Source organism: Nesoenas mayeri (genome assembly GCF_963082525.1).
Source record: "Nesoenas mayeri genome assembly, chromosome: 7".
Lineage (NCBI taxonomy): Eukaryota > Metazoa > Chordata > Aves > Columbiformes > Columbidae > Nesoenas > Nesoenas mayeri.
In genome coordinates, this window is record NC_137551.1 from 21,744,140 (window position 1) to 21,982,553 (window position 238,414).

Below are 238,414 nucleotides of genomic sequence, written 5' to 3' on the forward strand. Positions count from 1 at the left end.
TGCCATCTCTATATTAAAGGATACAGCAAACTACTAATCCTTTTTCTTCCTTGCACTGGAGTTTAGGGTGAACTTCTACTGAAGCCTTCACTATTTGAAAATGATCCTACCACAACAAATCAGTTGCATGTAATAGTGCAGTTTCCTTCAACAGTTAACAGTCTGTTCCTCTTGTTTTCTCAGCAAATCTCTTGACATACCTGGGCTCCTAGATTCAGCAGGTCCTTTTGCAGTCAATAGCCACACCCAGAGATGGTGCACGTTACTGCTTCTGTCCTACAAGGCATCTTGGTGTACGCAGCAGCACCCACTCTGCTCTTTAAACTTTCCACTGTGAATCGCCTGATTAGCTGCTGCACTTATTTCCTGAGGAAAGCAGAAGTGAAGAGCAAATGAACCACATGGTAAGGACCTGCCAAGCTCCCAGAACAACTTAGAACAATTTAGCTAATGCACAAATCTGGCAGGCATGGCATGCTTCTCCCTTGATCAAGAGTAACAAGGTATTTCTCTCCACACCATATTCACAAAGAAGAGGGGTGTGGGGGAGTGTTGAGGGGGTGAGACAGGTTAGTGTTTCAATTTGCTTTTAAATTTAGGGTTTACAAAACTGCTACAGGAATACAGCACCACAAAGATCATGCTCTCTGTGCAACCTGTGCCCAAAGGACAGGCAACAGTTGTGAGTCTTTCCTCAAACGCAGTACCCTTAATATAAATACATTTGAATGCTGAGGTCAATGCCAAGTCCTTGACCTCTCTACTAAAGTGGTCAAGGCAGCTACTCAGCTCAAGAAGCAAACAAACACTATAGTTCATTGACACCATAAAGGAGCCTGGATTAGGTATTGCCCTGGGGAAAGACTATTTCTCTCTTGTCTAGTTGTCTTTTTGTGCTTATTAATAACACATGTGAAAGGCTTTATAATTGGTTTTTAAGGCGAGGTGGAGTTTAAACACTTACACAGGGAATTCAAGTGTTTTCTAAATTGCTTCTCCCTGAGAATTTTATGGTCACCTTGAGAATCAGTGGGGTGATGGCCTTACAGTGATTAAAATCTGGGGGCATTTTACCCTAGGTGGTTAAAGCCATCTGTTTTCTGTTAACATCTACTTCACTCAAATGCCTGAAAAAGTACTCAGAAGGAAAACTAACTTTATCTTCCACCAAAGATAGGGCAGTATCCAGACTGGAGACTCCTGATGTTCCTGAATGTATAAGCTGCAAGTCTTGTACGGACTGATTTACACTGTTCAATAGGGTCAAGTAATAGGACAGGGCAGCAATTGCCTATATACTGCAGTGACGTCTTTCAATGCAGCAATGTTTCTGGCACAAACCAGTCCTTGGGGTTGTTCTCATTCCTTACCATGGAAATGTATTTATTGAAAAAAAAAAAAAGATCAACAATAGAGGAAGCAGAAAAATCATGAGATTAGCTCATCCCTTTACATATTATACCAGATCTGCAGCTTTGTTGCAAACAGAAATATACCTTAGATCCTAAGGACAATACTCTGCTCCAGCCTGTAGCCTTAAGTTCACCAGGTTTTGGAAAGTATTAACTAAACTAAGTATAATCTAGAGGGTGTTTTCCAAGCATATGTAAGGTCACACTGAGCTACCCACACCCAGGGCAGCTCCAGTGGATGTCACATTTGGCCACTTTAGTGAGCCCCACAGAGACACATACAGGTCTGGCTGAGCTTGGTGCTGCACCAACACAACTGGCAGGCCCTGGGCAGCCCTGAGCACAGGCCAGGTGAGCTCACACAGCCTGCAAAAGGTTGTGCCAGCACTTCCACTACTTTTCTGCCCTAGGCTGTTCACATATTAACTGATACTTTCCCTGCTGCAATCTAGCCAAAACCACAGTGGTGAGATGAATGGCAGAAGCACAGAGGCACAAAAGAGAATTATAACACAAACCCAGAGAGATCATCATTGTTTTCCCTATCCTAACTCAGAAACAAGTCTAGATGTGCTCCATTTCCACCCTTTTAGTGTCAGTTCAAAACCCCAAAACAGAAGATTGTTTGCAGCAGCCTCTGCATGTTATTTGATCAGGGAGATTTATTTCCCAGGAGCCTTCCCTACCCAGGGGTGCCCTTCACTAGCTGCTCTCAGGACTCAAGCAGCCACACAGTCATTAGTAGATTTCTCATATCCACAGCAGAGGAAGCTCCATTTCTCTTTTTCATTCTGCACTAACTGCTTATGGGGCTGAAAGTCCAGAGCTTCAACACACCCTCCCACTTGATCTCTGCTTCACTGGAGCAAAACAGCTGTAACCAAATTATCTGTAGTAAAAATAACGCAAGGCGGAAAGACGAGCTACTAGTGCATGTAGTAGGAGACAGTGCCACAACACCTATTTTCAGTTTTGGCTATTTATATTAACAACTCCTTGCACTGTGCTTCAACTAACAAAAACTGAGAGAAAAATTCTTCCTTTCCTCATAGTTTTTCCCTCAATCTCATAAAGGAGAAAAAAAAAAAAAAAAGAGCATGCCTACCATGTACTTGCATTTGTATCTGTGTGCAGGCCACCTAGTTCTAAGGAACCCTCATATCTTGGTTTAAGGTTTCTAGAAAGGGCACTAATAACCTCCTGGATGCAGAAGCTAGGTCTACCAACACCAGCTGGATGCTGCCATCTAATAGGGGCTGTACTTCTTAGGGAGATCATGCAGAGCCTGTGGGAGATGAGGTGTCCTGCCTGAGCTGGACATACAGTGGGCTTCCTGAGGCAAGAATCTGGACATAACTACAAGGTCCACCTGTCTCACAGCATCAAGTAATGTCCCTTATGTTGATTCTTATTAATCATCTCTCTTCTTTGCCCTTCCAACCACCACACGTAAGTGGAAAAATCCTGTTTCATGCCATTACAGTAGTGATACCACCCATAGCAAGGTATCTGAGTGGTCTGGAACAGCTAGAAGCACAGCACGTCTCCAGCTTGAGGCTAACGGTCAGCTGCTGCAGGTTTCTCTAGAAACCCAACTTGCAGTAAGTTTCAATTGCATTGAATTCACCAAATGAGCTGACTGTTTACAACAAGAGCAAAGATGTCCTCTGGCAATTGCTGTGCAGTTCTATTGCCCGAGCGGCTGATAGTTCAGCCCAACTGGAAACCCAAATGGGATGGAGCTTTGCCAAAAAGCTTGTATTTCCCCCTTCAGCAAGTTTCTCTCCTTGCAGACAAGAAATAAACTGGAGCTGATTTTGCTGAGATAATACATTTTTCTGCTGCACATTCATAACCTTCAATCTAGAAAAAAAAGCCAGGATGTCCCTTTCAACATTACAAAGTGTTTGAAAGTTATTAGCTGCAGGTTTTTTTCCAGTCTTCGCCTTTCCTGCTAAAATCCAGCTATCTTCTTTCTTTTATCTTGATAAAAAGAATGTTGATTAAAAAATGTTCATCAAATCATTTTTCATTTCTTTACAGGGAAGTGGCTATGTTTCATTTTCCTCCCCTCTTTTCAACAGTAGAACAGAAGCTGACAGAGACCGCAGAGAAAAGCAATGCAAAAATTCAAACCATCTGCTTAACCATCATTTTCGCTCATCATTTTTCTCAGCAAACCTTGAAATCTGCGATGAAGGAGCTGTTCAGCTCCTTATGCAAATCTTCCCAAAGAAGCAAAAGCATCAGGCTATGAAGTGAAAAGCTGCAGGACTGTGAGCTTGAACAGCTCAGCCCCTCTCCCTTTGGCACACACACAGAGGAGACCTGGGGTGGCAGGGAAGGCAACCCCACCCTGTTGGTTGGGTTTTCCATGGGGTGCAGAGCCCTGGAGAGGTGGGAAGTAAAAGCCAGCTTCTGCCAGTGTTGACAGGCAGTCCCAAACTGGGCCAGGGTCCTGGAGAGGTGGTCTTTCTGTCCAGGAGCACCACTCTCAGGCAGCACCACCACCTCTGAGGAAAATAAGGTGGTGTGTACGGATGTGTGGCCGCACTATCCAGATTGTAAGGTAACTTGCATATTTGTACAACTGCACGGATACCTACACTTCAGCTTAAAATTAGATGGAGCTCATGCTGATGAAGCCACAAGACTGGTAGCTGGTAAAGATGTACAGCATATCTGTGAGGCAGCATTTCTCTGCCTGTTGCCTGTCAGCAGCCCTTGGACCTGGGCACTTCTAGTCTGGATCAGGAGGTTTAATTACACCACTGACTGCTGTGGTACTGCAACTAATGGGCTGTAAAAAGTCAGGGCAGTTTGCAATGTCATTGCTGAAGTCAAGCTAACTTGTGTCAGGAAAGGGATCCCTTTCCTTCCCCGGCTTTTCCTCCTGAGCAAGGCCAGGCAGTCTGCAACCCACCCTCTGAGCCATATGGCATCCAGCTTGCACCTTGGTGCTGGTAAGGTTCAATCAGTAGCAGAAATATTACATGACAATGATAATTTGCTGCATGAAATTCAGGTATTTCAAAATGTTTCATTGGAAATTGGAAAAAAATCCCTCCAACAACAAAAATTTGTAAATCAAAATTTTTTTCCCAATATTTTTGTTGTTTACACAGGAACGAACCCCAGTATGTCCAATAGCCTGCATCTTAGATGTCAGGCTTTGCAGTGGTTTTCAGTCTTTTCCAATCCTGAAGTAGTTTCCTATGAACTCATACACAGCAAGCGTAATTCTGCTGCTTGACAGCCACCCTCTTTGCTCATCTTTGTAGCTCCTTTAAAAGTACTTAGTGATGGGGGGAAAGTCATTGGACTATATAATCACAGAAATACCCTAACTAATTTTAAATTAATTTTGAGAAAATTCTTTGCATAACTAAATGCAGCCAAAATTATTGCAGAGTTAGCAAAACAATATCAGCTTTTAAAAATACAAGAAAAATAAGCTACATTTTAAAATTGGTTGTAATGAAAGAGCAAACATTCTTGTTTCAGTGTCAAAATCAAACATCTTGATCAAATGAACAGCATCTTCCCCCTGCCCAAGCCCCCCAGAAGACAAACATATCAAATATGAAAATTTCCTCTGGGAATCTGCTGTTTTGATTAAATGCCACCTACTGACTAGAAAAATGTTGTGCATGACAATTTTTAAGGCAGCTTGACTGAACAGATGATTTTCACACTAAAAGGTGTGTTAGTCTAATGAGACTGAGGAAGTCAAACAGCTAATGCAGAATATAGTATCATAACACTTATCTCCCCTCCTGTACCTCAGATTAACTTTCTACTACAGGATACACAGGAATTCATTGTTTTCATAATCAACTTGAAAGTTATCAAATCAAGGATCATGTTACAGAAGCTCTGCAAGAAAATTTTTACAAATATTAACAAAACAGAAAGGTAAACTTTAACACATAGCACTTACCAGAAGACACCACTCCCAGACACAGCCACAGCCAAAAGCACAGAATATAATTACACATATTAACCAAGAGCTATTTTCTTGGATGATTTACTCTTTTCACTCTCTGCAAAGCAACATCAAAACCTCTGCAGACAACACCACTATCTTAAGTCTCAGAGACTGGTCCTAGTTCCTGTTTAAGACCCCTTTGGTCTCTGCAAGGACATCGTGTGGCTTGCACAGCCTGCAGCAACTCTCATCATCATCTTAGAGGAAATAGGGAGCCTGAAGTTCAGACCAAATAAATTAGGGAAAATCCTTACAACACAAGTAAGAGAGCAGACATTTTTCTATCTCTGATGTGTCACTTACTAACGACTATTATTCTTCCTTTTGAAGCTCCCAGGTCTATTTATAATCATCTGCTCCTGTGACCTTGCTCTCCTATGAGCTGCACTCACAGAGACTCTGCAAGTCTCCAGGAAGGCTGCTTTCCCACAGTGATAATTACTCAGGTACCTCCAAATAGCTAATGAGCATGCTTAATGAGCTGTCACACCCCATTCATGGACTAACCTGGCTTTACTACAAATACTCTTCTAGCTCTCTGAACTACACTCATGTATATCTTCTCCTTTCTTTAATTCCTTGTTTACAAAACTAATACTCCAATTGCATTTGGTTGCTAGCTTTTGCCATGTCATACAAAAATCTGGATAGGAGTGGGGACAAACTGATCAAAGCAGTAGTTTTGCTACCTGGTATGCTCTGTCTTAAAACATTTACTGAAGCTGAGTAGCTTCCCTGGGGACTATAGTTTCCTTTATTTTTTTCCTAGCAAGGGACTGTTTATAGGGTATTCACATAACTTTGTTCTAGGCTAATAAGAAAAATATCCTTAATTTCTTCTTAATTTATATCCAGATTCTACATTAGTGTTTTCTTTTGTGCTAATAACTTGACCTATAAGGATACACAAAATTGCTGCTGCTGCAATTGAAATGAAACCCTAGCACTAAACACATATAAATCTTTGTTAAAGCAGCAAAGTAAAGCAACAAGAAATTAGTAATTGTCTACATAATAATTTGTGAGCTCCATGTATTCAGCAGAACTTGAAAGCACAGCTTTCAAATTTGAAGCAGAGGCTGCTACCACATGTAAGTAAAGGAGGAACTGGTAAAAGAATGCAGTAGTTACCTTGCAGAGAGGCTCACCACAAGAGGGAAGTGCTCCAACAGGCTCCGTGGCAGCTGCGTCAGGTCGCAGTCCCTTTTGCTGCGGTACCTTTCCAGGGCTGGAGAACAGCAGCTCAGAGCTGGTAACCCAGCAAATTCCTTCTGCAAGGCTGCATGTTAGGCTGCCATTTCACACACAAGGTGTCTAGGGCTGCCTCTGCCTGGAAGAACTGCCCCTCTGTCAGCAGGGAAATGTGAGTGGCAGGCTTCACATGGAGGTCTAAGAAGGCTTATTCAGTAATAGGAGTTGTTAAGATGTCTAAAAAATAGACACCAGTCATGAGGTGAAACCTAAATAATTGTTTTGTATTTAGTACATTAGTCACTACACAATGCTTAGAGGAACGTGCAGATGCCTGTAACTTGAAGGAAGCAGAATCTACCTTGTAAAAGTTTGGGATCAACATACATTCAGAATGTAATCTGCGAGGTTTATGTACCCTTCATGACAACTATGCAGCAACAAATTAGTACCAGAACTTGTGTTCGGAACATTGACAGAGTTACCAGTGCAAAAAAATTGGCCAAAGTCAGTCCCATGGCTTGTGTTTTATTCTGCACAACTGGAGAAGTAGCTCAGAGATTGGATCCATCTTAAAAGCCATTCTAAATGCATAGATGACAAGTATATGATTAAATACTTAACATAGCCATTCCAGGCTCTAGTGGTACTTTTATTTCTATTTGAGTTCTTATCATTTTTCATTTCCATTAAACTTTTATCTTCTTTTTTCTTTTTTTTTTTTCTCAAGTGAGATGAGATTTAAAAAAACCCACAAAACCCACCACCAAACAGCCTGTCCTTGCCCCATACAGGCATTACCGCCAGAGATGTTCAGAGCTCTTCCTTTCCCAGGCACCTATTGTACTTTGTCCATACAGACCACAAATACAAAACTTGCAGCCTTTTAGCCTCTGTCCCAGCTCCAGACATTACCTGGTTTGTGGGTCTGGGCGGTAATATGGGCAGTCTTCCATTCGAGCATCTTTTGTGTTTTCACCTTCTCCGAGTGACAGCAGGTGGCAGTACGACAGAAGAGCTTTCGAGGTCTGCTGGTACTTGAGGCTAAACAAATCCTATCTAGTTGCAGGTATGTAGTTCATTTTCATGTTATGATTGCAGCTTACATTTCTTTTCCCCGATCCATCTCGAATAATGAGACAGGAGTTTATCACAACACAAAATACAATGACTCACTTTCCTGTTTACTTACTTTTGGAATTTTGAGCATTTATAGGATTATATTTTTGCACTCCCACTAGCTGCTGGAATGGACAGTTTTCAGCCGGGCATCCAGCAGAGAGGGCACTTGGAAAACAGTGGTCTGCTCTGACCCTCTCACTCTAAAGGCACAGATCATAAAAGAGTCAGCATGTAGCAGAGCAGACAAAAGATTGTGAATGAAGAATCAACCTTTGGGTGGAAGCAAAGTACTTGTAAATTGAGTCAGCTTTGGCAAAGGTTAAAAAAAAAAAAAAAAAGAGGGCTTTTTCATTACTTTCAAAATTAAACTATTCGATATTTTGTTTTGAAAAAGTATTTTTCATTTAAACATTGAACAAAAAATACTAGTAAGGCTAAATATAGGGTAATAAAAAACCAGAATATCTTGAGACGAACATCATTTGTGGGGAGTTAAGAATTTTTAGAGGTATTTTTGATTGTTTTTAAACAAAAACCACTATTCATACAACCTTAATGAACAGTTCAGTTCTGTCTGTGTAATTCCAGTAATACAGAGCTTTTCAGTACATGATTTTTTCCCGAGCTGTTAATTCCCTGCAGGAACACAAGCTTAGGAACTGTCTTGCTAAGGATATAGAACCATGGGTTTTTTTGGTGCTACAAATTTTCAAATTAAGTATCTCTACATAGACTCATTACATTGCAGCTGCAATGGACCTAAAGACGAGATAATATCTGAGAAAGCATTTGTATAATTACTCAGTTGGACAGGCCAAAAAAGCCTGCTCCACATATTAATATTGGGACAGAGAAAGGGAAGAAGTATTTTTTATCTTCTGAGAAACAGGCATCCTTGTAAATGAGATGTTGACTACCAAAATTAAGATCACTTTTATTAGGATAATATTTGCTCTAAACTGAATGTTGATTTTAAAAGCCTATGATCTCTAAATTATTTTTCCTCCATGGAGATGCTGACATCATTATTTCAAAACAGAAACAAACAAAACAAAACAAACAAACACCAAAACACAGCTTTTCACATTTTCCTGTTACATTTTGATCCCAAAATATTTATGGGAAGAAATTTTCAGGTCACGTTTTTGCTTAATAAACCCATTTTATTGCACATTTTTCTTTCCTACATCTTGAAAAGTTTCTCAGAGAGGTTAATATTACAATCTCCATTTTGCAGACTGGGAACAGTGACATTAAGAATTGAAGTGACATATACAGGGCCAGCCAGTGCCAGAGCCACAGATATTACCTGGGCCTCAAATACCCAAGTCCATATGTCAGTAATAATTACAACTCCATTTAAATTTCCACACACCCCGCCTTCTTAAAATTATTTGAAACAGAAGAAAAATGAGTCAGTGTTAAAGTAACATCTCATTTGACATTTTTAGCTCCCTACATTTTTCACCTAGCCTCCAGTTTTCACCCTAGTTTCATTTTGAATCAGATCTGCCTAAATTACTATATTTTTCCCTGAGACAGCAGGAGGAGATATGTTCCTGAGAATGCCAGCCTCAGTCCCCAGTGTCTAAAATATGCATGCACTGCTCTTTGGTTCCTACCACTAAAAGAAAAAAAACATCCCTTGTGCAGAGATAGCATTTAAGTTTTAAATAATGCATTTGTGTACCTCTTCTCTGAATCAAGGACCCAGTCTCTTCTAGGACCATAGAAGACAGATAGAATAAGTGATTGCCCGGGTTACCACATTTTAATGTGGCTGATTCATGAAGTCCTGCAGCTCCTGACTAAAGAATATATTGCTGTCGCTGTTGCCAAAGGTGCGGGATGGGTCTAGGAGTGTAGAGGAACACATGAACAAGGGAAAAATTAGCAATCTCTCCAGATTTTCACATCCCACCTGTCCCAGGAATGCCAGAGAAACTCAAATAGAAAAATTTTGTTGGGAGATCTGAGTGAGAAGAGACTTGTGTCAAGATACAACTGGAGACATAACTGTGTAGATAATGCAATTAGAATCAGAGACCTGGGCTGGACAGCACACCCAGCTGGGACTTGGTCATGTAGCTTCCTTCGATGTTTGATGCTCTGTGCTTTGCTTCCATAATACAAAGCAATGTGAACTACTCCAATAAACTCTCATCCAGAGGTCAGCTGAGTATGTATTTTGATGTGAAACGTATGAATAATCTCTCATGGTTTAAGTTAAGCCTTTAAATGTTTTTCTGTATTGGAATCAAGAAATTAAGTTCAGGGAAAATCAGAATTCGTTTCATAGAGAATTTTTCAGAGACAAATTATCCATTTGAAAGAGGCAAAGATGAAGGGGAGACCTTCAGCTGCTGTTTGTCTGATGAGATGAGGTTGATTTCAGTAGTAGCTCTGTGATTCCTGTGATGATCTGAAGATGACAGTGAGGCAAGGTCTTGAGAGAAAAGTAGCGTTTTGGTAGACCAACAGATATAGCAGTGAAAACAAGCTTTCAGACAGACTCAGAAAAATATGGGACAGAAAAAACCTCTGAAGGTTACGTAGGTCAGCTCTCTGTTTGGAGCAGAGCTAGCACAAAAGCAGACTAATCTAGCCATCTTGAAAACCTCTGAAGACTGAGATCTCACCTCTTCTGTGAGTATCTGTCCCAGTGCTACACCACCCTCCCAGTGGAAAACATTTTCTTAGGCTCCAATCTGAGTTTCTAAGCTGAAACTCAGGGACATTGATTTTTGTTTTAGCACCTGCCACTACGAAGAAGTGTTTTGTTTCAAAGTCTTTGAAAATGCCGTTTAGTTGTGGGCTGCTATTAGGTCCCCCATTGGCCTATGTGCCAGATTAAGCAGATCTGGCTCCCTCAACCGTTCCTTGTAGGTGATGTGTCCTAGTCCTCTAACATCTGAGCAGCCCTTATTCATGTGTGAAACAGATTTCAAGCCAAGTACAATTCAGGAAAGATTTATTTATATTTACCTGTTATTTTACTCAGTATTTTACCTGGCTATGAGACACAAGTTGCAGCACCATTGCCCTTCTATTTCATACTGGAAAATATCTACTATTGAGCAGAAACAAATAATTCAGAGTCTCTGATCTGCCCTAGGGTGTCTCCAATAGATATTGCAAAGGTAAAAAGATTTCTGTCTGACTCACTAATAAAGCTACAATATAGGCACAAATTTAAGATAGACACTGGCTGTCCATACAACTAGTATTCATTTTATATGTAATTTATCTCCTTACCCTGTACAAGGCAAATGAGATGCAATACTTGGAGTCACCCTGTCTCAGTAACCCTTTGTTTGCCTTCATTGCTGAAGAGAATTTTGCTTTTAGGAATACTGCAATGGCAATAAGAATTCTGGTATTGAAGGGGACACACAATCTCCATTCCTGGAGTTGCCCTTGTGTAATACAAGTGACATCAGAAAGGCTAGTACAGAAGAGAAAATGTAAAAAATTAAATAAGAACTAGGAGCATGTTTCATCTCACTGTTTGAAGTATGAAGGTGTGTCACAAAACAAAGTTGGAAATCTTTATCAGATAATTCAGGGTTGTCTAGGCTTTCTTTTAGCACCTCTTCAGTTGCACTGCCTAGTAACTTATTGGAAGTCCGAAATTTCTGTTAAAAGATTTTACTGCTCATTAGTAAAGTGCACGCTTAACATGGTCAGAGACCACTGGTACTAGCAAAACCAGAAAGGATATATCAACATATTTGATGTTTATCAAGTAGAAACAAAAAAAAAAGGAAAGAAAAAAAAAGTCAGGCTTTCTTTATCCACTATGAAGAATAACATACAATCCTCAAAGTGCTTTTGAGGGTCACTTCAGTAAAATACCTATTCCTCTTACTCACAGAGCATTCTTCTGCATAAAGTCAAATGATTTTCAGGTAGTTGCTGCATTAGTAGGAGAGATCTTGCAGGGATATGTGTACACTTTATGCATGTTCATCACTGCAGAGGAGAAAAAAATTAAAGCCATCTTTGGCTGTCTGCAGTATATACGCTTGGCAAGTTTCTTGCCCACTGAAGCCTCTGACAGTTGTATTGTAGCCTTCTCTCAAGCTGTAGCTGTCCTCTAGAGATTCACTTTTGTATCCTGAAATGAAAGATTAATTACTCTACCTATTTGTGGAATGTGATTAGGTGGAAAGAATAGTGACTGTAAAAGAATTATGAAGATACCCAGAAATTGCCTACTTTAACTCTGTAAACATTCAGAGTAATTCTCATTTATGGTCTCCACCTTGCCCCTCATTCCTGAACATAATTCCATGAGATCATAGTTCTGTCCTCTATTAGTAGTCTTGATGTGTTTGGCATATTTACTGCCTCCTCCAGGAAGCATTACCTCTGGGAAGCCCAAGATGCCATTAGGGTTATGCATTTTCTTAATTTTCAGCCAAACTCAAAGAAGTTGCTCCATTTCTTATCTCTTGGCCTTAGATAATTCCTGAATTAAAGTTTTTAATGAACTGTTAATTTTTCTTCAAAAATACCTTTGAGCTTCCAGTTGTTTCCAGAGTTGCTCTAGAACATCTGCAGAGCTTTGCCCATCCTGCACCGTCAGATTACTTGGTAGTAAAGAGGCCATCTCAAAAGGAGAACATGGGAACTCTCTGTAGTCTGAGTATTTCTTGCTATATTTCCTTAGACTGCCAATAAAACCACTGGTTACTGGCAGCTGAAAGAACAGTGCCCGTTTTCACCTGGAAAACCAGATGGCATCATCATCAAGAGGTTTGAACTGGTGATCACTTAGCCTGGAAACAAGGGTCATATCAAACTGAAATTCCTTCTAGTCATTGGATACTTTAAAAGTTGTCAATTTACTGTCTAATTTTTTTCAGCATAATTCCCATGGTTCCTGTATACATAATGATTCTAGCTTGCCTTGCAGAGGCAATGCTGCTGCAGTTGTTGATATCAAAAGGTACACCGTGATCCTTCTTGTTTCTTTGGAGCCATTTCCATCAATTCCATTTTATACCATATGAAAATAGATTGTAACCAAAGTTGCAATCTAAACAAACTGGATCTGGATTTCAAAGGTGCCAAAGTCCAGGGTGATTAGATCTTGGGCTCTTATCCAGACCCATCTTGCTGATGAGTAAAGAAATATATCAATCAGCTCGTTACAACACGTCCTTGGCCTGCAAATGGAAGCAGAAGATGAAGAGGAGGAAAAGAGGATATGATGTGTAATAATTGGTAGGTAACAGCATGCTGTGCGTGCAGCCTGAGGAAAGAGAGATCCCTTCAATGCCCCCCACACAGATTCAGCAACTTCACTGGCCCACGCACTCTTCCATCTCAAGAATCCGACATGCTTCATAGCCTCCAGCTATCAGCCTTGGCGCCAACAGATGAATCATATCTTCTGCGAGTGTCCGTGCTGCAGTAACTTATTATCACCCTCTGCATTTAGATAGCACTTGCCATTTCCAGGTCTCAAAACACTGCATGGAGGTGGATGCAACCTCAGACTTAATATCTTGCTTCTGACCATGGGAAATCAGTTGGGATTAAGGCTAGAGACCATGACTCCACCCTCTCCTTACATTTTCTAATCCCTAGGACACATCGCCTTCTTTTTTTGTGTGCTTAGCAATCAATGGTGAACACTTATGATGTACAGAAGAGTTTTTCTACATCCTAAACAGACAACAGTTAATTAATGAGCGCATTTATTTTTAGATGTGTATAAGAGACAAAGAGTAATACTTCTCTACTCCTTGGTTAGTCAGCAGATTTCTGTTTTCTAGCCTTGTAGATGCTTAGCGCTCTATGATAAACTGCCATTCTGGATTTGGACAAACAGAGACATATAAACATCAGTCAGATATGAAAGTCCTGTTGCCTACAGCTCAGCAGTTTCTTAAGTCTCTCTGAGACACCTGCTAAATTTAGCCTAGCTCTGGAATAGGATGACCAGAGATGGCCATTTGCTCCCTAAGGGAAAGTGGGGAACAGCACAGCAGGGTAGGACACAGTTGTACTGTGGTACCTGATTGAGGTAAGGAGAAAGACTTAAAAATGATGGTCAGGTTCATCCAGGAGTCCAGATCATCAAACATGTTCATGGTGATGAAGCAGGTCTAGGGTCAAGCCAGGAAAACCACTCACAGCTCATAGTCAGAATTTGGCTGGATGATGGTTACTAGTATCAGATGCAACCCAGGAATTACTAGGTAGATCCTCAGCAAGAAGGCAGATAGGAAGTCAAGCTGAGAAAACAGTCCCTAGATCACAGTCCAGACCCATACAATCAGTATAGCTGACCTAGAGATCAATATTCCTACAAAGTAGCTCAGGCTAGAGGTGAAGCTCAAAGCCTGGGCTTAAATGGAGCTCCTGGGCCTGTGGGCAGAGGTTTTGGATGGTGACTGGGTGAGGGTGGTCAGGGCTATTAAAGCTATTAAATGCCTTTGTACAATGTGCTTAGGTGTAAGAATAACTCTGCTACTTGTTGTGATGCCGGTGCAACTCCTTCTCTACCTCTATGAAATAATTTATCTTGTACTATAACCCTAGGCTTCAATAGCAAGGACATAGGTGAGTTGCATTCTGAAGCAGCAGGTAAGTGTTCCCCAGAATTGCTGGTGCAAGTACTCAGTCCGAGGCTCAGCACACAATTTCAGATACTCTCAATATGGGGAGCTTGCTTAGATGCATCTTCGGGCATTTCTGTCTAAATTGTCTTATTGGGGTGTTTTCAAACTCCCTTCAAGGACACGTTTTCTAGGTGAGAGAGTTCTCTCATCACAAGAAGGACATTGAAGTACCAGAGAGAGTGGAGAGGGGGGCGACAAAGCTGGCGGGGCACCTGGAGCACAAGTTTTATGAGGAGCGGTTGAGGGAGCTGGGGCTTTTTAGCCTTGAGAAAAGGAGGCTGAAGGGAGACCTTTGTCTACAGCTACCTGACAGGAGGTTGTAGCGTGGAGGGTGTTGGTTTCTTCTCCCGAGTAGCAAGTGGTAGGACAAGAGGTAATGGCCTCAAGTTGCACCAGGGGAGGTTTAGATTGGATATTAGGAAAAAATCCTTAATAGAATGGGTTGTCAGGCTTTGGAACAGGCTGCCCAGGGAAGTGGTTGAATCACCATCCCTGGAGGTGTTTAAAAGGTGTTTAGCTGAGGTTCTTAGGGACATGGTTTAGTGCTAGGGTCAGGTTAGGTTATACTTGGACTTGATGATCCTGAGGGTCTCTTCCAACTGGAATGATTCTATGATTCTATTCTGTGATTCTAACTGGTGTCAGAGAACTGTATCTCTATTTTCCTCAGTTCTATCACCCTGTACTTACCAGCTTTTGTTTGGCAATGAAAAATGGGGCTGATATATCCCAGGCTGGGCTAAACCAGTATCGCTTTTTTAATACTATATGATTGCATATTCAGGGAGTGATCTGATGCAAATACAGTGAAAGCATTGTTTCTTCATTCTTCACAATTTTACAATCCTTTACTTAAGGTAAAATTGCTGCATTGAAATAATTGTCCCCAGATGAACTTCAGTATGCTTAAAGTATGTGCTCTTCAGACTCTAATTACTGTCCTTCACAAGCAATTAAAGCCATAATACCACTGTCTCTTGGAAGCAGCACCTGAGTCAGACAAAACTTGATGTAGGGAGAATAAACTAAATCAGCCTTTACTCAACTTTTTTTCCCTCTTGCATCACCACAGACAAATCTGAGCTCTGTCACCTTTTACGCAGTGGCTTTTTATATAGAAGGGTATATATTCAAAAATTTTCTTGCCAGGTATGTGTGTTGAAGGGACAGCTGGCAGTGGTGTGGGACACATGCAGATGAAGAGCTGACTTGGGCTGTAGATAAAAGTGCATTTCCAGCCCTGCTCCATGTTCAGAGCCCCTATGAGATGTGGTTCTGTGGGACTGGTACACTTGAGGAAAACACACCCTGAAAAACTAACTGTGGGAGGGAAAGGGGTTGAGAGGCTTAGAGGAGAATTAAGGTAAATATAGTTGTTCTGCTCTGTTTAAGTAGTTTAGTACACAAATTTTAGGGATTAAACATTCCCATTGGGTCTGGTTCCTTCTAGACACTGTAGGCTACCTTTCTATTGGACCTGTTCTCTCTATTGTCAAAGCAAAGCACTGCAGCCATCATGGAACCACTTGCTGGAGTTGATTGCTTTTTTTTTCTCTCTCAGCTGGCATTTTTTTATAGCTTTTTTTTAGTTTATTTGCCCCAAATGGTACATCTGAGAAATTCAGGTCTGAATTTGAGTTTAACATGGGTTAAAAAAAAAAAAAAAAAAAGGAAATTTCCCAAAATCATCTATTTTGAAAATTGCTTTAAGAAGGGCTGAAAATGTTTAAGTCAAGGAAAAACATTTCAGAGAGGATCAACTGAATATTTCTGTTTGCACAAAGTAGTTTCTTATTTAACCAAAAAACCTGCAAAGTTAGCATTTAGTATTGAGGTTGGCTGTTATTTTTTGAATGTTTTCCTTTTACCTGTGGGCATGATAATCTATTATTTATATAGGTCCCTATATAATGTCTTTCCTCAGAGAGGAAGTCAAGCTTTCATGGGAAGTAACTTGGCAGGATGAAGTGTCCCATGTTTCCCATGTGGTTAAAAGTTAAATTAACTTTATCCCTTGTCACGTTTTACTGCACACAGCTTTTGGCTTCCTGCTCAAACTGCAAAATGATGTGTATGAACAGCATCAAATGAGACAAAAAAAAAAAAAAGCTAAAAATATGGAGACAGAAAAAGTTATGTTAAATGGTCATTAGGAATTACTTTTTAATTTAGGGACTGAGGTTGGGCAGAAAGGCAGAAGCATTACTTCCCTCTGCCAATGCTCTTGCTGGTTATCCACAGTACCAGGACACTTGCTAACCTTCTTGGCCAAGGGTCCACCAGTCAGCTACTCTTCACTGTACTGAAGCCCAGCTAATACAAATGGTCAGCAGGGAGATAACTGGAGAAGTGCATATATTCCAGAAACAACAGCTCAGATCCCACTTCTAGCCTCATTTAAAAGAGTGAAAATCTGAGACTGCCACCACGAATTCAAAAGACTTACTATCACTTCTAACCAGCTGGTTCCACCAGCACCCAAAGCAGCTAAAGGTCCAAACCAACTCAGTTATTGTTGCAGCCTGCACATTGAGAAGTACAGCCTCTGTAAAGGGCCGGGGAAGCTCTTCCACTATTGGAGATATGACCTGATGGCCAGTATTCAGTATCCAATATATGATGGATCTTCTCAGCAGAGGAGGAAGCTGCCAATTTCAGATGCTTTTTGTCAATGCAACTCAGCAATACAAACCTGCAGGATTATACTGCAGGGCATTTGTTTTGCCAGGGAAATATTTACCCACTTTTCTACACTGCAGAAACACTTGTTAGGCAGATTGGGATGGTGAGGAAGGAGGTTGTGCTAAGATCAGCCCATGGACAGGATACATCAATTACTCAGATTCAGTTTTCATCCAGTTATCTATTTATAGTTTATATATGCTATTTAATAGTATCTAACTATTTCATTAAACGCTTGTCCTTTCCTCCTCCCATTACTTACTGCAGACTTTGCCTCCCCTCACCAGGTAGGGGTGAGAGAGAGGTTAGCAAGGAATAAAAATAAAAATGAAGGGTGCTAAGATGGAGTTATGGCATTCTCCCGTGCCCATCCTGCCAGGCAGCCAGTGCAGGCGAGAGAGATTTGTCTTCCTTGCAGGGAGCAGTGGGTCGTTTCTCTCTGAGCTCCCCGGCTGTCTCCGGAATAGCTCCCCAGGAGGAACGCAGCCCTTGGGCGCTCCCGGCTCGCAGCGCTGAGCAGCAGCCCAGCACGGCGCTGCCCTCTGGACCAGCGCACCTGGTGTTCCTCCTAACGCACGCCCGAGAGTGTGCTTTGTGCCCTTTCCCTCCCCGGCTTGGGCTTGCAGACATTCAGCTCCTGATCTGATCCTTGTCGAGTCAAAGCGTCTGTTCAGCACGACCGGAGGAAGGATGCAGAGGCGGAGTGCGGGATCAGCGCTGCTCCCTGAAAGAGGCATATTAATAATACTGATGCGTGGCCAATTAGCAGAAGGAGTCAGGTCCAGCCCTCGTGTCTGCGTGTTAGTGATTTATCGACAGTAATTACCGAGGCACTTAATGCCTAGTTTGGATGAGAATTAATTCGAGGCCGGATACATAATGCATTAGAGTTTATTTAGCCCCATGTGAAGCTTCGCCCCTGAGCCAGAGCTGAAGTGGCTTTTGCGCGGAGCGCGGCGATGCGCGGGGCGGCGGCCGGGGCCGGGACCGGGACCAGCCGCTGAGGCTGCTGGCAGTGGCGCGCCCAGCCGGGAGCATGCTGAGCCCCAGGATCCGGCAGGCCAGGAGAGGTGAGTGTGCCTTCCCCTGTGGCTCGCGTTGTGCGGAGGGGACCGTCTGCCGGCACGGGGAAAAGTGCCGGCGGTGGCGAGGACCCTCCACCCCTGCCCGCTGGTCCCAAGAGCTGCGGCCGCTCCCCGGCAGAGCGAGGCTGCTGTCCCCCTGGCTCAAGCCGGCCCTGAGGAGGGCAGCAGGAGTGAGCGGCACTTGCAAAGGCTCGGAAAGAATGAAGCAGGGAGGAGACCTGTGCTTGTGTTCACCAACGTCGTCTGCAGTGTCAGGTCAGAGCAGCAGGGATAATTCAAAAACTGTACTCCATTCTGGACTCGATGGAGCATTTGCAACCCTGGGGTGGTTGCTAATGCTGTGTTTCTGATGCTGAAATTCACTATAGCAGCCGGTGACAGTTGTGGCAAGTTTAACTGCAGCACCTTGGAGAGGTGTTTTGCTGTAGCACGGTATCCCTCCAGGGATGGAAGCAGGAAGTGGGGAACTCGTTCAGTATGAGCTGTGGGCAAGACAAAGGAAGGAAGGAAAATCTGCCCTGAGTTTACAACAGCTGCTTGGAGCAGTCGTTCAGACTTGTGAGGTGTAGCATGCAGTGTTTCTAAGGTGATCAGCTGGGGCTGAACACAGCCGGTGTCCCCACTACTGCTCTCCTGGAGGAGATGTTTTGGCAGGGTGTGATCTCCTGCTGCAGCACCAGTTCCTCATCTGACATGGCATTTGTTGAGCATCGTTACCATTTGCAGCCTAATGACAGTCTCAGAGGGCTATCCTCCCGCCCATCAGACACAGGCTAGATTAATGTCATTTAGGAGCAGAGGCAGTCAGAAAAGTATGTGAAGATTAGTTCTTTCTTCTGCCATGCCCACATTATAAAATAGGAAAGTGTCACTGGTGCTGGCTGCTGTGATTCTGAGACAGATACTTCCAGCTGAATGTCACTTTGCATCATAAATGCAAAAGCAGTATTACACGCTGAACAGTCTTTAAAATACCGACAGCCCATTAAATAGCTGTTAGTATCTCGGAAGAAGCTTCCTGCCATTTGCAGGTGTCAGGATCAGATATGTACAGCCTCACCCACAGTAAAGTCATAAGTACTTATTTTTTAGTTACACGATTTTGTAGAAGTTCAGCATGTCTTTCATACGTGCTGTCTCTTTGCCATCTCCCTTTTAAGGGGTGTCTAATCTCCTTCCAGTCTTTAATGATGAGCTATAAGTTAAATGATGTTAAATGATGATAAGTTAAATGATGTGACCAGAGCAGTACAGGTAGTCTGTGTCAGAGCAAGGAGCACAGGCTCTCACAACTGCATGCCTGCCATTCTTCCACTTTCTTCAATTAATCTGGAAGAGACTAAGTTTTATATCAATATATATTGAAATCTAGTTATGGGACAGATATTATTCTAGATCCCTATGGGGTACTGATGCTTGGGGAACAAATCGTAGTGTACCTTTGTGATTCAATTTCAATTTACAGCAGTATATGTCATCCTTTCAAGGTGTAGCTGTGCAGTGGTACATTTATTTCTGAGTGAAATTAGAACTCCTGAATAGAGCTGTCTCGATGGCTTGAAGTTTCAAACGTCAGGAACTTTTCTGCTTTTGCAATGCAGTGCAAAGCACTGGCAACCTCTTGCAAAGGTTACCAAGTAGGGCCAAATCCTGCAAGGTTCTTCTATAGCTCTTGTTCACAGGAGCTCTAAACAGGCAGTGCCAGAGATACTAGATGCTTCTTGAAGGTAAGCATCCCACCTTGTGACACTGAGCTGGATGTGAAATGGTAGTTATGCTCCCTGGACTCTCAACTGAGATTGCTAATGAAGGTTCACATGGTAAATGGTGGGCAAGCAAACTACTGAGAGGGCTAGAGAATCTCTTGCTGATGGTTAGCATAAACAAAGGCAGAAGATCTGCTGCAAGCTGCTGCATGAGCTTGGGGTGACTTCTCAGAATAGTGGCTGTTAGCTCTGCCATTAAGGACTTGTTTGTGTAAGGAAGGCAGTGTGACTTCTCTGAGCAGACAGAATGAAGAGAAAGGGCAAGGAAAGATATTCCAGGTACAGCCTGTGGTTTCACTTGAGTGTGATGAGAGGCAGCAATAAAGTGGAAGCTAGGGATGTTCATATATTTGGCATAGATTTCTTGTGGTTGAATTACTCAGACCACCTTGCACGTGTGTCCAGCTTTTTGCTTCAGGCTCCCTGCATCTGTGTAAATTGGAATGCTTTACCATCTCCCCTTGTATTTCCAAATGTCTACTGAGAACGTACCTTTAAACCTTCACTTGAGATGTCTGATGCTGCCATTTCTATTTTTCTTGTGGATGGTCCTTAAGAAGCTCCTGGATTTAAAAACATTCAGGCTTTTGATAATGCTGAGCCTGGACTTGAGCCTGACATCTGGGGTGTAGTTCTTAGTATCTCTGAAAGGTATGGTAGAGAACAAAGATAATTTGCCTTATTGGAGGTAACTGTCAAGTACAATGCAATCCTTGCTGTTCCATCAGCAAACTTGCATCTGTAACTCAGAAACATGAGTTCAGAGGTACATTATGTTTTCGTAAGACATAGAAAGATGTAAAATCTCACAAACTGAAAATCTTCATGTGTATAAAGGGGTCTTCTGGAAAATCATTCATCCTGGCTAGGCCTGAATGGATCTTGCATTATTTTTTCATCTACAATGTCTGATGTACAGCATTTGGCAGAGTCCAGGATTCTGAAATAAGTGGCTGCATGGAAAATACATATTTTCACATTCTATGTGATGGAACATAGAAATGCTGCCTTCCAGAGCAGAGGCAAGAGAATTTTCAGCATGGAGAACTCGGAAAGCAGTTTTCAGACTACATCCTTCAGTCTCAAGGAATATATTTTTGTTTCATTGTTTTTTAATAGATGAAAAAAAGTGAAAAAAACCCCACATTTTCTCTTTGGTTTGAAAAGTCTCAAACAGGCTATACCTGTTCAGTTGCATGGAAGCTGGACTGACTACAAGTTTATGCATTTGTTTTTAATAAGTGGTGTGCTGGGATTGCCCTCTATAGCAAGAAAATTAGCCTGCTGACTTGGTAGATTTGTTACGGTACTCCTGTCTTCAGCACAGTCTGTCTCAGTTTTATAGGTGTCAAGAAAAAACCTTCGCTCCTTACCGGAACTTCGTACTAATGGGTATTTGATATTACGGAATTGTCTGCACTTTTCTGACCTATTATTTCTGTTTGACATCATGCTCAAACATACGATAGAGTATGTGGAAAACTTTCTTCACAGTCATAATAATTAAAATTTTGTTTCTTTCTTTGATTAAAACTTAAAGCCTGGAAAAAGTTACAGGAGACATTTTGGCTACCTGGTTTGCTGCACACAAACTGGTTTTACCTCAGGTATCTTTCAGCATGGCTGTAGTAGAACAGAGTTATTTCTCCCTCTCTTTTTTCTTTCTCTGAAATTTGTCATAATTCAATTTTAATGAAAAGTGGGCTTTAGCATACTCAAAACTTTTCTAAGAATAGTGTATAGTAATGCTTCCAGAAGGGACTTTAGAGGGTAAAGTACTATTAGAGCCTTCTGGGATTATACACATTCACAATGTAAGCTCCCTGTGCTTGCAGTGAGGACAGCTAGGTTTTAATATTCAATGTCTTTTCAATGGTGTCATTGTATTTTCTTTGATTACAGGAGCATGAATGCCCTATATCTAAACTGCTTACTTATGGCAGTAAGCATATGTCATTGCATCTCTATCAATCTGTCCCAACAATTTTCAGCTGCTTGGCTAAATCCAACCAGATTTGAAAGCAGAAAAGGAGTGTCAATATATATTTGACTCCTCTGAACTCAAAGAAAATCAGAGGCAGGAAAGATAACTATATCTGTACATAAAGGGAAAACTGTCACATAGTACTCAACAGAAATGTGTTCTGAAAGATAATGCCAAACTGAACATCCAAAAGACACATTCTGTCTGTCCTATAAGAGCACACATACATTCAAGCCAGCTAAGGGTTGTAGGAATGTATTGGGTCATCAGGGATGTGGAAGGAACTAGGTATTTGAGGAAGATCAAGAGATAGTATTACGCAAGTTTGGGAAATACATAGAAGAACTGTGGTTTGTCTGGTAGAAAAATGTGAGGCAGTAATCAGTGGCAATCCAGGCTTCCTTAATTCTGCAGAGTGAAAGCATATTATCTAATAAAAAAGCAAATGACAGTTGTGAGAATTATAGTAATAAACTTTGGAATCGACATGAGCGTTTTAGGGTTAGAAGTGACTTTTGAGATAAATCCAGTTCTTCTCACTTACTGTACTTTGGTTATGTCATTAAGTACCTCAAAATAAACAAACCAGTATTCCTTTGGGATTAAAGTAGGTGGGAAGATATTTTCAGTTCACGTAATGGTCTCCAGTCACTAATGGGTTTTCAGTTCATAGGACCAGAATAGAACTAGTTCAAATCAGAGCCCCTTGAAATACATATGTAGCATAGCTATTAGTGCCCTGCCATTAACTAACACTCCTAGTGATATGCACTATTGTTAATCTAGACACCCCTGAAGTTGCCAGAGTCACAACATATTGTTATTCAGAACCAATAATTTTATGTTAATCCATTACTTAGAAGACAAATAATTCACTAACATCGTATTTCAGAACTTAATTCAAAACGTATTTGCCTTTACAGATGCCACATTTCACAGGTAACATTTACATTCTGTGCATTAGGAAGATACTCTAGGCCACATATGAAGTCCAAGGCAGAGCCAGGACTTGAAATGAGTTTCCCAAAGCTTAGTGTACATTAAAAAAAAAAAAAAAATTGGATTATCCTTCTGTCCTATTCAATAGCTTCTCATTGGCCATTTTCTGTCATCAGAATACGCCTGACGCTATTAAAACTCACTAGTTAAGAACAGCTTAGAGATATAAATGTAATGCTGCAACTTTATTTCTCGAGTAAATGGAAGGCATCAGCATAACGGGATGAACCTACTGGCATGAAATTGTGGGAGATGCCTCCAGAAACTCTTTTTTCTACTAGAAACATAGAGTGATTTGGATCATTCCTCTAGAGATTTCTTGTCTAAAGGAAATGCCATTATTAATCACTTATTCGAGACAATCTTAATCACAGCACAAGGCTATCAACCAGTCTTGGCTTTCAGGAGTTCTCATCTATCCTGAGTTTGTCAGGCTCAGGAATAATCTCTGATTATGATAAATTACATATAAGGAAACATAAATTAGGCATTTTTAGACCAGTGAAGGTGACCTCTGACTCTGTTAGAAGATGCTGCTTGTTCGGACTCATGTTTGGCCTGGCCAGTTAATAATTCTTCAGTATCGCTGATGCATTTCAGTTTCCAGGAATTGGACTTAATCTAAAAGGCAACCACACAACACCAGTAGCCAGCACAGGTAGCAGAACAGCCTGTACAACAGGCAGAGCTGAGAAAAGGCCCAGCAAGGGAACAAAAAAACAAACAGTGGTTAAAGGAGATCTCAACAAAAAGGAAAAAAAGAAACAGTGTGCAACTCAGTTTGTTAAAAAGGACATGGCAGAGCACACAAATTAGGAATGGTGAAATAAACACATTTCATAGAGATCTAGAGGCAGCTCAACAGTCCTAAGTGCACACAGACTTCTCTGTTTACCAAGGCATCAACCCTCCAGCTTCTGGCTGTTTTCTGGGTCCTCTGCAGAGAGGAGGTAATCCTGCTGTGCCGTACACTATGGGAATTCACTGATATGTTTCTATTTTCTTCTGGCATTAGGGAGAACCAGTAACACCCATCTCCTCAGCTCCTGCCGTGTCAATTAACTCTGTTAGCAGGAGCCAGCACCATGCTGCTGGAACAAGTCCTGGACCTCAGAGACTGCTCAGTGCAGGAAGCTCCTCAGGCTGTGTTCCCTTCAAAATCATGCTGTGCAAAGCATCACCTCTTCACTAGTCAGTGAAAGGCAGAAAATGTGAACTCTCCCGTGTGTCTAATCTCTCTCATCAAACCACAGCTTAGCACCTGCAGCCTCTTAGCTCTGCAAAGAGGAACACCAAAGCCACGAGAGCCCCACACTGCATCTGTAGTTTGAGGGTCTGATGTTGCACACAGCTATCCCAGAGCACATGGGAAGCCAGCCCCTTGGCACCTCCACTTACCAGGCAAATAATAACACCCAGCTTCTTATTCTTAGAACCAAAGAAAACAGCCCTGGAGCTGTGAACTCCTCCAAGCTCTTTCTTCAGCCCCCAGAGCCCACCAACATTGCTGGGAGCACACCTGCACCCAGGGCAGGGAACAATCAGTCTAACTCAGTGCAGCTGGCATGGTAGAGCCACCATTCACAGGGATCCCACCTGTGGGGAAGAGTCACTACTCCCTTATTTAGATGAGTGATCCTTTAAGGTGGAAGAGTTGATTTTAGTAACTATTTAAGGCATGATATGCAGGAACTGAGCTTTAGAAAGGTATGTGGGTAAAAGTCTAGGATGAAGTGCTGGTAACTATGATTTGGTTCATAGCTCACAGTTTGTGAGAGGGTGCAGGAAAGGGTCTGTGAGAGCCTGGGGAGAAGGAAGTAGGGGCTTTGCCTGTGGTGTGGCTCTGGGTTTCATCTCTTTTGCTTTGGAGGAATGTGAGATAATGCTGCTGAGTTTAAAATTCTAAGACAATGGCACAGGGGCTGTGGAGGGAGCCATTGGGGCTGGAGTTTGTGCACTGCTGGATTAACTGCCCTGAAGGCAGCAGGAAGAAATGTGCCCAGACTACAGGATAAAGCATGTGGAACAAGTCACCTGGGTGTCCTTTCATACTGTGTGCAGTCTCAGGGAGGTGAATGAAGCATGGAATTACTTGTGCTCCTTGGCACCAGGTCAGTCTCCTGGCACTGTGTTGTTTTAGTGTAGGAGTGTGTGGCAGTGAGCTGTGTTATCAGCTGTGTGCTGTGATTACTTTGTTCAGTGTTTCTGTGCATATAAAACAAGGTCAAGGAAGTTATATTTCTGGGATTCTTCCAGAGACGGGTTCCTATTCTCAGTTGTGCTTTTAGGTCTGTCCTGTGAAGAAGAACTGAGGCTGTTCAAAGGTGTAATAATCTCATCTCTTTAGAGATGTTCCTTTTTTTTCCACATAGAATTTGTGGTGCGCCGAAGTAAGTGCTGCTCTTGACAACAGCAGCTTTCTGTCCCTGTTTGAAGGCTCATGTGGGAAATCATTCTCCTTAGGAAAAGCCCTGAAAAGTTTGCTTATCAAACATATGCAATCTGAAATTGAAATAATGAACCATGGCCTCACCTCCTGAGGAAGGGAAGGGGCCTTGAGAAAGAATAGTAATTCAGGTCAAAGGGTAGCAGGACTGCTGGGAAGAGAACGTGTGGGGAAGGAATTATATATTAAAAAATGAAAAAGCCATAGGGTCTCTAATTACTTGTAAAACACCCACTGAGTGAGGGTGAAACTGGCAGGGTTGTGAAGAGCACAGTGGAAACATTATAAATGCTAACACCTCTCTCCTGAGAGGCCAGCTGCTTTTAGTGCCTGTCTAAATGTATGCCTCTTCATTGCAAAGTTACTACCGGAATGAGGTTTTGGTTTTTTTTTTTTTTCCTTGCTGGCTTTCCCTTTACCTTCATGGTAGCTAACAGGCAAGCAAAGCAGTATAAATAGCTTAATTTCTTTTCTCCAGCTCTCTCCATCATGGGCAGAGGTAGTTTGAGGCAATGAGAAAGGTACTTGTACCCTGCTGTGGGAAGGGGAAACCCTCAGCTTTTGACCTTAGTAGTTCTGAGAGGGTATGGACCTGTGTCCTGGAGACAAGATGCTCCTTCATGAACAACTCTAGTGTTCCAGTCCATCTGGGCTCCTTACTGGGGAAATTGGTGCATCTTCTGCTACAGTGTATAGCTTATGTCTTGTTAGAATCCTTCAGGCTGCCTCAAAATCTTTGGCTGTAGCTGAAGTGTGCTTTTTAGTAATTGTCTTGTGATTCATATCTTCATTCATTTCTCTGCTCTTTCTACTCAAAGGCTGTCTGTGTGGTTGGTGTGAGGTTTTTTTGTTTGGTTGGTTTTGGGTTTTGTTTTTAAACAGAATGTGTCTTACCTAGATGTAAATATCTGACTGAAACTTCTGCCTTTCAAGTAAAGGCCAAAAGATATTTTACCCTGTATATATAGCTAGTTTCTAACAGCAGTCATCCTTAGTTTGAGAGTGAAATTGTACTAGTTTCTTTTAGATTTCAGATTTATGATTTTGCCTTCAGGAATGCAGTTGTTCTCACGGGAGCTTAATAATATCAAGCAAATATTTGTACCAACAGATCCTTCAGACTGTCAGAATCTTTTCTTGACAAGCCTACCGGCTTTGGTGCATGCAGTCTGGTATCCCAAGCGCTACAGAAAATACAGGTTACTAGACAAACATATGTGAAGCTAATCATCTCCCTGCTTTCCCTTTAGTTGGACAGTAAGGTTACAGAACTGCTTCCAGTGAAATGCATGTATGGTTTCTCTTGGAAAAAATTATGGGTCTCAAGACCCCTTTATTTTTACTTTAATTTTCTTCAGCAAGATCTGATGGGTGGCTGTGAAAAATTATTTTCCAGAGCAAAAAATGCTTTCATATTTTAATTTTGTCTAAAATAAAAACAAATCAAAGACAGGAAGTAGAACACAACACATGGTTTTGCTCCATAAAATGTTCTGAATAGACAGGTGTAGCTTTATGGAATAGAATAAAGCATGGCCTGCTCTTATGGTGGTTTTTCTGAATGTGGTGTGTGCCATGCAGGTCACAAAATGTAAGCAGGCACATGGTTGTGTAGCACCCTTTTGTTTCTGTAGAGATTGCTGCTCTCTTTGGCATGAGGGAGCTAAAAGCCATTGTAAATCTCTTTTAACTGATATCCTTCTAGTTGTTTAAATATATCTTATCACCAATCACTTCAAACATTCTGGCTTTAATTTCTTTGCTTATTATGTTTCAGGATGATAGATTCTCAGATCGTGTTGAGGAAGTGTCTTGGTTTCATTTGTGCTCCCTGGCTGTGGTATCTTAGCAATCAAATACAAACATAAATACAGATGTGTAATGGACATACAAACAAAATCTAAACCAAGTATTTTATTTCCTCCAATTTGGTGAAAGAAAAAGCAGTATCTCTTTTGAAGGCATATGACTCTTGTGTTTTCAGTGCATCCATTTTTTAGACAAAGTTTGAATTAAATAAAATCACTGAGAATATTGTTTATAGTATGTGAAACCACTTCACTTTGTGGCTAGCACTTTAAACAATGACTATATCAGAAATAATATGTAGTGTCACTATGTCATTAGACTGAAGAAACACTAGAGCAAAGTGCCTTCACTGTAGGACAGTTTGTCAGCTAGAATCAATTATAATGACTATTGATTTAAGCTAACTGCCTATGAAATTTCAAAAGATTGCAACTTTAATTGATATTGAATTGCATTGAGTTGATTGATTTCCACATCCCTGATTTAAGTAGGCTTTTACTGATTGCTCAAATCTGTGGTGGTGGTCAGAGTTATGAGCAGGAGAAGGAGAGCAGAAGAGATTGCATAATATTGCCAGGGAGGATTGAGCTAAGGGAGAGGGGATGGTATGGAAGGGAAGAAGTTGTCTCTTGTGTGCATGCTTAGGGTAGAAAATAGATGTGATGAGAAAACAGGAATGTGCATATTGCTTGGAGACAGATCTGAGTTGCAGAGGAACTGTTGTAGAAGTGTATGGTGCTCTGTCAATGGGACAAGGAAGAGAAATGGAGAAAAAGTAGCTTTAGGCAGGACTGAGTTGGAAATAGGGATTGCTATCTCTGTAAGGAATGACAGTGTGGCCCTATCTGATTTGGTCCATCCACTTCTTAGGATAATCTTTGAGTTTACTATTAAGGAGATGAAAACTAAGTGTGGGACTTCAGATAGGGAGCTTATTTTGTTAGGCCCAGGTGTTTGCACAATGAGTGCTGATTGTCTCTCCACTGCCTTTGCCTGTGTTCCTCTCCCATCTTCATCTAGATATGAGAACTTGATTTGTCAGTGTCACTCCCAGTCTAAGGAGCATTTTGAATATCTGCAATTCTGATTTCTTTCCCTCTAATGATTTGTCATCCAAAAAACAGGCTTGGCTCGTTGTTAGTGCCACCTATGGGGCAGCAAGGATGTGGGCCTGCCTGGTCTGTTGTAATCTTTCTGTTCTGTAATTGCTTTTTTTCCCTGCTTTTGAGTGGATGTGTCCTGCAGTTGACATTTCAGTACTGCTGTGCTGTGGAAATGAATCCTAAACCTTTTTCCAAGCAGAGCTTGAATCATTTCTACTTTGATTTCTGTTTAGAACATAGGCATTTAGCTGAGTCAATAATCAATTAATGAAAATGCGAAGAGCAAAACCAAACTATGCAGTATTATTGAACAGGCATTACTAGATCAGAACTCTAGAGCGTGTAGAGTATTTGCTGAGTTGTTGTGAGTCTGATTTATTGATTTGTTTTCTTCCTTATGCTCTGCTGATTCCATAATTCTGTTAAATAGATGAGCACTGAGAGTATATATCTACCATTAAGAATCAGAGGGTTGATGTACTAAAGCAGGTATTTTGATTTCAGTAGAATGCCATATCTGCTGCTTTAAAGGCACACTGTGCTCATCCGTGAAAGTCTTCTTCTGACCTCTATGCAATTATTGTATTCTGTGAAGCATGCAATATAAACGTCAATGCCATTAATAGCCATAAATAATTCCTCCTTCTAAAAATTTCTATCTGATCCATGCTGTTGACTTACAGATGAGGTTGCTAAGTATCTCCCTAATGAAATTAACTATTACAGTCACAACTAGAAACTCTAAGGAAATGGAAAGCTAAGACAGCATGAAGAATTAACACCCATAGCAATCAACTAAGACATGGTGCTGCTTAAAATAAAAATATGAAGATATGCATTCTCTAGCGACCAGTCATGAAAGGCTTAACTCTTCACCATAATAAATTATCATTAAGTAGAGCTGTACAAATAACACCAAAAGGTGTGCAAGGGAAAATATTAAAACATACCTGGGGTTATTCCAAGGCTAGATGTTCAATGTCTCTTGTGAAGTCTGTGTCAACATAGAAGTTAAACCAAAGGTAGCTGGTTTACAGTTAAATAAATCTAGTTTCTTTTTAGGAGGAGGGGTGAAGTAGGAAAAGGCTTACATAATATATGCAAGTCAGGAAAACTGGAAACTGCTGGGACTTGCACAATTTATCTGGAGGGTGATGAGGTGCTCCAGTGCGGAGATGACTGAGTTGCTTACTGAAGTATGGATATTGGTATTATTAGAATAACAGATTTGGTTAATAGCCAAGATTTTGCCTAAGAAACATTGTAGTTCTATTTGGAAAAGCAAATTCTTGGGATGTTTGTTCTCATAATGTTGTAACACGAATTTGGAAAGGGATCTGGTTTAGATTACAGTTTGGTCCTTGTTGTAAAATGGCCTGGCACAAGGCAGAGGCAGTTCCTTCAACTAAATCCTTATGGGCATCTGCAATAGAGATTTAAATGCAAAAAGTCTGTTTTCTTACTACATACCTATGAAATAGGATCATCAGTTTCTTGGCAGTGACTGGAGAGTGGGGGATTAGCAGGAGATGAAGTTGTCCCAGTATTTTTGCAGTCATCTGCTAGAGGGCACTGTGTTGCCAGAAAGGGATGTACTGAGGTCTAAGGATCTTAGCTTCACGATGTAAAGCAATTCTTTATGTATTCTGCCAGAATGAAAATGCCTGTCTGTCAGAGTGCAGGTGACCGTGGGTAAACCTGGATACATCAAAGCCTGATTTTAAGTGAATATTTTTCTGAATTGTGTTGACTATGTAAAAATAATCAGGATTGAGGAGTGCTGAGTTACTTTAAGCAAATCTGAAGTTTGCTGGTAAACTTCACTAAAGTAGGACTAATGCTGCATATGAGCTCAGATTAAATTCAGCAAGGTATTTTAGCCAAAAAATAAGGGAAGTGTGATTCTGAAAAAGCTATGTAACTGCATCAGCACTTAAAACATTTCAACTTTTTTGATTTTTTTTTTTTTTTTGAAGTGGAACTAAAAACAGAGTAAAAAGTAAATTTATTGCAGCAGAAAATAGTTGTAGAATGAAACCTAATTGCTCTTGGTTGAGGCATAAGACAAAATCTGTTATTCACGGTTCTGTTGAGAACAGAGAACTTACCTCAGCTGTTCAGAGAAATGGGGAAAAATAAAAATCCCTTCTGCCTATCAGATTGGGCTTTCACTGAGAAGTCAAAGACTAGCAAAGTCTGCCTATGAAACTGGGAAGCTGTCAGATGCCAGAGTGAGTGCCTACTGGATAGTTACAGGAGGGGTAAGAGGATTTTTAAATCAGTGTGAGAGGTGGGGAATATAGAATACTATACCAGTGGAAATTGCTGTCACTGAACCATTTTGGGAATGGACTATGTGGTACCATGCAGGTATGCTCTCTGCTGATGGAAGTCTTTGCTGTGTAAAAATGCTAGTTTTGTATTTCTTTAAGAAGTTAAACATGATGGCCTGACTGCCAGGTCATTAAGAAGGTCAATACAGACACCAATGTGATTTCCCTCACTGAATTAAACTGAGGAAGCTCTCCAAAGATCTGACCTCAGTCCCTTATCTGCCTCTCTTCTTATCACAGTTTGCTTCATGGAAGAGAAGAAATAGGGTCAAGTTTAATGTTGCTGTTATAACTTTTAAAATTATTTTATTATTTTATTAAATAAATACCTCCACTCTACTTTGCCTTATTTTGCTTTCATTGGCATATGTTGTGAGTTCCATCACTCTATGGTGAGGCACCAGGGGCAGAAACCGGAGTCTGGTGGTAACACTGAGGTGACATGTTTTAATTATATGAACCCCAAAGATGCAAAGCTGCACAGTACTTTGAGAGCAGAGTGTTGGTCTTTTTTGTGATGAGCCAATTTATATGTAGTGTATCAGGGTTACCTGAAGAAGCTTGTCTGGTTTTTAGCTGCAGCAGTTTACAGTGTTAGTGTAAGACAGCAATCATTTAGATTACTGGTACTGGTCTGTAAACTGTAGCCCTGTTTCAAGTGGGCAATTACAAATTGTGCTTTAAGTTAGCTGAATGTAGAAAATGAGAAGGAACAGGATCATGTTAGCAGTAATGAAGGAAAATGGCATGAGATATTAAATAACTGTTCTTATAAGATATTTCATAAATCGAAAGGAAGTAGAGGTGGAAAAGACCTATGAGGTCATTTAAGCTATCTATTCTAGATGACTGACTTGCTGCCTGCAATATATAATCATTATCTGCTACTCCAGACAAGCTTTAAATGCCACATGCTTCAGTCCTTTTACTGCAGGCATCTTGGAAGAGAAGAGGAAGGAAAGGGCAATAGACCTCTTTCCTTCTTCTGAAGCCTTTCCTAAGATTTATTCTTTTTCTTCTATTTTGTCTCTCTTTTTTTTTTTTTAAATTTCTATTGTGTTTTTCTGCTTCAGTGTCAGAAAGCCCTGAAGACAGAGCTGACTAATCATCCTGGATAGCTACATTATTTGTGTCTATTCTCTTTTGAATTTTTTCTCTAGTTCTGAATGTCTTTTTCTTTTCCTGTCGCAGCTGGTTTCACTGGCTAATCACCCCAGTATTGGTAGTGTGTGGAGTAAGAATATTTTCTTACACTCTCTCCTTCCTCCTCTTCTGTCCCACATCACCCACACTTAAGCATCTTCACTGGGTAAATACCCCTTTAGGAGAGAGCAATATAATTATTTCCATGTAGAGCTGGAAAGCAGTAATGACTTGCCACAAAGAAAGCTGGCATGAGCAGTGGAGCCTTACAGGAGGTATCCTGTCACCTAGGAGGTTGCTAGAGTGAGCAGCACCAAAAGGTTGATGTTTGTCTTATGTTTGATTGTCATGAACTTGAATGTATATGCTGAAAAACAAGTACCTACTTGAACAGGGAGCATGCATGTAAAGGTCTGTCTATGTTGCAGAAGAAAGCATGGAACAGTTATTTAGCCTCTTTGTGGTTCTTATCCTTATTTCTTTGTAATTGCTTTTTCAGCCCGGTCAAAGAGTTTGGTAATGGGTGAACAGATTGGGCCTCCCTCCAGACCTTCTTCTCCAAATCCTCAAGAACGTGTCTTGAAGTCTGGTTGGCTGAAGAAACAAAGGAGCATCATGAAGAACTGGCAGCAGCGGTGGTTTGTGCTGCGTGGGGACCAGCTCTTCTATTATAAGGATGAAGAGGAAACTAAACCTCAGGTATAGAATCATAGAATGGTTTAGATAGGAAGGGACCTTAAAGATCATCTAGTCCCCACCCCCCTGCCATGGGCAGGGACACCTTCCACTAGACCAAGTTGCTCAAAGCCCCATCAAACCTGGCCTTGAACACTTCCAGGGGTGGGGCATCCACAGCTTCTCTGGACAGCCTGTTCCAGTGTCTCACCACCCTCATAGTGAAGAATTTCATCCTTATATCTAACCTAGTCTCAGTTTAAAGCTGTTACTTCTAGTCCAATCACTACACACCCTTGTAAAAAGTCCCCAGCTTTTTTGTAGGTCTGATTTAGGTACTGGAAGGCTGCTATAAGGTCTCCTCAGATGTATGACTACTTTGAGAACTGTAGGATGTATTGGTTGTGACTTCTACATGGGTCACAGTCACTGCTTTGACAGCTCACTTCAGTTGCTCTCTATCCTAGGAAAAACCATACCTGCTTAAGGAGGTTCAAAGGCAAGAGGCATTGCAGGCTGATTTAGCTACTCCCCAGGCAAGCAGAAGAGCTTGGAAGGCAGTTGAAAGGTGTTTATTTACTTACTAGGGCATGCTGACCTCCAAATCTTAGTATGGTCATCTGTGAGACTGGAGTTTGACAGAAAGAGCTATGGAGTTCCAGATTGTTGAGGCAGAAGTGAAAAACCTGTCTTAGTCAACTGTGACTCATTATCTCCCAAATAATCAATCGTTAAGCTGAGAGGTGAGCCAGCTGCTTAGGGCTAGTTTGAGCATGGAGGTTTTGCTATAAGCCAGCATGCAGGACTTGAGAATGGGCTGTAATATGGGTTTTAGTGTGTTTTGTATACACCTGGGAGTTATTGCTTTTCTATGCAAATTTTGTGGGGAAAGGACTTATGCAGGACTTTGGTGTGTGTCTGAGAGCAAAAACTGATTTGGCAGACTGGGAAGCAATGTGACCTTCTACAATGGGGAAAAAAATCAAACTGTCTGAAGTTTGTCTTTATCAAAACTTTTACTTTATGGAGTATGAATGAAAGAGAACACGTTTCTTCGTGGAAATGACTGGTTAAGTCCCACTGTGCAATATGTATCGGTCAGCATTATACAACTGTCCCAAAGCAGACCATGGAAAGAAAACAGCCAGGAGAAAGGAATAGGATCAGAACATTTGGGAACTAGCAGAGAGAAGAGGTCATCTATTGGTTAGATAGTTTTATAACAACCTATATATGATAATTAAATAAATTAAACTACAGTAGGGCTACTTAAAATGATAAGTTTAGGTCGCCTGTATCAGTTTGTCCATGGGACAACAAATGTGTGAAAGACAGCTTTCCAAAGCACATTCAGTCTTGTGAAAGATTTAGGAGAGTCTAATTACCTATGTGCTGAGTGGTTGTAGGGCAGTTTGCTGGTGATAAAGGATAATAGAGAGTCACCATGCAACATTCTTATGAACACATGACATGTTTAACTTGTAACTTTTTGGAAGTGAATATTTTAAACAGTTTTAAATGAAACAAACATGACACAAGTTTGTCTCTCTTAAGCCAAGTATTAATTGAGGTTTTTTTACTAACTTTTTTTGCCTCATATACCTTTTGTGAGTGTGGTGCTGGTCTAGTACCAATTTCTCACAATTAGGTGTAGTTCTGTAAAACAATTAATGAGAGAACAGTGCTCCTGCACCTAGGGTAAATGGAGAGCTGAGGACATTGCAATTGTTAGTCTGAACTCGGCACTAAATTCAGGATGATTTTTCTGCTTTTCTGACCTTTCTATATCTACAGCACTTGGGGGGGTGCTGTGCTACAAGATGTGATAAAGATTAGAGCTGAGATGAAGAATTTCTTCTTCAAGTTCTTCAATATACTTGTAAAATATTATTTAAACATTTGAGCTCTAAGGGCTTTCCTAGTTGATGGAGTATAGTGTGCAGTATATTTCATGTGGTTGTTGTTTTGGCTGTCAGGCCTCTAACCAGAGTAATTGAACAGAGGGAACATAATTGAATGAGCCAGACAATGTCCCTGTGTTGCTGCCTCCTGATGAGTCAGTACAGGCATTACAGATTGACAGATAGCCTGTATAATATCATCACCATCCACACACTCGTTATGGTCTGTTACTAAACTGTTTGATACAGGTGCATGCTTAACTGTTGCACATAAATTGTGTTGCAGAGTGAGAACAGAAATAAATTTTCCCTTGTGAGCCTGACACAGGTGTGGTAGATCCACAAGGTTGTTGGCTGCATCTTATGTCTTGCACTTACCTAATCAGGAATTTGATTCATCATTATGGAGAGCCTGCCTGTGAAAGAGAGACTTGAGCCTGAGGATGTATCTGTTGTTACTCAGGGCTCTGCAAACAACAGCTGGATTTAACACTGCTGTGACAAGCACCTTATTTTCCCATACAATGCATGACAAGAGCTTGGCACTTCTAAACTGTATTGGTGAGTGTGATGAGGAAGAAGCTACCTCAGGTAATCATGAGGAATGCTGGGAAGGTGAAGATGATACAGGACCATGTCCTGACTGTTTTTGTGACAGTTGCAAACTAGGATTAACATCTGACTTCAGCTGGAACTGTATGCATCCCACAGGTGAGATCTACTTTTGGAACCTGTAGATAGCTATTGCTTGAGGTTCTCTTGAATGACCAGACAAGGTTACAGGCTTAGGAGGACAGTTGTGACCATGGGAGATATTTCAATTGATTGATATTAATTCCTAATTTCCTTTGGCTCTAAAGATACTCAAGTTTCTTTTAAATCTTTCTGCTTTAAATATTAAGTATGGCCTGCAAGCTTGTGTGCAAAACCAAAATCAATAGCTTTACTGAAATTCCTGTTGATTTTCTGCCTATTTGATTATTTATATATACTGTGGAAAAAGGTCATGTTCTTATTGTTTATCTGACAAAGTCACCTGAGATTTACACCATAATGTTTCCAGAGAGAAACCTTAAACATCTTTATGGATGTTGCATTTTTTGTTTTTATGAAAACCTGTGCTTCCTGGTCCTTAGAGTGAATTTTAGATGTTCTTCTCTGAAAACAATACTGAAAAGATGGAGCTGTAATCTAATGACAGGAGAATGGCATAGGCTTACTGGAGTGAAGAGGAGGTGTTCTGTGGCGTTAATGGATTGAGTACTGTTGAAGGTGTGTATGTTTGTGTGCCAGATGACATAGTTGCAGTGGCAGAGTTCACTCCATCAGACTGACTTCTGTGCTAGAAATCAGAAGGTAAATAGCTCTTGCTTTTCTTGAGTATTTTGGGGAAAGGAAGGGAAGGAAAGGAAGAAGGGAGTACTGACCTGCAAAGAGCTTTTGATGCTCCTACTGACTCTGTCAATATATATGTGGGTTTTTAAAGTAGCTTTGGGTTTGTTTCTATTCCCAGGGTAGGAGGTAGCATGTGCCCCCCCCCCCCCTTCTAGCAGAACAGAAGCCACTCTGCATCTAATTCATTAACCTTTCAATATTGACTTGTATGATAAAAGGCTTTAGTGCATCTGCAGCGAGCTTAAATTTTGCACTCTAGAAAACAGCAATATTTTCTACAATGTGTTCTGGCCACTGGACTCTAAGGGTGATGTTGTGTATGATATTTTTCTGTACCATTTTGGGATAATCTGTGATGCATCTGCAATATTGTCATATTGCCTTTCCAGTGTTTACTGTTGCCTTTGGAGTACCTTCAGTGTGTGTTGTCATTTCAGTGAACCTCAAAGTCAAAATATAGTCTTGTCTTTTCCTAGTTAAGCTCTTTGTTTTCATCTAGGTCCAGTTTCAGGCAAGGGAAGCCAATCTGTAGTTGAAACTGCAGCCTCTACCAATCCAGAAACCACAGTCACACTTGCTCAGTAGAATTATTTGCAAAAAAACAGCTGCCCAGGAGTTGCATGCCAAATACTTCTGCATATTGGTGTGTATACTTCTCACTAGCAGGGTCCTATTGTAGAGAGTTTATCTATGCTGTGGAACTAGTTTTTAAAAGAAGTGAGTTATAGATAGTTTGATACATGTACTCTTTCACAAGCGTTCTTTTCTACAGAAATATTTTGCCTATCTATACCCAGGGAACAAATGACTTGCAGTAACATAAAAACTGTATGTGTGTGAACTTCATTCTAAGCTCTTGCAAAACCACACCACTGAAGGGTGGAAATGTTGTCACATAGACTAGTCTACATTCTCTAGTTCTAAGCCTAAATTGGAATGGATTTACATAAAACTAGGTTGTAGTATTGGGTTAGCTTGGGCTATTTGATCCTTAGAATTCGTGCCAGAGATAATTCATTGTTATAAAGCTGCTGTAGAAATTTTGTTCCATGTTCAGCTAAAATCAAGGTGCTTATGTAGTCCATCATCTTTGGCTTGGGATGCAGAAACACATAGCTGAGAGCAGATTTGAGCCCCACTATTCCCCCACTTCTGTCTTGTATGCATTTGTAACAGCTGCTGAAGCGCTATATTAAAGGTAATGGTACGAGACCTAGGATGATCAGTGTTCTGGCATCAGCTTTGTTTGTTGAGGGACTCAGTCATGAAATGGAAGCTTACCACTCATGTTTCCTGTATCACAGATTTTTCTTTAGCAAATTCTGGCTCTACAGATGCTGGCAAAGGGCAGAACTTCTCAATGGGTCATGTTAGAGAGGACCACAGTAACACCCTTAAGGTATGAACGTTTGTCCTCTTCAGATTCTCCCTCAAAGTACCAAGGCCCTGAAAGGGTGCAAGGTGATACTATCATCAAAAATTGGATTTGAACATCCAGCTTACTTGGAAGGTCTGTAACCTATTGTCTGTCCCTGAGTTGTTCAGCCACCTCAGGCTCCCAAAGCGGGAGGGAGGGAGGAATAACTTTGTCATGAATTAAGGTTTATTTCTGGGGCATGCTTTGGCATATATCAAGTTAGACCTTGGGGGATTCAAACTGACTTAATCCATCATTAATTCACTTCCCAAGCAAGATTGCTAATGCAGTCTGAATGGCTGCTGGACAAGGACACATCATTCTGTTTACATTTAGGAATTTATTTCTACCAGTGACAGCAACTGCAGTAACTGTCAGAATTGATACACTCTTCCTACTAACATGAAATGTTTTGTTTTTTTCTACTGTTTCATCTCTGTTTAGAGTTCTCTGTTGTGTGCCAGGCAGATTAGACAGTTGTGAGCAAGGTACTCTGTTACTCTCTGGAGAAGAATGTTGTCCTCTAAAAGGAGTAGTTATATAAGACGGAAGAGCTAAGAGCAACTTGCTGATGTGTGTGAAGAGAAATGCGCAAAAACCTCATCTGAATATCTTGGCTAAATAAACATCTATGTCCTGAAAGTATTTTCTAGAGATGGGCCTAGGTTGCGGGCTTTTTTTGTTTTTTGTAGGTAGAGTGAGCCTTCCTCAATTTTTCTTCTTGAAAAAGAATAGGGAAATAAGAGAACTAGAAGAAAGACACTGTGGCTGCAGCAAGTCCTGCATTCCTCCTGCTGTCTCGTGTCTGTGGTTGATTTCTTGTTCGTTTTTTAAGTGAGCTCTGCTACATAGTGATCTACTCAATTTTATCAAAACTGGTTAAAATAAGAAATGAGTCACTTCCATGAGAACTTTCTGTAGAATGTATGAAATCAAACATGTTCTGAAAAGGGTTAAAAAGAAGGTAGATTTTGCCTAGGAAATGCTTTGGTCTAGAATGTTAGTTCAACCAGTTTATGCAGACCTAATCTCTTCTGGAGTAAACATTACTTTCAGCTGTCAAAGGTGTGTCTTATTGAAGGAGACAGGTGACGCCGCACCATATGGTGCATCAAGCAAGCAGGAAGTCCATTTGCTTAACTTTGCAGGAGAAGGGTGACCTGAGGCAAGCAAGGAACAGCAGTGTGAGATTTTGGGGTTAACCCTTTGAACTCATCACTGATCTCAGTTTCCTGCAGAAAGATGGTCTTTCTGAAACTTTTTAGTTTGGCACTGTTCTGTGAACTGCTCCTTCTCTTCACTGTAAATACACTCTGAATCTCATGATCTGTATATATGGCTGTACATCTTAACTATTCTTTGGTATGAACCAGCAAAAATCTGGCATATATATCATTGGGTTTTGTCTCAGATACATGTAACCCGGATGTATCTATTTGCCAAGGTTACTAATCGAGGGTGAGAAAAACCCTGGTGAGAAAAGTGTGGTGTTTTTTTCTGAAGTAACACAGGGTTTGATTCAGAGTCCTGAGTTCTGCTTGGTTATAAATGTGAGGTTTTAAGTAATTGTTTCAAATGGGGATTTATGCTTGATTTATACTGTTCAGTAAGGAAGGCTTAACTTTTATTTTGTGTTTGCTTATAGGCACTAGCCATTTCGCAACTGGCTAGTTTTGCTAAGAGGGGACTGTACCTTAAAGTGAGAATGTTACTGCTTCTCTAACATCTTTTATTTCTACAAAATGTAAATTGGTCCTCAAAGGAAAGCAGCTGCTGATGTTTAAGACCATTACATCTTCTGACAGAAAACAACTATTGCCAGCTTTCAAATGATAGTTGAAACTCTGAAAGTCTGATCAGCTGGAATCAACTGATATTGTATTTGCACTTATTGCTGGGTGTACGTTTCTACCTTGTGTCAATAAAATAATGACCTGAAACTGTAAATTTACATCTGAGAATGCATAAACACCAAATTTAAGCTAAACCAAATAGAGGACTGTAAGTCCCTTTTCACAGTTTGGGTTTTTTGGGGGTGGTGGTTGGTTTTGTTTGTGGGTATGTTTTGGGATTTTGTCTGGTTTTTGTGATGCATCTGCAATTTTGTCATATTGCCTGGTTTTGTGGTGTTTTCCTTTGTTCTGGTTTTGGCTTATTATTTTTTTTTTTAATTTTTTTAGCTGACTGATTTTTTTTTTGGGGGGGGTCCTTTCTTGTGGCAGTCCTTTCTGATTTCAATTGTACATCTTAGATATTTTTTTCTTCTGTTTTTGCTGCCATTTTCACCATTTCAGTAAAGCTGTTCCATATACTCCTAGAAGTGGGAAATGTTGGAATTTGTGTGTAGCATTACAACTTCAGGTTCTATTCTTCATAAAGAAGCTTTTTTAAAAGACAAAACAAAGAATTGTGACCCTCTCACCTATTCATGTGCCCTTACCTATGTGCTTCAAACTCAGGTTGACATAGGAGCTACTACTTTTTTTCCCCTCACTTCAGGGAACTTGATTCCTAGGGTAAGGCAAGCAGATACTTGCATTTAACACTTTTGTTCATTTTACTTCTTGAATATGATGTCGCTTGGAGCATGCTATGAAACTACTTTAAAACTTGTGCATTTAGTACGAAGAAGAGATGGGGAGGAAGTAGGGATCTCAGTATATCCAATTAAAACATTTTTGTTTCAGAGAAGTACCTGGTAGAAACCAGACTAAGAAATAGAATCTTCCTGCTCAAGCTAAAATTTGAGATTGCTCCTTGCCAAAACATCCTAAGCTTTGGGTACAAGGAGGATTCAAGGTCCTGTCTTTGAAAATCATGCTATGTTCACTTAATCACTGTTTGATCCTTGTTCCTGGCTGATGTAATATTCTATGATACTGCCTCTACTTTGTGTGACTCTTGTGAGTTGCAGAGGAAGCTGACAAAGATTGTAAACAGGATGTATTGTGATTACTGATGTTGTTATGCTCCAAGATGTCTTGGATTTGACTGTTGTTATATTGGTTGAAGATAATGTAATGCTGCGTGTTTACTAGAGATATACATGAAAACAGCGACTGAAACAACTTCTTAATTTTCAAAAAGGTTTGAACCCAACTTCCATTCCAGGGCAGTTCAGTGCAAGAATAGGAACTGCTGATTACGCTCTTCATGGCTTAACTCCCAGTTCTTACTGCCTTTTGTCTGTCTTACTGTATGTATGTCCTAAAGAATTTTCTGGAAACTCTTCAAAATGTCAAAGATTAAAGTAAAAAAAAAATTGAAGAAACAATGAGACCCAAATAGCATATGTGTTCTTGTTCAACCCATGTTACTGGACAAGAGTTTCCTGTGATCCCTTTTTCAGCTTTTCCATAGATTATGATTTTGTTCGCTTTGAAAACACTGTGCCAACAACTATGCAGAATTCCCAAACTGAAATATATTGTGTTAATTATGCTTGGGCTCAAGGTGAAAATTAATCAGAATTCTGAGAGCATTTGAACTTGAGAACTGAAGGGGCCCAGATTTCTTTCTAGGGAAACTATAGTTGTATTAAAAGACAGTCCTATTGTCTTGCAAACTTGAATCAGCTTCTGTCCACCAGTATGTCCCTGGGAACTTCTGTATACTGAGAAAACAGGCTGTTTTCTTTAGTAGCAAAAATAGGAATTTAAAACTAGAACTTTGGCCACCTTATGGTTTGCAGACTACAATCAGAAACTAAAAGGTGAAGGAAGAGTAGATGTAATGCTACATGAAAATTTGCAGGGAACAATCAGTTATGGAAACCAAGGAGAATCACCTATGCATGCTCTGAATATTGCTATTCCAGAGGAAAGATCATTTGACCAGAAATGTGCCGCATGAGAGAAAGTACAGGTGAGGCAGCTGATTGACCAACTGAATATTTTCTTGCTCAGAAGGGTGGGTTTGGAAAGGAGGTAGGTTTAGTTGAAGGGTTGGAATTAAATTGCCTATGTCTGTTATGTTTCTCTTCTTTTCCTTTACCTTCTTTGTGGCCTTTCCCTTTTCAAACCGATGTTTGTGTCCCTTACAGGGTTTGATATTCCTACAAGGCAATCAGGTGAATGAGCTGCCACCTAATCCTGATGAACTAGGGAAACATCTCTTTGAAATTGTCCCAGGTAGGCCATTGTTTCCTTGTACTTTCAGTGTAACATCACCTTATTTCAACCAGTTGTTGTTAATGATAATTGAACTGTATTTTCTTGTAAGCATCCTGATATGCCAGCCAGATTACCTAGAGAGACTGGGAAATGGGACTTGACAGACTACTCAGTATTCTTTATTTTGGATATAACTGCTGCTGTGGTACCTCATGAAAATAGTGCTTGAGATGCATTGTGCTCCTTGTTTTTTGTTTAATTTTATTTTTTTTTCTGTTTGGATAGGGATCCTTGCCTGGAGTGTTGTGTTGTCTCCCAAACTGATGTGGTTTTCTGGTTGTTATGAGAGGAGCCAACAGAGCTGAAGCTGGCAGCACTGAACTTATGGAAAAGATGTATGGAGTATGTGAATGCAATTTCTTTAACAGATACTAGCACCCACATAATTCAGGGCAGGGGGTAACTTGAAAATGCTTCACTTTTGGATAGAAAGTTTGAGAATAGGTGAGCTGCCATGGAAGAGAGGTTGAAATTTATTTAGGTTAACGATCTGTCAGCATAGTTCTATTGTAAAACTTTTGAAATCAGTTTATTTTCCTGTGGACCAACTTGGTATCTCCAGGGTATATTTGGAATTAAGTTCCCTGTTGTAGCATACAAGCAATTATATTTAATTCAATTCTGGTTGGAGTTGGGAGATGACTGTCCCTGTGCATAGATTTGAATACAGTATATTTTGGAGGTAGTTTCAGGTGGCAGGATCTACAGAGGAGAAAAATGTTGCACCACTAACAATGTTAGATCACAGGAGTGAGAAAGATGAACTAAGTTACTCCTTCCACAGTTATTTTCCAACTCCTGGAAACCAGGAGAGAGACAAATATGACCCTGGTAAAAATTGTGTGAGTGCACTGACCTGGTCATGCTTTACCTCATGGCCAGCTTTTCCTGAAAGACAACCTGTCCAGGCTTCTTAGTATTGTCTGTTTCCCAAAGTGTTGATACTGTTGATAGGGTAGATAGTAGCTTAATGTAATTGCTGTTTGTTTTGTTTTGTTTTTCTTCTTTAATGGAATGGGCAACACAGGGAACACTTGTCCCTGTAGTTGAATGTTACTGTTGTGGAGGAAGGTGTGCTTTTGCCTGTGTCTTTGGAGTCTTTTTCTTGCTTTTTAATCAGGCTGCCTTAAAATGCCTGTGTTGCACACCCCTCTTGACACTGTGTCAGGCAATTCAAGACCAGACAGTGCTGCAAGGTTTTCAATTACACCAGCAGGCAGGGTTTTGTTATAACTCGAGCAGAGAAATCTGTTTGACATGCAGGAAGCTACTTGGGTAGAGGAGGTTTTGTTAATTTTCCCTTCCTTGTCACTGCATACTGCCAGTTAATACCTTCTTTTTCTTATACTGCACCATGCCCTCATAGGCAAGGCCTCACAAACAGCAGGACATTGGGCTCAGTGTTGCTTCCATGGAAGTGGCATTTGCTGTCTGAATGTGACATGTCTTCTGCACCATTTTTCAAAAATTGTGCACTGTATTGTTGTAGAACTGCAGACCTGAGATGTGAAAGCACTTGGGTTGTTGTGATTGTGAATGATCCCGTGTGTTCTGGCAACAATCTGAAATAATTAACTGGTGTACAAGATGGGCTCAGTTGAATTTCCTCTAGATCTGAGAATGCCTGCTGTTTTCAGATGTGAAAATAGTCATCCTGTATTTCTTACCCAAGAAAGGTTATATTACTGTAGGCTGCAAAAGAATTGTCCTAAACTGTAGATGGCTGTTGCTTCATTGGAGTTGGTAAAGCAGTGCCATGTGGATACTTGAAAAAGGCTATCCAGAGGGGTGTAAAAAGGTGATGCTGTTGACAGCATAGTTGCAAATCCCAGGACATCTGTGTTTAGCTTCTGATTTTGATGCTGCTCTTCTCTGTGTTCCCTGGAAAAATGATTCAGACTTATTGCCTCGTTGTCCTGCCTGCAAAATTGAAATGTCTTCCCTACCTTGTGGAGCAAAATGCATTCACATTTGTATCAAGCTTAGTTGCTATATGAATAGCAAGTATTGAAAATTTCTATAAATAGCCAGTCAATACAGAATGTGACTCGGCACAGATGTCACTGGAGAATGTGGCCTGAAGAGTTCCCCATTCTGTTCACAGTACATTGACTCTGTGCTGGTTTTGGCATAAATGCCTTTTCTTTTTTGCATGTCTTCTGAAATAACTATGTTATGTGTGGTTGCCAGCCTGCAGAACACCCACATAGCAAACAGCTCTTAAATGGATGCCAGATAGGAAGGGGAGCACGAAATCACCCAGATCATTGTTTTCTATCACTTCCTGTCTTTGCTTGTGTTGGATGTATAGCCATGATCATATCTCTGCCTAATTGTGCCTCAGTTCTCCAACTGTAAACTAGGACTATATAGTTTCTATGGGGATGAGGGGACTTTTTAGTCATCTAAACTAAGTTGAGAATCTTGTGAATACAAGTACATATTCTATAGCTATAACCGTAGATGCAGGATTTTACTGTGCTTGTAAGCAGCAGAGCTTTAAGTAATAAAATTAAGAACAGAGTGTAGCATTTCTAAAATGTTCCCCTAGTGTCCTGATTCCAGCTAACCTGGCAAAGAGGCTGAGATCTCCCAGCAAGGAAATGTCCAAAGCTTTCTAAAGTCTGTGGTACCAGCTCTCTCCAAAAACCTGTTTTGTGATCAATAGCTAAGGCTTTTGGAATCCTCATTTCTGGAACTGTTGCTTGGATCTTCCCACCTTTCCTCTCTTGCAGGCTGTGTAAAGCTTGGCTGTGGGAGCTGCTTCCACAGTGCAGGAACTAGAGTCCTGTGCTGTAACAGAGCATGTATTGATTTTCTGCTGAGTAACAAAAACTAATGATGGGCATTGTGTATTATTCATGTTTCATCAAGTGCATTTCTAAGCTGTACAGTGCAGCTGGGAGAAGGGTTAACTAGGGACATGAGACTGCAGAACAGTTGTATTTTTAACCCAGTGTTAGATCTGGTGACAGGACTTCATGAAACACCTCCTTTGGCAGAGATGTTCTCTATTCTCTTTTCTGTGGAATCTCTGTAAATTTTTGGACCTTTTTTAATCCATTAATGCTTTCCTACCTTATAGCTACTGAATTTTAGAGTGGAATAGCCAGGTAAACTGTAGGCTCAAGTTACTCATGTCCCAGTGCATGTTAGCAGGTGAGGGAGAAGTTTTTACAAAATTATCAGGGTGATGTGAGGTCAGGTGCAAAGCTTTAACAGTTTAGGGTAATCATCACACAGGAGCTAGTGTTTCTGTGTGGAAATAACCACTGTATGTTGCTTGGGAGAGGAGTACAACTCTGGTAACAGAAACAGCAGCTGATTACTAGGGACAATAAAGAAACCATGGGTTAGCCTGGGGTGACAGTGTGTTTCAGATTGATGTAATGCAGTGTATAAGAAGCACATGGATTGATCTCTGAGAAGGTCTTAAGGAATATTGATGGATTAAATGCTCCTGAGGTCTCACCTTGTAGGAAGCTTTTGCTTTTAATGCCCTGTGGAAAATAGTCTGCCTGGTTTTATTCTGTGGTCTTTGCAGCACCATGAGATGCTCAAGTTTTGCTGCAGAGTCAGAGATAATTCTCAGATATAGTATGACTTACAGAGTCAAGGAAGGGAGTGGTTAAAAGGATCAGAAGTTAGGAGGTGAAAAGTGTTGTCTTGATAGCTATGGCAAGGTTTATTATCAACTCATTGGAGAATAGCTTTTCTTTGTGGAAAACTTCATGACTTACAAGAAGATATTTCCATTCTGCTTCAGAATGCGATTCAATTGATCTATTGATGGTGAGTAGGAGCAGAAAGGTAGAAATATTAACAATTATGTTTTTGTGAATTGCCTGATACTACCTCTTCCTTTCCTCCAATGTAAAAGACCCAAATTTCTGTTCCACTGAGTTTAGACCAGGAACCTGAATCTGCTATCTGTATAGTGGGCAAGTATCCTCAGTGACTACTGGTTTTTATTCTTTTGGTTTTTCTCAGAAGGATGTTTTTGCCTTTTTTTTTTTTTTTTTTTCCCCACTATGAATCACTCTAGGGTAATGTCTGAAGAAAATGTACCCTTTCATATTTCAACAAACAAGTATGTTATGGTTAAAAGCAGCCTTACTGAAAAATTCCAGAACAAACCTCATGGTACACATCTTGGTGTCTTCTTATCACTGATGATAGCTGGTTCCTGTTTCTTGCCACAATGTTTTCTGCTAAGGTCAACAGCGGCAGCTCTTAGCTGTTTCTTTCTGTGCAAACAAGAATGTCATTTTCTGGTAAGTTTGATTTGATTTCACTAGAAACTACTGCTGAAGCGGTTGATCTTGTTTCTTACTTTGCTCTTGGCTTCTTCCCCAATATATCATCACATCTCTCACTTCAGCTCTTATGACTGAAAAAGCAGTTTCCAAAACGGTTGGACTTCAGGTTGATCCATTTAAGCTTGATGAAAACTGCACCCTTCAGGTTGCTTTTTGTGTTCCAGCTGAGTAACATCATCAGCCCTTTCCTTAGGGAGGCAGTTCAGTCCTCTTCAGAACTGAGTCTCGGGCTTTTTTGTGCACTTGACCAAAGATAACTGCCTGCACTGGATTCACATGTAGAAGATTACTATCAAACCTCCACTCTGTGGCATGCTCCTCAACTAATTATAAAGACTGAACTTGTTATAGTCAGACTGAATGCAGGTCTCTTTTGTAGAGGCAATAGTGACTCCTTTAAAATTGGGCTAGCGGTTGTATTCTGCCAGAAGGCAGGCTGAGGCAGAGTAAAATGGCTCATCCAGGAACTTTAGTGCCGGGTTTATGTAGACGGTATTTAACCAGCTTGTTTGTGCTGTATAACAAGTAGGAAATAAAGGCAGAACTAGAGGACGAGAGCCCTGACTCTTACAGGCACAGTAATTGTTGACTCCTTCTTCTGTAGGGAGTCTGTCAGTGGTGCTGGCAGTCTTGTACAGAAGAGCAGTTGGAATGGCAGCTTGTTTGTCTTGTCCCAGTAGGATGAATGGTACTTACAAAGCAACTGCTCTGTGGTTTGCTTCTGTGTCACAGGTGATCAACACCAACCAAGTTATTTTTTGTGGCCTTTTTATCATGGTTCCAGTTGAGATGATGGGTAAATAAAATACCTGGAATGGAAATTAGAAATTCAGATGTTAAAAACCATTCAATGTTTTCTATTATTCAATGCAAATTGCAGTTCTGACTAACAGCAGGAAGCCGAGTTTGCTGGTAATTAAATTTTCTCCTGAAGTTCACAGCTGATAACCAACGGTGCATATCTGGACATGTGATGTTGATATTTAAGGGTTTTAGTTAGATTTCTGTGATTTATCACTCAGTGTATTGACTAGGGAAATCATTGTAAATAAAGGAGTTCTGGGGCCTACTTGAAAGAATGAGGCAATGTAGCCTCAGTGGTGAGCTGTGGAAGCACTTAAGTGAGGGCTGTGGACATCAGAGTGTCAATAACATTGTGTTGACCTGCAGGAGAAGATTAATGGTCTTGGTTTTGCAGTGGATGCGACTGTCTCATCTGTGTTTAACACTTCTAGATGTCTGGAGTACAGTTGAAGGCATGTAAATATTTGTATGTCACTAAAAGTGATAACTGTCTCTTGGAACTTCAGATAGACTTTCCGTTTGTTAAGGAGAGAAACTTGAGATGTTTTATCAGAACTGCCTTTCCAAAGGGGTGCTCAGAATGATAAAACTGCGTGCCACCTTTGCAGTCTGAGAGTCTGGAAACTGCTCCCTGTTGTTACCGTATCACTTCAGTTAAAGACCTTCAAGTTAATAAAGTCTTAGCACTAAGATAGTGACAGGTACATCTGTTTTACTTTTGCCATCTGCAGAGTCTCTTTTTACATGCAAATGAGTGCAGCCTGAGTCACCTTGGAAATGTGTATTCCTGCACTAAAAATTGATGCATTCTTCATGTGCTGCGTGCTCTGTCTGCTCGTGAACACTAGATGGTGCTGATTCTTTCCACCTTGGGCTTGGACACTTGCTGTCAGTTACGGCATGTGTCTCCAATCACTTGAGTTTCAAGTTCATCCCTTAAGAGGAAATTAACCTCTCTTTGTTGTTCGTTGGTTTCTCCTCAGAGGTAAATCAACAAGCAAGAGCTCACTAACAATGTTATTGCCCAGCCTGTGGAGCTAATACTGTGTTCTATAGACAGAATATAGTATTGCATGTGTTTCTGCATGTCTGCCCTACGATGAACATCTTTGAATCCTCAAGATACAAGGAACTGAATGCTTTCAGCTCTTATCACTTCTGCCAAAATCAACAGTCTTTAAAAACATTGAATTTCAAGTTGTTTGCCCATTAAATCTTCAGATGAAAACAAGACTTGTTTATTGTGGAAGAGCAAAGCATGTTCTGTATAGACACGAACAATAATATTTGTGTGAGAAAGCCACTCCAACCTAGACCTCTACCTTTTCAGGTTAACATACTCACCCCCAGGGATTACTGGCTATTCTGTGGTATCTGTCTGACTGTTTCTCCCCTTCCCTCATTCTGAGCCTGGTAAATTTATTTTCCAAAATATATCTCTTCAGATTTTTCCAGTTTCAATGAGTTTGCATTTGCCTCTTCTGTCTGGGTGTAGGAGTGAGGGAGTTTTGATCACAGCTCTGACTTGCTATTTAGGGATCTACCAGGGTTACTCCTTTCCAAATTCTACTGAAATTCTTTTATCTAACTGAAAAAAAAAAAAAAAAATGTGGCCTGTCCAGACATTTACAACTGCATTTAGCATAAACAGAAGTACCCATCAGATGCCAGTATTTCTAGGCTTGTTATACAAATGGATTTGATTTGAGTTGAACAACTATTATTTGAGTAAGTTAATGGAGGCTCTGCTTTCCTCCATGCAGAAATTAGACACTAACTGCAAGCAAGGTATCTCTGCTTACTGGTCTCCTGATCGGTAGTTTCCTTGAATACTTGATTGTACCATGTCAACAAATACTTCTGAAAAGAGAATGTGAAAAAAGGGACTGAACTTTGCATTCAAATCACATAAACTTACTGATTTCAACAGTATTGTGTTCAGTCCAGTGGTGTATCCTTACAATTTGACCAATACACCGTTGCCTAATTAAGGTAATGACTCATCGCTGGTCAAGGTCATCTGACTACATCCAAACTTTTGTACAGAAACATTATTGGGCTTCTCTTTCTCCCTGAGGGTTCTGAGGCTCTGCGATACATTCTTATGTTTTGGCTCACCTTATGTTATCTACTTAGAACATCTTGAAGGGCATCAGGAGGCACCTTCAAACTGTAAATTGCTTTTTGCCTTTTTTTTTTTCCTCCCTAGCATATTCAATGCCCAAGGCTTATGTTTGCATTTGGCAAACAAAGTTCCTACTTCATGAAATAAACAAGACACTGCCTTTGTTTCATTATGAGTGTTTGATCTTCTCTGAGTTATACTGTCTACATCCTTCAGTGCTCTGCAGCCCTGGGCAATCAAACGTAGGCCTGAAATTGGGCTGTGACAACATATGTGTTCTGCTATTTTGGAATTTGCATCTTCAGGAGAAGATCTGCAGTTGATCTCTGATCAGTAGCATCTAGTTGTGTTTAATGCATGCATTGGCTTTCAGTAAGAATGCTGGTTTTTTTACAACTTCAATTGCAACAGCATGAGACCTATAAGGAAAGAAGCATGAGGCTTAAGGAGTTTGAATAGCTTTTTCTGCTAGTGCAGATCATTAAGACACAATCTCTGACTGTTCCTGAGCAGTTTTCCTTAACAGGGTGTTTCAAAAAGATAGACCCAATTTTAAATCACTATATCTTTGAAACTGTGTCTGTCTTTTGAAAGACCTTGTATTCCTCGAAGTCAAATATATCTGCATAGCATTTTGTGTAGGCTGCCCTTTGGGTATGGAAACATGGCTTTGTAAGATGATGGCTTGTTGTTGCTGGAATGTAAAGTCATCATTTGATCCCATCAGGTTGGCTTTTTAGTGCTAATCAGGTAAGATTTTGAACTCTTCCTGCTGAGATGTTCCAAAGTAAGCTCTGCTATTGATTATTCTGCCTTAAGGATTATATATTAAGCCTTAAAGCACGTGTGGTTGGTAGAGGTTTGCTTTTGTGTGTGTGTTTCTGTGCAAGAACAGCTTTGTTCCTTAAAGATATGCTTATCAAACTGTCAACATGATCAGTTATATAGTACCTTCCCTTTATTTCTTGCTAATTTGTCAAAAATTGTGTCTTCAGTGTTGTCTTGCAGTTTGTATGCTCTAGTACTGCTGTTGCAGGTTAAGATTTGTTGAGCCCCAGAAGCAACTGTGTTCCCACTTGCAGTAGGGATGGCTGAATTCTGCAAGATTTTGTGCAATCTCTGGGATGCCTGAGGCTAAAAATGTAGTCTAGTTCAGTAGGTTAGCATGATGAAGTAAAATAAAATTATACATGGGTTATATAGCAAAGCAGTTCATAGCACACAGCAAATTCTATCATAGTAAAAATAAGTATTAGAAGTCAATGTAAACATGAAGAAAGAAAACATCAAGCTGAAAGGAAGTATACTGCTTAGTCACCTGTTCCACATTTGTTTTACCAGCTCAATAGTCATACTGAGGTGAGTTGATCTCTAATATTTGTGTGATTGAGCCATTTATTTCAAGTTCACCTGATCTGCCCTGTGTGATTCAGTGTGTTAATTCTTGTCCTTAGCTGGTCTGGGACAGTCATGTTTAACTACAAATGATACTATACTTTAGGTAAATTGCAGGATTGTATTGGTTGTGTGAGCTGGAAATGCAGTCAGGTTTGCTCACTCTTTTCCTTTACTGTTCCCAGGGACTGTTTTCCTCTTTATTTTCTGTACTTCAGCTTTTTTAAGGATCAGCATGTCTGCTGAGTGCATTTTATTTACCTCTGACTCTAGTAGAAGTAAACTGCTGAATTTTGGATGAGTGGATAGATGATGATGGTTCTTTGTTTGTTGAGGTGATTAATTTATTTTTTTTTTTTAATACTCTGTGGATCCTGAACCTTGCAGTGGATATCTGTATCTGCTTGCAGAGTTCATGCTTTATAATAGCAAGAATAAAGAAAACATCTTTGTTTCTAAATGTAGAGTTTTGTGAGTAGGGAACAGTAACTGAAATTTGTGTATACCTGCTATGGTCCTCCTGCTGTCTGTTACAGAACTGCTGTAACATCTGCAGCATTTAATGACTTGTCAATTTATTCTGAATTCCTATCTGCTTTGAGATGCTGTGGATTTGATTTCTGTGGTGTGTGTAGCAGGTGCAGACTATGCAGAATATAGAGAAACACACACATACTCTGAAACTGTGTCAGTCATATTGCATTCACTGAAAAGAGCAAGAAGCAGAATTGGTTTCTAAACCAATGCAGGATGGCACATAAGTGAAAGAAACTTAAATATTTGCTCCCCAGACTGCTCTAGAAGGGAATTCTGACACAATTTTAAAAACCCCTTACCTAAAGGGCAGGCAGGGGGAACCATAATCCAAAACCACATTATATATTCAGGCAACAGTGCTGATGCCATTGAGGTACCTGTTAGTGCTGGTAGCTTAACTGTTCAGTATAATATGCTGACTTGAAAATACCAGCTGGAAGTCATTCAAGGGAGCAGAGGTAAGAAAAATAAAACACTTTTCACACAGCCTACACAAGTGTGTGTGGGAAGAGACAGCAAAGTTGATAATCTGCTGCTCGATCATCCAAAAGGAATTATAATTGGGAAACTGCTATCTGGGATGTTTATGAAACCATGTCTTTGAATGATGCACTAATGCCAGTTCGAAGGAGCAGCTGGCACACTGTCAAACAGCTGTGAGTGTTCCCAGGCAAAACCCACTCTGTGTTTGTCTGAAATGCTTTAGGGGGGATAACTAGCATGCTATCAGTGAGAACCAGCTTGCGCTGGGCTTTCTGAATGAATTTCACTGTGAGGTGGGAGGAGGAAATATGGCAGAGATGTATTGCCTAGGGCACAGCACTTTAAATTTATACTCTGTTAAATAAGCTGTCATGCTATAAAGTAACAGCAATTTCATGTTACATTGTAAAAATTTTCATTAGCCTTCCTATGCTGCTTTAAGTATTTTCAAAGTACTGATTATATGTGATGAGTGGGGGAGGAAGGCTACAATGAAGTGACATATATGCTGCTTTTTAATGATTTTTCACATTCTTATCGTACGCACGTGCCTGTACTTACACTGACCTCTAGGTAGGGTCCTATCAACTCAGTTGCTCACAAAATATATGCCTGACTGTGAACTTGTATATGAGATTCTCTTGTGTTATGCAAGAACTTAGACAAGGTCATCACACAAGTCCCTCTTGGGCTTGATGATTATGAATAAACTTTTTTAAAAAATGCAAGTTATTACAGGGAAACAAATTGGTCTGACACATACATTGTTGAAAGTGAAGAACTAGTGCTACATGAAAAATGGTAAAATATGATGTGAGCGGAACAGTTGAGTTTCCCTGGTGTACAGCCAAAAGAAATACTGACACCAATCACATAAAAAATGAAACACAAGCAATTTTATTACTTCAGAGTGTCCCTGTACAGTGGCAAACTAAAGAATTAATTTTTTATTTTAAAATTAATAAATTATAAGAATATCAATTTTTCTATCAGTTCCTGTTACTCCACGAAATTTATTAAGCAAATGATGGGTATGGAATCTTCAGCATGTCCAGAGTGTGGCATTTTTTTTGTGATACAGACCCTTCTAACAGATAAGTTTCTGTAGATGTTTGGTTAGTACATTTACATGCATTTTAGGACACTGGGAACAGTTCTTCCTCCTTGATAGCTTTATGCTCTGTAGAAAATTTAGTTGCACTGAATTTGAGTTACTTGAACACAGCCTGTTAAAATTTTTTTGGCTTAAAGGGGGAGTATCATGACAGTTTTGACTGAGACCCACTATTGTTTAATTTTTCTGTTCATTTTCTTTTTCTGGAAATAGTTTTAATTCCCTGTGCTAGTTACTTAGGTATAGCTTCCCTATAGGGAATGCATGGCTATGCCTAGATAAAGCCTCTGTTAGGCAGAGAATGTTATACCATTTTAAATTTTACATTGCACTGCATTAATAGACCTGAGCTATGCCAGTAAAGAACTCAAGTTCTGTGTTTATATTAAAAAAAATAGGAATGATATTGGTTTTATTATTTTAGCAGTCTGTTTCTAAATAGGTGTAAAATACCAGATCTTGAGAAGTACTCCTTATGACTACAAGCACCTGGAAAAGCTATATTCTGCACTAACGTTTTCCATCTGAGAAGATTCTAGGAGGAGCTCAACATAGTGAGCACTGAGAACACATACTGTAGTGTGGCTGATCTGTGGTGAATTTAGTGATGTTACAAAAACTTTATTCTCATAAGTTTAATATAAGCTTCACAGTGTATCTACAGGATCTTTCACAGGGGCTCTGCTCAAGGTTCTGTTGTACAAAAGCAGTGAGGCAGCTGGGATCAGGACTGTGTTCTGTTTACTGTAGAACACTCTGATAAGCCTAGCATTCCTAATTTTCTTCAAGCACTCTAACTGAAATGGACGTGATTTCTTCCATTAGGAAGACAAAGTTCAGGTCATTTATAATTGTAGTACTGTTCCTGTTAACAGACTATGTGTTTACTTTCTCCAAGTTTGTGTCTTCTGTCTTGGTTCTGGCAGGTGCACAGCCTAGTGCATACAAATTCTTTCGAAGTCTGGCTTTGAACCTCAGCCAGCGGAGACAGATTATTTGTAACTGCAGGATTACACCACATATTCTACATCATAAACCATTGCTCATCTAGTTGAAGTCCAGTTAAGATGTTGATATCCATGCCTCCATGTGGTACCAAAGATGCCATACATCATGCTGAACTCATTGTTGTCAGTTTTGGGGTTTGCTTTTGATCACCAGCTGTCTGACACTCTTTAAAACCTGGGGAAGGGGGCAGGAGGAATTTGAGATAATAAAGAGCTATGAAATCAAAAGCATACAGTGTTAAAAGGAAGTGCATGTGAGGAAATACTGTTACACTCAACTGTGTAGTCTTTGCATTGAAAGACAACTGTACAAACTGTGTTGCTTTCCTGGCTTTGGAGTAGTGGATTTTACTAGGAGGATTTATCAGCACACTGGCAGCTGCTGACTTGAGATATGAGGAGCCTTGCCTATGTTACAAATGCTATACTGGTATAATTATGCCGAAAGAAAGCCTGTACTGGCATACTGGTGTAATGTGGAGAAAGATTACTTAACATAAATGTAAGTGTCTACAAAGATTAGCAGCATTCTGGCTATGCTGGTGTGAGAATCCTCCACTCTACAGAGGCCATAAAGGCTTTGAGACCATGTTTATATAAACATCAGAGAATCAAAATGATGCCTTCTGGGAGGGTTCAGCAGAAGATCTTTTCCAGACTAAATTTCCTGTGGTCCAGTTTGAGTGGACAGACCAGGTTTCAGCACAACCTATTTCTGTCCCTATGTCCTTATAGGTCTTGAACATGGATCATTGCTGTCTTGTGTTGCTGACACCGAAGGACATGAAAGGACATATTCTACCTTTAGTTAGCTCTAACGCAAACACATCACAGCAGCAAATAGAAATTTGCTATAAATGTAAATATTGTGCCTGTGATCATGTTTTGTAAGAGAAATATTCCCTCCTGAGCCTCTGTTCTGAAACTGGTAGGGGTCTGTGGAAGGTTTCATAAATATGGCTGCAGATCTCTAGGGTTGCTGTCTTGCTGAAAGGAATACATGAGGACTGGGGAGGAGCAGTGAGAGGGAATTTAGTGTCTTCCCCAGCAGTGCTTTAAGGTCACAGCTGTTTCCTCTTGAAAAGCACAGTTCTGCCTTCAGCTGTGCTGCTAACAATGTCACAGGGCTCTGCCTTGGCCTCAATAACTTTGAAAATATGATTAAGCTACACACAAGGAGTTGTTTCTTAGCCACCTCTGCCAAGACATCTCAGGCTGTAGGACTCCATGTATTTTCTATTAATCTCAGACCTTCTTGCTATTATCTTAAGATTCTGCAATCAGTCAAGAGTTGTGTCTCTCCATGAACCAAAGCAAGTTCTCCTTCTAGAAGCAATGGTTCTTTGAAGCTAGTAAGTGTGAAATCTTGTATACATTGATAGTAGGTTGTTGGCTCTGTATACACTGGGATTTGTAGGAAAGGGCTATTGTTTTTACAACCATTTAAAGTGCTGTTGGGGAGCAAGGTGCTTTTAGATATTTGCAATAAAACCATGCTTCTTATTAATCTATGTGCTTAGTTGATCTTCTCCTTCAGACTGTAAGTTGGTGTGAACTGTGTAAGAGCAGCTATGAATGCATGGCCACCAATGAGAAACTGTGGCACGAGGTAAGAGTTGCTGATGTTGGCCAGTGCACTCACCTGCTGCTGAAAGAGATGAAAGTTCAGCAGTAAGAGCTGTCCTTTAGTCGTGGTACACATTGCCTTTCTACCAACAAAAATGGAACAGTAAGGACATCAGCTTTGCCAGGACCAGGTGCAAGAGACTCATTATAAATGGTCCTTGCCCATGGGTAAGGCTAACTACTGTTGATTTGGTGGTTTGTTGGTTTTTTTGTTTGTTTGGGCTTTTTTAATACTTTCTTGGGACTTCAATGACAGAACCCCAAGAGCTTGCTAATGCCTCCAAAACAAAGACCTGGGCATTTATTCTCTAGCACAGTGTGGCTAAAGGTATATTGTCACTTGCAACCAATCTTTCTTAATTTGTGGATGCTTGCACCTAGAATTCTTCTGTTTTGAGCTTTTTACATTCAGCAGATGGTCCATCAGAATTTGTAGGACTTCTTTTTCATTTCAAGAAGTACCTTAGGTTGCAGAATCACTATTGGAATAGAAGGAATAAAGAAGGTTGACAGGTGGGAATATCTTTTAAAAGATGGTCAGTGCTATGGAAAAAAAAAAGTGCAAATTATTATCAGATGACTGTCAGATGATATGACTTCAGATGCTGAAATCCTCTTGGAATTACATTGATTGGAGAGAAAAGAGGAGGGAATAGACCTAGTCAAATCAGAATAACTTTTCATAAATTCAGTATCTTGTGACTCTTTCTGGTCTAGAAACTGTTTAATAGGACAAAGTCATATGTTCTGAAATATTGTACCTGAACAAACATACGTGAATTTTGATCTTTGTTTTAAAATGTTATTGTTTTGGTGGGGTTTTTTTGTTTTTTTGGTTTTTTTGAGCCCATAAAACCGTTCTTAACAGATCTATGTCCTATTATAAGCCTAGCCTGGCTAATGGGAATTTGTTGTTATATCACTTGGGAAAAGGCAATATACTAATACAAAATGTGTACATCCATACAGTACCTACCTCTCATACAGTTGTCATACAATCATAGAACAGTTTAGATGTCAGGGACCTCTAAAGGTCTTGCAATGAGCAGGGCCATCTTCAAATAGATCAGGTTGCTCAGAACCCTGTCAAGCCTGACCTTGAATGCTTCCAGGGATGGGGTACCTACCACCTCTGGCCAATCTGTTCTGGTGTTCCACCACTTTCATTGTAAAAAAAAAACAAAAAAAAAAAAAAAAAAAAAAAAACAAAAAAAAACACAAAACCAATAATAATAAATAAAAAGAAATTCTTCCTTGTGTCTAGCCTAAATCTACCCTCTTCTACTTTAAAACCATTATATCTTGTCCTGTCACAAGAGATTCTACAGAAAACTTTGTCCTCACTTTCTTATAAGCCACCTCTAATTATTGAGAGGCTACAATAAGGTCTCTGCAGGAACTTCTCTTCTGCAGGCTGAATAACCCATAGTTGAGGTATCTACATATAACTCATTTTCTTCTGTGCCAACGTCTTTCATGAAGAATAGATAAACAATAAATTGTTCCTGTAAACTGTGAAGATCTAATTCTTCTCTCAGCAGGTTATTTTTCAGAGTCTTATTAGCCTGGAGAACTGGAGTTTGCAAAAACATTTCCTTCATAGTTTGTATTAAAGACATTACAAGTGCATATTTGGAAGCTGTGCTCTTGGAAGCAAAGGATGATGGAGACAGAGGCTTGGAAAGGAAGGGTGGTTTAAACTTCTCTGATCTTATAGGAAAGAAGCCTTGGGTGAGGTAGCATGTGATGTTAGACAGAGCAAGATTTCTGGGCTATTATTTATTACCAGTTTTAAGCTATTGTAAGAGATTAAGCTGGTTTTTAAGGGAGCTACAGCATTTTTGAGGCATATGAACTAAGACTGACTGTAATGTATTCTTCTACCTGTGTTATTACATTGCCAGAATAAACTCTTTCTTCCTGAGACCCAATGGCTACTAGGAATTCTGTATAGAGTTGCAGGGTGTTCCCAGTGTGGGTCTGACAAGTCCCTTCTACTTGACCTTCACCATCTATTTTGGTAATGAAGTAAGGGAATAATACAGGTTGAATTTGACTTCTCACAAAAAAGCAAATTTCCTATTTTAGAAAGCCTCTAACTTTTGAAAAGGGAGTCTATAGTCTACCAGCTCCTTGACTTGTAGATCTTTGAACAATATGGGGAAGTTCATAGTATACATAACTTTGCAGATCAGACAAATCAAGCTTTTATTGGCTAAACTCTAACATTTTAGCACCTCTCCTGGATTTTTAACATATCTATAAGTTAAATTGTCAACCCTTTGCAAGTGCATCTGCTTTCTGCTGGCTGGCTCAGATCCATTCTGTATGAAGCAAGGTCATCTGTTTTCATATTAGCAATTCAAGGCATTGCCAACATTTGTGTTCTTCAGATGAGTTTGTGTATTTTAGCAGGAGATGAGGGGGTAGAAAAAAACAACTTTGTAGTCCTTGCCCTGTGTCTAAAAGTTTGAAAAGCAACATGTGCCCAGCTCTAGAATTGCATCTCTGACACAGCTGGGAATTTGGGGAAGAGGAAGGAAAAAAAAAAAGTTACAATTATCTCTTAGTAAAGGAGTGAAAAAGAAATATCTTCAGCCATCAGTGAGCTGTCACATCTGGAATGAATTGTTGAAACAGAACAGCATATTTCTTTACTTAGGGGTTTTTTTTTTTGGGGGGGGGAAATGCAATAAAAACTGAAATATTCTGGTTTCCAGATCTTCAACCAAATCTTTAAATAGGAAAGATTGTTATTTGCATAAGTGTTCAGCAGCCAGATTTCCTTTTCAGTGGCAGCTAATATACTATCGTTTTTCTTAGGAAATGGGAGGGACTGTAAACTTTATTTCAAGAATTTCAGATGGTGAAGCTAAAAGCTAGGACTGGAGAAAACACATGCATAGTACAGGGTGTTTCAAAAAGATAGACACACTGCCTTAAAGTTAGGTTGCACAGGACTCCAAGGCTTGGCCCTACACTCTTGGCCCACAAGGTCCCCAGACATTACACCGTATGACTTTTTTGGGGGGTTACATCAAAGACCGTGTTTTTGTGCCACCATTAGCACATTGTGCTGCTATCATGAAATATGCTAATTTGTGTCCTCCTTTTTGAAGCATCCTGTATATTGGTTATTCAGAAAAACTTGAGGCACTTGGACTGCACCAGCTCATTTCACAGGGACCTGTTAAGTACTTGATTTTTTGAAACATCAACCTAATTGCTTAGTACTTGAAATCAAGATTTAGACATTGAATTCTGGGCTCCTTAAACCTTAGTCTAAAGTTGGTATGTGCAGTTTAAGGAAAAGACATGCATGGTTAACCATAGATCTGAAAGGTCAAATTGCTAAGAACTACAGAAATTCCACTTTGAACAGCTCCTGCTGTACAGAATGAGTTATGTATTCTAACAAAAATGAGTCTCAAATGAATCTGTAGATTAAATGGGTTTTGTTGCTGTAAAAGTGCAAGCGTATCCACTTTATTGTAAGAATAGGCTAATACCTACCTGAAAATTTATAAGCACCTTTTATATAATATGAATATACATATAAATTATGAGTTTGTTTGACCTAAACAATTTTGATTATTTCTGATATTGGCTTGTGTTGAGCCTTCAAACCCATTAGTAGCACAGTTTGTATCTGTAGCAGAGAACTAGCATGTTAGGGTCTAGGATGAGGGTTTCTAGAGTTGCCCTTATATTTAAGCAAAACATCTGGGTGGTAGTTCTGCACTCTTACCTTCATCAGCTGACTTCTGAGACAATCTGCATTCTGGAGACAAATTAATGAGGTTTAGCCATTGAAGAATCTTAAATTTTGCATGGGATGACAGACATGGCTTCTGCACCTCCCAAACCTTGCCCAGCTGTCTCAAAATGGATTGCTTTTTTTTCCCACTCCCTCCTTCCTCCATCCTGCCAAAGGTGTCTGGTTTCTATGGATGCACTCTGCTAGCTGCTCCTGCCTGGCAGATACTGGACTGGCAGTGTGTTTGACAACAGCCACCTGTTGGTTTAAGTATTAAGAAACAAAATGTGTACCCTCTAAAGCTAAAATGACAGATGATCTGCAAAGTGCACTGAAGGTATATACAGCATGTATGTCCTAACTTATGATGCTTATATGGATTTTTCAGATCATGGAAATGACTGTGACTATAATGTTTTAGTTTACTAGATATTACATGTCTGTACTTAATCCTACACAACTAGTTAATGAATTATTCCTATATTCCCATTCCCACTTCTTTGGTGGAATTATCAATGAATAACTCTTTAGCTACAGAGAGAGAACTTTTTTCCCCGGAGCTTTATATTTTCTGAGTATATTACAAAGTCTTTCACTCAAACTCCTACACAAACATATATTGCAGTCACTAGTACAGTGAAGATTTTATATTGAATGAATCATCCAATTTCTTTTAAATGAACCAGTATTGAAGAACTGCTTTGTTTTGGATGAAATTTATATTTTTCTGTGAAATTGAAAGCCTGTATGGTTCACGTGTATGCAAATTTTGGATGGTTTGCTGAAAACTGTTAATTTTGGCTTGCGTTATTGCTGAACTTCATTGTAATTATTATTGCAATCCAGAGCAAAAAAAAGTGAGGAAAAGGCTAAGTGCTCTTTAATTTAATTTTATTTAGTGATGCTCCCAGGTAAGGTCGTACTATGTCCATGTGGTAAGGACATCAGAGGCTCTGCCTGCCTCTTGCAATGAATGCATCTGAAAATTCTCTTAAATACACTGTGGTTCTTTCATTAAATGAATTTCAGCTGTTTTCATTTGGGACCATTTAATTTACTTGTGAAACAATCAAAAGGGAAGACAAACTTTTTGTCAGTTTTCTGAATATTTTGTGAAAATAGAGTTTAGAAATCTAACATTTTGGTAATAGAACTGTAAAAATTCATTACATGCTTTACTGAGGCTGTCAGCTTGATTGTATAAGAAAGAAGCATGAGTGTTTAACCCTACAGCAGCCTCTATCAATGTGAGGTGATGTACGTAGCAGTCCTAAGACTTTTAAATGCTCAAATTCCAGCAACCTTTAGGTAATGTGGGGGTTTACTCTGCAGTGTAGCATCTAGTAACAATCCTCACGGAGCTAATTTGGCTGCTGGGTGGAACAGCTGGAGAGCGGAGTGCTCTCTCCTCACATTTTATCTACCACTGATCTGACAGCATAATTAGTAAACACTTTGTGTGAGTTTTCCAGAACTTGGATATCTGATCCCTGCCAGGGGGCTCTCTGGAGTTTGCTTTGTATGAAATGCAGAAGTGTTGCCAGCAGAGTGTCCAGCTACTCAAGCAGGTGGTTTATGTGTCTCTTCTCTGACATCCCATCACCCTCTAGCCAAGAAGTAACAGAAGTATCTACTCTTTTAAAAGGGGAAGGTAGCACTTTGCACCAGAGATGGATTTTTGAGCAGCTATCAACTATTGGCATTGTCTGACATATTTAGAGGCTCAACAAAGCAACTGAGATGAGTTGTACACCTCTCTCCAAAATCAACAAGTTCATACATGCAAAGCCAGCAAGACTATGTTGAGTTTCCTCTAGCATGTTTGGTGTTTTTTCTGCCCTGTCCATTTTCCATCCTGTGTGGGGACTTTTTAATTTTATTTTATTTTGAGCTAACTGATGAATGCTCACAATCCAGGATGGCTCAAGTTTACAGTAGAAGCGGAATACTCTGTAGGAGAACCTCTTTGTAGCATGTTATCATAGGCTTATTTTTTATATTGAGAGTCCTAGTAGACATCTATCCTTTATTTGATGTCTGTGTGGAAGTCCAGTCTGAAGAATTGGTTTGATCTCAAGAGGCTGGGATACACATGGGAAGAGCTGTCCATTCTCATCAGGCTGTTTCTGGTATTTGAACGATATTTAAACATATAGCTTCTTGTTACCATTCTCACCCAAAAAAACTTTTGTGTATCTGTCTCCTATCTACAGTCTAATTTGTTTTGCGCATTGCACACTGCTTGTCAAAAAGCATTTTCTTCTGTAGTGCCCAACCTGAAAAAGAATTTATCATTCACTCTCTTGCTTGCAACATCTAACTCATAACACTTAATCCAAGTTTTGCAGAGGTACCGTGTTTGTCTGTGAGTTGCTATATAAAAACAAAGCTATGCAACAATGTTGCAAAGCCTAGGCTGCTGCTGCTTCTGGGCAGAGAGTCTTCAGTAAGCGGTGTCCCTGCTGGTTTAAGTGTTGTGTAGCCTAGAAAGCAAACACTGAATGATCCAGGGAACCAGCAAACATCTGTTCCAGGGATGTTGTTCTTTCCTCATCCCAAAACAAAACTCTTATCTCGCCTTTGGTGCTAGTGATTTAGTTAGGTTAATACAATTAAAAGTAGGTGTTTAGCAATATTCAGAAGACTGAATGCAAAGTCCCTGTAATTCTCAGTACTTGCAATCCCTGCAGAGACTCCCAGAGATACACGGTTGAGTGTTTACTCTTGTGGGGGTAGAGCATATGATATGACTCTGTTCTGTGCTTACATAATTTTGCAAGAGGTGAAATGGCCTTTCTAGTATCTTTTTATGCACGCTGAAGGTTTACATTGGGTGTCTGCTGCCCTCCAGCCATCTGAGCGCAAGCATCTGCCACTTGCATGCAATAGCCTCTGGCAGCTCTCACCCCTTCAAAGGGGGTGAGTATAATTAATAAGCCTGTGTAGTTTAACGGGCAAAGAGAGCCGTGTAGCGCTGAGGTCTGCCCCAAGACCGGCTGGAACTACGGGCGACAAAGGCGGGGAAGCCCCGGGGCACCGACCTGCCTTTGCCCCCCAGTGTAGCCTGTCGGGAGCCCGGGCCCGGCTGCCCGCCCGCTGCCCGGGGTGCTGGAGGCGGCCCCGGCTGGCGGGGAGCGGGCTGGCCGGGCTGCGAGGGACACTGGCACCTGCCATGGGGCTATGCTGCTGCAGAGACTGCGGTGAGGAGCCCAGAGGTAATGAACTGCCCCCTCAAAGGTGACGGAGAAACTGAGACGGCGGCCCCTCTCCTTCCCCTCTCGCCTCCGTCCCCGCGGCGCGGCTCTGTCCCGCTGGAGCCGGGGCGAGCGGCTGCCGGAGGTGCCCGCTCGCAGCCCCGGGTGAGCGCGACTCGGGAACCGCCGTCCGGCGGCTTCTGCGGCCTGTGGATCTGCGGCGGAGGTCGGAACTGCCTCTTGCTAGAACAGGACAAAGTGGAATGGGAAACGAGGCCATTTTCCCTGGTGTTCGGTGTGTAGTCCTTCGGTTGGTGCTATCGCTTCTTTTGTGGTTCATGTAAGAACCAGAAACAAGCCCTAAAAACTATCTCTGGATGTGATCTTATGCTAGAATACAAGTTAGTTTTTTCTTTTTCTCTACTAACAAGTGAAGATGGTGGGAGGGGGAAGTGGTTGTTTCTTTTATTTTTCAGAAAGGCTGCTAATGTTGCAGTAGGATTAGCTGACAGTCTTTTCTCATCTGTTTTATGTCCTAACGGACTTTGAATACTTTCAAGCTCCCAGGAGTCTAGAAGAGGCTGGTATAGGAGGCAGAGAGACAGTGTCTCTGACCCAGGTAAGGCTACTGTAACTCTCCTGTTTCCATGTGGATTGTCACTTACTCCCAAGGTGGCTGTGCACGGATTTACTCGTTGGGACCAGCCCCCGACATCCTGCTACCTTTGGTTAAAGTTTGTAGTTTGGGTTCAGGAGCTCTAAGAACAGGGAATGTGTAAGTAGCGTTAGCAGTGTTTGCGTGGAATAGCACTGAGGGAACAGTGGGGCAGCTGTTTTTCACTGTACCTACTATCACATAGAAACAGGTAGGAAGGGACCTCCAGGGAGCACCAGTGCCAAAGAGAAATGTAGGTTTTCTTGCTAGAAAGTGATTTCCTTTTAAGAATAGTGTTAAAAAACACTAACATGCTTCAAGTTTGTAAAATGGATTCTTAAACATTTTGACTTTTTGACAGCTGAAAATTAATTTCTTCCAGTCATCAAAAATCATCTGAAGTTGGTGTCCTGAGAAGACAGGGAAAATAAATTATTTCTTGTGTAAAACTTTGGAAAAAGCAAAGTCAACTCTTTTAATCACTGCACTGGAAGTAGCAAGTTAGCACAAATATTTTGGTTTTGAGACAAAGGCAAAATAAACACACTGGTGGAAATCTGATGAATATTAGTCTGCTGTCTTCATCACAGTTGTATCAGGGTAAAGCTTATCAATATAAGTAAGTTGCAAGAAGTTGAAGAATGCAATGTATAAATAAAGTTAAATGAAAAGCACACTGATCTGACATAATATCATACCAGTTATATTAGAAAGAAGGATAAATACTTAAATTAATTTTCCCTTTCAGGAGGGATGTCAGGAGTAGTAAAGGTCAGGTAAATGTGTATCTAGTATTTCAGTCTCTTCTTGAGTTGATTATGTCCAGATTCTCAGACTGACACTATATGAAGGTGTCTTATTTTTCCTTCCACAGACTGGCTTGGGAAAAAAAAAACAAACCAAACCAAAACAACAAACTTTGAGCAAAATACCCCTGAACTTTGGATTAGATTTTTTTTTTTTTCCCCCCTATTTGCTTTTGGTTTTAATCCATTGAAGAAGGGAGGTTTATAATGGGGATTGTAAAAAAAATTTTTCCTAGTTCCTGGCATAAATCCAGTCACCTCATTCACTTGAGTGAAATTGTGTTTATCTTCTTTGAGAGAACTTCTACAAACAGTGGATATTTCAGGTAGCATGTTGTGTTCAGCCTTGAGATAACAAAGTATGATTGTACCAGCTTTGCACATTTGGGTAAAGTGGCCAGTGTTGTTGAAGCGACACCCTTCTCTGAGAAATCATGTGGTTGAGATGGATGTTTGTTAAACTATACTTTGTACGTGGAGCCATGTGGCCATTAAATATCCTGAAATCTGAGTATGTAACGGTAACAAACATTTTAAGGACTTCTTCCAACAGTAGCCCATTAAAGGCCCTGCCACAATTTTTGTTTCTTTTTTGAAAGTACATTTTAAAGTCAGTTCTGTGTAATGGTAGAAATCTTCCTTGTGGTTGACCCTCAACTCATGTAAAAGACTGAAGTTTGTTTCATGAAGAACATGTGCCTTCATCTAGATGAAACTTAATGAATTTCAAGTTTAATACAGCTTTTCTGTTGGTACTAATATTATAATATTAGGGAGACAAAAAGTCTGTGCCCTGTCTTGCTGATCAGTTACTGCGGGTGAAGGCCTGAAGTGCCAAGCCGTGATTTGTATTCTTAACTGGGACCAAACTTGGCTTTGTATGATCTTGCTGAAACTCATTGTTCTTGTTGGTGTTTGCTTTTTATAGCGGTAAGTTTATTTTCTAGTGCTTTTCAGATACTTCTAGATTTATAAAATGTGCAGAGAAGCCACAGATTGGAATTTTCTGTGCTGCTTTTGCACTGTTTCATTTCTATGGCCTTCGAGGAACTTTGCTCATTTTGCTCCTGTGGCCTGACTTCGCTAAAGTCTTTATAAATGTCTTTAGAGAATGGTTTAAGCTACTGTTGCACTGGCCTTGTGCCCATGAGCTTCAACTGCTCCTGCTCTGCTGTGAAAATAATTTTGGCAGATGTGGGAGGAGAGGTGTGGCTGGGGACCAAGGCACTGATAACAATATGTTTTGGGTAATTGCATTTGTCTTATCAGCTTTTTGTCTTGATAGGCTTTTGGCACATCAGGCACAGATAGGCTAACTGATGAGTAGATTCTGATTTCTTAGAACTGGCAGGCTGAAGTGTTAGTCTCCCTGAATGCAGCTGGTTATCTGCAGCTAGCAGAGACAAGCTTAGCAAGGGTGGGAGTTTAGGAATATTTGCTTTTGTTCAAGGCTAGAATGGAGTTGGAGTGTTGTCATCATCCCCACCTACTTCTGTCCCTATAGTGGAATTATCCTGTTGGCTAGAAAGTATCAGAATCCTAGGCAGGAATACTGAATTGTCCCTTGACCCTCTCTTCTGGAGTCAGTGACTTTCTGTATGTTGAATTCAGAAGGTAGGAGGAGGACATAATTTCTGTTAGGAATTGGAATGGAATTAAAGTCCTTCCACTTCACTCACTAGTACTATCAGCTTCTATTAGCCTGGACCAGACTGGAACCTGAAGCCAGTGGGAAAGTGTTTTTCATGTGCTACCATTGATGATGCTTTCCTGTTTCCTGAGCTTGCTTGTTTCAGTGTGATTGCCTTTCTTTTCTTGGATTTTCTTACACAGGCAGCTATTTCAAATCAGATGATCCTAAAAAATGTTGCACTATAGAGTTGCAAACATTTCTGGTTACTTTCCAGTGATGCAGTGTGATCATGATTGTAAGTGAATACTACCTTTACTTTCTTTACCCTGATCATCAATTGAGCTGCTCAATTTAGCTGTCCTAGGAAGACTCGCATTGTGTTCACTGTGGTAAAAAGCAACTCAAATACTGGTAGATTTCAAATTAGGGCAAACATGAAAGACGAAGAACTCAGGTTTTCAGCCAGACAATATTTGCCCTTTCAATCTTGTCTGATGCCAGCTGCTAAGGCATGCTTTCTGTTATGATTTTGTACTTAAAAATTGTGTAGGGTTTGTTAGACAGTGAACACTGGGAAAATGGGGTTTATCTGAGATACAAAAGCTAGCTATATTTTTTGATGATGGTTGTGTTTTGTGTAAAAGAAAAAGAAAGGGAAGACTTGAAAAGGTCAGTTGCATCTCTTGGATGACCTTAGTACCTTCCACTGTAAGAACAAAAATGCTAAGACTTTGGGAGAAGACCATACTTCAGAAGTCTATAATTTATAATGTGTATAAAATTTATCTTCTAGTCTGTGATATTGATACACTTTAGAAAGGTGTTCTTAGTGTTCATGATACCACCTCAGAGTGAAGCAATTAATGTTCTTGCTTAAAAAAGAAAGATTAAATTACTTTTTTCTAGCTACTTATTTTTCTGGATTATTTTTCAGCCTCCATAGTAACTATAAAGATATGTTCTAACAGAAGACCAGCATGGGTTCTCAGAAGGAATATTGAGAAGGTTTTGACCATGTTGAGAGCCACTTGGCTCTCCCATGGACAGTTTTCTCGGCTGTGCAGTCATGTGAAGCACACAGTAGCACAATTACAGTAGTTTAGAGTTATGAAGTCCCCAGATGAAAAAGTATGAGTACAAACTTGTGCGATTATTATTTTGCACACTTTCCTTCTTATGAGAAATGGTTCTTTACTGCGTGGAATGGGGCATAAGAACTGTGAGAAGAGCCTGTGTTGGGGGGAATGTACGAAGTTAGTATATGAACCCAGTCCTCACTTTAGTGAGTCAATAACCATAGCAGCAAAATGGACTTGGGAGTCTTATGAGAATTCTGCATCCATTTTGAACACCCAAGATATAAAAAAGGAGGTAAAGGAGGAATTCACAGTCTATTCCAGAATGTGGGAAAAAGTGAATTGGGATCTCTGTGAGCAGAGCAGAGAATGTGACCTGCTTGCGTCTCCACCTGGAGTTCCCCTATGTGACTGACCCAAATGTGCTTCCTCCTCCTTTTTCTATGTATCAATAGCTAATAAGGATAACATTTGAAGGGTATGTATTGGGGTGAGGGGTAGACTTTTCTTTGGTTATTTTTGCTGAAATTCAAAAAGTAACTAGAAACTTGAAAAGCTGCAAGATTTGTTTTAAGAAGAAATATTATCCTGAAATTATCTGGTCAATTATTACTCATCTAGAAACTTTTTCAATGACTGCTTCTGTCAGTAGAAGCAAACACTAACTTTTAATAATGCAGCTAATCAATGGAAAAGTACTGTTAGCCTTTATGGTCCTTACTACTTATGCTCCAAAGAGCAAAAAGATAGCTGGTAGTGCTTCAAAGGTTTTATCATATCATTGGTCTTTTGTCTGATTCACAGTCTTATTTTTTGACTGATCATGGAAGATATTGGCTGATTGCTAAGCAGAACTAGTTGCAATTCTTTTGTTGAAACAGTTCCTTAAAAAGACTTTTAAATCAAAAGTTCTATAATATTTCTGCAGCTTTCAATTGCTCTAATTTTGAAACATGTTTCTATTAAAAAAAACAAAAAAGTTTTTTTCTTCCCGTAAAATTAATACTTTGCACCTAAAAGAGCTGAGTACTTTTTGTTGTCATTGTTACCTAAAGAAGTAAATGTCACTTTGTGCAATATTGGACCTTGTCTTCCAAAAATGAGCACATGGTGTTTTAACTGGAATGGGATACAACCTTGTAAGACAAGAAATGTGGGGCCAAAACCAGAAATGGGGCTGCTGAGATTCAGCTGAAGCAGTGGATCACTGCTTGTATGTAGAAGGTAGCTGTACAGAAGCTTTTAATGTGTAACAACTACCTCAGCTGAGAAGCTTAAGCAATTCTTCCCTTTGTGGACAGCCTCCATGTACCTTCCACAAACTGCCTTTGGTAGGTTAAACTGCCTGCTCTGTTTAATCTGTGCATAACTGAAGATTTGATAACATCTGCTGCATATACAACCTCTGGCTTGTATTTACTGTCAGAGTCTTGTTACTTGTTAATCTGATTTCAGGCTCTCATAGTGAGAAAGCTCATAAAGGCAGTATGGACCCCTGCAGTGACATTTCTGCTACTCTGTTATCACATTGCTTCTAACAGGAAAGCTTCCTAAGCTGCATGAAATGGGATATGGTCTCTCTTCTCCAACTTGTTTTATATTCTCTGTTCTTTTTTTCTCCTAAATACAGTGTCCATCCATACCTAAAAGCCTGTCATCCTAGCACAGGTACAGCTTGCACTAATGGTTTTGGGGACTTGATGAAGTGTGCAAACCAGCTATTTTTTAATTAAATATGCGGCAGGAAAGCCTTCTTGAAGCCAACATTGCTAATTCTTTTCTTTTCCAATGGGGTTAATTTAATAAAAATGCTGACTTAAAAAAAAAAAAAAGCCACGAAAAGTTGTTAGAGAGGACTGTGCCTAGAGAATACTTTCCGACCTACTCTAGCTTTTATCTAGAATATCTCTTACAGAAGTCTCCATGAGTGGCTTTGTAAGAGAGTTAAATTCTTATGTATTTATACCTTGTACATATTTTTGCAGTGCCAACAAGCAACAGCAGAGGCCAGAGCCCAAGTGAAAGGTAGTGGTTGTTGTTTGTTGGTATGAAATATGGAGCCATAAGGATTGTTTCAAGAGGTCATCTTGTCCATCTCCAGTGTTCAGACCAAATTACATGCATGTAGACCATCTCAGAGAGCAGGATCTTAAACTTCTAATGAAAGATTTCAAAACACAAATAAGATTTCTATTCAGCTTTTTCAGGCAGAGGTAGTAGCAGAAACTGTCTCCTAAAGCCTATATGAATCTCTTGTTAAGGTTTATTTCTCAGTGACAGCCATTAACATACCACGAGACTATCAGAAATCCCCACTTCTGTCACTTTAGACTAAAAACAACAAACCGTGAGATTTATTCCAAACCTGTTACTCTTACCTGATCCTCTGTGGTATGTCTGTCCATGCCTTTGGTGTCCAAACCTGGTTTGCCATCCTGGTTTTGTTAATCAGTTTCAGAATGAGTTACCTTTCTGCAACAGTTACATTATTTGGTTTGTGGTTCACCTTACTGAAAAGTTAAACAGGGCAAGCTTTATTTTGTTTTTCCCCATTGTCTTCATTTTACGATGCAAGGAAGGAAAATGACTTGGCATATACTACCCACCAAATACTTGGGACAATGATAAAATGAATTCTTGTTTCCTGAAAAAAAGTACTGAGAATAATTTGTTTGTTTACACTATTGCATTACTGTATTTTTTTAAAAGCCAGTTTGAGTCAGCCTGATATGACAGTGTGGTATAATTTTCAGTGACTCAAAAATACATGCTTTAATAGGAGATGTGGAATTAGTGATTTAACCTGTGTAGAAACAATTTATTTCAGATTAGAGACAGTTAACTTTTTTAAATGAAAAATTCAAAATCATTAACTAGTCTAAAGATTTTTTAAAAACTTAGTTATTTCCTTTATGTTTGAAGATTCAATGATTAAGTATCCCGTCTTAATCTCACTCAACACAAAGCACTTAATTTAAAAACTGCTGAAATTGAATATTTAGTTCCATCATTTGTAATTTTGTCCTGGATCTGAAGAAGTCAGTGAAACAGAAAAGTTGAGAAAACATTTGTCATGCAGCATCTGTGTTTTGGGTTTGCTGTGTAGTTGTGGGATTTTTAAAACTATTTTTACTTTTTTTTTTTTAATTAGAAGAAAGATCCACCAGACTGTACTCTTGAGGCCTAAAATGACATTTTAAACAATGGTGAGATGCTTACATTATGTTGTGTGGTAAGCACAGCAATTCTTCTATCTTTCCTGCTACAGTAGTTCATGGTACCCTACACACTCTCTTATAAATAACTGAGCAATTAGAGATCAAAGCAGGTTAAATATTTTATGTCCGTTCTCTTCTCCAGCCTATGCATCAAATTTGGTCTGGAGTATTTATGTTGCTGTGTTAATAAGTAATGGTATTCTTGAAAGCCACCTGTTGCTGATTTAGGTGATGCAGACCTTGTTCAGTTCATATAGACGAAGCAAATGAGGTGTCTGAGCTGTGGTGCTGGTGGGTTTGTTTGTTTGTTTTTGCTTTTTAATTGTTATGTGATGTGGAGAAGAACCTTCTGCAGCAGTATGTGAAAACTGAGCAAATAGGTGTTATTTGGAGAAGCATGGTCAAAAGCTGGCATAGCAGGCTTTCTTTTTTTTTTCCTTTTTTTTTTTTTTTTTTTCTTTCTCCAGATAACAATTTAATAACAAAAAATGAAACCATAATCTGTGTGACAGGGGGAATTCTCAGACTGAAATGACAGCAATGGAAAATGGAACCTGCAGTTGGGTACCTGAACCTGCTCATGGAGCAGCTGTAGGCTCTGCTGAGCAAAGTTCAGCACTGCTGGGACCCCCTTGCCGCCTTCTGGGGAGGGTGATCTTTCTTCCTCAAACAAGTAAGCCATGAATGACTCTGGAAGCAGGGGGGACCTTGCCTGTGCAAGTCAAAATGTTGCTGAGGGAATGTTGGTGATATCTCACCTGCTGCTTCTATCAAGACATCCTGGGAAGTGGTTGTAGTTGCTGACTCCTGCAGGTATCGGTTAACAGAGTGGAGTGTACAGAGCAGCCGTGTTGGTGTTGCAGCCTGTGAACGACAGTCTTGTTGAAACTTCTTGGACATGATTGCTGACTTGAAGGGGTTAATGCTTGTTTCATATTTTCAGAACAGCTGTGCTTGTTGTTATCAGTTGGTTTTACTGTAATTAATATTTGATACATTGTTCAAACGTTAACACTGGTTGCCTTACATCTGTTGTAAGGGATCACATTGCTGTCAGCAGCTGCTGATCTTTCAGATCAGTTATGACAGTGTTTAGGGACGTAACTAATTTAACAAAACAAAAACAAACCCTCTGTTTGAATGCTTATTGGAATAATAAACATAGCTGTTTTGTTGATTTTTATTTATTCTCAGGAAGTATAATGTTAGCAGTATTAACAAGAGTAAATCTAGCAATGCAAGCAGGCTACAACATTTTTAAGGAATAATATCTAAGGTTTTGGGCATCTTGTTTTGAGTTTTAGAAAGCTGTTTCATAGTGTATTCTAAGTGGTTATATGGCAGTTCATTCTGTATAAGAAAGAATGTTGCTTTAAAATGGGGACACAGCCACTACCATCAAATCATTTCTGTAAGAAAGGCTTTTCCAGCGTTTGAATAGAATAGGACTTAAGTCAGTGCTTTTTTCCATCTTTAATGTTTGGGTTATCCAAGAAGTTTGAATGAAATGCAAATAAATGCAGTGAGATTCTAGAGAATTTTGAGTCTGTGACATCAGTGAATCAGCATTTTGAAACAAGATGGTAGTCCATGTTCCTACACATTTGTTTTAAAACATAAAACTATTAAAGGGAGCACAAGGTGAGAATGGGAGAACAATAGGAGGTTCTATAAGTCTAATAATTATTTTGCCTTTTTTAAAGTATCATGGAAAGAAAATTCAGGAACAGTTCTGATCGTTGGGGTACTTTGTAGTAGTACATAGGCTCTTCATTTTACTACTTTAAAACAATAAAAAAGGTAACTGTTACTAGTGACTTTAATTTCAGCAATTGCCTCAGTCCACTCTAACCTTTGGATTTTTCTTGACTTCTATATTCTAGTCTTTATCCACAGCATCTCAATGGCAAGCACATAGCTAAGTTTCGTAGCTCTGATGTAATTAGTGTGCTTCTCAAAGGAATAAGTCATTAAACTTGTTTTTAATCAAGAAGAGGATGTGCCTTATAAAACATCACCCCAGCTGTGTACTGTGTGGATGACCCCGTGGCTACATTTTCTGTTCTACAGTTGGTGGATGCCACAGGAGAAAATGGACTGGAGTTTGCCATAGCTTGACCCCACAGACAGGACTGTCCTCTTGCTTTTACAGGAATTTCTTGTCTTGAAAAGCTGGTAGTGAAGAGAGAGGGTTCACAGTGTGCTCTCCTGGGCAGAGGCTTTGACAATAACTGTGATTTGAGTAAGCTTTTGGGAGGACCAGGTCCTGTAAGAGCAAAGCTGATGAATTTCAGTACTGCTTTGGGAGCAGCTGGGCTTGCAGGAGAGGGTCTCTGCCCTCCTACAGCCTTTGCAGCAAAAATGTTCTCTCTAAACTTTCAAAGTGTTATCATCCCTGGGTAGAGATGGATATTCAGTCATGCTATGTTGGCAGGTTTAATGAACTAGGCAAGTGAATCTGGCAGGGAGTTGAGAAACAAAGGAGATAAAATATTTGAACATTTCCTTTTAAACTAACTCAGTTCTAACAAATCTATTAAAAGGCCATTACACTTCTGCTGGGAATTCTAATGTATGTGCCAGCTCATTAATAACCTATGATACTGAACTAGCAACTGAGGCCCATGCGGTACCCTGTATAAGATACAACCATTGCTTCCTGGTAATTTCAGATATGGCTTCTCTAGCCATGTGTCCTTGTAGTAGGACTAACTGAATTGGCCATTACCAACCAAGTGGATTGGGCTGTGCTACTGGTATCACGAAGACAAGAGAAAAATCATACCTGTATGGAGGATTATTTTTTTTTCCCAAAACCTTGTTTAATGGTTTGTTGTTGAATGAGCAGCACACTTCTGCAGTTTGAGTGGCTACAGTGGTATCCTAGCAGTACCTATGATGGGATAGCCTTGTTTCCCAGCACCTTTTGTTTATCAAAGTATAAATCAGAAGTGCAGTTGGTAGGGGAAGTCATTAAGTTATTTCCATAGGCTGTAAAGTCTTTTTACTTAGCATCCTATTTTTATGAGGTTGCTGGGATATGCAATGACTCCTTATTGAACTGCTGCCATCAGAATAAAAACTTAAGAAAACCGGGTATCATCATGGCCTTTTCACCTACGTTCTTGCCATTGAGATGCTGTGGATAAAGACTATATTATAGAGATCAAGAGAATCTAAGGGAGTCCAAAGGTTAGGTTTGGGAGACCTAAATTTAGTACCCTGACCTCAGTCATCATTCTGACCCCAAGACAGTTGCTTAGTCCTGTAAGGCCTTAGCTGTCTTTCACAGATAAAGAACTAATAATGCCTGGAATTGAGATTTAACACTAGGGTTTGTGATATGCTCCGATACTGTCATAATGGGAACCATATTATTGTGATAAGTCTATGAGACTGTATGTTGTATGAGTAAATGTGTTATGGCATGGCACTTAAATAACACATGAAGAAATATAATAACATACCAGTAACTGCTCATTTTAGCATAATTTGCTGCAAAGTGTTGCGGTTATAAATACTATCTTGCCATTTTTTTCACCATCTTCAACCATTTGTAATTCTTTTAAAATTCACTGTAGAGATTAATGCTTTGTATGCTTATGTCTTATTAAAGGGAAATTTGTACTAAATATTTAAAGGTTTTGAAAAAAGTCTGTCTAAACACTTGGTAGCAGCATAAGAATAAAATTTGCCTTGTTACCAACATTATTGTGAACTTTTTTGAATATCTGATGATGACAATAAATTATTCCTTGTTTTAGAGAATTTTCTTTAAATTTTCTGATTAAGCATTGGTAAGATTTGATAATTATGACTTGTGAAAAAGGTTTATAAAGTTAGCCCTTCCCTGACTCTTGCCTCTCCTTCCCCATGTGCCAACATAATGATTCTATTTATTCACTTTTGGGAAGATATCATCTACGTATGCTTAAATGTAGGAAGTACTGAGAACATGGGTTAAAAAAGCCAAGTTCAGGGATCTGCTCATACAAAATCTATTGAAGTTTCATTCTTAGATGTTAAACATTTGAAAATGTGGAAATATGATGAGTTGGTTATAGCTGACTCTCCGCCAAGTCCTTAGAGAGTATTCCAATGAGTTTGAGACAATGGTATAAATGTAGGTAACTGGAAATTGAACAAAAATTATGAGGGGCTACAAACCTGCTTCTAAGTTATAGAAAAAGGATGTGAAAAATAAAATAACATAAGTATGTTTTTCCTCATTGTTTTGAGTGATCCACGAAAATCCAAGACTTAAGAGGGTAGTTTTAATTACATTCATTGAGTGTGTTGTTTAAGTAACCATGTTCACGTGCTTTAAAAACAAACTCCTGAAGTACTTTCCTTAAATGCAGTGAAAGTGGACAACAGCAAGGCTGTTTTCTGCTCTGAAGTATTCTACATCTCACACCCTAGAGCGTTACATGTTCAAGAAGCTGTGTCTGTGATAATCCCCATTCCTTTTGCTGATTCTCTGCATCCAGCGTATACAACTGGCAGCCAACAACCAGCATCCTGCCTGTGTAACTGGTGAAAACCCTGATGCCACGCTGCCAAATTCAGGTCTATTTTGCTTGGTATTGTGCCCTCACAGTTTCTAACTGTATTTTTTTTGTTTGTTTGTTTTTTTAGGGTGGGATTATTTAAATCTTACCATTGGACTCTCTAATGCTTGTTCCCTGACTTTCAGGACAGTGGTCCTTTTTTGAATGCTGAACCTTATCTCTGTCATTGGTACTGTCAGCACTGACCGCACTTGCTTTTGGGATGAAGCCTTCCTTGTCTTGTGGCAGCTGCTGTCCCATGTAGCCTAGACTGCCCCAGTGACACTCAACAAGGTACTCCAGTAGGAACTAAGTAGGGAGCAGAGGTATGTCCAGTTTGCTTCACATCACAGTCTGCTGCCTAAAGTTCTTTCACCTAGAGCTGCTCCGGGTACTCAGGGAGGTGTTAGGATGAGAGATGGGAAGCCCTGGTTGAACCTTTCACTTTACCACTGTCTCCTTGTGCTCTGTGAAGACTGATTTCTTTCTCATATGGAGGGTGGCATCTTCCTTGAAGTTAAACAACTTAAGCACATATAAAAAGGTGGAATCAGGGGCTTGTTTCCCATTGCTCAAAGCATATAGGCCTTTTGTATCTAGTGCTTGAAGTAAAGCTTTGAAAAATCAATGTTTTGCCTTCCTGTGTGGGAAAATTTGTGTGTGCCTTGTTGATTAGTCCACTGGGTCAGACAGCCCTCTGGAGCAAAGAGGTGGACTGAAGGGTGGTGGGAGGGAGGGCTTTGGCTCCATCAATCCCTTTCTGTCTGCAGCTCTCAGGAATGCTGAGAAATCATATGCGGCATTGTTTCCCCTGGCATATTCTCATGTTCTTTGTCCAGCCTGGCTGTAAGCAATTCAAGTGACAGGCATCCAGCTCTCCCTTGGGAGGAAAAAAATAGTTCAGCCATCGCTGTAGGGAAGACAATGAGATTCCAAGGAAATGTGGGGAATCTGCTTGAAAACAGCAGCAATGTGAAAGGACTCTTAAATGTTACACTCAGGGGTTTACTAGTCTGAGCTAGAGACAGACGTGGGCAGTTTTATGCTTACTGACAGTGGCACTGAATTAGAGCCTTACTACATGTTTCTATTTTATGTTGTAATTTGCTTCCATTTTGATTCCAGTCTTTGCATGTGCATGGTGGAGAGACTTTAGTATAGGAGAAACACACAAGGGAAGTGGCACTTGAATTCTTCTCTTGAAGCAAGGGGACTAGGCTACTTGAGAAGCTTCTTAGGAAGCTGTTCAGGGGGTTGAAAGGGTCCCTGAGCACACTGCTGATGAGATGCTTTGTGAATTACTGTTTTTAAGCATCCTGGTTCCATGCTTATTAACACCAGATGTGTGATGCTAGATCGCCTGGCAGTATATATGTGATCCTGACTCATAGGGCCGATTAATCAGTGTTTATATCAGATTAGGTAGAGCACATAGTAGGGTTTTATGCCGACGCTTTATGCCTTGTATTGCCTGTGGGAGCAGACTGTGCCTGATCCAATATAAAATCTCCAAGAGAAGTTTACCCTCTGCACTGTGTAGATGGGGTGTTTTCTGATATAATGGAAAATACCTTGAGTTGTTTGGTGTCACCCACTCCCGCCCCCCACAACACTATATCCTCTTGACTACACAGTACTGAGCCACCCATATGAATTCCTGGTTATCTTAATTAATCAGGTCATTCCTCTCACAGCATCCCAACAATTTATCCATACTGAGTTGCTCAGCCTGTCAAAGACCCACGCCAGTGTTACTGGCAGACTTGACTAGTCCAGGGAAGGCTTAAAAATTGTTCTCTTTTGTTTCCTAAAGCTGTAGGTGAGCAGTTGGTAGTGCAGAGTTAAGCAATGAACATTTGAATTGAGGAATACAAGTAAACCTTCAGAATCTTGTGGTTTCTGCTGAACAAAAATAAAGTGTACTTTAAGTACTCTTAAGCTGATTTATACACCTCTCATCTCTTGCTCTTGACACACCTTTCTGAATAATCTAAAACAGGAAGAATATTGTACTTGAAGAAATCTCTGCAGCAGTAGCTGTTTGCTGACAATGAATAAAACAAAGCATGATCAAGGCCTGTTTTCACTGACAGTTCAGTTTCCCTGGACAGAACCCTTGCTGAGCCATTAATTATCAAATTATCTAAGTCTGTTGTTTTCTTTTTCTGAGAATGCAGCAGTTGCTAGACTGGATCTGACCCAAGGTCTGGTATTCTGTCTCTGACAATGGCTACCACCAGATGTCTCTGAAGTGACTGGGCTCTGCAGCAGCAGGTGGGAGCTCATCTACCCCTACACTAGGTTTTATTGTGTCTTTAACAGCTAGAGATAACTTAAGCTCTGGAAAATATGTTTAAATACTTTTGCCAAATGTCTGTTGTTACAATTAAGAGATCATTCTGGGTTGTCTTGATAACACTAGGAATGTAGAATACCATTCAATCATACATTTGGTGAAGAATTCTTTAGTATTTATTTTTAATTTTACTTTTAGTTTGCTGCCTCAAAAGATCTGTTGCCCTTATGTGTGGCATAAAGGCAACACTGCTCCTGTTCTCTGAATTGTCAGTTCTTCCATTGACCCTTTCTAGCTCCTCAGAGAAGTTGACTTTTTTTTTTCTTTTGAAAGAACAGTTTTCTTTAGAGAAGTCAGCTTTGTTGCAGTCATAGTGAAAGTGCTGCTTGCTATCTGCTGCTCTTGGAGGCTGCTCTGCTGAACAGTGTTAACCTGTTGTTGCCTAGATGCAGCCTGGCCACTGCCTTGCTCAATTTCTGTAAATGTATTGTCTGTATTTTACAGAAAGGAAAACTGAAGTGGAGACCAAGAATGTATTTTGGTCAACTGGGATTTAAGCCAGGGAGTGTTGTATCTCAGGTCAACTGATGTTCAGAAAAAAGTCTGGTTTTAAGACATTCATCTGTTAGTCCAGCTAAATACAAAGTATTGGATGATTTGAGAATGAAGAGGTCTAAGACTGGAGCAGCATCACTAACTCTGAGCACCACCCAAATGTTATTTCCTAGTGTAGTTCAGATTCAGGTCCCAACAGGACTTATTTTGTTACAAATTGTAACTAGGGTGATGACCCTATAACTGCTAGTGAATATCCTGGCACAGGCAGCTAGGACAGTAACTTGGATTTCCAGAGCCGCATTGCTTTCAGAATCCTCTTGCAGCAGCTGTAAATCTGCAGTTTTTGAGTGTTGCATTGATTCAGAGCAACATGAAGGTAGAAATTAAATGGTGCTGCACATTACTATAGTATTCAGGAATAATTCAGCTGGACTACAGGTCTAGTCTTTTCCTATTTGACAGGTGAGGTTGCTGAGACACTGAGCGATTAAGGAACTGACCTTCAGAAATGCAATTCAGAACACCCACTGAAGTCAGTGGGGGAAAAAAAGGATATGGCAGCTCTGAAAAGCAAGATGTAAGTGACGCACTCAAAGTTGTGTGATGTGCCCTTGGCAGACTGTGGGAGAAAGCTTGGGATTCCTGTCTCCCAGCATAGATGAACATTCAGTAGTCTGTTCAGAAAAATATGTGCTTAAATGCAATGCTTAACATTATGCTTCGCTGGGTGACAGTGCAGGTTTTTTTCTGTCTGTTCACTTGTGGAAGGAATTCAGAGACCCCAGAGGAGACAGGAATCAATGAAGACTTACGTAGACTAATCTAAACAAGTCTCCTTATTGTCTTCGAGAATCAAATGGTGCAGAGACTGTTCATTCACAGGGTGAATGTGTGGGTAAGTTTTGATTAAATTAAATGTACTGAGACAATTCTCCTTAAATAGGAGCAATGTTCCAGGGGTCTTGGTGTCCTTTTGTCTTGAAACACTGGGAAAGTTTTGCATTGAAGTGAAAACCTCCTGAAATAATATACCTTTGTCTGGATTTGAATTTCCTTCATACTGTGCATAAAAATCATTTGTGGATTAAGGTGTAACATGGCTCTGAGAAGTGGGTAGGTGGCTGTCTCAAGCTAGTGCCACTAAGTGAGGTCAATAAAGCATTTAATTATAGCTGAAGAACAGATCCAGAGGCTTGTAGTACGGCGATTTTTACTCCACCTCCTTCCTTTTAGCTTCTTTCATTGTAATTGCATCAATCTCAGTTTGGAACTGAGCAGAAACAGTGTGCAGGGCATGAAATGATCTGTGCATGTGGCTTCTTGACAAAACCTCTGCTGCTGTTAGTTGTTTAGGTAAGCCATAGAACATTGGGATGCCATATTCATCACCTCAGGAGGTAGAGTTTACTGTCCAAACCTCTGTCATTTAGTGGCACAATGGATGAGATCTATCCTCCATTAAAGCCATCATTAAGGCAGCAGTTGCCAGTTATTACTGCTTGGTTCCCAGTGAGATAGTGTGGTTTGATGATGGGTTGGGGGGGCATGCCAATCTCAGCAGCCAGTATGTGTTCTGCAGAGAAAGGTTTGATATTTTAGTGGTGAGTTCCTAAAAGATACACCCTTTCAGTTCTGGTGTGGCTAGTGTTCAATACTGATCCTATAGTGAATACTCTTCATGTGAATAAACGTCATGGGCATCATCAAAGTCAGGGATATCCGGCCTGGTAATCTAGATTAAAAATAATCATAGAAAGAAAAATCTCCCTTAATGTGTGATTTGGTGTTGAGGGCAAGGGGAGGGATGATTTTATTGTATAGGTTTCTCCTGAGGGGAAGTCAGTCAGTTTTGACATCCTCATCTGGTGTCAGGATGTTGTGTCCAGTCAGATCTCTAAGAGTAATAGTCCCAGTAATTTTCTGTTCTGGCAGACCTGTTGTTCTGTTCCAAAACCTAATTGCTAGTTGAAATCAATAGGAGCTAGATAATAGCTTTCGACTGAAGCATCCATCAAGGTCTACTCCTCAGGGAGTTTCATAATTACTACCACATGAGTGGACCTGATGTTTTTTGAGGTGTGTGCAGAGATAGTCCTGATTGCTGTACAGAATTCAGCAGACATGAGAACTTTCAGAAGTAGCTAAATAATGCATTAAAATATGTTTTTGCTTTGTGTGCATTTCAATACTTTCCGAATCACTAGAAGAAGATGAGCCTCAGAAAATGCAAAGGAGAATATCTTCAGAAAAAGCAGGGGATGCAACTTCTGTTTGTGGATCTAGAAAAGGTTGTTTGTACAGGTTTGAACTGGAATGGAATTTTAATCTATGCAAATGAACTGGGAAGCCCGATACACACAGTATTTGAGGTCCAGCTTAGAATACATTACGGGTGGGCATGCAATTTCATATCATAAGTTTACCCATTGCAACCCTCAAATATAACCATATTTATAAAACTCCCCTGAGATACTCGTAGCTATTTAGTCTAAACTGAGTATTAGACATTAACATCACATCATCAGCAGTGTCAGGTTTGTCTTTGCAAGCAAATACTTAGGTTTATTTTGTGCAGCATGTAAAAAATGGCTTGGAATGAGTTCACACCCTAAATAAGCCATGCAAATGGATTGTCCTCTCACTACTACTAACATTTCTCTATCTACTGCAATATATGGATGGCAACTTCAAAGTAGCCATTCTGTTTCTATGGGTGGACATGCCCGCTTAATATTAGAGAGCATCTCTATTTTTATCCTTTGGTTTGTCCAAAACAAAGGAAAAAGCTTGCTTATGTAACCTCTGCAAACACAAACAGAGGATGTGTAAAAGAATATGTGAAGTCTACGATGCTCTCCTCTTGTGGATGGGGGGTCTTCTCTGCAGGATGGTGTAGCAAGAAAGATTTTGTGTTTGGGAGGGTGGAATCCAAATCTTGCCTCTCTGGTCCTTGCTCATGGCAGAAGGTCAGATCTGATTATCTTTAGAGCAAAGAAATCTTCATTGCCTTTCATGGATTTGGAAGAATAGTTTAAAAAAGTGCTGGAAACTGGCAGCTGCTCAAGGGACCTGTGTCTTCTGCTGCTTTGTCACCTCTGTTCTCCCCTTTGCATTCTTTCTCAAGTGCACATTTGAATGCAACTTTCTACTTCTTTATTCTGAATGCATAATTCAAGCTCTTTTGTCAAAACTTCTAGCATCTCGGTTTTCTTATCTTTACATTATGAGCTCTCTTAAAAATAAGAGGAAAGTGAGATGAATGAATATAACCCCTCCTCAGTACTATTCTGTTTTAGTCAGCACAAAAACCATCATCTTTTCAGGTGAACTTTTTGTTCTGCTCTTAGTATTAAACAGAGCTAATAGGTATGATAACTTATGGATGTACCTCTATTTGGTCAAAATGCAAAGCAAAATGTGTTAGATGAAGAATATGCAATGGTCTGTTAATGTATCTCCCTTAGAAACTGAGACTTCTAGATAAGGGTTGGTAACTCTTGAAGATTCTCTGAGTAGATGTTCTGACCATAACTTCAGTGTTTTCACTTAGTGGTTGGTGTGTATTGCAAGAGCTGCCTCTGTTCTTGCCTGTTTCTTTGAGGCAAAGACCTTAACTTTGGTTTTATAGTAATTGATCAGTTTTATGAAGGTGCAGAGGCACTACCTCAATACAGATGAAAGTAAACATATCCATCTTTCCAGACTCATCTAAACACACAAGAGGCTTTCCTAAAAAGCAGACACTGCTTTTGAATGGGCTCGCTATCCTTAGTGCTAATCTGTATGATTCTCCTTCGTTTGAAAGTCACTATTAAGTAGGGAGCCTGTTTGGATTCTTTGACAAGGGATAACCTGGTGGGTTGGTTGTTTGGTGTTTGGGTTTTTTGTTGTTTTGGTTTGGGTTTTCATTGTTGTTGTTTTTGTTTGTTTGTTTTGGGTTTTTCGGTGTGTGGGGTTTTTTTGGTTGTTGTTATTGTTGGGGTTGTTTGTTTGTTAATTTGTGGTTTGTTGTTGTTGTTGTTTTTTGTTTGCTTTTTTTATCCTTTTAATGCTCTTTCTCCAGGGAAGCCAAGGTCAATAACCATGATGCTTCTCTAGAATTGCTGCTTATTGAAATAAGGCACTGTTTAGGGACAGTATGTAAATTCTGTCATGAAAGTGCTCCCCTAGTTGAAGGGGCAGCACAAGTTGTTTTGCACACAAAGCATCATCAGCCCTTGACAACACTGACAGTGTTGTAAAGGACTTGCAGGGCAAAATAAAACTGGTGCTGTGAGGTGGTACTTGGTGTTGTGTGTCAGCCTGCTCACAGTGTGTTAATTTAGATATATTTTCTGATCTTTCATTAAGGAAGAGGTGTGTTCCCTTCAGCTGTCAACTGCTAATCCACTTTGACTTCACAGCTGGATTTGTGGAGGGGGTTGAAAAAAAAATCCAGCAAATTCTCAGTTCCTAAAAAACTCTGGCCACCTAAAATGCATGGACTGCTCTCACTTCATAGTTTCTATAACTTCTTAATCAGTCATTGCATCTGGGTAATTTAAGGTGCCATGTGAGTGATGTCATTTTATTGACATTTTATTTACTGACTGAATTGTGTATATGCAAATAGCTGTTGTCATCATTAATTGGACAGAACTGGTAGTGCTTCATGATCAGAGGGATGAGACTACTGAATTCTGCCAGTGTCGTTTGTTTGGTTTTTTTCCTTTAGCATCCCTGGTAAGGAAATTAAATTTTGTTGTTGAAACTTCAGTTCTTAGCTTGTTATTTTCTTGAAAAAGTTAAAACAATTGGATCCTATCATAGTGTTATGATTAAGATGTGTTGAACAGAATTTATTTAAAGTCTTAGTTATTGAACTACAAGTTGAAGCTCTGTAGCCATTCTAAGAGGCAGACTTTCTTAGCAATACTTGTCAATGGATATGCATCCTCCTCCTGCTCTGTAGTTGTTTGTGGGTTCGAAAGTAGATAGGACCAGCGGAGCGTTCATCATCTGAAAAGGTTGACTTTCCAGTCAACCTTTCCAGCCTTTCCAACCTTTCCAAATCCAGTGAGCCTTCATCAAAAGGACTTTATGAGAAAGTTAATGCAGCACTACTTAAGGGCCCTAGTCATTGCCTCAGCCCCATTATGCTTAATAGATGCCAAGGAAACATGCAGTTATAAAGTAAGAGATGACTGTGTAAATCAAAAAACATTTTAAGATGCTGGAGAAAAATGGATGAATACTTCTGCAGGCTCTAGAATACTTTATAAACTCTGCTTAGAAGTTAAGGATTTTAGCTCAAGCTAAAAAGAAGTCTTGAAGAAAAGACATGTGGGAAAAGATAAGTATGTCGCATATAGCACTGAATTCTTCACCTCATTATCCAAAACAGACTACAATCTCTTGATCAAAATGGTTAACCTAATCAGAGAATATAAAAATTATGCTAAAGGCTAGATCTAGTAAATTCAGAGTGACAACTTTTAGGAAGTCCTTATTGACAATTAAAAAAGGGATCTGCCCTGGTTCCCTCCTGCACTGGTCTAAAATCTTCCTAGGCTCCAACTGTTATTTCAAACCAACCGGTCACCTCTTAGTTTATACACATATTAGACAGGACACATGCGAATGTTTCTTGCACACTACGTTGGGAGTCAGCAGTTGCATCAGTACAGCTCATCCTAGCATTGTGCTGGGCTTGTTTTCTGCATCCTTAAGGACAGTTCTTACCTTTCTGTAGGACCTAGATCTTCCTAGATATCTCACGTGACTGCCTGAGCTCGCAATTTCTCACCTTAAAGTAGAGTAGTATCAAAGTGTTTGATTTGCACGTGATTCTCGTGCTGTTTGGTTGTACTGAATATTTCCTACACACTGTGTGAGAATATGAGGTCTACTACTGTAATGACAGTCTAGTATTATGAGGACACCTCTAGATTAAGAATGTGACTATTTAGTGCTGAAATATTAAAAAAGGAAAGGAAAGCATGGAGTAGTTATGCCTGTGGTACTCTATTTTTGTCTGCTTTATTTAATTATTTCAGTGAAACTTCATGGTTAAATCAAAATTCTGTACCCAGCTAATGGTCCTTATTGGGTTATTTACATTGGATTTCTTGCTTTCACCTTGATACTAATTTGAAAAACATTTTAAGAAAATTGAATGTTATAGCTTTTTAGAAGAAACAGTTCACACATAGCATGAAGCCTGTGGACAGTAAAAAAAAAAAAATGAAATTAGAAATAACACTTTATTAGTTTGTTCTTGAGCGTAAAAATGTGATATACACTAAGACTACACTGTATCTGGGATCTAGGGGATAAATTTTATTGTCAGTCTTTTGGCCTGCCTCAACCACCTGTTGTTTAAAGCTGCAGTCATTTAAAGATATGTGCAGTGCTACCCTTATTTTCTAATCCCAGTTCTCCAGGATGTGTTGCATTATATTGAATAATTAATGTGTCTAATTGAGGGGACCTGATATTAGATACATAGATAATACAAACTAGTGTTGGAAACAAGGCAGGTGTAACATAACCTTTGAGAGGACATACTAAATTTTCTTTTGAAATGTGTGTCATGAAAGACCATTATTACAGTTGTTGACATGCCATGTTTCTTAAAATTCCATTCTCTGAGACTTCATGGATGCTGAGGCTGGATTCAGTTCATGGATCCTCCTTTTCAATTGCTTGGCAACAATTTGAGAAGAAACTTCTTCTCAGTGAGGGTGACGGAGCACTGGAATAGGCTGCCCAGGGAGGTTGTGGAGTCTCCTTCTCTGGAGACATTCAAAACCCACCTGAACATGTTCCTGTGTGACCTCATCTAGGCATTCCTGCTCTGGCAGGGGGATTGGACTAGATGATCTTCTGAGGTCTCTTCCAATCCCAAACATACTGTGATATTGTGAAGAGTGAGCAGGACTGATGCTTGTACTCTGTTCTGTTCTCTGTAGCTGCATGCAGAGAATGGCCTTTGATCCCTCTGCTTCCCACCATCCTAACATCTTTACTCAGCTGCTGCTCCTTTTTTCCATATAGCTAAATCTCACTCCTGCTAAAGAGATAAAAGCTTAAAGAGGTGAGCTTTACATGATAGTGAGTACTGTTTACAATACAGTCATGATGAGGCAAACATGAGTAACGAAGTCGATTTAAAACCATAGCTATAAAGAAAGGAGGTGATGTGGTATGATCTCAGATTTCTGATATCAACACTTCAGCTGATGCAAGTGTTACTATTGCAAATGAAAAGAAGAAGTAGCAGAGAGCCTCTGGTCTGTTCCATAGTAACTTGTTTGTTTTCGCCCTTTCTGTGCTGACTCAGCAATTTGTGTCATCTCGTGCAGGAAGTTGTTTATTTAATGTATTGAAAGTTTTGCTTTTTTTTTTAAAGGAAAAAGTGAGTCTCTTTTGCCACAAGAGGGAGAGCATGAGAAACACCAGAGAGAGGAAACTGCACCGTGACAGTTCTGCTTATGTCTTCATCTTAGTTCCCACAATTGGACAGGGAGATTTTTGTAGCTGAACTCCTCCTATCATTATGCCCATACTTAGTGGAAAGCACAGATTCTAGAAAGCATCAAAGTCTAGCTAAACTTGGCCTAACAGTGTTGTCTAGTGGTTTTTTTTTGCATCAATTGTGATTATATCTCAACCTGAAATGTACTTCAGTAAGATTTTTATGTATCAAGCTTGCAGACAAATTTATTCAGCAAGTCAGTCATAGTGCTGGAGACGAGGCTTGGAGCCTAGGGAAGAAATAACATAAATTGTTAGAATCCATCATTGCTTGTGTCTGCTTTGCACTCTTACTAAACCCATTTAACTAAATGGATATTGATTTTTAGTTAATTCACTATCCAACCAAGTAATGCTGATATATTTTTAATGTACTCTGACTTTAGTTATGCTGGAGGGCTACATCTATTTAACTGCATTGGTTTTTATGTCAATTTAGTTGAATCTGTGTAAAAGTGAGTATTGACAAGCTCTAAGTGCTTCATAATGGGTTTTTGCATTGTAAGCTCATTCTCCTATCAGTTCAGGTTTTAACCCATCTTCAGCTTTTCACTTGTTCTTCAGTAATAATGTTATCTAGGTTTATTTTTTTATTTTATAAAATCCACAACGAGAGTGATTTGAATATTAACACTACAAGAATCAGCACTTCCAAATCAAGAAATAGCTAGCCTAAAGCTGCCTCTTGTTTTGCTTTATTCTTGCTGTAGATGTGCTGTTATAATTGACATCTCAATCAGTTATTTTGTCTCATAGCATTCTTTTTATCTTTTTACTTTGATAGTAAGTTTTTTAAGAGATACCTTCCAGTCCCCTAGTTTCGTCATTAACTTGCAGAGTCCGTAAAAGGCATCTGCAAAAGTTAATTACACATGCTCCTCATCTCATCAGAGGTGGGTGGAATATAAAGCAGCACGTAGTAGTTCTGCTGAGAATGTGTATATTTGTGTGCAGCAGGATCACTTTGTGGTTAGCGGATGGTGCATAACACAGAAGAGAGCAATAAGAGTTCCTACTCCTCGATCTATTGATACCTGTTGTGTGGCTGGGAACACACTGGTCCATTTGCCTGTGATTCCCTGCCTGCCTATTCTCTAGTCTGTCATGATGATAAACTCTGCAGGGCATCAACCATCTCTTGTTGTAGTCTAAAAAAGCCATGCACATCCTCATTAGCTACCACTCCCTCCTTAGACTATTTTTAGTTGTTGTTTATTTCAACCAGTTGTTTTATATCACGCAGACAGAGGAGACTGCCAGCTGCATGTTTAGACAGAACCTAGCACTTTGCAGCCCAGATGTAGTGAACATCTCTAGTCACTACTGTGGCTCTATTTCCACCACAGTTCTATATTTTATAGTATGACACAGTGAAGCTCTGATATGACCAAAATTTTAGCTGTGGCACCTGTGTCACCTATTTCAGTGTTATTGTTTTCAGCCATACCTCAGTGCATCTCAGGCACTGAGCTGATAAACTGAATAGAGAGGCAAAGTTCGAAGTATAATCTGAGAGGGCAAACTGCACAGTAGTACTGGTATGTAAATGAACAAGTTGAATTCAGTTGTTTCCTGAAAACTGAGGAAGAAAACTCCACTGTCTTTAGCCGAAGTAAAATCTTCACAGTTTAGGCAGGCATATTGATTCAGGACATTTCATGCTGTATTTACAGCTTTTTAAAACTTTCAGAACAGCCTGAGGTTTCAAAAAGATTGATCTGGGGATGCCAAACAAACACCACACAGGCCAGAACATTCCCCTCCCACTCTGTTTGTTGGTGGTTCTTCAGATGTGGGCAGGAAATGGGTCAAGGACTGGAGGGATTATTCTGGTAGTCCTGTCCCTGCTGTGCTCCATAGATTTCTCCCAGAGGCTCCATAGATTTCTCCCAGAATGTGAACAGAGTAAATCTTTCAGGTGAACAAAATTCTAACAACTCCTACACTTGCAATAGGGACACACCTGGTGATGTGTTGGAAAGTGCAGGAAACAGCTGGATTTGACTCTATATGTGCACATCCCATCACAAGGTGTCACCTGTCCCTGTTGTGTGACACCTACTTGTCATCTCTAATGATATAAGGGGGGGTTACAGTGTTTAAGAGCCTCTACAGGAGGTGATTTGTCCCATACCGGGTGAATGCTTTAGCACCACTGAGTTGCTGTGTTTGTGTTTTGGTTATACATCAGTCAGAGGGACACTATGAACCTCAGGTAGTTTCCATGCTAAACTGCTGGGCAGAATAGACCACTGTGACTCCTGGCTACTACCTTTGCCTCTCCAAGAGCTCATCACATGCTCAGCAACTCTAGGACCACAAACTGAACTTCACAGTGGAGTTAGTTTTGTGGGGTAAGTGGCATGTGAAAAAAGAAAATGGTGTCATGACCTCAAGATTGTTGGGATGCAGCCTGTGCTTCATAAACTGAAGTTTGCAATATTCATCTATTTTTTTTTTTTTTAACGTGGAAACAGCTGCCCATTTTTATGTGAACTTATCGGAAAATCCAGTGTTTGTCCAGTTAGAAATAATTCTGAAACTGTTCAGATAGCTGTGCCCATTCAAATGGCAGCCCAGCAGCTGAGGCAGTAGAAGGGATTGTGCCAAAGACCATGAAGAATTCCAGCTGTGAGTAAATGTGAGAGAGCAGCCTCTGGGTACCCAAGCACTGCCCCTTCCCAGCTATCATTTCTTTCACAGCTGTGGGAATGCTTAAAAATTATGGATGACTAAGGAGGAGGGGAACAAAGATCATAGTGACTTTCAAATCTTTGGCCAAAAGCCAGATACGTTGCTGTGTGCAGAAATTCAGCATTTCAGCTGCAGCCATGAGAGAGAGATTCAGAAATGGCTGGATTTATTTTTGAAGTGTACTTAATTCCAAGTTTCCTTCTTGGAATGCGGAGCCTTTGTTGGCATGCTGAGGCCCAGCTTGCCCTTTCTCACTCTCCCAGCCCTGACCCAGTCTGTCTCATTCATTCCTCTCAGCTGTTATTAATAGAGATCATTTAGTTTATTTTTTTGTTGTGGTTTGTTTTTTTTTTTCTTTTTTTCTTTTTTTCTTTCAGCTATTCCCCCTCCACTTTCAGTGCTTGACGAGCTTGAGACAGCAGAGATGGAAGCGAGGAAGCTGGAATGTATAGAGGGCTTAGGTTGCTGTTTCCAGGAGATGTTTACCTGCCGGGTTCTAACCTCATTGCTGCCACCACACCATTGGGGAGCTTTTAGGGACTTGCTTGCAACAGCTGTGGTTAGTGAATGAGATAACTTAGGCTGTATTTCTGTATTGACTAGACATGTTCAGCCAATGTAACTGCTGTTCTTTTCAGTGCAGGTATCCCTTTGGGTGTTGGAATTGGGAACAGGGCATATCCAAGGCATGTGAAGTGCTAGTACTAGGATTTCCCTCTGTGCATCTAGAGAACGTCTAGGTTTAGCTTGTAATCAAAAAGAACATTATCATCAGAGTTGGATTAAGGGAAAGAATAGTAAAGACTGAAATTACTCAGCAGACTGATGCAAGTTCAGAGAATTGTGTTAAAAGAATAGGGAGAAAATTTTAACTTTATTTTCAAATGTTATTTTCCATATCTCTTTGAATGGGTGAGGATTTTGAGTGATTTTTTTTTCTTTTTCTTTTTTTTTTTTAAAAAAAACATCAAAGGGACAAATTTCAGATTAATAGAGAGGCTTTTTTGTTGACCTGGAATTGGTTATGGGGTCAGAGAGGACAATTCTGATGAATAATATGAAACTGCTGTCTTTTAGTATGTCCTAGATCTGTTATTGTCACCCTGTCTACCTGCAAATCTCTGAAAAGCCCTGTCTTCAGTACTCAGATGAATGACATCTATGGATGTGGTTGTCTACATCATTCAGAGCGGCTGTCATTGTTATCCTTAGACTGCTACTGGTGAGGTTCTATAAATAGCATTAAAAGTCTAGCCCAAGGACGATGGAAAGGTCTGAAACCCAGGGTGTGGATCTAGTGTGGACTATTTGTGACTTGTGTGGTCATGCTTCCTGCTGAGAGGCATCTTGACACCCTGAATTGCAAGGTCCTGAAGCAGACCATACAGCTTAGCAGAGGCAGCCTTGTTGCTTCTTGGCTGTCCACAGCTCCTGTGCTGCACTGCTCAGGTTGAGAGAGAAACTTGGCTGATTTAGGACTGCCATACCTATGGGAATGGAAAGTTTAGTTAGGTTTGCAAGCTACCCTGGAAAGTGTCTGAGCACTAAAGAAACATTAGGATAAAAGAAGGTATTGACTTCTCAACAAATATGAACATTCATCCACCTATATTTTAAATAGTTTCTAAGAAGATCCAGAGACTTCCTGCTATTTGTAACTTAATGAGGATTTTAGTTTTAGTGCTATCTGGGCAGAAACTTTAGCTTCCTCATTGGCTTCTGTGATGGTAATGGCCTGTGGTCCACTGTTCATCCAGACAGTAGAGAGTATGTGTTTGCCACTTACCTATAAACATGATAACTCGAGTCTCTTGGAAGGACCACTGCTTCCTCGTTCCATGGAATACTGTATTCAACACAGCTCTTAGAACTGAAATAGATTGCTATATAGAATTAAAAATAGACATCTGTATTTTATTGAATGTAAGAGTATTTGACTGAGATTAGACATAATGGTAGCCCAATAAGTTGGGTGGCAGACACTATTACAGAAAATTTTGAGTGACAGAGAAGTTAAAAAACCCTGATTAACTACACTAGTAGTTAATTATTTTATTTACACTGTGTTCCTTACTGTACAAGGACATTGGGAAACTGGAAGTCCATTCACGAGCAATCAGATGTGTAGATGGAATAAGGCTGCTAGAATACCGGAGTAGAGTAGATTTAATCTTAAACCAGCAGTGAGAAGACGAGTCAGTCTTTTTAACTGTGACTCAAGAGACAATCTTGCTTTTACTAGGAAAAAACATATTTGTTTGTTATACCACATCAATTTGTTAATATTGTAGGAACTGAGCCTTTGAGGTTCATTTTTGTCATAAACATGCAAGTGGTGCATATATGTTGTTATAAATGGTTTTAATATAGTTGATTAGGAAGTGTGTGTGCCTCACTGCTAATAACACCGATCCAGCTGGAGAGGTTACAGAGATAGGCAACTGTAGTGGCTTCTAGCAAGGATTCCCTGCAGGCAGGGAGCAGATGGGAGGTGAGGGAGGCATTTGAAAATGGGAAAAGGAAGCATGGAGTTGGGAGAGAAGATGGATTCCACACTGAATATTGTTCTATTCTGTTGTTTTCTCACACAAGCCCAAAGTGCCACCCCAGCTGCTTATGGTGAGAGAGATCTTGCAGGAACTAAAGGTTCTGGCAGACTTATGATCAGGCCAGCCAGCCCCATCTCCTTACAGCTTTTAGACCACTTAGTTTAATTTTTTTTCTTATTTTTTTCTTTTATTTTTTTTTTTCCTTTGACTTGCTGTTAGCAGCATGGCCCTGTGATATTTTCACATCCTTTCTAATAAGTTCATCATCTGTTTTTCTGTTGGTTTTGGTTTTTTTCTGCTCACTTTCTTGTCTTGAAGCCACAGAGTACTGTGTGGAAAACACTTCAGAGAGACAAGATACACTGTTCAGAATAAGGGTCAACCAGAATTGTTCCTATTGTATATTCTCCGTAGTTTGAGGTTTGCATAATGTTCTCTGAGTTAATTCTGAATAGTGTTGTAGATGTGAATGTTGAGGTTCAGTTATCAGATTCAATTTCAGAAGATGCTGTCTTAGAATGGATGAATTTACAGGAAATCTCATAGAAATGTGAAATGGCATTAAGAAATGTGTGCTAGTACAGGACAGTAAGGTTTATTAGAACTCTGTCTGACTAAATAGCAACTCAGAACACTCTAAAGCAGTTGTTTATTAAAAAAAAAAAAAAAATCACGACCACACACCTATATGGTATATGTGCAGGAAGAAGGAAGAATTGGTTCTGAGTCATGTATGTAGTTGTGATAGCCTTGCCCAACTGTTTATGCTAGCCTGTGTATAGGCTGTATACTAACAGAACAACCAGTAACAATTTTACTGTAACCTTGCTTTTTCATAGATAGAACTCCATCCCTAGTAACCTAGTAATTTAGTTGAAAACTAAAACTGTGACAGAAACCTACTTCTCACAAAAATTAGGCTTTTAACAGTTGTAGTAAAAACAGTTCGTTCAAACGAGGGTGGCAAGGAGAGTCCTGGCCGTGAGACTGGGAAGGTGTTCAGCTGGGCATGCAGCAGGTAACTGTATGACAACATGTAATTTCACAGCCCCATGTTATGCATTGGAAGAGGATCCATGATGCGAGGTCTCTTATTTTGCAGCCCAAACCGTGCTTTCTTGGCTGCTTTTATCGCATAGAAATTCCTTCATAATTAGCCATTCGCTGTCATTTCTCATTGTTGCCAGGATTCATTTTTCCATAACGTACACATTGTTTTCAAATAATGCATTGATTTTAATCTCCTGTTGTTATTTCTGTCTTTGTAACCTATCTAGGATTCTTCATTCTACTTCTGTTCCTGCAGTTTGCAACACTTTTACTATCTTCATGTGCTCTCACACTTTTCTACTCACAGATCTTTATGAAGATATTATCTGAACACTAAATAAAACATTACAAGATGTGTACTCTAGGGAGAGAGAAATGTCGGGTGTCTCTGAATAGAGTAGATGTTAATACAAACAAATGTAGATACAAGACCTGAAGCACAGCTGAAACTAGAGTCTCATACTGTGTGTATTTTGATGAGAGATTTAACATGTACTCAAGAGCTGACAGTCTGAGGCTGCTTCAAGAATTTAACATGATTTTAGAGCTGTTAGTACCAAATATGTAGTTAAGTGTTGCAAAGCACTTTCTAAATTCATTTTGATGTTTCAAATTTATGAAAAAAAAAAAGACACTCCCCCCTCCCCTTCCACTCCCAGCTGTACACCAGCAAGATTTATTACCAGTAAGATATGTTCTGCTTTTATCATTTCAGTTTTATGTCGTATTCTGTATCTCTTCTCCTGTAGCTGTCATAAAGCTGATGTAAACTCTATTGTGTGCTTTCGCTAACTTGACAGAAATGCGATTGTGTTCATGCCTGATCTAGCTCAGTCATGCCTTACTAAGTGATTGGGTAGCTTAGAGCCAGCATTAATTGTTGTGGAATCTCTGCCATATTAGGCAAGACAGAAACGAGAAGTTGTCATCTTTACTATTTTACATATGGGGAGCTACAGCAAAGGGAACCAAACTCTGTGTCAGTTTGGACCAGAACTGGCCTCCTCTCTCTGAGCTTCCTACTCTGCTGCTGGCAATTGCATAACCCTTCTCAAGCTCAGTACCTTGCATCATAATGCTGTTTTGAGAAGCCCTTCTGAGTTTTGAGACCTTCTGGTAGTGTTTGTGTTCCAGACAAATTGAGTTACTGCACTAAGGAATTCAGGAGCGTGGGATATCATACTGTAATGCTGGTGATTTGTGGTGACAGGAGCCTAAGCGTATTACCTGGATGTTTGTGTACAAGCGATTAGCAACAAATCATCTTAATATGTTAGATGAGGATATTTGGATTGCCATTACCAGGTTTCAGAGTTAACATCTCAATTCCTGGCTCTGCAAATGTTTTTGTGTGTATCACTGCATTGGCTTCAGGTATTTTGGGGTGATTTTCTGCCATGCAATGGGAGAGAGAAACTTGAAGTCAGAGTGCAGTTTGAAACAAAATAGTGGTGAATTTGCATAGGACATCAAGCCTCACATCTACCATATCCACTATGAAAGGTGGAGAGACTACATTTTATTCCCTAGAGACAAATGAGTAAAGCAAAGTAATACAAACTCAGAGTAGTCATATCTCTGGCCCTGTGCACAGCAGAAAAATGATGGTGATGTTGACAGTCCTTATCAATGAGGCCAATGGTGTGAAATGTTTAACTGGTGGGTGTTGATGGATCAAAGCCATTCAGAGCACAGAGTGTGCAAATGTCTCTTCCTCTCCATCTTGTAGTCTACTGGGAAGGGAGCTATCTGAGCCCCCGTAACAGTCAGCTACAGGGCCTTTTCTGAACAATGAGAAACTCTTAAGGCTTAATCTAGATACCAATGAAAAAAAGTAAACAGTTGATTTTTCTTGTTGTTTGCATGTTTTCTATTTATATATATATATTTTAAATTACTATTACTTGCCTACTTTTCTTTTTCTAGGAAAATAATTATCTCAGGGGAGGAAATCTAGTGAAAGGGTAGTGGTTTAGTCTTCTTGGGGAAAATCAGACAGAGAAGTTCAAATTAGTTTTCAGCAAAGCAACAACAAAACATTCATTTTGGGTCATCCCAAGACAGTTTGACTTCCAAACAAAATGCTTTTTGTTCATTATTTCCACTTATTGCTTTTGCTTAAGCTTTTATTTTGCTGTAGCTTAGCTTTTAGATGTGAAACATATTTACTAGGAAAAACACAGAAATATTTTATGCAAAATGTAATCTTTTGAGAGGTTTAAATTTAGGCCAAACCCATTTGCACTGAATTAAAAAACAAATTCTAATCTTGAAACACAGATTCCATTTCTTCTGGGTCTCTTCTGTTGTGGAGATGCTTCTGTGGGTAGCCGTGTAGTTAAATTACTCTAGTTACACCAGTCTGAACCTGAATGTACGTTACGTACACCTTTCTGGTCAAGGGTGAACACAGATGTGCTCTCTAGTCAACGTAGCTGCCTTAGCTGACACTCCCAGTGCAGTGAGGTATCAGTTACCTGTCTTCATGTGAGGCTTTTGTTCAGTGTTAATTGCAGGATGCATTCTGGTAGCAGATCTGCAGCTTTGTTAGTCTAAGCTGAAGGTGTACTAGAATAGTGCTTCAGTCTGTGTGCTGATATCCCTCTAGCATCACTGGAAAATCTGTTAGTATAAATCTAGCCCTGGAGCTCAGTCAACAAGTCTCAAGTTCTCAGTTGTGGTTGTGCACAGGAAAGAAACGAGGCCAGATCCTCAGCTGAGGATAAATTAGGCTTTGCCGAAATGCTTACAACTGATTGACTCACTATCATGACTGCATTTTTTTTTCTCTTGCTGCACCTTGAAATACAGGCAGCTTTTGTTTGAATAAATAGGCCTGTATTCTATTTGGGACAGTTACTGTTGTAAGTGCCAGTTCTGAAGAGGTGTTTACCTGCTGTCAGCTCTGGTAGAGAGAAAGGGAAACAGAAAGTTAAATGTTGAGTCAGTGCTCTGAGAAGGCATCATCCAAACAGAAGGGATCCTGACCAGAAGAGACATAAAAGGGTGCAGGTCACAGACAAGGAGCTGTGTAGCCCTTAAAGGCTGCATGTCCTTGGTTTAGGAATCTTATGGAAACTTGCACTGTTTCTGTTTCGTCACACTTTTACAAGAAAGAGAAGTTCTCTCTTGGTCTGTGCCCAGTGGAGGGATGTGAAAACAGAAATACTAAAGTATATGTAGTATCTTCATACTTAACCTGATTGTAGCCTAGAATGCAGATTCTGTTCAAAACCAGTGAATTGCCAAGGCAGATGTAATGTGCTTGAATCAGCTTAACAAGATGATCAGAACTCTGTTTACCAGTGTGGCTTACTTGGAGCAGTGCTCCCAACACCCAGGGAAACAGGAAGAAATTGTAATTAAAGGCAGCTTTAAATTTCAGTATGTGTCTGATTTGCATTTTAACCATTTTGTTCCTCTTTCCCCTTGCCCCTGTAAAAGCCTGGGAGGTTTGCATGGTGAGGCTGGCATCGCTGTGTTGTTTTATGCACGCTTGAGGGACTGAGGAGTGGCAATTGTGTAATGAGGATGAAAATCAGAGCTTACTCTGGAGATGAAAAAAAACCAAAACCAAACAATTTTCCCTTAACTGGAGCCTGGGGGCTTTTACCCTATTGATTGCACACGTGGGGCAAGGTTGTGACTCTCGCTTACTAACAGTGCTGGAGGATGCAGTGAGAGGCTGCACAGGACTGGAGGCAATTGTTGGGGACTATACCCAGTGGCACTGGAGCTGCAGGATAAGGATATCCACAGAAGCTGTGCTGCTAGCTTATATTGTACATGCAGTCTTTTTGTTTAGCTCCCATCTCTCTGTCCTTGTCTTCACTTTAATTATCCTGTTTGGGATGGAGAGTACAGGTGTCTGTAAATAAACCTTTTTGCTAATAGGAGTGGGAGCAAAATTGCACCTATTTCCTGTGCTGAGTATGTAAGCAAAGGCTCCTTCCCTACTCTCATAACATTTGCAGGTTTACAGTGATTTATTCTGTTCCATTTTACTTAATGTGTCACTCAGTCACAATTTGAACTCAGTTCCAGCAGTAAAAATGTGTTACTGAATCAGTTTTTTGTATCCGTGTCTTTTAACTAAGCACTGTAGGCTTACCACTTTGTCCTGTTCTGCCATGTTAGTGCTGTAGATATATTTCTGTCCTCATTTTGATTCAGGTACCTACATAACTTCATTTAGTTAATTTCTAAAGTGAGTTAAGAAAAATGTAATAAGGCTGTGGGGTTTCCCATTCAGAAATATGCAGGCCTGAATTCATATGCTGTGCCTCATTATATATGTGTTTTCTCTTAAAAGCCCTAATTCTGAGTACTATGATTATGTAAAACCTGCAGCTTTCATTAATAAAAAGCAAGTCTCTTACTCTTTATGGATATAAAATGAAGCTACCAAATAGGATCTGTAAAGGCTCAGAAACCAGAAGATAACTATAATGAAAAATTCCCATTGGTTGGAAACCAGTCTCCTGATTTTGGTGGGCTGACCTGAAATTTGTGAATGTTGGGAGATACAACGATTCAGAAGCCAGATTTTGTGCCAGCTGGTTGACAAACAAGGCACTGTTACTGCAGAAACATGTCACTTAAAAATTAATTAAGATAAAAATGCCTTCTGGAAGCTATCAGTGAACTTCATGGTATGTTGTAATCTTCTGTATCAAGTGATTTTTTTCAACACATCGCCTCCTTCAGGTTTGGGAGTTCAGAAAGTCCTGTAAAGCAGAAAAAAGAAATACAGAAATGTACTAGGGAAATAGCATCTCTTCCCCTCCAACCCTGTGCCCTGTTGAACTAGAAAAGTAGGGCAAATTCTGTAGCCTTTTTGCAGGGAAAGTCCCATCAACTTCAGTAGGAGATTTGGCTCAGGGAGAAGTATGGGAGCCAAGCCAAAGCTTGCATTCTGTTTTTTAGGAAGTTCATATCACATACTCACAGACTAATGCCACAGACTTTTGCAATAGTGGCCAGTGGAACGGTGAAATGCCTCTAACTCAGTGGACTTTTGGCATTTAACTCCTGCAAATGCCAGTCTTTATGTTTTGACAATCTTTTCTTCATTAGAACATGTTTGCTTGAACATAACATCAGGAATACAGCCAGTAGTGCTCAAATATACCCATAGCATAGGCATAAATTAAACCCCATTCTTGCTATGGGACAGATAAACATGAAGGGTCTTAGTGTTCTGCAGATGAATCATACTTAGCTCATCAGTGAGTGCCTTGATTTAATGAAGCCATAGTATGTTAATTTTAACACTGCAAAAAAAGCTGTAAAGTTACAGGCAGCCATGCTAACTAGCTACAAGCATTTAAAAGCCTGGGCACGAGCTCCTACTTGGTGATTCTGGCCATAATTAATGATGACAAGTATGTTGGGAAAATAATTATTTTGCTTGCTTTTAAAGACAATTACTTACTCGAGGCAAGTGAAGGGGTGGGATTTATGTGGCTGTAATAAGCATATGTAGATGGCATCTTCCCAGAAGCATATTGTAGCCACAGGATCTTTTTAATTGACCTGAGATTCCTTTGTTCTGCAGATACAATTTATGTTTGTGGTCACAGACTAAAATGACCCTACTTGTTTTGGGGCAGGCTGAGTTCTAAACTGCTGAAAGGAAAAAAGGCTGTTTTTATCACCCCAGTCAACAACAGATAGGAATCTCTCCTGGTCACTTTGTAGGAGTGGGAGAAATCTTTTTGAGTACCCTGAGTGCGTGTTCTTTCTATCTGATAAACTAGAAGTTGACGGTATGGCAGCAGGCTGAGGTGAGAGTTACTGCAATTATCTGGTACCCTTCTCATGTCAGGGCTCACATAGCACAGCAGCTGTTGCCAGATATGTGGCCATGTCATCCTCTGATGGCCACCTGCCTGCTTATTTACCACGTTGGGCTGCAAACCCTTGGTCCCCTTCCATCTCAGACCTGGTCATGGAGTCAGGGAGGGAGCACCTGCTCCTCTATCGCCTGCCTCTCCAGAGCATCATCTTGCTGGGTGGTGGAGGGCAACTGCTCCACATCTACTCCTTGTCCCTCCCCACCAGTCACTGTCATCCCCTGTATTCAAGTGCTGGCTATGACAGCCATGTAGTGTTACCACACAGGCTATGATAAGGTGCTTTAACAAAAAGGTAGAGTCTCACTGACTTTCTATCTGAGTTTTCATGCTAACTTTGCTCAGGTGGGAAATAACATCAGAAAGTCCCGCAAGACTTTAATTCAGTGGAAAATTCCAACATGTGGCCACAACTAATGACCTTTAATAGAAAGCAGCAGTTTTCATATCTGCTGTCAGTCACTCCACTGTTCCTCCAAGGTGGTGAATTCCTTTTGGGCCACAGGAGACAGAAGGGGAACCAAAAGCCTATATGCTGATCACTTTACGTACATTCAGGAAAATTTCTCTCTTATTCCCATTTTTAATCTCATGATGAAGTCACAGAAATGCACAGAAGTCATGATCTGTTTCCCCAGTTCTCATCTGTAAGATGGGGAAGATGATACTGACTTTCTCAGTAAAGCATTTTGAAACCTGATACTGAAACTTGTTACAGAAAATACAGTATTAAGAGTCATAGGTGCTTTTCTCTGCACTAGCCACCCTGCTGATAATGACAAAGATTGTGCTCAGTGCACTCCATAGTCCATTTCTGTGAACTAGGATCTGAAGCTAGGGGAAGGAGGAGGATCAAAAGAGGAGAGACCCAATAACTACATATTGATGTATTTTTGGAATGATGACATGTAACAGAAAAAATATTTAGATTTCTTGCAGTCCCAGTTCTATCTAGTTCTTTCTAAAAGCATTACTAAAGGAAGCAGATTGGAAGCTGGGTGAATGATGACATTTAAGGGTATGGGTCCAATTCAGTCTGTTCTAGGTGTCTGCAGATTTTTGTCAGGATCAAAGTTTTCACTTGATCCATTCAGAGAGCTGATAAGGAAAACTATGCATGGCATGAGCAACAGAAAAATAATAGCAGATAAAGAATAAATAGATTCCCCATCATGAAGTTAAAAGGTCATGGGGTTCCCCAAAGCAGGTTGTGGCAGTATGAGGTGGGGAGAGGAAGAAAAAGACGCAGCTCTGGATGAGAGACGCAAGCGTTTGTTTGCAGAAGTTCAAAGTTCTCCCTGGAAGTTGCAAGTCTAACAGGAGGGCAACCTCTGCTTTTAGCTCCAAGGGCAGATTGAGTTGGAAATGAGGCAGAATGTACAGGTACCAGAGTTAAAAGTAGTAGGGTTTTGTGCAAGGTCATCAAAGGGCCAGATTCTTAGGCATCTGGGAAGAATTAATGCATTAATCTAAATTTGACTCTGTGTTAAACTGGTAGAGGGGGGAATTCCCTTGTGGTGCTGTGGGTTTGACTGAGTATGCATTTTTTCTTTTTTTTTTTTTTTTCTTTTATTTTTAATTTACTGAGAGAAGAAAGAGGAGACTTAATTAAGCAGAAGCTTCGGGCTTGTGTGTCACTGTATGGGGGGCATGCCTGCTGGCAAAGAGGAAGCTGAAGGATAAAGGGGATGTTCCGAAGACTGCTTGGGCATGATATCTTTTCCCATGTACCACACAGTGACAGCAAGAGGAAGTGCCTTGAGGTTCAGGGATGAACTCAGAGAGTTTCTCCTTCAAAATAAGCAGATTCTAGTATAAATCTTTGTTTAGGGTCTTCAGGAAGAAATCAGCAGTGATGGAAAGCACACATACACATACCCACTCCACCCTCAAACATTTCCAAATATCCATGGGAAGATTTGTGAGGCCATAAATTGTGTTAGAACTGGGAGAAAAAGTCTTCAGCTGTCAAAGACAACTGGAGATTAGGATCAGGGACTGTTTCCAGTTTTAATATGATGTAGACGGCTTTACTAGTTCAGTTCCTTTCACACTCACATGGAGTGAAGTCCCCCAATATTTGAGGGAGATATGTGTTCTAGTCTGATCATGGATGGAAGAGATGTAATAGATACATGCACATTAATGGGTGCAAGATTCTTCCCGCTTCTGAACAGGTGGTATTGGACCATCTCCAAGGGCAGGATAGTAATTAATTTGCCCCCCCCCCCCCCCACCTTCCAAGATAGTGTGAATTCCCCAAGTCCAACTGACAGCAGTGGTTCACAGGTGGCAATTGCCTGTGTCACTGACTCATGGGGACTCTTCTCTCACCTCTTTCCTTTCTACTGTTCCTCTCTGCTCCATGCATGCTTAAGTACCCTTTTGCTCGAATAGGTTAATGTAATCAAGTTAACCTAAGCTTAGCATGAAGTTTGTTATGGAATAACTGTTTATGTGTCTGAAAGCTTGTCAGCTGATTTCCGAACTGTCTAATGAAATAACAGAGACTTTTTTGATATGGTGGTACAGATACATCACACCATTTGAGCACTGCAGGATTTATGAGCACTGAAGTATGGTGAAGTTTTTCAGATGATATGCTGAATGGATTTTCCTTGAGCATGGAACTTGGCTTTCCTAAAAAAAAAAATAATAATAGTAATAATAATCTGTACACAGACAACAAATAGTTCAAGAAAAGGCCCTGCTATTAGTGCTCTACTTTGGGGAGTGCACAGTTTATACAGTCTTCATTATACAATTGTATATTCTTGATAAGAGTAGTACTAGTTTCATTCAGTTTGCCTATTTTGTTAGTCTAGAAAACTGACTTCAAATCCAGCCAGTCAATAGTTTATTGGTTATAGGTAATAAATGTTCTACCTTTCAGGTAACTGCTTAGTTGTATTTCAGTTGGCAGTATCCCAAAGGCTGGAAGCAGTAAAAGCAAGAGTTGAAGCACCCATAGAAGTGTAGATCTTTTTATTTACATGTTTTCCAGGACAAGTTCATGAGCTTTTAAAGGAGTAAGTTCCATCTTCTAGTCATTGCACATAGGAAGACCTGAGGCATAGAGACACTGATGTGCTCAAGACTGCATAGGTAAATTTCTGGCTTTACCCTTTATATTCAAAGGAGTGAGGGTAGAAGTGTTGCCTGCCCAAGCAATATGCTGCGGCTGAGTGAATTAAGAGTTAGATCACTAGGAGGAAGCAGACATGGATAAATGTCATTACCATTAAATGTACTGTCCTGACTTTATGGAATTAGAAAGGAAATAAAGTCAGTACTAAACTGCCTTAAGTTCTCCAGAGATGCAGCAGAAAAAACAAGAATAAGACTGAATTTCCAGATTTGATCATCCTGGCTGGATAAGGGCTAGAGATTTTCAGGTGACCTTTCATCCTAAATGCAGCATGACAGAGTGAGGGGAAAAAAACCAGCCATAATCATGGAGGGTAAAACAGTGGGTTAAGCACTTGTTCTCTTAGTACCCACTGCCCAAGAACCTCAAAGATTTTACAAGTATAAGCATGGCCATATTATCACTCCATTTGAAAGACAGGGAAACTGAGGCATAGAGGAGTAGTGAGGTAACTGTCTGGAATCAAAACCTCCTGACGATTTCTTTAACTGCTTAGCAAAGCTTCCTTTTTATTCCAGAAGTGCTTAAGAAGAAAATGAGGGATAAACCAGTGACATGACATGAGAAGTTTATAGTGATACATTTTCCACTTTAGACAAGAACTGGTTAAAAGAATTAGGTTTTTTTACATTATCCAGGCCTGATGTGTTGTTTTTTCTTTCGTTCTCAACATATTGCTGGTTGCTTTATCAGCTGAGTAATGCAGAAGTTCTGCTTGAAAAAAAATGCTTCCTCCTTATATGATACTGTACATATTGTCATGGAAATTGTCCTCATTTCCCCCGAGCACACTTTAAATAACTCAAACAGCAGTGCTAATGAGCAGAAAGATATCTGCAATCCCCACTGTGCAACTTGACATACTTTATCCCACTCCGAATTCCCTTTGCTCGTCATTGAGCATTTTAAATATCTGGTATAATAATTTGCTTTCTCTCTTTGGTCCAGTCATTTTGCTCTTAGCACTTGGTAATAAAAGGTCAGCTTTGGCTGAAACCTTAGTGTTGCAGCCATGCCGTTTTTCACTGCTAAATATCTTAAGAAAAGCAAGTGCCTCCGGAAGGGTAAGTCATGATATTTTTGGTGTGTTCAGTGTTGTCTGTTTTGCTTTAAATCACAGTGAAGGATTTATTTTGCATTAACAAGCAGTGGGAATGGATCTATTCATGCTGCCGGTCGGTTAGCACAGGGGGTTTTATTGTGCTGTGTGCATTTTTCATTCAAGATAGAGTGTATGTTATTATCTTGTATTTTACATTCAGTAAAGCAGTCTAAGCAAGAGAATATTTAACCCTTTAAACATGGACCATATGTTTTTCACAGAGATGGAATCCCTAACTCAGAACAAAACAGCAAGAGAATGTCTGTTTATATTTGTTTTTCCAGATAAGTTGAAGTAGGCAGCTGAATAATGCTGTAGTATTTTTGTTTCTGTTGTCCAAAAGGAGTAATTTTTAAAAAATCTCCCCTGAAATAACTTAAATAATACCAAGAAAAGGAAAAGCATATTTTCTCTTAGCATTTTTTCTATGTAGGGCTGCCTCAGTGCATGATTCTACATAGATTTTCAGCTTAGTGTAGTGAGGTTTGCTTTGAGAATGGCTGTGTGGGCTTTTTCAGGTAGACATAAAACTCTTAGAGAGAACAGTTTGCCTCTAGCATTATAAGAATTGACAAGATAATAAACTCTGAACAGAGAAACACATTGCTTGTGTTTTTCTTGTTTCATCGCATCAGTCTTTATTGTGACATTTGTAATCTTGTCAGCGGTCCAGATCTGGGTTTTGCATAAAGGTAAACAGCAGTGATTTCTTGTACTTGGGACATGCATCAGGTCCAGGGGATCTGGGGAATCTGACTTGCTTACCTGGGTAAGCATTTTTACACATATGCATTTATTTATTATATGCATTTCCCCAATTTCTTGTTTGAATACAATAGTTTCTAGGGCATACCTAGGAGGTGGAATTGTATAGGTTTTCATTACAGGTTTAAAGTTGAAGAAAAGGTTTTAAAGAAATGCACGATTGTCATCTTTAACCTACCTTTGTTTTTTCTACTGGGTTCCTATATTAAAAGGGGATTGCACCAAAGAACTAGAAACTGGGGCGTAAGAATTGAGTTAAGCTGACCTGTAGCCACTGGTACCATTGTTTTGTTATTTTGTTGAGTAAAATGTGTGTGCATATACACAAATTTACACAATCAGTAATTCTTGAGGAAAGAACCATGTCAGCAAAGTTTTCGTTAGGAAGAAGGATAAAATCTTATAAATGAATTCTTAATATGCTTTTGCCACCTTTTTTTTTTATAGTTTTGCTGCATGTGTTTACTTGTATATGCCACCTTACAAGGGGGCATAGGATAATTTTTGCTCCCTCTTTTTGTTTGTCTGCTGGGGGCACTCAGTTGACTTGTGCTTCTTTCCCTTGTAACACATGCCTTGGTAGGAATGTCTCTCTAAACAGATGCTGAAGTGCCTCCCTTACCAGTGTCTGTGGCAGGCATTGCAGGAAAGGGCTGATGGTACAATCAGAAAAGGTAAGGCTATTATGGCAAGTGCACTGAAGATAAATTTGCCCAGCACTGCAAGAGCAGAGTGTGTGCTGAATGCCTGCCTGTTTGCTGTGAGATGTCCTCTGCCCCTTTGTTGTAAGAATCTGTGATTTATTAGATGCACACCAGTCGTTTTAGTCTTAGAGCCCAGCTTTAGACATCCAACACAATTCAACATGACTCTCTTAACGTTACAGTTTGAAGCTGGGGAGCAGTCCCCCATTGCTCAATCCTTTTTCTAGCCAGCTGATCCTTGTCACTGCCTTGTTATGATTTGGTGTTCCTACCCACAGGGGCAGATGCTGTGCTGGTGTGAGAGAGGGCTAAGCCTTCAGAAGCAGCAGGCAGGGATAGGAGCTGTCACTCTAGAACTAGATTCAGTGGTGCCTGCATTTGCTGGCAGCCACCACTGGTGCCACAGTGCAGTGGCTGTGATTTGCCTAGCCCTAGAGCTCAGCCTTGTGATAAAGTCTTGGCTGCATAGGAAGGCCATGAGGAACAAAGAGCAGCAGCTCAGTGCCCAGCTTATGCAAGCAAGACGGACCCATGAAGTGACCATTTTAAAACCCAAATCAACGTGGGCATAATCTAGGCCTTTATGAAATGACTGAGGGAAGCTCAGCCAACAGCAGTCATATTCTTAGTAAGTCACAACCAATGTGAAAATTTTCTGCTAACTGAACACCTCAAATAGCTTTTCCCTAGAAGCATCTTGGTGCACCAGAGAGGGTAGTGGGTGTTGCCTCTCTGAGCTTGCTTCTGTCAAAACCTATTTGATGTGTGAAATCCATCTAACTGTCCAGAATACCTCTTTTTCCAGGCATGCTGTCAAGATAGGGATCCTCCTTCCTTCTTGATGCCTGCTCTGCTCTGTCCTAACCTTTATCCTCTTGCTTCCAGGACAGTCTGAGAAGGCAAGTGCCAAAGCATGAAGGGAGAACCTATCTGTCTCTGTGGGGAGTTCTGAGGTAGCTGGGTATCTCCATGAGCTGTTTAACATCAGTCTATCACTAATCTTGCTTTGAAGAGATTGGACTCCTGCCATTTTTTGAGCCACCTTCCATCCAGTGACTTGAGGCAATCCCTTCTAGCTCTTGTCTAGAAAGCACTTCATTTGCTGTGGCCTGAGTAAGGAGGTCCTTCCCAGTAAGTAAATGTGGTCGTTAAAAGGCATTGAATGATTACAGAGTGCCCTAGGCATAGCATCAAAAGCTCAGTTGCATCAAAGCTATAGTAGCCACAGGCTCCAATGCGTCTGTCCTTGCTGTTCTCTGTGTCTCTGAACAGGGAAGGAGCAAGCCAGCAAGAGCAGTGAGGTTTGTGTATGAGTTCTTTCCCACAGGTTTAGATGGCCTAGGGACAGGAGCTGGGCTGTGGACAAGTTCAGGGCCAGAAATATTGGTCACATGGGAAAGAAAAGTCCCAGATAAACATTCCTGATTCTGTCTTAAGAGAGAACTTGCCCAGATTAATATAGGAATTGGCTAACAGATCTGGGAACTGGGACCTGATTCTCCAAAGTCTTTTTAGCCTGAAATCCCAGGCAGTGCAGGGTTTTGCCTCCTAGCTCTTTCAACAATGTACCAAGTTGTAGCTGAACCCTGTTTCTCCCCAAGTGAGCTTTATTCTCACTGTGCTCCATTTTCTCTTCTTACTAGCATTCCATGCCAGTCTACACTGTGTTTTGGATTAATTCTCTATTTATTTTTGTGAGGGTTGAGAGAGCTTCCAGACACTCTTGAAATGAAAAGAGCCAAGCCAGAAGTACCATGTTCTGTCTTGCTGTACATCCTTTGCTTTGCAGACGGTTGTTTCTTGTAGACTGTTGTGCCTATGGAGTTTCCTGCGGGTTTCATTTACCCTCTTGTAAAACTTAGAGTAATAACAGATTCTGGAAAGGTACAAGTAAGGGCTCCTTTATTTCTCCTATTACCAGTTTTAAGCATGAGCAAACCCCACTCCGTTACATCCTCCTACATATAGCATCAAAACAATGAAAAACATTTATCAGCCTCTGCAGCCTATTGTTAAAACTCACTGTTCTCTCATGTGCCCTCCTACAATAAAACTTTTGGTTTTCCTTGGCCATTCACTGAGCACTGGCTCAACACTACTCACAACTGGGCTATAAAATGTCGTATGTTCAGAACTGTCTCCGATCTGGCAAGTCACCATTGATTTTTTTTTTTTTTTCACCTGCTCCCTGATTTCTAGTGGAGGAAAAATAAAGCTTTGGCTCCAGCAAAGCCTTTTACTCTTCAATACAAAAAAAAAAAAAAAAAAAAAAAATGAATGTGTTTTTGCCAAGTGGTCCTTACTTTGCTGCAGCTGTAGATTTACAGGACTTCAAAGCTGGATGATTAAGGCACAGTTTTAGTTTGTAGCCAAGCAAGCCAAACAATCTCAACTTCAAAGGAGGGGGGTGTTCTTTAATGTTGTGGGCTTGCTCTTTGTGTTCAGCAAACAGAGCTGCAGGGGAAAATGCCATGTGCAGCAGACAAGTGATGTGGCTGCCCCTCCTGGGAGGGAGTCTGCTCGCTGCTGCCTCAGAAGAACATCCCACACCCAGAAACCTCAGGATATCTGATGTCTGCAATTAGGTCATTTTTGCATGAGTTCAAGCTATGAGACTTTCAGTGTCTGCTTGTAGTATGCTCAGAGCTCCTGTCTGTGTGGACCCCTAAGGGTGGCCATGACAAAGGCAGGATTTGGGCCTGAGCTCTGTTGCCTCTTCTGTTGCTTTCCGTCTGTGCCTGGTTGTTTTCCTCATTTGATGTGCTTGCAGGGTGGGTGGTTTTGTATGTGTTAGCAAACTTGAGAAAGGCTGTCTCAGTGAAAGGAAGCATTCAATCCATGCAACACTGTGGTTTGAGGGGAATAAGGGCCAGGACTGGAGATTAGGATGCTCTGCATCTATGACAGTCATGTTGAAAATGAGCCATCATGATTTTGCTCTTATGTTAATACATTGTCTAGTCAACAACACATCACCAGTTCAATCCAGCAGGGCTGGTGAGGAGGGAAGAAGGGCTGGATATTTCCATCATTAGATGGACCTAAGAATTACGGTGGTGTGTGGCTTTACTTCCAACTGTGAAGCTCAGACAGAATGACATGACCCTTCGTGTTTTATTAAACTCCTTATCCACACATTTGGGGGATGTCCCAGTGCAGAATATAGAACAAAGACCTCAGGATGAGGCAGAACAGGGGGCTGGATAACTATGTTACCTCTTGAGCCAGTGAGATTGTTATTTTCTGGGATTATTTCCTTGGCTAGAAATCAGTCTTTAAAACCTTTGTAAATAAATTAATTCTGTAGCTTTGGGATGCAACAAGGTACAAACATGTTGTGAGTTATCTGGGATCAAAGCAAGGCATTTGGGTAGATGATGCTCCTGCAGGCAGTCTGGATCCTGGCTGCACACTCTGTCACTTTGAGTGGTCAGAGACTGCAGGAAAGTGTGTGCTGGACTCCATGGACCTGGAGATATGAAATGAGCTGGTAGGACACCACAAAGACGTGTCTGTCATTCAGCAAATGACTTCAAGAGCCATGTGGCTCCAGTGCAAATATCCCCCATTAGTATTAAAATCTGAGTGGAACTGGGGTTTTATCCAAGCAGTATCTAGGCTTTTGTGGGATCCTGGCCACTCTCTCCACAGGGATCTGGAATTCAGCAGCCAGAGAGGCCAGTGCTGCCAAGAAGCATAGTGCTGGAGAGGCGGAGTTGGCCAACACGCTGCTGTGCCTCTCAATGAGCCGTGTGTGTGCTGCTGGGAGCGTGGTGACTTCAGCTCTCCAGTTAAAGCTCTTCAAATAGAGGAGGTGCCAGGCAACAACTGGGGCTACCGAATGAAGGAGCAGCTTTTTGAGACACAATACACTTCTAATTTCTAACACGGCTTTCCCATTTCAAGAGCACTGCTTTGGTGAGAAAGTAGCCTGCTTTCTCTCCTGTGTTGGGGGACCAGTCTTCATGCTGTGCAGCTTGTTCTCATTCTTTGCTTTTTGCTTTCTAGGGCCAGCACTGCCTTTGCATTTGCACATGACCGAACTTCCAAACAGTATTTCTTGCTTTATGAGAATCAATGTTTGATTAATCCAGGGTGCCTCGCTGTGGTTGTTCTGTTTTTCATTCCTGACTCCGCTAGTCACTACCTAATATCATACTGGAAATCATTTAGTGTTTCTGTATCTCAGCTTTCCACTGGAATGTAAGCATTTCTCACTGTGGAATTTTAAGGCTCTTTGTAGTGTGTTTTGGTTTTGTTTGTTTTTTTTTTTTGGTTGCGTTTCTGTTTGTTTGGTTCTATTTATTTATTTATTTTAAATACAGAGGAGGCATTTCCCCACTGGTGTACAATATAACCTTGGAAGGTAATTTTAGCTTCTCTGTGCCTGTTCCCCTGAAACAGTGTTCAGTTCTGTCACAAGCCTATTCCAGGAATGGAACATCTTTTTGATTCTTTTAATTTATTTGTTAATAGCGAAAGCATAAACTGAAATCACTTCCACTTGCAAGTACTTGTTGTAAGATTGTTTTGCAGTTGCTGTGGTGTGACTATTCCTTATCTGAAAAAGGCAGGCTGAGCTGTGCTAGACAATTTTAATTGGACAGAGAAGTAACAGAACTGGACTGGTTGAAACCGATCTTCTTAGGATAAGGTGTCTTAGTATAAGATGTATGGTATGAAGAATTCTTTTTACTGTCTGCTTTATTCTGGGAATCAGCCTTCGCTCATATTTAGTCTCTGACACATACAGGACTAGACTACCTGCAAACAGGAGCATTTAAGGCTTAGAGGTGTTTGACAGTACATTTTCATATATGCCCCCTCCATACAGTCATTTTTATGTAATGTTTTCCATGCTTAGGTACCCAAATCACCTAATGTATATTAAACAAGGCAAGAGAATTGTTAAATCTTCTCTTTGGAAAGCTGGAAGAGCTGTGTCTGTTTGGCAAGTGTTTGCAGATTTGCTTCAGAACTACAGATGGAGGTCTCTCTTTACGAGAGGTAACTGGCAGAGATCAGACTTCCAGGGCAATAGTTCACTACTGTCTTGTGTTCTTGCTTTCACACTGAGGATCATTTAGATTGAAAAAAAATGGTGAAGGGTAATCTTCTGTGTCTTTAATGGGCAGTAAACAGGGCAGTAAAACTGGCTGCAGTCACAAGCCATGCAAGGCTATAGCTCTGTTATTTTTTCCCTCAATTGAGATTTGTATGCCCTTTTAGAGACTTTCAAGCTCATCTGATTGCTCTCAATAAAAAATAGGAAAGGAAGTTCTTGCCATGTTCCTCCGATTTCCTCTGTTACCTGATTGGGGCTCAGAAAAATCATAAAGCCATCAGTCTTTTTATTATTATTATTTTATTTTTTAAAATGTTTTCACTCCAGCCTTGCAGACCATTAACACAAATGGTTCTTCCATTTCCATACCTTGTCCTCCGCAGCTCCCTGTGTACCACAACTCACTGCAGATACATAATTCATTATCTGGAAAGCCGCTGTTTTAATGTAAAATTAAACAGGCAGAAGCTCAGCAGGTGTCCCCAAGGTAAGGAAAGCAGCATGCTGCTGGCAGCAGCTGCTGGCTTCAGGCTTATCAAGATTTCTTTGTTTTGAAACAGAAGCTGGAAGGCTTTTTAATATACCATGTCATTGGCTGAGCAGATCCTGGTTTCTGGCCCTTATCCTGCCTTTGAATTTTATAGCACGTGCTGCCTGCGATGGCTGCATACAGTTCTGCACCCTCAACAAAAGGCAGAGAGTAAGGAGAGGAAGTAGGATCACAAGGCAGATACATATGCCCTATTTCCTGCTCTTATTTTTCACAGTGGACCAGCTGGGCTAAATGTATCTGTGGAGCAGGGCCACTGATGTTGGTATTGTCAGCTTTCTGCTTCTTTAGGCATAAAAATACCCAAATATCTTGCTTAGAGAGAGCATTCCAAGCAATAAGAACCCAAGTGCTAGTTCTCAGTGGCCTAAATCTGTGCAATTAGATCTAATTTTTATAGGTAATGCCACTTCGGCAAAAGCACCTAAACTGTCAACCTTGGCATTTCTGCCTGAGCAGTATACCACAAAATGCATAGAGCAAGGAATTTTGTTCCATAGGATAAGAACTTCATCTTCTATATTTGAACATCATAAAATATGTTGGTGGATGGGTTTCCCTAGAATATGTGGGTCCTTAAACTGGCATGTATTAACTGCATGAGATAAATCTGCTCCATCCCTTTACCTGGGGCTTCTTTCTAAGCTTAGGGAAAGTGGAGACTTTTCATAAGGCTAAGTTTCCTGGTCTAGAGATAATTGTAATTTAGTTACAGAGTTTAGTTAGCAAGTGTGAACATTGACTCTGCAAATACAGTCTCACATCAGGAGAAAGTTGCAGTATCACATAGGACTGCTGTACATACACGTGTGAGATGTCAGGAATTTTGGGGCACATTTATGTGAGTTGTAGTATCTCCTGAGCATGTCTTCTTTCTGTGCTCCTTTGTGGAAATTCTTTAAGTTTGCCTTGTTATAATAGTAAAGAGACCCTATCTTGCTATGTCTTCAATCTAGCTTTAGTAAGCAGCCTTTGCTTGAAACATGACTAAGACCTAGGATCTAGTAGGACGGGCGGTTCAAGGATTTCTGCAGGAAGAAAACTACTTTTACTGGAGTTTGCTCCTGTCCACGAGTACTGAGATGTATAGACAGGAGAGGTTGTACCAGGTCAGAAGCAGGTTGCTGTTGTCTGGAGGAGCTGCACAGCAGCAGGTTGATTGTTTTGGTGCTGCTGAGCACTTCATGCTGTGGGAGTGGGAGCTTGCAAGGCAGTGCTTGAAGCAGTTCTGCTGTGTGTGATGATAATTGTGAATGGTCCCAAACTATAAGTGTGCTTCTACAAGCAGTCATCCTGAACTGTGCTGTGTCTCTAATGATATGCACCTGAGCTTTACTGCCCACCTCTACAATGTGAAGGTGACTATCTTAGCTTGTCAGAAGAGACACTACCTATGTGCAGGCCTTTGGCCTATTGTGGAGGCCAAGCATCAAGATGGGATGCAATGGAAGGGTACATCTGTAGTATTTCAGTGTGCTATAGTGCCAGTCAATGCTGCAGACAGGACTTCCATTGGGAAATCTATTGAGCCTCAGAGAAAAGCATTCTGTGGAACATTCCTTTGAACTGCAGTGGGAACAAGTCCACCAGCTGAAGACATCTCTCAGGATGAGCTGTTGTTTACTTAACAGTCTATTTTCACTTATTGTTTAAATTCTATCTAAATCAGCATGTCTTTGAAAAGTGAGGTTACATCTGCTAATGATTAACTACTTCAAAGGAACTTTTATGGACTTTCTGATAATTCTGTTAACTGGGAGGAATTTGTCCATTGCCAATGGGTGGAGAGAATTAGAAATGATTTTTCTAAGCATTGTTCTGCGAGTGGTTCACAGACAGTTGTCCTAAAGCATAAAGAATCGAGGCACCCTCTTTTTGCATCAGCACAACATTGAGTCTGTTAGTCCATCTGCAGTTGTGTTCTGAGCAGCTGCCGTGCTGAGCTGCAGTGATTGGCATGAACTTCCCTTTTTGCCAAAGAGCGCAATTGCCACAGTGAAGAGTGCTATGTGTTACAGTCATATTCAGAAGTTTCATTGGTTACCCAATACATAGCCAGGTACAAGAGACTGCTATAAAACTCCAGTTCTGTGCAAACTATAACAAGACTATGGACTTGGATCAGAATATCCCTTAGCTCCTAAGTTTGGATTTAGATCAGTAGTACTTCCATCTACATTGATCATCCTTATTATTTGCAATGCTTTTTTTCCAAATTTGCCGGCATTTTGCCAAAGGCCTACAGCATATATTCTTTTACATTTCAATCCCCTTTCTGAATTAATGTGACAAATAGCTTTGTTTTCCTAAAAACAAAGTCTGCAACTGTTAGGTCCTTAATGATAGTCCATTTATTTGCTGCTGACAAAACTGTGCTTGTATAGCTTCAGTCACTTCACTGAAGAAAATAGTGTTTGTAACTGATTGGCTTGAATTTCTACAGAACTCTGTATTCAGTCTGCTGAGAATTGGAGTCTTTATAGGCTCAGCTAAAAGCTCTGGTGTCTACAGCATAAGCTGTAGCAGCTGATGGCTTCACTGCCATTCTTCTTAGTTCAAAGTTCAGAACATTGGCTAAGATAGGAGACACAAAGTCCTTTAAAAATATAGTAAGAATATCTTTCATTTCATGGTGGAATAGGTGCAGGGGAAAGAAAAATAGTCTCACGAGGGGCAAGGAGGAGCAGAAGATAGTCGTAGAGGGACTTATTTAGAAGGCATGAGAACCACTTCATTCCCATCAGTGAGCGAATCTGGGAAATGTGAGCACAACAGCTACAGAAGAATGCAGAAGTTGGATATTATATCTCCCATATGAAATTATTGAAGAAAAATAGATCAGTCATTGCCATTTTGATGTTCTGGTAAGCAGTTTCTTGTCAGGAATTAAAATTTCCTTCAACTCTTGTCTTCAGTGTTAAAGATTTAAATAAATTTATGAGAATTAGAAAATTGCTTGTGGTTACATGGTAATGCATAAAAATTACCCAGTCATTTTCATTCAGATATTTCAAAGCATGAATTATCATCATCTTTGGTCAGGAAGGAATTTTCTGCCTTATAATAGTGTGTAAACACAACCACAGTTGGAATACATAATTTGATACATTCCTCAGAAGCGTTGAGCACTTGCTGCTTTGGAGAACCATGTGGGACTGTGTGGCCTGCTTTGCATAGATGGGTCACTGTTTTCTGAGTCTTTCATACATACATTTGTACCCTCAAATTCACAGTTGCCTCAATTTAGATGTCTCCTGCAATTTGCCTTGTAGGGGCAGGCACACAACTTCTGCCAGCAAGCTGGCCTGAATTGCCCCCACTTGCCATCACTACCACAGACTTGATTTTTGTTGCAGGTTTAAGGTCTTTTGTGAGGGGAGGAAGTGACTTTTCTCTTTTTCTTTTTTCCATTGTACATGTAGAGAGGGACAGAAGTTTTCCTTTTGTCATTCTAAGATGTACACTTCATGAGGTGAACAGCTCCCTATGAGTTGGTGACAAGTCAGATTTTGAAGGAGAGGTTTGTTAGCTCTGGAGCTCAAGTTTGTGCAAATGAAAGAAGCTGAACCACAACTATGCCTGAGCTTCCATCACCTTCAGATTATTTTCCAGTAGGAGCTTTCTTTTTCCAGTGAGAAGCTGGTGCAAAGATGGAAGATAACTGTTGCCTGGCAGGCAAAACACTGTCAGTGTCAGCAGAGGCAACACTATACCCTACATTTGTCTGCTTTGTCAGCAAATATTGTCATAAGAGGCAGTGACCATGTCGTTGTACATTGGGAGCTCCACCTAAGAAGCTGCTGCTGTCTCTGTTATGATCTAGGTTTTGAAGTGAATGTGTTCAGTCTCCACAGTAAACCTCTATTAGGAAACGTTATTGGAGTTGAGCCACAAGGGTTTAATTGAGCAAACTGTCACTTGTTTGACAGTCTAACCCCTGAGGCATCATTTGACATAATTAGAATATTGATACTCTGGAATTCACACTCAGGATGAAACTCACAAGTGGCAACAGAAGTAAAGTGTTGTCACGTGGCTCCTAGTAATTGCTGATGTAGTAGTTACTCCTCCAGTTAATTATTGTTGATGGATTCCTCTTTGAAACAGTTGAGCTGGCATGCTGAACTAGCTGTGACCATGCTGGAGAGATTTCATCTCTTGGTGCTCCCTAGTAGAAGCTGATACAAACCCCAAAGTAATAACAGCATAGCTTGTTTATAGGGATGCTATATGTAGCTGGGGGCATGTTTCACAGGTTCCTGAAACTTCTCTAGTTAGGGAAGCAGTGTGATAATTGTTAAAGACTGTTCCTTTTATTGAGCAAAGTAGTTGTGGGCAGAAGCTAGAGGGGAGGATGCCTGAGCTGTGTTGTTACAAGAGAGATGCTATGTTAAAAAAAAAAAAAAAAAAAAAAAAAGTACTAAGCAGTTGCATATTATGCCTGGGCTCATCTGAACCCTAAATATTGGGCTGCTGCAGCAGAAGTCGTCTTCCCACAGTTGTGAACCTACCTTAGCCAAGCTAAACTGGACTTTGTGGCCACAGTGAGCAGCACATCCCAGGCAGCATAGTAGTCTCCCCTCTGAAATTTCAAATCATGAAAAAAAAGAAGGCATGAGAACTTTGGAGTACTGTTACAATAAATATGTTTTTAATGCCAGAAGTATAACTTAAAAATGACTGAACCTTTTTTTGCTCTAACTTTTCACAGTTCAATCTAATGCAGATGAAATACACACACACACAAATCAGTCTAACTAGACTTAAACATTACAAAGCACTGAACACACATAACAGGTTTTATAAGCAGGGGTTCAAGGTACCATTTGTGTGCAAAGCTACTTGCTTTGCCTTTAAGAGTACTTGAAATTGTTTTTCTCCCTTCCTCTAATCTTGCATTCTTTTTTCTGTTTGCTGTCGTTTCTGAAGCGTGATATCATTTGCCAGTGTATGACCAACTTGGAACGTGGGTTTATTTATTTTCAAGGTTTTGGTTTATTTGAAGTGATTGGTAGCATTAGCCAGTTCTTCAGTTTAATTAATTGATTACTCTAGAGTAATACAGATAACATACATTACGAAGAAAGGCATCTCCAGACAGGAGATTCAAGCTAAACTTATACAATTTTTACGTATAAAAGACCAAAGATTAAACCAAATCTTCTTGCCTATAGTTTCAATAATTGTTCATTTGATCCTGACAACTGAGATCGAGTACTACCCTTAGGTTTTAAAGTATATTCTGTAGTCTGTGTACCAATACAGAGATACTGTAGTGCCTTTATTCATGTCAAGTCTTGTCAGAATTTTTCCATAAGAAATCACAGTTCTGAGGTCTAATCTCTTTGTTCGTGCTTTTTAAAAGCAGTTTAATGGCCTCTAAAACCACAGAAGGCGTGGAAGGAGAGAACAGTTCACAGGGCCTTTGGGTTAGTTTATAGGTGGCAGTAGCTTTGGAGTGTTTGTCTGCCTTTGCTTTATTCTCAGAGACCAGGTCTAAGGTATGGGATCCTAAAAATCATTTATGGACTCATAAAAATCCTCTGCAAGGACCTTAGTTGAGAATTTGATCGTCTTGTACCTATCATTCAACCTGGTGGATCGAAAAGATTTAAGGAATTCAGGCATTTATATTTGACTGAAAAGTCAATGAGATTTTAGTGTGTACTTGTAAATCCTGCCCTGAGAAAATTTAGTCCATGTAAATTTATGAGCTGAACGTCCTCAGTACAATAAAAGGTGTTTAAGATTTCACTTTCCTCATTGACATAACCAAAAGAAAGCTGAATGTTAGAATCCCCTCAAACTACTTCCAAACTGTGGAAATAAAACACCTTTCACCTACAAAGGTGCATGTTTCTTTAGGAAAAGTTGCCATTATATTGTCCATTGGAACTGAGACACAATAAATTTATTTCGATTCAAAGCTTGTTTCTTTTATTTGTACTCCATATGAGAGTAAATCCTCAAACCTCATATTTTCTTAGTTCTGCAAGCTTTTTAAAGTGTGATCATGAGTTTATTCTCTCAGCTTCCAAATCAGCTTCAAACTTGGATATCCAATATATAGGTAGATGGGTGGGTGGGTGTGTATAGATAGACACAAGTACAAAAATCATGGCAATCACATCACTGTTTGCTGTACTGCTCAGTTCTTCACAGATCATACCCTTGTATATCCTATCAGTTTTTCTTATCTTTTTTCTGTCACTCCTTGACTACTTCAGATATTTTTTGCCTTATTTTTTTTTTTTTTCCTGGTCTCAAGTAGCCTAAGTGGAGTATTTCAAGATCCGTTTTGGATGCACAGCAAGTTTTAGCTTCTGTTAAAAGATCATGCAGAAAAACAGTAGAGCTGTTAGTGGCTGTAGTGAAGGTTAAACTGCATGCTGATGGCAGGTTAACCCAAGATTCAGGTATGACAGGGTTTATTGCTAGCATTCAGGCTCTTGGGAAACATTGGTTGGGGTGAAAGTGCTCAGGATAGATGCTCAGCATTAGCCAGAATCAAAGGCAATGACTGAAGAAATGAAATTAGGTTTCAGGTGACCATTCCAAGCACTCTTAATGGCCTTTTGCTTACTACTATTTTTTTTGTCTCTTTTCATAATCCAAAGTTCAAAACTGTTTTGTTTTGTTCTGTTTTCTTGCTGTGCAAAGGTTCCCCCTAATAGAGCTGTCCTTAATCTTGACCAAATTTATCTACCTTATTTTTCACTGTCTTTCATTATCAAGAAGCTCTTAGAACCCTGAATCTGATACCTTTAAGACAATCACAAAGAGCAGGTCAGGGAAGATGAATCATTGTAATTGTTCTTTTCGGCTGTGGGTGCTAGTTTCTGTCCATTTGTCAAGATCTTTGTTGCTACTTGTCTGCAATCAAAGGCTTCCTGTCACCACTTGCTTTAGTACTGAGGGCAAACATGTCAGCTGGGCCTTTTGTTACCCACCAGCCACCCCTTTCATAATTCAGCCTTGAACCGCCTCACCATGTGCTGCAGCAGCATGTATGCAGCCAACTAAATTTCACTCTGAAAATACTACTCTACTATCCACACCAAAGCAATACAAACATGTAAATATATACATATACACAAGCATTTGTAATTGCATAAATTTTCAGTAGGGTTGATATAATGACAATACACAAGCACATCAGTAGCAGAATGATGTAAGAAATGGGCAAAAGGCAAACCAGTTGGGGGATGGAAGAAAGGGAAATGGTCTGAACAGAAAAAAAAAAAAAAAAAAAAAAGAAAAAAGAAAAAGAAGCTGCCAACTTCAGCAAAACCTGACAGCAGCTTTACTTGAGAATGGATAAGTTCCTCTCTTTTACATGTGATGGGGCAAGAACATCTACTACTAGGAAGTCCAGCCCTGTTCCCCTTGAACTTCTGTTTCCATACAGACAAGGGGGATCTAAGGCTTGGCTTCACAAATATTGACCATAAGAAGGTTAAACTTGTGTAACTAAAGTTCAAAGCAAAAAAAATTTCCAATGTCTCCTCATTGAAAACAGCCGTATAAAGGGAGAGATGCAGCTGAATGTTTGTTACAGGTTATTTGAACAGAAACATAGGATAGAACAGGTAAATATAGCATAATGGCAGCTTTATGCTTCGCACTTTTCAGTGAATGCATACCAGACTAAAGATAATCAAAAAAGGAACAATTTTCAGTAAATAGGGCTTTAAAGTGTGAAGGGTGATTCCTGCTGCTGTTGCAGAACTCCATCTGACCTTCAGCAAGTCATTGAGCCCTAGTCTTTCAGTATTTAATCTTCCCTGTTGTGGGGCATGGGGGAGAGCTGAAAGCAGGACTGTTATTGAGGATTAGGAGGTGGCATGTTACTCTGAGGTGAATGCTATACAGCTGACATCAGCAGCAGATGCCTCCAAGGCCATATGAAATGCAGTTGCACAAACCACATGAGCACATAAGAGCAATTTGCCAGCTTTAACTAGTCTGGACCTGGAAGAATAAGCATTTGTGCAATGGAGATAGTGACCTGGAGCTATGCTGTTCTCTCAAGACAAAGATACCTACCAGTGTATGTAAAGCAACCTGACAAAAGTACCTTGAGACAAGGGTGGCAAAGCACTGAAGTCAGCTGTGACCTGCAGCCCTTTTGATGGTGAACAGCAACAAAACAAGTCCCTTAATCATTCTAGGTTATTATATTTACTGAATGTACTTGTATGGTTGTCATAATCTTTCCTGGTCTTGAAGTTGTTCAGTTTCCGTACACCTGGGAAGGAGGCAGGTAGCGCTGCCAACTTTGTGGATAGGGATGGAATCCAGTGCATCTTGTCCAAATGTGCACTGGAAATCTGTAGTAGAACAGGTGACTGAATGCAGGATACCCTGTTCACAGCTTAATGCTGAAGCAAAAGTTAAGCCCCTTACTTCTGCTACATCTGTTGAGGTGCTTGCACTCTGTATTTGCAGACAGTTTTATTTTTCCTCTGGTCTGGAAATGAAAGTAGCTTTGACCAGAAGGATTGGAATGTCTGCCTGTGGCAATCCTGAGCTACACAGATTTGGTCTCTGAGGGCTAGTCTTGTTTGTATGGGAGCTTGATTAAAGATGAGTGAGAAGTTCTGTTCAAGGGAATGAAAAGCTCTTGTCTGTGTCCAAAATTATTAACAGAATGTTCCCCCCTGTAATGGTGCTGGGTAGACAGAGCTGTTTGATTCGTGCAGTAGAAGCAGTGCTTGCATGCTTCAGAGTTACAGTCTAATGGCAACATAGGAAGTGCTGGCACTCTGTTAGTGGCAGAGAAGAGGTTTGAATGTAGCAACTGAATGCACACTTCATATTGTTATGAGAGACAAAACTAAAATTATATATCCAAGTGTTTTTAGGTAAGAAGGTTTAAAATTGTTTTCAAAAAACAATTTCTAAAGACTAGGATGTTTGAATTGATACATCATTTGTGTTGCCACCTTGAATCTGAAACCCATAACAAGGTTCTGTTTTGGGTCTGAGCCCAGAAAATAAAGTATTGGTGGATTTCTGGAGAAATTCTGGGCTTCTGAAGAAGATGTGTTTGGCATTGTTTCTTTTTCTTTTTTCCTTTCTTTTTTTCTTTCAAGATGATCTAAGTGTTTGAGTTTATCTGTTTCTCATCCATGTGTCTACTAAGACTCAAAACCTGGTGAATGCTACAATGTAGAGAGAGATGTCAGAACTCTACTTTTTAGGGATTCTACTTGTTGCCTCAAGGATGTAGTGAAAGGAATCAGTCGTGTGCGGAAAAGAACACTGTTAAAATGTTATTTTAAAAAATAGTTATAGGTGGGTTGGCATGCTCTGTCACTGTGTATTTATGTCATGCTAAGGTATGAGGCTTTCCCTAAGAAGCAATTCGGAAGTGCAGTCCTGTTTCTAATCTAGCCTCCATGCATTGCTTGTACATGTGACTAGCCCCTACTGACTCTCCCACAGGCAGCTTGTAGGGTCACAACCTTGCTCCTATTTAAAGTTTCAGTGAAGAGAGCCAGCCACAGGGGAGCCGTATGTAGTTTTTGGCAGAGTCTTAGGTCTCGCATGTACAGGAGTCTTTTTTTTCCTCATCCTGTTTTTGCTTTTTACAGACTCAAATAGAAATATAATTTTTTTTTCCCCCTACGTGTTTGCATGAAAAACACCCATGAAGATTTAGAAGGCAGCTGGCTAGTCCAAAGTAATGTTTTAAGGGAAGAGGAATTGTAGTCAGGTTCCTTTGGTGTCATGATTCAGTAGGAAGATGCTGTGATACCACTTCTGCAGAAGTCCAGTAAGAAGTCATCTTAATCTTTCTCTTCTTATTATGCTTCATATGGTAATCTTTGTATGAGTTAGTTCAGCTATTCTGACTAAATTTATGGTCTGTAATTAATACTAAGCTAAAATTCTGATCTCTTCTTGTTCTTCATGGTTTGTGTAGGCAAGATCTCAGCCAGGTCCCTTTAAGAACAGGATCTTTGTTTTATCTTGACTAAGCTCAGTTGTTTGCTGATGGTGTGACCCATACAGTACAATTTTTTTGAGACTTTAATTATTCCTCTGAATGGCTGTCTTGAGCTCAGGCCATCTAGCTGCCAGATGCCACATCCTGAACCCCTGTTTCTGATGTGTGCTGACGGCTGTGAAAAGCCTCTTTCTTGCTATCATATCTCCTCTAAGATATTCTGTTTCAAAACGGCATGGCAATAAGTATGGCAAGTAAGGTACAAGAATTATACCTGGTGACCTCTGCTTTCACCATGAGGCTGTGTATGTTGGTAAAAGAATTAGGCTGTGACAGGAGTTTCACAGACGATAATTTCCTGCTCTGACAGTTCTGTATGCAAAGGATGAAGTATTTCTCCTTGTTCCTTGCAGTAGAGTATGGTGGAGCGCTGACTTATTCAGATGCTTGCATCCTAGCCTTGAGCTACAGAGCTGTCCCACTTCATGTGTCTTAAAGAATATGAATAATTCAGTAAACTGAAAATGGGAAACCATCTGAGAGTGTGCTATAATGAAAAAAGTTGGATTTACATACATGCAGTGAAAAAGCATTGTGGGTTTTGTTTCTTAAGCTGCAAGCCTAGCCTTAGGTGGCGGTTGTCTCTGTACTGAAAGACGGCCTCAGTTTCCCAGTTCAGTGAAGTGCTTCTCAGAGAGCCACGAAATCCTTCCCAACACATCTCCTTTTACCCCTTTTGCTTTGCAGATCAATGTATAATCCATGAGTGTTTCTAGGCCAGGAAACAATTAATAGCAAGAAAAAATACTTCCTTGGCTTGCAAGCAGCTCCTAGCATGTTCCTTTCCCCAGATTAGCAAGGATTTAGGAGACGCATGTTCTGTGTATGCTAAATTGGTTTTGCAGAAACCACCGCATGCCATCATCCTGCTCTTATCTCTGAATTCCATGGACAGGCAATCTCGGCTGCTCAGCACAGGCTGGCAGCTTTAGCTTGCCAGTGGGTACTGGAAACTGTGTAAGCATGGAAATGACAGTGACACAAGGACTAAGATGTTATCTCTGTAGCAAAGCCAAAGGCAGTTTCCATGGTGATGGAGAAGCTCCAGGCTGCTAGTGCAGCTGCTGTGTTGGACAGGATCAGTAGCCTTTTTATACAGAGGCTGCTCCAGTAAAGTTTTTGTGTGTTTATGTAGCCCTCATTAGATTGCACCCAGCTCTGGAACATAAAATGAGGGGAAGGTTTAAACTGACAGAAGTAGGTGTTGAACTAAAAAGAAAATGGGAAAAGAAGTCTAAAAATGTTGTAAATCTTTGAGTATCCACAAGTGACAGATGTATATCATAGCTTGAGCTCATTTGATATTCTATGCATTTGATATTCTGGTCAGTACTTTCCTGAGATATTGTGTGCCAACATTAATAGCTCCTAAAGTTCTTATTTCAAGTGTGAGAGTCAGATTCATATCCTCAAATCTTAACTCCTGTTCAAAATGTTCTTTCTGAATTGGATCCAAAATCAGAGTGGGTCTCTTCTATATTGAGACTAGAAATTTCCAGGGACTTGGGGAAAGTGGATAATCTTGTGACTTCTGCATCTCTCAGCACTAAAATGTTTTATGATTCACTTGGTCCCCCTTTGGTTAATCATCTCTCAATACCTCAATGCGAGTATGTGGATTCATGTCATACTCTTACTGCGGGATCTTACAGCTTGTGCTTTCACTTTGTTTATTGCTGGGACAGAGGGTACATCTCCAGATTCCCACACTGGAAACACACATTTTGCAATTCTGCTTTGATCTTCTAACAACCCGTGCTTTGTGGGTGCTGCAGCACATGAGTAGGAATCGTGTGTAAAACTGCTCAATTAAAATAATGATTTGATCATTTTGACCCAGAATTTTGGTGGTTTAAAACATTGCTCTCTTCTAAACTAGATGCTGAAAGAGATTTGTATTCTGTCTTTCAGGTGGTGCGGGGGACCGGGAAAAGACGCCTGTCAATCATGAGGCTTTCCTACTCATGGCTAATTCCCAGAATGAAATGGAAGATTGGGTGAAAGCCATCCGACGGGTTATATGGGCTCCATTTGGTGGAGGTATTGCAAATAGCTCACATGCACATAAATTAAAACATTTGCCTCAAGGTAAAACATATTCTTGTGATACTAGGATATGTGTAACACCGTAAAATCACTGAGATGCCTAGATAAGCTCTTGATTGTCTGAAGTGTTTTGCAGGAAAGGGATTGGGTTGATTTTTCTGTTGTTGTTGCCAGGGGATGGAAAGGGAGGGCACATCCAGGCTGTATAGCTGACTCTCAGTTAGAAATGAGAGGTGATGTTATAGATACCACTCGTGTCAGTACTCAGTTTTTTACAGCTAATTATGAGCCATTCTGTGGACCTTTCTTATCCTTATGGACATAAAGGAATGCGTCCAATTTTCTCGGTTTTCTACCACAAGGGCAGATGCCCATCTATAACCTCCATACACCCAGAGGCAGAAAAGCTATTTATCTCCTGATATACGGCCCAGCTGAGAACACAAAGCTTCCACTGGGGGTATAGCCTGGGGAAGGACAACAGCGTCAGACTAAGTGAACACCTGTAAGATCATACAGCTGTTGACAATTCCTGCAGTTAAAAAAAACAAGGCATCCAGGTTCTCAGTGTTGATTTTATACCATAATCTTCAAATTCTCAAGTCAGTAGATTAGATAGGGGGTGTTTTTGTGGTTTAGCATAGAACAAAGGTTCATGGATGTTTTCTGCTAGGTTCTTCATTGGTGAAAGCAGCTACTGGCTTGTTACTGAATGCTGTAAGCTTTGAAGTGACTTGTGTGCTACTGATGGACTTCATGCAAATAGTAGTATCATATGCAGATAGTGATATTGACCTCTTTTGAGAGGTACAGATAAAAAAAGTGCCAGATAAGGGTTAAGTAATAAAATTACTTTTGCTGAAATGAAGTTACAAGTTTTTTCTGGATCTAGGGTATAAAAAACCAACCTTGATAAAATTCAGAGAGGCTCAAATACCACAAGGTCACTAAGACCACCCAAAACTTCTTAGTAACGTTTTTTGTTTTTTTTCTTTCTTTTAAGTCACTCTTACAGTTTTGAGTCTCTGTATAGCAGCATTTGGCTTGTCTGGAGGAGATACAATCTCTACTGATAGTGTTATTTTTTTTTTTCTTAGGTCCTTCTTTCACTTAGCAGAAGGGTGTATGTAGAAAAAGCAGCTTGTACGTGATTCTGAGAGGCTGTATGCCATGCTGTTGTACTGTGGGCAGAACAAGCCTTTTTTGCTAGTAGAAACTCTTCTACCATTATTTCTCCTCAAACATGAGTATGTGCTCGTTTTGCTTTCCTTCTGAAGTGCAGTCCATAGTGAAGGGTCTTTTAGACTGACTTCAGTGCAGGTCCCTATGGTTCCTCCATCAGAAGTTTCAGGATCTCAGAGACGGTATTTCTGTGGCCATTTGTAGTGGACCTTATAGAGTGTATTTTACATCTTTGCTATGTACATCACATAAATACTGAAGAAAAAGGAGATGTTCAGTTATGGCAAATGGTACATGTTCCAATAACTGTCTCCTTTTTTAAGGCATGATGTTGTCAGCACTGCTGGTATCAGTGCAAATCTGGCGTCTTTTTTATTAGTGTTCATGTTTTGTTAGTCTCTTGGAATAGTTCCAGAGCAAGCACCTCTTTTTAAGTATTAAAAAATAAAGAATTAAAAATACTAACATAAAAAAAAAAAACCAAAACCAACCAACCAAAAACAAAACAAAACAAAAAAAATAGGATGGTGTAAAGGTAGGAATAGATTTCTTTTTTTATTGTTTCTTCATACAGACAGTATTGTCCTAATTAATCTGCTCTTTTTATGTACCTCTAAAATTCTCTGCAAAGCTATCAGATAATACTTTCGTTTTCCTTTAAATGTAGCAGATACTCTTACATTTGATTGCAGGAACCAGAGCTTTATGAGATATCAAAAAAACACAGAATGAAATCATGAAAATGTGGGAGCAGGGAGCACAGGGGTGAGTACAGCAGTGCAGAGGTGCAATACAGCAGCTGCTGTTTGTTGCTATTTTCATATATTGCAGATTTGTTCTGGTTCCATCAATGTCAGTGTAAGGCTACTTTGGCTGTTGGTGAGAGCTGTCTTAAGCCCTGTAGAAGAGAAACACTCTCATTTGCAGAGTTGGAATAAATGACAGTTGTGTATTGATGTTTGTCCTCTATTTGTGTATAAAAATCCGCAAGAACATGGGCACATCCTGGGTGGTCAACCTGCCCTGAGGTCTCTGCCTTGTAATACTCAAACACAGCTGTCTAAAGCTAGGTTGGTTATGTCTGCTTTATAGTCCAAGCTTCATGAACAGATTCTTATGCTATGGTTTCATTGCTTCTCTGAGCTGACTGAAGTGCTAGCTACTGTCAGGAGTGGTCTTTTACCACCACGTGTTCCTACCATGTTTCATTCTACCCATACTAGGGGTTATACAGCTTGTGCAGTAGGAAATTATGTGGCAGGAAAAAAAAAGGGGGGGGAGAAGATCAGTTTGTAAGCGGATTGGCTCACTGGTCCTGCTAACCATTGCAGCTACAGGACTAGTAATTCCATCACAATGAAGACAGTGGAGAGAGATGGTGGAGTGAAGGGAGGGATGATGGGGTGGAGGGTATGCTTGGCCATTCTGACTGCAACCCACACATAAATGGGCTTAAAGATACCATGGAGCTGCATCCATAATTCTTTGCATTTGACAAAGTATTTATAGGAATGTCAGTAACTAGGAAATATTTAAGATATTCAAACCATTGTTTCCAAATGTTTTTAGCCAGTTTGGTTAAATGACCAGAATCAGAGCAATTTCTCTGAGTGAAATCCTGACTTAGTTCAAATGTGGGAGATTACTAAACATAGCTGTCTCTGTGTTTTAATTGAATAATTTGAACTTTGCTTTGCTACCACCACTAATTTGAGAACCAAGTCTTATATATTGACACTTTTTAATATATGAAGCTAAAGGGACAGGGGGAAGAATTTAAAAGCAGGCTTCATTATGAATATGTAAATATCTAGCCCTGGAGAAGGTTGATATGGTGTAAAAATGAATTATGCCAGGATGAAAGGGGAGGCTTAGCCACATTTTAATCTTTTCTGATGTATTGAAGAAACATTAAATAAAAAATGTTGAGGGTATCTTTTTACATGTTGATGGGGGCACATGAACTGTGTTTAAAGGTGAACAGCAAAGACATAAATAAAACAGAAAATTTCCCCAAAGCTCCTGAGGATCCCAGATCATTAATAGGAGACACATTCAGGCTTAAAAGCCATATGGAATGTGTGCTTTGAAATACACTTCAAATGTGACCTTAAAATAAAATCCCAGAGTTCCTAAGTCTTTTGAAGAAGAGCTGTCTTGTTTATGGGGAAAATAATTTCTAACAAGTTTCCCTGAGTTTCAGGCTCCTGAATTCTTGAGTCTAGTCTGCTTCATTCAGAGCAGATTTTGTAAACTGAGATTTGAGAGTACTCTATATGTTTTGATTATGACTTTAAGAATATAGCTTGTCACAGTGGCTTGATAAAAGTGAGTGTCAGAGCACATTCTGACAGAGGATCATTAAAGCTGTTCACTGTGATCCTTCCTACCTCCATGACGAACAAATTTTGCTCTGAGTTTATACCACCAGAAGTTTATCTGGAGAGTCCCTCTGTGCCCTATAGTCATGTTGTTCTGCAGATGCTCTTTTGTATGGAGTGCTTATAGCAGTGTCTTCGTGCTAAATGCAAAGGGTTTGTGGCCATAGGCTTGGGTGAGAGGGAGCTTGCCCATGTACTCCACAGGTGGATGCGTTGAAAATGTCCAGTGTAGTTGGAGAGAGAGGAGGTCATTCCTCACTCTGTACATGTACAGTGGGGTTGTACTTCTAGTCTGAAGAAATACAGCTACTTGAAGGAAATTCCTTTCCATCTGCTCACCTCTCAGTTGGCATGACTTCCTCAGTTTTGTCTTGAGTCAGATGTAAAACATAATGTATCTAGGACTGAATTTTGGGCCACAAGGTACAAAAGCTGAGTATTTTGGTGCCTGAGTTGAAAGCCAAGGGGCATAACTCTCTTACAGCTCAGCACACAACCAGCAGTGCATTGGGACAGAATAATTCTGTGTTAATCTTGTATTACGTTTGTGTTTGTTTTCTTCTGTTTACATATTCTTTCTTGCCATGAGCAGTTCCTTGCTCCTCTGCCAGAAATGCATGTCACAGCCCCTTTCTTTCTCCCTTACTTTATGCTAATTTCTTCTCCTCCTCCTTATTCCAAGCTTTCATCAGTTCCCTGTGATGGAGAGGAGGTGAAGCAGTTGGAAGAGATGTTCTTCCCTTAAGCAAATACAGAGGGATTTACCCAATGACAAAGTAATTGTGCTGCAAGGGCTCCACAAGTGGTTTCTCCATTCAGGAGGAAGAGTCGCTTTGTAACTGATGGGCTATGAAGAAGTGTCCACTGAGGAAGCCACTCTGCTATTATTTATTTCAGTCCTCTTCTCCATATAGATAAACTGTGATGTGTGGCTTCTTTCTTCTGCCAGCAAAACAATGTAGAGAATGTTTTTGCTAGCAACCAGGGCCCTGTGCAGACTATGTCTTGTACTAGGGGAGACCTGCAAACTAGGGAACAAGTCTCTGGGGTGTAATTCAATACCTGGCTCAATGTCATTATGGGTAATGAAAGAATATGTGATTCTGTAATAGCACTACATAGGCCTAATTAGCAATCCTAGTTTAGATGAGTAAATGTCTTTCAGATAACATCTGCATGAGAGCAAAACATGACTGTTTTGAAGGGTCAGATATCGGTATTAGATACATGTCAACCAAGATGCCAGACTGTTTAGGAGCTAAGATATGATGTTCAGTCCTGGGAGTCTGAGGTTTAATTTCTCTACCTGTAAGATGGGGATTTTCCAGTAAGAGCACCGTGAGCATAGAATCATATCAGTGAATTTAAGATGCTAAGATAACACAATAATGAAAAAGATGGAGGTGGCTTCTGTTATCTGCCCAGTGTGAAGACAGAGAGGAGGTTTCTGCTCCTTGTCTTGCTAGGGGGTTCCTCCACAGTGACAGTCTCAAGTAGGATTCCTGGCTGGGCCAAGAGGAGCCGCTTCACTGGGTGGCAGGGTAGGCTTCCCTAGTGCAGGCTCCCACAGGTGTGTGGGGAGTGACACCGGGTGTCTGTTGAGCCTGATATGTGCCATTATCTCTGCACACAGACAGCTGGTGCCTGATGCAGTTTATCAGTGTTTGCTCTTCAGCATTGTCTCATGTTGGGAGATGGGCCTGACCAAAGAAAGAAGAGAAAGATGATGAGGATTGTGAGTTCAGAAATCTGCTCAGGACTAGGGTTTGCCTGAATCATCTGTGAGGAGGTGCTGGTTAGCCTTACCCCAGGCAAAGATATCACAAGCAGAGGGTATGCTTGTGGATATAGAAACTGAGACACATAGTGGAACTACAATGAGTTGGGAGTGGATCTTGCTGTTGAAATTGCTTATAACAGAGAAAATTTTAAGGTCTGTTTCTGAGATCTGATTAAGTTATTTTTTCTAACTTATCTCTGTCAGATACATCTGGGGCTTCTATTACTGCTTTATTACCAACATATTTTACCATCATGACACAGCCTTAAGGTAGGAAAAAGCTGTTGTCCTCATTTTTTGTAAAGGAGGAATCTGAGGTATTAGGCAATCAGGTAACTTGCCTGAGGTCACAATGACTATCTGTAAAAGAGCCACTCTGAAGGCATCTTTCAGGAAGGCAAATAGAATGATCACAACCCTGGGCCTCAGGAGTGCAGATTTTGGCTTTCTTAGGGATATACTTGGAAGAATTACATGGGATGTGGTCCTAGAGAGAAGAGGGTTCCAGGAGATCTCATTGATTTTCAATGATTACATGCTCCAAGCTCAAGAACAATCCTTCCCCATGTGCAGGAAACCAAGCAAAGGCGGCACAAGGTGTGCATAGATGAACGAGGAGGTCCTGACAAAGCTCATACCTAAAAAGGATGCAGAGAAGAAGTGGAAACAGGGATGAGTAACCTAAAAGGAATACAGAGAAACTGTCTGAACACGCAGGAATGGAGTTAGGAAAGCTAAAGCCCACCTGGAGTTGAATCCAGTGGGGGCTGTGAACAGCAACAAGAAAGGCTTCTTCAGAGATATCAACAACAACGTGAAGACCAGGGAAAATACAGGCACAATACTGAAACAGCCAGGAGACCTCATGCCAAAAGGCATAAAAAAGGCCGAGGTACTTAATGCCTTCTTCATCTCAGACTTTACTGGCAGGATTTGCCTTCATCATTCCCTAGCCCCTGAAGCCTGTGGGAAAGACTGAAGAAAGCGATACTTCTCCTCAGTAGAGGATGATCAGGTTAGGGAACATTGGATGTACTCAAGTCCATGGTTGGATTCCTGATGGAATGCATTCACAAGTGCTGAGGGAGCTGGGCAGTGTGTGAGGCCATTCTTGATAATCTTTGAAAAGACACTGTGATGGGGGGAGGTCCCTGAAGACTCCTGGGTTCAAGAAGGGCAAGAAGGAGGACCTGAGGAACTACAGCCCGGTCAGCCTCACCTCTGTTGCTGGGAAGATGATTGAGCAAACCAGCTCAGAAATAATTTCCAAACATATTAAGGTCAAAAAGCTGACTGGGAGCAGTCAGCATGGATTTATGAAGGGGAAGTTGCACTTCACCAACCTGATAGCCTTCTGTGATAAAACGATGGATGAGGGAACAGCAGTGATTATTGTTTGTCTGGACTTTGGCAAAGCTTTCAGCACTGTCTCGGGTAATATCCTCATTTACAAATTCGTAAGTACAAACTACATAAAAAGCCAGTGAGGTGTATTGAAAACTGGCTGACAGGCTGTATTCAAAGAATTGTGATCAGCAGCCCAAAGTCCATCTGAAAGCCAGTCATTAGTGATGTATACCCCAGGGGCTGATATGGGGGCCAGTATTGTTTAACAGCTTCACTCATGATCTGGATAATGGGATGGAGTATACCCTCAGCAAGCTTGCAGATGATATTGGGGTGAATGGTTGGTGCATTGTATGGTCATGCCATCATTCAGAGGGGTCTCAACAGGGTGGAGAAGTGAGTGGAGAGGAATTCCATGAAGTTCAACACTGAGTAATGCAAAGATGTGCACCTGATGATGAATAAACCTAGGCAACAGTGCATGCTGGGACCTGACTGACTGGAAAGAAGCTTTGCAGAAAAGCACCTGGGATGCTGTTGGGCAACAAGTTGTACATGAGCCAGCAATGCACCCTTGTGGCAAAGAATGCCAGCAGATTCCTGGGCTGCATCAGGAATAGCATTGCCAGCAGGTTGAAGGAGGTAAGCCTTCCCTAGTTAAGACTACATCTGGAATGCTTTGTCTAGTTCTGGACTCCCCAGGACAAGAATGATGTGGGCTTACTAGGGTGAGTCCAGTGGAAGGCCACTAAGATGGTTAAAGGATTGTGGCAATTGAAATACTAAGAGAAGCTGAGAAGGCTGGGATTGTTTAGCACAGAGAAGAGGAAGTCCAGAGGGGATCTTATCAGTGTGTAAAAATACTTGATGGAAAGGTGTGAAACTAGAAGTAAAGCTAAAGCATGTCAAGGGCAAAAGGTGTTCCTTACTGACTATTGAAGATCCTACTTTTAGAAATTAGATAGCTACTCCACTTTCATATAAAATTCATAACTCTCATGTGTCTTTAGTTCACTTCTTGCTTACGTTTCACCTTTGAATCTGCTGGCTAATGGCTTGAAGTGACATTCAGTACAAATGCTGAAGCTTACCTGTGCTCTTAATAGAAACCATGCAGTAGCCTGGTCATTGCAGAGCAGAAATGGATATTTTCAGAGTACTGCGTCAGGGCTTGCCATAGGGGAGAGTTCGTTGTTACTGGTTTAAAAAACCCCAGACAGTAGGAGTTCTGCAATGCTGTATCTCCAGCTGTCACTAACCAGCTTAGATACAGTGTCTTCTGAAGGATGATACAGTTTGGCATCAGGTGAATGAATTTGTACTATTTTGTCAGAGTGGACGGTCCTGGGCACCAAAGAGCAGTCATCCAGAGATGGTGAATGACAGGCAGCTGAGCAAGAATTCTTCTTGGTGCCTCTGCTCAACCAGATAGCAGATAGAGAAAAACTACAAATAAAAATGACTTCTCTTACATTTGCAAGTGAACAGCATAAAGCTTTTAATGGGATTTGATTGCTGAAATGTCTTTTGGTTGGGAAATGCTGATTTGATAAAATTAAACACCACATGGGAATGTTTCAATTTGGATACAACTTATGCTAGGAAAGGTTTTACAAACTCAATGTAGAATTTTTGATGCAAGCTCTACCCTGAATTGATCTTGTACTGCTGAGGTTGTATAAGCAATCAAGATGTCAAATCTATCCCACTTCAGCCCTTTCCCCCTCCCTCAAAAAAAAAAAAAAAAAGACTTTGGAAAGGGTCTTGGAAAAGAGGAAATTGTAGGAAGGTCTGATGGATGAAATTATAAATGTAAGGAGGATTTGAACAGTGCACAGTCATGAGGTTTGAACCATGCAGTGCACAATTAAATTATGACACTCATTGTCACAAGATGTTATGAAAACAAAAATAATAAATGGATTCAAAATAGAATTAGATGGGTTTGTAGAAGATAAGTCCACCTGGGCTATCGAATATGGAGTTCTGGAGGGAGTCATTAGCTTCTTATACCTTTTATTGCTAAGAGCAAACCAACGTTAGATGAAATATGGTGGAGCTCGTATTTGCTTTGATAACAGTTTGTTTTCTTCTTCTCTTCAGCTACTAAGTGCTATGGATAGGTGATAGTGGCTGTGCATTTATTAGGTTGTTGATGGCTACTGCCTGCAGCACATAGTCTGGCCAGTACCACCTCCTACACTGGTGATTTCTCAGCAAGACCATTCCTGTAATCATTAGATTCATGCTTGATGTTTGAAAGCTGACAGTCTCTAAAACACTGATGGTTCACACTGCACGTCCTGGCAGTGCATGATTAATGGGACAAACATGTTCCTGTGGTGTTTCTGAGCTTGCAGGCAAGTATTTTAATTTGTCTGTAATACTCCTTTGATGAATGTTATGAGGATGTGTGCTTACTGAAGGGGTATGGTAGCCTGCTCCTTGCAAATTGCAATTTTAACCATTTAGGATCTGAGAACAAAGAAATTCACCCTCTCTTCCTGTTTCTTTTCTAAAAGTTACCATTCTACCCCTCACAGTTGCTCCTTTTTTCTTCTTTTCCATTATCACATAATTAGTCTTGCAATTTCCCCTTCCTACCTTCTGAGTCACAGGTCAGGGAAGGGAACATTCAGCCCTTGACCACTTCTAGAAATGTTCCTGGCAGGCTAGCAGATTTACTGCAATGTTTTATCCATTTTACAAATTGGAGCTAAATGCCATCTCCTCCCCAGGCACAGCCAGTCAGGTTCAGCTGTTGCTAAAACATAGACCATTACCTTATGCTTCAGTGGTGAAGGTATAAGTTACGCTTTATATATTGACTGAGAATTTTAGTTGGATAGTGGAGGATAAAAGTAAATGTGTGATAACTAGCTAACAGATTTTCATTGTTGATTGAGATTGAAGAAGCAACAAAGTGAAACCATATATAATTTACCTGGTAGTGAATTTTACAATTGCAGGTTCAGATTGACAGAGCTATTTATGGTGAAGTTTGATCTGGATAAGCACCCATGTGTTCAATGTTGATCTTGTCTGCTTGTCACTGACTGATTGTGCTTAAGTTATCAGCCTCTTGGGCTTGGGATATGGAAAGGCTTGAGGGCATAAGCTTGTTCAGTTTTCTGAATGGATAAAAGAAGATGGTCTTCTATATTTTGGCTGTGAATCTATATCACAGGCCCTGCCAAGCTCCAGGATGGCCAGAAATTCAGTTGGCTCATTTCATTCTGGACTAGAGATGAGGATCAGCAACAGGTTTCAGATGCCATGATCCTTGCATTTGAACCCACAGCTGGAATTCTTGTCCTCCTCTAGTGATGAAACGCTGGTGACAACAATTACATTATATCATAACTAATTTTTGCTTACTAATACCCAGAATTTTTGTAAAACTTTTCTGTGCAGTGAGGACATCAACACTCAGCACACTTGAATCAGAAGATCTGCTGATCAGATGCTTTCTATAGACATAGCTTCAGTCAGGTCTATGGAAGCTATCTGTTACATGTAGACAGGCATGTGCAAGAGTGAGTAAATAAAAAGTTCTGTAAAAGATGTTCTTATGTTGTGGGGAGAAAGAAATTTTCCAGGGCACATTTGCCCATATCACTGCTTGCTAAAAGGCATTTGTGTTGCTTGTAATGTTTTGTTCTCTAAATGCTTCTTGCCTTTGTTTAGAGAGAAATAGACTAATAAACACGGGTTTGGCTCTGGATTCAGAACGCTCTGGTTAAGTGATGTTTACGTTTGTTTGTCATCTTTTCTCTGTGAGCAAACAGTTACAATCCCAATTTAGAGCATAAACTGGTCAGAGTCCAGGGCAGCGTAATTTACAATGCTGCTCAGTCAATTCCTTTCCTGACATATTTTAGAGAGATGGCAAGACACCTCACACAGGTTTGGCAGAATTTATTGTGATAGAAGGATGAACACAGCTATTTGCTAACCTTTTAACCCAGGGCAAACTGGTTTATCAGTCAGTAAGCAGAAGCCTGTTTGTTCTCAAAAGATTTAACTTTACTAGTAAAGGTTAAGACCCCAGCCCAAAGCAGAGCAGGGTGTGGGGACATAATTTTGTTCAGAGAAGGATCTGTCTGAAGTGTTTGGAGAGGGATAAAACTGGGAGGGAAGCTTTCTATACAGGGGACATACTGTTGAACTCTTCCCTGCTGAGTTCAGCCCTGTGACTGATCACCTGTAGCCATTTCACTGCCAGCTTCCAACAGATACAAGGAGATAGATATTCAAGCACACATCTTTGCTGGGTTAAAAAATGGGTCTGTACAAGGCTCAGCTTACTTGAAAATCAGAGAACTTCAGTTCCGATTCTAACTTTGATACTATGCCCTTTCTTTATAAATAGACCATGAAACTTCCTAGATCTGAGCTCCCTCAGACAGCTCTACTTAAGTATACCAGTATATTAGCTAATACTCTGTGTAAGCAAGTGTCTAAAAATACCCACACCCCATGGGCACTTGCTAGTTCTGTGTGAGCCAACAAGTTTTCTCACAATCAGAGATGAAGAGGAATATTTTCTGAGTTCATGCGGGTTCACCATTCCTGTCTGTTGCAACCAGATTCAAGACTGAATTTGACCTGAGGAAGATGCCAAGCCTGAGGCATGCCTGGATTTTCAGAGGTTGTGTGAGCTGTAGTGAACTTCTCAGCCAGTCTCAAGGCTTGTAGTGACATGTAAAAGCAGGATGCTTTCTCCCTGTTCTGGTACCTGCAGCAGAATAACTGTGGTACTAGCTCATGAGAGCATCACTAGGACTCTCTCCATACAATGACACCAGGAAAGAAAATGCCTTCAGCTCCCCAGCAGCAAGTTTGCATGAGATTTAATTACTAAACATTTTTAGAAACCTAAGTTTTTCTTTAGGAAGATAAGAGCTGCTCGGTGGTAAACTTGACTACAGATAAACAAATTTACACCAACGGGGAAAGAAGGGAGTTCAGTCTCCATTACCCCTTCTCTCCTTGGCACATGTGTATGGGGAGATCTCTAGGTGAAAATTCTGGTCGCGGTTTATATGCAACGCAGCCAGCTCTCTGGATTTTATTACTGTTCTTGCAGTATCAAGTATACTTCTGGAGTCTGCAGCCTCTGCAATCCAGTAATTATGTGTGAATCTTGCATTTCATTTTTGAGAAATGTGGTTAACAGAACGCGAAATCCAAGTGTGATCTGAAAGTTCAAAACGTAGAAAACAAATTACATATACATATATAGTGATTTTTATTCTACTCTCATCATATTCTATAGTCTAAGTCATTATTTATAAAACAATGCTTTGGAATGGATTTGGAATTGTTTCATATAAAGAGGTAGGTCATAACAGTGGAGTGTGTAGATATGCAGCACAATGTTGCATTCTTCTCACAGGACACCTATAGCTTTGGAGTTACTACGTGCAAGGAACAACACTGAAGCAACTGGTATTCTATGCTTTAGTTGTGATGCTCATGTGAGCAAGCATGTGTTCCTTCTGCTTTTATCTCTCACCAGAAAGCTGTGTTTGCTCTTTCTGTGGGGAAGAGTTCATATTGTCTTCATCATCTGTCGTACAACTCACTGTATTATAAGTTATCCTGAAGTCTCATCATGCTTTGAGCCTCAGCCACAGAGAGGCTGTGAATTTCACAGGTTAGTTATACTTTGAGTAGAACAATATTCATGTTAAGCAAGTGACTTTGTCTTTCTAAGGATACGTCCTTGTTCTTGTGTTTTGAGATCTGAAAAACAGAAATGGAGAAGTGAATGGAAGAATAAAAGTATGCGTTTGCTATCTCCTGGGCTCCCATCCCAAACATTGAGTCTCAGGCTTCATAATGTTATTAGCAGATTTTACACATTTTGAGGCATTGTTCCAGGGAATAGTGCCAAAATCCTGATGATGTCTCAGCCATTCAGAAGAGGATTGGCCTGCTCACCAGTTAGCACTGGCAGGGCAGGGTCTCCCTAACCTGTAGCTTTCTGTATTCACCACAAGGAAAGAGAGGATAATAAAAGGCTGAGGAATACCCGGGATCTCATTTGTACCTTTTGTTTAAGGATCTCCATCAGTTTCCAAATATTCTTTAGTGGGCTTCAAATACTGTCTAGTGTATTGTCTGGGCTGCTGGTATCTAGTTATGCAATACTTTGCTATTCGAGGTATATCTTCAATAGCTAAAAGAATACCTTATTATCTTGCCATTCAAGAACTGGAGATTTTGGTCCTGGTACTGCCTTCAATTGTAGTGTGAGACAGTCATTGCTTCAGGAGCTTTTGATCAAAACAGAGAATGTAGTGACAGAGTTTGATCTCAAGTTTCCTGAGCTGTGGGACAACACTGTTCCAGTGACTGGAATCTTAGAGCTTGAATACTAGGTCAGTTTCTTCTTTGACATGTGTGCTCAAACTGAGCCACAGTGTAGCTAAGTGGTGGGCCGCTAAGTTCGGATCTGAGTTCAGATGAGTGTGGTCTATACACAGACCACAGACATCTTTTAATAACAGAAGCAGATGAGCAGCTGCAGACAGGGTTAACTGTTTTTTTTTCTTTTCTTGCAGAGAGAGAGCTAGTTAGCCAAACTTGATAAAATTCCCCAGAAGCTTGGTGCAAAGGTTTTGGGTGGTGACTGCTGTAGATCTGCAGTCACATGAGTGCATTTTGTAAATGGGATGGAGGGCTGACCTCTGTGTAACTGCATGGGACATTGTGTGATAAGCATTTTTCTTAATTACAGGCTTTTGACCATGAGAGCAGGAGCCAAGGTGGTGAATGTTTTCCCGAAAGTAAGTCCTGGGGATTGTTTCACATATAAGGAGCTTTTAGGTCCTTCCCCTACCAGTTATTCAGCTGAGCTATTCATCCTCAGGCAACTTCTTGTAAAGGCTAAAGCAGAGGCTTTAAACAGAAAAAAAGCTGCACAGGTCAAAGACTATACCTTTTCCTAAGCTGTGTAAAGCTTTCCAACACATCCCAGGGCTGTGGAGATACTCTCAGAGCATGCTAAGGCTAAGGTGGGGGGATGTTCCCCTCCAAAATAAGGTTTCTGCTTCTGGTGCTTTGCAAGCAGATCAGAGGCCAGCCCAGGGCACCAGGTTGCCTGCAGCACAGCTCACATTGTCTATCAGGAAGGGATCCAGAGTGTGGCATGCAGACAGCAACAGTTGCTCAGCTTTTCCAGCTATCTAGAATAGATCTGACAAGCAATTAGAGCATGAATATATTACGGAGCCGATGGGGGATGCCTTTGTTAAAACTTGTGACCCATACTTAGCTGCTGTTTATATTGGCGGCAGCTTCGAGGGTGGGCAAGACCCTACCTGCCTGTCTTTCTCCTCTCTCCTTCCCCATGCAGAGGGAGCTGAGGAGCTCTGCATCTCATTGGATATTTCAAATGCTTTCTGCACAAGTCATAATTAATGCTGAGTTGTGGAGCTAAGACCAGATGTGCTGCCGAGATTATCTCCCAGGGCAGATCGGCTGCTCTCCGCTCTGTAGCGCTGAGTGAATGGAAAGCTGCCAGTGCTGGGACTCAGAATGTGTCTGATGCCTGAAGTCAGGACTTTCTTTCTCTGCCGCTCCTGCTGTCTGACACTGCCTGGGTTCTGCTTGAAGCTCAGCGCCTGTCATGTAGCGGAGTGCTGCACAAGAACGAGAGGTATGAGATGATTTTCCAGAGTTTAGATTTGTTATGGTTTTATTTTCCTAGAGGAAAAGCAGATATTTGAGCTTAGCATCAGACAGAAGCTAAGAATCTGGAAAAGAAGCTGGCTCTACAAAGGGGGAAGGAGTGGGAAGGATCCAGTCTATGGCCAAAAATGCTACTTGACACCAAGGTAGCATTTGAAAATTGTTTTGGGGATGTGTGTTTCTGTTTGCTTTTACATAGAATATTTAAATGGATGTATGTGGATGAGACCAATTGGCTCCTAGTATATGGAGGCTGCTTTTTGTGGGGAATGGGGTCAGAAGACACCAGGTTCTGCCACAGATTCATTTCTGTGACCTTGGGCAAGTTACTTCATCAGTTTTTCTTGATTCCTAATTATCTGTTGCTTCCTTTCTTTTTCTCTGTAGTTGCATACTTTGTCTGGATTGTTCAGTTCTTAGGGACTATCTTTTCCTAGGCATGCATAGCTCCCAACATGGAACTTCTTTCTCAATTGCTGCTGCAGTAATTCACATAGTGTGCGCTTGGGTGGGCCAGGGGAGGGGAAACAAGAGTTAGAGGTTTGTCTGTGTTTTGTGCTGTGGAAGTATATGCACTTCTGAATGTCTGCCCGCGATTTTTTCTTAGTGCTTTCATGTGTGAGACGGTCAGATAAATGGGAGCCTAAGCATGAATGTGGGAAGGTAAAAGCAGATACTTACCTGTGCAGGTGAGCACGTACAAAATCTTTACATCTGTAAACTGCCTGTCTGTGAAGCACCACATGCATGCGCGGGTGTATGTACTGCTGTATAGTAGCAGCCAGGTGTGTGCCTGATTATCTTCCCACACATCTTTTAATGTGTGTGTACTAAGCTGTACATACAGCTGATGTAGGTGTGTCTGGACTTTTCCCACTTTAAGCACATATGAAGTCCACAGTCCTCTCTGTAAAGAAAATCTATTCAAGAACTGACTTTGTTATCTCTGTCTTTAGTTTATTTTCATTGAAATCAGAGCTCTGATGAGGAAAAATGAAGCAGGGAGCATATATTTTCCTGCCCACTGCATGTCTGGACAGCATAGCTGAATGTATAGGCTTTGTATGCCTGGAGCTGGTGGGTGAGCTATTCAGGCCAGGACAGAGAGCCTGTCTGTGTCAGTACATCATTCCTGGCTCACTTTTTCCACAAAGAGCCACCTAATAAACAGAAACAGTTTGTTGGAGTAGAGAAAAGACATTCTGTAGCTTTGCTAGCCCATTTTTTTAGTATCTCTTGAATTTTTCTGAGATTAAGGATGTGGTCCTAGGCATGCTGGGTTTTTTTTCAGCCTTGAAGCCAAACAGAAGTGCCTAGCTATAGATAAGGGTATGACAAGGAAAGTTAACCCTTGGTTTGCTAGTAGCTTTTGGCTTTATTTCCAGACTAACTCTGTCTGGGAGTGTGACTGGATGGCACTGGCTTCCTTTCTTCTGCATGAAGAGAAAGAGTAATGTCTTCCAGCAGGATCATCAAATGGAGTGAAGCACTGCCAAGTTCAGTCTGAGCTGCTGGCCCCAGTAATTAAAAACAGGCCTGTGCCTTGAGGAGCCAGCAGATGAGGCTGTGTGTGACTGGCTTCATATTAGCTTTTCCTTGCAAGGCAGGGCAGTCCCTGTCCAGCCCAATGATGTGGTCATATCCTGGTAGTTTCAGGAACATTTGACTACATCAGTTTTACAAGCCCTTCTGAGACCTAGCTGAAGTGAGATGAGGTTTACAACGCTAGCAGGACACTGCCTCCTCAGTCTGCTCTTTAGCCCTTGGAGACTGATGTAGGTGCATCTGCTATGTCTCTTGCCAGTGTAGCTGTGAGAGCCCTAGTGGTAATTTTCCTGAGGGCAGACTTCATCAAGGCTCCCCAGCAGATGCTCATATGAAAGATTTCCACAAGCCTATAACTGTCAGCAGCTTCAAATTGCCTTTAACAGTCCCTTTCCAGCCCCATTCCAAAGATAGTTCTTAGTTTCTTCCTTCTCTGAACTCTAACACTAATCTCCTTTTCTAAGCCACACAAAAGCTCTGCAGCCATTGCACATCTTAACAATTTCTCCAAAGCCAACTTTTCAGCCTCAGTCTAACTGCAAGTCTCTGCTTTCTCTCGCTAAACCCCAACCCTAATGCTCTTATTGCCAAATAACATGGCCTAGGAACATTCTGTCTTCTGAGCAGTGGCTGGGGTGGGTGGTCCTTGTCTATGTCTCAGGAAATAAAGTAGGGCTAGGATAGAAAGAAAGGAAGAAAGAAAGAAAGAGAGAGACAGACAGACAGAGTGAGAGAAAAAGAAAGAAAGAGAGAAAGAGAGAGAGAGACAGAGAGAATGAGAGATAAAGAAAGAGCTGCAGTGTAATTTGGGCTGCAAAGGGAAAGTTGCAGTTGCCAACAGACTTAGCTTGGGCAAAATACTTTGGCTATGCAATGCTTGGTGACCTTTTGTAGCAGTTCTCTGAAAAATTAGGGTTCAGGGTTGAGGGAAAGAGAAAATATAGATCTGCAATTGGAGTAGGGCTGGAGTGAGGCTGCCAAACCAAGGTGGGAGGCAGCCAAGAAAGCTGGGCTGGGAGAAGACTTTCCACCCTGGCAATGGCTTCAGGGTCTTTTCTTCCCCTCAGCAAAAAGCAATCTGTGAGGACTCTGTGATCCTACCTGCACAGACTATAGGCACGCACTGTCACACAACAAGAAATCCTTGCTAGTGCCAGCTTCTTTCACTCATCATATAATAGATCAGCTCATCCTCAATCATGTCAGTCTTCGTCTCATGGCTGTTTTTTCTTGTTACCTACTTGAAATGGTGTGAAGGAAGGTGAGCAATATTGCAGTAGAAGAATATTACAGTGTCTTTTTTTCCTCCAACGATTGCTGTTTCCATCCAGAAGGAAAAAGTATTAACAACCTCCATGCCTGAGAGGGGGAAAGACAAGGTCCCCAGCGTCTTGTTCCGTAGCAGACACCCATAGTAATGTTAACAGTGTGCTTGTGAAAGGTCCATTTGCTGTACCTTCTGAATCTCAAAGCAGGTCACCCATCTATCTCTGTTATCTTAGTGTCACATTCCTAACCTCTGTGTCAGTGGTCTCTGTTTGGCTGCAGTCAACTTGTTATCCAGGAGTCACTGACGGGTTGATTTTATCTACAGAAAGATACTGCTGTTTCGATCCAGGTTGACTGAGAAGGCAAGGACGGATGTTGCCTGAAATGTAGTAGAGCACATTGCTGACCACAGAGCCACTGCTAGGGAAAAGCAGACAAAGCTTCACACTGAAAGTGGAGATGATGCATGCAGTTCTGTGTGTGCTTGTGTATATGTGTGTCTGACACTGCCTTTGTCCTTGCTCTGAGTTAAGTCTAGAGCACCAAAACATGAGCTTCTGGAAAAATATTATCTCTGTACTCTGTATATGGAGAATGTGGGGCATTTACCTCTTTCCCAGAGGCTTCTCTAGACAAGCCCTTTAGGAAACAGGGATCTGATTCAACAAGTAGACACTCGAGAAAAGAGGGCTGCTATCCTGTAATTGCTCTGACATTTAGTATGGCTTAACCTCCCTAAACCTGTATGTCTTGGATCTAGAAGAGTGAACACCATGTATTACTTTAAGGAAATAGATGGGTTTGGTGGGAGGAAGCCTATCACAGTATGTTCTGGATTGGAAGGGACCTCAAAAGATCATCTAGTCCAATCCCCCTGCTGGAGCAGGAACGCCTAAGTGAGGTTGCACAGGAACTTGTCCAGGTGGACAAGTCCTTGTCTATGTCTCAGAATGTGATTTCAGAGATGCCCTCCTCAGTGAAAATTCAAAGAGATTAGAAATGAAAACAAGCAAAACCTTTACTCTGCAAGAAAACCAGTATTTACAGTGATAAAGATAAGTCACTCCCATGCTCTAGGGCATGCCCCCCTGCCAGGATAAGGAGGGAATTTCCTTTGAGACTCTTCATGGCACTCCAGCTCTGATAATATAATGCACTTGTGTAGGCTGGGGTGTAAGGAAGGTTTCTGTCTTCTGATGTGCAGGGAAAGGAAATGAGTCTTTAAGTTCCTTCTTCTCTCCACCACACTTTTTAGGGTGCTAGAATGATGGTTTCAGAACACAACCCAGTGGCTGTCCTTTGAGACTGAACAGTTTCCTAGTGGCAGGTATTGAGCTAAGACCTCTGGGTCTTACAGACTGAGCCCCTTCTGTGCTGTTGAAAAGATCTGTTGCCAATAGTGGCATTCAGCAACTGGTATTGACCAGGAACTCCAGTTTCCCCAAAGAGAGAGGTGGTGCTTCATACTTTGGTGATATATGTCTACAATAGATGTGACTTAAGAATTACCTAGGCCACTCTGGTTTTAGAGTATCTGATGCTTCTGATATTTTCAAGATGCAGGAAGTACAGTACACACATTTTAGTGGGAAGGGCAATGTATTTTGCATGCATTTTACTCTGTTTTTATTTTTATTCAGCAATTTTAATTAAAGGAAAAATAGAAATGCAAAGCTTGCAGGTTGGCAAGGGATTTTCACAGTAGCCAGTCTTTATGCTGACAACTGTATTCGGTCATGTTAGCAATCCTCTGCTAGCAAGATTGCTGCCTGTTGGGCTCGGCAGCTGCAAACTGTTGAAGGGCAACTGTGTGACAGCTAGGAGGTGGGTACAAGCAGAAAGGAATTGTGTCCCATAAATTCAATGTAGCCTTTGTTTTGGTATTCTTGGGATAGAAAATGCAATGAAATTATAATTTAATACAGCTGCAGATAGCCATTAAACATAATCTTAACCCCACCTTCTTTGTGTATAATGAGATACAAACTGGCTTAAGGCAGAGGATAGTTTGAAGCACTCTTAAGCAGGAAAAAAAACCAAACAGACACTTAGCATATAATTATTGATTTAAAAAATAATTTTATCTTTCTCAGTCTGTTAGAAATTGGACTTTCACACAGGTTCGCCCCCTTCATGTGAAAGTTTCCCTCATTGTATGCTCTGAGCAATAGCTCAAGAAGAGTTTAAGCTGACACCCAGACGTGTCTCTTGCTCTCTGTTGGCAGGGATCTTTGGACAGCGGTTGGAGGACACCGTACAGTATGAGAGGAAGTATGGCCAGCGCTTGGCCCCACTGCTGGTGGAACAGTGTGTGGATTTTATTCGGGAGCGAGGTCTTACAGAGGAAGGGCTCTTTCGGATGCCTGGCCAAGCCAACCTTGTCAAAGATCTTCAAGATTCTTTTGACTGTGGAGAGAAGCCCCTTTTTGACAGGTGAGTTGACATCACCAAATTCAGGCTAAGTTTATCTCTGACATGTAAAATCTGACAGGAATGGCCTTGCAGCAGCTATCCTAGCTTACATGTTCTTTCCACACCATCATTCTCTTAATTCAAAGTGCTGCTGAGGCTTTCTGCTGCACGGTGTTGGGAGCAGAGACCTTCATCCAGCTAAGTGCTTGAGCAGAGGGAGAAATTGTGCCTGTCAGTCTCAATGGGGTTACTCCAGTGTTGATGTAACCACTCCTTGCCTGGTACAAAGGCATGCTGACTGCCTTTTTGCTCTACTGACCATGTCAATGTCAGAGAGCAGCAAGGGCCAGCTGGTCCGCAAAACCAGGTGAGCCAGGAACCAAGTGTGGTAACAAGGCTGGTAGAGGCAGCGATAGAGTCCAATGATCACCAGGCAAGTCTGTAGTGACGAGGCAGGGCCAAGATCAGGCTTGGTAATCTGTCCATGAGTCAGGGTCCAGGTCCAGATCAACAGGGTCTGTAGCCAGGCACAGACATGGCTGTGAGGCAGTGAGAGTTGTAGCTCTGACACAGGATGAATGGTAGGGGCTCAGCTTAATATCGGCTCCCATGGGAACAGTGTGAGCCCTGGCTCAGAGTGCTCCATCCAAGGTCAGCAAGGGAAGGGCAGCAGCTCTCAGCTGTGCTATCTCTATGTTGGCCCTGAGCCCAGGCAGTCAAATCATCAGGAAAGTGCCCTTGCAGCCAAATCCTGTCCATACTCTGTAATTAACATTTCCTTCCCTCTCTCATACCTACATGCTACTCAGAGAGAAGGTTGGCATTGTGCTAACCTAAACAGTGCTTTGAGAAATGAATGAGCTTTGATCCTAACAGAGACCTTGAACTCCAGGGATATTTGGATCAAAGGCTATTGTGCAGATCTGGCTCAATTTCTACCCCAAGTACAGAAGTTGGAATCAGATCTGGGATCCTGACTTGGAGACCTGGCTCCATTTTTTGCTGGACATCACTAGTACCACTTTGTCAGGTGATGCAGGCAGCATCAGGTGTATTGCCAGCACATTAACCAAGAGGTCACTTCCCCTGGACGTGCAGCCAGTCTTGACATTGCCAATTGCATCTCTGCCTACTGTTGCAGGATGAACTAGTGCTCTCCTGCATAGGCAGCACAGTGTTTGGTGTCATCTTGGGAAGAATATCCTTTAAGTTTATTTGGAACATTCTTCTAATTCTTCCCTCCCTTCAGCTTCCCAGACCACCCATCCTCCTGTCTTTGATTCTTAACCACAGTCAGTATTTGCTCACTAAATGGAAGTGTCAAATATTTAGAGTTATTTCCATGAAAAAATAAAGTTTGAAATCATTGAATTGTCTCACTTCTTTTCTTACACAAAACCTTTGTGGTTTTCTTTTTTGTTTTTGTTTGTTTGTTTGTTTGTTTGTTTTTGGGTTTTTTTAAACTTGAATGTCTGGGTGTTCTGGTTCTGAATTAGAATTTTCTTAATTGATGTGAAAGTGAGCAAAGTTATTTTGGAAAATGCTCACATTCTGAAACAGGAGTATCTACAGTAGGAATTAATTAGGAATGACAGTTTGATTTTCAGGTTTACCTTACTAACTATACTAACTTCATTATCTCTAAGATAAGCCAAGCCTCCTCCCAGCATTTTAAAGCAGAAAACACCTTTATTTCCATAGGCATTTGCACTGGCTAAATAGTTCAGTGCTAAGTCTCACTTTTCATAGAGGCAGTAAAGATCTCCATGAAGGAATTCCTGCATTTTGGGTAGCTGATTTGAAATGTGATAACTGAAGGTTTAGTAAAGAATTAAAGGAGGCAAGCCTAGTGGTACCTGAGTAGTGTGAGGGTTGAGAGTGCCCCGGTCATTGCCTTCTGCTCTTTCCACCATGTCCACCGTGACTTTGTAGGCTCAGTGCTCTGGTCTTTGATATGTGTAGGCACAGACAGTGAGAAGGGAGAGGCAGTTCCACCCTGGCTGAGAGAAATAAATGCTTCTCCTCCTAATAAGCATAATTTTCTCTATGTGTAACTAAAACTATCTGTGTATGGCCTATGATACTTAAGCAGTGGCAAATGTTTTCTGAAAGTGTGCAATACAGATGCTTGTTTTGAAATCAGGCACAGTGAAAGCAGTGAAAAGGATTTTTTTTTTTTTTCCTTTTTTTCCTTCCTGGTTGCAGTCAGTGCTTTTAGATGTCTTTTGCATCTACAGTGATCTTTCAAATGTTAGAGTCTGCATGCCCCAAGGTGGATCAGATCTCTGGGATGACTGATAATTGAAATATTTATTTTTAAAATACTTGCTTTTCCTATTTGTGTTTTAAATGCATGTGGATATTCTTACGAAAAATCAGATGTTGCTGTTTTGGAAGCACCTACAGCAGTCTGCTCCTATTGCACTTCCACTGAAAGTTTGGCTGGATTTCACATGGCTTTGTGGATGAAAGAATAACTGCAGCCAGTGCCTTGAAGCTGTAGCCTGGGCTCTGCTTCTGAGTGATAGTCATATCTACTATCCATGCCTGAAACTCCACACCAAGAAAGAGAAAAAGAATAGTGGAACTGACCTCATTTGTAAAGCATTTATAATCAACTGAACAAAACCACATCTGAAATAGCAGCATTCTCAAATATGATGAAGCTGTTTGTAGGAACAGCATTATCAGGATTAGTAGCAAGTGGTAGCTGCTGGCAGCTTTCTATTGTTATTTTTCTTGTTTTGCTTTAGCTGTCTGTTCCAAAAATGCTCAAAAACATATGTGCAGAAGAGATTCAGCTTTTAGATAGAGGTGAGGATTTGAAGCTCTGTTGCCCCATGGTTCTGATGTGTTTTTCTCAGAGTTCTTCAAAGACTATGGGGTCAATGGTGAGTAGTGGGGAGATGGTGATAGAATCTGTTTAGACTTCCAACAGTTGAAACCTTTGAGAAGGTCATCTGCGGAGATTAATAAGGTTGTACAACAGGAGACTTGAAATTAGAAGAGGTATTGCTATACATCAAAAGCTGGATAGGAAATGGAAAGGGAAAAACAGATGCATCTTCATCATTGGATGTGACACCTCAACCCTAACTTAAAGCAAAGGAGAGAGAAGAGGAAAAAGCAGTTCCTGGAGTGTGAGAGAAAAGAAAAGCTGATAAGCCAGCATAACAGATGGGCTTAGAAATGCCAGATACGCCAGCCTGGGAGAGGAGATGTGACTCACAAGCCAGGCAGCCATGTCAACTAGCAATAGCAGGCCTGGAAGAAATACTGTTTCCTCCATTTCTTTCTGAATGATTGATTAGGACACTTGGGAGCCTAGTCCATCAGACATGGGTGGGTGCTGGCTGGGGAGAGTATCAGCCAGTAGGGATCAGTGAGAGAATGAGAAGTTCTGTTTGATTGCACGAGGATGCAGAGGTCTATTGTTAGTGCTATGTGATCACTGTGCACTTGCCTGGACTGTATCACTCACATTTCTGATTCACACTGGCTGAAGAACCACTTCCTTAAATAACATGGACATAACCCTTCCATTACCTGTACTGCCTGAGATGCATTTATATCTTGATGAAACTGGAAACTTCCCTTGTTCTCAGGTGAACTCTCCTGCCTAATACAAACATGTGGCAGAACAGCTTCCTTCCGTGTGCCTACTTTGTCCCTGTCCCTAAGACAGACCCTTGATGTACCCCCAACAAAAGGCATAAATCTTTGGGGTAGCATGTCTTTCTAAATTTCCTTCCCTCTTCTCTATTGCAGCAACACAGATGTTCACACTGTGGCGTCCCTCCTGAAGCTTTACCTTCGAGAGCTGCCAGAGCCTGTCATCCCCTTTGCCAAATATGAAGACTTTCTTTCTTGCGGACAGCTACTCTCAAAAGATGAGGGAGAGGTCAGTGATCCTACTAGTCTACCTCCTTCTACCTCAAAGGTTGTTCCCAAGACTCAATGTAGTACAGCTTTCTTCTTATTACTCTTCAGTCCTGATTTAAATCGATGAAGTTCCTGGAAACTTTCCCCTGAATTTTCCTGAAGCCATGAATTGGGCATTGATATCACAGGCTCTCGCTTGAAGCAGGATCTTTTGTGAAGTCAGTCTTGTAGGCTGATGTTTCTTTCTTCTGAACAAAGCTGTTCTGTAGCATAATCAGCAAGAGATGCAAGGTAGGAGGTCTGGGTTCCTTTCCCAGCCTTGCTGTTGACCCATTAGCAAGCTGTATGAAGTCACTCAATTTTTCTGTGTTTTCAGTTTCATAGAACAGCATGTTCTGCTTCCCAAAGTTTTTGGTGGCTGAGACATTGATCAGTGTGATGATCTTTGTATTTCTTGGAGGAAAGACACTACAAAAGGGCAGGCTATGATATTACCCCCAAATGGTGGAAATAATGCTATGAATACTTTGCCAGAAGCTTCTTATGATGATCTTCTTTTTAGTTTCCAGGTGAGGGAAGGGGCTGACAAAAACCTCCAAGTCTGTAGCAATCATGGAAATTTTGATTCACTGCTTGGGAGGAGCAGGATAATTTACAATATGATTGATTGATCTGTTTCATCCATATTGTTCCTCTTGTGGTGATGCCTGAGCTCTTTGCTAACTGTAGAGGCACGTTGGATCTGGTCTCATGCCGGTGGAACTATGCCATCTTCTAAAACAGAGGTTTAAGGAAGCTGTAAAGGTTGTTACTAGTGTCAGCTAAAGAAGCAAAGTCCTGAGGCCTTATAAGTCACAGTCCACAGTTCTGTTCCTTTCCTGTGTGTGGCCTCAGGAGTGTGCTCACATCTTTATCTCTGGTGGAGACTGTAAAAACTGTTCCTTGCTGAGAACCTGGGTTTCACCTCTAGTTCAGCTGGCAGAATGCTCTGAGGAGATTCAGGCCTTCATGATGCCCATAGGAACAGGCTTGTTTGCATACATCAAATGTAGCATATCTGGTAATGTCAGTTTTGTACAGATAAAAGGCAATTTTGCTACTATCTGTACTCACATGACATATCCTCTAGCCTCCTTTAAGAAAGCAAATTTCTGTACGTGGCACAGCTTATTACGACACATGGATATGTGTCTGCATCCTGGACACAGCCACATCAGTGTGTCGGTGCACTAGTGTTGTTTTTTAATAAGTACAGGTATGTCTCTACCAGCTCCAAAACTTGCTCATTTTCTGCCTTATTGTTAGTCAACTCAGGCATTTCTACAGGGTGCTATGTTATAGACTGCACAATGGTTGATTTAACAAGAAATAGCAGCATTTCTAAGACAGTGGAGCTGGTTTCATTTTGGTCATAAGATTTGCAGATGGGGAAGTTTGGGATCCATTAAGCACTGTTTCACAAGAGTAGACACACTGCCAAGTTGGGCAAACATAATTACATATCACTGCTCAGCTTATTAATTATGTAGTTTGCCTGATTTTGCCTGCACAGGCTGCAGCAGTTTGGGAAGCAACATCTGTGTTGGTTTTGTGGGAGCAGGGCCAAACTCAAATGTCTCGTAGTGCAGTATTCTCTTTGGATTAGAAAGGTGACGAGGAGCACTAGATAATCAAAATTAAAGCTTACAAAATATGGTACTGCTGATACTACAAAGTTGTCCTGTCAAGCTGCTGTTGTAAACATAAGCTTTTTTGTTTGCTAGGAAAATCTGGACCCTGAACAAGGGCTGTTTACTGTTTCAGAAAGGAAGGTGGAGTACACACACCAAGGGTGGAGAGGTTGTACGTGCACAGTAGCGCATGGAGAAGAATGCAGCACAAAGTCATACCCAGCCTATACAGCCTGAATTGCCTCCCACGTGGAAAAATCTCCCTGCTCAAAAATGTAGTTTCATTGAAACCATAATTTTTTAGCACAAATTGATAAGCAGGGAACTTCAAGTTTAAACCTTTTACTTTTAAAAAATATTTTAAAAATGCAATCTATTGTTTTAATTTGAAGTAATATTGTGTTTTCATTTTTCACTTGAAAGTTTTGAATGAAACTTTTGGACTGAAAAAATAATTTTCTTTACTTTTGTGTACCCATTCAATAAAAAGAGAATTACTTAAGGTAAAACAGCCATTCAGGTAAAATTGTTGGCACCTCATGCTGCTACATTGTGTCTGTAGATAGGAATTACCGTGATGTTACCTTGGCCTAATCTCCACATGCAGCAAAAAATACTCTAGCACTGCCTTAAGCTTTCAATTTTTTATTCAGATTGCTGTTCATCTTCATTCAGCACCCAACTAATCTCTGGTGTTGGAATGCAAACAGAAACGTAACAAAGACCTTGGGTTCTGCTGAGGCCTCCAGGTATCTCAGCAGGACTGCAGTGTTAAAAAAGATTTAATTCTGAACCCAGCTGGTTGGGAGGAGGAATTGAAAAACAGTTTTAGAGTAAGAATGAATGAAAGATCTTCAAATCTCTAAAAACTCATTTGGGTCTGAGCTGACTTGACACGGTAATATTTTAGCTTTTGCTGCTGTCTTTACTCTAAAGATGCACACAGTAGTAGTTCAGTGGGCTAATAGCATGGTGTTGAGTTTTTAAAGAGGGATCTGAATATAAGTGAACATCTTAAGTGTTGCTTTTTTTCCAGCCCAACTAGAAGCTCCTAATTGGTGCTGATCTGTTACTGACTTTGCAAAATCTTTGGGTTTGGGACGACTCCTTGGAGAGGATGCATCTGTGGTAAATTAGTCATGCAGAGTTTTCAAGGAGGGACCTGCAAAATATTGTGATAAATGGCAGTGCAGTGCCTCTATTGCTTGCTAGTCTGCAGCCATAAGCATGATCAGTGCTACCGGTTAGTAACACAGCAGATTGTGTCTTGCATTTTCCTTTCCACTTTGGCTGTGGTATCACTAGGCTCAGCCTTCTGCCATCTCTTGGTCAGGTGGCTGGTGGGTATGAACCTGTGGCAGAGCTGATAAATGCTGCAGCAGGAGAGAAAGGGTTTTTTTTTAACCTGGCAGGTGTTTGTACCTTCAGGAATATGCAGATACTCTCTGTGTAATACCACATTTGTGATTCTTTATGACAGAGCATGGGTGATATATTTTTAGAAACTGTTTTCCTTTCAGGTAGCATCTTGTACTTTTGGGTCGTGTTTCTAGCTGTTCACAACTGCCTGCGGTTTCTGTTCCAAAGCCCCATCTTGCACCCAGTGGAGCCATGGTATTGTAATTCAGAGCACTTGAAATACAGTGCCAAATACCATCCTGATTTCTGTATTTGATATAATTGGGTTACAGAACAAAATTGAAGAGGGAATTAGGTCTGTTAGCCCACCTATTTCTAGTTCAAATTCCTCACTTGAAAGCTGGATGACCTGAACAGTTTACTTTAAACTTCACATCAGTAGCAGCTGTCCTTGATTCAAATGTGTTCAGAAGTCTGAAAAAGAGGACTGAAATTTTCAAAAGTGACTGGTCTTTTACGGGTATCTCCATTGTCAACACTGTTAAACCAGTGTAATTTTTAAGCTAAGGAATCAAAAAGGACTTACTGCTTTTAAGAAGTCTTTTTTAAGGTTCAGGTTTTTATTAGAAGACTTTTCTTTCAGTGCTGGAACACATAATAAAAAAGCGTGTATGCATGCAGGACATTAAGGATGGAGGCAGGAATACATACTGCTCTCTGGATCTTTCTGACTTGTCTGGACCAGAGGTATCAGGAAGACCTTGTAAAAGGGTGGCCCACAGAATTCCCTCCCTAGCAGTCCTTAATAAATCGAGGAAAGTTTGAAATGAATGTCCAACTGCAGTTTTAAGCTTGGAACCAGCTGCTTCTGGAATTTCTCCATCATTACTTAGCTTCATCATTAGTGAACAACTATCACTCTTCCCAAATGTGCCTGGATATCTGTTGTCCCACAAAAGGTTCAGTTGTCTCAAAAAATACACAAATCTGCAGGGCAACTGCAGCATTGACAGGAACGAGCAAATAATGCATGGGTCTGTGGAAGGACAATAGTCTTCTGAGTCAGAGGTTTTCATTAGATGATTTAAGTAGCTTCAGGGTTTTAAGTCACTCATCCAGCGGATGTCTCATCTTACTTCCTCATAAAATATCTGTCTTTACATTAAAGGTATGTCACAGCTCAGAATGACTGCAAATGGAAGTAATTAAAAAGGAGGTAGTTGAATTGGAATGTTGTTTAACTTTTTTAAGGAAAAACTCTCCTCTGCTCAGTTGAGCATTACAGCGATGTATTTATACTATATTCAATGCCTCAAAGTTTCAAACAGGCCAGGTGCTGAAAAAGCACATTTTCTGGTACATTTATACCAATGTCAGTGGGCAGACTTTGAAGACTAGCAGGCCTCACTAACTGAAGGTTTCTACATCAACCGTTAAGAGTTGAAAGGAAGTTTTCCACTAATTTTTGAGAACTGAATCAAGTTCCGGACATTGTGTTTTTGGTAAGGCACAAAACACTGGATAACACGTTTTTTTAAAGCAAAGCTTCCTTGTGTTATCTGTTCATGGTTTTGACTCTAGAAAGAGGTCTGGGTGGTACTGAAAGTCATCTCTGCTTTGCATCATTTATATTAATAGCTCTCCTTGGTTTTCTTGTCCCTCAGGGTACCCAGGAACTGGTTAGACAGGTGAAGAATTTGCCCCAAGCCAACTACAACCTTCTCAAATACATATGCAAGTAAGTGAAATTAATTAACACTTGGTAAAGTGACTAAGTTTTGTGAGGCTCAGTCTTACATGCAAATAATTTACTCTGAAATATGAATATTCAAACTCCACTTGCTTGTAAGTTGCTGCTACTATAAAGCATGTGGAGGTGAACATGCAGCCTGCTTGAAGGAAGCTCTTGGTTTATCCAAGAGCATAGCCAAGCAAACTGCTGTCACCTACACCCTTGGCAGCAGGCATGAATGAAAATAATATATTATTTATTTCAGAAGCACTTAAAGACCAGTAAAAAAAGGCATTTTTTCCAGGTACTGCACAGTTTTATGACATTTATGACATAAGCTGAGTAGCAGATGTAGTCAGAATAGCCACTCTGGCCTCAGCTCTGATTTGGAAGTGGGGTCAGGAATGGCTTCCCCTTGGAGTACCAGGGACTCTGCAGCCCTGTCTCCCCTCGTCTCTCTGCTGACTCTCCCAGTTTTTGCAATGTGAGCTGGAATGTGTTTTGGGAGCTGGAGTGGGCTATTACCCTAGATACAACATAGTGAATTTATGTTGTATTCTAGTCTCTGTTGTTGTTAGTTCCTTTATGACCAGTGGGATTTGCACATCTGGAGCAGGCAGTAGACAAAAACACTGACATATGAATCCCGTGACTTACTCAAGATGTGTCAAGCCCTTCCCAAGTGTACAGATAGATAGTATTTCTGAAATGTGTTTTTTGAATGTTTTAAAAAATTATTTTGTCTCACCATGTGTCTCTATAGTTTTTTGTTTTAATATCTAAGTGTCTGAGAACATGAATGGCTGAGGCAGGTGAATATAATTGTACATGTTTCAAAGTTAAGAACTGAGGAAAGGAAAGGCAAGTAGAATTTGCTTCTAACTTTGTGAAGAAAACTGAGGGTTCTTGGCTCTCAGCAGTGTCCACTGCAGGGTGAAGCCACAGAAAAAAACGGGAGTGCCTAGAAAAGTCATGCTGGAAGTAGAAGCATTCAAACATTGGCCAAATTGCAGAATCACAAGGAAGCTTTTTCCTTGCCAAAACCTATCCAATCATCCAAAAATTAACAGTAGTTAGGAAATGGAGTACAGAGTAGGACTGCTCACTTTAGAGGCCACTGAGTCCTCTTTCCTGCTGTTGTAGTTTTGCATGTCATTTGGTCCTTTTTACATCTTGGCTAATGATGTACAAGCATGTTTGTTACAGCCTTTATCTTGCTGTAACTTCTATTGGGAGGCTGTTCCCAATAACAAAAACATTAAATGTTAGAAACTTTCTGCTGATTTCAAGCTCATATATATGGATAGCCGTAGATTTCTTTATGTGCTGCCTTTGGCTGGCATGGTCTTTTTCTTGTGTTGATGTTTGCCCAGCTGGTGCATTCACAAGAAGCATTTGGGCTACCTCTTTACCTATATTGGTTTAGATTCAAGCAACTAAGCTCTTTCCACAGACTGCTAGTTCTCAGACAAAGAGATGAGTAAAATGTCTTTTTACTTCCGTTATGTCTGTAAGTGAAAACTGGCAGAACTTAATCTGTGTAATTGTAGAATTCCTATAAAAATGTGAAAATCTGTACTTTCATACCTAATAGAAGGCTGGATCCCTGATAGTTTGTTACCTTTGACAAAAAACATCCTCTTCTCTCTTGTTCATACACTAGGAGGGAGCTCAGGTTATTACTGAATATCTAAGCTGCACTAGGCCCTAGAAGCATTTCAGGTATCACGGTTGTATAAACACAGGACAAAACTGTTAATGCTCCAGAATGCCTACAGTCTAAATATGAGAAGTGACTTATTATTTCTCTCCTCCTTTGATTTTTCTGGGGGGACTTTTCAAGGTTCCTTGATGAAGTTCAGGCTCACTCCAGCATTAACAAGATGAGTGTCCAGAACTTGGCTACAGTATTTGGACCAAATATATTACGACCCAAAATGGAAGATCCAGTGACCATGATGGAAGGTAGGTACTACCTTTGTGACATAAACCTGTGTTTTGGAGATGTAAAAGCAAGTTGAAAGTTATGCACTTGTTGGTAGCTGTATCACTTGACTGCACCATCAGCAACAAGTCAAGTGATCCCTTACACCAGCGCCTGTGAGGGGAGGTACCAATTGGCCTCTGTCCTACTTAGCACTGGCCTGGGAGTGTCTTTCTTCTCTACTACATGAAAATGCCTTTGCCCAGTTATAAGTTATGTGAAACTCTTTTTGAACATACAGCTGAAATGAATGATCAAATGTTCTTCAGCAGGACTTTGTTTAAGTACCAAACTGCTGTTTAATATTGGCACATTTGGGTGGTTAGACAGATATCTGTAAAGGACATCCAGTCTACAATAAAAGAGGGACTGTAGTTATTGCTGTGCCACAGAGCTATAGCTAGGTGTCTTAGAAGTGTTGTCTTCTAAGCATGCTGCGTATGGGTTGGAACCCAAGAGGTAAGTTGAAAATCACCATTAATTTTGGAGGTAAAAATCTGAAGCTTAAGAATTATTTGCCTTCATAGGGCATGATCTCTGGCTGGCTGAGACTAGGGCTAGGAGGCAGCCCTTCTCCCAGGTGGCAATGGACCATAACTACTGTATTGCAAGTTTTAGCAGGGTCTTCGTATCAAATTTTGTGGGATCTTTGCAGGACTACAAAAAGACTTGATGGATTCATCTAGCATTAGGCACAGATGGAGAGGCTGTGCCCAGGATGTGTGAACTCAGCCCTGGCACCGCTACCTAGCTGTAGGGGACAGCTGATGTGGTGTTCTGCATGATGAAAATCCTTCACGGAATGCCAGGATGATCACACCTTAGCGGCAGCAGTGCCTTTAGCTCTGCACAAGTGACCTCTGAAAGGCACTGCAGATGTGTGCCCCACTGATGGCAACCCACTATAAGGTAACAGGCCAACTTCAGAGAATGACCTGATATACTGTAGCTGTTCAGGGACTTGAAGTCTGCCACAGAGATGTGGGATGTATTACTAAGGGCAACTTTGAGACCCCCTCGAAGGTGGGAGGAGGTACAAAAATTTGGGGAGGAGAGGAAAGGAATGCAGAAGCAGATGTAGTTATTCAGCATTACAAAGGTGGGGGTAGCTGAAGTCTCAATGTGTTGTGTGATGCTGTGACTTCCCCTAGTGGCCAGCTGGCCAGTGGTGATAAATCTTTTACAGCCTTGGCCAACAACGTGCTTTTTGTTCAGTTCTACAGATGACAAGTTTGGGTTCAGTTCACCTGTGGCACTTCTTTTGCAGTCCAGCTGATGACAGAGGTGCTTGTACTGTGTGTAGATGCTGTGGTTTCATGGTCTCTGCTAATCATCCTATGAAAATATGACAGTGATGCCATCTGGAATTCTGTATTACCACAGATCTGGAGTGCAGAAAAATGGTGATCCAGTGACTGGATTTTTAGACTTAATCATTATGTTCATAAGCAACAGCACTGGAAATGTTTTATTTTATTGTTAGTTGAGGATAGAAGATTGGTTAAATAGAAATAATGGAGAAGTGGGAAAATGCTTATTTTTTTTTTTAGCTTTAGGCTAATATGAATCTGAAAAGTCAACTGATAGAGAAAAATACTACTGCCATTCTCAACAAAAATAACTTTAATTGGGTCTCTCTTCAAACTTAGGCCATGAATTTTAAATACAAATATCTGAAGTTCAGCAGCTAAATTATTAAGAGTGACCTTATCTCCAGAGACGTTTATTTCTCTCCTCACGCAGACATAAAATAGAAGTTGTAGGTGAGCTCAGTACCTCTTGCTATCAGGCTGAAACTTTATTATTAAATTCAGGCTCTTAAACTCCTGAATATGTTAGTATTATTTTCTATTTCAGACAATGATTAAAGATAGAATTAATTACATATTTGCTCTTTTAAAGGTTTTCCTCTTTTGTACAGGAATGTTTCATATTAGGTTTGGTCTCTGTTAGGTCATAATGGTCTACTCCACTACTGGAAAATAATGACAGTTTATTTCTGTGGATTTAAATACTTTCAACTACTTTCTGTACTTGTTGTACACCTTCTACAAGCGCATGCGCCATACAGATGTCATACTTCCTCCAAATTTCTCAGTGCATTAAGAGTGCAGCAGAAGGCCTGAGCTGAAATTTCTGGTTCTTCAGTAAACACTACCTCTGGGCCCACCAAGGCAATGAAACTGGGTGCAACATAAGTCATGGAAACCTCCTGGTTTTGGAAGCTGGACGGAGAGGTGCTCCATCCCAGCTAATAGGTTAGTGTGTCCAGGATCCAGCGTGCGTCTCTGCACAGTGCAGTGCATGGATGCACATGACGAGATTGATGATGACTCTGAACCCCATGCCTTGTTGTGGTACTGACATAGCCTGTTTTCCAGGTGTACTCCTCCGTTGTCCTTAAAAGGTGTCCGTAGAAGGCCAATTTATTAATCATTGCCACTGATCATTTGTACTCTGCTAGTCAGCTACATTCATGAGCTGCATCCCTCACAGTCCCCATTTCCAGCACTGGGAACAATTCCAGTGTCTTGCAGTCCTGTACAGAAACGCACAGAGCAGTTGTTTGTACAGACCCAATGCAGTGCACAGTGTCTCACAACGAGACAGGGAGTGTGTGTCTGAGGTCTTCCATGCCTCACCAACTGCTTGCCTTTGTTTTCTTCCCACAGGCACCTCACTAGTTCAGCACCTGATGACAGTGCTGATAAGTGAACAGGGGCGAATCTTTGCTGTTCCTCAGGCAGATGTGCCAGTGAGCCAGCTGGAAATCAGACCTGTGCGTCAGCGCAGTACTGTGGAGTGGATCTCTGAGGAGGATGGGGAGGACAGCAGGTCGGAGAACAGGGTTCCCAGCCCCACTGATTTGCCTTTGAGCAATGCTGTGGCACTAGAGGCCACTCCTGGAACTGCAGTGAAAAACACTCCTTCAGACCACAGCACCAAATTGACTCAGCCTGCCACCAGCCCCAACAAAAGAGTGCAGACACTGCCTCCATGGAAATACTCCTTCCGTCAGCAGGGAGCACGGTCTGTGAGTCCAAAGCTTGGCAGCTCATCCTTAGATATCCCCAACCTCTCCTCCGGTGGGAACTGGTTGATGAATGGACTGTACTCTCTCCGAGGCCATCGCCGGACAGCATCTGGAGAACGAGTTAAAGACTCGTGTTCTTCCCAGAGACTCTCTACTTATGACAACGTCCCTTCATCCAGCCTGTCCCTCAGCACACACAGTATGGCCAGCACCACGTGGTCTACATCATCATGTGAAATCTCTGTGGTGGACACGATCAGCAGCTGCCCAGCCTGCCGGGCCAGCGACTCTTCTACCTTAAGCTCTCTCAAAACTGAGTGGGTAACTCAGGGCTCACTGTCTCAGAGTGAGGTCAAGACTGCAGATCTGGAGAACAGCATCGACGGATTTGAAGCATGCAGCAGCAGCAGCAGTGAACAGAGCAACCCAGCTGCAGCTTCCAGAGACTCTGTCAAATGCTCTAAGGCCTTACAGAGCTTGGTGGTGGAGCTGAAGACAGAACTCAGCAAACAGAGGACTGAGTATGAGAGTAGTATCAAAAGGTAATGTTGTCTGTCAGCATTACCCCTGTTTGAACGTTGGTGTGGGCTACTAAGTGTGTCAGATTTTTAGACCTGGAATTTGGGTTTGGGAGACAAGAGACTTCGTTATGATCTTTCCTGACTGCTCTCTGAATCCAACTTTTATCTCTCTGCTCTAAGAGAGGATCAAAAAAATGGCATTTCTGTCACACAGGGAATTCTAGTATTTTCACATTCTATGTTTTCAGTGGAAATCAGAATTGCTCTTTGTCAGTGGCCTGAGAGAAACAACAAAGCAAACATCTGTCTCAGAGGGACTGAGTCCCAGGGTGGAACTCTGTCGGTCTGTACAGGTGCTAAGATTTGTACCATGTTAGTCTGACACTGGGGGTTTTTTGTTACTTTTCCCAACAAAAACATTCTTCAGGAAACTGATTTTGACCGTTCTTCAGGGTTTTTTGTGATGGTGTTGGGACTGCATCTTAGTGACAACTTTTGCAGCAGCCCTTTCGTGTTGAACTTCTAGAAACCTTGCTTTTGATTTTTTGATGTATTTGGTGGTTCTTTGCTCACTTGGCCAGCTACTCGAAGCAGCAGCAAGGTGGTACTTGCGCAGCAGATATGTGAATTGTGCAAGTATTTGCTCACTCTGGTGCGACTGCTGGTGTTGTACTTTTAGATTTATGCTCAGAAAAAATTTCCAGTTTTCAGGAGAGGTGTGTGTGAGGGCAGGGGCTGTAGGAAGTAGAAAGTATTAATAACTAGGAAGTCATATTTATTCAATTTTGTGAGTTAGTATATTAGGTATTTAGGTAAGTTCTTAATAGAATGACTTTCAGGCCTGTATTCAGGGAAATATGTACATGAAATATTGTTGCTTAAAGGAATTAGATATGGTTTAACATACAACGATACGCAAAATTGTATACCATGTTTTAATTCAGAAGAATCATCATTGGCCTGGGCTCTGCAGCACTGGCACCTGGCACTGAAAAAGGGCTGTAGTCCTATTTCTTACAAATAGTTGAGTTCTCAGCTTCATTTGTGTGTTATTACTGGTATACTACTTCAATTATTACAACTCTAGTAGCATTTACATGCCTCAGTCTATCTCCAGACAGTCTCCCAAACATGGTACCAAGAGCACATATGGCTGTTTGTAGGGATTGTAGAGAACAGCTTTGTGGTACATGTGCCCCTTTTTTCTCGTTTAACTGATTTCTCAAAAATGTATCTGAACTGTGACCTCTTCCAGTGGGCCAGCTGCTATGATAGGAATTTCAGTTGCTACCTTCCTGCTTTATGATCTCCTGTGGCAGTGGCTTACCAGCCTCTGCAGCTTTTCTGTCTCTTGCATTGTCCTGCCTTGGTATGTGACACTGGAAGGAGAATCAGGCCACGTAGCACTTTCAGTTCCCACCCAACATCACGGGGTACGAGAAAGGGGAAAAAGTGTCTCTCCCTTGTTGTTTCAGAAGAGCTGATGAGAAGACCAGTTGCTAGCATAGTGTGTTGGAAAAGGTTTGTGAATGAGGATGGTAATTCATTTTTTGGTTTGTGGGTTTTTTTGAGCTGCCCTACCAATGCAGAGTGGAAGGGAGGTGAGGGTACATGCATTGCATTTAATTCTGCAGAGCTGCCCTTGCAAGCCTCGTTGCAGGGATAGAGAGTAATAAACCAAAAGTAGACCAGGCTGCAAAATGTGGAAATCTGTATCTGCACATTTTTACCTGCAGCCTTGGGGAAAAGAGATGGCTTTCCATCTGTTATCAGTAAAACTGTTCCAACAGGGACAGCTGTTGACATCAGAGATATCCAGGAAGACCTGTCCTTCATTCCAGCTATTCAGCATTTTCAGCTCTTTACACCTGCCTTTCTCCTTCAGCAGGACAGGGCCAGAGAGCACTGTGGCTGGAGGGAAGGACTAAAAATTGGCCAGGTCTCACAGCATAGAGTAGCCAGGAGGAAAATGCCTGATGAACTAATAGTTTCATAAAACCAGGCAAGATGCAATCACTGCCTTTTTGTATTAAACAGGATGACTCCAGCTGTTCAGGATTACAGCCTCAAGGATCTTGCTGTCAAGTCAATGAATTTCAAGCCAAGTTTTTCAGCTCTGAAAATTTTGCAATGTTTTTACTGTATCTGCAGCAATTTACATGTGCAAAAAATATGTTCCTTTTGAGACCGCATGAAAGTCTGCTCCTGTTGAAAGACAGGCACTAACTAGCAAAGAAGGGAGGCTGCTAACAGGAAAACTTTGGGCAGCCTCACTAGCTTTACTTTATTGAAGATAATTTAGTCTCCAAATGTTAATAATTAGTTCCTTTATGGTTGTACATGTGCTTGTGTGGTTTGCAGAACTTCATGTGTGTAGCAGGGCACGTTTTAATGAAGGAATATGAGCTTTTTGTTGGCACATATATTAGTGGAGGGAAAGCAGAGTTAGTACCTGCCTGGGGCAGAGGTAAGGAACACTTGCTGATGGAAAAGCTGTTATTTATCATCATCAACTGCCCATTTTCTCTCTCTTAGTCACAGGGAGGCAAGTTTTATGGCCTTCCTGTAACCAGTCTGTTCCAGAGCACTTCTCCCTCGAGGTTAGTATAATTATCAGGCATTCTCTGTTGAGTTTCAGTAATTCACATTTACCACCTGGGACTCTTAAGAAACTGGAACTGTCTTGGAGAGGACTATTATGTTGTGTATGTAGAAATGCAGTAAGTAGTGTGACCCTACATAATTCAGAACACGGACAGCTATTCTAGGCTGCTGTAGCTGACCCCCTAAGCTTTGTGGTGGAAAAATTTAATTGGTAGAGCTGTATGATGTAACAAAAAAGTCATAAAGGGGGGGTGTGTGTGGAGAAGCACTCTAGCTTCAGCAGAGTTCTCTTGTATTACAGAAGACAGCAACTTGGGTGATAAACATCATCTGCCTTCACTGAGATGGGCAGTAATTTGCAGAAATAGTTCATCAGTGCAGCTGTTGGTCTGCTGGACTTGGTGATCAGAAAACCAATGTGTGACTTTTTAATTTGTTGTGGAAGTTGTGACAAGGATAATATTGCCATCCCTAGCTGTATGTGAAGTAAGAGTTTAAGAGATGCACTGCATTGCCTGCATTAATTGCCTCTTGGTGGTCACAAAATAGAATTCAGGCTGTTCTGTGACTGTCACAGTGGTCCCTTTTTTTGTTGTTGTTGTTGTGGAATCTGTAGGGTGTTCTTGTTGAGTGTCAGTTACTCTAAAATTAACCCTTTCACAGAGAAGCCAGGCACCCCAGCTTCACAGTTAGCTATTATACTGATCAATGAACTTAAGAGGGGTGGGGTTTTGGTTTTTTTGAGGGGCATAACTTTTTCTAGGAAAAGCGTAATGTACCCTTTCTAAATATTCTAGTAATCAGAAATTCCTATCTAGATATACCCTCTCCTTTGTATTAGTACCATTACTCTGTCTTGTGATTGGGAAACATGATGGGGAGGACAGCAAGTGATGTGCCCTCTGTTCTGTTTTCAAATCAAAAAAACCCCATAAACCTTGTTTTTCGATTTCCTTAGAGAAAAGCTCCAAGTCTTGCATGACAGCTTTGTCCACAGAGAAACTTATGGTTCATTTTTCAGATATTTCCTCACATGAAATACTGGGTTTTACAACATCTTGTACAGTATGACAAGCTCTTATTCCCCCAGCCCAATGTTACCGTCAAACTTTACCATAAACAGATGGTGCAGAAGGCCTGTGACCTCATTCCTACCCAACCTCCAAGGATGTTCCTCTGTACTGGATATCCATGTAGGGAAACATGGAGGTTAAAAGATTATTTTGGAATCATATATTTGAACTCAGCCTAAATGAGGAGTTAATACATCTCCTCGGACATTTCATTTGTTGTACAAAAGTAAGCATTGCATTGTAAGATTTGAGCATATTTTCTCAAGGGTCCAGCTTTCAAGGAGTTTTTGTCAAACTCAACATTAATGAAATGGCAATTACTGCCCTCCTTTAAGATTTTTTCTTAGAATGATGATATTTTAGCTCTAAGTGGAAAAACTTACATTTATTATAGCTATTGGCAGTATTTATCCAGCCTCTTAAAAAACCTGGTTTTTTCTTTTCTTTTCCCTTTGATTTTAAGAATTGAAGAAACAAGTGCAGACCTGAAGAAACAAGTACTTAGGTTAGAAGAAGAACTGGACCAAGAACGAAAGAAGTACACAATGCTGGAGATAAAGCTGAGGAATTCTGAACGTGCTCGTGAAGATGCTGAGAAGAGAAATAACCTCCTGCAGAAGGAAATGGAAGAATTTTTTTCAACATTAGGATGTTTAACTGTTGGGAGTCGAAGTGCTAAAGTCGCCAAGTAGAACAAGCTGCTGTACAGCACAGAAAATTCTGTTTCTGGCCAAACCAGTGAAAATGCACATTTTGTTCTGGTATACTCATGTATCATGAGTAATTCTACAGTGATTGTGCTTTCAGTGACACTTGCTTTGTTGTCTTTACATGTGCTGTAGTATTTGAGCCACCTGGGAATGACTGAAAAACACAACGCTTGAAAGTTTAGATGTCAGATTGCCGAGAAAGAGTGGGCAGCCTTTTTACCCATAAATCAAAAGACAGCATTCTTCATAGCTGTACTGCTCCCATCTCTGGATTTACTGCACCATCCTTTTGCTGGCTCAAGGACAGTGGAGATTCCTGCAAGGTGGGTGGGATGGTCAGAACTGATGGACAGGCTGAGCCTGCAGCTGAGGGCTCCGACACTTGCACTTGGGAAAATGGCAGTTCCAGTATGTCACCACATTCAATGTGGTTTAGCATATGGATTTAATGAGGTATTTTTTCTCCCCAGCCCCTACATAAAGTTTGTTAAAATTTCTCATTAAAGTGGTATTATTTTACAAAGATAGTGTGAAAACAAAGTCTACAAACAAGTTTAAGGTACCAAAATCTGGACAATTAACTAAAATTGTCCCTTATCCACCAAACAGTTCTAGTGTTTCACAAAAATGCAACTTATTAAACTATATATGATTAATAATCAGATTGGCCACACAAACTCCATGGAACTTTAAATATGCACATTTTGCCTTAGGTATCTGGGGGATTTGAGCCAAAAATAGAGCAGTATTAGCTGCAAGAAAAAAATCTCATGAGTGAGTTGATATGTACTGATCATACATCAAGGTAGGAAAAAAAGATTTTTATCATCAAAACACATCCAATTGCTGAGGCTTTTTATGTATAATACTTAAATAACAAAACCTAGGGTAAGAGAAATCAGTGCAATTTGTGGTGGAAAGGGGGGAAGGGTGGAGCTCTATCTTTAACCTTCCCAGGACAATTTACATTTAGCTGCCTTCTAACATTTCTCATGACATCAGCTGATTTTTTAATAGTTTAGTTCACAGGGAGACGAGGGGACAGGACGAATACAACAAATGATCCAGCAGCCTACATTCATTTCTTCTACTAAAGAAATGTCATTAAGAATGAAGCTGTAATTTCCAGTAACTAGCTGCTAGGGCTCACTGCGCCATCAAGGGACTGTGAGAAGTTCTGCCTAACATTTCTAGTGCTCCGAGCCACACAGAGCCTGCACACAGAAAACTGTTTCACCAGATTCAGCTTGAACTCTGCCAGCCAGCCCAGCACTCACAGCACTGTTCACTCTCTCTTGGCATGTATCTCTGATATCTTGGGCAGCCTGAGTCTCACGGGAGAGAGATTTTTTTAATGGAAAAGTGGCACAACAACATGACCTGGCTAAACTGTAGCTAAGGTTCTTGCTTTATTTAATTATTTTCCAAAAATGACCTGAATCTGTCTTTTCTTACTAGAGAATACATCTCAGTCTGGAAATAACCTTAGAATGGGCTTTTTTATGTACCAGCTTACACTTTTCAGTATTGATTTTCTCCTCGTCATATTACAGATATCCAGATATTTCAACATTTAAACATCTAGAAGTTACCTTGTTTCTACCTCACTGTGATGCTTCTCCTTCCTGTAGAGATGTAAACCATTTAAAGCCAGTGAAAAAACAAAAAACAAACAAACAAAACAAAACAAAACAAAACAAAACATTTCAACATATTCTTTCCTAGTTAAGTCAAGTCAAGGAAGGTAAGCCTTGTGGAGAGGTTAGTTCAGTTATTTCAAATCATTTTCTCTTCTTCCCAGCACATCCAGCCGAGCGGGACCCCGCGCTGAGGCCGCCACGGGCGTTGGGCAGGAGCAGCGCGCCCCCTGCCGGCAGCAGCGTCGCTTCTGCCTTTTTTTTCACGCAACTCCCCCCGCTTTGTTTTGTTCCCGTCACAACTGATCCTGCAAGGAACACCATAGCTTGTTTAAAACAGCCGCATTAAGATGCATAATGTTGCAACTGTTGTAACGATGGTTTTGAGCCAGGAGCAGCACAGCAGGTTAGGTGTGTCAAGCACTATGCCACTCATCACAAACCAAACCTTACTGCTAGAAAAATTACCTGCAATTAAAACATCAGGACTGTTAAAAATAAAGTTTCTACTGTCTGAGGCATTCAATCCAAGTAGTAGTAGCACCCAGATTATTTTAATATCCTCTTCTATTCCCACCCCCAACATGTACCTTTCACTATATCCATCCTGGCAGCCCACATCCCTGAGACTGTTTATGTTGCATTATCTCCTTGCGTATCAAGTGCTCCCTTTTAGTTCTGGCACACTACAAACTTAAGAACCAAGCTGTGCCAACTGGAAGCCTAAAGAACAAATATGCAAGACAAACACTAAAAACTCGATTATTGGCTAACTCTCAATGAAATGAAATGCAGCTGGAATTCTAGATATTATTTAACTATTTAAGACTAGGTAACCACTACAGATAGCAGAACTGAGAAAGAAACCTGTCTAACCCAAATCTTCAGCTCCGGGATAGGATCATCTCTCGGCTATGTAGCACTGCATAACCTTACTCTGGCATCCAGTATAAAATTCACAAATGAAACTGTACTCACTCAACTTTTGTACTCATTTGACTGTTGTGCTCCAGAAACAGACACCCATTCTTCTTGCTTACGAGGGATAAATTTCAGGTCCTTTTGAAGGTGATCTATTGCAGTAAGTAAAGCCTCCAAGAAGCTGCAAACTACCCAGTTCATCTTAAAAAGCACGGTAGGATGTTAACTAACTCTAAAGGACTGCAACAGGAGGATAATGTTCATTTCCCATCATGGGCAATTATGCAAGAAATGGGAACACACCTGCACTGTTGTACACAATCTCATGAAACAATATGCCCTTATTTGAGGAAGATGATACAATCTTCCTAGCCTTACCTCCTCCTTCTGTACTCTCTTTCCTGCCACTTCATTTGCCTAGTGAAGAAAGGATTCCTTATTTTACAGACCTTTCAGTTATTATAGCTCCCAGTTTAAAGTAGCAAGTTTTTTAAAAGCATTTACAAGATACAGGTTTGCCAGTAATTAAAAGATATGACATTTCTGTAATTAGGTAGATGTATTTTTACCATAGCTTCACATGTACAAGCTTCCCAGCCTGGAACACCCCTTCCAGTATTATGCAGGCAAAAAAAGTGTAAGAATCTTCCAGTGAAAGAAACCCATCACAAGCATATGCTTAAAAAAATACAAAGCCAAACAGCACCATTCCAGAATAAGAAAAAAACTTCTATAGGTCTCCACAGCATTTCTAATATGAAAAAGGAAGATTAATAATGATAGACTATTGATTTATCGACATTTGCTAGTGAGTTCCATGCAAGCCAGCCACACTATGGAGTGTTTCAGCTCTGGGATGAAGTCACCCACAGACAAAACCACGGCAGAGCTAAGACTGTCTCATGTCTTGCTCTATATTAATAGATTAGTTGGAATCAGCTACACTTTATGCTAACATATACAAATAAAAGAGCATTTCTGAGCCTCACCACATTTCTAGAAGAGCAGCTCATGAATGGCTGGTCCAGAGAAACAAAGCAGGCTGTATGGTGCTGCCCATGGTCAAGTACCTTTCCCTTAAAAAAGTACCCAAAGACACTGTAACACCAAACAGACAAACAAAACTCAAGAGCATCCTGAGTCTTCAGTTAAAGAAAAAACCCTGAGAGCCTTCTGGAAATGAAAGCAATGAAGTGCATTACATTAGGATTCAGCCCCACTGCAGAGGTGCCAGTGCAGGCACTGGCCCTAGCACCCGTTAGCTCTCCAGGATCAGCTCTTCAGAGGTCAGATCTCCCAGGCTTTTCCGAAACTCAGTTTTGAGAAAGTTTTTTCCTGAGAGCACAGGGACTGGGCCCTCTTTTCATACACTAGAGCACTATGGCTTACCTCTTTCTGCAACACAGGGTCTCAGCAGCTGTATTTCCAGGAAAGAATGAATTCCACAGCCTGTGTCACATCCAAAGTCCACGGGAATGGAGAAATTGAAGAATAATATCACTTTGCTCTAAGCGAGCTCACGCACAAGACAACACTTCAAGCACCATTAAAGCCAGATGAATTCTCCAGAAGGCCTGATGCTAATAAAACTCCAACTGCAGCCTTCTGAAATCCATACAAAATCGATTCCAGCCTAGCAACGAAGAAACACCAAATTCATAGTGGTCAAACTTTTTTCCCCTTTTTTATTTAAAATATCATTATAACCAATTGACATACCAGATAACAATGTATACATTCCAGTGGTGCACATGTAATGACCTATGGCATGAATGATTAAAAAAACCACAATGTTCTCAGTAATGCCCCACCAACAGCTTATTTGGAGGGAATAAAGGAATAACAGGAAAAGGTATCAAATGTGGGGAAGAAAGAAAATTACAGTTTTCCCCAGTATTTTTAATGGTGTATCTTCCCCTTCATATTTCTTGGGACAAAATAAGATTAAGAATATACTTCAAAAGGGGCAGAATGAATGATCACAATAATTAGGAGGTTTTTTTCAACTTTAGTAATAAAAGTTAAACAACTCTCAAAAATAGACTAGATATTGGGCCTACAAAAGTAATTCATCTGTATGCAAAGCTTACCAAGAATTATTCCTTTTGTAAAATGTAAAGGATGAGCTGACATTACTAGTAAGCTATTTTTACCTACAAAACCAGACTACAATAATAAAATCACCAATTTACAGCTAACACAATATTCTAGATGTAGATTACTGTACACAAGCTATAGATTACACATGAACATCTTACGTGAAATACTTAAGAAACATACTTACTGATATTGTCTCAACATTGGCCACTAGGTTTATTTTTCTAAAGGAAGTGTATTTTCTATTCACATTCAGTGTAGTTCCAATAGTAAGGGATAGCTTTACTTACTTAAAAAAACGTAGAAAGTTTGTGTGAGGTAGTTCAAGAAAACCTAGCTTAGAATTTTAACTGCAGAAGTAGAAACACAATGTGATCTGATTCATAACATATTTCTGTAATGCAGAGATATCTAAAGAAGAGAAGGATGTGAAAGAGATCACTTAAAATACCACTTTTATCCAGTGCCCTTAACTAAGAATAAATTAAATAAATTGAAAATTTGGGAAGGCAGTAAAGCATTATCACATTTCTCCATTAAAACCTTCTTTCTAATCCTGCTGAAAAATGCAGACAGCTCTCCTTCAACTCCAGTCCTCAAACTAAATACAGAAGAACCAAAACACTGATAGGAGAATAAAATGTAACAGTATTGACAGGCTACTGTCAACAGCAAATAAAAACATACCTAGAAACAGTAATTCACTTCCTTTAGCAACTTTAGCAACAGCAGTAAAGCCAAGTGTGAGATGAACTGTCTTCTCCCCTTTCCCCCATAATCAAGAAACATTTAATGTCTCACACTTTGGATTACTGGCTGCGTAGGAACTATACGCATGTTCTAGCTTTTTGACCGTTTCTCTTTATGCAATGTTGAGATGAATGCTGTACACATGAATGCAGGAGGGTTATAGTCATGCAAACACCCGTCAAGGTGCTTAAGTTTTGCTCTCTAATGAAACAGTCTGTGTTCACAGAAGCAATTTTCCATAAAACAAACCCACATCAGTAACACACCACTTCCTGCGGCACTGAGGCAGCAGAGGGTGCTGTCGCCCCACGCACGCCAAATACACTCACCACATCCTCCCCTGCATACACACCCCAGGGCTGGCAGAGGGCTGACCCAGCCACTATCTTTGTGTCTAGCTGGAACTCTTATCCAGAAAGAGACTCTTACATATAGCATAGCAAGGTTCTTCTAAACTAAAAACCCAAGCTGCACAGCACCTCCATAGGGAAAAATGCCACGTCTATTCAGCTTAGCAGAATGAATGCACTAGAGGTGACCTGGTCAGTCAGGCTGCTCTAATATTGCTCTGGCAGGCTAGCTTCTCACACACATTAACACACAAAAACTTCGATTCTGACCCCCTTTGTCTTGCATTAATGAAGACTCCACGGAGCAGAGGTGCAGCACACACTAACAGTACTAATTCCCAACCCCCACTTCGATTTCAAAATCCTGAAGAACCTATTTCTATGAAAGGGAAGGAGCTATTTTATCCTTGATAACTGCCACAGCTGTGGCCAGAGAAGGTGGAAATTAATCTCGTCGTTATTTTTGTCCAACTTTTAACCTCACCTGACATAAGAAATCAGACAGCGAGCGCACTGTAATTCAGTCCCTACCAACTTCCCATGGATCGGAATGGCCCTAGAAGAGGAAAGCTGCATGCACTTTAGTGAAGCCTGTTGTCATGGGAAGATTTTGAAATAACAGACTAAAATAAAGCTTAATAATACTTTAAGAATAAAACTGTACAGTGTATTAGATAGTATATGAGCTAACAGCATAACAATAGACAAAGACAGCTGAACTTTAGTTGCCTATTTGTCTTCTATCTGTGGGAGCATACAACTACCTATGAAAAAATTTTATATTTCAACTAATAAAAAGGGAACTTGACTAGCATGTTGTTATGATACTTTGGTTACTAAATCTGATGTTCTTGTCTTTGAAATTTGCCCTCACTTTAATTTGCCCAAAACACAAGCAACTGAAAACAAACCAACCAACCAAAATAACAACACTGCTATGAAGATGGTGCCAAAAGTGAACTCTAGGTTCCCGCTGGCAAAGCTCTGACCTCCCTGAAGTGATAATCCCTTTAAACACAGCTCACTCCCACTGCAGTATGTTGCAGTGGACAGTCCCATCCATTCATCAACCCTGCCCTAAAAGAAGAAAAGCTCAGTTCTACTTAGAGCTTATGAACTAAGTTACTACTGATAGCATACTGTGGTAAAAGCCTAGAAAATGTTTCATTCAATATTAATTTTAAAAGCATTTTTTCTTTAGGACACTGGAAAGTGCTAACAAAAATTATTTTAAAGTTTCAAAATATTTCATTCATCACTTCAATCCAGAGGGGTCCAAACCAAATTGAAATAGTTACCAAATATTTACCAAATTATCTTCTTAATAGCACAGGCATCAGAAGTTGATTTTGCCAGTATTAAACTCATTACACTGAGTTGACCAGAATATCATTTGATCCTATATGACAATGGAGTACTGTTGTATGACCAAAATTTTTGGCTTAATTCACAGCTTAAACTTTGATAAAAAATTACAAAACAGACTGTTCTGTTGATCTCTGGTTAACTTGAGTAGATTTTCTATATTCCAGCGCTAGATAAATCCAAACATGCCCTGCCTATTCTGAGGTAACAAACAATTTGGCAGGATCCTGTAAAATAATTGCCTTAACAAATGCGGTTTAGAAAGGCAATACTGAAATATTAGATACAAGTGAGGGAAGCAAAATTACACGCACACAGCACTTACCAGCAGTCTAGCCAGGCCAGGAAAACAACTGTGCAGTTTATCAATTTAGTAATCTCTGACACACTATCATTCCTTGTAACCCTGTATGTTTTTTAAAAAGACATGTTAAGTATTGAAAGCATTACCACCACTTCTATTTTTCTGAAACTGCAAAGACAAACTTTCCTCTTCCAATTAGAACTCTAAAAAGATACCTATTTAACCCAACAAGCAGAAGGAACCACACTGAAAAGCATTAGACATTTCTGGATGACCTCTGTAGCCAGTTGTATTATTTGCTTATGCTCCTGTGCCTGGCAAAACTTTTGTGGTTTTTTTATGCCCATTTCTGTGAGCTTTACTAATTTAAATTCCACTTCACACACAAAATATGCATCTACACAAGGCAATCAATTATAGAGTCTAGCTTCACTAAAAATCTGCATTTTCCAAAGGAATAAATTCTGAATGATTGTTTAACTCATAGATAAACTTAAGTCAGTTATACATAAATCATTCGGTAAATATAAAATGTAAACAGTTAAAATACTTCTGTGAGGAGCAGCACCATTTTACATGACTGTTTAGTAACTGTTGTATACATTTCAATATATCTTTTGTTTATAAAGTGTAGTGAAACCTGGAGCTTCGACATCGAAAATTATTGAATATTTATGACTTAAAATGAACCGTTATAAAGATTTCTGCTACACTGGTCTCATGGTGAAATGAGATAAATATTAATTTATACAGCACTACTTCCCCCTCCTTTGGATGGCATATATTGCTCACTTAATGCATTAACTACAGAAATCCTGAGGTTCTCCTACCACTTAATGGTTTTTAGCAATCAGTTACTTCTGGTGGAGAAAGAATAGCTGAAGTTTTGCCCCTATTGCATTCATGTCATTCCCTTTTCTACCCCAAAAGCACTCACCTTCGTAGACAAAACCAGTAAGAAACAAAACTCCCAAGAATCACATGTTATGTGAAAGTATAGCTTCAGCATATTCATTTTCCCTGTTGGTAGTCTAGACATCCTGGATGAACTTCATTTTATGTATACAAAAACAGGCTACGAGCTAGAAGTAAACAGTTTATTTGCATTGCAATGTATTATTCATGAAGTATCCTCATGTTTTATGGTGATCACAAGATTTGGCATGCCACAAATCTGCAGAAAACATCACTTTACTCAGTTAGGCTAGATATTTCTGCAGCTTTGAAGATATGCTTTGCTTTCTTAAGATCATAAAACCACTCAGATGAGGTTACTTTGCAAAGGATTGTTTACTGTTTCTCTAAAAAAAATCACTACTTGTTGCTTTTGCTGAAGTAGTGTAGGCAAGTGACCAAAATAAAAGAGGATTTTATTCATTGCCAGCACCACAGTAGTATGTCCAAAACTACAGGTGGCTGCACTGAATTCTCTCCCCACTCCACCTGGACATGAACATGCGACCAAGCATAAAACTCGAAGGATATCATGAACAAAACATCAGGAATAAATTCTAATTAAAAAATTGAAACCCTATAAAATCTTAAATAATTCATTATATGGTAATGACCACAACATTAATATGTGCTTTGATAAAACAAATCTTACAAATTCAGTAAAAAAAGATCAGCAGCATAATAGTAAAGCAAATATGCAGATTTTAAAACCACAATAAAAATTATCAGGTTTAATATTTTACAGTTAATTACAGCAAAAAAGTGGCTGCTTTTAACACAACTTACAGTTTAAAATTACAGCACTTTATGATGAATTCTACCATTATTTTTGAAGAAACACTCAAAAATACCACCAAATTTTAAAGGTGCCCTATTAATGACTAAAAGGACCCCCCTCCCACCCCCAAAAAGACCAAGTAGTCATCTACAGCAACCCAGAGGTCCAGCTGAGGTTTCTAGACTGCTGTCTGTATCAGAGGCCAATGTTGGATCTGTTGACATTGAAGACACATCATTGACAGATGACGATGAAGATGGATGTTGAGAGCCATTGATCATTGCTGCACCTGTGCTATGAGAAACAAAACAGCAAATCAGTTGCAGATACAGTTGCACGGTTCAGTCCTTGCATTAGTCTGTCTCTTCCTAATTAGTCATTACTTTCCCCTGTTTTGGCAAGTTTGGAGAAATGTGTCTCAGTTCATTGTCCAAGTAAATAAAGACCACAGGTCTTTAACATGGGGCTTAATGAATGGAATGTCAGAACCACAGAACTCACATGGTAAGATACCTGTCAAATTACAGTAAATGGCTGAAGGTTAAAAAAATCACAAACACAGATAATACTGCATAAAGCCAGAGCTACGGTACCCTAACTAAATGCTGAGGTGCAAAGTCAGAATGTATCTATATATTTAGATAAAGAAAGAAGGGGACTGGTTTTTTTTCCATCAGATAATCCCCCTTCAGGCTGGGAAGTACCTGGTGCTCAGCCACATCACATACATTCAATCTCAGATACATCGTGATTTTTCAGAGTCTGGAATTCAGTGAACTCTGAGAAAAGTCACCAACAGCTGTCCCTGTCTTGCCATCATTTTTCAACAGTGCAAATAGAATCCTATCAATGGTCAGTCAATGGTCATATTTCACTCCAAAATTCAGCAACCGTTTCTGAAAGTGCTCCATAATTTCCCTTTCTGTTTAGAGAGAATATTCAAAGGGAGAAAACCTAGAAATCCTGTTTGTTTACTTAACAGATGTAAGCAGTGGTTATATCTTTATTTGAAGCTGCACTATCTACAAGTAATACATCTAACCAAATTACGGCAAGAGTACTAGTACATACAAAGATGTTTCTTGAGGACTGAAATGAATGAAGCGTCAGTTATGTGGGGACGATAACAAAGGAATTTAGCAGATTAAGAAAAAGAGATGTCAACCTCATACATTCCATTCAAATAAGCAATATCTCAAAGAGAATTCAAGAGGCTATTGGTCATTAAAGAGTCATATTTTTGGGTTAGGTTAGTCTTGGATGTCTTGAACAGCTTTACTCCCTCCTGACCTACAACTCAATGCAGCTCTATACTGTGCTTTTATTGTAACCAACCTAAAGGGGCTGGTTGTCCACGTATAACTCCATTCTTGGTTCTCTCCTCCAGGTCCATGACTTCCTTGTATATCAACTCTGAAAATGCAGAGAAGGGAAGGCAAAAAATGAATTTGCAAACCCAAGACTGGATTGATAATCCATGTCCCATTAAAATGTACATTTAAGTTTCATAGGTTTATTACTGTTCAGAATTAGTTTTGAACCACAGGCTACAGGACAACTGGTAAGTGATACAAAAATGTACAATTCTCTTCTGTTGGAGCTACAATGGTCTGGCACTCTCAAGAATACACTGACATTCCTCTAAGACTCTTTTGTCCAGGCTGCTTGGGCACCTGAGGTTAAACTTAATGACCATTCAGTTTTTATCAATGGCTTCTTTGGTACAAATAAACTTGATTAGCAGTCTTCAAAGGAATAGGTAGGATCAAGTCCAAACAGCATTTCCATCCTCCTGACACAGATTTGCCACTATATTTCCCCAGCAACAACATCGAACGGTCCAGATAACCATGAAATGAAATACAACACTGGCATATAAATTGCTCTCCAAATGAAAGAAGCAACTTTGTCTTCCAGTTACAGAAGTTCCTCATGCTTAAAAAGGTCAGAAGTGCTTGTAACATGAATCATACACTCTTTGTACTGGCCAGGTTTCTAGGCTAATGGCAGCTTATCACCCAGAAAAGACAATGAATCTACAGAAGTAACAACAGAAGGACTAAAGATGTTAAATGCAACTCATAAGAAGTAGTATTCTGACAGTCAGTTCTTATCTGTTACTGGCAAACTAATGCAATGTACAAACAGTTTGGAAGAAAAAAGCATTTAAGAATTATAATTCCAAGGGGCTGTGGGAGTCTCAAAAGTAAATTCCATATTGCTTGAAATACCCTCAGCACATCTGCTTCAAAAGGGAAATAACTTTGCTTGGAAGGAGGATCGTAAGAGAATATCCACAATTCTCCTTATCTCTGCCTTTACAAATAAAACTCAGTTTTCTAATAGAACGTGACTTAAAAGTGTGGTAGTACTAGATTTTACAGACTTGTGTCCATTACCAGACAACTCAATGAAACTGTCAAAAAATGATTTATAAACCATTTTTCCCTCTGGGGATAAAAAGGCTATACAGGCCTAATGGCCCTTCCTAGTCTTTTTCAGTACAAAGTATTAGAATGCTCAGTGCAATAAATTCTTGCTTAAATGCAACACTTATAGCCTGCACAGCTCTCTGGATCTGCACCTTTTCCGAGCACTAGGACCTTTGCAGTAACACCACACCTTTTAAAAGCAATTTCAAAATGAAGCACAAGCTTTACAAGTAACAAAGATGTTTCCCTTTTATTTTATCATTTTATACCTCATATATGACCAGGAAATAGAAACACTAAACCAGGGCTGAACACTAAAACTCATGCCCTTCAAGGTATGAGTCTTATGCCAGACTACGATCTGTTCCATACCTCAAACCCGGATATTTTCTCAGGATCCCACAGTTGATAACCAGTGTCTCCTCCACTAGCTGTGACCTCATGATCTCACCCACTACTAACACTCCTTATAGCTGTTTCTTTCAAATCCACTGCTTGATTTAAAAGAGTTCAGTTATTGCTAATATGTTCTTCCCTTGAAGACTAGTGCTTTTACTTCAGACTTGCATTGCTCAGCCTCCTTGCTCACCTTTTTGAACTGTAACACTTTGTCCAGAAGAGTTACCTTCCCTAAAAATGCTGCCTTATCATTTGCAAGAGGTGACTGAAATGAGCAGGTCTACAACTGAGTGAAATTAAGTTCATTACAAAGGTTCAGCACCTTCACAGGAAAACTTTTTAGTGTCCTGACAACCAAGAGGTTGTGAAGCACTGATCTATTCCCTTGTCATTCCAAACAGTTTAAGTAAATACTATTAAGTTGCTTGGAAGAACCCTAATAACAGTAATCCTTGGCACTCAATCTACTTCCAAAAGCCTTAGTAAACTTAAAATGCCCTTCTTACCTTTCCATTCTTCTATTGTGTGCTCCCTCTCATCTAACTGCTTATCTGGTATCTTTGGTGGAGGCTGAAAAAACAAAGAAACTCATGATATAGCAATCAAAGGCATACAAAACCAGAATGAATGAAAAGCAAAAGTAAGCACTCAGAATATGAATCTAGTTTAAAAATACTTCATTTACTCTGTCATATATGCTCTCACACTTGGACTTGGCCTATTTTCCAGATGCTGCTACATGTTCTAAACTTATTCTGATTAATAGATTTGTTTACCTTACTGTAATCATTAAAATATAAACTGAGCAGTCTGGTAAAAGAGCTCCTAAGTGCAGCAGTCTCTAGCCCAAGCAGCCCTTTTTACCTGCTTACTGTTAATTACTACATTTTCCCTCTAGCTGTTATAGATCAGCAGAATTCTAGTTGCAACCTTTACATCAGCATCTTCTCCTGTTCTTAGTGGGCCACCACTAACCACCTTTATCTTAAAATATGAGACTTTTTAATAACATGAAATTGTCCTGAAATTCATTTTTTAAGGAAAAAAAATCAATTAGTCCCTTTGTTCATTACTGTTAATAATTGAAAGCTCAAGATCTTGTACTCCAATTTTGCTGAAATACTTATTTCCTAGTTTAAAAGTACTATCAATCGCTACATATGATGAAGATATTTCTCTTGCCCAGGAGTGAATACCTCAGAATCCTATCAAGGGCAATCAAACCACACTGAAACAACTGAAACTCAACAAATCAGAAAGATATATAAAATTTTTTGGATGCATTACTACATGTCCTGAAAATTATATGTAATTAAACACAAACACACACAGAGATAAAGCTATCTGCAAGTTTGCAGCCATTCTTAATACTATGTCTAATAAACATGTAAATCAATGTCAATATAAATGATTATGGCTCAGTTAAGCTTCTAGTGAAATGTGAAGATCATGCAATGATCTTCTTTCAAGCAGTTGTATCAAGTATCACAACAAATTTGCTTTAGTACAACACCTTCCTAATCAGAGACTTAAAACAAGAACTTACAGCTTCTGCTTCTGATGGATCATACCAAACATTGATGTATGGGTGCTGCAGGGCTTCATCCACAGAGATTCTTTTAGAAGCATCTATAACCAGCATTTTTGATAGCAAATCCCTTGCTTGACTTGCTGCAAAAGTGAAATTTTCTATTTAGACCAGTGCCATAAATAGTGCACATAATACAATATGTCAAAGCTCATAAGGACAGAAGAACTGGAGTAACCAAATTCCAGTTTAACATCTATGCAGGTCTCACATAACTTGGGGTTTATGAAAGTGGTCCATTTAATGGAGAAAAAAAAAAAAATGAAGAGAAGAACACAGGTGGGAAAGGAGTTGGACATGTTTCACCATACATCTTCAGCATACAGTGCCCCTTGCTATGACATCCTTACATGAAATATAACAGCTGGCAGTGCAGCCTTGTCTGGAACAGCAGTGGGGCAAACACCTACTATGCCTCTCCTACAGTTTATGGGGTAAAAAGTGTCACGTACTGTTAGTTGCAGAAAATATGGTAGGTCTGAGACTCCACTGAGTAGGCAATTTTTAAAACCAGAAACTTATTTCAGTAACTACAGGATATCTATGTAAGATGAATTGAAAAAATTTCTTTTCATCCCTAGAGAAAGATGATTTGCCCTGCTTACACAACTCTATTCCACCACCCTCCCCCTACTCGTCTCGAAATCATTTTGGCTTGTGTTACTGAGAGGAATATGTATATCTACTTTTCTTTGAAAAGGTATCTCCAGAATGGGAGTTGTTTCAGAGAAGATGAGAAACTGGAGGCAAGCATACACCAGCACACTCATGCACTCCCATGATATAACTATTGTAATATTTAAATCCTTAGTGGGATGATTTTATAGTGAAAAAAACCCTCAAGATACACTTCTGTTCAATATATCAGAGTTTTAAAACTTTTAAAATACACAACACACAGAAAACAAACCTTACCTTTAAGCTTATTGTGTTCAGAGTCAGCTGGGAAAAGGACATCTGGAAAGAGTTTTTCAAAACTATATCCAGCATATTTAGGTCTGTTCTCCACGTAAGTTCGGACTGTAGGCTGTAATTTCTTCATAAATTCGGGGCATGGTGTTCCTAGCTGCTCTATAACTTTATTCCATTGATCAATATCTAAGGTTATGCAGCTAAGAAAAAGTGTCTAATTTTCAGCTAGAAATTTATGGTAAAATCACATGAAATAACCACCAGAGAGAAAACACAGAAAATTATTATAGAACAAAATATCACACTCATCATTAGTTAGGACTACCTTATTAGAGAAAACAGTGAAACAAAGTAAGACTATCACACAGTAGTCAAGGCAACATGAATTTTACTCAACATAATAACTAATTAGTAAAGGATATACTTCTGAGAAACAGTGAAAATTAAAATACTCACAAAATGTATTAAACAAATTTAAATAAAGGCATTGTTTGGGTTCTAGAGAAGAACTCATTTCCTGATTGAACACATATTGACAGTAAGTCAAGCTACTACACTTCACCAAGGCACTCGTGAAAATTACCTTATGTAGGTGGTTTGTCCTTTGTTCTCATTTTAATACCTGAGCCCAGTCTTGGACCCTCCCATGTTGCCAGCCTCTCACTAATGACAGGCAATGCTGAACACCAGTGGGCACACAGAGGATGAAATCTTGGCCCACAGAGGTCAATAACAACTTTGTAACAGACTCGAATACAGAAGTTCGAGTGTTTCAACAACGTGTAAGGAATGTCTTAATTGGAAAATTTAGACAAGTTAAAGAAGAGATTGACTAGTTCATGGCAGAAGAATTTAATATGTGTTACTGAATTAAATAAGCAATGTAGGGTCAGGAATTCCTAGTTGCAGATGTTGCAGATACTGGGAGAGAACTCAGGTAACATTTTATGTATGCTTATCTCATTCATACATTCTCCCCAACTTTTTCTTTTTGGCTACCGTCAAAGACTGGACACTGGGCTACCTAAACCTTCAGCTGAATGCAGCAGGCCCTCTCTTATGTTCTTAAATCTTAACAGCAGACCTTTATATAAGATTGTTCAAATCTTTACACTGCTTTAGTAGAGGCCTTGAAAAAAATTGCACTAAGAGTAAACTGAAAAGTCGTGCTAGAAAACCAGATGTCTAAAGCTCAGCATGGTGCAACTCACACTATGACAAAGCTGTGTGAAAGTAAGGATGCCCCGGATGTCCTCACTGTGCCTCAAAATCTTTACTCCTAAATGGTACTATATCAATTATTAAACAGTTTACCTGCAACAAAAGCAGAAAGGATTTCTGATGTCACCTAAAAAACTGTAGTGGAAATACTAGCAAAGCAAATAAGATGCCAAACTCCAATGAGATTAACTAATTTTTGTGATGTTCCAGAGGTTTCAGCTGTATTTGCTTATAGCACACCCTTCGTCTGAAGTATTTTTCACAGAACAACGCATACAGATACCACCAAGCCATTCAGATAACAGAAAAAGATGAGTGTCAGATATTTCTGAACTGTTTGCAGGATAACTTCTGCATACAAAAATTCAAAACTCTTAGAGTGCAACTAATGAAGTCAGTTAGGCATTTTTTGTAAGCATTTCCTATAAAATGTAAATAATAATAACTGCTAACATGCTCGGATACTAAACGAGATTGGTAAGTTATTACATAAAAATGATCTCCAAAGCAAAAATCAATGCATGTGAACCAGTAAAACACCACCTAAACAAAATAAACCTGTATTTTATGTGACAACATCCAAAAGCAATGGCTAGACACTATATTAAATTGAAAAAAATAAAAAAAAAAGAGGAAAAAAATAAATAAAAAGGAAAAAGGAAAACTAAGCCTGTTTGCCCAAGTGGTATTTTTTTCATCTTGCTTAGTATTAATCTCTAAAGACAATCATACATGCTAGCGCTCTGTTGAGTTTTTGCTTTAAATGGTATAATTTTTGCAGCTTCCTGGAACCAAAACAAAGAGCTTACAAGTTGTATTTTGAAAAGGCAGTTTAAAACCAGTATTTTAAAAATTAGAACCACCTTAATCTGGAACTATATTGCTACAGTATCTTTTGACCTTTTACAACTACATCCCAGGCCAAAGGTAAGGATACGATCTGTACCAGGAAATAAAACACCACCTTTGATCATTTCTCCCATGATGCACCCAACTGACCAAATGTCAACTGAAAACAAAATGGAATGATATTAACATAAAAGATAGTTATTGAAATAAAGTAAATAAAAATATCTGGACGCACACACACACATGAAGTGACTATAAAAAGCGTGTGTAATGGAAATGAGTGAAGGTGAATGTATGCTAACTACAGGACCAGCAGAGACTATGTCCTACTGCCAGGTGCAGCCTGAATATAAATGAAGTTCTTAACATTTTTTTAAGTGTATCACAAGGAAAGTCCATGTTCATCTAATAAAAAAAAAATTGTACAATATGCATTTTCATGACACAACATCAATAAAAAGATTAATCACTTCCTAACTAATTCAACCTGCTGCAGCAGCACAAGGATACAGTCCCTTCCTGGAAAGAGGATTTTGTGGCAAACCATTTCGCCCATAATGCACCCCACAGACCATAAATCCACTATGTTTGTAGCACAAAAAGAAGGAAAAGCAAAGCAAACGGTCATTTAAAATTAAAAAAGCATAACATGACTGCATCCTATAAAGTGCAAAGACAGCACAGGAAGAAGAGCAAGTCTTTATATTAATCAATGAAAACACTTTAAAATACATGGTTTATAAGGATTCGCTTTTAACTGTCTCAAATAAAAGGCAGAAAAACATCCTTTTGTTTAACATAGTGTTAGAGCAAGAGCTAAAGCAGAGAGAGAGAGATACATGTGAATCAAGCAGAGTAAAGCCCTTCACCAAGCTCTGGGGCTTTCAATGCTACCTCTGCCAATAGACTAGACTGGAGCACTGAAGATAACTTAATTTCTTGAACATAATTCCATTGAAGTCGTAAGAATAACTTTGAAAGTAGCAAAGTAAATTGACCTCTAAAAAAAGTGTGTAACCAAACAGTTTATACTTTTAGGAGAAGAATTAATTGGTTATTACATAGGAATCAAAATTTGCCATCAAGTGCTTCCTAAAAGTCAGATTATCATGCATCTCTCTCTCCCTTTAAATAAAAAGCAAACACAGTCAGTAAAAGATCACTTAGAATTTTAGAGGATCAGTTAATGACAATATTAGTATGTTCCTAAAAGATTTTCAGTTAAAATTATTTAAAAATATTTCTCCAGTTATGCTGAAATAACATCTTATACAAAAGAAAAACTCAAAAGCATTTTCTGTATGAAATACAAATTTTCTACATTAACTTAAAATAATTCACTCAGAACAGGTACTCCTTACAAATTTACTTTTTGCAGGTATGCCAATTTCTTTTGTAGTTGCTTTCAGAGATACTGTTAACTTTGTATGCAAAAATTTTCTTGAAGTCACATAAATGAATTTGTATTATTATGATTACTTTTATGTCAAACATGACACTGTAATTTCAGTTAAACACATAAGAAATTAATTTAAATGAGAACAATGGTCTACTAAAAATCACATCTAAAAGTTCTGAAGGAGCTCAACAATGTCAAGCAAACAATGCTGCTTATTGAAAATACTCCTTCCCCCTTATTTACAAGTTCCTCTAAAATAGTATCTAAATAATGATAAGAGACCATAGTTGTACATTTTAATAGGTCAAAATTAAGGGCCTGGTTCATTTAAAAAATTATTGTCTATTCTTCATGATAAGTGGCGTCTTCAAAAAGTCTTTTCTAGTACTTAAGAAAAGTACATGTTTGTCTCAGAGATCTGATGGTTTGAAGCCAGGTTTTGCATTTGGCTTTTAAATAAAATCCTGAATGTTGACTTTTTCACCTGCAAAACAGTCTGCTGCCATCAGAAACCAAAATATACTCAAATCTACTGTAAATAGTTTGTGTCCAACATGATAAAAACGATGCCCATAACTGCATGGAGAAGTCTGGGAAGAGAATGAACATGAGTCAATGACTTATATTCATGCCTCAGAAGATCAATTAATTACTTCAGAGGTGATGACAAACACTGGAAACAATTCCTCTGGTCACTTTACAAAACAACTTGTTATGTTTGGGGTCTTTTGGTTTGCTGCTTTCATTAAACAAACAAAACCTGTCTATTTATAGGTTTCTAACTTTGTTATGAAGCAAGCCTAACTAGTACATAGGGAACTGGTCTTGTGAACACTTTTATGAAGATTGAGTCAAATCTTTAAAAGGATTTTTCAAAATCTGTAATAAGATCTACTGCTTGTCCTACAGAGTGTATTTTATTCTTGAAAACCTTGTTTGGAATGAACTTACTATTTTCCCCAGTTCTAACAGAAAAAATTCTAAGTGAAAAGGAAGTTCAAACCCAGTGTACATACTAGAAAATTTAAAAGTAGTAGTTTCAGAGGGTTTGGGGCTTTCCTTACTTTGCAGTGCTTCCTTCCTTATAATTATGCACATAATCTAAATATGTTAAGGTAGGCATCCGCAGTTTTTGTGTCATTCAGTTCTGAATTTCTTGAGTTGGCAAGGCCTGGTTTCTTAATGTAATATAACCAAATGTGCTTTACCCCCTTCAGTATCAAAACCTAAATAAAAATTATCATCAGTTTGTCTGGGTTCTTTGCTAGTTTTTAAACAATTAAAGATTTCATATGTGCATAGTATAGTACCAAAAGAATACTATTCTGCAGTAGGTATCTTAATCATCAAAACATATATTACAATCCTCCCACATCATTTCAGCAGGGCACTGAAATGGCATAAAGCTGCCAGATAACCCTGTTCAATTAGACTAAACATTAATGTTAGCCAGTAGTTAGCTGTCAATTTCCAATATTTAACTCTAAATTTAATAAGTTAACTTTAAATTTAACTATGGGTTTAAAGGGCTAAAACAGGCATCAGTGCTAACAGTTGAGGATCCTGGACCGCCCATGGTTGTTACCGTAAGTACATCATTCATACCTGTATCCCTGCCAGGGAAGCTCCACAAGGAGGAACTTATCAGGCAGCAAATAAGTAACAGTTTATCTAAATAGACTTTTAATGGCAACAGTACATATGGAAATGTAGATTGTCTCCTGATTCAGCCAACAGATTTCCTTTCACATTCTCCAAAAGTGTCATTCTCAACTGAACGACCATGTATTTGGTTTTGGGAAAGATGTGATAATTTTTATTCATATTCTGCTGCACAATACAATTCACACTTGCTTAAGGAACAGGATTGTCACTAGCATGACAGGGTAATCTAGAACACAACCTATTTAACTCCACTAATCAGTAACATTTTAGTGGAAAGAAAGTTTCATACTCTTGCAACTCAAAGTTACTTAATATTTAAGAGAAAACGGTAAACTAGGCAAGCCAAGTCAGAAAACCTGTTACTTCCATTTCATCAATTCTTTCTGTAAGGCAGCTACATGACTGGGACTACAGCTTTAGGTTCTTGTACCTAGTGTCTCTTACCTGATCAGTGTAAAGCGTTGGGAGTGGAAAAAGAAATACAAACTTAAATATATGCTTTCTACAAAACTTTAGCAGTTAAAAAAATAACTAGACTCATTCCACTCAACTTATCTTCTAAATTACAGGACAAATAGCCAGCCGTGGAGCCCATTTGAAGGAACGTATATCCTCCCATGCTCACTAACAATCCAAACAGAAATAAAAACCACAGCCTTGCAAAAAAGATCTATCCTCATTCATTTGAGTTGGCTTCTTTCATTGCCAACACTGTCAGAAGTTTTTATTTTTGGCTTTTATAAATGACAAGAAAAGCAACTCTCTATGCACATAGCAGCTATGGTTTACACACAACCTGGAGTCCCTTGCTGTAATGGTATGCAGTTGCCAGGGAAGTTTGCAGACTATGTTCAGAATCCTGAAATGCAGAGCAAGCCCCAACTGTGTCAGTAACCTGCTGAGCTGTGTCTCACATCACCAGGAGACAGCAAACCAAGCCTCGAGCATCAGGGCACCTCACAGGCCTTACTGGAAGACTAATCGATAGAGGGTCAGCAAATGGTGACCTCTGCGCACTGTGCCTGCCTGAGGTGGAAACACCAAGAGAGCTGAGGTGACCACAGTGACAGCAGATCAATGAAATGGCAGCAGAATTGGGGCTGCTACAGCAGAATTTCAGGAATGACGTATTACTTTCTTTGGTTTCCTAAAGGCTACAAGGTCCTTCATTCAGAAGATGCAATGTACTTGATTGTGTGTTTCCCTCAAATGCTGCACCCTTTCCTTATTTTCTTGTAGAAGATATTCAGAGAAGAAGGGCCACAGAGCGAGTATAAAGAGGAGGGAAATGTATGCAAGCAGAAGGACGAAGCAAATTTCCTTGAAATTCATTATGGACCTCAAAGAATCTATGATGCTTCATAACAGTATTCTGCATTCTTGTCTCAAGTATATACATGAATTTTTAAGAATTAAGTGCGACATGTCGGTTTTAATAAAAAGTAATGCCACAGCAGGTGGTTCTAGCTTGTTTGTTCCTCAGTAGCCTTTTAGTTCCCTGCATCCTGAAAGACTATAGTGAATACAGTTATTTAAATATTAAATTTAGGACACAGATTTACTGATGAACTATAATTTACATCCTCATCAGGAATAAAGTCAGATGAAGGTATATCAAGATACATACCACGTATTAAGAAAATATATTTCCAGTTCTTCCTGGATGAACTTAATCTACTACTAAGTAAGTTATTTAAATTTTTAAACAAACAAGGCCCTCAATTTCTTCTCCTATTAAATGTAAACATTTCTAATGGGTTGAGTTGAATAAGCAAATTGGTGCATCCAGAATCTGCATTTTGGTCACAAGGCTAATTTATAAAATTTCTACATCTAGAAAAAAACATTAACATGTAAAATGTGGTGTGCCAAACAAAAAATAAAGCTATGCCAAAGAAAGACTATATTTGCTGACCGTTTTCTTTGTATCCCATCCCTAGGATGACCTCTGGTGCTCTGTAGTAACGAGTCACTACATAAGGCGTCATCATAAAACTAGTTCCTGCAGTTCTGGCCAGTCCAAAGTCAAGAATCTTCAAAGTGCAGTCTGACTTTACTACTATATTACTGGGCTTTAAATCCTTTAAAAAGAAACATCATATATGACTGCTAAGACAAGCAAAAAGTACTCTGTGGTTCACATTTTTAAAAGATAATACTTCTAACATCAAATGCCACATATACAGCTAGGTTATTGCTATAACTGTAGTTTCTTTCCCCCTTGCATTAATTCATGTGCATTCAGCAGACTACAGAATTAATACCCTTATTGTGCTTGTAGATTTACATAGCAATTAAGGAAGGAAAATACAACCAGAGTTACAAGATACGTTAGCAATGTCTGAAATAAACTGAGGTTAGTAAGAAATGTTAGCTCTGAGGAAAGGTCTAGAAACTGTTCACTAGAACAACAGTTACCACTACAATGCAGAACACAAGCAACATAACAATTGCTGAAATAATTTGATGCAATAATCAGCTTGTTACAAGAATTATTAAAATTATAACATGAATATAAAAAGTAAAAGGTTTCTTTGCTAGTTAAAGCTGCATTACTTCTTTTGAATCAATGCAGGATGTTTCCCTGAACAGAAAATAAATTCCCATGCTCACACAGATTTAGTTTCCCATTTAGAATTTGGTTTTATACTCATTTTGGTGACCAAACCCAAAAGGGCACCATTGAAAAACTGCCAGAAATTAACACAATAATTAAATTAGAGTCCAAAACACCCTGATACAGCTTCAGATCATCTTAGAAACTTGGTAACTGTATTCTCTTCCCTTGAACCCTAAAACCACATTGACAATAGTGGCTATACAATATTTATTTATACACTACACAGGCACACTCGGTCATTATCTCAGGAGGATCTTACACACATCTGAATGTCACAGAGCAAATATTACAAAACAGAGTAGCTTCAGAATAACTTTGCTATGATAAAATCATTCACAGCACACAGGTTGACATAGATAAAGCTTGCATTCTTTCTGCCTACCCTCTGCTAAGATTAATGAGAGAAAAACCTGAGATGTGGTAGAGGACTCCATCATTTGAGCTGCAGGCCTTTGATAAGTAGCCCGATCTTTCACTGTTTTTTAAAGGTTTTAAAGTGGTTATCTCCAAGATATATGTAGTTTTCACTTGTACTTGTATGGTTTTCGACAAATGCCTCAGAAAGCTAAGAAAGCTTCACTAAAGACAGAGAGGAAACCACAAAAAAGAGTTCCAGAACAACAGAATTTTAATGAGTAATTAAAAGTCTTGCACACTTGCATATTCACATATGCACTTCCAAATCACCCTCACAAAGACTTTGCAGACAACTTCGCCTTAAAAGATTCTCAAACACCATGAATAAATTGAAGTATCATAAGGCATTCCAGCTATTTAATATGCATGTTTCATATTCTGCTACTGTCCTGCTTATTATCAGCTTTATTTTTTCACACTTCTATTATTTGGAGGATGTTCACTGATGAAAAACAGGTGCATGGTCATTGTATTAACTATACTCATCCTCCCCAAAGCTGCAGGATTAGCACTGAAAATGTTACGAAATCTTCCCTTTGCAAGAGAAAAAATCACTACAAGAACAAGAAGCAAAAGCTTACAGAGTACTGTCCATCCTTAATTTCTGAATATCATGTGGTTGTCATGAAGACTAGGAACATGTTGTAATTTGGCATACAGAGCTGTCCTTCAAAATGATTGAGGTGAGAGTTGACTTACACTGCATTGAAATTACTGCAGAAACAATACTTCTTTTGTTTTAAAACAAGGACTCAAAAGCTCCTATAAGAGTGGTTAAGTTTATTAGGCTGTATAAATATATCCAGAACCTATAGCAGATAGTATCATGCTTAACCTTAAAAATGCAAAATGTCAGTGCCCAAAAATCAGAGATTATTCCTGGCTGTCTCCCCATCAACTAGACAGGGAGAGAAAGACATCTCTGACGGGTAATTCATAGCTTCTATGGCCTTTTCTCTTTCTAAAGATTTGTGTGAAGGGCTTCCATAATTAGGAACCTTTGTTAAGTGCTCAAAATCAGACAGAATATGATGTTTCAGAGCCTCCATGCAAGACTAATGAGATATTTTGTGTCCTTCAGCAAGTCAGTGAGGCACAACTCTGCAACGCTGGATCATTCATCTTCCTCAGATTGCAAAATGTAAATGAACGTGTACTTCTACACTAGCTGGAAACTCTGTCTCTGCAAAACATTTTGAACACAGTAATGCTCATTTGCCAATATCTGTTGAAGTTGGTGTAAAGCTACAGTCGCATCTTTACCAAGATCAAATCTTTATCCACTGATATGTCAGCTAAGTATTGCCTCCTACAACTTCTCGGTGAAACTGTTTGAAACTCTTCATGTTTAATCTCTGCCTTGATCCCTGACTCTAGTTTGCTATAAAAACAAAAAGGAAAATCACTTATTTCTATGGCAGGTAGTATCCAGTGCTACAGGCACACATGCAGATTGTTGTAATTTCCATCATTCAGCAAGCTTTGAAAAAGTTACTGAGATGCTGAAATTAATTATCACAGCTGTGTTAGAAGATGAAGAACCTAGTTAAAACATGTGAAACTACCGACACCAAAAAAAGCAAAAGACTTAAGAGACACTGAAGGAGTACACTAGATTCATAGCCAGAATGCTGCCCTGGCAGCCAGAGTAGTGCAGACTATGTTTAAGGAGTAATTAGTTTAAACAAAGTAATTAGTTTTAGACAATAAGGACACTGGAGGTGAAAGCCCAGAAGAGTGGTATAAAGAGTTACAATTGGAGCCACATGGTCCATATGAAATATGTTCCTTTTCAAGCATGCCCTCCTTTGTCTTCTGAGGTTTTGTTTAGCTTGTCCATAGAGAAAGGATTTTGATACTTTACACCTATAAGTATAAAGGTGTAACACACACAGTAGGTACATAATAAATGTAGTTTTGCCTGAACATACTTAATCTTCTGACAAAGTCTGAGAAGAAGCTGTCAGCTGAAAATCTACCATGAAGACATGCAAGTGAAATGTATCTGCCCGTGTCTTTCAAAAGCATTCATGCATACATATGTTCCTATTTACATAGCAATTGTATCTTTAGCCTCTTTGGAATAGGTTATTGCTGTACTTCATTTTACTGCACAATATGAAGCATTTCAAAGACCATCCATATTTACAGAGGAAGGAATTCTATCCTCAAATCTGTCTTTATTCCTGCCCAACAACTACCTAAGTAGTTACTTCATTTCTATAAATCTATGAAGGTTTACATGTATCCATGACTTCTTCAGTGTTTTGATGCTCACTTTATACAAGAACAAACCATCCATAAAGCAAGTGAAGTTTCAGAAGCTCCCTCCTGCCTGCCCCAAGATCCACAAAAGAGACACTCTTACGTTATCTACTCTAGCACGTCCATACGATATGCAGTTTTCCAAAAATAAAAAAGACCTAGGAAAACCCACAACATTAAACTTCCATACCTAAATACTGAAGAGATTAGAAAATGTGAAGCTATGTATAAACACGATTTCAATTTGACAGGCAAGAGGACACAAAGGGCTGCATAATATCAGTCATATGCAATATATTAATAATGCCACAACTGTGTTAAGTGAAGTATCCTAGTTTTGCCTAGCATTCCCAGAATAATGGAAGAAGCTCACTGACTTTTCTCAATGCCTACATGCAGATCAAGAAGCACAGGGTGCAATGCCTGGCTGCAGGCCTTGCTTCTGCCTACCCCACCTTGCCAATCTGATGAGTACTAAAGGAAGCTGAGCAAACAGAAGCAGTGTTTGGCCATTCAAACTGTATTGTCTACTCAAACTGTCCAAGGCCCCTTCAGGGAAAAACAGAGTGACTGGGTGGGAGTGTCACATGGCCAGATCCAGCTTGTGGCCATTCAACACCCCGGTCACAATGAGGTGGAGTACTGAACTGGACAAGCATCGTAACACAGAAATTCCTGTGGTGCCATTTGTGACTTACGTTGCTGTGTACATCATCCGTGAGGAAGACCACACAGTAATGACTGAAAGTATCACACATAAGTTCAATTATATTTCTACATAATTTCAGAAATGAAAACTTTTAAAGGTCTCTAAAAAATTACAATGAACAATATAGCACTATAGAAATAGAAGCTTACCATTTCCCAAAATAGCAGAGATTATATTTGAAAAGTTATAACCAAACAATCTCAAGCAATATTTACACTACATACAAACATATATGAGATGTTCAACTTGAGCATGCAACCTTAAATTCAGAATTTCTTGACTGGATTACAACACACACACTTGCCACTTAAAAAGCAGCAGCCAGTTTTGCCTGTGGGCAGTCTGAGCAAATGCTTTGTGACACACAGGTGTATATATGTTCCACTTGCAGGTATTTTTCATCACCTGCCTATCTGAAGACTTCAGGTATCTATTCATTACTCTGCTAGTAAAAGAGCAGAAATAAAATGGGCAGTTCTTTCAAAAGATGGGATTTCAGGTTTGGTTACCAAAATAAAAAAGGCGGAGACACTTTCAGATATTCTTTCCTGCCACAACTAATAAAATAGAATGTTTTCTAGAATTAGAAGAGGTAATATAACTCACTGTAAAAAGCTTTAATTACTCTGTGCAGATTATTAACAAATCACTCAAACGTTCAAAAGGTTCATTACAGAATTACAGTGGAAAAAGTGTGATTATTTCCTTTCAGTTTTCCTTCTTTGCCTATGGGACAGGCTATGGATCACCATTTGTGCTGTTTCTGAATTTTGTCTTTCAAATACTCAAGGCAAAGTCAGGTACAATGCAAAATACACCAACTTATGTCCACTTACCCTATGTATAATTCCAGCTGAATGAAGATGTTTGATACCACACAGCATTTGATAAAGAAGATAGGACATTCGTTCGTGATCTAGCTCCATCTGAATCACTTGGCAGAGGTTTGCATCCATGAGCTCCATCACTATGTAGCTTATGAAGCAAAACAAAGAATAATAATCAGATAATACTGTCATTTTATTGTATTCTTTCCCTTGTTCATCTTTCTGCATGAATGCTTCTAAAATGAATTCTCAGCTTTAGTTTAAATCAGACTTACACATCTTGAAATTCTTCCAGGGATTTTTGTGGTGTGAACACATTCAGTAGGCCGATTATCTGTAGGAAATGGGAAGAGGAAGTATAACCACACTATAGCAACAGCAGAGTCACAAGGTCAACATTGCAAAACCAATACCCAATATTCTGATGTGAGCTTCCCAGTATACACTGAAGCTCAAGATGCTGAGCAGCTCAATCAGGCCTAACATGCTGCAATAGATGCTAATGATTTTAGGAGGAGTATTATTCCTCCCAAATCACATAATCTAGAGACACTCTGTGCCTTAACAAGATGATATTCAAAGCTTAAAACCTAACGAAATTAGTCAGTCTTCCCCTGCCTCCTATTTTCAGTTTGAAGAGAGCTGGTAAGATTTTTATTGCATATGAGGAAAAAAAAACCACACACACACAAAAACATAAAAATGACAAATACTACCTAAGAGATACCATGTTGCCATTGACAGAGTTGAAACAACAAGTCCACCCAAAGAGAAAAACAGATTCTTGGAGCTGCTTTAGTATATTTCCAAGTTGCTAAGAATGGATGGGATGTGCAGAAACAGGTCAAGCTACTACTCATCAAGGGTCAGGCAGGCTTGCGATAGTTTATCATCATACAGATTTTGCTATTAGGTAAAACCTCTTTCACAGAATCCACATATTAACCATCTCTGCTTTAGAAAACACACAAGATTTTCCAAAGTAGCTAAAAGATGGAGTAAGTCTTCTGTGACTCTCCCTGGCCCTAGCAGCCAGAGGGCATTTTATCTTCCTAAAGGGGGATTAAGAGGGGAAGAGAGGAAGACAGCCCACAGCTGTCTCTGAAGGAAGAAAATGGCCAATGCCGGCCTTCCATAGCCCAACTCTGATAAATTTATCGCTTATTCCCTCTTCATTTCTGTGATCTGGTTCTACTCCACAGCTTCTTAAGCATTAGACAGTTCCTGTTGTCAAAACACAAGATTCCTAACTCATTCATGCCTCAGGGTAAAAAAAAATAAACTATTACAGCCTTTTTCCCTTCTCTTTGTACAGCAGAAGTAACAAAAACAAGGATGCACTTACTTCTCACAGTATTCTTAGTTGCCAACTGCCTAAAAATGTAGCAATGTAGCACTGATTCTCTTCCTGAGTATTTAAATATAGGGTAGGTATTAAAATGAGCCAATAACAGCTCTTCTGAAAGAGCCTTCTGTACTTATGGAAACATAGCCATGCAAAGAAGATCTCTATGATCTACAGAGGGTGTCCTTCTCTGAAATAATTTTTAAGACTTTTACAAAGAAAAACCTTCTAGGCAATTCTATCACATTTAAAGCAAGACACTGCACTTACATTTTTGTGATTAACACATTTCATAAGAACAAGCTCTCTGTAGGCTCTTTTAGCGTGGGTTTGGTTCTGAAATGGTCGGCTTAACTTCTTGATTGCAACATTTCGTTCAAGGATGGCATCATAAGCTGCACTGTAATTAAAAATAACATTTTATATGTCAGTGTCAAGGTCCTTTAAGTTGTGGAAGTTGCCACCTTTTTCAGATACCTTCTATCGTGTCTGTAGATAAACCAAATTTCTAGTATTTTTCATCTTTAGGGAGTAAAATAGCAAATTGTTTTTACATGCTGAGTGCTTCAAACTTCAGAAATGTTTCTCAGCTTCATAGTACTAACACATGACAATCTCCACAAAAAAAATGCATATCCCTGCTTACTAGAATATCTTACTAAAGATATTGAGCTCTTGCCATTCATTGGCACTCAAGAACAAATCACCTAGAAAAGGATCCAAAACACTTCAAACATAAAAAGCACATCAGTTTTATGCAAAATCTTCACACTAAAAGGGAGAAGGAGAGAGATTATACAAAGGTCCCAAGCTTTCACTTATGCAGTTTGTTAATAACCTCAGAACACTGAGAGCATCAGTGTCAAGCTAAAACAAACAAACAAAAAGAAGCTAGGAAAGCCTCAACATCTTAAATGTCACTGACTTTACTTAATAAACGAAGAAAAACATTTTGTTTGCAGACTAATGCCAAGATTGTCATATGATTCAGTGACACAGGCTGTTTCACTGATGAAGGCTGTTACTGGGGAAAACTCCCCTAAGAATCACATTTCCATGACAGGGAGGTATGCATTTTGTTTCCTGTAAGACATAACACGACAGTTGATTACTGTGCAGACTCAGGAAATATTTATCAGTTACTAAAAAAGCCTCAGCAGGGAAAAGGATGTTTTCTTCTCTCTTATCAAGAATGGTACTCAAACCTAATGAACAACATCTGCAAGTAAACAGTCAGCATCCACTAAATCCAACTAGCTACTTTTAAAAGTGTGTTGTCTATATAGTATGTAGACTGGAATGATTTTTTTCTTTTTTTTTTTTACATCAGCAAAACCTCTAGTGACTATCAAAGGAAAGAAAAAAAGGCAGGGACAACATATACCAGTAACTTTCTTTGGTTTACATTTTCCACTATCTGGAACTTCCCTCACCTACCCCCAAGATAAGGAATATCTCACAAAAGAGTGGCAGAGAAGTGGCCAGGAAAGATTGCCAACATGGGAATCCTGTACCAGTATTAAAACTTCTGCATCCCTAGTACATAATGGTAGCCTTAGAGTCTCAGTATTAGACATGGTTGAGCCTTTAAGCCATCTGCTTAATATTGCTCCAAATCAAGTTGAATCAGGTTTTTTGTTTGTTGATTGCTTCATTCAAAACAAGCAAACAAACAAAACCACAAACACCAACCCAAATCACAAGAATTACACCCTATCTCCTCCAGACATGGGCAAGATTTCACTACATACACACTATGGTCCCCAGGGTAATCAGAGGAGTTTTACTAAAAAGGCTTCAACTACCACTAGTCGCAATTACAGAATGACACTGGAGTAATTGCATGGTCAAGCTTTTGGATCTCAGCTCAGGGAGCGGCAGTAAATTTGGAAAACAATCAGTAATGTATGTTTGGCAACCAGAAGGACAGTGATAATATCTAAAGCTTTTGCAGGCCTTTCTGTAGCAACTAAACAGACTCGGGTCAAACAACTGTCTATGTCCTCATTATATTAATACACATGCAAATAAATGCAGATGACTTTTTCTGCTGCTGCTACTTACAGACCAAATAATGTTAATTCCATAAACTATTATTTCAGAAACAATTCTCTAGAGTACTGGCCTTCACGTTTTAATCTGCACTAAGCACACTATTTTATTAACTCAGCTAAAACACAAATACAAATCAGAAACACACTCATACCACGCATTTTTTAAACACTGATCAAGACAGCAATTAGACAGTAAAGAGGTTATAGGGGAAAGTGTTTGAGAAGATTGTGGTTTTCTCTTTCGTTCCCTTCCTTGATGTTTCTTTTGTATTTTTATGTCCCTGGTTAGGAGCTTAAGTGTTTCAACAAACTTGAAAGCCTCCAAGATCCTGTGCTACCTGTATCCTTCTCCTGAACCTTTAAAAAAGTCTGAAGAAGCTTAAACAAACATTTATCTTTGAGGTAATGTCACTGAACAGGAAATAGTGCCCACAGGCAGCTAGTGGTCACCAGTCTTAAATCAATCAGACACTCTTCAGTCCACAGAGCACAACTCAATTATATTGTCAAGTAATATTTTCCTAAACTGCACCAGGTATTTACACACTACAGTGACAACCAGCATCACAAATGCTCACTAACTGGCATCAGGGACTAGTTAGATTTTAAAACTATTATAAGTGAACCAAAGTCCTAACAAACCATTTTGAGAAAAGCATTTACAAGCATCAAATATTATACAGAGTATTTCTGGCTTCTGTTTCACTGTACCCAGTGTGGCTTAGGATTAGGATTAGTTTCTTTATCCACGTTTTCCCCCTGCCATTAATTTATGGGACTCAGCACAGCTGGCTGAACTTGTATAGAAGGGCATCAGTTCGGAAGCTGGAAAGGACATAGGTCAAAAATCAACAGCAACAGCCCTTGCTGAGGAAAAACAGCTAACTATTGCTATTGCTGGTTTGCACATAAAAGGTAGCTCTCCACACTCCTACTCAGTAACATACAACAGTTAAAGGACTCAGAAAATTCTATCAAGGGAACATAAAAGTATATTTAAATTTTAAGGAAACCTTACCATACTATCCCTTGTGCTCCTGATCCTATTGGTTTTAAGTTTTGATACCGCTTCAATACAGTGAAAGTAGAGTCTCCAATTTCAACACTGTAGAAATTGTTGTCACGCTTGCTTCTGCTCATGGCGGCAACTCAGTTAAATTGCTTCATTCAGATTTTGCTTCTGGCCTGTAAAGAAACAAAACTTTAAAACCTAAGATTTTACAACTGTATGTTATCTGACAAAGGCAAAATTCTCTATAATGCATGGAAGACACTTCCCCAATAAGTCCCATATGCAAATGTATTTATTTTTAACATCTGTAGCAATAAGATGGCATGTCTGAAATGTTTTATTTTTAGGAATGTTCTTAAGATAGGATTCTAGAAGTGCAAAAATAACAGAAAAGCAGAAGTGAATAGTAGCAAAAATCTTAGGCAGAAGATTAAACAGGCAGGAAGCTACATGTCATCCAGAGAGTGCCGTGAGATGAGTGCTGCCAGCCCTTCACATACACACACATGCAGCAAGAGAGACAGCAAGACCAGACACTCAGCAGAGCTTCCTTCCAACCTAAACTGTTGCATGACTCTGTAAATACAACAGTGCGAAAACATCTTCAGACACTGCAATGATCAAAATACTCCTGGTCACAACTAACAGGAATACCTGTCATTCATGTGGAAATATATATAGTCAGTCTAGGACAGAAAAGGGAAACTGGCCTTGTCAGAGATGTCACGTAACTAGCTCCTATGAAAAAAAGTAATCATCAGGGAAAACAAGACCAAGAGCAAGAAAAAAGGATGTATATTACGCACATACACACAAAAAACAAATGAACAAACAAACAAACACAAACAATAACAAAAAAACCCACCCTTATATTGCAAAAAAAGGAAGGCAACATCTCAATGCACATGTCCACAGGAGAAAAAATAGAACTGCACAGTGGTTTTAAGTGTTTCATTTCTTGTTTCTTTGATGTTAACTGCGCACTTTTAATTTTTTCTTTACAGGCATTTTGGGTGTAGCTGCAATATAAGTGATACCCAGCAATGCAAACTCCTGCTTGACTAGAAGAAGAAATTTCTTAATTTCTTCAGGAACTACAGCATGCTGTCTTCCTTTGTCACCAACTTAAGGAACATTTTCCCATATTATTACTCAAAGGCCCAAACAAATCCTTAGATTCTATATGCCATGATGCTATACATTTGTTGAATTTTAAACAAGCTTTGAAAATGCAGACAGTGCAAATGTGGCCACAAATACTAATAACAATCACAAACATAAAAGTAGAATTTATTTAAGAATCTATAAACTGACCAGATTCCACTCTCAACTAGCTAATCTTAACCTGCATAACCTGCACTATTTAAGCTATGTAGGTGCAATAAAAAATACTCTGAAGTTCCAAACAGGACATATTTTTAACTATTCATTAAATTAGAAATTTAAAATTCACAATCTTAAATCGGCATTTATCTCAAAAGAAAAGTCTATTAAACAAGCCCTTTCCAAAAAACTGTCAAAAAAAGAGTCCTTGTCACAAAGACTTAACTAAATACCAAATGAGCTTGTACCAGTGTATAAGCAGTATTGCTGAAGGCTTCATTCTCCAGCTGACAGGGAAAGCACAACTGAACAAGAACTGTTGCCTTACACAAGAAAAACTGTACACAAAATGGGAATCCAGACTGTAAATGGCAGCTCTATGGGGTGGAGGTGCACTTACTGGAAGGAGCTAAAAAGCCTGATTTCTTAGCAATACATGACACCATTTCCAGCTCTTTCTTCCTTTTATCACTGCATCTTCAGACTCTGCCTCTTTCTCAACACTTTTTTTCAGAGATGCACTCACTCAAAGTTTTGGAATAAAGATGCCCAATGAATACGTAATGACAAAAAAAAAAACAAACCAACCAACAAAAACAAATAAACAGGCACAGAATTAGGAGAGAAAAAATTTGTTGTGGAAGGTATGAAATTAGCCAAATTTTTGAAAATCAGAAAACAAAGAATGAAAACAATAATTTACACAATCTTACATCTGTTCATCATCAGCTGAGAAAAAACCCAAACCAAACCAAAACAACAACTATTGAGTTTATCCACTAAAACTGTAATGACATTGAACAATGTAGGATTAGCCAGAACGGTGTAGTAGACAGAGCTCTGCTGTTTGGTATCAGCATCAAGATAATAAAAGTTTATTACTTCACTTGGGATAATTCTTCAGAAACAAGTGCAGGAAGGCCTGCTCCTCTCCATCCAAGGTTTTCAGATGAATGTTGGCACCTTCACTTTCAAAGGTCAATATTTTGAATAGCCAAAACCCAGTGTTTAATGGATTTTTCTTTCAATTTGGTAAACTTCACAGGATCAAAGGCTGAAACAAACCAAGCATAATTTAAGAAAGGATCTTGAGAGATGGTATTCCCTCAGAAAATAATTCCTTGATATTAACAGATTTTATGTGTATAGCATACATGGTATCATTGCATAGCAAATTTTATTGCCTTAAAGCTTTGTGAGTTGTTACATGTTCAATACTGTAAGATGTTGTAGCAATATGTACTGGGAAACCTGTATTTACTAACCATTTTATAATTTATACCATTTTTACCATTTATAATAATTTTAGCATAAAGCATCATATAAAATAAATACTTGCTTATTTTGACCAAGGTAAAAAAAAAAAAAAATCCATAGGTAATTTTTCTGTAATAAAGTTTTCACTCCTTTCTGAATATATTAGCTTTGCAGTCACATAGGTACTGCCTATAACCCATTAGTCTAACCCTCTCTGCTCCAAAGATAAATGAAAAAAAAAAAAACAAACAAACTGTACACCAAGTCTAAGCTTCATAATTGACAAGCTCACATTCTGAACTATTACAGCAGCTATGCTGGTGCTAAAAAAAAAGTGAAGTTTGTGACAAGATTTGGTATGGATATTCTCTCACTTCAGGCAGTGACTGTATCATAGCCAGAGGAGGGTACCAGGAATGTCATGTTCCCATGGTCCGTTCCCCTGCACTCTCTGCGCGTCTCCCCCCACAAGCTCCAGAGATGACGGGGAATCAACCCTCTAGCCCAAGAGAGGGAGAAAGCAAAAAGGATAGTTTTGCCTGTACATGAGTTTTTGGCTGATAGACAGCTTCAGTCAGGACTACAATACACAGGCGGCAACCAGCCCCACTCAGCCCACTCATTTGAGGCTGAGTGTCCCCATCTTCAACAGTGTAGATTTGCCACTTCCACCCTCTGCTCTGCATGAAGAACAGCAAGCACACCCTTCACAAAGAGCTGCCTCCTCCCTCACTTGCCTTTCCACACCCATGGAGAAAACCAGACTTATCTACAGAAGATACATCTAACCAGGCTTTCTCAAGCCTCAGAATAAGTACTAGATGGTTTTGTTCTCCAGGATTGAAACCAGGCGAAGGGTGGGGTTTTTCTTTTTTGTTTTTGTTTTTTTGTTGTTGTTGTTGTTGGTTTTGGTTTGGTTTTGTTTGTTTGTTTTATTATTTTGGTTTGGGTTTTGTTTTGTTGTTGTTTTGTTTTTGTTTATTGAACTGTCTATATAGCGAAAAGAAGTATCTATAATACCTCCTTTAACAATAAAAAATAATTTAAAAATTCAAATACTTTAAATCTATTTAAGTAGCTATTTAATTTTTTTAAGAGAAACTATACCAACATTTATTCCTACAGCAAAATTTTGTAGATACATTGTGACACAATTCAGAGCATTTTGAGAGCTACAGTTAGAAAACTAAAAAAAAAAAATCTGCTAGACTCTTTAGTCGCAATAATTGTTACATTCCTATCTTAATTGAATACAAATTATAAACTCCTGTCATCAATGGTTTAATTATAATTGGTTACTTAAAAAAGAATGAGCTAAGTGTTTGAGGGACATGATTCAGTGACAGACAGATATAATTAAATGTGCCTCCATCCTGTTGAAAAATTCACCAACTGATGTCAGTCACGACACAACTTAAAATTTAAAAAACCCCAAAGCCAAACAAAAAATCCAATTAGTATAGAATAAAGAAATAAAAGGGAAAAAAAATAACATTCTATAAAGGCGCTATCAGATTATAGTTTAAAAGGCTTTCCCTGCTACTGAACTATTTAAAATGATAAAAACCACACCATACATTGCATCTGAATAATACAGATCAGCCTAAACTGCACTGTATCCGTCTACTGACAGCTGAAAAAACTCAGTCTTCTAATTTCCAGTGTACCTATTTAACTCTTTACAAACCAAATTAAAAGAAAGTTTCAGTCAATGCTTCCCTCTTAGTCATGAAACTTGTTAAGTAACTCTTCCATACAAGAGATGTTCTTATAATAGGTGTGGATATTCTGTGAGAGATCTGATCTACCTTGGCCATGCCTCAAACACTTCACTACTGCCTGGACCCACAAATCACCAGCCTTGCAGACTGTGATGCCCAAATGTCTCCCAGACCACTATTTGGGTATATTTCCAAGCCCCAGGAAATTAGTAAAGAGTAAGAGCGGGGAGATGGGTTTTGCAGTGCAAAGATTGCTTTTGCAGGAACTATTTACAGAAGGAAGTGAGAAAGACAAATAGCTCTGCTCTTACATACAGCAAAACCAAACTGCACTTTCAGTAAGGCACAATTTCAGGGAAGAGATTGCTTTCTAAATAAAAAGTTTAAGGAATTCCTAAGAAACTTCAAGTCAGGATGTAATGTATAATTAAATGTAATCAAAATACACGAGAAAAACAAATACTCAGATAGATACCACTGGGTTTGTGTATTTCAATATACATCCACATACAGCAGCTCTAGTGCACCAGTCCAAATTTAATGTTGTATCTTTTAAAGACTAATAAATGTAATGCCTGGTAGAACAAAATGCAGAAAAGAAAAAATAATCTACTTTGCATTAGAATATTCTCATTTACCACTACTCAGGGTACTGACAGTCAGCACAGTCCAAAATAAGTCTTATGAGGAGCAGCTGAGGGAACTGGGGCTGTTTAGCCTGCAGAAAAGGAGGCTGAGAGGAGACATTATCACTGGCTACAACTACCTGACAGGAGGTTGTAGCACGAAGGGTGTTGACCTCTTCTCCTGAGTAGCAAGTGATAAGACAAGAGGAAATGGCCTCAAGTTGCACCAGGGGAGGTTTAGATTGGATATTAGGAAAAAATTCTTCATGGTTGTCAGGCATTGGAACAGGCTGCCCAGGGAAGAGGTTGAGTCACCATCCCTGGAGGTCTTTAAAAGACATTTAGACAAGGTTCTTAGAGACATGGTTCAGTGCTAGAGTTAGGTTATGGTTGGACTCAATGATCCTGAGGGTCTCTTCCACCCAAAATGACTCTGTAATTCTGGATTTTTTCCTGTCCACTAATTTACTGCTGAGTAGTCTTCTGAAGTCTAGCTTCAAAGATCCACAACACCAAAAGCCTTAGTCTTTAAATATTAAATCAAGTCTAAGTTCAGAAACTGGCAGACTTTCAAGATTCTTACACAATGTATGCCTGCAATGTTTTTCATTAAAACGTGATTAAGCTATATCAGATAAAGTCGTCTGCCTGAAATTTGACACTTTGTTCCATTTTCTATGAATTTTGCAGAAGCATATAGGGGAAGAAAGGCAGGATGTGGATTCCAGATTTCTATAATTAATGAGGAATCTAATAATACAGTTGTCTCATTAACTGTCAACTTGCCAGAATGCTGTCAGCTATCAGCAGGGGATCCCACAGAACGTTGCAATTTCCTCTCACACATCAACTCTTGTGCTCTTCCTTGAAAACACCTTGCCTAAGCAAGTTTCAATACACGGCAACCTTTTAGCAGCAGCCCACAATTACTCAATGTAAGGACACTCCAAAACTGAACCCCAAGATAGTACGGTGTGGTTTGGCATATTAACTTACTAATTTTCCGGATTGCCATAAATAGTATTTACCTGAGAAAGCACAACAAAAATGCTGGATATTGAAATAACATTATGTCCATACAATAAAAGGCCCTTAGGGAACCCACAAGGCTGTGCATAAGTCTTGGTCCGATTCCACTAAAAGCAACTAGAATTCAATAGAACCGCAAGAGACATAAGATGGTCAACAATTTCCTCTTACCACTTCTTTTACAGAGGCTGATAAAGTTTAAGATGTGAAAGCATGAAAGTGGACACAACAAACTTGTAGCTCCTCAAGAAGATAAGTAGCATATATCTGTGAAAGCAAATATTATGGATAACCTTCAAGAAGTACAGACGTTTATAACTATGCTTCTATGACACCCCATTCTCCTGCTTCTCCACAAGTGAATAACACTGACAATGAAGATTGACCAAATTTCTTCACCCAGCTTTAAAATAAGCATATTTAAAACAACAGCAAGATTTTAAAACAAAAGAAACCATGTACAGCAATGTTTACAAATATGCAAATATCTGCCATTTACTTTTGTCTAAAGAAAGGTGTGTACTATAGCATTTTTCGACAAGACTGTTCTATATAAACTTGCTGACTTAAAGATATCTGGACAACAAAATGCTGTATTTTAATACTAATATCACACTTTGTCTCTAACAGAGAAACCATTCACTTTATTAATTAACATATAGGACAGTGTATGTACAGTGTATGTTAAACATTTTTCTAGTACAGCCTAAATACCTTGGCCAAACAGAGGATTTTGGGATGGAAAGTTGGGGTGGCAAAGAGAGAAGTTAACCCTTTGCTCACACATCTATTGCTTAAAAAATCCTATTGCAAGTGCATTACAAACCTTAGTAATGCCCAGATGGACTTAGACATGGATAAAACAAAGAACTCCCAATGCAAAATTATATAAACAATACCAATATATTTGGTAAACTTTCCTTTGCAAAATGTGTAAATTGATTTCTTTAGAAGGCAGAGAGAGAGGACTTGACGCTCATGCCAGGTCCTGTTTTATTTTACGCTTTTTACACCTATGATCTATAACCACCAGACAGCGCTATGAAGGGACCTCCAATGTAGCAGATCTTCAGCTCTAAAAAGCACAATCCCAAACTGCAAATGAACTTAATGTGTTTGAACTAGAGCTGACACCAGCACGGTTGTGGGAGGCTCATGGCTACACGGAGCTCGGGGCACAGACAAGGTTATCAGACCTGTACCCACCTATGTCACTATGGCTGGATTTGGGGAATGTAATATTTTGTTTTTAAGATCGATCCAGGGTCATCCACGCCAGGACTCTGAGAAGTGCAGCTGAAACAGCAGGCAATGATGAGGACTTTCCCAGCTCAGACAGGCCCTAACACCCAAGTTAACCACAACAAGTTTATGTATCCACAATTAGAACTTAATTGGAAAACCATGTGCTTTCAACTAGACGTCTGAGTATTTAGCTTTAGTGCATCATTACCATGAAATAATCTTTTCTTGCCTATCACACCTGCTAGCCTTCACATCAACTAGATACCAAGTCTATGCTTTTTAAATCAGAGATCACTTTAAAGAGAAACATAATTATGCATAACACTACTCTCACACATTCTGAGCATACAGAGGAACAGAAATGGAACAGGTTTTGTGGAAGAAGGGCTCTCTCAGTCTACACAAGAGCACAAAATATTTTATGACCTCTTCTGCACTTTACCTTCACTAGAGATAGTGACAATTAAAAGGAAAGCTTCAAAGGTTGCATTGCAAACTGACAAAAAGCATACTTTGACAGATATCTCTTCAGACAAAGAAACAAAACCCAAGAGATAATTTTCCCACTAGGGACATGGAAATAGATTTGCCTAGAATACTCCCAATTTAAAGGGTGGAGAAACATGTGCTCTGTACAGCTAAGTCTCTACAACTGCTCATTAATTGCTGTTTTATACTTTCACTAGACAAAGTAAAATGAAAATCCAGGATTTATCCCATGCTATAATGAACAATACCTTACTTTCAGTATTCTTTGGTCTCAGAAATTATACATATTTAGTTTGTTTCTACTGCAATGAAGTACAGAAGGGAACAATCATCATTAGTTACAAGATTTGCATGGAATCAGACTTGGTTTTCATGGTTTCTAAAGAAATCTAAGACCAAGCATAAATGGGCTTAGCCTTAGACGAAAATCAGGACACCAAGCTAGTAATCAGTCTTTGGGACGGGACATGTCTTAGGCACAAGACAAATACCAGCTAAGACAACAATCTACCTACCACTGGGGGCTCCTGGGCAAAAGTGATTCACAGTTAAGGAAGGAGATGACTACAGAGGCTGCTCAGAATTAGGGTGACAAAAAAAGAAGACCATGACAGTTAAGGAAGAAATGGGAAAAGGCAATTTTAAAATTAAAAAATTGCATACATTAAGATATTAGTTAGTAATAGAACAAACATTATCAATGACACATGCTACATACCAACGATTATACAATAACTCCATTTAGAAAGGGATCTAACAATACCAAAATTCATGTTCTGTAGGAATCTGTGGTTGACCTAGAGAAGGCCAGCAGTATTTCAAGTATATGCTAGATTGCTACTGAAAGGAAAACAAATGTACAGTGTACATAAAGCTCTCGCATTAATTAATTTTATTTAATATCTTTGTGAAAATACAGTTCACACACAGCTGATTTGTATTCATCGTGTCTTTGTGAATGCTTGTCTAATTTTCAGCTGTCACCTTTAAAGGCTTCTGGACATCTGCTAAATGGATATCGCAAATAGAACCCAGTTTTCAGATACTTAATAAAACAAATGCTTCAAAGGCTCAAATTTAGGAAATGAAAGAACAAAAGCATTCTGTTTCTTAAAGGTAACTTTATAACTCATTCAGTTATTCACAAAGGTAATCACAGTTTCAACAATGTTTTCTTTTTCCATACTGCCCTTGGAACTAGAAGTTACATTTAACAGTCCTTTCAGCTCTGTTAAATGCTAATGCAGATAAGGAATTTGGAAAAAGTAGTTAACATTAGCTGGGGGAACACTGCAGCAAGATATTACTAGACTATTATAAATATTAACAGAAAATTCAAAGCAAATGTCTTGATTTCCAAGAACCTGTTGACTATTTAACAATAAATAGATGGCTTTCACTACTAAATATTATAATTTCAGAAAAGACAACATGTTTGGTATAGAAAGATAAATATGGCTTTAAAGCAAAATCTTTTCTGAGTATGCAACAGCTAAATGAAATTTCAGAGAATATAATATGGGCTGTTTGTACCAACAAATTACCTCAGTGATTCATCAGACATCATTGCCAGATTGATAAATCTCTTGGGAAGATTTAGAGCCCTCTCCTTTAAACTAACTCTGTTCTCAATACATTTTACAGGAAACGACTATGCAGAGTCCTAAATTAACAATGCATGAAATCCATTAATACTAATGCAATCTTTCCAGTGATTTAATGTTTACAGGTTCATATAGTGGCTCTAACCTCATACTCCAGCCGGATCACATTCTTTCCTAGCCACCTAGAAAACTAGATTTAGTTTTCTTCATATATTTCTACCACCTCATTTGAAGATTAAGACAGTAACTGTAATCTGAGGAGTCTACTAAGAAGGGGAAGACATGCAGGGAAATAAACCATCCCCTTCTCCACTCCAGCAGCCTTTTCTTGGCCAATGATCACCTTGCTACAGTTTCCATAAAAAGATTACCTAACTGAATGCAATTGCAATTAACTGACTTTTCAAAAATCAGTTGGAATCTCAGCATTAAGGAACTGTCTACCATTTAACCAGCATAAGCTCGCACAACAGCACCCACTCTCCATACTGAATTCCAATGCAAACCTGCACAGTGACCCCTCTCCCATCTATAGAAAAGTAAAATGAAGAAATTTGTAAAATTAAAATGAACATGTGCTTTAGTATTAAATACAAAACTATCTGTATATGGGACAGTTGGGAGCACAAGAGGCTCCAAACACAGAAGGAAGTATGTTTTCCCTTTGATAAGGAAGATCAACAAATTACCTTGCTTGGAAAATAATATTTACATAAAACCGGTTTTGTAAGCTACTCTTAAAATATCTAAAACTCAACTTCTTGTTCTAAATTCTTAACCTGGTAAATAAAGAGTCAACAAAAATCCCTCAGTAAAATCTACAATTCTGCTAAATTCAATACTTGGTGTTCTCTACAAAAGAGGGTTCCAAGGACCTGCTATCACTTCTTGAAAGAGGTATTCACAAAACAAGTCCAATAATCTGATTTTAACCTCTACAACTGATGTCTTTTCCCAAATCCCAGTTCTGTTTGAAACAGACAAGTAATCCTATACCTCACATACAGGGAGCTTTCTTAGAACCATCATCTCCAAGTGCAAGTATAAACAAAGTACAAAGGACCTCAAGAATCACAAGGTGCTTTGAGTCTTCACCCAGAGTAGTAGTGACTCAAAAGCAGGAACTCAAATGGAAAAAACTAAGCATTTTCAAGATTGAACATGCTGAAGCACACACAGTCACTCCAGTGCTCACAGAGAACCATTTGCAAATGAGGTATTCACAGATGCTCTAAACCAGGCTGCCTTCTTGGAACACGTAAATCTCTCCAGTTTTTGGGTTGCTCTGCTCTCTAGTCCCATACTTCTCTCCACAGAGATAACAGTACTCACTATTAATTCCTAACCTCCTTTTCTGCCCCAAAACCACTTCCATTCTATACTCCAGCAAGTCTAGCTTTGGGGCCAATCTCATCCAGGTCCAGCATCCAGCAGAGTCCTTTGAATCCTCACAAACTTGGGACCTTACACTTCACACTTAGGCAAGAAACTGCATCTCCCCTATAGCTCTTCAAAAATGTCAAGGCAGCCTGGACTACCCTGGAAGAAAGGAATCTTTCTACCTTCCAGTTACACCTGTGGATTACGGAAGAAAATCTGCAGTTTTAAAAATCATAAACAAAGCAAGAGTTTTTTCCAGATCTTGAATCAAAGCACAAATACATACTTCAGATTTGCTAAGGATAATAAAAAGACAAAAACAGTAAAAAAGAGGAGCTTGAATTAGTAGAAGATTGTTTGTTTGGTTTGCTTTTTTGTTAGTGCTTGTTTGTTTTTTCCCCATCTAAAAAGCACCCAGTGAGGGAAAGGCAGGAGACCAGAATCCGAGTGCACTGAGCATGAACTGATCTTCTAAGGGGATACCAGGGCTATCTCTGGAGTTAATTCTAATCAACTTCTCAGTAATTCAGAGGAGTTCTTCAGCAGAGACTCACGCACAGCCCTCTATTTTGTTCTCTTGCAAAAATGGGTGTAATAGTAGAATTTGTGGGGCAGGGAAGGATTCATAGAAACACAACCAGCTTTTTTTTTTTTTTTGTAATTTATTTCTTAAATTACTTTTAGGGAACTTCCTGCCATTTAAGTCCTTCCTAGCCTACTTACATATTTTATGAACTATAATGCCCAAGCCAGACATCGTACCGTACACTGAATAAAAATAACTCCAGTATGTTTTGAAAGGGAGCAGAACACTTCCATAAAATTTTACACCTACTGAAATTCAGCTTCCAGCTTAGGGACAGACTAGAAGATGTTAAAAGAAAAAGATATATGCAAATAACGATAGCAAATACACTTTTTCATTTTCATTTTTATTAAACCGGTCTGTTCCTTGTCCTAGTCACTTCAGTTAGTGAATGACCTCTACAGTGGGGCCATGAGAGCAGGTAAAGAACCTGATCTCCAGCACCTCTAACACCTGCAAGCTGTCTTGTTTGCTTTGGAGGGAGGGGAGGGGAGGGAGAGGAGAATTACTACTGGCAGCCAGTCAAGGATTTCTCCAGGGAAGAGGAATATACTTATTTCCCAAGCAGAGTTCTCCAGTAGCAGCTGCTGGCAACTGCAGCCCCTTGAGCTGCAACAAGGCAATTCCGCCGAGGCAGAGAACAGGTTCTGTGGTGTCACTGAAGCCAGACACCCCAAGGATTATATTTGCAGGGTTAGTCACAGGCAGGAACTTGAAGCTGGCATGTTCTCTAGCACTGCCCCTGTCAGGCTTATCTGATAAATACCATAGCATCTCAGCCAAAAGTAGATGTTTCCACAAAGCAGTGTATCATTTTGGGAACCTCATCACAAATGTTTCACAAGCCATGATAAAAAATGAATAATAAAACCAGGAATGAGCATGAAGAGCTAATTTTTAACACTATATTTTATGCATCATTGCTTTAATTCCCTGTATGAAATCCTATGCAAATATTGGGTAGCCAGGAATAGCAGTCAGGCACAGGTTGCAGTCATAATGCCAAAACATTAATAGCTGAATGTGGAACTGGGGAAACCTTCAGCTGGAGAAAGCAAGCAGTGCTCATTGAATTTGGTATTAGGCAACTGAAGTTAAGCTTTTCTCCTTCCATGTTTCAAGTAACTTCAAATGGTCTGATACAATGTCAGAAGTAACTAACAATTCAGAGATCGTTTAACAGTAACAGTTGCTATGACTGGCAGCAACAAAATATAACTAGCAGAACACTGAGCTACTGGCATTTGTCCAGAAATAGGTAGTGCAAGATCACATCCAAATACATCAAAAGCCACAAAACCAATTCCTGTTGTTAAACGCTGCTCCAGATGAACTATTTCCTAGAGCTGCCCAGCCAGCTGGCACAGACAGACCCACCAGAGCTCCAGCAGCGATTTCACACACCACTCCCCGTGGAGCACGGGAGAGGCAAACATGTCAATTTCACATCACATGTTCCTCAGCAGCTCAAAGCAGGCATTCATGCAAACTGAGTATCAAACACCATTATTTTCTAAAGTGGTTGAAGAAAATGCTACTCCTGAACAGGGGTCAGCAGCACCAACTTCAAATGCTGAACCTGCATGCACAACTTTGGAGTACCCTCTACATAAAAATCAATAGCAAACCGTTACATGCATTTCTGAAGAGAATTCTCATATTGTGAAACACCTCTTACAAAACATCCAAAATAAGACAATTGATATAATTTCTGCTGCACCTAAAACATTTGTTTTGTTTAATAAGAACTGAATTCTTTACAGTCAGATAAACACACTACATACCTTACAAAAGCAGGAAAATGAAAAATCAAGCAACAAATACAGAGTAAATTATTCACAATTGACAAATTCTACAGTGATTCTCCTTTCAAAACAGACATTTTTCTGCTTTTAAACAATAAAGCTCTTATTGAGAGGATTCTACTTCATCTGCCTTCCTACTCTTGCACCTCAGTTTCTCAACACTCTAAAATATTATCACATGATGCCAGTCTATAAGCTACAGCCCTTCCACTACAAAGCATACTAGCATATAGCAGTCACTCATGAAGAGTTAAGGTATTGTTTGTTAATGGCACAGAAACAATAAAAAAGATCAACACAAGGCACAGGAAAAAAAGATAACACATGGGACTGCATGTTTCTATTTATCTTTTACACACACAGATTAGCCAGAAGAGTCAGATAATTGACCTCACCCCTGGTACTTCAGCACTACTCAGTTTTATCTCCCCTTTATAACAGTCACTAAAGCAGCTGGTCACAGAAGAAGATTATCCACAGACTGTTGCGCTAGGCCCTGCCTGGAAGTTAGGTAAAACACACATTACAGACACCAGCACTTTGTAACATGAGAAGCTGAAGTAAATCAAAATTAATACTCAGAAAACACAAGAATGGGAAGATAAGTCAAAATATATAGCATGGTCTAAAAATCAGACATTCAGTAGCCTGAAGGCAAGGAAAAAAAGACACGTAAGTGAATGCATACTATCAGCTCCATGAACAGATGTGAAAATTTGTGCTTGCTTATCTACCATTCCTTCAGCTATCTCCCCCTCCTCTAAGGAAGTGGGGAAGTCAGCCAGTTTGTGGCAGGGGAGATGAAACCTGACATTTCTTCATCATTTGTGAATATTAAACATTTGATGCTACCCAGATTTCCCAGTTTCTAGAACATATTTTTTAAAAAGGTGCATAGTCTGATCAGAAAGCAATCTCTAGAGAGAGCCAACAACATAAGCATTTAAAACATCCTGAAAACTGTACTAGGAGTTATGAAGTTTAAGATTTACCCAAAAAGTATCTGAGGCTTACAATTTGACTCTGGTGACAGTCAAATCAGCTCTGGTTAGCCAAATCAGTAACATTTAAGCCCGCAGCACACAGAACTTCCCAGTATTTCTCGCAGCCAAGTCAGTTCCTCTAACACCAGCAGTTAAGTCAATGTAGCTGCTCTGGAACACCAGTGCGCCCTCTCTGGAAAGTCCTCATCTGCAGCCAATAGCACTTATGTAACATAGACACACCCACCAAATTATAAATCACTTCTGATTTCATTTACAATGACACTCTGCTACTATATGGCATTCTGTAAATTTTCCAGAGTTTTGCATTTTGTGGTAAGGGTATATATGACACAGAGATCAACACAGGAGGTTACACAGTGAAATGGTGTATTTGTAATGGAAAATACTGCAGCATTTCTCTATATTTAAACTGTTTTTTTGTAAGAACTAATTAGACATCATCAGAGATTCTTTATGACAAATGCCTTCCTCTTTAAAATAGATTTTAGATACACATGCCAGTAGGATGTAAATGAAGAGGCAGATACTCTGCAGCATGCGATATTAAACAGCCCGTAAACTGGCATTTCTAACACTGAAGATTCTCGCCCTACCTTTCCTCTCAAACGTTTTTTTAATGGACTCCTGAACTGTGACTTTATTTAATCATCAAAAAAAAAAACTTTCATAGGTAGCATTTTTCTAGAACAAGCTTTATCAAAATGAACAGTGCTACATCTACCAAAAAAAAAAAGATAAAAATCATCACTCTGCAAACATTCTGCTGCGCTACATTTCATAGGAGAGAATCTCTATAGCTTCCTCAGTGTAATGTCACATGAAGCTCCACTACAGATGGTTCCATGATGAATCCTATTATCACTATATATAAAGTAACACTTTGTCAACTGCCTCTTGGAGGTCAGTTTTGCCACAGAAATCATAAACCAGAATGGCTCCATCAAAAGAAAACTTGTGTAACTCTACAGTTTGGCGAAGCAGCTGTCATGACAACAGATTAAAAGACTATTCTTAGCAAAACTCTCTTTTTCAGAAATAATAGGATAAGGCAAGGATCTTCCAATTCCTTAATCCTTTTTCAAATACAAGATTATACAAAAGGACAGTAGATGGGGAGAAAATCAAGGTAAACATTTTTTTAAAGGCTTAAAATATTCATGTTTATTTCAGGGCATTATTTGGTCACTCCATTTTCTTTTAACGATGTTAAAATCTGAAATCAGTGAAGCAAGACTTCAAAAAGCTGTTCCATTTTAAGTAGCCAATTCAATTGTGTCAGAAGCGCTATGTGAATTCATGCTGCTAGACCCAGAAAACAGGTTAAAAATCTCATCCTGCCAAACGAATAGGACTACTGCATTGACGGGAATGCACTTCCATATTGGTTTATATACCACCCTTTTGTCCATAATCATATGTCATGGCCAATACAACTTACTCAGCTACTCAAAAAATCTTAACTGTAATCTAACTTGAAATTCACAAGAAGAGAAAAAATTATTAATCTTGGCACTACACTGTTTCAGCTAACTACTTAAGGGATTGTTACTTCTAACCATATCACAAAAGTCTGCCAGTCCTCTGTCCATCCAAAGACTACTGGCAAAGCAGTAATATAGAACAAATAAGCAAACGATCAGCAAAGTAAACCAGTAAATATGACTCAGGATGCTTCAATGAGATCTGCACGACATTAGAAGTGAAATCTCATTCCAGGATTACTCTGGGGTAGGAGGAAATGCTTGTTCTTTAACCTCTTCTTGTACAGGAAGATGAAGCATACAGAACCTAAATGTTTCAGCAGAAGAAACAGATCAAAAGATTATCTGATTCTTTTAAAGGACACAAGCAATCAAAAGATACCAAATGACCTGAACTACTCATTAAATATCAGTGATGAAGAGACAACAGCTACAGAACATTAGAGGAAGCAAGGTGTTGAGTAACAGCTGTGAAAAGTTTTCAGAATGTTTTAAAACTACATTTTAAAATCACAACAATAGTTCTACAAAAAAATAAATAAATCCTAAAACATTGTAACTTTAAATCTCCAATACAAAACCTTAGCATCCAATTATGAATGTGCTACTTTCACTAATTCACGCATTTATCTGTTAAGTACAAGCAGATTAATGTGCTATGAAATCCAGTCTAAAGTATTTGGCATAAAATACCTCAGTAATAAGAGCTTTAGAATGGAACAATAAACTTCAAAACATATTACAACGTCAACATTGACAATTCCTTCACAGATACCTCCTGTGATGCAGTACAGCACTTTGCACAATGATTTACTGGGGTTGGGAGGGAAGGCACTACATTCCAACATAAAGGCTTTACTTTCTAGGTAGTTTGTAGGAAACTACACCAGTCTACAGGATTCATCACTAATGGCAATAGTATCTGCTTTGTTGTCCCATTTCTCTTAGGCTTCACTAGTGCCTGATGCTCTGTCCCAGTAAAAAAAAAAAATCCTAAGACACAACTTGCCAAACTAGGAAGAGCTTGAGAATTCCCATTCTTTAAATAAGAAGGAAAAACAAAAAAGGCACAACTTCAGAAGCACAGTTGTGCACGACATGCTAGTGCTAGCGGCTCTGCACACTATGAGTCGTGATAGGAAAATTTCTGAAGAAAAGTAGGAAAAATTTCAAATAAAATAAATAGATAACAATAAAGTAGCTCTAGTCACACCAAGATTTTCTGATTTCCCCACAATGCCATGCTAATATTAATGAAACCCTCTTATCTTCAACACAAGTATGTTAGAAGCTGAACTGTCTTCTTCCCCATCTTGACATACAAGCAGTACAAGAATCTTGCCATGCTTCAATTTAAAAAAGAGCAAAATAAACACTAGTTGCTGTTCAACAAGGAGGAGCTTTGCATTGGAGCAACCATACAAATGAGAGTTAGTTGCTGCTGGAACACTTCACTACTCATTAAATGAGCCACTGCCATGAGCCACTGCCATGCACAAGGGCATTCCTGTTACTGTCTCCTGTATACCCACTTTTGGCAGTAAACCAAACAAATGTTGTCCCACATTGTTCTAGTAAAGCTTTTTAGGATATCACGTTACTACTCTTCCTACTCTGAAGGTGACAAGGATGATTCCCATCATCTAAAACATCCACACCAGGAACAATCAGGGATTTATCAAGGTTTATGCTGATCCACATGTCAACCATAGCATTCACTTTCACTCTTTCCATAGTAAAATCTGAGATTAGGATTACAAACTAGAAATTATGTTTGTACTTTTCATGCCTGAGATCCTGCAAGTAAGCATCATAACTACTGTTAACCTTGCTGCAACATAATCTTAGGCATGAAAGCTATTACAGAATACATCCAGGGCTTGCAAGATGTGCTTTTCCCACAGAACTCTATTTTTGAATCACACATGAGCAGCTGTGTTCATATATTTGACTATGTACAGGTTCAAACCCCACAACAGCATATTTCCTAAGAGGAAAAACAGTCACACTGGGTTGTAACTTTCTGCTCTGTTCACTTCCCTTTCCCTAAGATTTCACATCAGCTTTATTAAATGGACAAATACATAAGAATTAACAGCAACAAATGAGCTACAGGTTGCTCTCTTCTTGAGGCAGCACAGGCATTAAGGACAACGGCACAGATGGATTTATGGACCTGCCATGGCTCTCTTTTTTTTTTTTTCCCAGCTGATTTTAACCCTACCACCTCTTTGCAGTCATGAACTGCTACTGTGTTCAATTGGAAATCAGATCAGAGCTGATTCACTCCATGAAGCCACTTCTCAGAGCTCTCCAGCTACCTGTAAGAAACCATCACCCACCCTGCAGATCAAATCCTTCAGCAGCAGCTGCCAACACACTCCTCCGATACAGAAAGCAAGACCTGGACAACCTTCAGCTGGCTACCAGGCTGCTTATTGCAGGCTGTTCCTTTGGAGACTGGTTTTACGTTCATCATAGTGATCATGGGCATGATAGCTACCGTACCCTTTTTTTGTCCTTTATGTTAGCCTGCAAGCACTTCTGGCCTAGTCAGCCGGAAAGTTCAAAGCAGAGCAAAAAAATTACCAGTATTGCCACCAGCAGACTTGAATGAAGATGCTTATCACATCCCATTACTTTTCCCTCTACAGCTTCAAACAAGGCTGCTCAGAACTGTGTTAATCTACATCACCATGCCTTTGTTTTGCCAGCTTCCTCAAGCTGCTTTGAAAATAAAATAATAATTTTTAAAAATCTATAAACAGTAGAATTGTAATATGGCTTGAAAGTAAGCCCTGGAGACCATCTACCTGCTCAAAAGAGTTAGAAATTCAAATTTGGATTTATATCAGGCTGCTCAACCTTTTCCAGTCAGAAGGCTCTAGGCATGGAGATTCCATGGCCTGTCTGGGTTCTTGGTACAATGCCCACCCACTTCCATGCATCAAGACATTCCCTTCATGTCCTACTGCAATTTTCATTCTCATGTCTTACAAACATTGACTCATCTTTTCACTATTCACCTCTGAGGGGAAGGCAGCTCCATCATCTCTATAACCCCTTGCTTAAAGATGGTTAAATACATCAACTACATTCTCCTTTAGCTTTCTCTTCGTCAGGTTGCAAACTCAGTCCCTCCTCCACCCTCAGGTTCTCCAGCCCCCAAAAATCTGAGCAACCCAGTGCTGGACTCCCTCCAGTTCACCTCTCACCCAGGGTGCATGTATATGTGATCTACTGGGCAGCACTGCAGCTTCACAGCTGCTCCCTGTATAGAACAGTTACCTCCCTGTACCTGCTGACCAAGCTGTTTCTAATGCAGTCCAGTAAGTAAACAGCCTTGAGGGCCACAGAAGCACACTGCTGACTACTCCTGGGGAGCTTCTCATTCATCAAGAGCCCTAGGTCCTCCTCTGGAAGGGCTGCTGCCCAGTCAGCAGCTCCCAGCAGTCAACAGTGGAAGGATCATTTCATGCACTTACGTGCATAGGGACACACACATACACTTCCAGAGCCGGGCATTTCCACCGCTTTGAGATCAGAGGGAGAAATACGATACCTAATGTTCATTCTTTTTATTGCACAACAGTCAAAACACCAGACTGGAGACATTTCAGTTTTGTTCAGCAGACTAAGATACGAGGTAAACGTTTGAATGGACAAAGACTACAATGAAGAGAACACAGCTTTTAGCCACAACTTGTAGTTAAAATAGTAAATATTTGGTTAAGACGTTTTCCTGCATGCTTTTAAGATCCATAGTAAAAACAAAACAAAACAAACAAAAAAACAAACAAACCACAAAGAGCTTGGTGTAATGTCAATATAATTAAGTAATGGGGAGTTGTCAGAGTTGTTATTTTTATTTTATTTGTCTATTTGGAGGAGGGAGGATTGGATTTTGGTTTTCATATTTTTTAATACTCAAAAATCACTAATTAGAGTGAAGAGGCTTTCCAGCAGCACTGTAAAATTAACGTTCCCCCTCTTTCCACCTCCCCCCCCAACATGAGCATATATACAATACTTGCTTTGTTTGCAACACAAATGACCATTAAAGTACATTTTCTGCCAGTCACCATTTTAGCATTAGTCTACAAAATCCAACTGAGAATGATTAATAAGCATCCCATCTGTTCACATATCTAGCAGCATTTATTCAACAATAAAAGTGACAATATGGGCTACAACTATGAGGCTTATTTTAGTATCAAGCTTACATGCAATCAATTCAATCAGAAAAATGAAACGCACACACACACACAACACCACCACCACACAAACCACCACACCAAGGATTAGTTTTTAATTACTTGGAAGAAAAAAGCATCTGAAGTTAAACAGGAATGTGTTGCTTTTAATTATAAGCTTGGTACACCAAAATCACTATCTCTTCAAGCTTAAAAAAATGCAGGCCTTAGAAAATATTACAAAAATATTTTTCAGAATAAATAATAGACAAGGTAACAGTACTATATAAACATCTGGTTGGGCAGTTCTCCATGCTGCTCTGATTCACCATCAGTAATGGATCTCTTTCTCACAGTTTGATGCAGTCAGTTCTAGTCTCTTGGTGGAGTTCTCACCCAAAGGCTTTGCAGAATCTCTAGCAGAAGCAAACTGCTATTCAGCGTTGGCTGTATGAGCTGTAGTGTTTCTTACACTACCCAGAATGGAAGTTTTCCAGCTCACAAAAGGAGGCTAGCTGCCATGTGCTTGGTGTGTTCCTTGAGTGCACACAAAGTTTATACCAAAGAAATCTCAAGTTACATTTTCAAAGCATTGAGCAATTCTGGTTGGTTTTTATTTTGTTTTCTGTGACTTATTCTTATAATTCAGTTATATAACCCTAATTAAAGGTTGCATCATGTATAGCTACATTTATCGCTACTTATTTCCCACATATTTTAAGTCAATGTAATGGCAACATATTCAACCCATCACCAAGTCATCATTAATTTCTCCACATCACTTTTTAATTCTTTTAAGACAACACATTTCTTAGAAATGTCACTGTTCACTAAGGCTACAGTTTTGCCACAGGACAAACATGTACAAATGAACAGTATTAATAAAATTCCACTAAATATTTAGTAAGTACAAACATATTGGGAAACTAATCAGTGACTTATATCTGCAGTCCCACATTTTGAATAAGACTTGAGACAGAAAAAGAGTAGGGTAATTCAAGCATTTCTTTCTTGGAGATTTCATGTGTTACTGAGATACAATAAACTGGGAAAAGCTATAGTAAGGGAAGTTTTGAACACCGGATTAAAAGCTGGCCCTACCAAGCAAAATAACGTAAAAGATAAATGCTACATATTTTGAAGTGCCACAAAAGAAATGAGCATTTGCATTCCTACAGGTAAAATACCAACAGTGTGCCCTGGCAGCCAAGACGGCCAACCGTGTCCTGGGCTGCGTCCAGCACAGCATTGCCAGCTGGGCGAGGGAGGTGACTGTCCCATTCTACTCTGCACTGGTGCAGCCTCACCTGGAGCACTGGGTGCAGTTCTGGGAGCCACAGGATTAAAAAAAAAAAAAAAAAAAAAATATTAAGTGACTGGAGAGTGTCCAGAAGAGGGCTATGAAGTTGGTTGAAGGGTTTGGAGAGGAAGCCATATGAGGAGTCGCTCAAGTCACTTGATTTGTTCAGCTTGGAGAAGAGGAGACTAAGAAGAAACCTCATTGCAGTCTACAGCTTCCTTACAAGGAGAGAAGGAGGGGCAGACACTGAACTCTGCTCTTTAGTGACCAATGACAGAACCCAAGGAAATGTCAGGAAGATGTGCCAGGGGAGGTTTAGGTTGAACATTAGGAAAAGGTTCTTCACCCAGAGGGTGGTGGAGCACTGGAACAGGCTCCCCAGGGAGGTGTCACAGCTTCAAGCCTGACAGTGTTCAAGAAGACACTGGACAACGCTCTCACACATATGGTGTGATCTGTGGGGCTGTCATATGCAGGGACAGGAGTTGGACTCAATGATCCTTGTAGGTCACTTCCAACTCAGGACATCCTATGATTCTATACAGTACTAAAATAGTTAATATTTCCTTCTTCACAAACATAATAAAGCTAGCAGAAAACACTAGTAGTCATCAGCACTGCAAGGATATACTTTCTGCCTCACCACTCTGCCTCTGTCCAAAAATTTCCACACTATCTCATTTAAAGGCCCCTATTGATAGGACACATACGCTTTGAAACAATTAATACAGGTAGGTGTGGAAGACGATGTCCATCCACAAAAAGTTACTGACTCATAACTTCTAGATAAACATTCATCAAATGACTGTTTATCTCCAACTCATGTCGGGCTCCACCAGGCATTCAAGAAATCAAAATAACCATCTTGTTCAGAATGGTTTTCAGTAACAGCAGCAGAAGACCAAGACTGCAAACAGATCTTCAAACAAGCACCTCTCAACAAAACAGACGTTTGACCCCTTCCATCACTTTAGTCACCCAACGACCACTACTAGATCTGTGAATACCTTTGTGCATATGCATGACTGACAGCAAGCCCCACCTAGCGAACCTCCTTGTCTTCTAACCTTGCAATAGCAGAGCTGTTTCTTCAGACAGGACTGATGAGGCTGAAAAACAGCCAAAGAGGAAGATTTTTTTTTTTCCCCCAGATGGACCAGTTAGCTCTTGATCTATTTTACCACACAGCAGCTGGTAAGAAGAGAGACTGCTGAAATAAGGTAACCTCTGAACACAAAACTATTCTGTGACAACACAACATAAACACTCATAAGTGCTCTGAAAACACAAGGACTTTATCAGGCAAGTATCTTTCACTGACACTAAAGTCACTGTTAAAATGAATATTTGCAACTAAAAGTGACTTGATGTATTTTCATACCAACATACTTTGTAACAGAGCAATTAACGACTTTTTAAATGTAGCTCATCTATGCACCAGAATAGCCAAAAAGTGCCTTTATTAAAGGTGAATTTCTACCTCCATTTAAACAAGAGGATTCTTGAGAGATTTGAGAAGTAGGTGTTCAGATTCTTAAATCAAAGTAAAATTGCTTTTCAGAATCCATGTCCAAAGTGGTGAATCTCACAGCAGGTAAACAACATAAGTAGTCTCAGCTGGATTTTTTAAAAGCTTTAAAAAGCCAAGAGATCTTTCTGTAATATAATTCAAAACCTGCAGTAACAGGCTTCTGCTTAAGGATTAAGTTGTGGTTTGTTTGTTTGGGGGCTTTTGTTTGGTCGCCTTTTTAAAGGAAACATTTAAAGCAATAAAATACACTCAGCCTTTACTAAGAAGACCAAATTAATCTGATTTCCGAAGTGATACAGCAATTAACATTATATATCTTAAAAATACATGGGAGAACTATACACACACAGAGTACTTTTTCACAAGGGGGTTAGGTGAGAAACAAAGTTTAAGATATAGCACATCATACTTTTCAGCAGACTATCATGAGGGACATTTGTATTTGTCCAGAATATTGGCCCAATCCTCAGAAATGAGGAGCTGAGTATGTGCTTTCCATGCATCTTTTAAACAATAAACATTCAAACAATTTAGGCAGCTGAGGAAGGATGAAAAAGAAAAAACCCACATATACAATGAATAAATAACAAAGTAGCAGTTTAACCTCAATTACTTTCCCATTAGCTCATGGTTTTAAAAAAACAAACAAACAAAAACAAACTAAACATGAAATTAACACTGATTCATTTCAGGTGAGTAGCAAGCAGAAAATCAGTTCATCTCAACACACCTGTTTATTCCCCAGTATTTACATAACAATTCACCAATGTAACAACTTTACCTAAACCCTTTGCAAAGGATACTTGCACTCCTATAAAGCCAGCAAAGGTGTTTGTTCCTAAAGAGCAGCGTTAAAAGTCAAAACACAGAAGACACACACAAACGGCAATTCTACTTCTGTCTAGAACAAGCAGTCCAAAACTACAGGAGTCAGAATCGTACTAGATCAACTTGCTAATGTTTCTGACCTAGAAATCTCCATGAAGTATATGGTAGCCCACAAAATTACTTTGAATGCTTATATGAGCCAATGGTCCAGAAAGCATGGGAATTTCTGCACTGGGAGACACCATAAAGTTCCTTTTTCAGATCGATGACAAAACAACTTTGCACATCCTCTGCAACCTGGATTAGTCTTGTTCAGAAGATGTTTCTCTCTCCCTTCTCCAACCACAGTTTTGCCCATTTGGCCCTGAAAACTGTCAAGATCTGACAGGCAGCCTGGAATTTGTTCAGTCTCTGCACCAGCACCACATATTCTGCCAAACTCCATACCTGCACCCTACTATCAAACTAGTCTGATGTTACACATCTTTGAATCAAGAGTGGAAAAAACACAAGATGGCTGCCCCCACAGACTGACACCAAAGCAGGGGACTATGTGAAATTCAACATGTTTTTCTTAACTAGTATTAGAATAATCAAAAGTTTCCCTTCATTATATACAAGGAACTCTCAAATAAGCCAGGGAACTCACTTCGACAATAACCTTAACTAGGTTTGGCCCAGTTTCTCTTCATATTACAGTTTAAACCATCTCAAGTTATCTAATATGCTGATATACCAGCAAATACATGAAGTTGCATGTTATATACTATTCTGCCCTAGAAGTGCATTTGTTGGCATCTACAGAAGCAAAACCAGGTTAAGTCTCCACACCTGTAAGTAAAACCCACCTGCAAGGAGTAAGCTTGCTCAATTCCACATGCACATGCCCTAGGGCAAGTAATACTTTCCTTCCCCGAACAAGTGTAACACCCTTTGTGTTTATATTATCAGATAGGCCAAAGCCTATTGGGTTTCTTGATTGTCTGAAAGGCTTCAACAAACCTGTTCTGTACAATATCGAAATTTAAAAACACGCTACACACTCAAAACCATTATTGTAACTGAGAGAAAAAAAAAAACAAACATATAATCAAGTGGTATTTGTAGGTGATTAGCAGTGCTAATGTCAAACTTCACTGATGGGAACCACTTCTGACAGAAAGGCACACAGAAACGGGCTTTGGGAACAAAACTGGATGGATGCTGTTAATAACACAGAGAAACCGAAGAGCAAAAGAAATTCTTAAAAGATACAGCATATTCCTTTTGCAACAAATACTAGAATTAAAAAGCAAAAGAATCAAAGACATTGTTGGACTCTCCCAAGCCCCTAAATTTGGAACAGTTATATATCCTAAAGCAAAATTAAAAAAAAAAAATAAATAAATCCTTTAAGAGGCATTTTTAAGAGCAAGGTCACAGAAGTTGACTCCAGAGGTGGCCCACTCTCTCCGAGGGCTGCACTCCCACCTCCTCGACCGCAGACCCTTCCTTCCTCGAAGGCCGAACAGGCACCCGGGCTGGCGGCTCCTTCTAGCCCGGCTGCCCCCGCTCCCAGGAGGAGGAGCCCCGCGCCGAGCCTCCTGCCCCTCCTGCCACACCAACAAAGAGGCCCCCGCCATTATCCACCGAGACACCTCCAGATCCCCCAGCCCCGAGCAGATACGGAAGGTCACCGGACCGGAGAGCCCTGCACCGCCGCCCGCCTCCGGGCAAGGGCACGGGCTGCCCCCGGCTCCCCCCCCGCCCGCTGCCCCGCCGAAACGTAAACAAAGCGGCCGGGCTCGGCCCCCGCCCCGCGGCCGCTCGTCCGAGCGCCGTGCCGTGCGGCGCCGCGCCGTGCCATGCCGCACCCCGGCTCACCCCGTTCCACCCACCGCCGACCGCCGCTCCAGCGGAGCCGCGGCCCCCCGCCGCCGCGCTCACCACCTCCCGCTGCCGCCGCCTCCTGCCTCGGCCGCTGAGTAATGAGCCGGGGCCGGGCCGCGCACACGCACCGCGCTTCGCCCGCCCGCCGCGGCTGCCGCCCCCTCCGCTCGCCCCGCCCCGGTCCCGGGTTCCGCGCTGCCGCTGTCCGCTCCGCTGCCCTCGGCGCTGCGCCCGCGCTGCCCTTCGCCGCAGCCGTGTCTCGGGAAAGGGCCCGGAGCGGCCGCCGCGGCGCATCCCTCCCGGCTCCGAGCTGGTCCTTGCGGAGGCTGCGGGTCCCCGGCTGCCCGCGGGCCCGTGCGTCCCTGCTTGGCACCAGCGTCGCTCGGGCTCCTCTGCAGCCTTCCCCTGGAGCAGTTCCTTTCCAAAACGCGCCCCTTAGCCAGGCCTCCCTTCCTGCTGGGGCTTTCATAAAAAATTGGCATTTTTCAGGTCCTTCCCTTCGTGCTCTCCACCAATGCTTTGACACCCAGCCTTTGCACTCTGGCATCGGTTTTTCTCCTGCTCCTAGACATCTTTCATGGCCTCGGGACCTCCAGGCTTTCTGTTTTGTGCCTGGCATAGCAGCATTTTATCTCATTATTGGGTGCCTAGAGTGTTGTAATGTTTTCTTGTTCTGTATCTGTTTTGGCACTGGTTTTCCCCTAAATCTTCAGTGCTTCTTTGTGAGATTTTGAGTTATTCATTAGCATTGCCTTTGGCTCTTGGCACTTGACATGAATACGCTCCCCTTGGTTTTTCAATATTTTGTTTAGTATATAATTGTCTTTTATTTCTCCCCCTCAAATATCCCTTCTTAGAGATAGAAGCAGGCCCCTCAGCACCTTGAAGCCACGTCAATATGGCTGAAGCAAGCCTTTGTGTATTTACACTGCATGGTACAAAAAAGGGCTTATGAGCAGTGTTTAAAAATATGTAAGATCTACCGGTTAGGCAAAGTGCACTATAAAGACGGACATTTCATTTTTAGTTAATTGTCAAACATTTGAATGGCTTATGCCACATTGTTGAAGATGCCAAATATTATATTGAGATTGTTGCTAGCAGCAGCTTTTATCCTTTCACATGGCTTTAATAAGCATAGATTTTTACATCATAGAGGTGGTGATTCAGAATACCAGTTCTGCCCACTATCTTGGTCTTGAAAGCTTCACTTCCATAAAACTGCCCCTATACTATTCATATGCCCATTTTAGTGAGATCTCTGCACTCTCTCCCCATAAAATTCTCACATATTTTAAGCAAACCCATTTTTGCTCTTTATATTAGAAGTGGTTCTTTTATAGATCCCCACAGACAGATACGTGATGCTTTCTTTATATCTATATGGAAAAAAAATAAAACTATTGCTCAGACTCCATCCCCATTCCTCTTTAGATGCCACTAGGCTCTAAGTGTGTTTCTTAGACACACCTCCCACTTCACCTCTGATCATTTCTTTGGGACAGTCCAGGAACTGGATTAGCCAGTGTTTAGCTTTGTTTAGCTTTGAGGCTTTTTCTTGTTGCAGTATGCAGCCAAACTTTGCATTCCCTTCCATGTTTACGCATACCAAAGGCAAAGTTCAGCTGGCAGAGGGGGCAATATGAATCCCCAAAATACACTGCAGGCAAAATTTAATCTGGGTAGGTCATATTCATCTTCACATTAAACTAGCGTGGCTGATTTTGACTGATGCAGGTCATGGCACCTTTCAGATGTTTCTTCCTATTGGTAAACAGACTGCCAATGTTAACCTCTGGTCTCCTCTGTGCAGCAAGAGACAGGAGGGGTGACATAGAGTTCAGTCTGTTCAGCTATTTGCAACAAGTCTTACAGATCACTGATGGTACTACTAAATTTGTGAGGAGAGTTATTGTTCCTGATCATCTCATTTGAAGTAAGACTGCATTGAAATTTGCAAGTGAAAAAGGAAAACAGCCCCTTTAAAGTATAAAATGGTGTTCTACTCCAGATCCAGATTTGTCACATTTCTTTTCCAGGGCAAAATCAAATTCTCATTAAGGCTTTTATAGTTTACAAAGTTGACACTTTTAAACAGAGATTAATTTCTAAGTGACTTTTAAAAACTAGTCCTCACAACCTTGTATGCTATCAGCATCTGTTTTCATCCCGCATATAGAGCTGATAAGCAACAGAAATAATGATGCAGAAATTACACAAAAGATCAGATTGGTGTGTTGCAAAGCATGATGAAGAAGCATTATATATTTTAATATGGGCTGAAAAGAATATGTAAAGATTTTATGAAGGAAATCTTTGTGAAAGGAAGATAAGAAATTTGTACCTTACCAGTATAATGGTTTAAAAAATAAATATAGTATGATTGGTAGGCTGTGAAATTCCTGTACACTAAGCGAAATTTACAAGACTTACAAGTAGGGACAAAGGTTTACTTGATTGTTATTATCAATTTTTCAAAACCAAAACCCTTTATAAAATAATAAAACTTTGAGAGTGTCACTGAGCATCACTATAGCATTGGTTTTGAAACTGCTTTGCAGAAGTATTTTCTCACAAGCATAAAGGCTTTATTAATGCATTGCATATGCCTGGGTGGAAAGTGTTTCCTTGATTGTCTTGACTGATATCCAAGAAAATACAAAACTGAAGTCCTGATATCCCTGAAAGTAAACAGATATTTTGCAGTGCACCTAACAAAACCAGAAGTTTTCTCTGGACCTCTTAATAGATAGAACAAGAGTGAGAATATGGATGCTTTACAACAGAACATATAGGTAAGCATACAGGAGATTCATATTTGTTCAATAGAGGATCGGTAGCAGAAGCAAAAATGTTTTGCAGAACAATATATAAAGAGAAGAGACTTCACAAGGAATTGTGGCTACCTGGCAGGGGCCAAAGTGTTTGCAGCAAGGGCTCTCTGATGTGGCCCTGCTGAGGCCACGGAATGACACAACTTGGCAGGATCTTCAGTGACAGGTTTGACAATAAAGGTTCATGGTGGGCCATGAGAAAATCTGAATGCTGATAAGGGTCTATTTGGCAAAATAATGGGAATTGCCTACCTCAGAACTTGAAGTTGCCTTTCCAAAATAAACATGGAATTTTATATGTAAGGAGAACCTGATACGTGTCTTTATTTAATAACAGAAACTCCAAAATTAAGTTAATGTACAATCAATCTCTGCTTACATTTAACTGTTAACCATTCTTTTACCTACTTAGTTTCTGCGGCCACGTAACGTTAGTCTTGGATTGGGACTGCTGCTTTAAAATAAGCAGTTGTTGAGTGTTTAAGAAATATTTTGATTTAAAAGTTCCAGTAAAATCTGAATTGTGTCAAAACACTGCAAGTTCTCTCACTCCTATACATTGGTATACAAGTATGTTTATGAACATCATATTAATGTTTGGATTCGGCAGTCACGATATTACATTAAAAATATAGATCTGTCATTTTTTATATTTTCATTAAGTTCTTATCAATTACTACACCCTTGGTAGTAAACATGGTTTAAACGTATTAATATTTATAAACTGCAAAGCAAACAATTCAGGGTGAAATCTTTGGAGTAAAGGCAACAGATCTGTGTATCTGACGCAAATTTGACAAAAATAAAAATGTCAAAAATTAGAAACTATAACATAACAGACCCAAAGAAACAGGGATTAGTCATTTTTGCCTAAAAAAAATCCATAGTAAAGAGTAATGATTTATTTTTGCACCACAATGGATTAGCATAATATACCTAGTAACTCAATACACTTCAGCTGAGTGAGACTGTAGTGAACACATACAAGGCGGTAACTGCTTAAACCACAATAGCTGTTTTTCAAGTAAATATCTGATCATGCTTAAAGACGTTTTTAGACAAGCTGAAAATAGGAACAAGATATTCTAGGCATGTGTTATAACTACAATATATCAACATTTAGACAAAGAACTGTGTGCTGATTTTTTAAAAATATTTTTAATTATATATTTTTAAATATTTGCAAGAATGGACCATCTAACCTTTCTTTATCTAAGCAATCTTCAATACATTGGATTGCCCAAAATGGCATTTCATGGGACTTCTCAGGCTGAGCCACCTGTGCAAATGTGCAGCCACTTTAATTCTATCACTTCTTTATTTTAGACATTTATATATCATCATCGCAGAGGCACCTGGGTACCTTGCAGCAGTGGAAGCTGCCTCTGGAAATTAACAAACCCTCTCCTCACCTAACTAATAATTTCATCAAGAAGAGATCAACAGGAATTTTGGCTACTCAGACAGCCCAGTTTTTCCATGTTAAGATTTGACAAATCACAGCCAGAATCAACATCCATGCCCTCTCATCAAAACAGGTTGATAAATATTGTTTGCTAAGGGAGATATACGTGGAAATAAAACCCAGATTTTGAATAATTTTAGAAAATTCCAGAAGGAACACAAATGTTTACATAAAATAAACAAACCAGTTTGGTAATAATATATTTTCTTAAACATTTTTTTACTATTGGTTATGGCACAAAAGCTACATTTCACAGAAGAAAGTGAAATGGAAATTTGCTAGAAACTAATTACAACCAAAACCCACATTAGTCAACATAGTACAGCCTAAAAAAGTGTACAGAGAAACAGCAACCAAATCACCAATTCTAATTGTTGATAAGGATTGTTGATGTTATTTTTTTCATTTTAATAATGAAATAGATAAAAAAGAACTTAATAAAATAAACATTATAACAGCTAGAGTTGTTATTTATTTATGTCTTGAAAAGCAGTATGAAATCAACTTCAAGTAACTAGCTGGAGGGACATGTATTCCTTCTTTGAATGCAACTAGAAACAATCGCTAGTTGCCAAGTGTTGGTTTACACTTGAACTCTGACTACTAGCAAATAGTTATGAAAGGGGGTAAATATTTTATTTTAGTAGCAACCAAAATGAGTTGAGCTCTTGCTAGCATGAGCACGTGTAACAGAAGGCAAGCAGCCACCGTGGGGCACCATGCGACAGGTTATAGATGTCAACATTGCCATTGCAGTAGGGTCATGTTCATGGCTACAGGATACTGAGCTCAGTAAAAATAACGCTTCTTTATGTCTAGTCAAGAAACTACGTATCTGAAAAATCATTAATAACATTAACCCCTTCTTTGCTGATTCTGCAAATTTCTTTCTCAGCTGCCATGGTTCCATGTACAGCCAATTTATATTAATAACTATATCAAGTAAATAGGCAACAAAGTATGTACAATCATTATGCCTACTTCACCACATGGAAATTGTTTGTGGAGAGAAGTGTAATTTAATAATTAGGGAACAGTGTTTGTGGTATCACATGCCTCATATTTCTACAAAATTATAATAACACAGCATAGTTTTGCACGTAAATATCTGATCATGCCTGAAGATGTTTTTAGACAAGCTGAAAATAGGAACAAGATATTCTAGTGTAAGGGTGTCACTTATACTACTATTCAATTGAAATTTTGCATGGGCAAATTTAGGAATATTTGTGGGGTTTGGCACTATCTGAGGACATTAGACAGTGGGTTCACTGGGCTGGATTGTGCCAATATATTCTACCTAATCATATCCAAGTTGTGGTTTCTTTACTGAGGAAAGATTGTAAATGAGTGCAGCTTTTCAGCTGTGAGATTTAGTTCAGCAATCTGCCAAACATACTTCTAATTTACATCTGTACCCCACTTCTGTCTTTCTAAATTACCTACTAACATGCCGGATCTTCCTTCCTGCAGCCTTTATCAATTAAGACTTTGTATTTGGCATTTCCAGGATTCGGAACAAGGGCATAGGGACCAGTATATCATCACTTTCTCCCTTGTTGTTATAAGGTGATCAAAGAAGGAAAAGAAATGCTAGTAGAATCTAGCATTCCATATAGTGAGCTCAATACAAAACCTAATACCTTCTGAATGTAGTTTTGAAAATAAACTAAATGTGGGGACTGTGAGCTAAATGGCAAGCAGAGGAATATAGACAACTTAGCTTTTTGTCTTTTGACTTGGTATTTTATTATGAACTGACCAAAGCATTTTGAAGATAAATAACAGTGTATGTTATATCTGTATTGCACAATACCTTGACTTTGCACTAAGAAACTACCTTCAACAGAATAAGGAGGATAAATTCAATAGCAAACAATTTCCCTTGGGTAAAACTGTACCTCTTTGTGCTAGTTTGGTGTCTGCACAAATCTCTGCATTGTGGAATGCTACCCTGTGAACACATATGTGGACTAATTTTAGGATTTTGAAATGAAGATATATTTTGATCACTTCAGTTATTGTAGGAAAAAAAAATATTTTCACTCTATAAGTGTTAATCTGATATACACAAGTATATCTGAATTCATGCAAGTTGCATTGTGGTGGCCAAGAGCAAATCAAATATAAAATCTCTCTTCTAATTTTTTTTTTTTTTTTCCCTTATAACCAACGTCCATGCTATTCCTGAGTAAAATGGCCATTTTTAATGAAACTATACATGGAGTGTACACGTGGAATTCCATCACCACATTCCAGAAACCTTTAAAGAAATTTCACTCTTTCTTTTTAGAGAGTGATTGCATTACAGTCTGAGAACATTTGGCATTAAAAAGTGCCAGTTTGTACTTTATATTATTAATTACTTGCTTTACACATGCTCTTCTTGTACCCTAGGAAGACGCATTGGAGGATGTATCACAGGAATACTGCCTCTCATTGAATTACTTACGGGATCAGCAGAGCTGAAATCAGGTGTCACAAACATGAGCTACTTGTCTGGTCGTGTTTTATTGCCTCACATCACATCTCAAAAGCAACGTAAGAAGCAAATGCAAATTAAACAGACTGTATTAAAAGTGATATTTTAATGGAGTCTCATCCATTCAGATAACTTTCTAAAGATTTAGAAACTCCCAGTGGTTTAATCCAGACTTTGCCAGCTGTTGTTCTTAGGGAAAACTTATGCTGCCTTCCTGACCCCTTCAAACACAAACTTAAAAACAAACCCTAAAACACCTCCACTCTCAGTTTAGTGTGTTTTTTGTCTGTTTTTAATTAACGTAGGAGCTTTTTCTTAAAGAGAAGCAGGCTGTTCAGATATGTTTGTTTTGCTATTAATTTGAAATGAATTTCCTTATATAGATCCTTTCTTTACATCTTGCTCACATATTGACCACTTCTCTTTTTTTTTTTTCAAAACTGAGGTTAGGGCTACACAAATCAGACCTGATCCCCATGAAGATACTGCTGTGAAATACCCCTGAGAGCAAAGAGCAGAACACAAGCATAGACTCACAACCCTATATTACTTTGCTAAGCTAAATATAGATGACTGGACCAATTCCAATCTGCTTAGAAACCATTATGGAAATAAAACCTCAATTTATATATATACTGGGCATAGGGATGATGCATGGAAGTTGACTATCAGAGGAAGTGTTTAGGTCCTGGTATAGGACTTGAGCAGATCTAAACAAAAAAAGCAGATTCCCTATTTTTTTTTTCTGAAAGCTCATGTGATCTCCATTTAGCTCTGACAGATCAAGCAGTTTATGGGACTCTGAACTAAAACCAGTTTAAACTTAATAGAAGTGCTGTGAGTCTTCTCTGTTTAACAGAAACCCTATACCTGACCTATGGTTATAGTTTTGACAGCCTGTTTGTACCACCATCAGCTAAGAAGTAAATAATAATCCTCACCTTTATGTAAACTTTAAGAGCTTCCCACACTTCAGCTTCTGTGGGATGAAAAGGCATTAATGTCAGAGAATAATTGGATTCTAACCCTTGCCAGTTCTCAGAAAGCTGGACAGAATATAAGAGACATACTAAGCCTCCATCCAGCAGTTCCTTCACTGGGATAAATAGGCTCTCATCTTGTTAACCTTCTTTCATGGTGATCTAGTTATATAAACTTTGCCACAATTACATACATGTCATCTGTACACAGCAAGGATTCAATAGGTGAATAGAACAAATGTAACTGACGGTCTTATGGTCTGTTTTCAGTTTATGAGTCTGAAATAATACTTTGGTTCAGACCAATATGATGGGAGTAATTTTCTAAAATGGCTTTTTTCTGTAACTATTTAGATTAGTGAAAAAACTACGGGTGAGAATTTAATTTCACCAAACTGAAACCATTGCTTACATCAACAGAACTACCACAGATTTGCAGTGAGCCCATGTTCTAATAAGAAAGTTGATTGAGTCTTTCTTAAAGCAATTGAGTGTAAAATATTTAGGGACTTTGATTAGTTATTTGAATCAACATTTCTACCTTATTTAAGGAGAGCATAGTCACACAACACATTATTTCTAGCAAAGTGATTCAACAAGCCACACGCCCTATTAACTCCACAAACAGCATTCCACACATATCTACTTAAATAAAATCTGGTGGCTACGAATGTACCACTATAAATAACTTTGTATCTCCTCCTCAGTCATTACTCTGGGAAGGAACAGCCACAAACTCTCGTGTTGCTTTTCTCCCACTAGTATGACTGTATTGAACAATCAGGCTGAATACACCCTGAGTTTCATCAATGCTCAGACTTTCATTTTACTATCAACAGCCTTTTGCTGATCTGCTGGTATCTGGATCCATGAATCCAAAAAACTAAGAACAGTATCAGGCCCAGTGATCACAGGAAAAGGGTGAACAAGTAGCCTTTATTGCATAGTTGGTAAGATTTATCAGTAAATGTTGGTTTCTGATTCTAAAATGTTCTGTTTGAGACATCTCAGATGTGAGACTTTACCTACTTTTATTCCTGCCTGCATTCCTGGCAGAATACTCTTCAGATCAGATTTATGACTTCTGGACCAGGACTAAATTTAGAAAAAAGTAGATTTATTTTGCTGCTATAAAGAACAAGGACCAGTGAAAGAATAAAAAAAGATGGGTTATGTGCCCAGTGTGAAAATTCAGCAAAATGGATGTTTTCAGTGATGTTTTGGATAAGTTAATATTGTGTTTGTCAGTGCCTGAAGAGATGATGAAAGCTTGAATAAGTCTTATTTAAAAGTAGATAAAGAAGACCATAGCTTGTAAATTTTATTCAAAAGCACATGCCAAGACCCATATACAGTGGAAGGGTTGACCTAGGAAGACTAAACTGAATGTGAAACCCAGGGTATGGGCTAGGGTTAACAGTGGCGTCATTCACAGTGACTAAGAAAGGAAAAAGGAGTGAGAAATATGGAAATAAGAGGGCTTTTTTTTTGGCACTTGAATGGCTAGTTGCATGAAGTTAGACAAAGAGAGGAAATCCAAGGTTTTCACTTGGACATGAAGAGGGAAATCTACAGTGGAGACATGTGTGAGGCATTGGCATAAAGACCGTAGCTGAAATTGCATTTGTAAGTGACATTGCTCAGGGACAAATTATAGGGAGAAAGTGTAAATAAACGCAGCTTTGTGGAATGATTATACAAAGCTGGAGGGAGAAGGTGAAGAATCCTCCAGCTGCTCCCCAGAAGAGCACTTACAGAGAACAAGAATCAGGAGTGGAGGCAGCTGAAGTTAAAGTTCAAAGAAAGACAAAACATGAAGACAACATGGCTGAGTGTTAGCTGACAAATCATGCAGATTGGGGATCTAGGGTAATGACCATTTCAGTTTCTGATGGTAAAATAATCTGGACTTGTGTCTACCATAGACATGGACAGCAAAAGAGACAGTTGACTGATATATTTTCTTGTTGTACCTTTTTGGACTTTTGTATGTCACCATATTTTCTGCTGTATCATCCAATTTCTGAAGGTCTTCTTAAAAAGAAAACAGTGTCTGCTCTGTCTGAATATTAACATTATCATAAAAGCGGATATTTGCCATTGCAATACATAACATACATTTTGATACTTTTGTTGTTGTTTAGGTTTGTTTGTTTTGTTTGAGTATTTTTTTTGTTGGTTGTTGTGTTTTTCTTTGTTTTGTTTTAACACTTGGAAAGAGTTGAATTAATTCAGAGTCTTGAAGGCGGAGGGACGTCTATTTAGCCCAAACGAGAAGAAAGTTGTTTTGAAGCGAGAAGGAATAAAGTGGAATGCCAAGTGAAACAGAGATGAAAAGAATGGAGGAACAATTAATGTGAAGGTCTTATTGCATCAGTCCAACGTAACTTTCTTTTGTTTTGCTAAGTTTTTTTTTATTTTTCACTTTCCTATGGACAGCTCGTAGTTGCTTGTCAGCGTCCCATGAGCTTCCTTTGCCCTGCTCTGAGCATAATTGCTCCCTGCAATAATTAGCCAGAAATTTTCAGATTGAGCAATATTAAAAAAAAAAACAACAAACCAACACACAAATTCCTCAAATTCCTTTTTTTTTTTTTTTTTTTTTTTTTCCTGTCAGGCAGTCCCATCAAAATCTTATCTGCATTGTTTATGAGTCTGAAGGATTTTGCTGCTCATAAAAGGCACACTCACTTCCATAGACCATCAGTCTCTGCCTTGGTGTGCTGCTTCCCTGGGGATTGGCAGGGCCTGAAAGTGACATCAGTCTACAGGGCTTTACATCTAATGCTCCCGTGTGCGTCAGGTAATCCACTTGAGTTCTTATTTGTCGATGGACCCAGAGATTTATATTGAGCCACTTCCTAAAAGCTGACTCTCATCACCTGGCGGGTGAACTACCTGCCCCCTCCACCCCCCCCGGGAAAAAAAAAAAAAGAAAAAAAAAGAAAAAAGAAAAAAAAAAAAGGAAGAAGTGTAAACAGCCTCAGCAAATATGATGTTGCCCTCAACTTCAAACCAGGAGCTGCTAGGCTTGGCTTGCAAGCGAGAGAAGGAACCTTACTGTTTACTTGCTTAGCCACTTGCCAGACCACAGTGCTTAGTTACAAGATATAAACAAAGCAGTAGAACGAGAGAAAAGAAGAAAGAGAAAGAAAGAGAGAAGACAGAAGAAAGAGGGAAAATCCAAGAAAAAGAAGTCCAGGCAAGTTCTGAATATGTTTAATGTGACATTTACCACTATGATGATCTAAACAACCAGTATTGGGAAAAAATACAGAATTCAAACTATTCTGGATGCAGCGTCTGTCCAACTTGTACAGGTAGGTTCTTATGTTTTTCTCTTAATCTCATTATCAATTAAATAAGTATTAAGGCATTCATCTTCTTGGCTTTGTATAGCAGTATCTAATATTTACCCTGTTGTGGTTTTTGTTTTTGGAATTTTATTTATTTATTTATTAAATTAAAGCTCATTTCAGTTCTCTCAAGTCATTAGCTAATTCTGATTAAAAGGTTGCTCACTTGTATGAAAAGTGATACTAGAGAGGTTGTCAGATTGGGGTCCAGAATGTCAGTGCTCCATCTCTCCTGCCTTCTTCTGGTGTTAGAAATGTTCACCTATGGCAGGATTTCACTCGTAAAAATTCAGACTACCTCAGCCTATTTTTATTTTCTATTGAAAGCAAAAGAAAAGAAGGTGCTAAATTGTTGTTGCTCCTATGGCAGGAATAAGTCTTAATCTATATAATACAGTTTGCATGATTCTGGAAAACATGTTTGTTATTTATTAATGGATTTATACTGAGTACTATTATTTTGGAAACAGCACTGAAATCCAAACACCAGAAAGGCTTGTCTATAGTGATTATGACCTGGGACTAAAGACCCTCAGTTAAGAAACTGGTTTCCTAATTCTTCTCCACTGCTCTCTTTTGTGTTTTTAGGGAAGTTCCTGCATTTGCAGTTTCTAAAATACAAGCAGCTTTATTGTGTGTAAGTTTAGTCTTATGCTTTGTAAACATTACTGAATTAGCAAGTTTTAGATGGAAATTCCAGAGGAATGCAAATAATGGTGAATTACTATTTATATCTAAAGTGAATCACTAATGATAGTAAACCACATCATCCTCAGCGATATGGGGAAAGAAGGCACTGCAACTTTCTCAGGTGATAGAGCCTGTCAGCATCAAAATCAGCAGCTTTGGATACCTCTCTATGCAAACAAAGGTATAACTGGGACACTTTCAGGACTCAAAAATTACCTTTAGAGTACCTGTTCAACATATTAACAATAGGCCACCCACCGCAGCATCGATAACAGTAGGATTAGCTTCTTGAGAAGCTATGGAGAGACTTTAGGAAGTCTGGACAGTATAGTCTAAAATTTTAGCTCTCCATCTTTAATTTGGGACATCATTTTCCTTTGACACCTGAGGAAGCTAGAGTGAAGCCTGCTCAGGTTCATTTACCATGTGTTGTGGTGTTACCTTTTAGCCTCAATGTCAGCGCATCATTTGACTCTTCATTCCCTGTTCCTATATCTGCAAATGAGGCTGCCTCATTGCAAAGAATTACATAATGCATAAAACAGGACATAAGCCAATAAACATAAAAGAGAAACATGGTGCTTGAGTTCTACTGTCCTGCTATTTCTGGCACTGCAGCAGCAGAGTGTCTTGGAAGTTTCAGTCTTTGAAGCACTAGAATGTAGATTACATATTAGATGTATTAGAGTCAGTTCTAGGGCACCAGTCTGTTACACTTTCCTGCAGAATGAGTTTTTAATGAAAGCTGCATGAAAAACATGAAAGAATGGCAGTAGCTGTCTGTCATAGCTAGACATTCTCTGAGGTCCTTAGGGTGATGTCAGCCAGGGTAGAAGTGATAGAACATATAAGCTTAGCTAGAAAAAACATAGCACCACCTTCTTTTTAACGCAGTTATCCAGTGAAATGTTTTTATACCTTTCTACTGAAAGAATATCTATTTGCAAACTGACTGCAGATAGAGTAATATTCTCCTCTGAAATTCACAGGTAAGTTTCCTTTGAAGTAAAGGCAAAATCCGATTTTGGCCCTGTAATTCTGATTCTATAGGATGCTGAGTTCTTCTAGAATACATTTTCTTTTGGCATCAATAACATTTTGTGTCTTGGAGGAATAATGTCCACAGATCTTGTAATTAATCCGCCTCTTTTGACACCCTTACCACTCAGCTCATGAAATTCACTACAGAGCGGCACATAACCACACTGTTCAGGAATCAGATTTCAATTCTCTCCTTCAAAGATTAGACTTTTTAAAGACTGGCCCAGCCTATGGGAAGTTTATGATTTCCAAGCAGTGAAATTTGGTTCTCTTCAGCAATGAAATTTTATCCCCCTTGAGTGCTGGATACTTTGCAATAGTCTGGTTAACTTTCCTGTTGATTAAAATGCATGTTTCTAGAAAGGAAATAAAATACATTTACATTAGAGGGTGAAAAAATATCATATTATAAAGGCTGTGTCACTGCAGCTATAATTTCCATGGCATAATCTTTTTAAGGAAAAGTCATGATTTAGCAACAAGGCAACTCCCTGTTTGACTTGTCAGTGTTTACAGATTTGGCTCCACCTGTCTACTTTATTTGAACAGATTTTTTTAACATCCTTTTAAGTGTTTATTCAAATTATAAATCCATAGATTTCCAACCCATATTTCAGAGAGTTGATTTTCCTACTTAATGAGATTCATTTCTGGTATAAGTAATACAGTGTATTCTCTCCAAAATTATAACAACAAGTGTACAATGAGCCAGAGTATAAAATGTGCATATGGAATATACGTGAATAAGTTAGGTTATGATTTAAATTAATTTTAAACTAGGTCTTTCAAAAAATGTGCTATTTGTCTCTTCCAGCTTTTCATGTAGTTAAAATTTATTGGTATCTTATGATCAAGCAGCATTGAAATAGGTAGGTTGTACTTAAGCAAAGGAATTAGTAATTATCCAGCTTTTTATCCAGTTATTATGCTTATATTTCCAGGTAAAATACATGTTGCCATGAATGACAGCATGTGTCAAAACCAGACTTTTAATACATTAAAGGGTTACTGTATTTGCCCTAAGATGCATGATATACACAAGAAGCTCAGAGTTTAATTCAGACATTTTTAAAAGTCTAAAGTACACAGTGAGGGCATCTAGTCTCCCCACATTCTTTCCTTTTATATTTCTTTAAAATATTCATACAGTTATGATTAAGCTATCATATTACATTTATTTTCAATACAGATTTTTTTTTAATTTCCCCTAAGATTATCAATAATGGTCATTAGTTTGTTGATAGCAACAACAATCCCTTAATTCAATTTTAATGACATTTTAATTTATTTTTATATTTACTTAGGTTTTCAATTTTAAATGTTATAGACAAACAGTGCCTATATAAACAATATATTTAGTTGTCATTTCTTAGTAAATAATTTCTATATTATGGTTTTTATAAGCTTAATTTGTCTTATGGAAGAGTACTGTTCTTCAACAACAAAATATAACCTAAATTGTTAAACCAGATCTGTCATCAACGCAATAGATGGTACCACAACTCAAGGAAGTCGGAGGCAGCGAGACTGAGACTAGCTGCATCCATTCCTTCTCCACCTGTGACTACAGAAAGTGTTCTGCCTTCATCAAGTCACATCAATGTACTGCTAGGCTTGGAACAAACTGTTAATAAATTCTGTAAAGTTACTTTGAAATTATCAATGATGATTTAAAAGCTATCGCTCAATCCAAATGTTAGTATTTGCCCTATTTTTAATCTCCCTATTTTTGTATTCCGAGTTTGATTTATTGCATAGTGGGCCCTGAGATAGGCCAAAAGAACTTTTCTTAGAGTATTTGGAATATGCATTTGTCTTGCTCTTATTCAGCTATTATTTGTGTTTTAATTTACTTCTTGTCTTCAAGGAATTTTCAGTCCCTTTTGTTGAAATTTCTGAACTCTTCTGTCACAAAGATGTAAAGATACACATTCATCACTGGGCAACTGTTAAACACAAGGCACTTGAAAGCAACATGTTGCTCTAAGTTATTAATCTTTGAGGGGTGGAACCACAGAGGAAAATCAAGAGATAGGATAGGCAAACTGATTCTATCCAGGTCAAAGTCCTCACATGGGTGTGTTCAGAAATTACATTGCTTGATATGTTAATTAACCCATTGTCCAGCACCTCTTGTTAAGTAAAAGGATGTTGACTAAAAATGCATTTTTCTAGGTGCTATTCCTTCTGAAAGATCTTTAAGAATTAGCAAGTCTTTCTTGCTAATCTGTCTGCTACAGACCCCTTTTCAGCTCTTAAAATCAATCCATTAGCCCTCCAACACCCTTGGAAAAGGTTACTTCAAATTCCCATGTTTCCTGGCATTTGATCAGCTTAGATTTGAAAGCAGATTGTTCAGCCTCTTGCAGAACAGGACCTGAGGTCCTCTGGCTAAGTCCCTTCTTCCAGAAAGTTTTTTTTCCCCACTTCATCTTGCTATCACTGATATAAGAAGTTTTGTCTTTGACTATACTAAAGCAGGATTGAGTCCCCTTGGTTTTGGTTATTTCATAGAATCATAGAATGTCCTGAGTTGGAAGGGATCCAGAAGGATCATCAAGTTCAACTCCTGTCCCTGCATATGACAACCCCACAGTTCACACCCTGTGTCTGAGGGCATTGTCCAGTCTCTTCTTGAATACTGACAGGGCTGGGGCCATGGCCACCTCCCTGGGGAGCCTGTTCCAGTGCTCCACCACTCTCTGGGTGAAGAATCTTTTCCTAATGTCCAACCTAAACCTCCCCTGGCACATATTACTGACATTCCCATGGGTTCTATCATTGGTCACCAGAGAGAAGTGATCAGTGCCTACCCTTCTTTCTCCCCTTGTGAGGAAGTTGTAGACTGTGATGAGGTCCCCCCTCAGTGTCCTCTTCTCCAGGCTGAACAAACCAAGTGATTTTATTTTCTCATCATATAGCTTCCCCTCTAAACCTTTGACCAACTTCATAGCCCTCTTCTGGACACTCTCCAGTAGCTTAACATATTTTTTATCCTGTGGCTCCCAGAACTGCACACAGTGCTCCAGGTGAGGCCGCACCAGTGCAGAGTCACCCAGCTGGCAATGCTGTGTTTTTTTACAGGAGGTGCTTTTAGACTGTCCAGTAGCACCTGAGGCCTAAAGGGTCTTAGACATAGCTAAGAAATTGGAGTACAAGCTGAAAAGGATACAAGGCTAAGAAAAAATACTGTAATTAGAGAAAGTTGGCTAAAGACCATATTTTAAAGACTTATGTGTAGTTTTATTGGTGTGTCCCTCAGTGCAGTGCTAAAAGAAACAATTCCTGGTCTCTAATGTTGCTCTTGAAAGTGACCACTGGAGGTTCAGGTACTTCCACACAGTGTAGTGGTTAAATTAAGCAAAGTCAGTATTAGCCAAGTTCATATATCTTCACATGCAGTGGGTTTGCAGCAGCTTACATGTACTGTTACAAGTAGAAAACTTGTTCTGGATATAGTGGTGTAAATAGATGAGGTTACAGTCCAAGCTCCCTCTCACTTGCCTGTTAGCACAAGCCTACACTCACATTCTCTTAGTGAGGTTAGTGGCTGAGGTTGGCAACCTCTCAGATCTGTCAGAGGACCTACTTATGTGGCCTCTCTCTGACTCACTCATGTCAAAATCAATTAGTCACCCCTAAGCAGAGGGGCTGCAGTGGGCATTTATGTCCAAACCGTAATAGGCAACCCACCTTTCTCAGACACAACTGTTTACAAAATCTATGTCTGTTCACACCCTTTAGCAATTTAAAAGCGGGTTGAGTTTCCAGCTAGGTATTTGTGATAACAAATGGATTAATGAAGCAGAACTAGATGTTCAGTCAGAAGAAAGACAAGACCTTTGCAAGAACAGCTTCCAGGCAGTAAAAATGGAAAGGCATTTCTGGTTTGATAGAAGCCTTTCCAGTTCACAGAATGCTTGGTTTCTACCCAAGGTTAATCTTTTGTTGTTGTTGCTGTGTGTATACACAAACTTTTTGCCAAAGTTCTGGTTTACAGTTGCTCCTCACCATCTTATTCCTGCTATGTCCCATAATCACCTTTTTTCTACTGTTTTTTTGACCATCATCCAGGTAGTAGATTTAGACTTTCATGCTATAGAAACTGATTCTACAGCAGAACCAACAACCCAGTAACCTCCACCCGAAAGGCTTGTGTGGAAAGGGCTGTCATTTAGTTAGAAATCCAGATGCCCCATTCCCTTGAGTACATCTAATTCACATGACCATGCTTGATAAAGGAAAGTCAGTTTCCCTACAAAAGTAAGAGTTTTTGGCTCTTTTGTTGTCTTTATATAGTCAACAAAGCAGCAAAAGTAAAGATGAAGGTTAACAAAAGCCAAGTTGCTCCCTTACATTTTACTAAATAAGATTGCCAAATCTAATAAAGTCAAATTGTATGTAAAGTGACACTGGCATATGAAATAAATCATGTGTGATTATTATTAAGTGTTAAATTCAGATGCAAAGCTGTAGCTCATTATCTTTTATAAGCAATTCAATTTCTTTCATTGACCCTGGATTTCAATAACTCTTTAGATGGAAGTGTGCATATATGATAAAGCAAAATGTACTGAAATAGAATAAAGTAGATCAAAAAGAAATGTGATAAACAGATGGATGTTTGTGGCAAAATGATGGGTTAGCCTCACCTCAGTGTACCTTTCATATCTATACAAGAAGAGTAGATTAAATTCTTCCAGGGAAAAATCTATTTACATGAGACAACCCATGTAATGAATTAATGTGTTGCAAAGACTAGAATGGAGAGGGTATTTTAGGTTAATTCGCCTGTTTGGATGGTATTACCTTCTTCCATAGAAGTCAGCAGAAGATTTCTCTTTGAGTTCAGAGTACAAATTGGCACTGAAAGCCCCTTGCTACCTTTTTCTGGGCACAAAAACATTAACCTCTATGTCCTGGCCAAACTCCAAAGTGGGTGATTACACTCTGATACTCTAATTTTTCCCTGCAGGCTCAACTAGATCTAGCATCATGTCCTAAAATATAGTGTTATTGTAAATAATCAAGTCCATTTTTGCAAGGTTATTGTTAACTTTTTCCTCCTTGCCTCCTAATCTGTCTGCTTTTCCTTATCAGTTGCAGCTTGTTTGAAGGTCAGAATTGTTTGTTTCTGGATCATAGCTGTTATTCAATTGAAGGACCATGAATATGTGCGGTGCTACACTGATAACAATATCTTTACATCACTTTTACTCTCATATCATATAGGTAGCATAGCCTGGTTGTAGAAGGAAATGAAATGCATTTTTTTCCCCAAGCACTCATACAGTCGTATTTTTTTCAAAAATCACATCATGCTGGTCATGAAAACCAGAAGTCAAAATTACAGCCCAAAATTACAGGGCATTCTGAGTGTGTTTAAAAATCAGTTGCCAATTTGCTTGTAAAATAATGCATCACTTATCTCTACATTGCATTAAAACAATAATTTATCACACTTTAAAGAGATTATGATTTCCATGACCACACAATCTAATAGTTTTTGGAAGAAGTTTGCACATCATTGCTATTCATTGCAATTCATTTAATTCATACTTAATATTGATCTGAGACACTACTTTTACCCTTAAAAAAACCATTCACTATAAAAGCTATGTAGGTCTGGTGTAACTGCTGATTTCAGTTTGGCTCTATAAAGGTGTACAAACTGCACTCTGGGTAGTTGCTTGTTGAGTAACTTAAGCTAGTTAGGCTATCAGGACTGAAATCACTTGGTATTAGCATATTTGTCTAAAATAGAGGATGCAGTGCTCCTTCCCCCAGCACGGTCTCAAATAAACCAGCACTAAGTACAGTCTGGTGGATTACCCATGTGGAGAAGCCACACAGATTCTAGTTCTGGGGATGTGAATTAATTGCTTAGTCCCAGTACCATGGGGTTAAGTGAAATGCTATCACAGTAATTTATTATTAAGAGAAATGATGAAGGCTTAGATTAAGAAGATTTGTCTGTCTCTTCTAATTAAGGTTAGGTTCTTAAGAAGCTTTACCAGCCTTTGAAGCTACAGAGACTAAAATTAGGTCTCTGGTTCTGTTTAAAATGTCACTAGGTTTGTCCATAATCCCCTAGTGATTGCAGCAAGGAATCATTCTTCCAATGTTGTGATTCCTTGTTTGCAAGTTAGTGAGCCAGGACAAGGCTCCATGAATCAAAGTCCGAGTAATATATTAATCAGCAATGAGTTGGTCCTGCAGAACATTGTAATGCTCTTGCAGCAACCACTTGAAGACTGCATAATAAAGGGGAAGCTGGTGAAGAAATCAGCAGTAAGACATAATAAATTCTATTTGTGGGAGAGAGCAAATGGTAGCAGTAAGTGGGCTGTGTACAGAGGGTGAAGAAATGGTTAGGGGGGAAAGTCTGTTTTCAGGCTGTAAGGAAAGTCATTGTACAGTGGCATTTATAAACCTATACATGACAATAGCATCCTAGGCTCTAGTGTCCTCATTTTGTGGTATACAGACAATGTTAAAATCTCAAACCAATAGATGGATCACTTCCAACTTTTCTCATTTTGCCCCTATTTACACAGCACACAGAACCTGTGGAGCTCACTGTTACAGGACAGTAATAGCAAAAGCATAAATTAAGTTCAAAAAATTTTAGCAAATTTTAAACTTTGATTCAGTTTTCCTTACAGATGTCTAGACCTACAGCAGCCCTGCCTAGACTAGTAAATTACAGAATTGTAAAACTGATAAAAAGGAAAAATCAGACCCATTTATGAAGAACAAACCCTTCTTTGACAATATTTAGTATGATAAAACATTCAGAGGAAAAGAAATCTTGGTACTTCAAGTCACAAGTCAGTTTCTGGTTGGCTGGCATTAGAAAAATACTTTTCCAACAGGTAAGGCATTAATTTGTGGTTCACTACAGGGCACCTCTAAAAATGATCTGCTGCTGCATTGGAGCTGAGACAAAACAGGGAAGTGTATGGAACAACATTCTTCTGCAGTACGTGAGGTCTTACACACCTGCCAGTTAGGACAGTGCTGGGAGCCACTACACTGATATTCAGCAGCTTACAGAGGGAATAGTATTTTAATTTATTTTAGTGAAATGAGGCAAGTTATATGTATATTGGTATGGATGAATTGCAAGTTCTGGGTCTCATGTATCTAGCCAAGAAAATCTCTCATCAGTGAACTCAGTAAGAGTTTACAGGCTTTTACTGATCAGTCTCCTGAGCAGTGAATGAAATTCAGTTGCTCTGCTGGACTGTCTTTACAAACCTTTCAAGTTACAGTGCATGTCTTCTGCTTTGCCGTTCTTTTTCTCTTAGATTAACTGCCGTGTTTTCATGGACAAGAGTATCCAATTAAGCAGCAAAATCAATGCCCTACCATTTAGATAACCACTCACGAAGTCTGAACAGCACATACTCATGAAGGATCTCCTGAGTAAAAACTATTGGCCTTACAGAATTTTGTGTTTGGTTTCAAATTAGGAGTAAAAGGGCTGAAAAAGACCACAGGAAGTCACTTCAGTTCCTTTATTTACTCTTAGTCAGATTAAGATAGGGATGAATGATATCTACCTTTTGTGAGCAAAGCAGCAGGGTGATTTATAAAATACTTCTTACTGTGAGAGAAGTGTACAGCTGTAATCAGTATGGCTTGCTTTGAACAGACTAGAACTGCTCTAGACTAGAACAGCAGTCTGCTCTAGTGTGTCCAAAATCTTGTTTCTTCTGCAGCAGGCATGAGCAGTTCCTGTGTGACACTGGCCGAGGTCTTGTGGGCAAAAGGAAGCCCTTTGGAGGAAGAAGAAATATGGGCACTCTTGTACCTGGCCACAATGCAGCTTCTGGAGGACCTTCACAAAGGTGAAGTATCTTACATGAAGTATGTTCTTATAGGGACCAACCTCAGTGATATTTTTTAAGAGTACTCAGCCCTTTATAAGAAGTCAGAATCAGGTCTGGTGTGGGCAACCAGAGTCAGACAGTCCAGCAATCACCAGGCAAGTCTGCAGTGATAAGGCAAATCTTAGGTCATGCTGGGAAGTCAGCCTCTGAGATGAAGACAGGCACTCCTACGCTACATGTCAGGCAGGGACTCAAGGCCCTGGGCTGAGCTTAGATGGAGCCTAGGACTGTGGGCAGAGGATGGGGGTGGATCCCAAGTGAGGCTGCTCAGGGCCATTAAAGCTTATCAATGCCTTCAGGACCTCGTCAGGTTTAGGAGCCTACATTTATCATTTGAAACCACTTTTGTTTGAAATACCCTCTCTCTTAACAGAACTGAAAAAGAGGCAGAGAGACTGAATGTGAATAACGCTAAAGCACAGTGGCTGTCCATGTTACTGGTAGAATTTAGTCTAAGTTGTAGTTTGGATAGTTTTTGTACTTGCATTCTGTTAAAAAAACTCTCAAAGTACAGGTCAGTTGGAAATTATGTTTCCACTTAAAGAAAAGCTTAGTAGGTTATAGCACTGGGACTGGGAAGTTTGTTTGTACTGCTACCTCAGCTTTTGTTGACTGATACGGTGTGGTCACTTCATCTCTATGATGGAAAGGAAAAGATACTGACTCCTGACACTGACCTAGCAAAGTAACTTGGCTTTGCTAGACACAATACAGTGAAAAAGATGTTATTAAAATGCAGAGCTGACTGACTGTAAGCAGCATACAGAATAAAAAAAAATCACCACAGAGATTTGTACCATGGTCATACATATAATTGAAGCTAACTTAAGGTCTTTTGCAAATGCCAGCTTCAAAGTATTCCTGCTTTATTGAAATGAGTGTTCCTGATATTGCCTTGTGCTTTACATAAAAAGATTTACCAAAAAGGTCAAGTTCTCCAAATCTGCACATGCCTGTGGGTTGTAATTCTGCCTTTCCTTTGGCTTCAGAAATCCATTGGAATCAATATATTGTTTATATGTGTGAAATCAAGTATTTAACCATCACTGAATTCCAGCTGACAAAATCAGCCAGGCAATAATGAACATGATTCCACTGACTTCTGGGTACATCTCCAGGAAACTTCAGTGATAGGTTGGGCTATGCAGGCGAGATGCCAGCAATGTGATTTTCTGAGTGCAGTGAATTCAACACTAAGAACTCCAGTATCTTCTTCAACATTTTTCAGACCCTGCCATCTGTGTGATTTGTCCATGGTCAGTACTACTGTCTGCTGAAGGAACCTTGTCCTTCCAAAATAATGCATCTCAGACAGAAGCTGTCCCTTTCAGTGCACCGGAATTGCTCCACAGACAAAGTAAGAACCAGCGCCTCGGATTAATGAAGGTGAGGTATACCACAAAATAGATCTTGACAGTACCTCATGAAGACAAGCTTGTGGGTTTTAATGTAACATATCAGGTACCTACTGTCAAACTCCATTTCTAATAATGCTAAACAAATTAGGCTAGAGTTACAAAGATTTACCTGTATCTTATAGCTTGCCATTAGATTAGCATGCATGTCAACATCAAAATCAATTTTGAACAGGTCAAGGTCTGCAGGAATGTATTATTTGTAAAGGCCCACAGAAAGGAAGAGTCTCTCTATGCACATGATGCTTGACCAGATATGATAATTGTAATCCCAGAAGCAGCAGGACTGCAGTATCTATGGAATCAGAGTGGAAGCACTCCCAGGAAGTCAGAAGTATGTTCAGCTTTGTTAACAATTTTATTTTCTTCTCCCTGCTAAATGAGTCTCTCTGGTAAGACAGTAAGACACAACACTCAGGTACCTGAAAATTTTAAATGCCACTAGGACCACATCACTACCTACTTTCTTCAGGCAAAACACAGTAGTTTCAGACTTCCACATCACTGATTGCTTAGGCACTATACAGAAACGTGAAGCTTCAGAATGGATGGTCCTTACTCCAGTAATCCTCTTCCTGGACATGACTGCTGGTCAGTCCCACAGGTTGGTGAGATCTTTAATTGCCAATGGGAGTTCTTCAAAACTAAGGAGTTTAAATGTTTTTCCTACTCGTGACATCATTGAGTAGAGGGCAGACTGGCTCAGCCACTCAAGCTGAACAATACTCATTGCATGCTACCTAGTCCACAAGCCAAGAGTCGCTATTGTGCTTTTATACGTTTCCTCTAGTCTATTTTTTTTTTTTTTTAATTATCTGTTTGGTGTAGGAGCAAGATAAGGACTCAGCAAAACAAGTCGATTCAATGTGAATCACGCTAAGCCATTTATTACAGAAACAAGTCTCCTTATATATGTAACTATATTCCAATCACGCATCCACGCTCCAAGCATGGATTCGCTATATGAGTATCGTGGGCTGTCCGTGCGCTGGAGTCTCACTGATGATACGTCCGATGATTCACACCACGCCAGGACCTCGGTGATTGTGGAACGCCCCTCTTTCTCACAGCAGATTCTGTTCTCAGCTTCTCGAAGCAGCCTTGAGACTCCTTTGAGCCTGACTAATTCAGCAACAGATCTTTATCTATCAAAACCCTTCCACAGTTTGGCATCTGTCATTTTGTGACACAAAAAGATGGTCTCTCTTATATGAGGGTTTTCTGTATTTAATGTTGACTTCATACGGGGTTTTCTTTTCTGTTTTTCCAGATGTTGGTGTATTCCTTAGGGATGACCCTCTATTGGTCAGCAGACTACCAGGTTCCTCCAAACCAGGCCAGTAACACAAACATTGTTGTTTGCTTTCATTCTATTTTACATTGATACTTTCAAAGATTGAGAGGCATGACCTGAAGTCTCAGTAGGAGCGAGCAGCTTTATGTTTTGGACCACTGGATAGAATTGAAAAGCTTGTGTCAAGGGCCAGACTCTACCAAAAATACCAGTTCGTCCAAATCATATTAGTTAGGCCTCATCTCTCTTTTCTTTTTTCTTTTTTTTTTTTTCTTTTAAAAAATCAGAAACATTCCCAGTAAGATGAATTGTATCTTGCTTTTAAGAGTGAAGATTACTTATTCCAAGACTTTAATAAGGAATATGCTACCCAGTGAAGTGGATGAGTCACCGTCCCTGGAGATATTTAAAAGATGTACAGATGTGACACTTAGGGACATGGTTTAGTGGTGGATTTTGGAGTGTTAGGCTTACAGTTAGACTCGATGATCTTAAGGTCCTTTCTAAACTAAATAATTTTATGGTTCAAATATAGGAAGGACGAAAAGAAAAACAACATGTTGGCATGGTTGTGGTGCTGTGCACATTTATGTGCTTTTTCAAAGAATGCGATACTGGAATAAAACTAAAAAACTCCGTATTTCTGAGTAAATTCTACCAGCATCTCTCCTAGTTGAAGTTTTGCATTTCTTGTTTACCTAGAATACTTTCAAAGATTTGTAGCATACATTTTGCTTCATTTCTATATCCATGCTTTTGATTACATGTTTTTGATTAGGAGAGCACAAACTCTTAGTAGAATTAACCTCTCCTTCATGGGTATACATAGTCTAAGAGAAAAGACTCTATAAGCTAAATGACTCCAAAATGTAAGTATCTGGTCTCTATGGCAACAGTTTTGACTGCTATAACTCCACCTCTTTGAAGCTCATATATAGCCACATCTCTTTCTTGCATGAATCTTTCACATTCACAGTCCAATTAACAAAGCTGTAGAGCAGACTGAGCCTGTCTGTCACCAAGAAGCCCCTATGCAGGCTCATGACCCTCCTAAGAGATGACAGTTCACTCCAAGGCTATCTTGGATCCCATTAGAGGCTCTATTTACTGATGTTATGCTGCCAGTCTGGAATTTTCCCAAAGTTTAAAATAATTCAGTGCCCATTTGTCAT

General features: G+C 39.7%; 2 protein-coding genes across 6 annotated transcripts; one reads left to right on the forward strand and one right to left on the reverse strand.

Annotated features, from left to right (window-relative positions):
- Nucleotides 1-18,063: 18,063 nt before the first annotated feature.
- Nucleotides 18,064-157,628, forward strand: ARHGAP22 (Rho GTPase activating protein 22; the record flags this gene model as incomplete). Of its 2 annotated transcripts, none has more annotated exons than XM_080348353.1 (10): nucleotides 18,064-18,097; nucleotides 32,195-32,394; nucleotides 41,126-41,213; nucleotides 119,329-119,505; nucleotides 138,891-139,098; nucleotides 142,846-142,978; nucleotides 147,653-147,726; nucleotides 149,564-149,685; nucleotides 152,377-153,280; nucleotides 157,400-157,628. In XM_080348353.1, the coding sequence occupies 10 exons, from the start codon at nucleotides 18,064-18,066 to the stop codon at nucleotides 157,626-157,628; spliced, it is 2,169 nt and encodes a 722-aa protein (XP_080204479.1). The 2 variants fall into 2 exon arrangements, with proteins under 2 accessions (XP_080204479.1, XP_080204480.1); XM_080348354.1 differs by having other exon boundaries at nucleotides 119,329-119,457.
- Nucleotides 157,629-166,945: 9,317 nt separating this feature from the next.
- Nucleotides 166,946-188,644, reverse strand: MAPK8 (mitogen-activated protein kinase 8; the record flags this gene model as incomplete). 4 transcript variants are annotated; one of them, XM_080347953.1, is made up of 11 exons in its annotated part: nucleotides 166,946-167,091; nucleotides 168,138-168,215; nucleotides 170,140-170,203; nucleotides 171,180-171,304; nucleotides 172,137-172,319; nucleotides 174,292-174,363; nucleotides 179,183-179,348; nucleotides 184,115-184,253; nucleotides 184,381-184,439; nucleotides 185,721-185,850; nucleotides 188,523-188,644. In XM_080347953.1, the coding sequence occupies 11 exons, from the start codon at nucleotides 188,642-188,644 to the stop codon at nucleotides 166,946-166,948; spliced, it is 1,284 nt and encodes a 427-aa protein (XP_080204079.1). The 4 variants fall into 4 exon arrangements, with proteins under 4 accessions (XP_080204079.1, XP_080204078.1, XP_080204077.1 ...); XM_080347952.1 differs by having other exon boundaries at nucleotides 171,147-171,304; XM_080347951.1 differs by lacking the exon at nucleotides 174,292-174,363 and adding an exon at nucleotides 174,714-174,785.
- Between the last annotated feature and the right edge of the window lie 49,770 nt (nucleotides 188,645-238,414).